The sequence below is a fragment of the Vulpes lagopus genome, chromosome 1 (assembly GCF_018345385.1).
Source record: "Vulpes lagopus strain Blue_001 chromosome 1, ASM1834538v1, whole genome shotgun sequence".
Lineage (NCBI taxonomy): Eukaryota > Metazoa > Chordata > Mammalia > Carnivora > Canidae > Vulpes > Vulpes lagopus.
In genome coordinates this window covers 90721486-91003358 of record NC_054824.1, presented here as the reverse complement: position 1 = coordinate 91003358, position 281873 = coordinate 90721486, and the positions used below count along the sequence as shown (strand labels likewise).

The window sequence follows — 281873 nt, the reverse complement described above, 5'->3', positions numbered from 1 at the left end:
AAAAAAAGAAAAGAAAATTAACACTACCTAGACTACCAGAAAAAATTGAGAATATTATTCTAATTATTAGAGACATTTAGTTTTTTGAATGTACCAAATGTTCAATTATAAAAATAAATATCAAAATGACCCTATAGTTGTTCTTTGTAATTCCTAATTGGAAGATCTACAAGACAACAGAGAAGTCCTCAAATCTTGAGCTGATATCTAGACTGGGTTATTTAGTTCTTTCAATGCCTTCAATATTTTAACCTAAGAAGTAGCAGCAATCATGTTCACCTTTGGGCAGTTCATCTTTTGCATTATAATCCCAGGAAAAGGCCTCTTATGGTTTTGAGAAAGTCTAGTCCATGTGCCTTTGGTCTTTATATCTCTCCTTTTGAAGTTCTTTTATTCTACTGGAAGGCACATGTCAGAACAGAGTTGTATGGTTGAGTCAGGCTGGTACATGGTGGTATAAACCAGACTAGGTCTCGTGGGATCCCCAGGGACAAGACAGACAGGGGCTCCAATGCTATGTCTGTCAAGAGAGTGTGTTTACACCAACTTCTTGATGACTTGATGCTTTCGCTGTCTTTAATTCTAAACCAGCTCAAGGGGATCCCTGGGTGGCGCAGTGGTTTGGCGCCTGCCTTTGGCCCAGGGCGCGATCCTGGAGACCCGAGATTGAATCCCACGTCGGGCTCCCGGTGCATGGAGCCTGCTTCTCCCTCTGCCTGTGTCTCTGCCTCTCTCTCTCTCTCTGTGTGACTATCATAAATAAATAAAAAATTAAAAAAAAAATAAAAATAAACCAGCTCAGGTCCCCTTGCCCAGTTCTATCCTACCTCTATAGTACCTTAAAAACTGGACATAAGGAGGTTTAAGGAGTTTATAATTCATTTCTTAGTTTAATGTCCATCAAGACTGTATTGGAATGAAATGGGAGCCTTCAGAAAGATTTGAGTCAACCATTTCTCAGAGGGGAGTTATTGTCTTAGCAGCATCTCTGTCTATGGGAGGTGCAGCTGGGAACAATTCTGTCCTGGTATGTCCCCAGTCTATTCAGTTATCTTTTGTTTGCCCAATCGTCCGGCAATGGAGAATATGACAATTAATGGCTCTGGATATCTTGTTCAGATGATTTGGGGCTGAAATTGCTACTTCATTTCATTGTCTGCTTTATCTGAGGATCTTGAATCAGCAACTGGCCTGCAATTGAATGTCATCTTAAGATCTCTAATGGTTGGGCAGCCCAGGCAGCCCAGCGGTTTAGCGCCGCCTTCAGCCCAGGGCGTGATCCTGGAGATCCAGGATGGAGTCCCACGTCAGGCTCCCTGCATGGAGCCTGCTTCTCCCTCTGCCTCTCTAGCTCTGTGTCTCTCATGAATAAATAATAAAGTCTCTTTTTAAAAAAAGGAAAAAAAAGATCTCTAATGGTTGTAACTTTCTAATTCTGTTAAGAATTTTTTCACTTTTTCAGAGGTTTGGAGATTAATAAGGAAGTGAAGTTTTTGACTAATGGATAAAGCCTTTCATAAACCGTGAATAATTGTCCCTGCTCTTGTCTTTCTCTATCAGTGGATAGAATAGATATGTTAGGATTGCTTAGGTAGAAATCATGAAGTCTTAGCATCTCTCTTTTTAAATTATGCCATTGTTATTGCTATGGCTTCAACCATTCCAGAAAATAAATGTCCTATTACTATTATATATTCATTGTCTAGGCAGACAATTTTATAAAATTTATTTAGAGATGCTCAACTAATCCTGTCATTTATGTTTTGGCATGTATCAGCTTTATAGTTTTTTCAGTATTATGTTAATTATAGTGAAGCATGAACTGGGCATATCATATCTTATTCTAGAAAAGTTTTCCTACTACTATTTAATGTCAGAGGCAATCTGTCCCAATTGTAATGATGTATATCATGGAGGATTTTAGCAAGGTCCATTTGAAGTCTGGAAACACTATACATCCTTCCTGGATTTGACAGACCTTATCCTCATGAATTTTAAAACTCGTTGATTTCCATTTTTTCCCAGAATTTGGGGTCTAATTTTATGTTCCTGTTTATGGACTCTTTGAACTTCTTCATGGATTTTTCCTTTCTGTTTTGTAAAGAGGTATTTGTATTAGAACAGTCTGATTAACAGGGTGATCTGCTATTGCAGTCTCTTTTACTGTAAGGCCTCTCTCTCTTGATGACAGCAACTTTCTTGGGTAGAAAACCTTTGTGCTTCTTCTTCTTCTTTTTTTTTTTCTTTTTAGATGAAAGACACACAGAGAGAGGCAGAGACATAGGCAGAGGGAGAAGCATGCTCCCTGCAGGAAGCCCGATGTGGGACTCAATCCCAGGACCCCAGGATCACAACCTGAGCCGAAGGCAGATGCTCAACCATGGAGCCGCACAGGTGCCCCAACCTTTGTGTTTCTATAGCATTTCGAAATCGTGAACTACTAAGCTACTAATGAACTATTCAAAAACATATTGGTGATCAGTGATAATTTCATTTATTGGCAACTTAATATGCCTTTTGTATGACCACAACGTCATCCACTTGAGCTGATTTGGCTTCTGTTAAGGGACAGGGTTCTACAAGAGAATCTAGAGTAGTTATTGCATGTCCATACTAGTATTACTACTTTTCACTTTTAAGATAAAACCCATCAATTACAAAAAAAGTCAGAATCTGGAATGAGTATGTCCAAAAGATATTTTCTAGGATGGATACTTCTCAAAATACAGAAAAATAACTATGAGATTCTTTCTCTTTCATTAGATCAAGTTAATCATGTTGTTGGATTAAGAATGTTAAATCAGTAGATCTGAATGAATATGAAGAGGAGAAAATAACTGTATTTGATCATTAGTTCAGCCTCAACAGAAAATGCTGGATGTTTTCAGTTAGGAATAGGGACTATGCTGCTTGTGGTACCTCAGATTTGTAGATGATCATATTAGTTCAGAACCTCTGAGAAAACAGATGTCAAGAAGAAATAGGAAGTACAAGAGCTTTATTGGAAGCAATGATCCTATGAAATATAAAAGTGAGAGAGATGGGGGATACTCAGGTCAAGTCCTTAGTCTATGAAGCAGGGCCAATACTTGTGAAAGAAGAGAAGGAAGGAGACTTGAGAATAAAGCACCTCAGACTGATGTAAATGTCAGAGAAAGTCATTTGCTCTTCTCAAGGGGGAGCTCCAGAACAAAGACTGCCCTTTAAGGAAAGCCCATGTTGGAGCAAATGACAGGGACCTTATACCAGGGTGACTGAACACAATCTGCCTGGGGAGATTGTGTTCTTGACTTGAACACTGTGGCAAATCTCAAAAGCACAGTCCTTGGAGGCTGTCAGTTAACTGCACTCCTTGTGGCATGTTTTTTCTCTCTCTTTTTTTAAGATTTTATTTATTCATGAGACACACACACACAGAGAGAGAGAGAGAGAGGCAGAGACACAGGCAGAGGGAGAAGCAGGCTCCATGCAGTCCCGACATGGGACTTGATCCCAGGTCTCCAGGATCAGGCCCTGGGCTGAAGGCGGCGCTAAACCACTGAGCCACCTGGGCTGCCCATGGTTTTCTCTTTAAAGGAGGTCCTAGTGAAACATTCCCCTGCCATCACAGTCCACACTTACACTCTATAGATCCATTGAACACAACAGAAGCAGATTCTCCAGGGTTCCTTTACACCTCTCTTCCTGAGTAGGACCTCAGGTGGGAGGTTGGTTGGAATCACCACAATTTTGCTATAGGTGTTGGTCTTGGGGTGATAACTGACATGATGTGTACTTGTTGACAGGGGACCCGATTGCAAACTGTCCCTGATGCAAAACTGTAAAGGAATTTTGTCTTTACAAAATGCAAATGTGAATGAAAGTTTTCTGATTCTCATTTCTGATTGGGACAAAAAAAAAAAAGATAACATTGTTAAATCTGTAGTTGCATACCATGTACCTGAGGCCTTATCAATCTGCTAGCAATGCTACCAATCACTAGGATCCACTCATTTCTCTAAGGAAGGGACCACCACCCTTGTATCCTTTTTTAGAATGTGATATTGTTTTATATTTTCTATCATATTTGGGGTGACGGTATTTCAGAGACTTCCACTTGGCCTTCTGCTCTACAATAGATCTTATCAATAGGACCATGACCCAGTGTGAAGGTTATGTCAACTGGCAAGTACGTCAATCCCAGATATACATTTGAGGACAAGGGAAGTGATGACCACAGGCAGAACGGATGTAGAACAGACTGCATTGATGCACTATAAGTCAATGTGATCTATTTGTTACCTGGGTTTTGATGCCCCATCTCAGCAGTGGAGCCTTTATTCCGTTCTATGGATATCAGTATTAATGAAGAACCCATGTCCAAAGGCCCTGAAAGTGTCTGGGTGTTCCCCTTTCCCATATATACAAGTAAATGGCTATCAATCTTGTTGGGAAAGGACTAGGCAGCTATTAGTAGATGCCTAAGTTTTGCAAAGTCCCTTTTCTTGAGGACCCAGTCACCTTTTCAATCAGTGATTTCCAGATTTTAAAACTATTCAGGACCAGGAACCAAGCAAAATAATATGATTTTAAAATGAGATGACCACCTTCAGCCTCTTGCTCTTTTACTCTTGACTGCTTTTGTGTGCATGTACTAAGCAGTGATCTTACTATTTTGTCCACTGTAATTCCTTGCAGGCTAAGCCCCCTTAGCTGCCCGTCCAAACTTGCTGGTTGTTAGCTTTGGTCCCCTGGCATCCCCATCTCTCTCCTATTATGCTCCATTAAGCCCAGTGTTTTTATGTTCTTACTCTTAGTCCTGACTTGAAGAGGAAAGCAAACACTTTTTATAGATGCTGGCATACCTCTCTCCAGCACATTCCTAATGACATTGCTGAATGGTGGTGCATTCTGGACCCTCCTATGGAACAGAATCCTGTGGTGGGTATTCCGGCCTCATAGTCTGGCCAGCAAGCCTACTTCCCTGAGCCTTTTAATCCCTTTTTCCACTGTCTGTCTCAGCAACTCATGCCTTTTTATTTGGCACAATGTGGTCCAGTACTTTCTAAGAACCATCTAGCAGCATGCTCACTGCAACCTTAGGATCCCTGCCATACCCCAGTAAGAGCTCCCAAGTAAATAAATTCTCATTGATAAATGAGAGAGTTTGATCAAACTCTCAAAATCTATTACAATGGATATGCCCCATATTCTTGTTAATACAAGCTAGATAATTCTTGCAATTCCTTTGGGATCTAATACTGACTCTGTAGGGGTAGAGAGTACAGGGCTGTAGGGGCCAAGGGCAGGTAGCCCAAAGATAGGCTACTTTGGCATGAACGTTATTTTGAGTTGGAAGCAATAAAAACCCAGCAGATTAAGGAAAAGCTATTTACCTCCATCCCTCTCCCCGCAACTGCCTGACTATTCCAGGAAGAGAGCTATTAACAGAGATTCCTCTTTACTAAGAAACTTCTCTGCATAACAGGGTGTTTGTTTTCCAAACATTTCCTTTCATCTTCCTGCTAATGTTCTCCCTTCCTTTTGTACCTTTGGACCCTACCCCTCTCCTTAGCTCCTGTGTCATGTTGCTTCACTGTCCTTGGAATTTCCAGATCTGTGTGGACTCCCCATATTTCTGTTATTAAATTTGATTTTCTCCTTTAATGGGTCTCATGTCAATTTGATTCTTAGTTCACCTAGAAGGACCTTGAAGGGTATAGAAAATTCTTCCTCCCAACAAGACAAAATGGGGGCATTTCTTGAGGTGGGAACCCAATGCCCTGTGAGGGAGAAAGCTTCTAAGTGTCTTGCTGTATGAAAATCAACGTTTGACTTCAATAGGGAGGGCTGGACCACCTTCTAGGCTCTGGTTCAGAGTATCCACAGAGACACTGTCCTCAGGACACCCACCCATGTTTTTCCCAACATGGACCTATCCTTAATGTACTAGACCCTGTGTGGGATGAGCTTTCAATGGTCTTTAAACCCTCCTGACCTTAACTGTCAGATTAGGTGTTTGTTCCTTGGTTGTATTTGCTCTCCCTCTGAATAATATAAGGGCCTCTTTGTAAACTACTGGTTCTCATACTTAGTTTTGAATTTGTAACTGCCCTACAGTGTATCAGTTGCCCTCTGTGGTTCATCAATGAAACAGCAATAACCAGCCAATTCTACCTTTCTTGTATGTCTTGTTATCCTTATTATCTTATAAATGCTGAATAGTCCCACTGGCAAGTGTATCCATCCATTGAGATGTTTTTCTTGTCCCAGCTAGTGAAATTTTTAGTAATCAGGCTTCCTTTTGTCTTGTGTCAGCCTTGCCTCACATACCACTTAGAAGGAAGTCCTTACCACCCAGCTGGTGACTGAACCAGTTCCTGAACCCCATATCACCACCTCCATTCTTGGGCCACTCCAGGTACCAATTGTGTCAGGCTGTGTCTTCTAGGAAGCAGTCACTCACAGCACTCCAACCAGTCTTAAGAGTTAACTTGCTTCAAGCTTATGAACTCCTTGCTTACTGACCTAAGTCCCTTTATCCATAGCAGAATTGACTTACTTTCCTTGAGACTTGTAGACTACTGGTCTCAATGAATGAAGGACCACTTTCCCAGAAGATAAGGGCTGACTATACTTGAAAACAGTCACCACAGATGCCTGAACAGAGTTGCAGGGTCATGTGACACATGACTAACTGCCTGGGCACCTACTGCTTCTGCATGCAGTCCCCTTCCCTTTCCCCATGCCTTCCCTTTTAAAACCCCCTGGCTTCACCAGGATGAGGAAGATGGTCTTTGCAATGTTTGTCTACCATCTTCCCAGGTTGCTGCCTTTCTGAATAAAGCAACCTTTCCTCTCCCACATCACTTGTCTCCCAAGTATTGATTTTTGAGTTAGAGCAAACAGCTCAAAGTTTGGAAATGATTCTGCATCCAGTAACATCACCAAGACAGACATAAAAATGCATTAATTTTATTGCCGGTAATGGCTATGAGACATAAAGGAGAAAGTAAGCAGGAATAGGGAAAGCCTTCAGACTACAACTCAAGTCTGACACTTTATGAAATAAAGCCAGGAAGGAAAGGGGATTGGATAGAAATAGCATGCAATTGAGGTGCAGCGTTGAATCTCTGGGATCCCAAGAGAGAGATCCAGAGCTAAGATTGCCAATCATAGGAGGCTTGCACCAGACAAAATAATCATACATTCATATCCCTGTTTCTCTGTGTCATTGGCTGGGAGCCATTTGGAAGGACTTTCTTCAGCTCAAACAGCAGCAGATCCTAAAGATGCTTCAAGAATAGGTTTTCAGTGATCTGTACCCCTCATTACAGGTTCTCTCTTAAAGGGAGATCTGAGCCATGCACTTTTGTACTTTCCAACTGCCAAATTAGGTATAGACTAGAAGCTAGGCATTACTTTCTACATTTCAGACTCTTTATCTGGGATCATTTCTCTTCTGTTTGAATAACATTTATTAGAATTTACTTAGTGATGTTATTCTGATTATAAAACAGTTTTTTTAAGATTTTATTTATTTATTCATGAGAGACACACACACACACACACACAGAGGCAGAGACACAGGCAGAAGGAGAAGCAGGCTCCTTGCAGGGAGCCTGATGTGGGACTCGAACCCAGGTCTCCAGGATCAGGCCCTGGGCTGAAGGTGGCGCTAAACCGCTGAGCCACCCGGGCTGCCCATATAAAACAGTTTTTAATGCTTTTTTTCTTGAGCATGTCTCTAGGTATAGAATGATAAGTTGTCTTTTCTCCCCACTTTAAATATATTATTTCACTCTCTGCTACCTTCTATGATACTCTTAAGAGTTCAACCATCATTCTAATGGCCTTTATTTTGTAGACTATCTTTCATTTCTAAGTACTTTTACAATCCATCTTACTTCAACATTTATGATGTGTCAAGGTGTGGTTTTATTTTTATTGCTTTGGACTTCTCAGGAGTCATGGCTTTTTAATAATTACAAAAAAGTATCATCTACTCTCTGTTTCTTCCTCATGCTTTCAAGTCCTTCTAGAACTCCAATCAGACAAATGTTAGGCTTTTCTATTCTCCATGTCTCTCCTCTATTATATTTATATATCAGTCCTTCTTGAATGCATTTTGGAAATTGTCTTCAAATTATACTTCCAGTGTAGAGGGAGCAAAAATAAAATTAATCATCTGTTTAACTCATACACTGAATTTTACATTTTTTTGTACTGTATTCTTTTTCATATTCTCTTTGGTTACGTTTTAAATTTCTTGGTTGCTCTTAAAATCTAATATTTCTAGCACATTTTCAAGGATCTCATTTCTTTAAACATATTTTCTTTTTAATCTGATTGATAATTCTGATATCTGAAATCCTTGTGAGTCTATTCCTGCCAGTTCTTAGTCATAATATGTTTTCATTATGATTGTGTGGTTCATATTTTGGAGTGTGTATGCAGATATGCAATTTCCTGTAATTCTTAGAATTCTGGATTGCTAAATTTCTCTAAGAGGATTGATGTTTTCTTTTCTCATATCCTGGAAGTATGATTAATCTCAAAGCAGATTAAATTCTGCCGTGTTTGGGGTTTCCTTAAACCACACAAAGAACTTGAATGTAGACCGTAAACTTGAGGATGGACTAGTTTATGTTTATGTATTCTCAGGGAAGAATTCATCTTCTGTCTTCTTCACTTAGCACCAAGTTTGAGAAAGCATGTTTCCTTGATGTCATCTTTTCTGGCAATGTTTTATTTTGTTTTGTTTCTTATATCCTGAAGAAGTCAAAATTTTGTGCAGGGATATATTATTAGATTCCCTAAGTGGATGGGCCATACATTTATTTCTTCCTCATATTAACTCACACAGAAGCAGCTCAAGAATCTCCATGGTTCCATAGAAGCTGACAAGTCAAGAGATTCATTTGATACCTGCTTATCTAGCATTTCTGGTTTTAAATAATCTGAGGAATATTTCATATCCCTTAATTTTGTATCAACCTATTGATACTTTACAAAAGATATTTTTATATTTCTATTTATTCTATTAGATTAAATATCCTCTCCTTAGAGAAGGATTGTTTAGGATATTTAATATACCATACTTCTGGAATATAAATACTGATAACTCTTTATCTGTTATGTGTTTCATGGAATCCCAATTTTTTTCCCCAGCTGTTCTCACCAGAAAGTAAGATTGCATATTTTGGTAACTGGATACTTTCAAATCAATTTTAATACAACTCTAACTTACCCAAAAATATTCTTGTGAAGAAAGCTTCCTGTTGAGGAGAAGGGAAAAAAGGTAACATATGCTAGGAAGACGAACCTGTTTATCATGAAAGAGGTTTTTTGTGTATTTTTGTTTTCAAGCCAACTTGCTACTTGCCTTTGTACCTCATTCGATCTTGATGTGAACAAAATGTTTATCTCTTTCTGATTTATCCATATTCTGTTCTTCTATAGCTCTGTGTTTCTTTCTATTGATCTTTTCTGATCTTCTCCCCTACCATCCCCTAGAGTCAAAATTCTAAGCTCTCTCTTTAATGCTCTTGTATTAGGGCAGCATTCAGTCCTTTGGAAAATAGAAACATGCATTTGTAAGGTTCCCATTTGCATTATTTTTCCTGCGAAAGATGCTACAGGATAAAAAAATTTTCTACTGACCCTTGAAAGACTTAGCCCCAACTCCTCCCCTCCACCTTTTAGTCCCACCAATGGCTGCTACACCACAACCCCGATTTTGTTGCCCCTGCATCCTGTCCCATGATTAATATAGCCTCAGTTTCCCATATTTTTCAAGGTTTGAATAATGAAATCTTTTAAAAAAAAAGATTTTGTTTATTTATTCATGAGGGACACACAGAGAAAGGCAGAGACATAGGCAGAAGGTGAAGAAGACTCCATGAGGGGAGTCTGATGAGGAACTCCATCACAGGACCCCAGGATCATGACCTGAGCCAAAGGCAGATGCTCAACCACTGAGCCACCCAGGTGCCCCTGAACAATGAAATCTGGTCTTCCTTAAAATAGTCTATAAAATCTTTATATGTCTTGCTCCCTTAGAACATTCAACTTGAGCACTTATCACATTGCAAATTTTTTTTTTTTAAGATTTTATTTATTTAATCATGAGAGACACACAGAGAGAAAGAGGCAGAGACACAGGCAGAGGGAGAAGCAGGCTCCATGCAGGGAGCCCGACGTGGGACTCAATCCCGGGTCTCCAAGATCACGCCCTGGGCTGCAGGCGGCACTAAACCGCTGAGCCACCCAGGCTGCCCTCGCATTGCAACTTTTAAAGTAATTGTTTGAGTTACTCCTTTTGCTTGTTTTCCTTCTTTCACACTCCTTTTGTTTGGTAAATGCTTATTAGTTACCAGGCAATGAGTACCCTTGGTGGTAGAGTGACAGAGTGAAATAGGACTCCTGTCCTCAAGGAAATTTTTGTTTTATTTTGTTTTTAATAGAGAGGTAAATAGTTCCTATGTGATTTGAGACATTCTTCACATTTCTTGGTAACTGAAGTAATATAATCCAAGACTGAGTAAACTTGAGCTCTACAAATGATAGGAGAAAAGAATAAATGTGGGTGCATCTGATTCATGTGGAGATGGTAAGCCTGTATTTCCAGCCATGGAAGTTCCTTCTACAACATGCAGAAACAAAACACATTTCCAATAAGGAAGACATCTGATCTTCATGTAAAATAGGCTGCTTTTAAGGAATCTTATCCTTCAACTCTCTTCCAAAGTGGGGAAGGAGATTCTGACAAATTTATATCTTCCAGAAAAATGGGTATGTGAAAGTTAGGTGGGCTCATTTGCTGTATTTTAGGAAATGTAAATATTTTAAACAGATCATTGGGGTGGCAATCAAATCACCATATTTGAAGTTCCTCAAAATATCTGAGAAAATCTTTACCTTCAGATGACTTTGACTTGTGAGGTGCTCAAAGCTGAACCTAAATTAACCTCAGGGTTTGACTGCATACCTTGCAATTGTCGCCAGCTCTAAAACTGCAATTATTTAATAAGGTAAAGAAATTATCATTGTGTACTACATTGTTATAAAGGTCTAAAATTAATTAAAAGTTAGAGTTCTTCACCCAATAAGTTATATCCTTTTGGAAAATTGTAGATTTGCTTATGCATAGCTCTCATCCAAGAATTTAATGTAAATGAAATAAGACTGTCTATACACTACCCTAGCTATGTACCTATATTGCTGTCTTATAGTCAAGGGAAATATGCTTTGTGACTACTAGGGTCTTATCTTTTCCTTGGGGGGTGGCTGTAATTCCCTTGTGCTATCATCCTTGGTTCTGCTGACAGTTACCACTTCTGTTCTGCTGGCCTCACCATAATTCTAGTTTACTCTGCTTTGGAACAATAGAGAAAAAGGGGGGCAGCCTGGGTGGCAGCCCGGGTGGCTCAGTGGTTGAGCGCTGCCTTCGGCCAGGGCCTAACCCTGGGGTCCCAGGATCAAGTCCCGTGTCGGGCTCCCTGCATGGAGCCTGCTTCTCCCTCTGCCTGTGTCTCTGCCTCTCTCTCTCCCTCTCTCTCTGTCTCTCATAAATAAATAAATAAATAAATAAATAAATAAATAAATAAATAAACAAATAAATAAAATCTTTTAAAAAAATAGAGAAAAAGGGGGTAAAGACGGGGCAATACTGGTAATAATGACAGGATGTTATTGTGTTATTGCAGTTAGTATGCCCTCCATTTTTTTGGTACCAGGTGAGGGTATCACTTAGAAGAGGTGTTTGTATGTGTAACCACTCTGTTCCTATGAGGGAGATATCAAGTGTTATCCCTATTCTATTACTGAGGAAATGGCCCTGTTGCTGAGGATTGGCCCAAAGACATAGTGTAAAATCACAAAAATCACAAAAATATAGCGGTGCGGGGGGTAGCTTGCATTTTAGTAGATATTTGAGTGTCTATATGCTAGGAGCTTTGCTAGCAAAATCAAATGTCTTTATAGGGCAAAATTGCCAACTCCAAGGGGGAGTCAGGAATGGCATTAAGAGAATATAAAGGTCTAGCAGATACTGAGTCTCTTCGGAATCAGAAGATTCAGAGGAAGTCTTGTAACATGCACTTGAAAGATCAGATGACTGGTAGCACAGTTTCATTTAAAAGAGAAGCAGTGTCTGTAATGAGTCAAGCACCTTACAAATGGTCTTATTTACTCTCCTGTACTGCCCATGAGGTCGATGTTTTCCATGTCTCAGAGATAAGGAAACTGTGATAAAATGATCAAATAGCTAAAGTGACGGTGAAGAATTTCTGCTTCCAGGAAGATCAAGTGGAAATACTTATCTCTTTTCCTCCCACAAAGCACGAGAAAACCCCCTGAACACTTTATACAAAACAAATAGAAGGCTCTGAAAAATACAAAGAAGAAGGACAATAGACTAGGAACCCTAGGACCCACAGAGTGACAGTATGGAAAATTCTCTGGGTTTTCTTTTAGCCTCATATACCCTACACTTGAAGCTTAAGAGGTTGGCGACCCAGAAATACCAACAGTCATAGACCAAAAGGCCCAAAGGAAAGCCCTTTCTCTCCACTAAAAAGACCAGGAAAGAAGAAACCTGGCAAAACAGACAACTTTGGACAATAACCTCTCCTATCCATGTCAAACATTACAGAAAAACTGTAGTGGAGAGGCTAGACTTCTACTTTCTAGAGGCTGTAAGAATATGCCACACCCTCCCACTGGGCTTGTGTCAGGGAAAGCTAAATGGTCTACAGACTTGCATCCCTTCTAGGCAGTAACCAGAAATGTGCCCACACACAGGGCAGTAGAGAATATGTGGGAGCATGGACTTTCACCTCTACTTGGTAGTAATGAAATGGCATCCCCTACCTTCCCTTGCTGGATCTGTGTCAGAAAAAGCCAACTAAAATACAATGTAAAAATAAGATCCAGAGTCTTATAAATTATAGAGATGGAGAACAGATTAGTGAATGCCAGGGATTAGATAAGATGAGAGAAGGTGAGGTGCATGTGGCTATAGAAATTCAGTATGAGAGATCCTTGTGGTGATTGACATGTTCTGTATCCTGACTGTATGAATGCCAATACCCTAGTTGTCATAGGACTGAACTGTGTCCCCCCACAACCCATCAAATTCTTACGTTGGAGTTCTAACCCCAGTACCTCAGAATTTAACTGCACTACCTCAGATGTAACCTTATTTGGAGATCAAGTCTCTAAAGAGGTACTAAATTTGAAATGAGGTCATTAGGGTTGGTCCTAATATAATATAACTAGTTTCCTTAAGAAAAAAGGAAATTTGAACACAGACACATATAGAATGAAGATACTATGAAGACACAGGGAGAGGATAGCCATTTACAAGCAAAGAGAAACTATCCCTGCCAACACCTTAAGGTGTTCTGCTCACCTGAACTTTAGCTTCTGAGGCTAAGAGGCTTAGAAGAAACCAACTCTGTAGACAGCTTGTTCTCAGACTTCAGCTTCCAGAACTGAGAGGAAATAAATTTCTGTTTAAAACCACCAAACCTGTAGTACTTTGTTATGGCAGCCCTAGCAAACTAATATGCTAGTTATGATATTGTGCTTTAGTTTTGCAAGATGTTCCAGGAAAATTGGGTAAAGGGTACATGGGATCTTACTGTATTGTTTCTTATAACTGCATGTTAACTTATGATGATCTCAATGTAAGGTTTTTTTTTAAAAAAAAGTGATTCTGAGATCCACATTTCGATCTCTCTGTTGCTAAAGTTTATACTCAAAATTGACTCAAACTTTTGACTCAGTTCTATGTCAGAGGACCATCAATTCTGAGGCTGAGTTAAAAATTCAAACTATGAATTCAAATTTAGGTGATTGGCATGGCCACTGACCTAGAGTATTCGTAGCAATAAGTCAATATGTAGCACTTTGCCATGGGTTTTTCTTTATTGTAGAGCAATATTCCAACTACTTTCTTCCTTACAGTAATAACCATATCTCATTGGTGAGTAAAAATACCTCACCAAGCCTTAAAGGTAATTGATTTGCCCCAGGTTCTGTGACTTTCCAAAATTGTCATACAGCATAATTTTGAGTGCAACTATTTCATAGTGGCTAGGAAAAAAATTGTTTTAAATAGATATTTTTGGTACCATGTAGACCCTAAATGCAAGCTACTTATGTTGGGTACTCAAATGAAAAATAGTAATCTGAATAAAGAAATAATGATCCATTTCTATACTTAAACAATAAAAATCCAAAAGGTAAAAACTTTGAGCTTGGGATTGTTTCTGTTTCTTATGTGGTAAGGGATTTTCATAAGGAGTTTTTAGAGGTAATTTTCACTTTGTGAGTGTTTTGCTTTATATGCTGACTTTAGAAATTAACCTCCTCATAAAATCCAATCCCACTTCGGTATTTTGACACTTCTTTTGTCTGAAAGCATTCATTAACATTTCGCATAATTGCCCCATTTCCAGAGCAAGTATATAATTTCCTGCAGAGTGAAGACTTCGTGATGCATATCCAATAAAGTCCATCCTGTCTGCTAGTGGTTGATGCCTTAGTCTTACCATGGGCTTGAAAGAGATTTTTCTATCATGGATCATATTGGATTCTATTGAATCTTGTTGGCCATCTGCACCATTAAAATGTGGCCACCAGTAGTGGCCATTTGATTTTTTTGTTTTAAGATTTTATTTATTTATTCATGTGACCCAGAGAGAGAGAGAGAGAGTGAGAGAGAGAGAGAGAGAGGCAGAGACACAGGCAGAGAGAGAAGCAGGCTCCATGCAAGGAGCCTCATGTGGGACTCGATCCTGGATCTCCAGGATCACGCCCTGGGCCAAAGGCAAGCTCCCAACCACTGAGCCACCCAGGCGTCCCTGGCCATTTGATTTGTAAGTTAACTAGTCCTCACTCATTGTTGCTCTCCTATGACTTACTGGCTCTCTTCTGACTATATACTGTTACTGGTTATTGTCAAGTCAACATCTAGAATTTCAAACAAAATTAATTAAAATATTTTCATAACCTTTTTTTTTTACCAAGATAATAATGAAAATATGGAACTAATTTTGATAATAATATTAGAGGACAGAGAAAGCCATGGTAATGTACCTATGAGAACTTATATTCTAGTGAAATAGGAAGTCAAAGAATGGGCTTATGGAAATGAAGATATTTTATTTTCTGACTAAAAAGTAAATTGTTCAGAGCTTCAAGAAGAATTTTAAAAAATTGGATATGCATATTTCTTCCTAAGTATTATGAGCAATTATGGAAACAGCTTTCATGTTATTATTTTTCAACTGATGTGACTCATTATTTTTTATGTCCAAACAAACTGCAACTTATAAATTCTCTAATACTTAGATCATATGGATAACTCTGGTAGTGAGTCTATAGAATAGTAACTGATAACTTTTTATAGGTAATTCTATTTTAGGCCTTGAAAGAAATGGATTCCTTGGCGACTCATGTAGACTGTACATATGTGCTTTAGGAAGGGCATGACAAAACCTCCATCAGTTGTTCTGCAGTGACAGATATTTCAGTTGATAGATCTAAATTCCAGAAGCTATGTCTTAGCTTCTTTTCTTCATATTTATAACTCAACACACTGCATCTCAGTTTTTAGTGACCAGCAATCAGAGTGATATTTACATTCAGGCTACTTGATTTCTGGCATCTGCCAAATATTATAAAATAACCTTTGTTGGCTCTTAAATCAAAAGCACTGTGATCAGTTGATCTGATAGTCTGCACAAGCTGAGCAGAATTGTTCCTTTTGTACTATTATTTATCCTTAAATTTATCCTTTTCTAATCAAGAATAGCCTGACATTCAGCAGTTGGTTTTTCTTGATCCCGTGCTGATATGTGATGCTTTTTTTTTTTGCACCAGAAACAAGCAAATATGAATAATCATGTTGCATCTTTATAAAATTCATGAGAGGCAAACCCCCATTAACACATATATGGGTATATAATTAAAAATGGTAAATATCTATATTATTGCTTCATAGCTCAAAGCTATAAAGACATCATTCTATTTTCTCCATTAAGTAAGACTATTTAAAGTAGGCCATCAATATATCTAAGAGAAGAAGCCACAGAAATTAAAATTTTACTTTTTATTAGAAAACATAGGATGAAAGGAAGCTTTATAGACATGGAGCCCTTGTAAACTGACCCTAGAAATATCACTGAATAAAGATAGCTACTTCCAGCTCTTTTAAGTCATCTGTAGAAGAGCAACTTATCTATTTCTCTTCGTATTTACATACGCATCATTTTTCTTTCTTTAATAGTCATTACCTTCAAGGTAACTACAATATCCTCCTATTACTAAGCACCTAATGTGTGTAGGTCTCCACAGAGCTTAAAAAGTTTTTATGTGGTATTCAAATCTTAAATCTATAGCCATTGTTTCTAATTAGAAAAAAAACGATGAGTCTTGAACTTGAGGTTTGGCGATTTAATAGGGTAATAAGAAGAAGGTACTAGAAAATAAAAACAGTTGAATTGGGCAGCCTGGGTGGCTCAGTGGTTTAGCGCCTGCCTTTGACCCAGGGCGTGATCCTGGAGACCCTGGATTGAGTCCCACGAGCCTGCTTCTCCCTCTGCCTGTGTCTCTGCCTTTCTCTGTGTGTCTCTCATGAATAAATAAATAAAATCTTAAAAAAAAAAGAAAAGAAAAGAAAAGAAAAACAATGCATTTACAGCCTCTTGTAACTTAGATTCTTCCAGGAAGCAGAACCTGAGATAAGTTTTTTATGCAAATGGTTGACTTTGGGAAGTGAGCCCAGGGAGTAGGGGAGGGCCCCCTCAGAAAAGTGAAACAAGGGAGGAAGGAGAGGTGACCCAAGGGTATGAGCTTGAGTTGGCTATCCCTGTGGGCAACTCAGGCTTAGTCCTGGTGGGGAGATCCTTCAGAATTGTTAGTCATAGATGCAGGAGAGAGGAACAACTCAACCTCTATAGGCTACGATTAACATCAGAGGGTGTTATTTTCTCTCCTTCAGGATTCTCACCAGGAAGCAGAGAATCTCTGAAACAAACAAGACAGACACACACTATAGCTGAAATGCAGTGCTGTCAAGAGCATCTGTGCACAGCCAGTGGTTGAGTCAGCCATGGCCAGAACCAAAATGTGGACTGATGAGATATGGCAGGGGAATGGCAGGTATCTAGTGTGATGCCCATCTTTGACGTTTATTCATTAGGTGCATCACTTGTCCACTCTTAGGACCTGTTTCCTCATCCTAAAAGAGGCAGGGGGTAACTTACCCTGCCTCTTTCCCTGAGTGATCAGTAAGGATTTGTAAAAGCACTTGGAAGCAATTTAAAGAACAAGTCATTATAGGGCACCTGGGTGGCTCAGTGGTTGAACGTCTGCCTTCAGCTCAGGTCATGATCCCAGGGTCCTGCAACTGAGTCCTGCATCAGGCTCCCCACAGGGAGTCTGCTTCTCCCTCTGCCTATGTCTCTGCCTCTCTCTGTGTGTCTCTCATGAATAAATAAATATAATCTTCAAAAAAAACAAGTCCCTATAAAACTAAAGGTAGTTGAGGCTATTTCTATATCGAAGATAGGTAGAAATACAGAGAAAATAGAACCAAGAGGAGGTCACAGAAAGCATCTTAGAGGGCCATCAGAAGCCCCTGCATATGATGTTTCAGCTCTGTAGCAACCATAGACCAGGAAAGGAAGACACGCACGAATGATGACAAATATCACATTTAGCATTTCAGAAAATAAATGTGTGAATTTAACAGATCAAATTATCTACCAGCTGGGATATTGGGAAGATTGTTTCTTGTTAGGAATAAATATTGATTGAACTGATTTAGCAAATGCCTAATATATGAAGACCATAAGCCTCGTCTGCCTCTCAGGCCAATTTAAGATCTTTTACATTGCAGTCATGTCTGTCTACTCCTCAGCTTTAGAGATCAAATTCACTTTCTTCTGCAGTGTTTTGACAATTGAAAGTCTCCAGTTGGGTTATTAATTTCAGCCCTATTTGATCTCTAAGGATTCAGCCAGCAGCTACTCTCCCATCCTCAAATTACATGACAGTTATACTTTTATTTTTTCAGAACTTTTTTGCAAATTTAATGAGTGTTAAATGCCAACATTACTTTAAATTTTCTCTGAGCCTCAGTGGAGGTGCATATGCATGATAGATATAATCAAGGCTAACAGTGTTCCGAATGCCAGCTCTCCTCCCAGAAACTTGAAGACATTATGGAAGAACTTTGCAGTGGAGACAGGTATCTGGTGTGCAAACAGATCTCAAAGCTTAAAAGCTAAACTTCTTTGAGCAGTGGCCCTCTGGGCTTCCCTATCTAGGATCCTAATGGCTCATCCTGCTTCCTTTTGGTGACCCTTGTCTGGAGAGGTTGTGACACATACACTACAAGGGAGAGGTATGTGACCTAAAACTGTCAATTTAGTCTTCAATTGTGGTATAAATGTTGTAGTAACCTTCTCTGTGACACAAACCTTAGAGAAACCTTCAGCTGTTGATATTCTTAAAAACCTTGATTCTATTTTTGCTTCAGCCTCAACAATCTCTGCATAATAAATATCTTTTTGTGTATATGGTGTTTCATCCTAAAACTTCGAAAATGTTCAAAGAATATCGAGTTCTTCTATTTTGAGATTCTGTGAAACCTTGTTCTCCCCATGTGTATGCTTTGGGATTTTAGCTATTCCTTAGCCTAACATTAGAGTGCCTCTAATGTACCAGGAACTACATGGCCCTGGGGGCTGAGAAGTAAAAGCTGGGATCACCGGCATCTTTATTTATTTTTTAAAGATTTTATTTATTTATGAGAGACACACAGAGAGAGGCAGAGACACAGGCGGAGGGAGGAGCAGGCTCCCTGTGGGGAGCATGATGTGGGACTCGATCCCAGGACTCCGGGATCATGACCTGAGCCAAAGTCAGATGCTTAGCCATTGAGCCACCCAGACGTTCCTCACCCACATCTTTAAAGGAAGTCCCAGTTTGATCTTATGTCACAATAGATCTTACTAAATAATGATAAAAATTGGCCTGGGTGACTTTGGGGGTTCTGGGAGGGAACTCCAAATCAACTTGCAGTGGGTAGTAAGGCAGTGAAAGTCTCACCAAAGACAAGTCCTAAGTAAAAGGTGAGCAAGAAACAGGTGGAGAGGAGCTCTCTAAATGTACCCTGTCCTCTGCTTCAAGTGTCTCCATGTGGCAGAAGGACAAAGTAGATGTGGGGAGTAATGCACAAAAGCTTGAAGCTTTTTTGAAGCCATCTGATCAAGGGCTTTGAGTATCCTGCTAAGGCTTGGATGGTATCCTTTGATCCAGACAGAAGAATTCTGTTGAAGTCCTGATGAAGAGTCTGTTGCCTTCATAAATTATCTTTTTGCTTACTTTGTAACTTTTGTGTCCATGTATTCAACAAGCAAATTTTGACCACCTAGTGGTCAATGTGCTAGTATGTAGTAGGTACAGTGTGCTAGTTGGGGATACAGGAGTGAGTAAAGCATGGATCCTGGCATCTACTGCATGTGTCTGTGTGTATGAGAGAGAGAGAGAGAGACCCAATAATTTTGATAACAATATGATATGATAACAAAGGAGGAACATTATTTAGCTCTCTCCCACAGAGTGCAAGGAAGTCTTTACAAAGAAGGCTTGGACTTCTTGGACCTTGTTAAGCTCGGGTGTTCTAGCAACCAGAACCACAATGTGAATTGTAGCTGTAGTTAAGCTATGACTTTGTGTAGGGTTATGGTTCTTTTTCATAGAACTGACACTACAGCCAAAAATACACATTTCTTTATTATTCTGGAGGAAAGTAGACTAGGTTTGCTCTGGATATGGAGGTCATAGGGCAGCCTTGCCCCAGTGAGTAAGGAAAGGGTTAAGGCATAGGCAGAGAGAAATAAGAGGCCCCTCATTAGGCTCTGAGACTCTTCCTGGCAGGCAAAAGAGCTAAGCCAGAGTGAGCAAGAGATAAGAGGATAGACCAGACCACCCAACCCCAATGTTAGGGAGTATTTTTCTTTGGTTTCTACATTGTAATCACAGAAAAATGACCAGATCTCAAAGAAGTAAGTTATTAAGGGTGTTGTCAATAGTCCTTACTCAAACCAAGACAGCCCTTCAAGAATCTCAAGGCCACAAGCTCCCTGGTCAAGTTCTCAATAAAAGACCAGCCCTAAAAACCTTCAGTGGCAACCCATTCTGGACTCCTCTCACTCTAGAGAACTTTTTCTTTCCTTTCTGCTCTCACCTTCACTTAATAAACTTTCACTTCACCCTTTTGTGTCCTCAAGATTCATTCTTTGACTCTTTGAGACAAGAGTCCTGCAGTCCTGTAACACCATGAGGCTGCATGAATCATGATTCTTGCTGATGTGATCGCTGGCATGTATAGCATGGAGATCAGAGGAGTGTATTACTTCCACAGATAAGTGTTTTGCTGCTCCATTACATTATCTGTAACGGAGCATTCTGATTTCTGGAGTTTTAAAATATACTGATCCTGATCTGGGTTGGGTTTAATTTGAAAGAAGGAATCTTACATAACATCTTTGGTTTCTTTGATCTGTTATAGATAATTAACCAAACATACACTTTACTCTGCCTCATACTGCATTCCTAATCCCCCCCTCTCCTAAGTACCTGAATTCAACCTTTATTCTTATGGACTACTTAGCATTCAACTGCAAGGCACAGATGTCTAAGTAAGGTAAGAATTTCTTTCCAAGTTGTTTATACTTAGATTTTAAAATTGGTCGTGAATGAATCAAAAATATATGGTTTTACCTAATGCTTTATTTTTCCATTAGGAAAAAAGTTGTGACTGGTTATTTAAGTTGATTTTCATGCAAATACCTCTAGTACATATGTGCAAAATAAATGCTTAATAAAAGGTTGTCTTGGAGAATCAAGCTGAGATGTTTCAGATAAAAGAATGTACCAAAAATGATAAAATGCAAAAGATGAAGGTCCTAGTGTTCTGATAAGATAGTGAAGAAAGGATGAAAAATGTCTGTTTTGAAAAGTGGGGAAATTTACGTCTGAGGGTATATTCTTATTTACACTCTAACTATTCATCTAGTTACACTAAGAAGGCTTGTTAGCTGCCCCAAGGATATACTTCCCCCGCTCCATGGGAAGAAAAGGACTGTGCTAATGGTTTTCTAGCACAATCAAGTGATCTTGGAATTCTAAAATAAGAAACTGAAGTCTGCTAGATATTTACAGTGTCTCAGGAGGGTCATTAAGTTATCTCATTATTAATGCCTAAGAAAGGATACAAGTTAAGATTTAATTCTCGGTAAGTTCCTATTACTTGGGACTTTGGACAATAGAAGAAGGATTACTGAAAGATACTTTGGATTTTCTGTGAGAAGCACACTTGAGTTTCCTCATTTCCCAGAAACGTGGAGGAAATCATTTCTGTCAAGAACAGTGAACTGGTATCATCTCACACATTTATAAGCATATTTTAATTAAAGGATGTAATAAGCTGTAATGATCAAAATCATAGTCTCCACGGTCAAATAATTCTTGATGTGAATTCACCATTAGCAGTTGTGTATTTTTATCTGAGCCTTAGTTTCCTAATCTGTAGAATGGGATAGATAGGACCTCCTAGGTTTGTTGAGAAGATTAAGTGCAATGTAGTCAAGTGCTTGGCAAGGTACTTGGTACATAGAAAGTGTTCAATAAATATTGATGACCATTACTTCAGAATACTGATATAAAAGACAATTTCCTAATCTTATCATAATTTGATATATCTTGTAACACTTAGTGTCCTGAAAGTCTGATGGGTCTTAAAGTAAATTAAAGTCACTAGTTGAGGACTCTCCCTGGTTTCAATGTACAGCGCAACAGCATGCTCTAGCATTCAACCTAAACTGGAGAAGGGACTGATTCCTGGATTTAGTTTCTCTTCCAGATGCTTTGAGGAGACCACAGTTGTATGAATATTTTGATCAAGAACCAGCATCCTGGGGGGCTCCTCCCTGCTGTAATCAGCAACCAGATGGTCATTGTACACTAAGGTGTTAAAGATGTTTTTCTTCCTGTGACTGCCAACCAACTGGGAATTCCCAGAGACTTGTCTAGGAGTGGAAACTTTGTTCTAAACTGTCATATGACAGCACCCTCTTTTTTGAGACTGAGAGAATCTCTGTAGCTGACTTCCAACCTCAAGCATGCAAATGTTTTACTGCACCTCATGGGAATGATTATCTCTTCTCTAGGAGCCCCACCCCGCCCCGCACTCCCCAACAGCCACTTAGGGGCCACCGAAGAACCCTTTTAATTTCTGACTTATTTTTGGTTCTGGGAAAACCAAGCTGCCTACTCTGGTTTCTCAACCTCTCCCAGTTGAGAGGAGGGCTCTGACCTGACTCCCCTACAAAAGAAAACTGAGATCTAAGTTTGTTCCATGTAATTGTAGTTAAAAACGTATGTCACTAAAAATCCTGCTATCCTGGTTTTCTTTAACTTTGGGTTCTTGTTTCCAACATGATACTATCTTCCTAAAATATGTCCAGCTTTCATTCAAATTCAATTGGGGTATTTATGTATTAAAAATCCCTCTAATTTGGCCAAAACTAAAGTTCCCAATACATATTTTAAGGCCTCTTTTACACCACTATCTTCAAAAATATGTGTGTTTTTTTCTTTTGAGATAGACCTCACCCTTGGAGGCTTTCTTTTCTCCAGGTATTCATTTCTGGCAGCTCTCTGTGACAATGCAGTCTATTCCATCCCTCTCTGTTAAAGAATGAGATGTGGCTAGCAGGGGAAGTTTCTCATCTGTTCAAGTCAGAATTTTTCTCTGTAAAACCCATTAAACGACTCTGCAGAGGTTTACCCTTACATTCTGGGTAATGGGGGTTGCTCTGTCTTTGCTCTTGGAGTCTTGGAGTCTTAAATTGCACACCACTCCGTAGTAGCCATTTCGAGTCCAAACTCCTAATCCCCAGCCCACAGGATATCAAGATTTAAACTGGAAATAGCTAAGCAAATATATATTTACAACTTTATTACTTTAATACTTTCTCATTTCACTCAGCATGTTTTCTCCATGGACAGCTAGGTTCTGTCCTAACACTATCTTTGGCAAATGAGGTCCTTTTAAAATAATTTAACCTAGTTTTCTTTTTAAAAATTTTTAAAAGAATTTATTTATTTGAGAATTTGAGAGAGAGAACAAGTGGGGGGTGGGGCAGAGGGGAGAGAGAATGAGAGTTAGAGCACATGTGAAAGAGAGAGAGAGAAATACTCCCTGCTGAGCAGGAAGCCTGATGGGGCTCCATCCCAGGACCCAGAGATCATGCATGACCTGAGCCAAAGGAAGATGCTTAACCCACTGAGCCACCCAGGCACCTCTAACCTAGATTTCTAAGAAGGATTACAGAGAATACCTTCTGAAGAGGAAAACCTTCTTGCCTTACCTTTCTGTCCCATCCTCTATTTGCCTTAGCTGTAATCACTAGAATGTCGTGACAATTATAGCAAATCAAAGTTACTAAGGCTGATTTTGGTAATATTTCTCTCAATAGGATGTTAAGGCTTAATATCATTTCAAATTATGGTTTAACATCATTTCTTCTCTTGGAAAATACCACTGTCTTATAAAAAGTTCAGTACTTTATTGAAAATTCTATTTCTAGTTATATATTTAGAATTTTACTTTTTGTTTTAGGACTACTTTAGTTATATTTTTTCTTTTAAACCTATTATGTTTAAATTGGGCCCTCCTTTCTATGCTATTCCAGCCCACACCATCCCCACGAAAGTATACATTTGAAATATTTTAAAAAACATGTTCCCATAAAGAGGAGATCCCTGGGTGGCTCAGCGGTTTAGTGCTGGCCTTCGGTCCAGGGCGTGATCCTGGAGTCCCGGGATCGAGTCCCACGTCAGGCTCCCTGCATGGAGCCTGCTTCTCCCTCTGCCTGTGTCTCTTCCCCATTCTCTCTCTATGTCTATCATGAATAAATAAATAAAATCTTTAAAAAATTTTTTTTCCCATAGACTTCCTTAATTTACATATTCTTTGAACTAGTTCATCTAATCATCCGATCTCTAAAAAATTTGTTATACCTTTTTTAAAACTGTGCTATATATATATATTTTTTTTTGTGCTATATATTTTTAAAAGCCTAAAACATTTAATGATCATTTACCTATAATTAGGTTAAGTGCTTTTTACCATAACTTTTGATGTAACCTCAAAAATCCCCTCGCGCTATGTTTCTAAGTAACAAGGCAGCAAGCTGAAATATTTACCAAAGCTGTCTCATTTTTTAAAAACATTATAATGTGAATTAATATAAGACAAAGATGCCCCTTTATATTAGCAAAATATTTAAAATATCTAATGCTGCTGATGTTGAGGTATGATAAGCACTTCCAAACATGACTAGTGGCAATATATATTACAAACCCCTTTTCGAAAGCAGGATCTCAGTAAATATAAAGCATGTATGAATCTAGAGTTAATACAAAATTCACAAAATGCTAAGGCACAATATGCAAAGCACCTTATTTTCAGACCTGGGGGTTACTGGAAAGATCATCTCTTGGGGGGTAGATTGGAATAGGGCTAAGGTAGTATTGGTTATTAACTTTTTCGTTTAAGGTACATTATTTGCCTGTGGGAACTGTAGACAATACAAAAATAAATATTTCTTATTCCCAAGATTTTTATCCCTTTTTACTATAAGGCAGAAAGCCTTTGGCAACTTCTGAAATTCCATCTTGTAATTATTGGTAAGAGGGCTTCATTTCTGAGTTCCAAGTCTTTTATGCTAGCTAATACTTACTGCGTACATATTACATGCTAGCTATTGTTTTGTTTTTAAAATATTTTATTTATTTACTTGGGAGAGTGGTGAGGGAGAGAAAGAGAGAGAGCACAGATGGAGAGGGAGAACCAGATTCCCTGCTAAGCAGAGAGCCTGATGCTAGGCTCGATTCCAGGACTCTGAGACCATGAACTGAGCCGAAGGTAGATGCTTAACTGACTGAGCCACCCAGATGCCAATGTCTCTGAGGAGACATTGTTTTTAAAACTTTTATATATATTAATTTGTTTAATCCTCCAAACCACCTAAGATTTTATTCTCATTTGTGTTAAATACCATAGATTTGAGTATAAGAACTAAGTCTATATCCCAACAATCTTATACTTTAGTGGTCTTTCTCAACAAGATCATTGATGGTATGCTTATATCCCATCTGATAACAGATGTAGATAGGTATGGTCTCTGCTATACTCTCAGTTGCCATAACCTCTGAAGAGTCAAATTCCAGGATTAGCTTTCATCTACAAAGTATAGATTTCATATTTATCCATGAATGAGAGTATAGTCAAAATATTTATCAGCCCTTAAGGTAAAGGTACTAGCCAGTCAGTGGAGATACCACCTAATCAGAATGCACCACAAACAACCAGTGAGATCATATGGATGTGAAATGACTGGGTATAAATCCCCTCTATGACTAACTCATTCAGGGATGTTTGTGTGACTCAAGAAAATTAGCAGCTAAGTTTATCATTAACAATGTATATTGTTTAAAGATAGCCTATGGGGATCAGAAGATGGTGGTGGTGTAGGAGGACTCTAGGCTTGCCTTGTCCCATGAATACAACTAGATAACTATCAAATAATTCTAAATAGCCCAGAAATAGACCTAAAGACTGACAAAACAACTCCACAACTAAACATAGAGAAGAGGCCACATTTAAGAAGGTAAGAAGTACAGAAATGTGGCTTGGGAGAGAAACAGACTGTGGCCCTGTGGTGGTGAGGGAGCCACAGTCACAGAGAAGGGTGAGGGAGACTAGCACACAGAGGAGTGCATGGAAACACTGAATCCCTATAGCAATTGGGCTGGGAAAGCAAGAGGGCTTCAATTTCAAGAGTTCTTGCAACCGGTGGGGCTTAAAGCCCAGAGTTTTAAAAGTCAGCATGCTTGGCTCTGAGAGACCTCCAAGGACAATGGGACTGCTCTTGAAGAAAAGGTAGGGCAAGTAGCCCATGGGCATAGAGCATGGAAACAGTGACCTGAAGAATGCCTGGGGCACAGTGGGAAGGTTATTTTCTTATCTTGGAGTGTGCCCCAGAGAGGAAGTAGTCATAGAGAGATCCTCCCAGGAACAAAGTAACTGGCAGATGCCATTGTCCTCCCCTACACCTCAGCATAAGCATGGTGCCACCTGTGGGAACCAGCACAGAGCTGACACTCACTACCTAACTTGCTTACACCAATCCCAGAACCCCCGAGCTCTGGTGGAACCACACTTCCCAGTCATGCTTATCTTAGGCCTGGCGTGGTGGGCCCCCTCCCCCAGAAGTCTAGCCTGTGCCCCTGCCAACACTGCATTACCCAACGTCGATTGGAAAAGCCTCAGTTCCAGTGGCAGTGGTGATAGGTCTTATTTCACAGGCAGACCAAAGCACACTTAGTTAAAATGTGCCAGATTCAAGCCAGGGACCAAATACTACCCACAAGAGTCCAAGAGAGTATTTGCAGACAAAAGGCATGAAGGATAAAGCAGTGAGACAGACTAGCAGAGCACATGCAGACACTCTCAGAAGTGCCAGGCCCTGGGGAACAAGGGACAGACACTACATGGCAGGGCACTACAAGACCTCTTTTTCATAAAGCCATTACCCTAAAAAACAAGAGACATAGCCAACTTTCCTAACACATGGAAATAGGCACAGAGACTTAGACAAAATGAGAAGACAGAGGAATTTGTCTCAAATCCAAGAACAGGACAAGGGCACTACTGGAGATCTAAGAGAAACAGATATAAGTAACATGCCTGATGGAGAATTTAAAGCAATAATCTTAAGGATACTCAATAGGCTTGAGAAAAGAGTGAAGGATATCAGTGAGACCATTAACACAGAGATAAGGAATAACATAGTATAGATAAAGGGCACAAGAAATGAAATGAGAAACACACTTGATGGAATGAATTAATGACCTAGAAGACAGAGTAATGTAAAGTGATCAAGCTGAAAAAAGAGCAAAAAGAATCATGCAAAATGAAAATAGACTTAGGGAACTCAGTGACTCCATCAAACATAATAACATTCATATTACAGGAGTCCCAGAAAAAGAAAAGAAAAAAGGGGGAAGATAATTTATTTGAAGGAATAATAGCTGAAAACTTCCCTAATGTGGGAGATGGAAACAGATATTCAGTTCCAGAAGGCACAGAGGACCCCCAACAAAATCAACAAAAGCAGATCCATAACAAGCCATATTATAATTAAAATGACTAAATATAATGGTAAAGAAAAAATAGTAAAAGCAAAAAGACAAAAGAAGATACTTACATACAAAGGAAACTCTATAAGGCTTTCAGTGTTTTTTTTTTTTTTTTTTTTTTTCAGCAGAAGCCTTGCAAGCCAGAACGGACTGGCATGATATATTCAAAGTGCTGAATGGTAAAAACCTGCAGGCATGAATAGTCTATCCAGCAAGGCTATGATTCAGAATATAAAGAGAGATAAATGGTCTCCCAGACAAACAAAAACTAAAGGAGTTCATGACCACTAAACCAGCCCTGCAAGAAATATTAAAAAGGACTCTTTGAGTGGAAAGACCAAAAATGACAGTAGGAAACACAAAAGCATTAAAAATGAATATTTCTGTAAAAACCTGTCAAGGAACTCACAAAATAAAGAGATGTAAAATATGATACCATATACCTAAAATGTGGGGAGGAGAGGAGTAAAGAATAGATTCAAGCTTAAATGACCATAAACATAATATAGACTGCTTTATGCAGAAGATGTTATATAAACCTAATGGTAGCCCCAGATCATAATTACTAATAAATATGCAAAGAATATAGAGAAAGAAACCCAAATATATCACTCAAGAAAACAAGCAAACTATGAAATAGAATAAAAATCAGAGAATATCTTCAGAAACAACCATAAAACAAGTAATAAAACAGCAATAAATACATATCTATCAATAATTACTTTGAATGCAAATGGACTAAATGCTCCAATCAAAAGAAATAGGGTGACAGAATGAATAAAAACAAAAGAAAACAAAACAAGATTAATCTATATCCAGCCTACAAGAGACTCATTTTACACCTATGACACCTGCAGATGAAAGTGAAAGGATGAAGAGGCACCTGGGTGGCTTAGTTGGTTAAGCATCCAACTGTTAATTTCAGCTCAGGTCATGATGTTATGGTCATGAGATTGAGCTCTGCTTTGGGCTCCATCATTGGTGTGAAGCCTGCTTAAGATTCTTTCTCTCTCTGTCCCTCCCCACCCACTTGTACTCCCCCCCCCCCAAAAAAAGTGAGGAGATGGGGATGGAGAAACATTTCTCATGTAATGGATGTCAAAAGAAAGCTGTAGTAACAATACTTGTATTGGACAAAATAGACTTTAAAACAAAGATTGTAAGAAGAGACAAAGACATTATATAATAATAAAGAGGACACTCCAACAAGAAGGTACAACAATTGTAAATACTTATGTACTCAATATAGGAGCACCCAAATACATATAGCAGCTAATAACAAACATAAGGGAACTAACTGATAATAATACAATAATAGTAGGGGACTTTAACATCCTTCTTACATCAATGGACAGATTATCTAAACCGAAAGTTAACAAGAAAACAATGTCTTCATTGGACTGGATGGATTTAACAGCTATATTCAGAACATTCCATACGCATTCTTTTTAAGTGCACACAGAACATTCTCCAGAATAGGTCACATATTAGACCACAAAATGAGTCTCAACAAATTAAAGAAAATCAAAGTCATACCATGCATCTTTTCTGACCACAGCATTATGAAAATAGAAGTCAACCACAAGAAAAAATCCGGAAAGACCACAAATAAATAGAGGCTAAGTAGTATGTTGCTAAACAATGAATGGGTCAACCAGGAAATAAAAGAATAAATGAAGAAGTACATGGAAACAAATGAAAATGAAAACACAATGGTTCAAAACCTTTGGGACACAGCAAAACTTGTTCAAAGAGGGAAGTTTATAACAATACGGGCGTACCTCAAAAAACAAGAAAAATCCAACCCAATCTAACACCTAAAGGAGCTAGAAAAAGAACAAATAAAACCTAAAACCAGGAAAAGGAGGGAAATAAAAAAGATTAGAGCAGAAATAAATGATATAGAAACAAGAGAGGAGAAATAACAACAAATACTACAGAAATGCAAACAATTATAAGAGAATATTATGAAAAACTGTATGTCAACAAATTAGACAACCTAGAAGAAATAGATAAATTTCTAGAAACTGAACTACCAAAACTGAAACATGAAGAAATAGAAAATTTGAACAGACCAATTGCCAGCAAGGAAACTGAATAACTAATCAAAAAACTTCCAGCAACTAAAAGTCCAGGACCAGATGGCTTCACAGGTGAATTCTACCAAACATTTAAAGAAGACCTAGGGGCACCTGGGTGGCTCAGTCAGTTAAATGTCTGACTCTTAATTTTGGCTCAGGTCATGATCTCAGAGCGGTAATATTGAGCCCTGTGTCAGGCTCCATGCTCAGTGTGGAGTCTACTTGTCCCTCTCCCTCTACTCCTCCCCTTGTTGACTCTCTTCCTCTCTCAAGTCAATAAATGAGTAAAATATTTTTAAAAAATAAAGAAGAGTTAATATCTAACCTATTCTTTTCAAACTATTCCAGAAAACAGAAAAGAAAAGAAAACTTCTAAATTCATTCTATGTGTCCAGCGTTACCCTGATAGCAAAACCAGATAAAGATACTACAAAAGAAAGAGAACTACAGGTCAATGTCCCTGTAGATGCAACGTAGATGCATAAATCCTCAACAAAATACTAGCACTCTGAATCTAACTATACATTAAAAAAATCATTCACCATCATGATCAAGGGGGATTTATTTCGGATGCAAGAGTGGTTCAGTACTCACAAATCAGTCAGTGTGATACATCACATCAATAAGAGAAAGAATAAGAACAATATGGTCATGTCAATAGATGTAGAAAATAGCACTTGACAAAGTCCACATCTATTCATGATAAAAACCCTCAACAAAGTAGGCTAGGGGTAATTTTCCTTAACATAATAAAGGCCGTATCTGAAAAACCCACAGCTAACATCATCCTTAATGGGGAAAAACTGAGTGCCTTTCTCCTAAGGTCAGGAACAAGATAGGGATGTTTTCTCTCACCACTTTTATTCAACATAGTACTGGAAGTCCTAGCCACATCAATCAGACAACAAAAAGAAATAAAAGGCATCAAAATCGGTAAGGAAGAAGTAAAACTTTCCTTATTTGCAAATGACATTACATTATATATAGAAAATCTGAAAGACTCCATCAAATACTCCTAGAACTGACAAACTAATTCAGTAAAGTCACAATATACAAAATCAATTTACAGAAATATATTGCATTTCTATACACCAAACAGGAACTAGCAGAAAGAGAAATTAAGAAAATAACCCATTTGCAATTGCACCAAAAAAAAAAAACAAAAAAAAAAACAAAAACCATACCTAGAAATAAACCTAACTGAAGAGGTGAAAGACCTGTACTCTGGAAACTAGGAGACACTGATGAAAGAAATTGAAGATGACACAAAGAAATGAAAAGATATTCCATGCTCATGGATTGGAATAACAAATATTGTTAAAATGTCTATTCTAAGCAAAGCAATCTACACACTTAATGTAAACCCATCAAAATATCAACAGCATTTTTCACAGAACTGGAACAAATAATCCTAAAATTTGTATGGAACCCATACAAATTTACAAATCCTAAAATTTGTAAAAGACCTCAAGAAGCCAAAGAAATGTTGAAAAAGCAAAGCAAAGCTGGAGTCATTACAATTCTGGACTTCAAGTTATACTACAAAGCTGTAATAATGTATTGGCACAAAAAGGACACATAGATTAATAGAAAAGAATAGAAAATTCAGAAATAAGCCCACTATTATATGGTCAATTAATCTTTGACAAAGAAGGAAAGAATATCCAATGGGAAGAAGACTGTCTCTTCAACAAATGGTGTTGGGAAAACCGGACAGCAATAGGCATACACCATACAGGAATAAATTCAACATGGATTAAAGACCTAAATGTGACACCTGAAACCATAAAAATGCTTGAAGAGAGCACAGGAAGTACTTTATCTGACACTGGCCATAGCAACTTTTTTTCTAGATAGGTCCCCTGAGGCAAGAGAAACAAAATAAAAACTATTGGGACTACATCAAAAAGTTTCTGCACAGTGAAGGAAATAATCAAACTAAAAGGCAATTTACAGAATGGGAGAAGATATTTGCAAATGACATATCCAATACAGAGGTAGTGTCCGAAATATATAAAGAACTTATAAAACTCAACACCCTCAAAACAAATAATCTGATTAAGAAATGAACAAGCATGTCTTCTCCAAAGAAGACATCCATTTGGCCAACAGACAAATGAGATGATGCTTGTTATCACTCATCATCTGTGAAATGCAAATCAAAACTACGATGAGAACTCACACCAGCCATTCTAGCCATTTTAGAATGGCTAAAATCAACAACATAAGAACTCACACCAGCCACTCTAGCCATTTTAGAATGGCTAAAATCAACAACATAAGAAACAACAGGTATTGGTGAGGATGGGGAGATAAATGACCTTCTGTATGGTTGGTAGGAATGCAAACTGATGCAGCCACTGTGGAAAACAGTGTGGAGGTTTCTCGAAACGTTAAAAATGAGTCACACTACTGGGTATTTACCCAAAGAATATAAAAACAGTAATTCAAAGGGATACACACACTCCTGTGTTAATGGCAGCATTATTTATAATAGTCAAACTAAGGCAGCAGCCCAAGTGCCCATCAATTGATGAACGAATAATGAAGTAGTGGTGTATATACACTATGGAATATTGTTCAGCCACAAAAAAGAATGAAATGTTGCCATTTTCAACAACATGGTTGGAGCTAGAGAGTATAATGCTAAGGGAAATGAGTCAGAGAAAGACAAATACCATATGATCTCATTCAGATGTGGAATTTAAAAAGCAAAACAAATGAACAAAGGGAAGAGAGAGAGAGAGAGAGAGAGGAGAGAGAGAGAGAGAAACCAAGAAACAGACTTTACAGGGAACAAACAGATGGGATATGAGAGGGGAGGTGGGTGGGGGGATGGATTAAATAAATGATGGGGATTAAGGAGTGCTCCTGTCGTGATGAGCACTGGGTGATTAAAAGAAAAACTTAAAAAAAATATATATCCTATGAGGGATTTGATAAGGACTTTAAACTTACAACCGCAAAACAAGTTCTTTCTACATCTTTCTTTGTTTAATGTGAGCCCAGGAATTGGAGATCCTCACTTTACCCGGGCCTTCAGTTCACCCTTAGACATTCTTTATTCTATCACTTTTCACTTAAAGAACGATTTTTTAAAAAATAGGAAGATGCAAACAAAATGAAAATTTTACTATTAACTATTAAAACACCTGCTAAGCAGTTGAGACCATTCTTCTTCCAGTGTAAGCTCCAAATGTGGCTTCACAAAGTCGTTTCATCCTTAACTCTTCTCATTTGCCAGCCCTCAAACTGCCATTTGTCTTTTCTGATGTTTTAATTCTAGCCTCTGACTATCCAAACTTTTACTTCATCCTTGATAATACCTTCCTAGCTTTGGTTATTCTCTTTTTAAAATCTGCATTTAGATAAACCTTTTGACTCACAAAGTTTTCTTTGGCTTTTCTACCCTTTTTTGAGGGGAAGGAGGGTTATTTGTGGTGCTATAAATTAAATTGGAGAGACTCTATCTATTGTGCCATTTTTTCTTTTAGGGAGTTTCACCACAAAATGTAGCTAGATCCTTGGAAATATTTAGAAGTTAGTCTTTTCTAAAGTCTATAGCAATGTCTATCTGTGCTCAGTGTTCTTGGCTTTTGCAAATAACACGATTACCTTTGTATAAGTCTCTCCAATAAACATCACATTTTGTACTTCTTTTTAAGAGAATGGCATTATACTGTGCTTAATTTAAAAATAGGCAGCATGCATACTGTATAAGGAACTAGTTTGAACACTAGTCTTGCACCTTGTCAAGCAAGGATCCTAATATCTGAGCTTATAGAGCTTTTGTAGAGCAGACACTTTTACTATTTGTATTTACATTCCTTACACTATTTTTTAATGAACAGTTTCAGGTGCCTGGAGTGAAGAGCCTCCTTTTAATAGTGGACATTCAGAAGTGAGTTTTTTCTAGAACACCCTCTGGTTATAAATTCCTGGCAAAAAGCTCAGCTCTTTTGAATTATAAACCAACATGTTCATAGCTTTTTCTTTATAGTTTTGGCATAAGTAAAGTTTTTATACTTCTTTGGGGATGGATATCCTTTTCATTACCTCTGTCTATTTTAGAATATAATTCAGAGGCATCACATACTTATTATATTATTATCTGTTGTGTAGAAACTTAACCCAAAATCCAGAACCTTAAAATAACAAGGAGTTAAAATAACATGTTCTCTAGTACATGTCAGGAATGTATATATAACTTAGTTGAGTACCCCTGGCTTAAGACCTCTCAGGAGGCTGCAGTCAGTGTATCAGCCAGGGCTGTGGTCTCTTCTGAAGGCTTGATAGAGGATTTACTTCTAATATCACAGAGATACTCATTAGAAGGGTTTGGTTCCTTGTGGGCTATTGGACTTGAGAGCCTTAGTTCCTTGCTGGTTGTGGGCAGGAGGCCTCCCTCAGTTTTAAGCCATGTGGACCTCTCCATAGGGCAGCTTGCAGTATGGAATCTGGCCCCTCAGAACAAGGGAGCAAGTGAGGGCCCAAGATGGAAACCAATCTTTTTATAGCCTAATCCTGGAAGTGATATCTTATTACTTTTGCTGTTTTTATTGGTTAGAAGTGAATCACTAGATCTACCTTAGATTCAAGGGGGATGAATTACATAAGGGTCTGAGTTCTAGGAGGCAGATCACTGGGGCCATCCCAGGTAGAGCATACATATACACATATAAGTGTGTGTGTAAAATCAGTGTCAGTAAGCCATAGGTTTAATCTGATAAATTATAAGAGATCAAGCATGATAAATGCCACAATAGAAGTGATGGCATTACTCTGGGAGTATAAAGAAAAGTAATTTGGAGATCAGGAATCTTTTGGAAGACACAGAGTTTATGTGTGACTTTGAAAAATGGAAAGGGCTTTGACAGGTAGATGTTGTCATAAAGGACATTCCACCTGGAGGGAACAGCAGAGGTTGAGCACAAGGCATAGTCAAGAGACAGGTAAATGACTATGACCAGAATCGTGGGGTGTATGACTAGGAATGAAGGATAGAAATTTTACAAAGGTAGCCTGGGACCAGATTTTGGTATCCTACATTTTATTTCGATGAGTTTGTGTTCTGTGGACAACATGAATATATTAAATATTTAAAGAGGAGAATAAACTGCTCAAAGCATGTATATTGGCCATATTTTCTGTCCTCCATGACATGTGGTATGAGACGAATAGCAGATGCTTTATACTTAGGCCTTGCCATTACTATGAATTCAAAATAAATTATCCAATTCCTTTCCCTTCAATCTACTCACCTATAAAATGGACACATTAGTATGTATTTTACAGAGTTGTTGCTACGATCAAATAAGGAATGTTTATAACTTATTTAGTAAATTTTCTGACACATTGCCAACACTTATTGAGCGAATTCTATTAGTTATACAGTGAACCACAGGAGAAGAGAGGGCTTCTTGTGTATAGGAGTGCAGGGGGGGTCTTTCTTATTGCTTAAGCCATCTTTATAGATAGCAAAAAGTGAGTTAGCTTTCTAAGATAAATTTTTTTGTTGTTGACTTTATTTATACATCTGGTTCTGGGTGTCTATAGAAGGCAGAAACCACATCTCATCTAAGATGTATGGTTGACATGTTACACCTGGACATGCCCAAAAGATAATTGACTTCTCTGCCTCTTGATGATGTAGATAGCATGGAATAAGAGGAGGATGAGCTTTGGAATGGGACTCATGTCCATTGCTTAAGTATCTTTATGACTTTGAGCAATTTACTTACTTTCTGTACCTCCATTTTCTCAGTTAAATAGAGATCAAATAGGGACTTAAATGGAGGCTATTATAACTCATAACTAATTATCCAGGCTTTTAACATCTTTTCAAAGATGTATCTCCATAGAGAAGACTCTCTTAAGTCCTCATCTTTTTAAGGCTCTCTCTATAGGTGTTCTAATTGATTTTTTTTTTCTTTTCTGTAGTTTATACTGCATCAGCCTTGCCAACTAGAAAAGAAAGATTTCTGGGAAGGGCAAATCTCTTACTCTTCCATAGATTTTCCAAAAAGAGAGAAAATTACCTGTACTTGATGAGTTTTTGTAATCATATTTTTAAATTCTGCCAATTTAGAATCTTATTTCTCCATTTACTGTTTTACCCTTTGGTCAATATAATAAAATACTTCAACCTCCACCTTCATCTCCAAACGAAGTTGGCAATATTTTTAAAAATCTGAAATTACATGTTCTTCTGAACTTGTTCTTATCTTTTTATACCTAATCTCTTCAGATTAGAAGGCTGGCTATCAGAAACATACTTCTACACCCTAGCCAATTTTAACATCAGTATCTGTGGAGGACAGCTGTGGATCTGGCTTACGGTATAGGAAATCATGTAAAATATCCACTTTACTAGATTGGGGAGCTGATAGAAAAAAATGGAACCTTTGATGAAGGAATAGATAAGATCTATGCCTCTGAAATCTGTGCCTCTGAAGATGTGGACAGAAGGTGTAGTGTACAGGGAAATCATCTCTTTCCTGTGTATCTTTTGAGAAAGACTTGTGTTACTGTTGAAGTGAGAGGACAGATCAATAGCTTCTACACAATCATGTCAAAGGAGTTGTTGGGAGCACCTAGCTCTACCCAAGTAGTTCTGAGAATCCCTGTTTCTTTCCTTCTGAACATAGGAATGCCTTCCTGTGGTTTGCTTTAAGATTAACCGGAAGGAACTCTTGTCTCACTCAATACTTCCCTCCAGCCTTCTTCAGTTTCCCTAGGGATACTGGGTCCACACTTAGTGTGCAAATCTTCGGGGCCCTGGAAAATCATTGCAACCTTTGACTAGTTCCCCAGCCTTGGAAAAGGTACTTTCCCTTTAGCAAGTAATGGATAGTTGTTCCAGAATTAGTTTTAAGCCATAGGTATGTTGTATGCTCTGGGAATACTGATTATGAAAATGAGATCAGGCTTCTCTTTGACATCAGGATTGTGTAACCTATTAAAAAAAATATCCTAGCATGCCTTGGAGAAAGAACTGTTCAGATGATGTCAATAGGAGCCACTTGGTTCAGTGGCTCAGGTGTTGCTTAAATGCCAATGACAACTGGATTGATCTCCAATTCCAAATGTACATAGTGGAGAATAAGCGGGTGTGGAGCACCTGTGGGGCACGTCCCTTCCTCCACTCTTTTTAAAGAGACATACACTTAATATTTTTAATTGAAAGGACTTTTTTAATCTAAAAAGTGTTTAGAATGTTAGTGTTTAAAATGATAAACACTAATGTTAATTTTAGGATAAATTCTTTAGAGATGTTGGCTCATCATTCATTCCATCATTGGTTGTATTAGGTGCTAACTGGGAACAGCGGACTTTTCTGTCACATTTTTATCTTTTTGGGGAAAAAGAAAACCAAAGCCTTATTGAAATCTAGGAATACTGTCCCTGGTCTTTTTTGTCCACATGACTAGACAGTGAGAATATACATTTCTTCTAAAATAACCACGTCAGGGATCCCTGGGTGGCGCAGTGGTTTGGTGCCTGCCTTTGGCCCAGGGCGCGATCCTGGAGACCCGGGATCGAGTCCCGCATCGGGCTCCCGGTGCATGGAGCCTGCTTCTCCCTCTGCCTATGTCTCTTTCTCTCTCTCTCTCTCTCTCTCTGTGACTATCATAAAAAAATTAAAAAAATAAAATAACCACGTCATTTGCTAAACATTGCTTTTAGAGATATATAAATTGGCAAATAATATTACTAATCTAATAATATGTAAGCTAAGTTAGCCACTCTGTAGCTATCAAAATCAACTTGGCAACAAAGAAATCTGTTTAGTCTTAAAAAAAAAGAGCTCAAAATGTTAAATAATTTTTAACTATTTAACCCAGGAAGTACACAGTAGCCTAAATGAGAATGTGAGCCATTGATGGAGTCAGGGTTTAGAAATCTTAAGATTGTTACTTTAGTGGGAGGGGAGAGAGAAGGTATTGGGATGATAGAAACTATGTCAGGGTAAGATATTCTTTTTTATGATGTTGTGCTTTTTAATTTTTAAAAATCAATGTATAAATTGATATACAACATAATTTTAGTTTTAGGTGTACAACATAATGTTATATTTATATATATTATGAAACGATCACCATGATAGGTCTGGCTAACATTCATCACCACACATGGTTACAATTTATTTTTCTTATGATGAGAACTTTTAAAGAGTAGGATATTCTGACTTTGATATTTCAGGGATAGAACAATTCTGGGAGGTAAGGGCAAGAATCTATCTATGGAAGTGATAAGTTGAGTGGAGAAATGACTTAGTTTTGAAGTTCTTGACCTTTATCTCAAGAGTTTTGTACTTGTCATCATATGGGCATCAAATTCACCCAGAATGTTGAAAACACTGGGGATTTAGAGGGAGACCGAGTTTTGGTACCAATTCTTAAACTTTATGGGCCTGATTGGAATTTGATAACATAAAGGCATAAGAAAGTGAAGACAGATGATCCAAGCCACAGAAGTCATGTTTTTTAACGGCATCTCATTCCTGATGAAAAGTGCAGCATAGGGAATATAGTCCATATTCCCTATGGAACAAGTGGCACCTACCCTTATTGTGGTATGGGACAAATGGCACCTACCCTTATTGTGGTGAGAAGTAATATATAGAATTGTTGAATCACCAATTTGTACACCTGAAACTAACGTAACATCATATGTTAATTATACTTCAAAAAAAATCTTTAAAAATACCTCACACCTAGAAAATATATAAAGAATACCATAACACAATCATATATACCCCATCCATCTTAAATACACTTGACACTCCCTAGGTACCTTCCTAGGTAGGAGTAAGTGTCACTTCAGAAGAAACTTCGATTCTCACAGTGAGATCCCTAATAATACAGATGTGACAGTTCGGAGAGGGCACTATTGTACACAGAGATTGACAGCTTTATTTCCAGATTACAATGTGAAAGAAGATAGGAAATGAGTCATCTCTTTATTAAGAAAAAGGAGAAAGGAAAATGTTGCCTTTGGGAGTGAATCACGTTTCAACTGAAAGTGGAAGGCAGCAGGAATCTACGCAAGCATGGGCAAGGGGCAGTTTTTCATGGAATGATGTTTCCAGAGGGCACAGAAAAGAGATCTCAGAATTGCAAGAGAAGTAGGAGGCTGGGTCAAGGGAGAAGCAGCACAGATCCTGAGGAAGGGCATATGTATGTGAGAGGACAAGAGGGTCTTATTCACAGTGTGAAATGCATTAAGGGATGTGAAGGTGGAAAAGAGCAGCTCAGGGCTTTCAAAGATAACCTGTCAGGGGGTTTCAGTGCATTGTTTGTGTCTTAAGGAAGATTCTATTATGAGCAGCTGCTTAGCTAAAGATTTAGGTGCAAATGGTTTATTAAAATAATGCTCCCAGGAGAAACTAGTCAGGGAGTGGGAGATGCCAGCTCCACAGATGGGTGGGATAACATAACCCAGGTGAGCTAATGAGCTGCAAAACATTGTTTGCTTGGGCTTCTGGGAAACAAACTTCTCATTAAAAGGTGCTGGCTGAAGGCTTCTTCTTTCCATCGGGATTTGGTGTTGTGCAAGATGTCAGGCCTAAGATTTCTGCAGCCACTTTTTTTTTTTTTTTTTTACCATGAGCAAAGCCAGAAAAGGTAAAACAGAGATGTGGGATCTGGTAAGAGGGTCCCTGGATCGCACTGGCGCGAGGCTCCCTGAATCTTCGATTTTATTTCTCAGAAAATTTCCTCTGTTGTCTAAGACACTTCGTTCTGGAATTTTGTTGTCATTGTTGTGGTTGTTTTGCTTATAACAGAGCTACAAATTCTCAAACACCTTAAGACTCCTATCATGCTTTTCCAAGTGGGCTTTAAATTTGGGATTGAGAGCAATCAAAAATGACTAATGGCATCACCTATTCTTCAGACACAGAGGAAATAGTTCATAGCATTACAATTACATGAAAGAAAATTTCCTTTCTTACTGAAAAAGGAAAGAGCAGATTATACTTCTTCCACTTATGTCTCTTTGAATATGTCTCTTCTGGTTTTAGAGTTGGTCTTTTTAAAATGCAAGAGCGAAGAGACCTAGGCCCTCCAAACCAACTTTCCCCCATTGAATTTAGCTTTTTATTTTATATGCAAAACAGCTTTATAGCCTGTGTGCTTCATAGATGACATTTCTAAATCTTACACATTCTTGTGCTTAGTGCTACATGCTCTGACATGGTTCTGCAAGTTGTCTTTGCAGGGCTTTTGCCCTCCTTTTGTCTTGCCTGTGAATTCCAGAGATGTGACAGCAGAAATAGACAGTTGAACTCCAAGTGTAGGGTTGCTCTAGTTTCCACTTTTATTCATTTCCTTTTCTGAAGATTCCAAATGCTTCTGTTGTTTTCTGAGGCATTTGCTTTCTCCTACGGTTACCTTCTTGCAGTCTTTTTTCTTAAGTTACCTCCTATTCCCTGAAAATTCTTTTCCCATATTCTTCGCCCACCACAAGCTGAAGTCTGCTGGGTTTCCTTCTCCTGCTCCCAATTATTTCAGGTGTCCTTATTGTTTTTGCTCTTATTTTCTTCCTTAGGGTAATTTGAGAGACTTGATCGTTCCTCTTTTCCTTTTAACATTTTGAGGATGACCCACGGTCATTTGTATCAGTTTGACAATTTTTTTTTTTGTAATTTCTCCTTATAAGGATTCTGTCTCCCTCAACTCAGGCAGGCATAAGGTTGTCTTTGCCCTCTCTTCTTGGAACCAAGAAGCATATCTTATTTCCCACTTGTCTCTGCCTTCTCCCTTAACCCTTCATTTCTCTTGTGCTTCCAAAATAGTTTAATCAGAGGAATCCATTTGCTGAGCACCTGAGTGCCTGGGTGTTGATTGTATGTTATAAAAGATAAAACTAATTTAATCCACGTAACTGAGCTGAGGGTACTGGGTTGACACTTTCATTTCAGAAGAAAGTTGAGATGTGTTACAGGTTTAGGAAATAAGGTTAGTGAGGATCTCTAAGATTTGATTTCTGTATTGCTATTTATATTCACCATCTAATTCCTACAAGCTATATGTATACTTACTAGTTACATAGATGTGATTTCTCTAGACCTTTTTATGGCATATAAATTGGGTTGGAGAATACCTCATTTCATTTTCTGTTTTACGGGAGGAGGAGAATTAGTCACTAGAAAATAGGTCTGAAAGAGTAAGCACTAGATTAACTGGAAACCTGTAAATATTTTACACTCCAGGCTTCCACCTCTCTACTTTTGCTGACAGTATGTTGACACAGACATGATTTTATTGACAATTTAACATCTCCCCCAACTTTCTGCCCTGCTAATTGTACTTTCATTTGCTGAGGCTGCAGTTAGGGATTTCTGGATTCTGACAACCCAACACATTCAGTTCTATTCAAGGCAAGTAATACCCCCCTTTTAAAATTAGTTTATCGGTTTCTTTTTCTTTTCCCCAATTCAGTTGTAACCACTTATCTAATATTGTCTCAGGGGTTTTCTTGGTGGAAAATGGCTGGCACTTTCGGGGAAATACCTTTTTCCTCCTTTTGTTCTTGGGAGTCTGAACTCAGAAGAGTTTATGCAAAAGGGTCTTGAAGTCAACAGGAGAGGAGATTAGGAAGGAAGAGGAAAAAAGGAATTCCTTGAGGGCATCTAATAGAAATATTTCCTTGGTTTTCCATTTTGTCTTAGCCTGATTCTCTCATGAAAACAACATAGATGATAGGAAATGGAATATCACGAAATCATTCTCTGTTTTTTTGTGGGGAAGTTAGAGGTCCTTCTTTGTCTTCCTCCTCCCTTCACTACCTTTTTGTTATTAGGTGGTTTGGGCAAAAAAAGTAAATTTTTCTTCCCTTCCTTTTTATTTGATATTCAACTTTGTTAGGATAGGTCTTAGGCCTGGAATATAGATGTTCTTTTAGTGAACAGTTCAATTTTGTCTTCATTTCAGGGGAATATTCTATTTTATCTATGTATCAACAGCTTAATTTGATAAGTGTTATTGGCTCTCGAAGCCAAAAATCTATCTGTATACTGCATCATCCACGTTCTATAGCTCAACCTTATCTAACTATATTCATCTCTTTTTCCATCTGAATTACCAAGGTATGTCAAATCTTTCTGTACTATGGTGTGACATAATGGAAAAATATACATTGGTCTCTGCCTTTGGATCCTGGTACAAATCTCCTAAAACTCTTAAAAATTCCTAAGTGATGGGAGCAGTAGGAACATCTTTTGTTCTAATGAGGGACTCTGACTAAGGTCCTGGATGGGGGCTGGTCACCAGAAAGACCAACCCATGATTAGAGGCTTGGAACTTTTAGTCCCACACCCCTACTCTAGAAAAGGGAGAGGGGACTGGAAATGGAATTGATTGATCATACCTCCACAAAATCCCAAAAGTATGGGTTCAAAGAGCTTCCAGGTGGGCAAACTCCTCTATCCGAAGGGTGACAAACCCCAACTCTTGGGACACTCCCACACCTCACCCTACCTATCTCTTCATTTGTCTATTCATCTGTATCCTTTGACATATCCTTTAATAAAAACTGGTAAACATGTTTCCCTGAGTTCTGTGAGATGTTCTAGCAAATAGTTGAATCCAAGGTGTAGGAAGTCATGGGAACCTCTAATTTGGACAGAAGTTGTGGGAAATCTACTACTTCTGATTGGTATCTGAAGTGGTGGTGGGGGTGGTCTTGTGAAACTAGGCATTCAACCTGGGGAATCTGACTTTATAATCTCCAAGTAGTGTCAGCATTAAGTTAGATTGTAGAACGCCCAACTGCTGTTGAACAGTGCTTGGTGTGTGGGGGCGAAACCCCACATGTAATAAAGGAGACACACAGAACAACCATAGGGCTTTTAAAATATATGGTAATTCACTTTTAGTAGTATCTCTTCTGTACTTATAGCGAGCTCTATATTTTTATTGGTTCTTTCTAGAAATTTTAATGCATATTGTTTCCTTAGTCACATTTTCATCCTATTCTTTCATTTATCTTGTTTCTGTGTACTTGTTTTATTGTACACATGTTCTGAGGATTACTTTCTAGAAGGTATGGATTTAATTCAAGAAAAGGCTTTCTGGTTTTTTTCAACCATTTTATTCTAGGTTGGGCTTTATTTTTATCTTTTGTCATTTGCATGCTCTTACTGCATCCCTCACCCCTTTTTGGACTATGCATATATTGCATGGTGTATCATTTATTTTGCTCAGTGATTATAGTCCAATTTCTCTAACATGGTACATGTGTATTGGGTTTTTTTTTTCACTCTGTCACCTATGACCACTAACTCTAATGCCACAGTCCTCATTTTCTTAGCCTGAGTTATTGGCCAATGGTGGACACTGAGCTTTGTACAGTTTTCCATAGATAACTGGGTTGAAGTCTTTTTTTTCTTTTTTAACCTACTAAATATTCTGTCCTAGTATTTATACCAGTTACTTGGTGTGTGTGTGTGTGTGTGTGTGTGTGTGTGTGTGTGTGTGTGTGTCTGTGGTTTTCTAAAGGGGAATATGTCAGGAGACTTTGAATGACTTCTCCCAGTACAAGGTACAGTTATATAAATTATACTTTCATTGTAGAGTCAACTTTGTTTCCATTTCTTTCCTACTACTCCCTCATTAAGAAAAAAAAAGAAAAGAAAGGTCTCCTTTAAGTCTGGGTATTATATTGGTTTCCTAGGGCTCCCATAACAAAATCCTACAAACATATTGGCTTAAAACAAGAACTTATTCTCTCATAGTTCTGCAGGCTAGAAGACTGAAATCAAGGTTACAGTAAGGCCACACTCCCTTTGCATGCTTTAAGGGAGAATCCTTCCTTGCTTCTTCCAGCTTCTGATGACTGCTGGCATTCTTTGGCTTGTGGATATATCACTCTAGTCTATGCCTCTGTCTTCATGTGGCCACCTTCTTGTGTGTCTGTGTCTTTTCTGTCTCTTGTTGGACTTAAGGCACAGCTTCATTCAGTGTTTTGTTTTGATCCCTAATTACATCTACAAAGATCCTATTTCCAAATGAGGTCACATATTGAGGTTGTAGGTAGATATGAATTTTGGGTGGATACTAGTTAACTAACTACAAGTATATTAGGAAAAACTGTATTTTCAAAATTTTGTCAATGTAACCACAAATCTACAGGGTCACTGAGGGTTGGCTGTATTCCCTCTACTAACGACCACAGTTCATGTCCTACAGATATGTGATCTCTATGTATTTGGTAAGTTGCTCCTTCAGTCCAGGATAAGGATTCTCTTTCCTATTGTTAGCCTTGGAGGTACAGCACAGTCCCTGTTAGTTTCCCTTAACCTTGCCCATCACTTTGTAAATAACTGCATTAGTAAACTATTCTCAGCTACTCAATATCACAATGCTATTCCGTTCCTGTCTGATTCTGAATCCTCACTTTATCACTGATTTTGCAAGGAATATTTCTATTTTCCCATTTAAGACCATATTTGTTCCAGGTTTTTCAGATTTATGCTTTATCATATTTCAAAAAGTCCTTTACTCCTGTAATGAGTTTAAAAAATTATTTTGTGTATCAATTTTTTCTTGTATTCAGATAATTGGATTTTCCACTTTAATCCATTTAATGTGTTATCTTAACCTGAGTTCTCTAGCTGAACCTGGAAACTGAACCTGAAGCAAGGATTAAAATGCTGGTGCTTTATTGAGGAGGTACGAACCCAGGGTGGGGTGAGAGAAGGAAAATGGAAGTGAGGCAAGAAAAGATGGGAAGCTTTGTGAAAGGATGGCTTACCATGCTGGCTTCTGCTTCATGAGTAGCCAAAAACAGCATTTTCTTGGTAGTTGGATTGACTCAGTGCCAGAGATTTTTTTGAGTGGGCTGCATGGAGGAATTGTATCTCCAAGCAGTCGTAACATGGGAGGAGTTTATCTGCCCAGATCTACTGGTTCCTATTGGTTGTAGTTTACCCCCACAGGAAATAAACCATCCTGTATATCCAAGTTTCATTATCTACTCCTTTTGATGGCAGCTCAGGATGCCAGATCCCAGGCCCTGTAGTATAGTGTTTCATTCAAGCCCAGAGGTGTGAGATGTCAGACATCCAGGTACATGGCTGTTCTGCAGTAGTGAACCAAAAAGCAGGGACTGAAGCATTTGAGCCCAGGGAATCTGAAGAGGCATACAGATTTGGGTCTGACACATGTGGTAAGTCACACTTACAGATCTTTCTAATGATAAACCTTTGGGTTCCTGAAGAAAACTCTACTTGGTCACTGGCAGCCATGAAAATGTAGGGCTCAGGATCTCCAGCTGAGCAGAGTATGGTTGATTGACAGCCCCAATTACCACCCTCAGAATTAATCACCACCTTTCTGTTATGGGCATGTTCACTACAGGCCGTGATTGAACTCACCCAATGCTCAGTCATTATTTACTTAGACAGTGACTGAGCATGGTGATGAAACTAAGCCTCATTCCTGAGGGCCAGTGGATCCTCTAATGGGCGACAGGCTTAAGGACTCACCAATGGTCTGGCCAAAACTCACCTACAACTGCACTGTATCTGAGGTTCTTCTTACTTTATTTCCTTTCTCCCTCTCCTTTCACATGAGTCTGAAAGTGTTTCTGCTGATTTCTGCTTCCTCACCTTTATCCTTCTAAGGAATTTCCCTCAACATATTCCTTGCACGTATTATACCATCTTGACGTCTGCTTCTCAGAGGATAGGATTAGCACAATCCTATTTGTTAGATTTGGTTTACTAACATTTTGTCTAGATTTTCATGTCTATTTTCCTGAGTAAAATTGATATTCTTTTGTCATTATGCTCTTTGCCTGGTTTTAATACAGAAGTGATACTGTCCTAGAAGTTTGATAGAATTCATCTAGAAAACCATCTGGGCCTGCTGTGTGTGTGTGTGTGTGTGTGTGTGTGTGTGTGTGTGTGACAGTTTTGTAAAGGAAGATATCTAGAAAACTTTTCAAATATGTTTGCAGAAAGCTGCTGACATTAGCTTTTCAAATCTCTGCTGTATTTTTAGTTATGCTACCTTTTTTGGTAATACTTTCTCATTGAATTTTGCCAGAAATTTATCTAATGTCAATTTCATTAGTTTTATCAATTTTTGATTTTTTCTATTGTAGGTTTTCTACTTTTGCCACCATTGTTTTCATGTTTTAATATTTCTAACATCTTAGATTTTACACTTCATAAATTTTAATATTCATTTTTAATAAGTATGACTATAAACTTAAAGGACTGCTTTTACTGCATTGTACATGTTTGTGTATGCTATATTTTTTCATTTGGTTGTAATAATTTTGTTTTGGAATAATTTTAGTTGTAGAAAAGTTGGAAGAACTTTGGAGAGTTCCTGATTACTTTACCTAATTTACATAATTACTTACCTAATTTTCCCTATATCAACATCCTACATAACTGTGGTTTATTTATTCAAATTAAGAAATTAACAATGGAAAAGTACTATTAACCATCAAATTTTATGCAAACATCATGTTCTCCACTAATTTTTTTCTATTCCATTCAACCCAGACTACAACATTGCATTTAATATTTATGTCCCCTTAGTCTTTTCTAATCTATGACAGTTTTTTTCATTTCTTTATGATCTTGACAGTTTTGAGGTATAATCATCAGATATTTTGCTGACTATCTCTGTTTGGCTTTGTTGTTTCCCTCCTGATTAGACTGGGGTTGTGGGTTTTGTGCAGAACACTATACAAGCGAAGTTTCCTTGTTATCATATGAGGGGTACAAGATACAGTGGTAACCATGATCACTTAGTAAAGCAGATGTTTTTCCACTGTAAAGTTACTATTTTCCCCATTTTTCATACCCTATTTGTCAGAAGTGAGTGACTAAGTCCAGCTCACATTCCAATGAAGGTAAGGGGATGGTATGCCTGTGTATTCTTTGAAATTTTTTGCTAAGAAGAAAGCTATTCGTTTATGGATGTATGAATTTTAAAAAATATTTTGGACTTCAAGATAGAATTGCTCTACAATCCAGGAATTGCACTATTGAGTATTTACCCAAGATTACAAAAACACTAATTCAAAGGGGGTATAGGCACTCCTATGATTATTGCAGCATTGTTTACGATAGCCAAACTATGGAAGCAGCCCAAATGTTCATTGATAGATGATTGGATAAGGAAGATGTGTTATGTGCATATTTACAATGGAATATTATTCAACCATAAAAAGAATGAAATTTTGCCATTTGCAGTGACATGGATGGAGGTAGAATATATAATATATATATATAATATATATATATATATATAATATTGAGTGAAATCAGAGAAAGACAAATACCATAGGATCTCACTCATATGTCAGAATTTAAGAAAAAAAAAAGCCAAGAGACAAACTCTTAACTACAGAGAAAACACTGATGGTTGTCAGAGGGGAAGGGGGGTAGATGGGGAAATAGAGGATGGGCATTAAGGAATATACTCATGATAAATAAAATGATAAAAGCAACATTTTGAGTTTTAATCCAATATTTGTTTTGCTGCTTAAAATTTCCAGTTATGGCCTTTAAGAATTCTATGAAATCAATGCCTGTGTCTTTTTGATATACTGCCACTTTTGTTTAAAATTAGCACTTTCTCCTCTCCATAATTCCTCAAATTTATATTCCCATGCCATTCATATTTTCTTAGGCTAGAGCAAATATATTTGAGAGAAATTCTAGGCTAATTAATAAAAGATATTATTTTATTTCCAATTTTGACATTTACATGGGAAAAAAGTCTTACAAGGATAAAAAGTAGTTACATATTTTTTAAATTGCTTTCAGGGGAAAACTACTTAAAGGATGCAATATTTGTCAGAAGTGTCAGTTAATACACTTGTGTTATCAATCATTTTCTGCAGGAGTTAATGGATTATTGTTCACCTCTTGTTGGAAAAAAAAAATCAGCTAGCTTAATTCTTTTTTTTTTTTTTTGAAATTTTTTGGCAAGTCAGTAATTCATTTGGATTATCAAGAGAAAATTTATAGTATAATGGTCTGAATTTTGATTCCCAAAAGTTGTTTATTGCTGAAAATTAACTGCATCCCACATCCATACTGGCAGTGTGAATGAATTTACTTATGTATTATGATTATGGATTTGATTTCTCATCTCAGCAGATATAAAACTGGATGCCTCCCTAGTGCATCTCAAGACTGATTTGAAAGCTTAAAAGACCATTTGAAATTTGGATTCGAGGGAGATGTGACTACTTGGTATGTTCTAAATATTTGACTCTGTCGTTTGTCCCTGGTATAGAACTTCTTTGAAGGCAGAAACTTTTATTTTTAAGATTTTTGTTTATTTGAGGGATAGAGAGAGAGAAAGAGAGAATGAGTGGTGGGGAGGCGGAGGGAGGGAGGGAGGCTGACTCCCTGCTGAGCAGGAACTCAGGGATCCTAACAGACCTGAAGGCAGATGCTTAACCACCTGAGCCACCCAAGTTGCCCAAGAAATTTAATGAATGCATTTAGTGATTTTTTTTTTTTAACAAATGAAATTTTGGTACCTTTGTGCTAATATGTGCATACATAAATTAATTTTTTCCGTAAGACTTTACCACTCACCAAAATGCACTATAGATGTGATAGCAGGTTATAGCTTATAGATCTTTCAGGTTGTTTTAAAGAAACAGAAGTTGTGAACACTTATAGAATGCTATTTATTTTCTTCAGGTTACTAAATGGAAATGTATGTGTGTGTCTGCATGTGGTATATGTACTTGGAAAATTGTTCCACTTGTAGCCAATTTGCAGGCTTGTTTGATTTTTTTCCCCCCCTTATATTCGATTTGCAATTGGTAGAGAACAACACCTGGGAGGCTGGTCTTCTCTGTTTCCTAATAAGCCTATAATCACTTGGCTAAGCCCCTAGGGGCAGCCATTGTATAAACAGTTTCCTGAATAGTCCCAAGTACTGGCACAAATTGACAAATAATTAAAAACATATGTAAATGTTCCCACATGGGCCTATGGTTAATGCTTAATTATGTTATTTAGTGCATGGTGAAACATTTCAGGTGATGATTAAATTTTTGAAAATATCAATATCAAATATTAAGTATTTACCCAGATATATGAAAGAGAAAATGGAAATTCAAACAAAGGGATTCCTGCCAAGTCAACCTGTGCCAAAATTATTAATAGAATGGAGCTCAATTCTTAATGTCACTTTCCAAATCTTTTTTTTTTTTTTTTTTTAATCCCTTTGCCTAGATTTAATTTGGGTTTAGGAATGGGCATCAGGAGGAATGTAGCTTTGGATGCTAGGCTCTTCCACAGCTCAAAAACTAGGAACCAAGCTAGAACAACAACCAATGGTACACATTTGATTGCATAAACTAGGACCAGGCATAAATTTCATTACTTCTTTTTTAATCTAAGGAAATGCCTGTGTCCTCTAAAGTTGTTTATTCTATATAATAGCAAAGAAAATGGATGACACAAGCTGTTTTGATAGGTGTAGATCTGCCTTCTTATGAACAGAAAAGCACAGGTGCACTGTAGTGGGCTCAGTCACCTGTTCACTGCCTCCTGTTCTCTTTCTGCCCTTTCCTACTTTGCATCACAAGAAGTTACATTTCCATGGCCCCCCTTTCCCCTCTAACTTCCTTGTAGGTTTGGCCAAGAGGAAACACAGGCAGAAAGCTGGAAGGCTGGAGGGGAAGGGAGAAGGCAAGTTATATCCCCATCCTTACTTCCTGAGGGGTCCCCTCTGCATCCTTTCAGGGGTTCTAGCACTCCCAGGTAGCCTAGACTGTACCATTGTCCCTTCAGCCTTGGTGGGGGGCAGCAACTTCTTGTTACTGCTACTTACTGGATTGTCTTATTCACTCCTGTTGCTTCCCACCTCTCCCATCACTCATGTGGCCAATTTCCTGTAATTCATTACTTCTTTATGAAAGACCTGTGGTTGTTGCTGTTTCCTCACTGGACCTTCCTAGCTATATTGTACAGGTTTGAGCAGTAGCTCCTGTTGACATCCTGCACAGATCCTGTTTGCTGGGGAGATGCACCCAGCCCCCAGCTGCTAGGAGTGTTGGCTATTAAATTAATCAGGATGCACTCTTTTCCGGAGAGTTGCCCCTGCCCAGAGATGCCTGGGGGGCAGGGCGATCCCACCTGGGATGTAATTTGAGATTACAAGCCACAGACTCTTTGCCTAAGGATAAACAAGTCTGTGGCAACATTCATTGGAGACCAGACTCAAGTCAGCCCATCTCTGCTTGGCTTCTTTCCTTTCTTTGTCCTATCCTCTCACTTTCTTACAGCTTTCTCTTGAAAGTGCACCCTCGGAAAATCAATTGCATGAGAATCCCCATCTCTGGCTCTGCTTCTAGGGCACCCGACCTAGGAGGTATATTTCACAGACTGATTTTCTCCAATTCTTCTATCTTGTGAGGTGGTTAAATGGAAGTTGTGAATAGAGTTTCGATTACAGTTCCTAACAGAGTAGTGATGGTGAGAATGAAAAAAAAAAAAAAAAGCAACAGCTGAACATCTTAGAGGATCTACTGTTGTTGGAGAACTCAAAGCTTTAATATATAGAAAAAGAGTGCCTTACAAAATTAAGGTTTAGAGAGATAATATTGCAAAAAAAAGATATTGTGCTTTTGGGTGAGTGTGAAGCCTCAGGAGTTTGAGTGAAAACACCTGGGGTGATTAGAAATGCAAGGCTGATTTAAGACTAGAAATAGAAGCTAAGACAATTATATGAAGGCAATTTTTCTCAGACTTAAATAATCCATAACTCTCCTTTTGAGGGATAATTCTTTTTATCCCCAGTATTGATTTAAATGGTTTTTAGTACCATTGGTGACACCTTCCATGTGGTATGTCACTTGGTCTTCAGTTGATAAAAACATATCTGCCTCGTCTTTATTGACATGGGACAATACGGTATAATTTGATGCCAGAGAAAGGAACATTGATACTGAAATTGCGTAGCAACTTTTTAACATGGTTGTCCATGAGACTCAGAATATGGGTCACTTTACCACAAAAATGAAAAGTTCCCCAATGACTTTTCGATCATGAAGAATACATCCTTGAACCATGTGAGGGGAGGGTGGAAGGATGAGACCTTGAGAGTGACAACCTTAGGCTCTGCTGCCAGGGAAACCCAGGCTACAACGGAGACTGGGGCAGGCAAACCAGGAATGAAAGAAGAAAGGCCAACAGCAATGCATTATTGACTAGGTCACCACCTCCAGTGACTGCTCCACCCTTTGGGACTTCTCAGGAGCATTAGAAACAAGTTTCAGAACTGCTTACATTTAACCATCCCCTCCAGTCCCTTCATACCTCCTTCGTATTTCTGGATGGTGCATACATGTGTGGATGGGAAGCAGAATGAGAGAATTCCTGTGGCACTCTCACTTCCACTTCAGAACTTTCTAGGTGCTGGTATCGTCTCAGGGCAAGGTGCTTCGGGCTCCAACTGTACTCAACTAGTTGAAGCTTTTGCAGGGCTGGTTGCTGCAGCAGGACCAGAGGAAGAGGTTTATTAAGTGCTCAGTAGGTGTCCATACAGGCTTCCATGTGTAGAGTGAGGGACAGCCACACACTAGTCAAAAGACTCGATTAGGGTAAGGTCTGGCTTTTTGCCACATAAAACCAATCTCTGTGACCCTAGGCAAACCAATCCTAATTTACTTATGTCAACATTGAAGATGAGGGCGTTTGGGAAATGACTTCATCATACCTCTTTTCAAGTGTAAAATGACTTATGAAAGCCTCTTCCTTTTCTCCCCTGATCCCCACTAAATCTTCCTTAATTTGCAAGCACAATTCAAATGTTACTCTTGTGGGACCGTGGATGGCTTTACAAAGGGGGGCGTCATGTTCTCATCTGAGTGTCTGCTGTTCCTGACAGAAATCTGGTGTGAACCATGTGGGATGCAGACTGATTTTGTTTTTGTGCCCACAATACTAGCAAGTTGGCAAACTGTTGTACCAGCAAGCAGTAAGCACATGCCCAGGGTAGGTGTCAGTGAAAATACTTGACGCAGAGAAAGAGATTAAAGGAAAAGAAAAAGTGAGGGTGGTGAGGGGCAGCCATGGAGCCACCTTCCATATTCTTGTGAGCACCTACTCTTTTGTTATCACAAGCAAAGTGAATCATAGCCCTGCTCTTAAAAAACAAACCCTCCACTTCCACATCCTTAGGCTTACCTTTAGCTATTTTGTGGATTCCTTCGCCTTTTGAATCCAGATGGAGTCCTTTTCAATTTGTAAATAGGAATATTGTTGACAGCGAGAGAGTTTGGCAGGAGAAGGGGAGCAATTTTGCCCTGGCGCCAGATGCGATTGGTCCAGACCTGGAACACCCACATCCTGTCCCCATGTCTCCTGTTAGGAGAAAAGCTGGAAAGGCCAGAGAAGTCAAGGAGAGGGTGGTAGCATGTGAAAAGGATGTGCATCTATGAGCACAGATGTAGGCATTTCGCTTCCTCAAGGTGTTGTGAGGACTAAGGGCATTTGTATCCACCGCTAGCCCCAATCTGTTTGACAGGTGAGGGAAACCATTAAAAAAGTGGCACATCATCGAAGTCCTGTAGCTAATAAGTTTTGGAGCTGGTAGTGGGGGGGAAAAAACGAGGCCTGACTGCAAAAAGCCCAGGTTCTCTCACCTGCCTCCTGCTCCAACACCTGCTGGTACCACAAGACTCGGGTGGCCTCGCTGTGAGAGGAGCCCCCCACTCTGAGTCGGGGGGCTTCCCTCCTCGTTGAACACAAAGGTTGCTGTGCCTGCCCAGAAAGATGCCAGGGCCTGTGCCAAAACTTCCATCCTTCAGGAGGACAAATGCCCACACAGGTTGAAAATGGTGCTTTGGCTTTCCCATTAGCCTTCCATCAGAGGTGGAGTTAAATCAAGGTGGCTCGCCCAGGGCGCTGTCCTGCTGGCCCGGAGCTCAGGAGCGAGCCCTGGGTGTTCCCTCGGTGCTGTGCACGCTGAACTATTCTGTGGCTCCAGAGGCAAGAATGTTGACAGAGAATCATCAGATTCGACCAAGAGAATTTGGCCTCCTATTACACAGAAAGGGGGTGATGGTCTCTTGGAGTTGAAGCAGCTCAGGGCTGGTGTCAAGCGTGCTTCCTCAGAGCTGGTGGCCTTTCCTTTGCCACCTGACTCTTCTGTCCATCCTCCCAGATGGTTTGTTTTCCCTACAGAGGCTGCCAGGGCAGAGGAAGCCCTTCCTCCTGACTGCTGCTCATCTGTGCGGCCTCAGGCTGGCCTGTTCACTTCTGCTACAGTCTATCTCCTGTGAGAGGAGGAGGCTGGCGAGCATTCCCAGAGGCTTTCTGCGTCCAGGGTCCTAATCTCATGTAGGCAAGCTATTAGATAAATTAAGATGGCTTATCTTATGGCAGGAACTTTCTTTTCTGGAAACTCAGGGTCTTTCCTCTGAGATAATGAAGTGCTGCCAGAGACCACAGGTGATATGTTTTATATGAGTAATTGAGCCAATTAGGGATTATTAGCCTATGTACATTTGGTGTTAAAGCCATTCTATTAGAATATAATACAGAATTAAAAGTCTAATTGATGCGTGGCCCAGTTTTAAGTATTACTTATCAACCTAAAGCCAGCTAGTCTGATCACTTTTGGATGTTAAGAGCAGACCTTTATAAGCTGGTTTTCATGGGAGAAAAAGAGTCTTGCTGCTTCTTTGGGAAGTATGGCAGCTGGCTTTTCTTAATATTTTAAAAGGGCATATAGTAAGGGTAAGTAAAAGTACATGTGGTTTTCTTAGAGTTGCTTGTTTGTTTTAAAACTAGAATGCTATACCTTGTGTTTTCTTTTCTCTCGATTTTCAAATATATACCTGGCTCCTAAAACCACCTTCATTCAAAAGCCTGATCTATTCGTGTGGTTTGCCTGCGGTTGATGTTTATCTGGGTAATCTGAGGTAGCAGAAGAGGAATATATTTAATCATCTAACCTTTACAATAAGGAACATTTGAAATGTCAGCATTTTATTTCAGGAGCAGGAGAGCTATTTCACTAAAGGCTTTTATTTATTTATTTATTTACACCATGTGTCTTCCTGAAAAGGAATTTGAAACCGCTTAGAACAGCTTACAATAAGGGTAAAATAATAGAAAAAAATACGAAAGAGGAAACAGAGTAAATATTCCAACCAGAAGAGTCAACATAGTTGCTATGATGGAATATAAGCCTGTGTCTAAGATTCTTGGAAGCAAGAAAAGGCAAAAGAAAATTATATAATGCTTAATATTCAAAAGAAGGGATCAAGTTCTTCTGGTTCAAAATTCAGATTCTGATGAAGTACATTATATAAGGGACATGGGTGTAATCCGTTCAATAAATATTTAAGAACCTATTGTACAGTCAGAGCTGTGTCAGGCGTTGGTGACAAAGCTGCGTATGAGGGCTCTTTTCTTGAAGCTCAGGTTATAAGTGTGATAAGTATGAAACCTATTAATATATAACCAATTATACTTTTATATCAATTAATGAAACAGTAGCAATTCCTAAGTTTGCTTAAATTCTTCCTCGACTCCCCAGCTGAGACCTGAAAGATGAGGGAACAGAAGAAGTGGCTGCGTGGTTTGGAGAACCTGCAGAAAGCCGCACATGCCTGGAGGAGACAGCACGGACAGGAGGGGCAGGTGGTGGCCATGTAAGTAGGCTTTCCTTTATCAAAGTAAATATGTGGGTCTAAGTAGACAGCCCCCTCCCCCTTTTTTTTTAATTCATGAGAGAGAGAGAGAGAGAGAGAGAGGCAGAGACACAGGCAGAGGGAGAAGCAGGCTCCATGCAGGGAGTCCGACATGGGACTCGATCCCAGGTCTCCAGGATCACACCCTGGACTGAGGGGGTGCTAAACGGCTGAGCCACCCGGGGTTCCCCAGCCTTTTATTTCTTGAGAAATATTGGCCTTTATTTTGGAATTCCTATGCTCAGTAGATTATATACTTTATTGTATTTTTTTTTCAAATACTTTTCAAATTTTTTAACTGGTCCATGAAACCCAAAGAGCCTGGGAAACGTTGGTCTACATAGGACCCTCAACAAATATGGCTGGAGAGGCATGAAGAGAGAAAAGTTTAGAGTAGAAGCATAATGTAGTGACAGGATTTCCTCGTGGGACTAAGGTAGTGTCTGTGAAGCACATTAACCCTGGTTACGCTGGACAGTTACTCAGACTGAGCAGTGTTTTGGGATACCTAGTTTATGTGACAAATCGAGATTAAAATCTGGCCTCATTCCTCTCAACAAATCATGCATGTATCCTAGTACAGGGCAGTCAGTGACTTCCTGGAAGAACGGGGGGCTTTTTTTTTTTTCCTTCTTCTTCTTTAATAGGAAGACACTGTGATCAGTGGTAACCTCATCCTCCAGGGATCTAGCTTTATCCAAAGATAGAACTTAAGCCTGTAGGATTGGATATATGGCGTCAAGTTCGAATCTGTGACATTCTTTCTCTAGGTCTATTTTTTAACGTGTACAACTGTTCTTCATGATTCTCTAGTAGGGTGTAAAGTGCTAGCTGCTGATGCTTAAAGATGGATCTGTATGTTTTAGAAATTAAGTGGGCAAGAGGAAGTATGAGTAACAATGAGGGAAGAAGAGAATACCTTCATGTCTCTGTCATTAAGGTAGCTACTTCAGTGGTTTTACATGATAGTACATTAGTTTGCCAATAGAATCCTGTCATCCTGTCCTTGAGAGGGAACCGTAGCTGTGCTTGAAGGAGATTGCTTCTTGAGAAAAGTGGTAGCTTTAACTACAGTTTTGAATTTAGATCTTATTGGAGCAATCTTTTTCTTAAGACCTCATAACAAAGCAGAGATGGGTCTAGTCAAAAGCTGTTCAGAAAGAGTATATAGCCAGTTATTATCAACAGGCCTGGAAAAAAAAAAAACTTAACAAAAAGATCTGCTTTGACTAGCATGGCCTACTAAATATGACGCCCAGGTGGAATTAGCTGCAAAATGCATCTGTGGGCTCCAGGGTAAATTGACCTGTTCTATTTTTTGTTTTGTTTTGTTTTAAATAATTGACCAATTATGTCGGCGATTGTGCTGAAAACATTAACTTAGCTAATTGAGGGTGTTTTTTGTTTTGTTTTAAATAATTGACCAATTATGTCGGCGATTGTGCTGAAAACATTAACTTAGCTAATGTTCAGTCTAATTCCTGGAAATAAACAATCACCAAAATTATTTTTTTCCAACATCTTTTTTTTTTTTTTAGATTTTATTTATTTATTCATGAGAGACACAGAGAGAGGCAGAGACACAGGCAGAGGGAGAAGCAGGCTCCATGTGGGGAGCCTGATGTGGGACTCAATCCCGGGATTCCAGGATCACACCCTGGGCTGAGTTCGGCGCTAAACTGCTGAGCCACCCAGGGATCCCCTCCAACATCTTTTTCTTTATATTATACCAATTCATGTTTATTGTAGAAAAATTAGAAAATACAGATTTAAAAAAGTCATGACTTTATTCTGTGAAAGAAACAATAGTAACATTCTATTCATGCTCTCAATATTTTCTACCCAAATAGATTTTGTGTGTCTATTTTTAGCTAAGATGTCAGTTCTTGTGACCCTCCGTCTACCTCAGATCAGCTTGTACTCCCCAAGTTATGTGGGAAATTTAATGTATGTCCTAAGATTTCTGGAATTGCTCGGGGACTTTGTCAACCTTGATTATCATTTCTTCATCTTATAGATGCTTCCCTGTCTCTACTTGGCATGCAGTTCTTTTTCCTCATTCTCAAGAACATATAGAACATCACTCACAAGACAGCATAAAGTCTTTTGGCCTCTGAACACCTAGCTACTTTGCTCTTTCTCTGTTCCTTAGCACCTTTATTCTTTGTCTCCTTATACCCCAAATACCTGTTTACCTCTTTATTCACAGGGCCTTAGGAAAAGGCCTTGATAAAGATGGTTGCATAGGGGATCAGGGCCTGGTTGGGAAAGTGGCAAAATCTCTAAAGGAATTGTAGTGGTACCTAGTAAAATACTTTAAGAAACAAAAAAGAAAGGAATAAGAAGAAAAAAAAACAACTTAGAATGTTATTGACTTTAAAACAAATGGGGCCATGCTATATTCATAGCCCCTCCTGCATCCCACCCCACACTTAATATTGTTAAGAATAGATTTCAGCAAATTTGGCCATTTTATAACCATCAGATTCTTTTTTCCTACTTCTGTTTCCAATGATTAGATTATCTGTGAGGGCACTCAAACTCTCTTCTAGGTGGTTTGCAGTCTGAATTCTGCAACACATACTATGGCAACCATGAAAATACTCAAGGCTCCTGCTGTGGGGAGCATAACTGACTGGGTGCCAGCTGCTGTGCCTCTGGACTTATGGCCTCATTTACACTGACATCATGTTTCCCATGGCTGCTCCCAGGCAATCACTAAGAACAGTTGGGGGTATTAATGCAAGTCCTTCACTGCAACATGAGTGATTCATTTGATGGGTGACTTTAGAAGAGGAACTCTCCATCAGATGGGCTAAAATTTTCTAGGAACCCCACCGTAACCTAAAACCTTCCCAAATTTCTTTCCTCCTTTCTTTCCTCCTCCTTTCCTTTCTTTCCTTCCCTGGCTCCTTCACAATCATCCAAACTTCCTCATAGCTTCAAGGTCCTTCTTGCCTTCTTCAGTGCTCTTTCCCTTTTCCATCATGGGTAAGTCCCCCCAATAAATCTGCAAAAATTCTATCTTGGCATCTTCTTCTCAGAATTACCCAAAACATTACATTTAGTAAGTGACCATTAAGAGTCATAAAACCTAAAAAAAAAAAAAAAAAAAAGTCATAAAACCTGTTCATGCAAGTTTGGGGAAGTACTAGAGCACTTGTTTTATAGGTACTCAAAGTTCCTTGCATGACAAGTAGAGGTAGACCCCGAAATATTCCAGTGCTAACTGCTCTTGTAGGTCTAGGCTTCTGTTATTCTCCTGTTCATGCAAGAGCAGATGTTTTGGTAGCTTTCACCAATGAAAACATATTTTGAACATCTCCTCTCCTACTGAACTAGCTCCAGCAGCACTGGAGGATTTGCTATCATTATAGTGCTTGCCATTACCACTTCCAAAGCACATCCCCTGCGTACATGCACTGAACAGGGTTCTTCAAATATTAACTAATTACCCCTGGGAGGTAGATTAAATCAGTGCATACATATATCATATGGTCCATGCTTAAGTATTTTAAAATAAATTACAGTGTAATGTGAACTTTGCCCATGTCAGCAAATGCACCATATCTAATGACTGCAAAAATGGTCAATGGCATGAATATTCCCAGTTACGTTAGTCAATTCTGCAAGAGTCGGTATTTTTGATTCCTAATTTTTAACTGTTAGTTTCTGATTCAGCAAAGCCTTTCTGTGTACTTTGGGCATTGTCCAACTTTTGATAGAAAATTAAAAAATTCTTAGAGGTAGAATTGGGTCAAAAAGCATGCCCAGTTTTAGGATTTTTTGATACTTAGTGCCAGAAAGTCACCCAGGAAATCTGTTCCAATTTACAGTCCAACCGTTACTATATCAGTTGACTTATTTCTTTTTCCTTTTTTTCTACATGTGAAATTTTGCAAAGTGTAAATTTTTAATTAACCCCCTCCCCACAATTTAAAAAATGTTTAAATCCTCCACTATAGTTATGAAATAGAACTTAAAACCCTCCTGTGTTTGCTGCTCCTCAGCATTCCTTCTCCATGCCTCCCCTCCGCAGGGTGGTAAGTACAAAGCTAATTGTGTGAGAGATTCCAGGACAAGGTAAACTCAACAGCCTCTGGGTTGTAGGCCTCTGCTTCCTGGGAGTTTACAAGAGAACCTTCTGGGGTATTCACAGGGGGAGGCCATGCATGCGTTCTAGGAAATCTGCGGCTTACCACAGTCTTTGAATTGGAAAGAATTGTAGTATAAAACAGGTACTAAACATGATCAGTGGGAGTGAAGTGAACTGCCCTCAGTTTCTTGTTTCAGAGCTCACCATGCTTGTTCCAGCTCTCAGAACTGAATCGAAGTTGAAAACTTTAGTGGGGTGAAATAAATATCCGTATCCATTTTAGGCTGCAGGACCTGGGGGAAAGAGCAGGAAATGTATCAGCAAATTGTCAAGATCCCCACATTCTGATCCATGCCAGGCTCTCCAGGGCATTCCTCTAGGTGTTTTGTAGTAGTTGTTGTTTGTTTGTTTGTTTTTAAAGACTAAACCAAAACAGTGGGCATCATGGTAGTACATCCTACAGCGTGTCTGTCTAGACTTGTGTTGCCCCAAACTGGTCTAGTTTCCAGGTAGCATCTCATGATATCTGCTCACCATCCTCCTAGGAATCCCTTCATCCCTCTCCCATTTGGAACTTCTATTGCCTACACCATGTCTTTGTTTGGGGTTCATACTTTTATTTTGTTGGAGCACATTTCCAGCAGCTTCTTGAGAGAGAGAAACGGTAGTAAATTTTTTGTGACTGTGTCTGAAAATGTCATTCTACCCTCACAGGGTCTGCGAGTTAAATAATAATTATAGGTTACAAGTCATTTTCCTTCAAATATCTGGATATTATTCCATTTTGCTTTTGCTTGCAGTGATGTTGCTGTGAAGTCTGAAGTCATTTTTGATCCCTGATCCTTTCTGATCTGCTCTTTCTTTCTGGATGTTGGTAGAATCTTATTTTTGCTGGTGATCTGAAATTTCAAATGTCTTTGTGTAGCTATTTTCATCTATTACTTCTATTCAGTAAACTTTTTTTGCAGTAATAGTTTGCGTCCTATTTTTCTGGGGGAATTTTCTTGGACAATTTTGTTTTATGCTCTGTTTCCTCCTTTTCCCCTAGATTTTCTGGGGTTGGCATCCCGTTTTCTTATCTCTTTTTCTCCTATTTTCTGCACCTCTGTCTTTTTGCTCCACTTTCTAGGAGACTTCCCTGACTTCATCTTCTAACCCTCTAAATGACTGTACTTATGTTCCCAATTCCAAGCTCTTTTCTGCTTTCTTAATTTTTTTATGGCATCCTGCTCTTCTTTCATGGATGTAGCATTTTCTCTGAGGATGATGGTAATTTTATTTCATTTGGCCGTGTTGATTTCCCTCTCCTCCAGCCCCTGCATTTTTTATGTACTCCAAGATGCCTTCTTGTGAAGAAATTAGTTCTTAAAATTTTTTAAAATTTCTATCTTCCATGGCAGGAGCTTCCCCCACATATATGATAATATCTGAGCATCTGTTTAATAAGTATGGAGGATCTAAAAGGCTCTTTAGAAGTTCTGAGAGCTTAAACTATGGACCATGATTATCAACTGAGTTCACTGGAGAGTGATAGGGATTGGCAGTGGGGGAAAGATCTTTTATTCAGCGTTAGGTGTACATTTGATCCTTAATTCTGTCTTTTACTCTAATTCTGATGTGTGCCAAGATCATCAGTGCAGACATCTTGCTTTTAGTTTCTCCAGAGAACAAGCTTCCAGATTTTTCTCAGAGTTCGGAGGGGAATTGCTCAGCATAATGAAGTAGAGGAGGGAATCTGCAAGGTTTAACTTCTTAAATTGTGTAAGAGAGTCTGACTCCGATTTTAAAAATCTTTGCTGAAAGCTTTCAAGCCCATTTATTCCTTCCCCACTTCCCCAAATTTAGGCAAGCTCATAAGAAAGCCAGGGCACTCCTTTTTTTTTTTTTTTTTTGGCATTGAAGGGAAGTTCAAACAATTCTGGGAATGCTCTATATTTTCACCCCTAACTGTAATAAAAACCAAGGCCACTTGCTCTCACTCTCAAGGCCTCAAGCCAATTCTAGACCATGTTAGGGTCTGTCCTGTTCTGCCCAGAAAGTTTCCTGATATAATACAATTTTTTCTACTGCTTAATGAGTGCATGGACTCTAGACATCCCATCTGTTTTTGGGAGGGTCTTAGTCTGCTTGAACTGTTATAATAAATTGCTGTAGATGGGGTGAGGTAAACAGAAGAAGTTATTTCTCATGGTCCTGGAGGCTAGGAATCCCAAGATAAGGTCTTGGCAGATCCAGTGTCTGGTGAAGGCACTCTTCCTGATTTGCAGATGGCCATTTTTTTCTTGTATCCCCGTATGGTAGAGAGTAGAAAGGGAGAAGTAGGCTTTCTTTTCTTCTTATAAGTATCTGAGAATATACTTCCTCACTAATCCCATCACGAGGGCCCCATCTCCCAGTACCATTACACTGGGTATTAGGGTTTCAGCATATGAAATGGGAGGGGGGCACAAATATGTAGTCTGACAGAGAGGGTCCAGACCATCCACATTGCATTGGTAAAAGCAATGGCTCTCAGAAGCTTTTCTTATCTCTCCTTTCACTCCCAGCTCCAAAGACAGTTCCTGTGCTTATTGAGCACCCTGTAGTATAAACTGGTTGGTGCTCACATCTCCCCAGTACTAGCTAGAGATTCGTTTTCTTGTATCCACCAAATCAGTTAGTACTTTCCCATATTTCTCTAGCTTTCACAATGTTATTGTCTTCCCCTCAACCTCCTGTTTTTCCTTTTCCTTTTTTATTTTTAGAAAATCCTTTTCTAAATTTTTATGGACTTGAGGTAGAAACAAAATTAAAAATTTGTGCTGAGGTTGCTATCTTAACCCAGAAGTCCTGGCTCATTTATTCACACCTTGTCAACAATGGATGCTATCTTTTTATTTATTGCTGACTTCCCTAATGTTTTCTGCATTTAGTTCTAATCATTCTGACAACTCAAATTATTCATATTATTGGAGTCTGATCTGTTTCACTCTTCATATGACTAAGAGTTTACAGTACAATTTCATGATTTATGGCAGATTCTTAAATTCAGCCAATTCAGTTTACCCTAAGTTTGCTTCCTATTTTTAGTAGCACTCCATTGTAATGCAGATGGAGGCTTCTACCAATATTCTAGAAACAAGTTGAAATGAAAATGAATTATCCATACCTATCTCTAGTGCATTTGTGTGAGGGAAAGGGAAAGACAATCAATTCCTGGGTGTCTGTTTAAAATAAAAGCCACTTTGCTTCCCCTCTAGGTTTATGAAAATTTGAACCATCTTTTGAACAAATTTAGCAATGATTTAAAATTCTTGGTAATACATGCCAAGTTTAAATTAAGATTTCAAAATGCAGTTGTTAATTTAAAACTAATTATTTCCTCCAATAGTAACTCTTACTTCTTTTCAAAGTTGAGTTATAGGTTGATGAAGTTTCTTTTTATTAAAAAAAATAATAATTCAAGAGTTATTTCCACAGCAAAAGCATTTGGCTGAAAATTAGCCCCTTCTTTCCATAAACACCAGAGTCCTACTCTCCCCTCTTAGAGGCAAGGGGCCAGATTAAATTTATTATGTATGTCTTAAAAAAATGATCTGTTGGAATACAAGCATGCATACAAGTATATAAGCTTTTTTTTTTTTTCTAACAAGAGCCTACTATTTCTGCTGTTCTGTACTTTATTCAACCATATATTTCTGAGGATTATGTCATATCAGAATATTTAGATTTCCCTAATACTTTTATTATTTTTTTTGTGGAAGTAAAATAAATACAGAGAAGAGCACAAAATATATATACTTAAATGAATCGGCATGGAAGTTAGCCAAGCAGTAGAACATTCCTAACCTTTCATGTCCCCTCCAAATCACCACCATCTCTTTCCCTCAGAGGAAATCTCTTCTGAACTTCTATGATCATCCTTTCCCTATTTTTCTTTAGTCATACTACTTAAGTGTGCATCCCTAAACCTTATGGTTTAGTTTTGTCTGCTTAGAATCCTTTGCCACTGTTAGAATTTCAGACAATGGGAGTTGTGCAGTATGAACTGTTCTGTGTCTGGCTTACCCAGTGCTTTCTATTTGCCCTGTCTCTTTTATGTTTTTTTTTTTTTTTTTTTTTCCTCCAAATGTCTGTCTTTCTGGTCTTTACTCCAAATTTGTTCTATTTTTTTTCCCTTTGCTATCTTGGAAGTTATACATTCTTTTGCAGTTCTTTTTCTGGTTAACCACTAGATTATGATACACTTTTGGGGGGGGGTTCCCAAAGCCTTATATTACTTGGTACTTTATTTTCTTCACAGGCAGTGCAAAGACCTTACATTCCTTTTAGATACTCTAAGTTCATTAGCACCCTCTGAACTTTCAAAGAATCATTACTATGGCCTTTAATTATGTCTGTATTTTGAACACTATCACCATTGGTCCACTTACTTACGTTTGCCCATATTCCCCCTTTAAGTTGCTCATTATTCCTTCCTGAATCTTAGCTTCTACCTGGTATCATTTTCATTCTACCTCTGAAACATGCCTTTACTATTTCTTTTAGTGCAGATCTACTGGTGGCAAATTGTATTTGTGTCTTAAAATTATTTCACTTTATTTTTTATTCTTGAAATCCATTTTTGCTAAACTTATAATTCTGGGTTGAGAGTTATTTTCTTTCAGTATTTTACTCCCTTCTGACTTCCATTAAACTCTGTTTAAAAGTTAGCTGTCTGTTATTTTGAAGACCATATGCCGTTGTTGTTGTTGTTTCCTACTACTTGGCTTTTAATATTTCACTGGGAGGTACGTGGTTGTTTTCTGCTTAGGGTTTGTTGGGCTTTTGAATATGCAAATTAATGGCTTTCAGTTTGGGAAAATTTTCATCTATTATTTCTTTAAATAATTCTTTTTACTCATTCTCTCTGCCCCCCCCCCCCAAGTTCCACTTATATTGTGCCTTCTCCTTGTATCCTCTCTGTTTCATACCTTCCTTTTAATGTTTCCATTTTCAGTTTCTCTTTGCTTTATTCTAGGTAGTTCTCTCTGACAAATCAATATTTCAGGCTACTAATTCTTTGACTACCCACACAGTTATTAAACGGATCTACTAAATTGTTGCTATTTCCCAGTTCTTGTAGTTTCTCTTTGGTCCGTCATCATGATTTTGTTTTCTGCCAAAATTCTATATCTTGTCTCCTTGAACAAAATGAGTATGATTATTTTAAAGTATAAGTCTAAAATTCCAGCATCTGAAGTGCTTGTGAGTTTTATTTTCAGTTATTTCTGTTTGATTGTTAGTTTGTCTGAGTGCCTGGTTATTTTTTTGTGTCCCAGACTTTGTATTTGCACAAATGTCACAGAAATAATTTTCAGCTGGCATAATATCTTGCAAAGAGGATTGATTATTCTTTTAGTCATATGGAGTACTAATACTCTGGGATCATTTTAATTTCATCTGTACAGCATGTAAAATAGTATTTTTTAAAATTTATTTATTCATGAGAGACAGAGAGAGAGAGAGAGAGAGAGAGAGAGAGAGGCAGAGACACAGGCAGAGGGAGAAGCAGGCTCCATGCAAGAAGCCCGACGTGGGACTCCATCTCGGGTCCCCAGGATCACGCCCTGGGCTGAAGGTGGCGCTGAGCCACCCGGGCTGCCTGTAAAAGAGTATTAATGCTACATAAGATGTGATGATGATGCCTCTTTTGAATGATGCTAATGTTCCTTCTATGCTAAGTGGGGAGATCCACAAGCCAAATTTCAGTGTGATTTGTGTTGGCTGTTTGACATTCAGTGTGTGCGAGGTAGTATGTTAAGTATTTACCATATACATCATTAAGGTAATTCTTACAACAATGATTCTGAGATGGATATTACTATTATCCCCATATGACAGGTGTAAAATTGACACAGACCAGTTGGGTAATTTGGCCAATGGTACATGGCCTTAAATGCAGATGCCACTTTTGAATCCATTTGGTTTGGTTTTGAGGTCTCTGATCCAAAGGAATGTGATAGAGTGAAAATATTCTTTAGGAGGCACAATGCAGATTACTACTTATGCCAATTCCTCTTAGCTCAGTCCCTGAATGTTTAATGTATTAAACCAAAGGGTAAACATCATTAATAGGATTATGTAATTTCAGTTTTACCAGGGGCAATTTTTGTGAATGGTCACCAGCCTAACTTAAATTGACTTGGTAAGAAAAAATGATGTCGAGGGTGAATTTAGACTTGAAAAGTACTGTATTATTCTGGGATATGATACAGTTTAGAATTATGTGGGGAAGGGCAGTTAGAAGAGGCCCTTACAACTTTGTCTAATGATTATAAAGTTTAAAATGCGTTATCTGTCACTTCAGCAGTAGTATTGGATAAAGAGAATCACAATAGGATTATCATATGGGTTAGGAGACTCACTGAGAAAGATCCCAGTTTGTATAAACTCACTGCTGTCATCCAGAATTGGTAGGAAGCAGAGTTGTGGGTTAAGTGTGGGGTCTCTACAGACTCTTATATGCTGAGAGCAGCAAGAATGGAGAAATGGCATCTTCGAACTCAGAATTTTTGCTTGATTTGTGTGTAGGATTTGTTTATTGTGTTTCTTTTCACAATGACTGCTAGGGCTGCTTCAGCATGAATAGTTAGCTCAGTACCCAGAGAGTTTGATTAGCTAAGTTAGGAAGCAAAATGCCATACACTATAGAGAAAATTTACCCTGGAATAAATGTAGATCATTTAGTAAAATTGCTATATTCTCAGCATGCTAAGGCTTCCCTGGGAAAAAATGCCATAGGAACTTTCTTAGAAACACAAGTAAATAGAACTTATTTTCTGGGGAATCTAAAAAGCATGACCTAGCATGTGATTGAGGACCTGCCAACATGACCTTGGAGGGAAAGACATCATTCAATAAGTAATGACCAGAGTAAGGCATGAAACTAATCTTACAGGGGGCTTTATGAGTCTGAACTCCTGGTTCCAAGTGACAGAAACCAGATTCAAATCAACTTAATCACAGCCATCAAGAGAGGGGAAAGAGAGACAAATTACTGAATTTGGCTGATTTGCATATACTGATTGCATATCATTATAAATTTACACTTGTTGGAGATGGAGAGAGGGTCAAAATGTTTTCAGCAGACCTAACTGTACTTAGAAAGTTTCTGAAGTTAAAGGGCAAGAAAAGGGGTGCCTGGGCTGCATTGTCAGTTAAGTATCTGACTCTTGGTTCCAGCTCAGGTCGTGATCTCAGGGTCCTGGGATTGAGCCTGATGTCGGGCTCCATGCCCAGTGTGAAGTCTGCTTGGGATTCTCTCTCCTTTCTCCCTCTGCCCCCACCCTAATTAAATCTTTAAAAAACATAATAAAGAGCATAAAAAGGGAATGTATTGTCTTATGATACTGGGAAGAGCAGGAATAGCACTAAATCACACTACAGTCAACCCAGAGGCATAGGTCACCCTGGTTAATGTGTGAGAGGACCATACAAGGGTTTGAATAGCAGGAGGGCCATCAGAGAAGCTGGCCCCCCACAGCTACTACAATAGGCAGCACAGTAAGATGGCCCCGGATTTTTGCTTCTTGCCATACACACTCTGTGTAATTTCCTCCCCTAGAATGTGAGCCAGGCCCATCATGAATATGACTGGGTAGTTAAGATCTTCGTTCAGGTGTATTATATGACAAAGGTGAAGGATTTTGCAGATGCCCTTAAGCTCTCCTACCAATTGATTCTGAGTTAACAATAAGGGAAATGATTGTGTTGGACTTGAAGTAAGCTGGCATGTTGTGGAGAGGGCCTTGTTCCAGGGAATGGAGTGTGGCCTTTAGTTGCTGAAGGCATCGGTGCTACAGCTGCAAGGAAGCTGTTTCTGCCAATGGCTAGGGAGCTTGGAAGAGGACTCCCAGCCTCCAGTGAGCAAGCAGCTCTGGCTGACACATTGATTACAGCTTGGTGAAACCCTGAGCATAAGGTGCATTTAAGCTGTGCCTGGACTCCTGACCTACAGAGATTGAGATAACGTGTGTTATACTAAGCTGTTACATTTGTGGTAATTTGTTAGCATAGAAAACGAATACAAGTGCCCACCTTTGAAAGGTAAGGGATGTGCAGGTGTTCTCTCCGTCTGTCTCCATATTGTGAATCCGGAGGAAGATTCCTAAGGCAAGAATGGTGCCATTAAGAAACGGGAATGGCAAAGGCCGCTAGACAAACTGAACTTAGCTCTTTAGTTTACAAAAATATTTCAAACCTGGAGACCTTCACCATATCAAGGATGTGAATCCTCAAGCAACAATGCCCCCACCAATGTCTTAGATATTGTTCTCAATGTGGTTGTGTACAACTTGCAATGGAACTTTCTGGAGTGTTTGTTAAAATATAAACTTCTGGGCCTGGCTCCAGATGGATTGACTCAATTTCTGTGAAGTATAGCTTAGGGCTGTGTATTATCTTTACTAATCATTTCATTGTTTTTTATTTTGACGATTTTGAAAGTCAGGAAAAAGGATAAAGTACAGTGAATGCCTTTCACCAAGATTCATCAATTGTTATTTCATCCAATTTTATTTCTCATATACATATTTATGTATAATTTTGTTGCTGAACTATTTGAAAGTAAGATACAAACGACATTCTACCCCGAGCACTTTAGTACATATCTCCTACAAATGATTATCTCATATAATCATTTACCCTTATCACATTGAAGCAATGAAACATTGATGTATTATCTAATACAGCCAGTGCTTTCCAGTAATTCTTAAAATGCCCTTTAGATTATTACTTCTTAAGGTTTGATCCATAAACCAGAAGTTTAGGCATCACTGTGTTTTGACAAGAACCCAGTGATTCACATGCACATCACTTTGAGAAGCCCCATAGCGATTTTTTTGATGGAAGACCTAATTAAAGATCCCATTGCATTTCGTTTACCAATGTTATCTTTCTTCTCCACCATCTTTAAACTGGAATAGTCCATGTTTTTTCTATCTTCAATTCTCTTTCTGTTCCCTCCCACCTTCCCCCTGCTCCACCTGTGCTTCCTTCTACCTACCCTGAAATTTGAAAACGTCCATGATTTTGAAACTAGACAAAGATGAATAACGTAAAAGTTTAATGAGTGATACAAACAAGATGTAGAAAAAGGAGGTGGCAAGTGACATCACTAGGATTTGGCTGAGGTTTCAGGAAGGATGTACTTCTGTGGATCTTGAAATCACAGTTGCTGACTGCAAGGGAAATAACTTGTAGGGATGAGCATGGGACATTTGGGAATCTAAGTGAGTTGGTTTCATGTTACTAATTCAGGAAACAAAGGACATCTATTTTGAAAAATAAGTCGTAATTTGATTCATAAGCAATCAGAAATCTTAAGTTTAAAAAATAATTTTCAGACTTCTAGAAAAATGTAGGCTACTTAACTATGAAACTGAAAGTTATCTCTGGGTCGTGAGACTATTGAGTTTTAATTTTTAAGTGTATTTCCTACCAGTCTTTATAAAAAGAGATCACCATAAAAGCCTGAATAGCATTATAAATTTCATACAAGAAGTTCCCATAATATTAAATATCAATCCAGCCTAAAGTCACCTCAAATAATGTACAGTTACATATATCTTATTTCCCCATATTACTGGACATTTAAGCTGCTTCTAGTTCTTCACTGTAATAAAAACTTTGTCCATACATCCATTATAGTTCTGATTATTTTCTTGTAATAGTCCTGACAGGGTTGCTGGGGCAGACTTTAAAATAGACTCACACTGGGGTGTGTGCCCAGCTCACATCAATTCCCTGCGAGGCTCCGGCTGTGCTATCATTCTCTGTCTCTGTCCCCAAATCATTCTGATCCAGGAATAGAGGAGCTGGATTCAAGCTGGCTTTCACCATCTTCCTAAAAAAAGAGGAGATTTGGAAACCTGCAGAGGCAGAAAAGATGGGGTCATCTCAGGCAGGGTCCTGGTGCAATGACCTCAGTCCCCTGCAGCTGAGTTTTGACATTGTACTACTCCTATTACGTCCAGAAGCTGGTTTGTGTGGCCCTTGTTTGAGATGTGAGCCATCTTAGACTTCTTCCCCTGAGTCGGTTTTGCTTGTTATTCTGGGTTCCTCCCTGTTGTCACTCACACACACACACACACACACACACACACACACACAAGACCCCTAACTGATGGTAGGATATCTATATATAGTTACATGTAATATACAATGATACCTAGAGAACAGTGGTATTTGGAATCAGTCATTCAACCCTATTGATTTGAAAAGCAGTGAGACTCCCTTCTGTGTTCTGGGACAGAAATGTAAATGCTCATGGTAAGTGGTAGCCAAATATTTCATCAACCTCTTACCCTCAGGCAACCAGACCCCTCATCAGAGTGAGTTTCTGGGTGTATAGCTGTTTCCAAAATGAAAAGAACAGAGGTTCATGAGGGTACATCATGAGGCATCAGGGTACCATAAATTTTGTGGTTGGTCCTGGCCCAAGGTCATAGTCATTAAGTGGAGGTGACATGACTCAAACCTAGGCACCCTCACTCCACAGCCTTGGTTCTTATCCACTTCTATACTCCCTTGCCAAATGCAGCTAAGTCTCCTATATATGAGAAGAAACTAATGCCAAATGCCCTCCAAGTATAGAGATGCTAGAGTTGGCAAATAAAAACAGAAGATTCCCAGTTAAATTTGAATTCCAATAGCCAACAAATGATTTGCTTTAGCATAGGTATGTCTCAAATTATGCATAGGACATGCTTATAATAAATTTAAATTCAGATAAACTAATATTTTTAACTGAACATCGTGTATTTTATCTGGCAACTGTATACGACCTAATATCCTATCTCTTTTTTCATCACTGCTCTCTCAGTAACAAAAATGAATTTAAATTCAGCACATACATGCCTCAAAGGGTATAGTACAGAAAACATTTCAGAGGAAATTTCAGAAATTCAGATCTGCTGAAATCATTACTATAGTACTCACCAGGTAACCTCTATTCAGCAAGCTAGCCTAGGCAGCCAGCTTTCATTCCAAGTTTGATGGTTTGGTTAGTGCAAACCTTTGTTGAATGCTGTCCTACACTAGGTGACATTGAGTTCTGGCCCTTCTATCTGGAGCTTTTCTTGCTTTCAAAGTCTGCAAGAACTGGAAACATTAGTTTGGATATATATGTATGTCTGGCCCACCTGCCTTCCATTTTGTTCTGTTCCTGGGGCCCAGAAGAATCTCTTTTTCCAGGAGAAACTGATTACCAAGCCAGGTTGCAGAATTCTTTAAAAATGCACATTGCTATCAGTTTTTGGAGGCCAGAGGAGACTGCAGAGGAGAGAGATGCAATGAAAATGGGATCCCTACACTCAGCAGAGTTAGGAGGAGTCACGCTGAAAGCAACTGATTGCAGACTCCAAGCGGGTGTGGTCAGAAATCCAAAGGCAGTGCAATATTCAGGGCTCAGGAAATAGACAAGCAGAAATCTTTGGCTCAAATTAAACATGGAATTAAATTGATGAGCCAGCCTTTTAGTTCTGTTTTTTGTTTGTTGGAGGGTTGGGGTTTTTTTGTTTTTGTTTGTTTGTTTGTTTGTTTGGTTTTGGTTTTGGTTTTGGTTTTGGTTTTTACTTTTTTGACATAAAAACTTTCACTCTTCAATTGTCATCAATGTTGCAATGGCTAAACCAAGGAACTAGATGAGAATAAGGATGAATATTCATATATTCCTCTTTCAAGCCCTTGAAAGTATCCTAGGGTATGGCATTACTTTGGATCAACTATTTTGAAGGCATGGAGTATGTAAAATGCTACCATCTGGGCTTTCTACTCCAAGCATCCTTTACAAAAGAGGTCAGGGAGCTGGTTAATTTGGGGATTCCAAAACTTGGCCAGGATAGACCTTCCCATTAAATATTCAAAAAAAATGAGTTGATTATAGTTCTGCAGACACCAGTGTCAGGAAAGTTAGCTGGCCTGTAGGTAAAGTCTAGGAAAATAGCATCCACTTCAATCATTTACAACAGAGGGAATTTAATGCAGACATCCACAAAATAGAGGAGAAATCAAGAAGAAGATAGTGAAAAACTCATGGAAGAGTAAGAAGTCACTTCTGTGGTGGGAGGAATTGATACTGTGGGGTTCCAGGGATGAGTTCTCCTCGTGGAAGCTGGAACCCTGAGAGGTCTACCTGGCAGGAGCTTGAGCCCGGGGAAAGAGCTGGTGGTACCAGAAAAGATGCCTAACACATTATTACTTCATCAGGTGCCGATTCTCATTGTACCTTCTGTCCGTGTGTTGCTTCCTTTTTGGAAGAAATTTAGGCAGTGGCTGAGCCAGGTCTGGATACTGAATGTTGTCTGTGGCAAATCCTAATATAATTACAATGAAAGCTACTAGATTTTAAGAAAGGCTTTGCTTTCTCTAGCCAAGGATATTCCTTTCAGAAATTGTGTCTAGGTAGATCAGATGGCATAGAATTGATGAAGAAGATACTTAGCTTTAGAGTCTATGATCAGGGATCCAATATCTACAACAAAGGGTGTCTTCCAATGTTTGATTAAACAAATTACATGAGCAGCCTGCCTACATACCATTCAGAACCTATTGGGCAAGCAATGAGAAGGAGGCTGAGCTGAACTGGCTCCACCAATGCCTGGTGATGGGATTGAGAGCCTCTTTTGTAGTGAAGGCTTTCTGGTGAGCATGCCCATGGAACATGAATAAGGCAGCCATAGGAGTAGGGATAAGAGGCTCTGTATAGGCCCCACCACACAGCCTTTCTCTCATTAGAGCAAACCAGGCCATGCCACAGCTGAGAACTCACTTTGTCAGCCTCAGCTATCAGCCCACATCTCTGATGTTGCATCACACCTAACAAAGACAAGTCGGCTCCTCTGGATTATACGTAATTGCTTCTGCTATAGAAGGAATCATATTTCCCTTCTCCCTGGAGGTGCCTTTGCCAGAACTACTGGATGCTTCATACTCAATCATGATCCTACCCAAATTGGTTCTGAAGGGAGTTCCTGGCTCAAAAGCAAAGAAAGCCAGGGACTAATTCAAATGTAATTCACTGTTTTACATTTTCTATTCATGAAGCAGCAAGCCTTCTAATGTGGTGGAATGGTCTCTAAAGAGGTAGCCTTGCGATCTTCAGGGCACCTTCCAACTGACAACATAGCTACTTTGCAGAAGACTGGTTAGTGTTCCAAATAAGGAACTGCGTCCTCATAGTTAGAAGATGCAGATCTAGGAACCATGGGCTGAGGGGAGACTGTGGTGTCTAACAGAACTAAGCTGCTCTCCATTTTTTACTCACTGTGGCTTTTAGTGTCCTTCACCTTCTCTTTTAGAACCTGAGGACTGGAAGCAACATGTAGTGTGTAACATCCGGAGTGGTCCTGCACGTCACACATACGGTGTGGTATTGCGTGTTACATACTATACATCCGTAACATACAGTGGTACTTTAGAATTATAAGCTAGGATGGGTCATTTCGGTTATTCATGGCAGGGGGCAAATGGCAAAAAAGTGGGATGCTGCATTAGCTGGGGTAGCCATCTGTGCCCGGTAAGAATACCATGATTAGTGCTGTGCAGTTAGGAGGAATATGATAGGAACATAGTGGATCCCTTTCTTTTATGTTCTGGGTGGGAAAGGGTAGGGGAGACCATTGCCCCTCTATAGGTAAGACCACTGAGAACTGAAACTGTTCAAGAATCAAGGTTCAGGCTGCCCCATCAGAGACCTAACTAAGGGACTGGCAGGAGGCAAGGAGATAATGGAATCACTAACAGAAAAGACAAGGCATAAATACCAGCTCTGGCTTGGGGGAGAAGTGGCAGACAGAAAAACCATGACCCATTTCCTTGCTTACTGTGTCATGACTTAGAACAAAATGTCATCTATCCATACTGTATGTAGAATGTGCTGTTGGTGGTAAAGTATTCCTTTCAGATCATAGATTAAAGCAGAATTGGAGGGGGAATAAATATCATCTAAAGTAGAACCACTCAAAGTGGGGGCTCTGCAGGCTGGTGCCAGTGTGTGAGCTGTTTATTACTGGTTCATGATGCAAGAAGTATAGAAATAGAGTATTTAAAATTACTCTGTTAGATTGCTATCAAGATTTCTATGCCTATTGTATATAATAATAATAAATCAAGGCTTGCATTTTATGTTTAATTTCATTTATCTAGCAATTCATCTTTATTACGTTTTCCCAGTGAATTTGTCCGTGACAGATTAGAAGCAAAAATTTACTGTTCCTTTCCTGTAGATGGTTTGAGAAGTGCTGATCTCATTGAGCAGTGCCCTTGTGAAATCTATTATTACTCCTGGATGCGGCAGCCTGTATGACTTGGCCCGCTTCCCACAGCGTAGGAGGGGAGTAAGCTTGCCGTTGTCCGTAGAGTATGTGGGTGGTGGTAGGGAAAGGCAGCTGTGGCCATACACAAACACATATGTGTGTTGGGCAGCCAGAGATGCACGCAGAGAAGTACGACAATGAGCTGACTGTACAGCTTATGTTTTGTTGCCCTCTCTCCCTACCGTGGCCGGCTTTCCCAGGAGTGTGTAACCAGCGCATGGTCTCTCCAATTTGGAAAGTAGGACTGTGATCTAGTCAGGAGGAAGTTGATCGGAACATGGTCACTATATAACAGAACCCGAGAGGTCTCTCAGTTTCCTGCTGTTGACTTTCCTGGCATTGTCTGCTCTTCTGAAGCTTGGAGGTTCATCCTTCAGTTCTGGAGTTCCCCGGCGGCCTTCTAATCCATTTCCTTCTTGCTCGAGTCTTAAATCTGTTGCTTGTCACTACAGAAGGTCTTGCAGATTTAAAGGTATTTGATAAATATTGCCAAGTTGCTTTCCAGAAAGTTGTAGATCAGTGTAAACCATCACCAATGATAGGTCTCCCAGCATCTTTTCCAGAACTGAACGTTAAATGCATATATGCATATGTGTGTGTGTGTGTGCGCGCGTGTAGATATTTGTCTATCTAATCTTTGTCATGCTGCCAAGTTAGAAATGGGACCTTATTCAATTTTTTTCCCGCATCTTTGAATATTGTTGAAAGTAAATTGGGGGGAGGGGTTAGGTGTCAGGACACTTTTATATGCAAGTTATAGAACCAAATTCAAATTAGCTTAGGCGAAAAAGGAGGTTTGGTTAGCACACATAAAATAGAAAGATACTGGAGTAGTTTATAGAATTGAATTAAAAAGTGTGGGAACCAAGACCATGACAATGTGGTTATTGGCAGGCACTTCTGTCTGCAAGAGTGCACTCGCCTACTTGCCATTAGCTCTCACCCTCAGCCTCTTTATGCACTCCCCGCCATTGATTGATTTCTTTCAGTCAAACAGTTCTCTTCACATGGCAGGAGTTTATTGCTGCCATTAGTTTCAAACACTGTCTCCCAGCCTGGAAGCTTTAGTGGAAAAAGATCTTCTCATCTAATGTTCAGAAGTGCTTTGGCCTTTTCTTGGATCACTTGCCCACTCTTTAGATGGGTCACCACGATTTCCCACACCTGGATTATTACCCTATTCTTGGTTGGAATGATAGAGTAGGACGTTCTGGCCAACACAGATTAGCAGCACCCCCTTCCCAGAGTGAAATAAAATGGGGAAGAAGGGCTGCCCGGAAGGCAAGATAGCTGAGTAGGCAGAAATGTCCCCTACACGTTTAGGAGGAGCTCTTGATTTTGAGCAGATTGATTACATGTTGAAATCAAAGCTTAAAAAAGACTAAGATAGCGATGGTACATGGCACCATGGTAAGCTTATAACTTATCATCCAACCTGGGGCACTGTGAGAGGCTACTATTAATAATTAGCAGAATGTACTGTTAATCCTATTTGTAGAGCTGAGCAAGTGGAAGCAGAGAGGGCACTGGGAATAACTATGCTAACCTCTTTCCTAAACCAAACATGTTTGTTTGTTTGTTTGTTTGTTTTTACCAAACATGGTTTTTACAATCACCATCAACACTTGCTAAGAGAATACAACTTCTTGGAACTGAGGCCAAAACTCCCCAAAAGGTCAAGATCCAAAAATGCTAAAGCTACACTGGAAGGGACCATCTGTTCCTTGATAGCTGGTTGTCTGGGGAATAACCTAGAGATGGTGAATCACTGATGTCACTTGTAAAGTTTCATAGCAGAATGGTTAATGAAGGGCCTCAAAGTCTTGATGAACCTGATGTGTTTGAAGTCCTGACTTTGCCATTCACTGGAGTCTTGAGCAAATTAGCCTCTATAAGCCTCAGTGTCTTCCTCTCTAAAATGGAAATTACAATACCTCCCAGGATTGTGTTTAGATTTATGATGTATATAACATTGCTATATGCTTACTAGCACTGGGATGTTACCTGCTAATATTACCAAAAAAGTAATAAATGCAGGACAAAAGAGAAAACTATAGTTTACTTTTTTTTTTATTTTAGCAGATAGGACCTTCTAGTAAACTTTGTTTATATTCTTTCATCCATTCTTCATTATTTACATAATCTGCTCTCCTGACTTGCCAATTCCTTCCACCCAGATCCTCACAAATGTAGATAGCACTCCATTTTGTGGCAAGAGAGGAGTAGCTGTATGTCCCCCATGCTGTTTAAGAAAGTCTTTGGGTTTGTCACTGGTGTCAGTGGGGCTTTTCAAAACTGATTTCAGGATTGGTAGGGGGAATCTGGTCCACAGGATTTTTCAAGTCAGTATGCAGTGAGAAGGAGTGGCGGTAAATATGGTCCCGGATATAGCTCAGGAGGTAAAGTTTGTTGGGAATTAGGGTCACGAGTAGAGGGAACAACAAGGTCAAGGAATGTTATTCGGTGTGTTTGTAGGCATGAAGGAAGAGAGAAGGGGATCTGGGGTGGGTCAGGAGAAGGGTTAAGGTCTAGGGAAAGAGAAGAGGGGATGGAATTGGGACAAGGAGGAATTGCCAGAAAATGGGTTGATAAAGAGGAGAGCAGATGACAGAATGGATGTTTCTCAAAGAAGGCAGTAGCTGATTTTGGAGAGCAAGGATGGGAAGCCAATGCAAGAAGAAGCAGTCATCATTCCACAGTGAATCATGCTGGGCCTGAATGTCACTGCCTGAAGAGACGAGACCATGAACAAGATGCCTCACTTTAAAGAATCCTATCATCACTGGTTAGTGTCTCTCTCTCTATCCTCCCCTCTCCCTCTCTCTCCATATTTCCCTTTCCCCCTCCCTGAATGTTCCATTGTCTTTACTGAACTGAGAAAAACCCCTAGGAGGACTTCTACCTATAGAGACAAGTAGAACTGAGCAGAGGCTGACTTACCCAGCTGTGGGTGGGCAGCTTGATCTATGAATGGAACCATGTGTATGAATGAGTCAAACTCACATACTCTGCTTTTGAAAGGTCTGCAGACCAACGTACAACTTTTATATCCTCCCTTCTGTAGTCTTCACGTGTATACTTCAACATCATAAGTTTAGTAATTGAATTTATAACCATTGCATTATGACTTGTCAAATTCATTCTTCCTGCCAATATGTAAGTCCTAGTTATATACTATGAAGTTACTTTACTACTCAATAGCCTTATTTTTAAAAGCCTCTTGAAAACAAGTAGTTACTCTTTTTTGTTGTTGTTGTTTTTGTAAAGAAATAAGGACAAACAGGGGCCCTGGAGAATAAAATAGCTAGCCAAACTCCTTTCTAGTTGTATAATAGAAAACTTGATATTTGCAAGCTACTACTTGAGCTGAGCATCAACACTAAAAAGAAAGGGGAGTTTTAAGGTTCATGTGGTTCTGCTGTTAGAAACCTCTTCTTACAAAAAACATAAGGCACATTAAATTTTTTTTTAAGGCACATTAAATTTACTACAAACTTCCAATGGCTCATAACTAATGCTTGCTTTAGCTTCAAGATTAAACGTGGTTTGGCCACCATTAGCAAGCAAATGCATGTCTCTAACTTAACTCTTAAAATATAACAAAACTTTTGTCAATATTTTATTGTGGTGAGAAGAGATATTTTTTTCATTGATTTATTTATGTAGACAAAAATGGAACTGACTTCCTGTGTCAGTAGCTCTTCATCAGGTAAAAAATATTTTTATTTTGTGTCACCTTGGAATATTTGGAGACATTTGCAGGCTCATGTCACAGCAGTTTAAATACTTAATTAGCAGGAAGTCTAAAGGTACAGGATCTAGAATAGGCTGGACGCAACCACATCATTACAAACCCCAATTTTTTCTGTCTTTCCATCATCTCTATGATGTTTATTATGTTGGCTTTTTGATTCTCACACTTGTTTCTTCACATCTGGAAGGTAGCTCCGCAGTTACAGCATGAAATCCAGGCTTGGGAAGTGGAAGGAAGAGGTTGCCATGAAGTTCTGCTCTTGTATCTATTCCTCTTATAAGGACACAAAAATTTCCACAGAAATCCCTCCGACTGACCTCTGTTTATGTCTCACTGTCCAAAACAGTGTCCACATTTTTTTTTCCAGTTTGATTTTAGTAGTTCATTTTGGAGACAAAGCACTGCAAGAGGCTGGTCACACTTTCCTATTTCCCTTGGGCTCAGAATTAGGAGGGAAAGGCAGATGTACAGACTTCATATTTGGATTTCAATACTCAAGAGTTGTGCAAATATAGTTAGTTGCTGAGCTGTTTCCAGGACAGCTGGGAAGTTGTGACTGGGTTCCAACTCTTCAAAGTGGCCACCACCCAGCTCCTCCTTCCCCAAATGTGGAGGACTCTCTCTCCCACCCTGAGCCGATGTGGCCATCTCATGTACCCTTTCTGGACCCTTCCTCTGTTCTGTTAGCTAGAGGTATTGTACAGGGCTGGGCAGAGAAGGAGTTCTGTTAACAAAGAAGAAGGGGAATGGTATCAGCGTCTTAAATGGTGTGTTTTCACATTTTATCTACTTCACACTATTAAGTTTGCTTTTAAATGGTTTCCTGCCACATTTACTTTGTTGATGCTAACAGGCTGGCTCCTTTTATTTATCTGCTACAATCTCACTGGTGGGATCTTCCCAAAAGAAATCTGACTTCATCATTAGCTTTCTATTTCCTCAGGATGGCTTATAAGAATGGTCACGATCTAGTCTTTGCACACCCTTCCAGCATTTTCTCTTCTACATGGCCTGCTTGATATTTATGTTTTCTCTTAGAGCTGTATCTTTGTTTTATTGTCTACCTAGAAAATATCTCTCCTCCTCCACTTCCCTCTACTCTTTCTCACAGGCCAGCTTTCCTTGCCCTTCAAAACTAAATGTTTCGAGAAGCTTTTCTTAACACTCTGCCCCCACCAAGATCAAGAGCCTTCTCCTGTCTTTCCATAGCACCTCATGGGAGTTTTTATTGCTGCCTGTATCTCTGTATTATGATTTATTTGTTTATATAATCCATCTATCTTTTTGTACCAGCCCAAGATCTATGATATTAGGGACTGACTCATCCCTGTACGGTTTGTGACCCACAGGAGATTCTTAAATTGTATGTTTCCAGTGGTAGCAAAGACAGTTAAGTTTGGTGGATGACAGTGAGGGGTACTATACAAACAATGATCTAATCCTGTTAGATCCTGTCCTAGAAGGTTAGGATAAATTTGAGGTATATCATTTTCTCTTGTTTCTCAGAACTTTAATATCATTAGAGTCTAGGAATGGATTGTAAGTGGTAGATTGGGCTGAAGCAGTGAAGCTTTACAAACAAGGGTTATTTGGCAGAACTGACTCTGAACTGTAGAGAAAACTCACTGCTAGGAAGTCAACCTCACAACCACTGTACTTTGCAAATGACCCTCTAAGCTGCAGACCTAGGCCAGCAATCCTCCCTATCTTGTGCACCAGCTAGTTGAGTTAGCTATGGCTTTAAATTCTAAGGACTGGAAGCCACTAATTCAGGTGTCCACGTGCACAAGTACCTGTCAGAAACCAGTCCTTTATAAAGCATCACTTAATAAAAGCTCTAAGTAATCTACACAACTAGGAAAAAGTCTTGTAAAGATTGTTTTGCCTATCTTTTTTTTTTTTTTTTTTGTACACTAAATCCTTGATTTTGCTATTCCATTACAGGTCACTCAACCCTAGCACCTGGATTTGTAGGTACAAGGAGAAGTTCTTTACCTCTGGAGTTGAAAGGATGACGGTCAAAATGGTTAATCTTATACCAAGAATGAGGAATACTGTATGTATCACTTACCATGCAATGGATGTATTTAAATATAGCAACCATGACTATTATAGGATGGGATTCTGATACTGGCACTGGTGAGAAGCCTAAACCGACCTTAGGAAGGAAGGCTCATTTGACCCCCCAGGTACTACTGCTGCTTCTCTGTGTTACAGATACTTAGTCTCACATTGTCTGTGGTGAGAGACCATATCATTTCAGACCTTCCATTAATTTCCTCAGAATCCTTACATCTGACACAATCAGGCCCAGTAGTTTGTCTAGTTAAAAAAGTTAGTTAGGTATCCAAGTTATATATTTTGAATGTTTTAAAAATTAAAGTCACAAGTGTCCGTCTACTACTTTCTAGTTTTTTGAGTGGAGGAGGTCAAGGTGTTGTTCTGAGTGTAAAGCACTCTTTGATTTTCTGTTTTCTCTTTCTTGTGCAAACTTAGTAGCTTACCATCCAGTATTTCTAATTTTGTTTCTTGAAAGTGACCAGAGGACTCTGTACTCAGATTGTTAATAAGAGTTCAGCTCCTTCTAGATCTTTACAATTTGCTTTCAATCTTTTACTATTGTCTCTCTGACACCTACCTAATCCAATAGCAGAATTTTCATCCTTTTTTGTGACTTTTATTTAGCCTTTCCAGAGCATTCATCTTATTCAACTTAGTTGATGGAGAAACACCAGGTTTGTCTTGTCCTTGCATTTGATCAGTAAACATTTAAATTATTTAGTGATGCTAACACACTGAACTGGTGGGAGGAGAAGTATACAGAAAGAGCAGACTGGCTTCTTAGAGGCATTTGGCATGCCATGGGCATCTAATAGTGTGTTTTATAGAGGGAGAGCAGACTTTTTATGCAGTCCCTGGCCTTACATCTGCACGTGTTCAAAACTCACTTCACTTAATGGAGTCTTATTCAGTTGTTTACTACCTTTATATGCTCAACAAAATGCCTGAAGTCTGTCTTGTTAACCCTGGCATTTTCTTTTGTCTGTTGTCTTGGCTTTGCAGCATTCTTGCTGGAAAAAAAAAACAAACCCACTATTCTGTCCAGCTATATTCTTTCTTGTATACAGCACTATTGAGGAGGATTATATAACCTACCCTTTTGGCAGGAAGAAACATTTTGTGATAGGAGTCTAAAGTGGAAAATGGCCCTGGAGGCATAGTAGGGCCCCTCCTACTCACAATCTTTGTCTCAGGCTCTGCAAGCTCTGCTTCCAGGGGATCAAGCCTGGAAGAGATGGGGATTTGTGGAGTGTTTTCAGGAGGAAAGTGTGAAGAAAGGTGGGAATAGGATAGGGCAGAAAAAGGAGCTAAGCAGGAATGTGGCTTCAGGTGAAATCTCAGCCTCATTCCCTGGGTGGGGGCTCTGCATCACAAAATGTTTCTTGCCTTGAAGCCACCACTGGGGCAGGGAGTAGGGAAGGAGTGTAACTCCCAGAATCACAGCTGTCACCACCTAAGGGCAATCTCTGAAAAAGATGGCAGGAGCTGAGAGCAATGTGTGCACGAATCCTGAACTAGTAAAAGTGATATCATAGGGGATCCGTGCAGGAGATTAATGGTCTGCTAATATACAAAATATCAGATATTAAATGTGTGGCATTTCTATAATAGCTGCTTTTATTGGACCCGATTTATGAGCTTTCCTAGGTTTTCTTAGCTTTACCTGTTTCCTGGGCCTTCAACTGGTTGGACAAAGAGAACCCCTGCCTTAACACCACTGCCCCATTTCGAAATATCAGCAGCTGATCCACTATCCCTGGGGAGGGCAACTTCAGCATCTCCATTTTACCCACCACAGTGTGACCTGCAAAGACCACAATCCAGACATGAGTCTCCATGGGAAATTCACAGAGGTGCTGGCTTCCCCTGCTCTGTATTTCCAGACTCAGGATACCATGCTGTGAGGCATGACCTCTGGCTTCCTCTGTGGCTGAGGGGCCAGGTGCACACCTAGAAGGAACATGGGAGTTAAAGCCTCCCAGAGAAAATCCATAAATGAATTCGCTTTGTTATTTTTCTCTGATGGACTGTTCTGAGATGTGGTTTTGTAGAAGATGCCTAGAGATTGTCCCTGTGCCTGAGCAAGTGGCCCTTTTTTCTGTTCTAAAGCTATGGCCAAGGCATCCACCACCTCATATCTACCTTCCCTTCTTCCTTGTTTCAATTCCCCCTTTTCCTTCCCTTTTACTAGCCTGCAGCTGCACCTCTACACCTCCTGCAAAATATATTAGTGTGTAGCTTAACCCAGTTACAAAGACCTACTCCTTCACCTGCAATGACAATAACACGACAAAAAAAAACAAACAGAGCCTGAAACATGCAGTACCCCGAGAGACTCAAAGTTTCAACCCAATGTACAAATCCTTAAGTGCTAGACTTCTGTTGTAAAAAATCAGGGGAGATTTTTTTGAGTAAAGAGAGGGTAATCCTAAAATTGTTCTTTTGTTCTTTTTTTTTTTTTCTAAACAGAGTCAATCCTATTAAAATCTAAGTGGATGCTTAGGAGAAATCCCTAGGATGCTACAAAGAGTTTCCTTTTGTTCTGACTTTCACGAATTGGCTCAGAGCCAGGAGCACTATGGCAAGTCACTGAATTTAAAAACAATGCAGAGGAGAACGTAGCACCCTGGAAGCTGCTTTTCCTGAAGGAATTCATAAATGGAACTGGCAAGAGGCAAGTGATATGAAACATTCTTGTTTTTCAAAAAAGAATTGACTTGCGATGTGGCTCCCGTCATACTTAGGCCAGCAGTTATGAGGCCAGGTCTAATCTTGAGTGTTACTGATGGGCTTGCGAGTGTGGCCTGAACACAAACCGAGTGTGTCACTATTGTCACAGTTAGTGCTGATGGCTGTAGTCACTGTGGTCTGTAGCTGTCAAGATGGGTACAGAGGTGGTGTTCTGTGTGCTTTGTTTTATGCGTGTAGAATGGCCTCGATTTTCTCTTCTGATTAGTCCTAGCATCTGGATTTCTTATTGCGGTGTTTCATTTTGCCGTGTCCTCCCCCACATCTGGAATCCAGCCAAAATGTACCAGCACAAGACGCTTCTAACATTTGAACCCTTTTGTAAGGGTGCTGATTGCAACTTGGGTAACTTCGGTTTAATTCAAGGTGGAAGATTTCTGCTGCTTTTGGGGAAAAAAATAAATGTCTAAAAATAAAACTTGGGCATAAAAATAGGGCCAAATACTCATTAACTGCCTCACTTAGCTGAATGCTGAAATTATTTCAACAGAGCTAAATCAAGCATTTGTGTAGAAGGGGTTGAGTATGTTTTTTTTTTTTATTCATAGTACTTTATCTTAGATGATAAATGGGTTACTGTAATTTGTCATTTTATTCAAAAGACGTGAATTAAATAGTTCTTAAGGGCCTAATTTTCAGCTCATGCTGACCCTTGAATTGGAGCATTTGTGTTCCCAAGTTTTTTAGAACATGTGTTGTGGGCTTTTATGGAAGAGGCTTGAGGCACAGGCAGGACCAGGAGCCAGAGTATGCAAGGCTTGGTAGAATAGGGTGAAAAATTTGGGTATGAGTTTGGTGGGAAGTCACTGGAAGAATTTCAGTAGTAAGGATGTCATAGAATGATCTACATTTTAAAAATATGACTCTTGGCTGCTGCATTGATAGTGGGCTGTAAGCAGTAACAAGCCAGGTATTTATTTTATATATCCAGGTACGAGATGACAGTGGTTTTGGAAGAGACAGTAATGGTAGAGTTGGAGAGTGCACAAATAATGGAGCTTTATCTAACCCATTAACAAAAAGACTGGGAGTAATTCTGGGTAATTTTGTTGTTTTGTTTGTAGTGAGGCAGGGAGCAATGGTAAAGGGAATGAGGTAAAAGTTAGGGGCTCATGTTGATTCTGTGATGCCTATAAGGCATCCAAATGAACAGGGCAGATGAACAATTGAATATATGACCTTGACTCAAATAGAGAAGTTTCAGAATCCTTCACATAAAGAATGACATTCAGAGCCATGGAATAGAAGAACTCACCGAGGGAGAGAGTCCAGAGAAAGTATAAGACTTGAGAACTTTTCTTGTTTCCACATAAATTGAGCAAGCAGAGGGGGAACAGCAATGAGGAAGGAAAAACTAGGAAAATGAGTTGGGCTGGAAACAAGAGAAGAATCTTCCATGAAAGAGGAAACAAATCATGTTCAAGGCGGCTATGAGATTGGATAAGATGAGGAAAAGTTGTATCTACTGTTTTTAGCAACACGGAAGTTCTTGAAAACACTGACAGGTGTTTATGACATGTCACACACACACACAGAGGCCAGAATGGATTGAAGGGAAATAGTAAAGGGGAAGTGGGGGTGGCTCTTTAGACAATTCTCTCAAGAAACTAATAGAGTTGAGACACAGACAGATAGCTAACCAAGAACCAGAGGGGAGAATATGGTGGATCTTTTTTCCATGTTCTTAAGATAGGACTTAATGGGGGCATTTATACTCTTGGGATTGATCTAGTGGAGAGAGAACCTGATGATACAATAGACACAGTTGCAGGGACAGATTTCTTGAATGTAAAAAAAAATATGGGATGCAGACCAAAAATGAAGGGTTTGGATTTATGTAAGAGGAGAAGGGGAGACAGAGTAGACACAGCTGTTAATAGGTTGGTTGTATCGGGGATGGCGGGGAGGAAGTGTCCATAATTAATTGTCATAAATGAAGGTAAGACCTTCAGCTGAAACAGATGGGAAAAAAGAACATTGGAAGTTTCAAGAAACGGTAGCAAATATTGGAGTCATGAAGAATGAGAAAGTGAATCTACATATATAGTAAGACGGTAGACATGGAATGCCCCAAAGTTACATTAAGCAAGGTGGATCTGAGTTAATTATTGCTTGGAAAGAAAATGCTTAATTCTTGTTTGTTTTTTCAGTAGCCTATAAAGGCAAACAGTGTTATTACATATTTATATATGTTCATAGCAGAAAATGAGCTTAATGATTACTTGTAATCTTACTATTCAGAAATAATCATTGTGATACATCTTTTCATACATTATACATGCAAATATATCAACAGGAAAAAATATAAAGGTCTTATTTTCATAGCTGATACTATTTTACAAGTTTTTGCTTTGCAGACATCTTATCTATTGCTCTGAGCTATTGGAGTGATAACTTTGTCATATTGCAAATGCACTCCCTGCTTATTTTAATATGTTCTTGTTGCTTTTCCAATTTTTATGTAGACATATCTATAATAAAAGTATAGTCCTGTTAAAAAAGGCCCTCTTCCAAGGCTGTGTGCATAATTATTTTTTCTAGTATTTAAAAGGTAAAGATGAAACTCTAAATTACACTATCAGGTTTTACTTTGCTGTGATGAAGGACTCTAATTGTATTTTTTTTACAATAATTATTCTTAAATCTTATATCCTACAACAAATTTATAACACAACTTTTTATTAGTATGGATCTCAAATGATTTCTTTAAAATTTTCTTTTAGAGGTTTTTAAAACTAATTATATGCTATTCTTTAAACAAGCTATTTATTTTATTTATTTTATTTTATTTTTTTTATTTATGATAGTCACAGAGAGAGAGAGAGAGGCAGAGACACAGGCAGAGGGAGAAGCAGGCTCCATGCACCAGGAGCCTGATGTGGGATTCGATCCCGGGTCTCCAGGATCGCGCCCTGGGCCAAAGGCAGGCGCCAAACCGCTGCGCCACCTAGGGATCCCCAAGCTATTTTTTTTAAAGTAAAAATTATACTCCTATCTTCAGAGAAAATCAGTTACATTTTATTTATTTGGAATTATACAATATAATATAGTTTGTAGTTTGCCATCTATATTTTATGTGTTTTAGTTTTTTGAACTCCTCATTGTAAACCATGATTTTAATGACTGCCTTATGATTTGTATTATGAGAATATATTTCCAGATTTTGTTTTGTTTTTGTGTGTGATTATAAATAACATTGTAGTCAACATCATTGGTGTTAATATTTAATACACTAAAACCAAATTCCATTGTAGAAAGCTTTAAAAAAAAAAAAAACAGAAGCTGCTAACCAGAGAACCGCTGTTGAACATATGCCAAATCTTTATTCATTCAATAGCCATTTTTCAGTATCTACTATATAGTAGGCACTGCCTTAGATGCGAAATCTGCTCTGCAGAGTTAACATCCTAGTGTATATTTAGTGATATGTCTGTCTCTGATGTACAGAAATGTGTGTGCTTTTACAAAGGGACTGTGCTACTTACATGTTACCTTGTAATCTGGGTTTTCTCCTATAACATTAAGAACTTCTTTCCATGCCATTGAAACCATCTATTACAATATCATCTTTAATGGCTGCAGAATGATTTGTGTGGATGTGGAGTTTATTTAACTGATCTCCTATAGTCAGATACTCTTTCGTTTTCTTTTGTTTGCATTTGAAATCTATAATATGCACATTTTGCTTGTCTTTGATATTATAACTAGTATGATCTCCACAAGACATGAAGGCACAGGCAGGGCTGTCTATCGTCCTCATTCTTGTACCATCTCTAAGTGGATTTCAGGGTGAGTTCCTTTATAATTACACCCATGTATTAGTTGTTTGTACCACTAGATAAGACGAGCACACAATGCAAGGTAGCAGTTTCCTCTGTAGCCATAGTATTGTGAACTTTTCTAAAAGATCACTTAATGAGAAACAGGAAAACAGACTGGAGGTCCTGCGTGAAGATTAAAAATGGTATTTTTTCCTGTCTACTCTAAGGCTTTTTCTAATCTGTTACCTGCTACCAGATATAAAATCACTAGAAAGGCAAGTTTGATTGATTGGTGATTGATTTTTTTTTTTTCCAAGTGTAAGGTTGGTACTTAACACTTAACAGAAGGCATTATCCACTTTGCTTGGTCCTGTGATGAGCCTTTTTAATTATCCAGGGGAATATAAGAGGTGTTTAGTAGAGCAATTAGGGAAATTGACAAAAGCCACTCCTCCCCCCCCACCCCCGGCCCCACTTTTCTGTGTCTTTCTCTCACTATAATACTCCATCCCTCTAGTTCTTTGTACAGAAATAAACTAAATCTCTCTGAGGGAGAGAAGTGGGACATAGCAGAGTGGAAAGAGGCTCAGAGAAGGAGGCGGAGGAAAAAGACTGTGACAAGGCCACATGAGCACTCAATTCTCCCATCTTGGGTGGTCTAGTTTCCTCCGTCATCTGTAAGATAAGATCCTTTGTACTCCTAATATTCTAAAATCCATAGATTGGGTACACAATATTTAAAATGTTTTGTGAATTGGCCAAAGAAACTGGAGGCTATCTTCAAGGATTATGAAATGGTTAAGTGTATTTTCTTTGCAAAAACCTTGATTGTGATGAGTCCATCTGCTTTTCAAAATTCTGAAGGGACAATACCTGGGTGGCTCAGCAGTTGAGCGTCTGCCTTTGGCTCAGGGCATGATCCCTGTCTGGGGATCGAGTCCCACATCGGGTTCTCTGTGGGGAGCCTGCTTCTCCCTCTGCCTATGTCTGCTTCTCTCTGTGTGTCTCAGGAATAAATAAAATCTTTAAAATTCTGAAGTTAATAGTAAAAAACTATATATAAATTATAAATATATATGTGTGTGTATATATATATATATTATATCTCAGGATTATTAGACTTCTAGATTTATATCCAGAATAATATTCCTTAACTATATTTCAGTTGACTTGTAGGATATCTTGAGAGATGTCCTAAAGGCAAAATAAATGAGTCACTCCACCTCCCCTTTTTGGACTCCTCATGTGTTCCCTTGCTTGAGGCTAATGTCTGCATATTCCTAGCAGATTCCTGAATCCAGTATTGTCTTCTACATATTCCAAATATTTCCTAATGAAACCAAGTCAAATTTGTTTTATTATTGTCGGCCTGCTGACTCTAGTTAGCTGGATAAACTAATTTGTTATTGTAGTAGATGTTAGAAGTGAATGTGCTCAGGGAATAAAAATCAACAGGGATCTGTTGTGTCCATAAAATACAGTTGCAGAAATTCTAACACAAGTTTTGTGGGTTGTTCCTAGTAATCAGACTACCAAGGGTTCTTGATAAGTGTGGTCTGTAAGTGACCAAGCTGCTGACCCAGGATAGTTCTGCTAGGTTATTCTGATAGAGCCCTTGATAAGCACCCATCACTAATTCTCTTCGTAACTGCTCTTGATTTTTTAGATACATTCCTTTTAGCTCCCCCCAATCTTGTTAGTACTGATGAAAAGCAAATAGTCCTTGGAAGACTTGGTAAAGATATAATTCTTCCTTGCTCATTTGAAAGTAAGCCTAAACTTGTAGGTAACCACACTATATCTTAAGTTTCTATAGAGCTTTTGTTTTGATTTTCCTTTAGTAAATGCCAACTTTTGCTCATAAAGCTTAGCTTTTCATTTCATGAATATTAAAATAATAAGTGTTCTGCACAGATAGCCTTAAAAGAAGCTAATGACAGTCCCTCATATGTCTTCCTCTCTCCCTCCTAGCTTTCGTCACACCTATGATGAAGTATGAAAAGAGGAACACAGCTTCTTGAGGTGTGGTATGTTAAGTGTTTATCCTCATCCACTTATCACATGGAAAGTGGACAATACACCCATCTCTGAAAGCAATATGGGAGAAATTGAATCTTTAAGTCTTTTTTATGTTGATAATATGATAAAAAAAATTACAGGATCAAATTTATCTTATGAATGTACCATTGGGGATCCCTGGGTGGCGCAGCGGTTTGGCGCCTGCCTTTGGCCCAGGGCGCGATCCTGGAGACCCAGGATCGAATCCCACGTCGGGCTCCCGGTGCATGGAGCCTGCTTCTCCCTCTGCCTGTGTCTCTGGCCCTGTCTCTCCTTCTATCTCTCAAGAATAAATAAATAAAATCTTTAAAAAAAAAAAAAAAGATTTGAATGTACCATTGAAAACTCATTGCTGGAATAAACATGGATGGGGGGGATAGACAATGAGAGGTAGGCTTCGTCAGGCTTTCTGTGTGCATGTGCTATGTCAGAGGTTGAGAGGAAATGAAGATTGACTTACAGGGAAATAATGGAACACAAAAGAAAGAAAATGCATCTGCATCAGTAAGAAGACCGAGATTGCAGTCCCATGTCTAATATTTACTGACTATGTTCCCTTAAGCACTCATTCTTATTTCTGAGCACAAGCTCCTCACTGGGAAGATGGAAGTAATTCCTACCTATTAGGTGTTTGAGTTGAAGGAAAACATGTGAAATGGGAAGTAGCAGATCTATTCATGAATATTATTCTCTATGATTCATCTTCTAAATAGGATTTCCTACCTGCATTGTATTTCAAAGGATGTGAGAAGAAAGCTTGCCTATTAGGTCACAATCTGTGATGGTTGCCATTCTTTCAACTAAACAAAAATTAGTTCTTATTATTGCTTCTGTTTATTCTCTTTACATAGTATTAGCCCATTAAGCTTTATCAACAACTCAATCATAGCATGAGCAGCTTTCAACACTGCTTCCTCACATTTATTTGAACTGAAGTTTTGATCAATCTCTGCATTTACATCCTACCATTTAAGATTAGGAGGAAAAATTAATTTGACATCTCTTACCTAATTTCAAGGAAAAATGTTTTATATTTTAGAAGCAAAGCAAAATGTTTTAGTAAACCCCCATCATATGGAGAAATTGGAGGTCAACTATCCTTTTTGGCCTCTTTTCCTGAGTTTCATATTCTCAAAGTGCTTGCCAAGAAGACCCTAAATTATGAGTAATTCACCACCTTTACATAATCTCAGCATCGAAGGCCTGGATGCCCAATGTTCACTTGTCTAGGCAGCAATAGAAACATGGGAAAGTGTTGGAAATGTTCATGTTAAATTGTAAATTTTTCTATGGAAAATTGTATTTTCTCATATTTATTCAGAACTGAGTATCCAGAAGTATCCATGGTTCCTTATGCTCAGTGCTATGTTGTCTTGTTGAGTATTATATGCCAAGTTTGTTGCTCTCAGACTATGAACCTAAGAATGTGGACACTTACTCATTTCTGGATCCACAGCATATAGTACAAACATTTAAAAATTAAACTAGGAAGTCAGCATAGAAAGGGAGCAATTAATTCTGTTCACTATGGTTGGCTATAAATGGGGTTGTTAGAGGATATATGCCTAAGGAGGCCGCAAAAGCGCAGAAGTTTAAAAGAATGGTAGGATTTTCAGTGAACCATAGGCATTCCAGTTTAAAAAAAACACACAACAGAACAGAGGAGTAAATATTGCCTGAATTTGTAGAAGTGTAAGTGGTAGAGGGTGAAGCTCAAGTTATAAGAGATAAGCCTGGAGATGGAGTCGAAAACTATATGGAAGGCCTGATGTCGGTTAAGGCACTTGATCAGAATTGCACAGGTGGTATGGAGCCAAAGAAAGATTTTTGAGGCATCAGAGAGGCTTGGACTTGCATCTTAGAGTGGCTTGCTTTGGCATCACTCTTTTGCAAGTGGAGTACGAAGTGAGTGAGTCTAGAGCTTAGGGAGAAGAATTCACAGTAATCCACAGAGGTCAGCTACCATAACTGCGGAACAAGAAGAACCAGATGGAGCTGGATCTGGAGGGGCCAGACGAGAAAATCCAACAGAGTTCCCCCTCTAATGGAGCTCAGCCCAGGGAGGCTCACCTGTACAGTTGGAAATATATTAGTAATGTGCAGGAAAATAGACTTTGTGCAGAAAGTGGTTAAGAGGTAGAGACCATACAAGTAACAGAGACTACTAGAGAGTAAGTAGAATGACAAGAAGCGGGGCAGGGGGTGGGGGGAGTGGGGGTCCTGGGGAATACCAGCATTTGAAAGGTCAATAAAAAAAGAACATTGAATTCAAAAGCCTAGTAACTGGTAGCAACATTCTTTTTTTTTTTTTTTTTAAATTTATTTATGATAGTCACAGAGAGAGAGAGAGAGAGAGAGAGAGAGAGAGAGAGAGAGAGAGAGAGGCAGAGACACAGGCAGAGGGAGAAGCAGGCTCCATGCACCGGGAGCCCGATGTGGGATTTGATCCCGGGTCTCCAGGATCGCGCCCTGGGCCAAAGGCAGGCGCCAAACCGCTGCGCCACCCAGGGATCCCTGGTAGCAACATTCTTGAGTGTTCACTGTCAGGCTGTAGGAGTTAGAAAGCAGGAGTGTCACCTCACTAGCTGGCCCAGGGTTAGGCCTCCTTGAAGGTCTAAACTTAATCATTGGGCAGTGTTGAAAGAAGCTGTGACACCACCATTTTAAGAAACACATTTCCAAAGATATTTCTCAAAGCATTTCTAAGTGTAGCTTAGAAAATTCATTCGAAAATTGTATTTTCATTGATGTTTCCTTTTCTACCCTGTTTTTAGATGACCTTCATAAAATGCAAAGTGAAAATGTTTCACTATCATGTGAACTTGCAAACAGTATTTTTTTTTTTTTTTGACTGAATCATGATTTCATAGCCAGTTGGTCTAAAGTAGAAAAAGAGACCTCCTCCATCCTGGCTTACTTTCAGAGCTCCTCATGAAATATAACTATGTATGAACCCTGCATCTCCTGGAATAAAGAGCAAATAAACCGGAGTGACTTTTCTTTGACTTTGAAGGATCTTAGTCTTTCAGACAATGGGGAATACTTAATGCAATATTTCTTCAAGCAAATATAGCTTACTCACCATCCAAACGCTGCATGTAGTAGGTAAGATACAAGTAGAGTTGGATAATTGGTTTTGGCTATAGCAATAGAGATTGTGAATATCAAACAGGGAAAATAGGTTGGCATTTAAAGAATAATTTTTATTAGTATTTCTGCAAATGTCATCTACAGGGATACTTTTGGTCAAGACAACAGACAGCCTCTTTCTTTCAGATACACAAAAGTCCTGCATTGGAAAAAAAAAATCACTCTCATAAGATTTCTTTTTCATGATTTCAGGGCATCAGAAACAAAGAGGGAACCTACATGATTTGGTGACTCTGTAGCCTAAGCATCTTGAATTCCTGCTTACTGCTGTGCCTAACATGTGCTTTTGGGCCTGGGGTTTGGGGAGTTGAGGCTTCAGGCACAGTGAGAAGTTAGAATTGGGGCTCTGGAAGATGCTGGAGAAGCATGGTCTATGAATTTCGTGGAAACAGTCACCAAAGGACATCGGAAGCACTAAGTGTACACCTGATTTAGCTCATTTTTTACCTCTAGTGATAGCTAACTGCCAAAACTCTTTAAAATATCTCTAGTCCATTCTCTATAGAGTCATGGCATGTGTACCCATGGAGTCAACTTTCTAGGTGGGCTGTTTGATCCTTTTACCCTTAAGCTATCAATTTAATATCATGGGACAAAGATATTTGAGTCAATGAAACATAGGTTTTAAAAACGTTTCTATCATTCTAGTTGTGAAAATTAGGAGAAATAACAGATTTGGAGGTTTAGTGATTCTATGTAGTAAGATTTGGAGATAACACCTTGTTGTCTTTAGATCAGGTGGTCTTCAAATAGCAGCTTCTAGACACTGAGGGATGATACTCCCTTTGTGTAGAGCTGTCATTATGAGAGTGCTGAAAACTGGGGTGCATTTGCAGCTTCTATTTTTCTCCCAAATGAGAATGTTAGTTTTATATAAAACATAGATAAGCTTACATTCCACTTTTCAAATGTTGCCTCATGTTGGATTTACTTTGGAGAGTAGAAAAAAACCCTGGAAGATATGCTCTAAAGACCACATATGACCCATCTTTCTAACCAGGGATTTAATTTTTAGTTTACACAAAACACAAAGCATCAAGACATTCCATCTCTGGCAAAAGCAGCTTTTTAGAACCTCCCATCCCCAAGTAAATCCTGGCCCGTTGAGACTGGAGGAGGGTCTGCCCACACTTCCCCTCAGGAAGGAGGCGTGTAGCAGGAGTTACCCAAGCAGGGCAGAAAAGAGAGCAAACACTAATATCCTAGACATTACTCTTTCAAAGAAATTTGGTTTTCTATTCTGAATCATAATTTTCTACTTGTTGTTTTGCCAGGAGATGCTGCAACATTTGAAAAGGAAGCCCAGCCTGGGGGCGGGGGAGTTAGGATTCCTAGAGTCTAGATCTACTTGATAAAGGTTGCATGGAACTGAATAATTCTTGCTAAATTTTGCTGTTGAATCACTTATGTGATGTTGGGCAAATCTCTTTGCGGTGGGGGGAAGTGGGGGTCATGAATAAATTAAGAAAATTCTATACCTTGCAGGATTTTCTTCAGGAGGAAAAGTATGCATATGAAAACACTTCAAAAGTCAACATTTTTACTTGAATTGCTCACTCTTTACGTGGGTATACAATTTCAGAATGGCACAAATATATGTAGAGATTAATGTTTCAGTGGTTACAGAACATTTCTTTATTAGTGAAGAGTATGTTCATAAAAATAGGCATCTGTCATACAGAGCTTTTCATTTAAAATGGCTATAAACACCTTTTCACCTCGAATTGGCCTGTGTGCTCTAATGCTTGCCTCCTACTCTATGCAGAATGTAGATCACAAGATTAGCAGGTTCTGGCTTGAGGACTCAAGGTCTCCCAAGTTTCTGCTTCCTGGGGTCCTACTTCCTTTAATACTAATTACTACAGTTCCTTGGTTCCTCCAGTGATTCTGAGGAGCATCAAGCACCATTTTCCTGGTGTTTGCCTGTCACTTCTTGCTCAAGATGACGACTTCTCTGTTTCACTGATTTCCTCTGCACTGATCCCTGTACATTTATGGCTCTGTCTTCTCCAAGCCAAGGGGTGCACTCAGCTCTCCCTTCATCCTCCAAGGAGAATGCTAGGCTGAGGTTAGTCTGTAGTAAAAATTATTCCTTTGTAACAGTGTTAACTCTCTTTACAATAGAAAACAATAGAAACTCACTATGCATAATAGACTCCTTGACTTTCAAGTTTGCAGCCTTTTTCTCCCCCACACCAGCCTTCTACAGACCGAGCCCCAAATTGGCTAAGATTCCAGCTTATGCAGGTTTCCCAGAGTAAAGACATTGAGACTGGGCTGTATTTATGCTCATTAATGCAGAAATAACTAGTTTTTAAAATAGTAAAAGTGTTCTTCGGTAATTTTTCTTCCAGCTTATAGACTTTTTGTTTCATTTAGAACAGAGTCAAAGTGGAACTGCCTGGATAATTGTTCTGTCATTGGTGACTTTGGTTTTGTTGGCAATTTGCATATTCTATATGTCAAAAAGATACCATTCCAGGAGAGGTAGGTATCTCATGGAGAATTGAGCTCTGTCCCTGGGTGTTCGGGTAGAGTGTATTAAGGATGACCTACAGCTAACCCTACATGGCTGTTGGGCATGTAAACAGGTCTGAATTTTCTGGAAAGCCATTTGTAAAATCTATCAGAACTCCTTTAAAATGATCCCACATTTCTAGCTAACTATATTTCTAACAAATTTATTCTGAGTTAAATGGTCAAAGTTGTATAAGCACATGTATTGCAGCAGACTGAAAAAATTTAAATCTGGCAATAAAATAATACACAGAATTATCAAAATTATTTTGCATTGAAAAACAGCTGGAAAGAAATAAGCTCAAACTAAAAATGGATGCCTTTGGAAAGCGTTTGTCCCCATGTCTAGACTTGCTTTAGTGCCTGCACTCTGTTTTTCTTTGAGCTTTGTCTATAGTGCTACTGTTCTGTCTTTTATGGGGCTTCTTTTTTAAATCCTTGTTACATTTTTAAAAATACTTTTTCTAGATTTTCTGCAACAAACTTGGATTACTTATAGTAATTATGGTAATTTAAATGATACATTAAGATGTCATGGTTACAGGACTTCTTGGCTTTATTGACAGAATTAGATCTAGGAAAAACTTAGATCTACTTATTTCTACATTTTATAGACCAGGAAACTGGAATACAAGAAATTAGGGGCATAAAACAGACTTATGTATACCACTTAGGGTGATCCAGCTAACTAGTGGCAGAGGTAGATCTAGATTCCAAGCAGCTCTCTCTTATTCCATGATTTGTCTGAGAAGACTGAGTGTCCTGGGAGGTTGAGATTGACCCTATGTCCCTTCCTCTGATTGATAATTGCCTTTTTGCTCCTGATGAGATTAGGGGATTTTGTCCTAACAGACAACTTTATTGAAGGTAAGATATTAAGTGTGACAGTAAGCAAGCATTTCACCAATTTTACACTGTGATTTTGTACTAATAGGTAGGCTAGCCTTACTTATTACTTGTTCCTCCTGTCCCTTAGCTGGCCAAAAGTAGAAAAAGATGGGCAATCATAGGCAAGGCTAGTTTGTGCCCTTTAGCAACCTCTGACCTCATATAAGGATACTTGTGACTAGATTCAGGTTCAAATTATAGGACACTACATATGGCTCCAGAATGACAGTTTAGTTTCTATACTGGAAGTGTGCAAAAGTCAAGTCCCAACAGAAAACGACTGACACACTCAAAACTGTACACAGGGGAGCACAGAGGATAGTTCTTCAGAGCTTGGAGCAGCCGATTTGTTAGTAAAATCTAAACTTAAAGGGACAAGGAGAGGGTGTACTTTTACAAAACCCAGAAGAAAAGAGTCCTATAAAATCAGATGCCTTGTAGGGAGAGTAACTTTTACTTGAAGGACACAGCCAGACCAAGGTGACCTTACAAGGAAGATGCTGGGAGAATAAATACGTGACTTTGACCCTTCCTCTCTCTGCTCTCCACCCTAGCTAGAAGCCAGAGGGAAGACCTAGCTTGTAGAAGGAAGCCCTCCAGGTCAGGGACAGCAGGCTGGATTGATTCTGGAGGAGATATCAGCAAAAACAATGTTAGGGAATTGGCTACTTAAAAAAAAAAAAAAAAAAAAAAAAAAAAAAAAAAGCTCTATAGTTCTGTAGTTAGGTAGGCTGAAATTATTTTTCAAGCTGTTAAACTAAAGGCCCCCAAACCTTGCCTACCACCATGTCCTTGGTTGTAGTTTCATATGACAATGGTATGCATTTTCTTCTTTAAATTCCTTTTTCAAGAATTGTTGTAAAATACCCTTAGTCTAGGATAAGTATAAATTATCCTAGATTTTAATGAGGCACAAAAATAAGGCCTTCCCTAGAAAATGGCATTGTAACAACCCCTTTGCCTTCACCATTGCTGGGCTTAACCATCACCTCCTTGGCTGTTATTTTTCCATTGTTAACAGGTAATAGGACTCAGGCCAACAATCCTAAAGAGCCAGGAATTCCTGGCCTGGTTGAACAGCCTTTATCCCTGGTTTGATGCACCCGAATCAGCCATAAGAATTTATTGCTGTTTGTAGCTGATGAGGTATTTCTACACTGAATGCATTTTTAAGGCTGTTTGTTGGAAGAAAGATATGAAAGGGGGAGTAACTAAGCTGAGTCTAATAGCATAATAGTGCTGAGGTAGGAATAAAAGGATTTGAGTGTTAGAAAAAAAATCTTTTTGCAAAGTTTCTCTCTTTTCCTATAGAAAGGTGCTCTATCCATACAGAGAGGGCCAACACTGCTGGTGCTGAAGAAAGCCAGGTAAAGCCTTTCCTTTATCAAACCATCTATAGCATAAGAATGCTACTGTATCAAAGTAATTGATTCACACATCCTCATGCAAGACTTTTATAGAAGGGAGAAAAGGGGTAAGAGATCATAGGATAACATAACGGGGTGGGGGATACAATTTGAGCTTTTTCCAATGTCTATTGATAGGTTCTACTTAAATAAGGGGCTGCCCTTCTCATTTCCTATCATTATTTGTAGAGAAGATCTCCAATGGTACTATGCATATGATGGTGCACCACTGTACTTATTCTTTCAATGGAAGCATGGGACTGTATAGAAGTAGAAAAAAAAAACACAAAATAGAGAAAAGCAGATTATAGTTTCTGCCCAGATTCAGATGGCTGGCCTTTCATAATTTTCCAACCATTTCTAAGCTCCTTGGGCACTAATAATTCACTTACAAGTTATAGTTTGATTGCAAATTCAATTTAAAATGGAGTTAAAATATTTTGTTGCACACCTTTTGTTATGATTTTAATTAATAGGAATATAAATAAAAGCAAAGAGTTGGGTAAACTTGTTTTTCCTATTGGTTAAACACTAGAAAGGAAATTTAGACTTCATAACTATAACTGTCTCATAGATCTCTGATTACAGATGCAAACAATAGCTCTAAATATCCCCCCTCCCAAAACAAAACACTGTTATTTAACACTTAAGATAAAAATGATTATTCCTACATGAACCATAGCCATTTCAAGTCTATTTTTCTTGGTTCTAGGCTATTTCAGCTCAGCCAGCTACTACAGGAAATTAAGACAGGGCTATGTCAACACATGATGAGCATCTTTAATATTTAGTGACCTCTCTTTCCCTTTCTTCACTGCACTTCCAGCCATGGCTTGTCATGTCCTAATAATTCTACCATTGGAAAGACTTGCAACCATTGTCTGTCCTGCCATCACATTTACTCTTCAAGTCCTAATCATCACTCACTGACTCCCTACCTGCATCAAGATGATGAATTTCTGGATGCCAATCAAACTTAGAAAAGAACTGTCTCATTCGGTGGCACTCCTCCCACCAGCATTCTAGGAGGCCACAGTGAGGTTCCCACCAAGATCTTGGAAGAAATGTATCCTTAAGTACTGATTCAAAAATCTAATCAGCTAATGGAAGGTGAGAGAACACAAAAGCAGAAATCACCTTAGTGAAAAGGTGAAAAACTGGGGCAATTGATATGCTAAGGTATTGTACTCCAGCTTTATATGAATAGTTAATAGCAGTGTAACAACCTAGATTTAATATAGTGAGTCTTAGGGACTCCAAAGTGTAAAATGTCAGTATCTCCAAGACTGCCTAGAGCAAAAGGCCCTATCAACTCAAAAACTGACATCTCTGGGGTTAGGTTGTACCTTCCAACACCAGGTTTGCACAGCCGAGTGACATTAGCTCTGGAGATGATTTGATTCATTTTTCTGGCTCAGTTGTCATATTGTTAATCAGCCTTATAATAAATTTAGATTTCCATATAAATTTTTACACAAAGAGAATGGATAGCCCAGCTGACTTGATGATCTCTTCCCTTTTAATCAATTTATAAGAAAGAAAAGGCTAACCACGATCTTAGGGACTTAGGCTTTGACCCTATAGTTTATAGAAGACCAACCTCAAACTGTGTGTTAATGCTACCTGGTCCGATTTTCTCTAAGTATTTGCTATAATGTTGACAGGTAATTAGCATAAACTGTAAAGTATTGATATCATTATTAAAAAAAAAACTTCAATTGTGAGGAGAAAATGCTCAGAACTGCTATATAATCTTCTTACGAAATGGAAAGACCAAAGTCAACAAATCAAAGATAGTCAATGCTGTTGAGCCTCTGAATTAATCTTAGAGCCATCTGTAGGAGTTAGGGTTGGGGTCAGAGAGGCAGAGTGCTAAGAATGACAGGGAATAAAGATTTATTATATAGCATCAACCTCATATAATTTTGGGCACTTATGAAGAAGTCTATGTCGGGCTGGACCTGAAGTAGCTGGGAGTCAGCCGTGCCAGTGTTCAGGATGGAGAGCTGGATATGGAGTGAGGATGAACTGAAACCTGTAAGAACAAACTAGGACTCATATTCCTAGGCAATGCTAGGGGTGACCTGCTAGAGAAGCTGGCATCCAGTACCATGGAACCAAGCACACCTAGGCAGGACTCGAAGCTGAAGGAGGGAGCCTTACTGCTAACTCACTTTCTTGGACTGGGGTAACATCTGTCAGCTATGACAGTGCCTGGGGCCATACTCTGGCCTTCACAGCATAAAGTAGACAATTGCTCCTTCACTTCTCCCTCTCAAATCTGGTGAAAATTTCCCTTGTGACAACTCTAATCCAGAAGCACACAGAAAAAGGAAATGTACCTCCTGCTTAGATACATTGGCACAATACAAAGCCAATATCCCATCTATCACTGAATGGAGTGTCTTGTATGAGAAGCTGCTTCAGTGTTGAAAAGCTACACTAACATGTGACCAAGCCAGGTGTAGATTAGGAGGATTTAATCTATAAATTCTAAGTGCTTGTGACTATATGTACACCACAGTGCTAGGATGAAAGCTGATCAACTCCTACCATTAGTGGCTAAAAACACAGACTCCTGAATGGATGAGTCAAGCAAAATTCATTAACTTTAGTAATAACAATTTACAACATACCCTAGGCCTCATGTCTTCTATAAATATTACTCATTAAGAGGCAATATGGACAAAAGAATAGGATTCATTTTTTAACTTCAGAATTTAAACAATTCTTACATTATTTAATATTTTATGTAAACTGTTTACTTATATTTGAGGATCTGAAAAATCCCCATTAACCTTGGAAGCAAAGATACTCTATTATATCTTCTAATCACCTTGTTTAAACTACTTTCCACACCACATAAACATTTTTTTTAAATGCTTGTTTCAAGTGCAACATGTTGGGTTTTTTTAATGCAACATGTTTTTTTTAAATGCTTGTTTCAAATGCAACCTAAGTTTTCCATCATTAAATGGTACCATCCTTGTCCAGCCTCCATCCTTCATAAGCAGGGACTTCTTATTCTTCTTCATGAGCCTGAAAAACAGAATGAGTGTGCTCTGAGATTCTGTGACTTTCATTAGTGGAAAACACACCCAGAACCAAGTCTAGTCCTTTCCAGAGTAAGCAGGCCTTAGCCAAACTCCTCATTAGCTTCAAAGGGATGCATGGAATTGAGGCAATTACGTGCATTACAGAAAGCAGACACAGGTAATTCATCTGAAGGACGTGCTCGGGCATTCTCAATTTTCTGCCCGCCTAGCCTTGCTGGAGAAGGCAAGGCCCTCTACAAAAGACCCCACATCTTTTGTGGGAAAGACTGTGGCCACATCACCAATTGGCTCCGTGGCCCAGACAGACCCCATCCCCCAGTTCTATCAGAAAAACTTTTCATCACTTGGTTTATGACAATTGAAAGATTTTCAGGCTTTCCTTCTGAGAATGGGAAACAATTAGTCATTGCACTGCCAAGGATGGTTTTCCTATTCATCTCGGACCTCTCAAGCAATTTCTGCTTCATTCATTTTATTCTTTGTTGGAAATAACTGTGACAAAAAAAAAAAAGGAAATAACTGTGACAAAGTCGAATACATTACATATGTTTTGCAGCCCTTTTGACCTCCTCCAGCTGAGTGCAAGCGTAGCACATGTGAGGCATTTCCCTAAACAAAACTATTATATGGAGTTGATGGGCAGGCTCTGCCTCAAAGACCCCAAATCCAGTGCCATGACCCTTCTCAAATTGAGGGCAGAGTTCAAACCACTTAACTGGACCTCTGCACATAGGGCTTTATCCCTGAGACAATATTCAGGCAGCAACAAGAAATCTCTGGAGTGTGCCAATGACTCATGCTTCTCATATTTAGATCTAAATATATTCAATATAACCAACTTTTAGATTCTCCTTCAAAAGCGCTTATTTTGACCTCCTTTCAGGTAGTGTTTATTATGGACAACCCTATCTACTTGTCTTGCAGAGTTATTAGTAATTCGTTTTAAATAAGAGGACCAGGCATGTACCAAATTTTTAAAAAATGAAATGGTGCCTATCTGTGCTAGGCATCTGTGCTAAATGCTTTATATGCATTTCATGAAGGGCAGCTAATGTCACATTATCCAATATCATTTAATTCATTTCTCTGAAAGCCAGACCTCATTTAAAAACTGTGTTTGTGGGAAATCTCAGTAAGAAAGCTGAGGCTATTTTTGGAAAACTCCCAAATTTATATGTTGAAATCTCAATCTCCGTAGTGATGGTGTTAGGAAGTGGGGCCTTTAAGTCATGAGGAAAGAGTTCTTATGAATAGGATTTCTGCCTTTTAAAAAGGGCTTCTTCCCCTCCCCCCACCCCACCCCTCTTACTATGTGAGTGCACAGTGGAAAAGCCGTCTCTGAAGAAGTGGCCCTCACCAGATACTGAATCTGCTAGCATCATGATCCTGGACTTTCCAGCCTCCAGAACTATGGGAGATGTTTGTTATTTATAAGCCACCCAGTCTCTGGTGTTCTATTATAGCACCCTGAATAGACACTGATCTTGACAAGCCTATAATTCAGTGGTCTTGTCATGCTGCCACTTTGCTAGTAAAAAACTTAAGGGAGCAGCCCCGATCCTGGGATCAGAATAGAAGTGTTGAGAACCACAGATATGGAAATATCTTTCCCCCTGTTTTAGGGATTAAGCAGAAAGCTAGAAAGGACAAGTGCCTTTATTCTCCACTGCCTCAAGTTTAAGCCTCACCACCCAGGTCTCCATACTGATACAGTATGAAGTCATGTATTTGTCTACATAGAAGGACTTCACTTAGTTTCAAGCAGATCCATCTGTGCTTTTTAAATCATCTTTGCTCTCTGGACTCCTGACTGTTCTGCACAAATGAATCCAGGATCTGGAGCTCAGAGCCCACAAGTTCACCTGGAACTAAGCATTTGAGAAGTATAAATACAATATACATTCCACTCAAATGCTTACCACTTCATATTACCTGGACAATAAAAATTTAGTAAATATTGGAAGACCTTAGCAGAACCTACTTTAAAGTCTTTTAAAAAATAAAGAGAAAAAACAAATTTCTTGTTCTATTGCTCTGTGTGATGACTCAAGCCCTAAAACACACATGCTTTAAGAATTACAACAGAGTTGAATATCTGACATACCTTTTTTCTAAACTCCTTTGCTTTGATCTTGAGTTTATTGACTTGAGATTCTGCTATCTCTGCCCTTTCCTTAGCTTCGTTCAACTCATGTTGCTGCTTCTTATACTTGGAAAGATATTGATTGGCTTGTGCTTCCTATAAAAATAAAAAAAAGAAAAAAATACCCATGCCTGCATAGTCATTTTTTTCTGCTTTGACATGAAAAAGTTGAAAAATGTGTGAAAGGAATCTAAATTTCTGAGTATTGAATGGAATATATTTTGGTCTGATATATAAGGATTCAGACTTTCTAACAGACATTAGATTCATTTTTATAACCATCATTCTCTGGAAATTTAGAATCTGCTTAGGATGTTCCACTAATTGGATATAGTATGGCTCTCACAGGCATGTTACATGTAAGAAAAATCACAGTTGTTTTATAATCAGTTAAACATCCTAGTTTACCTTTGAGGGAGGTTTATCTTGAAAAATTATACAACAGGTAATTTTTAGACATAGTGTTTTAGCCTGAATCTTTGAAATAATTCAAAATCCCAAAGAGATATTAGGCATAAGCCAATGTACATGGCACTAATGAATTACATGCTATGTAGCTATGGCTATAAACCCAGGGTGGGCAAGTACATTTCAAATGTTGGTAGTCTGGGCCATAATCATGTGCAGGCTCATCAGGAAAAAGACTATGAGCCACATTTATGCTCACCCAAGGTTCTGAGGTGAGGAAGGCCCCAGGATGGCTACCTGACCAAAAATTCACCATCCCTATATGACACCATATTCTTACTTGACTCATTTCTTGCAATGCACATATTTGAGTGTAACCACAATGTGAGGGTAAGAGCTCTGGCTCCCTGGAGTGGAAAAGTAGCAAAATTTCTGAGCATGGGTGATAATTCTCATTTGAGAAAAAACTAGAGAATGAACAGACTTTAAGCTGGGCTGGTCCTCTCTAGACAAAGTGCTTACCTATCTCCGTTAATCAAAAACAATGGCTAGGAAACCTGTAAGACGACAGCAGCCCCAAGTACTTACTGCTGCCTCCATTTGCTGCTTGTAACTTTGTACTTGTAGCTGAAGTTTATCCATCAGAGTCTGCATCCTGCTCAGATTTGTCTTGTCTTCCTCTACCTGGAATGCATAGATATGTATATGAAGGCGATTTGAATGATCCAGAAGTCTATACTGGGAGTTGCCTCATGAGAAAATAAGAGTTAGGAAACTTTATTAAACAATATATCTGAGTTGTGATTTGAAAAATGAGTCTAACTTTACTCATCCCAAGTTTTGAGAAAGTAACACAGCTCTGAGTACTAACAGCCATTGCTCCTTATCCACCACAGAACTCCAATCGCCTTTGCTGAAATAGAAGTTAAAGCCACTAGTTTCAATTCGGTCAGCAGTCCTCCTATCCTAACCAAGCTACACCTGCCTGTGGTTTCTCAGTAGGAATGAAGTACCATTGTTACCAAAGCTGCATGTGCAATATTAGAAACCAGTCCCTTTCTCTCACTAATCAACTCTTCACTTGAACTTTCTAACTGACTCTTGGCCTTGGATAATGAAACTATAGAAAAGGTAAGTTTTCTGGAATTCTGGTGTGGGCATCAGCAGAGATTGGAAAATTCTATGAGCTGTGGGGATGTTGGTGTATACATTCTCATTGCTTCCATTGCAATCCAGGCATGGGATAGAGAAAGGAAATCTAGTAAGATAGTGTTTCTCAACTGTGCTCTACAGAGCCTTGGGTATTCTGAGGAAACAGGAGGGCAGGTAAGATTCTGTATGTTCTCCACTTTCCCATGACCTTTTAACTAGAGTATTTCCATTTTGGAACTGGTGACCTTCCCAAAAGAATATTTCAACTGGCTGATGGTTGAGATACTGATCTAATCAAGACCTACCCTTGCTGCTCAAATTATTTTCCTGTTTTCATCTTATCTATTTCATCAAATGTTAACACCTTTGGTGACTTTCATGGTCTTTCCACCTACCTCCCACTGCCTTCCAGACACCTCCTCCACTCCAACTATGTTCATCTCCTATTACCTCAGAGCTCTCCTGCTTATTCCCTCCTTTATAAGTTCAGTCAATATCCCCTCCCCCAGACACAGCACAGAGGCAATGGATAGAAACACCTAGCCTTTCCATTAAAGAGGTCTCTTTGCTTATCTTAGTAGCTGCAGGCTAGGGGCAGGCTTCTAATTTAATACACATCAAGGAGCTGACTGTGATAGTCTCTGGAGGCTGGAGAGGAAGGTAAGCATCATATTCAAACTTGCCCTCTGCCTCACTCCAGGTTTCTGATATCCCTCAGAAAGGAGCCTGTTTTTTTTAATGATTTATTTATTCATGAGAGACACAGAGAGAGAGGCAGAGACATAGAGGAAGAAGCAGGCTCCTCAGAGGGAGCCAGATGAAGACTCAATCCCCAGACTGGGATCACACCCTGAGCCAAAGGCAGATGCTCAACCACTGAGCCACCCAGGCATCCCAGAAAGGAGCTTTTAAAGGTGTGTTTGGCACCTTAGTTTTGTGGCTGCTGCCGAGGGAATACCCCATGAAGGCATGGCTCTGGTGGCCAGTGCGACTTATGCTCATGGGTCCCATAGGACTACAACAAACAAAAACTGCTTAGCCAGCTGTCCTCTCCCCTACCATGGCACAGCATAGAAGCAGCATACTTAAATGCCATCATTCTGTAAAAGAGGCCAATTCATTTGTCTTACTAGCTATGACTAAGAAGCTGGCTTCTAATTTAATATACATCAAGGGGCTGACTGCAATCTTCTCCAGAGACTGGGAAGCTGGTGGGAGCAAGCTTTATGCTCTCCATCTGCTTCACTCTAGCTTGCTGCTGTTGACAAGAAAGGAGCTTGTGCACAGATCTAGTGCCCTAGATTTTGTAGCTCTGCCCAGAAGACACATCCCTTGGCAGCCTGGCTCTGATGGCCAGCAGGACTTGTATTCACAGGATCAATGGGTTTGTAGCAAACAAAGAACTCATTCTTACATAGCTAGTACACCAAGGCTTAGCACAAAAAAACCCAGAAATGTCTATCTCCTGGTTTTCCTCTAGAAAGGATATATTTGCATATTTTAAAAGCTTTGACCTAAGGAGCCAGCTTCCAATCAGCCTGCATCTAGGTACCTAGATCCACCCCCTTTGGGACACTAATAGTCTGGGACACCCTCAATTATTGGGAGCCACTAGGAACAAAAAAGATTGCTTGGATAATCATAAAGGTTTTAGAAACAACCAAGAGCTAGAGCAGTGTTAAACAATAAAGATCATCTCCTACATGAGATCACTCTTTCAAGACTAGGAGAGGTATCTTTTAGGTAATGCATAGAAATTAGTACAGAGAGGCAAAGACAATGAAGGAACAGAGGAATGTTCTCCAAACAAAAGAGCAAAATAAAATCTCAGAAAAAAGAGATCTACCTGATAAATGATTTTTAAAAATCAGGTAAGTGATTTACCTGATAAAGAGTTCAAAATAATGGTCATAAAGATGCTCACCAAGCTCAGGAGAAGAATGAATGAACAAAGTGAAAATTTCAACAGAGACAGAAAATATAACAAAGTACCAAATGGAATCACAGTGATAAAGAATACAGTAAGTAGACTGAAAAGTACAACAAGGGGGTTCAACAGCTGAGTAGGGGAAGAAGAAGAAAGGTTCAGTGAACTTGAAGACAGGACAGTGTAATTAATCTCATCAGGGCAGCAAAAAGATAAAGAATGAAAAAAAGTGAAGATAACTTAAGAGACTTATAGGAGAACATCAAACAGACTAACATACTATAAGGGTCCCCAGGAGGACAATAGAGAAAGGGGCAGAAAACATTTGAAAAAAAATCATGGCAGGAAATTGTCCTAACCCAGGGAAAGAAAAAGACATCCAGATCCAGGAAGTTCAGAGACTTCCAAATAAAAAGAACCTAAAGAGGGCCACATCAAAATGCACAATATTAGATTGTCAAAGACAAGGAAAGAATCTTAAAAGTAGCAAGAGAAAAACAACTTGGGAAACCCCATAGGACTATATAAGCAGATTTTTCAGCAAACCTTTTCCAGGCCAATATGGAATGGCATAATATGTTTAAAGAGCTGAAAGGAGAAAAAGAAACTGTCAATCAAGAATACTCTACCTGGCAAAGTTGTCCTTCAGACTGAAGGAGAGATGAACAGTTCTCCACACAAGCCAAAACTAAAGGAATTCAGTGTCATTAGAGTGGTCTTACAAGAAATGTTAAAGGGACTTCAATAAGCTGAAATGAAAGGGCACTACTTAATAACAGGAAAATAAACGTATAAATCTCACTGTTAAGGATTTGTAGAATTCAGGATAATATAATGCTGTAATGATAGTGGGTAAATAACTTATATATCTGATGCGAAGGTTAAAAGACAAAACTTCCAAAATCTGTTAATGAATCCACAAGATAAAAATATGTAATTTGTGACTTCAAAAACATAAATGTGATTACGGAGGAGAATAAAAATATAGAGCTTTAGAATGCATCCCAACTGAAGCTTAAAATAGACTATTATTGGGGCACCTGGGTGGCTCAGTGGTTGAGTGTCTGCCTTTGGCAAGGTTGTGATCCCAGAGTCCTGAGATTGAGTCATGCCTCAGGCTCCCCAGAGGGAGCCTGCTTCTCCTTCTGCCTATGTCTCTGCCTTTCTTACTGTTTCTCTCATGAATAAATCCTTAAAAAAATAGACTATTATAAATATAGGTTGTTCTATGTAAGCTTCACAGTAACCGCAAAGTGAAAACCTACAGTAGATACAAAAACCTATAATAGATACATAAGATAAAGAGAAAGGAATCTAACCACACTGCAGAAAACCATCGAATCACAAAGAAAGCAAGAACATAAGAAAGGAACAAAGGAATCACAAAACAGCCAGAAAACTAACAAACTGGTAATTATGTACATTCCTATCAATAATTACCTTAACTATAAATGGAACAAATTCTCCAATCAAAAGACAGAGTGGTTAAATGAATAAAGAAACAAGACTCATCTACTTGCTGCCTACAAGAGACTCACTCTAAAGACACACAGACTAAAGGAGAAGGAATTGAGCAAGATAGGCCCTGCAAATGTTAACCAAAATGAAGGTGGGGGTAGCTACACTTCTATCAGACAAAACAGATGTTAAGACAAAGATCTTAATAAGAGACAAAGCTATTATATAATGATAAAGGGGTCAATTCAACAAGAGGATATAGTATTTGTAAATATGCATCAATATAGGAACATCTACCTATTAGCAAATATTAGTCTCTTAAGCAAATATTAATAGACCTAAAGGGAAAAATAAACAATAATATAAAAATAGGAGGGGAATACCCGATTTTTATTAATGGATAGATAATACAGACAGAAAATCATTAAGGAAACATAATCCTCAAACAAAACATTAGAACAGATGGACTTAACAGACTGTATATGTTCCAACCAAAAGCAACAGAATACATGTTATTCTCAAGCATGTGCACAACATTCCTCAGGATAGATATGTTAGACCACAAAACAAGTCTTAATAAATTTAAAAGAATGAAATCATACCAAATATCATCTCTGACCACAACAGTATGAAACTAGAAATTATTAAAGAAATTTGGAAAATTCACAAGCATATGAAGATTAAACAACATCATTAAACAACCAATGGGTCAAAGAAGAAATCAAAAGAGAAATAAAAAAAATACTAATACCTTGAAGGCTTATATGCAACTAATAAATTACTAAACTCTATCTCTCAAGTTAAATAAAATATTCTTTAAAATATTCTCATGCTATAGTGTTCATCACATAAAAGTTTGTACCTCTAATTTCTTCATTTTGGGTATTACCTCTTATCAATATAAACTTTCTTTTTCTCCATTAAAAAAATACCCTGAGGAAAACAGATATAGAAATACAGCATACCAAAACTTATGATATACAGCAAAAGCAGTTCTAATACAGAAGTTCATAGTAATAAATGTCCACATTAAGAAATGAAGGAAGAGCTCAAATAAAAAAAAACTAACTTCATGCCTTAAGGAATTAGAAGAAAAAACAAAGACCTATGTTACTAAAAGGAAGGAAATAACAAAAATCAGAATGAAAATAAATGAAGTAAAAACTAAAAAGACAATAGAAGGGGCACCTGGGTGGCTAGTGGTTGAGCATAGCCTTTGGCTCAGGTCAGGATCCCAGGGTCCTGGGATTGAGTTCCACACCCAGTGGGAGCCTGCTTCTCCTTCTGCCTGTGTCTCTACCTCTCTCTGTGTGTTTTTTCATAAATAAATAAATAAATAAAATCTTTTAAAAAGACAGTAGAAAAGACCAATGAAACTAAGAGCTGTTTTTTTTGAAAAATTTTTTTCTTCAATTTATTTATTTATGATAGTCACAGGGAGAGAGAGAGAGAGAGAGAGAGAGAGGCAGAGACACAGGCAGAGGGAGAAGCAGGCTCCATGCACCGGGAGCCCGATGTGGGATTTGATCCCAGGTCTCCAGGATTGCGCCCTGGACCAAAGGCAGGCGCCAAACCGCTGCGCCACCCAGGGATCCCCAAGAGCTGTTTTTCTAAAGATAAACAAAGTTGATAAATATTTAACTAGACATACCAAGAAAAAATGAGGACTCAAATAAAATTAGAAATGAAAGAGGAGACATTACAGCTGATGCCACATAAATAACAAAGGATCATAAGAAACTACTATAAACAACTATATATAAAAAAATTTATAACCTAGAAGAAATGAATAAATGAATTCAGTAAAGTGGCCATATATGAAATTAATATACATAAATCTGTTGCTTTTCTGTACACTAATAATGAAGTAACAGAAAGATAAACAGAAAGAAAACAATTCTACAGATTCAATGTACTCCTTATCAAAATGCCAGTAGTATTTTTCACAGATCTAGAACAAATAATACTAAAATTTGTAGAACCACAAAAGACCCCAAATAGCCAAAGCAATCTTGAGAAAGAACAAAACGGGAGGTATAACAGTCTCAGATTTCAAGATATACTACAAAGCTATAATAAAACATTGTGGTATTAGCATGAAAATAGATACATCGATCAATAGAACAGAATAGAGAGCCCCAGAATAAATTTACAGCTATATAGTCAGTTAATCTATGACAAAGGCAGCAGAATATAAAATAAGGAATGACAGTCTTTTCAATAATTGGTGCTAGGAAATCTGGACAACTACATGCAAAGGAATGAAACTGGACCACTTGTTTTTACATTATACACAATAATAAACTCCAACTGTATTAAAGACTTAAATGTAAGCCCTGAAACCATAAAACTCCTAGAAGAAAACATATGCAGTAATCTCTTAGATACCAGCCTTAGCAATGGATATATACATATGTCTCCTTAGGCAAGGGAAATAAAAGCACAAATGAACTATTGGGATTAGACCAAACTTAATAGCTTTTGCACAGCAAAGAAAACCATCAACAAAACAAAAGGACCACCTACTGAATGGGAAAACATATTTGCAAATGATTTACCTGTTGAGGGGTTAATATCCAGAATTTATGGAGAACTTACATAACTCAGCACCAAAAAAACAAATAATCTGATTTAAAAATGGGCAGAGGATCTGAATAGGTATTTCTCAAAGAAGGCATATAGATGGCCAACATCATTAATCAGCAGTAAAATGCAAATCAAAACTCCAATGAGGGACGCCTGGGTGGCTCAGCGGTTGAGCCTCTGCCTTCAGCTCAGGGCGTGATCCTGGAGTCCCGGGGATCTAGTGCCACTTTGGGCTCCCTGCATGGAGCCTGCTTCTCTCTCTGCCTATGTCTCTGCCTCTCTCTCAGTGTCTCTCATGAATAAATAAATAAAATCTTAAAAAAAACAAAAACAATGAGATATCACCTTACACCTGTCAGAATGACCAAAATCGAAAACACAAGAAACATGTTGGCAAGGATGTGGAGAAAAAGGAACCTTTGTGCACTGTTGGTGGGAATATAAATTGGTCAAGTCAATTTACATTGGAAAACAGTTTCTCAAAAAATAAAAAATAGAAATACCATACAATCCACTAATTCCACTATTGAGTATTTATCCAAAGAATACAAAAACACTAATTTACAAAGATATATGCATCCCTATGTTTACGATAGCCAAGATGTGGAAACAACTTGAGTGTCCACACACAGATGAATGGATAAAGAAGAGTTTTATATATATATATATATATAACTCAGACATAAAAAAGGATGCAAGTTTGCCATTTGCAGCAACATGAATGGACCTTGAGGTTATTATGCTAAGTGAAATCAGCCGGAGAGAAAGATAAATGCCATGTGATTTCACTTATATGGGTAATCTAAAAATCAAAATGAAGAAACTACATAGTAAAAAGAGAATCTTAAATACAGAGAACTAGTGGTCACCAGTGGTGGAGGGATGGGCAGAAAGGGGTAAGGGGAGTGGGAGGTATAGTCTTCCAGCTTTGTAATGAATAATTCATGAGATGCGAGGCGCAACATAGGGAATATAGTCAGCTACACTTCTGGAGAACATAGCATAACATCTAGAGGTGTCAAATCACTGTTGTACACATGAAACTAATATATTTTTGCCATCTATACTTTAACAACAACAAAATTTTAATTAAACAAAATTGATAAACTTTTTGCTAGACTCACCAAGAAAAGAGAGGACTGAAATAAATAAAATTAGAAATGAAAGAGGAGACATTACAAGTGATACAACAGAAATGCAAAGGATCATAAAAAAACTATTATAAACAGTTATATGCTAAAAATTTGGATAATTTAAAAGAAATAGATAAATTCTTAGAACATACATCCTACCAAGACTGAAGCATGAATAAATAGAAAATCTGAAATCAAAAGCAAGAAACAACAAATGTTGGCAAGGACGTAGAGAAAAGAAATCTCTTGCACGTTGGTGGGAATGCAAATTGGTGCAGCCACTCTGAAAACAGTATGGAGGTTCCTCAAAAAATTAAAAATAGACATATCCTATGATCCAGGAATTGCACTACTGAGTATTTACCCAAAAAATAAGAAAACACTAATTCAAAGGAATACATGCACCCCTATGTTTACTGCAGCATTATTTACAATAGCCAAACTATGGAAGTGGAAGCAGCCCCCGTGTCCTTTGATAGATGAATGGATAAAGAAGATGTGGTTGTGTATATTCACAACCGTGAATATGTGCTGTATTATTGGTATGTTATTCAGCCGTAATAAAGAATGAAATCTTGCCATTTACAACAACATGGACAGATCTAGAGAGTATAATGCTCAGTGAAATAAGTCAGAGAAAGACCAAAACCATATAATTTCACTCATATGTGGAATTTATGAAACAAAACAAATGAATAAAGAAAAGAAGGAGGAGACAAACCAAGAAACAGGCTATTAACTATGGAGGACAAACAGATGTTTACCAAAGGGGGAGTGGGTGGAGGGATAAGGGAATTAGGGGATGGGGATTAAAGAGTACACTTCTTATGATTTAAAAAAAAGTGATAAAAATAAGTAAGTAAAGCTCAATACCAATAATAATAATAATAATAATAATAATAATAATAATAATAATGTGAACAGACCAATTACTCATAAAAGATTGGATGGGTAATAAAAAACTTCCTAACAAACAAAAGCCCAGGACCTGATGTCTTCACTGGTAAATTCTTTCACATGTTGAAAGAAGAATTAATACTAATTCTTCCCAAATTTCTTTCCAAAATTGAAGAGGGGGAACACTTCCAAACACCTTTTACAAGGCCAGCACTGCCCTGATATCAAACCAAAAGAGAGAAAGAGAGAGAAAAGAAATAAAATTATCGGCCAGTATCTCTGATCAATATGGATACAAAAAATCTCAAGAAAGTATTTAGCAAACTGAATTCAATGATACCTTAAAAGGATCATATGCCATGATCAAATTGGATTTATTCCAAAGGTACAAAGATGATTCAACATTTGCAAGTCAATGTGATACACCACATTAACAAAATGAAGAATAGAAATCATATGATCATCTCAATACATGGGGAAAAAGCATTTGACAAAATTCAATATCAATCGATGATAAAAACCTCTCAACAAGGTGGATATAGAAGGTTGTATCTCAAGATAATAAAGGCTGTATATGAAAATCCCACAGCTGACATCATACTCAATAAAAAACAGATTTTTCCTCTGAGATCAGGGACAAGACAAAGATGCCTATTCTTTCCACTTTTATTCAACATATTACTGGATGTCCCAGCCAGAGCAGTTAGGCAAGAAAAAGAAATAGAAGGCATCCAGATCAGAAAGGAAGAAGTAAAACTGTCTTGCTTTGCAGATAATATAATAGCACATGTAACAAAACAAAACAAAAAACCACTAAAGATTCCACCAAAAACTATTAGAAATAATAAACAGTAAAGTTGCAGGATATAAAAACATACAAAAATCAGTTGTGTTTCTGATAATAACAAACTATCAGAAAGAGAAATTAAGGAATTCCTGGGGCACCTGGATGGCTCAGTCAGTTAAGCCACTGACTCTTGATTTCAACTCAGATCATGGAAGGCAAGAAAAAGAAAAAGAAATAGAAAATAGATCAGCTATCATATCATGATCTTAGGGTCCTTGGATTGAACCCCAAATCTGCTTGTCTCACTCCCCCTTTGTCCTCCCTCTGCTTGTGCTCTCTAAAATAAATAAATAAATCTTAAAAAATGGAAAGGAAACAATCCCATTTACAAATGCATCAAGAAGGGTAAAATATTTAGGAATGAGTTTAACCAAAGGGATGAAAGACCTGTGCCTTGAAAACCCTGACATTGATAAAAAGAAATTTAAGATGACACAAATAAAATGGAAAGATATTCCATGTTCATGGATTAGAAAAATTAACATTATTAAAATGCCCATATTACACATGGTGTTTTACAGTTTCAGGGAAATCCCTATCATAATTTCAATTGCATCTTTTAGACACAGAACAATTTAAAAACTTGTATGGAATCACAAGACACCCAAAATAGCCAAAGAAATTGAGAAAGAAGAAAACTCAGTGCATCATGCTTCCTGATTTCAAACTGTATTATAAAGCTATAGTAATCAAAATAGTATGACATTGACATAAAAACAGACACATAGATCAGTGAAACCAACTGCCCAGAAATAAATCCACATATATATATATATGGTCAATTAATTTATGACAAAGGAGCTAAGAATATAAGAATATACAAGGAGAGTTTCCTTAATAAATGGTGTTAGGAAAATTGGACAGCCACAGACAAAAGAATGAAACTAAACCACTTTCTTATGCCATACACAAAATTATCTCAAAATGGCTTAAAGACTTAAATGTAAGATGTGAAATCCCGAAACCATAAAGTTCCTAGAATAAAAGAGGGGGTTACCTCTTTGAAATTGGTCTTGGCTATGAAATTTGAATTTGACAGCAAAAACGAAGGCAACAGAAGCAAAAACATATAAGTCGGACTACAAACTAGTTTGTAGTTTAGGGCAAACTAAAAATCTATTCAGCAAAGAAACAATAAAAAAATGAAAATTCAACCCGTGAAATAGGAGGAAATATTTTTAAATCCTATATTTGATAATGAATTAATATCTAACATACATAAAGAACTACAACTGAATAGCAAAACAGAACAAAACAAAAAATATGATTTCAAAAACGGGCAGAGGAACAGAAACATGCAAAGATGCTCAACATCATTAATTATCAGGGAAATGCAAGTCAAAACAACTATGAGATATCACCTCACACCTATGAGAACATCTAAAATAAAATTTTAAAAAAAATGAAACAAGCGTTGGCAAAAATGTGGAGAAAAAGGAATCCTCATGCATGTTAGTGGGAATGCAAACTGGTGTGGCCACTGTGGAAAACAGCAGGGAGATTCCTCAAAAAATAATTACTGTATGATCCAGGAACTCCACTACTGAGTATTTATCCAAAGAGTGTGAAAACACTAATTCATAAGGATACATGCACCCCTATGTTTATTGCAGCATTCTTTTTTTTTTCTTGAGATTTTATTTATTTATTCATGAGAGACAGAGAGAGGCAGAGACATAGACAGAGGGAGAAGCACTCAATCCCAGGACCCCGGGATCACCCCATGAGCTGAAGGCAGATGCTTGTATATTTGAAAGCTTCTAAGAGAGTAAATCTTAAGAGTTCTAATCTCAAGAAAAATAAAATTTTGCAATTATGCGTGGTGATGGATGTTAACAAAACTTATGATAATCATTTCACAATGATTGAACAAACATCAAATTACTATGTTGTACACCCAACACTAAGGCAATGTTATGTGCCAATTTTATCTCAATATAAATATATAAATACATAAGAAAGAAAAATCTATAAATACATAAGTGAAGAAATAAAGCGTTAACCAAGCCATTTCTATTGCCTAGAATGCTCCCCCACCCCACCTTAATGTACAATCTGACAGCGGAAAATTAATTACTAATTTTAAGCTAAGGCAGAGACCAAGAAATGCTTTTTCAATAAAATCTACTCTGCTTTCATCTGCCTATCCCTCTCCCTCCCAGGTTTAAGAAATTTGAAGGGTCATAGAATTGTGTGTATATAGGAAGTTTTAAAACCAATAGCGGGGGGATCCCTGGGTGGCGCAGCGGCTTAGTGCCTGCCTTTGGCCCAGGGCGCGATCCTGGAGACTCCTCCTGGAGACTCCGGATCGAGTCCCACGTCGGGTTCCCGGTGCATGGAGCCTGCTTCTCTCTCTGTGTCTGCCTCTCTCTCTCTCTCTCTATCATAAATAAATAAATAAAAAAATCAAAAAAAAATATTTACTAAAAAAAAACCAATTTAGGGAGGCGAGAAAATTCACTGTGCTGGTAAAGGGCCACAAAGAAGAAAACCGAAGGAGGCTAGAAGGGGCTGCTAATGTTCATGATGTTCCTCCCACTTAAGGCAAAAGCTTAGGCTCCCATCCTGGGCCTGTGGAAGCCACGGTTGGGCGAAGCTCAGATTTCCCTTCTAGAACTTGCCCTTCAGCTGTGAGGAGGGCACCTACCTGCAAACCTCCGGCAGCAGCACTTTTGGGATCTGCTGTGGCACTTACAGCCAGGTCACCCCTCGGCCAGCTGCGGGCCGGCGGCTACGAGGATCTGGTCGTTCCCGCCTAACCCAGGCTCCTTTCCAGGCAATCCTGCTGCTGGAAAGTGCTCGGAGGTGAGCTGCGAATCTCAAGCCCCTAGTCCATCCCCCTCCCTTCACCCTTTCCTTTCCTGGGTGTCACACTCATACTGTGGTCCAACAGCTTTCCCTGCCTGATGCTGCCTGCCCCCCCCTCCCCCGGCCCCGTCTCCTTTGTCTTTCCAGGTGTTGGGTCCAATAAATCTCCTGTACTTCTAGAACTCCATCCTGGCCTCTGGTTCCCGGAGAAGCTACCCCAAGTCACATTTTGTTTCCTTCTCTCTAAAAATGAAGATACTATATCTGTCATTAGGTTAGTACAGATTAAATAACATCTATACATAGATCCTTGAATATAGAAAGCAGTCGAAGATAAGTGAAGCAGGTGGATGGGGGGTGCAGGAAAACTGTACCTTCTATAACGGTTGTAAGTTCCTGGTCTTATGTCCTGTTTTTGTTTGTTTGTTTGTTTGTTTTTTTTTAAGATTTTGTTTATTTATTCATGAGAGACACACAGAGAGAGGCGGAGACATAAGCAGATGGAGAAGCAGGCTCCCCTGCAAGGACCCTGATGTGGGACTCGATCCCAGGACCCCAGGATCATGACCCGAGCCAAAGGCAGATGCTCAACCACTGAGCCACCTGGCAGTGGCTTATGTCCTCCTTCATAGCACATTATTCTGGGTACTAGAGAGAAAGAACTGGATGAGTTTCCACATGCTGGAGGGACATCCAGGGAAGATAATGCCCCACGGAGACTGGCCATAGAACGACTGTGGTCCGGGTCACACTCGTGTCCCTTTCCAGTGTAGGAGGATATTCCCAGAGGATTTTTCCTAGGAAATGAAAAGCATATTGAGGCCCCTTGCAAAATGACATTTCCAACTGGCACCAACGACGTGCTATCATGAAACACCCCGCCTCATAGTCCTGGTGGTTATTTTGATGTTAAAGGAGAACAGATTGGATTGAGTCAGCATCTCTCTTGAATATTCCAAAACCAAGTACTGAGATCAAGGAATGCGGGGGGCTCCCTAATGTCTCCTTAAAGCGGCAGCGCCTCGCTTAAGGGCTTGCACGAACCAGGCGCTCAACAGGTGTTTCCGACTTAGCGGCCGAATCAGGGCACGGGTGAGTCGATACACCCTAGGCCCTGCGCAGACACTTGGAAGAGACGAAGAACCATCCGTCCTTGGGGCGCCAGGGACCAATGGGGTGAGGCTGGGAAGGGCAAAGCCAGACCCCAGCAGGGCAGGAAGGCCTTGGCCTGTTCCAGACGACCCTGCCTTCAGCAGACTAAGGAAGCGTATGAATAACCCGCAGGGAAAGGAGAAGAAAAACCCAGACGTCATTAGCAAGCGGCATTGACCCCCCACAGGTGGCTGCTCCCCCGCCCTCGGGAGGACAGAGCACGCGGCCCTCAGGCTCCCTCGCCGCCAGGGGGCGCCCCGCGCAGGTGGGGGTGGAACAGGGGGTCAGAAGCGGGGGACCAACCCGCCTAGGAAGGCGCCCGGCTCGGTGAGAAGCGGGGGGAGCAGCTGGACTCACCCTCCAGGCCACGCCGCGCTGAGGGGCTCCGCCTCCTCGGCCACCACGTCCCGCCGCCGGGGAGGAAGGTCGGGGCCACAGCCCCGCGGGGAGCACCGGCAGGACTAGGGCCCCGAGCCCCTGGGTGTCCCCGGCCTCACCTGGGTGGGGCGCACCTGGGCGGGTCTCACGGGGGGGGGCCTCACCCGGGTGGGGCGCACCTGGGTGGGGCCTCACCTGGGCGGGCCTCACGTGGGCGGGGCTGCACTTGGGGGGGCCTCACCTGGCGGGCCTCACCTGGGTGGGCCTCACGTGGGCGGGGCTGCACTTGGGGGGGCCTCACCTGGGCGGGCCTCACCTGGGTGGGCCTCACGTGGGCGGGGCTGCACTTGGGGGGGCCTCACCTGGGCGGGCCTCACCTGGGTGGGCCTCACGTGGGCGGGGCTGCACTTGGGGGGGCCTCACCTGGGCGGGCCTCACGTGAGCGGGGCGCCCCTGGTGTGGCCCCAGAGGATGCGGAGGATGCGAGTGGGGCCCCGGAGTGGCGTGTCGCCTCGGTTTTTGGAGGGAAGACAGGGCAGGGCAGCGTTAGTGACGGGTGGTGCTTGGCGCTCGGCTTCAGCGACGCCTTCGGTCCTGCCGAGGAGTCTTCCCGCCTCTTTCCAGTCACGGGCTGGAGAGCCGCGAGCTCCCGAGCGCCCCCCCCCCCCCACGAGCAGGTGCTCTGTCCCCAGCACCCAGCCGCAAAGGGAGCCCTCGGGGCGGGGGGGGGGTCTGTGCAGCCAGAAGCGAGGAGTGGGGGGATCCCGGGGGGGCTCAGCGGCTGAGCGCCCGCCTGCAGCCCAGGCCGTGATCCTGGGGACCCGGGATCGAGTCCCGCATCGGGCTCCCTGCGTGGGGCCTGCTTCTCCCTCTGCCTGGGTCTCTGCCTCTGCATGTCTCATGAACAAATAACATCTTAAATAAAATAAAGAAACGGGGAGCGTGGCTGTCCGGTGCCGCGGCCCTGTGTCCCGTAGCCGTCCGTGCGCGGAAGGACGAGAGCTTGTGATCGCAGCCGGGGCTCGGGCGGCCGCGGGGAGCCGGGGGCGCAGGAGGGGGCGCAGGGCAGGGCCCGCGGGCCCAGGCGTACCTGGCGGCTCAGCTCCCGGACGCAGCGCTCCAGCCTGCGCGCTCCGCTGCGGGCCTCGGCGGCGCGGCGCGCCTCGTCCTCCCGCTCGCCTTCCAGCTCGCGCACCTGCAAGACAGGCCGTGACCTCAGGCCGCAGGCGGGCCGGGCCGCCCTCCTCCTGGCGGGGTGACGCGGGGCAGCCGGCGGGAGCCGCGCGGTGCGGGCTGTCGGCCCATCGAGGCCCCGCGGCCCCGCTTCCTGCAGCAGCTCCCGAGCTACGCGCAGGCACGTGGCCAGAGCAGCAGCCCGCGGCGCGCAGGTCGAGGCCGGGCCTGAGCTCCCCGCCCGCAGCCGCCGCCGCCGCCGCCGCCGCCCACTCGAGCCCGGGGAGCCCGGCCGCCAGCGGGGGGCGCTGCAGCGCGCAGGCCGGCCTGCAGGGTGCGCGCAGGTCTCAGGCCTGCGCCGAGGCTGGGACACCGCAGCGGCAGAGCAAACATCTCTGCCCTGGAGCAGCACGCATTTTAAGGAGGGTGGATACACCCAGCAAAAGAATGTTCCATGGTGGGAAGTGATTTGGAGGAAAAAAAGAACAGAAAGGGGGGAGAGAGTTGGTGGAGGAAGGGTGCTGGCTGCTCCTCGTCTTGCCCTAGAAGTCCCTGCTCTCTTCCTGCCTTCTTGACGAGTGCCACCCTCTCAACAGGGCCTTCCTGACTAGCCTAACAAAAGTGCGAAGTCCGGGGGATCCCCGGGTGGCTCAGTGGTTTAGCCTCTGCCTTCGGCCCAGGGCATGATCCTGGGGGCCCCAGATCGAGTCCCACGTAAGGCTCCCTGCATGGGGCCTGCTTCTCCCTCTGCCTGTGTCTCTGCTAGCATGCTCTGTGTCATTCATAAATCAATCAATCAATCCTTTAAAAGCATAAAATCTTAAAAAAATAATAAGTGCGAAGTCCAATGCCCTGAGGCATGAACATGCTCGCACTGTGAGTGACCCCATCGCTGACTGCCCGCCTGCCTCCCTCCTTGCTCTTCCTCAGGGAGGGCAAGTCAGCAGGTGTGCAGGTGCTTGTGGATGAAGGTCATTAGAAAAGTGTTCGAAGCCCCTATCATCGAGGAACCTAACACACGGTTCTGTTGGTTGAGACTAAGACGACGAGGCCCCCGGTCAGGTCTTCTCAAGTGTGTGTAGTTTTGAGTTGATTAAAAACCTCTCTGGGAAAATCACTATTACATCAAATCCTAGATATCATAATTTCACCTGTAAGTATTTCGTTAGGCGATCCTAACAGAATAGTGTTATGATTATGTTTTCAAGAAAATTAATCATAATTCCTTAGTACCAGCCCGTATCCGGAGCTCACTGCGACTGAGTTAGCACAGAGTCCAGGCCTTAATGGTGGACAGACAGAACTGGAAACCAAATTAAACCCTGCAATCTTAAATTTGAATAGAAAATACCAGTATCATTCTTATGTGTTTTTTTTTAAGGCACATTTTAAGTTAATTTTATACCTATATTTTCTCATACTAAAAATCTTGGTTCTTATGCAATAAAGGTTAAATAGTTGTTGGTTAAAGGATTGTATTAGTCTTACTGAGAGTGGTGATGAGAAGGTATTGTTATTTGAAGCTAGGAGCACAGTTTGCTTTATGTGCTAATTTTTTCCTTCGGTCGTTAGATGTATTCCATGAGGGATGTACAAAGCACCATGTTTAAAAGTCACTGGGAATCATTCTTCTGTGTTTTATGCCCCCGCCCCCCAACCTAACCCAGTTAGCTTCCTTTGTTTCCATTTGTGTTAACATTTTAGGGATTGATTTGTTTTACTCTTAGATTTAAACTTGTTTTTTTTAATTATGAAGCGTGTAAATGTTTTATATGATTTTACAACAATCAAAACAATGGAATGAGGTTCAGAAGATCTCCTTTTCATCTCTGTGTTCTCTTCCTACGGGGAGCTATTTTTATTAGTCTTCGTCTTATCCTGTCACGCCTTCCTTTTGAAAATACAAGCACATGTGTATGTGTACTTGTCTTCTATATTTCCTTTACCCTTGCACAAGACCTTGTAGGCTCTACCTATTGCCTGTGCCTTTTATCACCCTGGTACCACTGGATGAGATCTTCAGAAACTACTACAGAGCTCCTCCTCATTCCTTTTTAATCAGCATCTTTACCTGGATGTAGCATGGATGTGCATTGGGATTCTACGGCACGGGCTAGGCCATAAATGCGCAAGAGCAATACTGTATTTTTCAGGGCCCTTCTGAACCATCAAGTCCCTGTCAAATATTCTTCCTGTCCTTCTAATATTTGTCACCCATCTTGTCCATAGTCATTGAAATTGGTTCAATACTTTAAAAAATTGTGTTTTCAAGAGAGAGCTTTCTAGTTGTTGCTAAGTTCTCTGAAGGCAGGTGCTAAGTCATTTCTATCAGCCCTTCTTTTTTTTTATTTTTTTTTAAATTTTTTATTATTATTTATTTATTTATGATAGTCACAGAGAGAGAGAGAGAGGCAGAGACACAGGCAGAGGGAGAAGCAGGCTCCATGCACCGGGAGCCCGATGTGGGATTTGATCCCGGGTCTCCAGGATCGCGCCCTGGGCCAAAGGCAGGCGCCGAACCGCTGCGCCACCCAGGGATCCCTCTATCAGCCCTTCTTATATCTTCACTAATCATTTCTTGATCCTTGATTTAGTTGTTTCCCTTCCACTTTTTCTGGAAGAAAAAAAAAGCGGGGGTGGGGGGACTGCTCTGCAGAGGAAATAACAGGAACAAAGGCACAGAGGCAAGACTGCGTGGGCATCCCTGGAAATGGCAGGGAACCCTGACTGCGGGGAGCCCGAGTCGGTGTGGCTGAACTGAGATGCCCTCTCACCTAACAGCAAGAGGGAAGGCCGACTTAATCCAGTTCAGGAAGAGTCTTGGCTGAGGGCCCAAGGTCAAGCAAGAATGAATGAGTAGATTGAGATCTGACACTTGATGATCTAGAAGTGCTAATTGCAGAAGTGGTGAGAGAGGGAACATCTGGAGTGATATTCCAGGACAAGACAGCCGTGAATTGGGAGCTGTCATGACTCCACGATTCCCCATGCAAACGCCTACCCTCGATTCTAGCTTCTGGATCTGCTTTCTATTCCCCGTCACCGCAGTCTGTTCAGCTTCATCCAGCCTTTTTTGTAAGTCTTTAATTGTCTGCTCCATATTCCTTCTCATCCTCTCCAGGTGGGCACTGGTGTCTTGCTCCTTCTTTAGTTCTTCGGCTACGTTTGCTGCCTAAAACAGAGAGAAAGGAGCTGAGCTAAGCTGGCAGCCAGCTGACCTTCACATTTCCACCCACAACCTTCCAGTCGTGATCTGACTAGATGGCATGCCCTCCTCCGTGTATTAATCTCCTCCACTTTTCTGTCCCTAACATGGGCCACCCTGGAGTTTGTTAATGATATGGCAATCACAATGACATCTGCTGCCAGGGAGACTGGGGTGAGGGGGAGCAGAAACAGGCCAGAGAGGAAGTACTGCATGAACAACACACAACACCTGTATTGAAAGAAGAACGATGACCAACTGAAGCAATAGCTTTGAACACACCAAAGCTCGGGACATGTCCTATAACATCACGCACCAGGAAAGTAGGGAAGGGTGCCTATGAAAATCTTTCACATCTCACTTTTCTAATTCTGTGATTCACAACAGCAAACAAGTTTAGGCTCCAGGAATTTGGCAGCTACAGATGCTCTCATTGCCAATAATCTGGCACAAGGAAGGTTAATTCTTGTTTGTGAAGCCTGCTCTTGGCTTTAGCTATGTGTACAAGGGCTTGATGTCTCGACAAAATTATTAAGAACTGGTTCATGAATCTCTCAGCGCATTTAATGTAAGAACAGTGTCCTCCCAGCCAAAGCTTCTCTGTCTATCAGGTTACCAACCATCTGTATAATTTAAGTGTGAGACGTCTGTGCAGATGGTGAGGGCAAAGAATGAATTATGGAGGCAACTCTGGGTTCTGCTAGGTAGGCCTGGGACTCAGAGCTGAACTATTAGAGAACTGGAAGGTGGGGGAAGAGGTAGTGAGTTCATTTTTCAAGTGTCAAGGAAATCTTATAAAGGCATGTTAAAGCAGAGAGTCTTCATAATGTGTGACTGCATACATTTCCCAAGCTGAAGCAGACACTCTTTTTATTCCTTTCTCTCTATGTGGATTTTCATAAATGTTAAGCCACATTATTTTTCCCTTGGCCATCAAACATCTTTAAGCTTTCACGCACCTCTTTTCCATCACGGAGCAGAAATGTCTCTGCCTTGATACCAAAAGGCTGAGTGATAGGCACGCTTCTCTATTCTTAGAGAGGGCTGGCTTCTATAGCAACGTGGTGTCCATGATTTGGTGCGAAGGTTTTGTTTAGCTCCTCAACTGCCAAATAACTCAGGCAAATCTAGACACAAGCTCTACTCCTCTTTTGAATTTTAAAATGACTGATATAAAATCTAATTAAATGTCTTGTCTCCCTAGTTCCCATACCCTTTTCATCAAGAGGATCAGCTTCCATCCACACAGCAGAGTCAGGGCTGCTGCACAGAGTTGGGTAGTGATGGACTACACAGGGTCACTTGATGGGGACGGAATGAGTGGAGGCTGCAGTTAAATGCACACTCTGCTCAGCAGGCCTGGGACCTGCAAGGCCCTCCACCTCCCTCCGCTAATTTTTATTCTGAGTGTTACCTTCTGCTTGCTATGCCCTTTGAGAGAAGTGCTGCATCTGCCCACAGAGGGTCCCAGCGGTGGCCTTTCTTCAGTTCCCACAAAGCTCCAGACAAGGCTGGCTGCCAATGCCGAGCTTAGTGCCATTTAGGAAAAGTACCCCCATGAACAATTTCAAACTTGCAAATAAAGAAGGCATATCAGCCCTGAAATCCTTCTTTACCAGCCTGATTGCACTACTCAAACAATAGTTATGGGTTGTAAGAAATAAGTGAAATAAGCTTTCTTTCCAGATCATCATCATCAAACTGTTACAGATGCTAGGAAAATAGCTATTTGTAAGGATATACAGGAAGAATTGTTTCTCGACTCTAGATATATTGATTCACAAGTGGAAAGTGGCTTAACTGTAAAAAAAAAAAAACTTCTTGCTTTCATAAGGTTTTGCTTATAGCAATTCAACTGTTCCTTTTTATTGTCTGAGTAGGTTGGAAGGGAGGAGCTAATTGGCCTAATTTTTCAAAATGGGAACAGAGAGGCAGAGGGGTCAGCTAACCTCCTCCTGGCTATATGGAGAATCAATGGAATTCTTTTTGACTGCAGATCCACTTCTGCCCTTTGGCTACTGCTCCGGTCAACTCTGGAAGACAGGAGTGAGCAAGCAGTCAATGGACTCACCTCAGTGGCTGCCTTCTTGGCCTTCTCTTCTGCATTTTGACACCTCTGCACTGCCTCTTCGGCTTCTTTCTGCATCCTGGCAACATCAACCTCCAGTTTCTTCTTCTGGCTGAGGAGGCTAGTGTTCTAAAGTGGAGCAGCGCTCTCATTAGGCAAGTTGAGACCAGGGAGGCAAAAGCAGACTGGTCGGTTGAGGACATGCAACAGGAATGGACTCTGGCCAGGAGCAAGTTCTGTTCTCAGCTGCCGCAGTCAGCAAAACAATACTTCCCACCCCAGGAAGCCACACTAGACAACTCCCCTTTGCCAACAAAGGCATATGTGAATAGAAAGTACTTCATCTGTTAGAAGTTCGATATTAGAGATAGTTTGTCTAATATGGGTCCAGATAATCTACAAGTCCCAAGCGTGTGTTTGGTTTTCAACTTGTTGAGGAGGACTGGTTTCTGCCTTTTGTTCTCTGATGTGGTAGGAGAAAGTGTTCCAGAGCGCAATTAAGGGTCAGCAGCAGACATTTGGGGATCAGGAAGGTGGGGAATAAAAATCAGTTGTCTGCATGCTGCTCCAGGAAAACCGAAACCCAAACCCAAACCAGAACTTCCCTTAACCACCTCCCTCTCTATCTGACTTTGCAGTGAGTTGGCGGGAAGTATAGCTCAGATGAGCCTCATCCTCCCAGCCCTTAGGAACCCATCCTCGGGAGGATGCTGGGTGTTCTGTGGCTACGACTGTCCTAATTCTTTCTTTCCTGGGTTGTGACACTAGAGGCTGAGACTCCTTTTGCTGCTATTTGCCCATGCTTGAAGCACAGCTTTTCTGAGGGTGTGAAACCTTAGCACAGAGAATGTAATATAAAAAGCACAGGTTCCTATTTTTGATTTCTCTTCATTGTCCTTTCACTTTTCTCTAGCTAGTGCCTCTCTCAGCAGCAGGACGGTACCTTGGAAATAGAGAGATATTCCAGCCTCCCACTGCCCTGCTTCCTCAATGGCATGAAGCATCTTCATCGAGGCTGCCATGCTCTGTCCTTACAGAGAGCGAGCTTCTATGCTCCCGGGCCCAGGCTTTTCCTGGGGTGGTGGTGGTGATGGTGGTGGTGGTGGTGAGGATGTATTTTACTGGAATATTCTCTGGGTGCTCACTGCACATAACTCCACAGAAATTCTTTCTTCATAAAGGAAGGTAGAAATATATGTGCCTACTTATTTATACATGGAATCATTTAAAATCTGCTAGTGAGATAATGGTCAAAACTTTTTCAAGCTGAATGACTCTAATTGGTTCTTTTGGGGAGGAAGAGTTTTAGGAGATATTGTGCAAGAGGGCAATCTAGATTGTCACAGCTCAGGTTTGAAAAAGAACACGTGTAATCAGCTCAGAATAAGTTTGGCCTTGTATATTTATTCTAGGCTTAGAGGTCTGGGGGTACAGAAGGGGCGAAGAAGGTTCCATAAAAGATACACATTGTTATCAAAAGATTGACAGCATGCTATTAATTGCAAGGTGCCCCCATGTGATTAATGTTGGGGAGAGGTCCTTGTGAGCAGTGTAGTATCACCTGGACGTGCTGGTCAAAGGGAGAATTCATTTGAGAAATCATTTGGTTCCTGCATCCCACTGCAGAGATTTTGATTAAGTAGATCTGAAATGAGACCTGAGAATTTGCATTTTTTCTGTTAGTTTCTGTGATACACTGAAAGTGTCAGAAACTCTGCCCTAGAGATCAGGTTTCCATGGCCTAATTTTCTTTTTGTTTTTCCAATTCATCTCCTCCTCTCTCTGTCTGCTTTTGCTCTGCTTGATGTCCTCAGCTCTCTCTGGGCTAGTGGTTTTTCATCATATTGGGACCCACTGGTGCATTATCAGTTATAATAGGCATGGCAAATGATTTATTACCAATAGCTAGATTAAGTACTACAGATAGATGACTACTTTTTAAAAATTCAATATCCTACTTTATAAGAATCCTGCTCATTATATTTTAGATAAACTCTCTTAAGAGAGAAAGAAAATGTTGAAGTGACCCTTCTGGGAATTATGCATAACATACAGCCTATTTGTTCCATATCATATGATATCTAAATAGAGTTGGGTCATGCACAATGTTTTGATGGACCCAAAAGTCAGACTGTAGGCACAAACTGATTGCAATGCCTTGCAACTGGTACATCCCTGCCTTGTCCTTCCTTTTTCCCAGTATTTCTCAATGGGGACGAAATTGGCATTCTGGAAGGGGCACTTCGTTGTGAAGCGGGGTTATCCTGCACCTAGGACAATATTAGTATCTCTGAGTGCTGCCAACTAAATGTCACTGGCACTTTCCAGTCACTGTGGCAACTAAGCTGATCCCACAGACATTTCTAAATGCTTCAGAGTACGGCAGTTCTGCCTATAGTTGTTTTAATCCACTCTTCAAAGCAATCGCCAGAGTATACTTCCTGAAACGAAAATCTGATCATTTCACTCTTAGCTACTCAAAATTCTTCAGTGGATCCCCATTAGCTGCAGGATGGAATTCAAGCTACATCAGTCTCACACTCAAAGTTCCTGGGAACCTGGCTCCCCCTGCCTCCTGGCATCATTTCTCTGATCTCTCCTATCCCCGCCCCACCATGTTCTAGTGAGTATAGCAATTTCCCTCAGTAGCCCAAAGCTCCTCCTCCCCCATGCTTCCGTCCTTAGCTTCACAACTCCAGTTAAGCATATTGTGCATCTAGTGAGGTCTAAGACTCTCAGGAAAGGCTGTCTGCAGGGATGTGCTTGCCCTGACTCTACACTCCAGCAGTGCACTGCAGTTTCTACCTGGGGCTTCACTTTTTAAGGACAGTGGAGTTATTCTGCATGTATATCTGCTCAGGTTATGGTGGGTGCCCTATAAATGTTGAATGATTCACTGTACAAAATTTGTCCTAGCCACAGTGGTTCCTCCTGATTCCATGAGAATGGCAAGCAATCTAAGAATTCTTGCTTCGTGTCACTTATATAACCTTCCATGGGAAACCAGACTCCTGACAGCTCATCAAATCTGTCAGCAGCCACTTAGAATTGCTAGAAATCTCCTGGCTCTGAGGCAGGAACATTTTTTTTTTTTTAATCCTGGGATGCTTGGAGAGCATGTGACTTGGAGGAAATAGGAGAAGCAGGCAAGTGGTTCTGGTACACCAGGGAACGTTCATGTCTCCCCAGTATCCTGGCTATCAATGCTCTGGGAGTTCATTCTTTTGGACTAGTTTTATGGGCTAAATTGTGTCCCCTTCAAAAGAGACATGCTGAAGTCCTAACCCTGTATCTCTGAATGTGACCTTCTTTGGAAATAGGACCTTTACAGAGGTAATCAAATTAAAATGAGGTCTTTAGGAAGTGTCTGAATCCAATATGACAGATGTCCTTATAAAAAAGGGAAATTTAGACACAACTACCAACAGAAGAAAAATGGTGTTAAGACAAGGAGAGAGAATGCCATGTGAAGGCTGAGGATTGAAATGAGGCATCTATAAGCTCAGGAACACCAAATATTGCCAACAGACCACCAGAAGCTAGAAAAAGGCAAGGAAGGATGATTGACCTACGAGATCCAGAAGGAGCATGGCTCAGCCGACACCGTAGTTTCGATCGTGTGGTCTTCCATACTGTGAGAGAATCAGTGTCTGCTGTTTTAAGCCACTCAGTTTGTGGTCCTGAGTTATAATAGCTCTAGGAAACTAATACATCTGGGTATGAATGAAGAGTGTGCCCACTGCTCTGCTGCCAAAGACGCTCCCTGTGTCTCATGCCATACCCAAGGCTTCACATGACAACTATGTATGGTCTAAGGCTGAACAGTGGGTGGAAACTGTTGCCTTCACACAGCTGGTGCAGCTAATGGGGAGAGCTTATGGGCCTCACCTGGGTATGGAAAAGATTGATTCTCTCTGTGGCCTGCAGGAGTTCTTCCTCTGCCAGCCTGCGCCCACACTCTGTCTGCTTGTACAGGGACCTCAGTTCCTCTAGCTCGGACTGGAGAAGAGAGTTGTGCCTCTCAGCCATAGCCACCTGCTCCTTCAGCTCACTGTTCAGGTGTGTGCTGTCATCTAGCTGCACCTGAAGGTCCTGCGAGAGAAAACACAGGCCTGGGGCACAGATCGCTCTGAGTTCAATAGGATATGCACCTGCATGCAATCTCCGAGCAAAGCTCCACCAATTTAAATTTAAGCGTGTTCCTACTCTCTTGAAGAATTAGATTTGTTGCCCTTACTTTTATTGCTCAACACAATCTCTTAGTCTGTTTACTCCCTGCCCCCATATTACAATTTGAAATACCTTGACCTGAGTCTGAAGCTGGCCCAGGGATTTGGTTGCCTCTGACACCTGCCGGTTGGCACAGCTAAGCTGGAGTTCCATCTCACTGAGGTCCCCTTCCACATTCTTCTTCAGCCGGGTCACCTCAATTCTGCTTCTAGTTTCAGAATCCAGACTAGACTGCAGGGAGTCAATAGCGCATTGCTTGTTCTTCCTAATTTTAGAATAACATTCAGGGGAAAAAAATCATGCACCCAAATTAAGAAAGGTTACCTGCTGCGTACCTAATAGTTTAGGAAACAGAAAAAAATTAAGATTCAAGAACAATTCTGGGTAATTAACAAAATGAGTCTAAAGGGTTATCATTTTAGAAACATTGAGGTTGGGCACCTGGGTGGCTCAGTCAGTTAGATGGTCAGTTCTTGATTTTGGCTTATGTCATGATCTCAGGGTTCTGGGATTGAGCTCTACACTCAGGGAGGAGTCTGCTTGAGATTCTCTCTCCTACCCTCTCCCCCCACTTGCATGTTCTCTGTCTCTCTCAAATAAATAAGTAAATATATTTTTTAAAACATAGAGGTTGAAGGGTTAGGTTAATGAAAGTTAATGAAAGCTTCATAACAGGTTAATATTCCCAGAATCTTGTGAGGTTCCAGTGGGGCAGACTTAGCCTTATCTAAGATGCTCTAATGTATAGCATAGAGCAAACACCTGGATTTCCTAGAGTGGCTAAGGATGAAGGAAGGATGCTCTTCCAATAGCCATAATATTTAAACTACTTTCAATGGTGAAACATGTCTGAACAAGGTAAGAAAGAGCACTCAGGCTGAAGTCTCAAGGACCACAATACTGCTCTAATGGCCTGTAGATGCTTAGCTCTTCTAGAATAGCATGGTTATCTTTCTCTAGGAGTTGGAGTATAGTCAAGGGTAGGCTGAGAAAATCAACTGCTGTTGTGAGGATTCAGTTGCTTCAATATTCCTTTATAACAGCAAAGCCCTATGCTAAAACCGTGTTTGCAAAGTGGGAGAATGTAACACCCAGAGTTAGCCCCTCTCCTCTGCTAACCCCATGTCCCTGGGCCGCACAAGTTGAGATCAGCTTCACATGCCTATTCTTAGGTCCTGGCTTCTGTTCAGCTTGCAGTTCAGAATTCTATAGGGATGCCAGTATATAAAGTTAACAGAGACTGTTATAGCTGAATATGTACCTCTCCATTTATATGTTGAATCCCTAACCCCCAGTATTTCAGAATGTGATTATCTTTGGAGATATGTCCTCTAAAAGAGGTGATTAAGGTAAAATGAGACCGTTGGATAAGGCCTAATTCATTCCGATTTGTATTCCTTTAAAAAGAGAAGATTTGGACACACACAAACACACCAGGGATGCACATGCACAGAAGACCATGTGAGGACACAACAGCAGGATGGCCATCTGTAAGCCAAGGAGAGGCCTCAGGGAAAACCCAACTTGCCAACACTTTGATTTTGGACTTCCACCTTCCAGAACTGTGAGAAAATAAATTTATACATTTAAGCCACCCAGTCTGCATTTGATTATGGCAGCCCAAGCAGGCTTACACAGGGACTCACACTCTCAATACCAGTAAAAGCATTAAGGCACTTCTTTGTCTTATATTGAGGAAACTTATTTTTGCCACAGCTGACTCTCCTCTTGCAAGAACACTAACGCATCTCTTGTTTAGTGTCAAAATCCTCTGTAGAAAGATACATCCTATTTAAGCAATGTTTCAAACTGTACTTTTCTACAGTTGTTTATGAATCTTCATGAGTGCCTGCAGACAATAGAAAGTGCTGTAGTTTCAGAGGCTTGGATATGATACAGGTCTAGAGAATGGCCTCTAGACAATCAATACATTTCATGCATAGTCATGTTTTAAAATGAAAACTCCTCCAAGTACCTTTTAGAAAAAATGAAGCACTCAGGACTAGGACAATACAGTAAGAAATTCCTCTCCTTACCCCCAGAAATGTGGAATACATTTGAAAAAGGAAATCAAATGCAAAAAAAGAAAATCAATATAAAAACTTAAAAAGGAAAACCATCAATAAAACAAAAAGGCAACCTAGTGAATAGGAAAAGATATTCTGCAAGTGATATACCTAGTAAGTGATTAAGATCCACAGTATATAAAGAACATACACAACTCAACACCAAAAATAATGATAATCTGATTACAAATGGGCAAAAGATATGAACAGATATTTCTCCAAAGAAGACATACAGATGGCCAACAGACACATAGATGCTCAACATCACTCATCATCAGAGAAATGCAAGTCAAAACCACAATGAGATCTCACCTTTCACCTGTGAGAATGGATAAACTCAAAAGCAAAATATAATAAGGGTTGGTGAGGATCTGGAGAAAAAGGAACCCTCATGCACTGTTGGTGGGAATGCAAATTTGTGCAATCACTATGAGAAACAGTATGGACATTCCTCAAAAAAATCAAAAATAGAATTACCATATGATCCAGTAATTCTACTACTGCTTACTTACCCAAAGAAAACACAAATACTAATTTAAAAAGATAAATTAGACCCTTATGTTTATTGCAGCATTATATACAATAGCCATGATATGGAAGCAACCCAGTATCCGTCAACAGATGAATGGATAAAGAAGATGTGGTATAGCCTTCAAGGGGAGATGGTGGAGTAGGAGGACCTTATGTTGACCTGATCCCATGGATAAAATTAGGTAACACCATATCAGTGTAAATAAACGAGAAAATACACAGACTAGCAGAACCAACTCTTCACAGCTAAAAGTAGAGAAGAAACCACATCAAAGAGAATAGAAAGGGCAGAGACATGGTTGAGACCTAAATGGACTGATAGGTTTGTCCACAGCAGTGAGGAACATAGAGATGAATGAAACAGACCCTCACACCAAGCATCCCAGGCACGAGGAACCTGTATGGGAGAGACAAATCCCCATACTTTTGGCTTTGAAAATCAGAGGGGTATGGCTTCATGAGTTCTTACAATTGGGCTTAGTACCTCGAACTGTGAAAATCAGTAGGATGGATTCTGGGAGAACAATAGAAAAATGAATTCTATCCTTAAAGAGACTGCATGACAAACAGCCCCTTAGAGATATGGCATAGAAGCAGCAGTTTGAAAAACATCTTGGCATCAAAATTGTCAAGGAAGAAGTCAAACTTTTACTCTTTGCAGATGACAAGAAACACTGCATAGAAAATCTGAAAGACTCCACCAAAAAAATTACTAGAACTAACACATGAATTCAGCAAAGTTGCAGAATATAAAATCAATGTGAAGGAATCTGTTGCGTTTCTACACACCAAAGGAATCGATCCCATTTGCAATTGCACCAAAGACATTAAGATACCTAGAAATAAACCTAACTACAGAAGGACAAGGTCTATACTCTGAACACTACAGAACCACTTATGAAAGAAATTGAAGAGGACACAAAGAAATGGAAAAGTATTTCATGCTCATGGATTGGAAGAATATTGTTAAAATATCTATATTACCCAAAGCAATCTACACATTTAATGCAACCCCCATCAAAATACCATGAGCATTTTTCACAGAACTAAAAAAAACAATCCTAAAATTTGTATGGAACCAGAAAAGACCCTGAATAACTAAAGAAATTCTGAAAAAGCAAAACACTATTCCAAATTTTGAGCTGTATTATAAAGCTGTAGTCATCAAGATAGGATGGTACTGGAACAAAAACAGACACAAAGCTCAATGGAATAGACTAGGGAACCCAGAAATGGACCCACAACTATATGGTCAACTAATCTTTGACAAAGCAGGAAAGAATATCCAGTGGAAAAAAGATAGGCTCTTCAACAAATGGTGTCAGGAAAATTGGACAGCCACATGCAGAGAAATGAAACTGGAGGACTTTCTTACATCATACACAAAAATAAATTCAAAATGGATGAAAGACCTAAATGTGAGACAGGAAACTATCAAATGTGAGACGGGAAACTATCATCTCCCTAGAGGAGAACACAGGCAGCAACCTCTCTGACATTGTCTGTAGCAATGTATTACTAGACATGTCACTGGAAGCAAGGGAAACAAAAGCAAACATGAACTATTGGGACTTCAAGATAAAATGCTTCTGCACAGGGAAGGTAACAATCAACCAAACTAAAATGCAGCCTACTGAATGGGAGAAGACATTTGCAAATGATATATCTGATAAAGGGTTAACGTCTAGAATCTCTAAAGACCTTACCAAACTCAACCCTCCCCCCCAAATAAAACAAATAACCCAGTTAAGAAATGGGCAGAAGATGCTTTTCCAAAGAAGACATCCAGATGACTAACCGAAGATGCTCAACATCACTCATTGTCAGGGAAATACAAATCAAAGCCACAATGAGATACCACCTGTGTGGAGGTTCCTCAAAGAGTTAAAAGCAGAGCTACTCTATGATCCAGCAATTGCACAACTGGGTATTTACCCCAAAGACACCTGTAAGTGAAACACTAGGAACCTGCACCCCAATGTTTATAGCAGCAATGTCCACAATAGCCAAACTGTGGAAGGAGCCTCGGTGTCCATCGAAAGATGATAAAGAAGATGTGGTCTACGTATACAATGGAATATTCCTCAGCCATTAGAAAGGATGAATACCCACCATTTGCTTCGATGTGGATGGACCTGGAGGGTATTATGCTGAGTGAAGTAAGTCAATCGGAGAAGGACAAACATTATATGGTCTCATTCATTTGGGGAATATAAAAAATAATGAAAGGGATTATAGGGGAAAGGAGAGAAAATGAGTGGGAAAAATTAGAGAGGGTAACAGACCATGAGAGACTCCTAACTCTGGGAAATGAACAAGGGGAACTGGAAGGGGAGGCAGGTGGGAGAATGGGGTGATTAGGTGACAGGCACTGAGGAAGGCAACTTGACAGAATGAGGACTGGGTGTTTTACGTTGGCAAATCAAACTTCAATTAAAAAATACATATATATTATATACACATATATATTATTATATATATATATTTATATAAGAGATACTACCTCACAACTGTCAGAATGGCTAAAACTAACAAAAAAGAAACAATAGGTGTTAAGGATACAGAGAATGGGGAACCCCCCTTGTGCTGTTGGTGAGAATGCAAACTGCTGTAGCCACTCTGGAGAACAGTTTGGAGGTCCCTCAAAAAGTTAAAAATTGAACTACCCTATGATCCAGCAATTGCACTACTAGGTATTTACCCAAAGGCTACAAAAATACAGATTTAAAGGGGTACATGCACCCTGATGTTTATAATAGCATTATTAACAATTAGCCAAACTATGGAGAGAGCCCAAATGTCCACTGCATGATGAATAAAGATCACACACACACACACACACACACACACACACACTGGAACATTACTCAGCCATCAAAAAATGAAATCTTGCCATTTGCAACTATGTGGATGGAGTTGCAGTGTATTACACTAAATGAAATAAGTCAGAGAAAGATAAATATCACATGATCTCACTCATATGTGGAATTAAAGAAAGACAACATATGAACATATAGGAAGAGAGAAGGAAAAGGAGAGAGGGAAGCCATAAAAGACTTTTGAAAAAAAGATTTTATTTATTTATTTGAGAGAGAGAGAGAGAGAGTGAAAGAGAGAAAGCATGAGAGAGGGGAGGGTCAGAGGGAAGCAAATTCTCCACAGAGTGGGGAGCCTGATGTGGGACTCAGTCCTGGGACTCCAGGATCATGACCTGAGCCAAAGACAGACACTTAAGTGACTGAGCCACCCAGGTGCCCCAAGCCAAAAGAGACTTTTAATGATAAAGAACAAACTGAGGGTTGATGGAAGGGGGGATGGGCTAGATGGGTGATAGGTATTAAAGAGGGCACTTGTGGGTTTTTTTAAAATTTTTTTTAATTTAAATTCAATTTGCCAACATATAACACCTAGTGCTCATCTCATCATGTGCCTAAAAAGGGCACTTGTGATAAGCACTGGGTGTTATATGTAGGTGATGAATCACTGAATTCTACTCCAGGAGCCAATATTGCATGGTATGTTAACTAACTAAAATTTAAATTAAAAAAAGAAAGAAAATGCTTAGGGTATCTGGGAAAACTTATTTACTAATCTTCATAAGGACACTACTTTCAAGAACAGGAGACAGAGTTGACTTCCCTAACATATAGGAACAGACACAGAGAGCTAGAAAAAAAAATGAGGGAGCAGAGGAATATGTCCCAAATTAAAGAACAGGACAAAATCACAGCAAAAGAGCTAAATAAAACCAAGATAAATAATATGCTTGAAAGAAAATTTAAAGTAATGGTCATAAAGATACACACTGTACTTGCCAAAAGAGTGGATGACCTTGGTGAGACCTTCAACAAAGAGGTAGAAAACATAAAAAAGAACCAGATATGAAGAACTCAATAACTGAAATTAAAAAGGTACCAGAGGGAATAAATAGTAGACTAGAGGAAGCAGAAGAACAAATCAACAACCCGGAGGACAGGGTAATGGAAAGAAATCAACCTGAACAGGAGAGAGAAAAATAATAATAAAAACTGGAAATAGACCTAGGGAAATCAGTGATATCATTGAGCATAACATTCACATTATAGGGAGAGAAAGGGGGGCATAACATTTATCTGAAGAAGTAATAGCTAAAAATTTCCTGAATCTGGGGAAAGAAAGAGAAATCCAGATCTAGGAGGCAAGGAGAGTCTCCAAGCAAATCAATCCAAGGAGGTCTACACCAAAACACATAGTAATTAAAATGGCAAAAAGTAGTGATATAGAATTTTAAAAGCATAAAGAGAAAAGGAAACAGTTACATATAAGGGAAACCCCATAAGGCTATCAACTGCTCTTTTAGCAGAAACTTTGCAGGCCAAAAGAAAGTGGAATGATATATTAAAGTACTGAAAGAAAAAAAACCTACAGCCAAGAATACTCAATCCAGCAAGGCTACCATTCAGAATAGGAGGGATAAAGAGTTTCCCAAACAAAAGTTACAGGAACTCATGACAATTAAACCAACCCTACAAGAAATGTCAGAGACTTTTTGAGTGGAAAGACTATAAGTAGGAATAAGAAAAGTAGGAAGCACAAAAGCAGTAAGATTAAGTATATTTATAAAAATCAGTCAAGGGACAAAATAAAAGGATGTGAAGTATGACACCATATACCTAAGAGGTGGAGGGGAGAGGAGTAAAGAATGGGTTCAAACTTAAAGGACTGTGAACTTAAAATAGATTGCTATATGCATGTTATATATAAACCTGATTATAACTCAAGTCAAAAACCAGTAACAGATATGCAAAAAATAAAGAGAAAGGAATCCAAGTATATTACTAAAAAAAGCCAGCAAACCAGGAGAGAAAAAGAGCAAGAGAAGAAAGGAACAGAACTACAAAAACACCATATAACAAGTAACAAAGCGTGCCTGGGTAGCTCAGTAGGGTAAGCATCTGCCTTCAGCTCCAGTCATGATCCCAGGGTCCTGGGATCGAGTTCCCTATTAGGCTCCCTGTTCTCCTTCTCCCTCTCCCCCCTGCTCGTGCTTGCTCTCTCTCTCTCTCTTTCAAAATAAATAAATAAAATCTTAAAAAAACAAACAAGTAACAGAACCTTGATTAGTACATACCTATCAATAATTACTCTGAATGTAAAAGGACTAAAAACTCCAATGAAAAGACGTAAGATGGCAGAATGAAAAAGCAAGACCCATCTGTATGCTGTCAAGAGATTCATTTCAGACCTAAAGACACCGGCAGTTTGAAAGTGAAGGGATGGATGTGGCCATGTGGCTCATCTTTGCTGTCATCTCCTTCCCACCACTCCTCTGGCTGTACTGCCAGCCTGACAGTGCTACCTAACCATAACGCAGCCTTAAAAAGTAGAAAGGTATCTCAAGCCCTGCTGCAACAGCTTCTTCTCCCACCTTGCCTCACTGTGGGACCGATCTAGGCCAACATCTACTGTAGGGCCAAGATACATATGTGCATGCTCAGCAAGAAGAGGTACTCTAGTGCCACAAACGTGCCTGCAGGACTAAAGAAAGAGGGCTGGGTGCCTCAGCAGGGGCTGTGCAAATGCAGGAACAGCTGGAGGACAGCAGCCTAATGTGGGCAGGAAGGGCAGCTACCGATATTCCAGGGTCTGGCTGGGGTTAAGTGAACTGGAAGCACTGGCTAACGGAGATCCATGCCCTGTCAGGTGCCTGCCAGGCACCAGCTCATGCTCCCTGTTTTTTCTGTCCTGCGGGGGCCAGGGAGGCGGGGGTGCCAGGCTAGGTATGCAGCAGCATGTGCCGAGGCAAGGTGGCCTAGGTGTGCAAGAGCACTTCACCATCATACCCCTGTGGATGGGTGGGTTGCTGCTCTGCTGGTTTCCCTCTGTCTTCAGGTACAGCCTTCAGGGCATCTGCCCTAAGGCATGCCAGGTGCCAATCTGTCTTCAAGTTCTTTTTCTGGATTGGCTACTACAACAGCTTGCTCAACCCAGTCATCTATACTATCTTTAACAGGGACTCTGGTGTTCCTTCAAGCACATCCTCTTCTGTTGGAGGAGAAGGGACTTCAGGCAATGAGCTGCATTCCCCACCTGGCAGAGACCCTGGGCAGCTACCCACCAAGAAGTAGGAAGGCTAATCCTCCAGGAGAAAGTAGAGGCAGCTTCCCCAGAGACCCAGGGATGGATTGGCCTCTAGGGCACAGTGGATGGGCAGGAGGTGGACTAGACTGCAGGCACCTGGGGAAGGGAGACAGAGGGACAACCCTCTGCCTTTTTATCTCAGCAGAGGGCTGCTTCAAGGGTACCAGGCCTGAATCTGGTTCTGGGAGTCCTGCAGAGGTGTAGCTGTGAGGTCAGGGTCTTAAACAGCAGAGGCAAATGTAGCCTCCTACTCGAGTGAGAAAGGAGCCCTAAAGGAGGGCACTGACAATTTTTGGTTCCTGAAAGTATTTAAACGTTTGCCAAAAATGGTAGCCAACACAGCCAAACTATATTCTAAGTAAACCTTTATAATAAAAAAAAAAAGTGAAAGGATGGAATAGCATTTACCATGCAAATGGAAGTCAGAGTAGCATTGGACAAAATAGACTTTAAAACAAAGACTGTAACAAGAGACAAAGAAGGACACTGTATAATCATAAAGGGAATAATCCAACAAGAAGATATAAGAGTTGTAAATATTTAGGCACCCAACATGGGAGTACCCAAGCACAAAAAGCAGGTAATAACAAACATGAAGGAAGGAAGTGATAGTAATACGATAATAGTAGGGAACTTTAACATCCCACTTAAATCAATGGATATATCATCAAAACAGAAAGTCAAGGCAACAGTGGCTTTGAATGACACACTAGACCAGATGGACTGAAGAGATATATTCAGAATATTCCATCCTAAAACAGCAAAATATATATTCTTTTCAATGTACATGGAATATTTTCCAGAATAGATCACATACTAGGCCACAAAACAAATTTCAATGAATTCAAAAGATTGAAGTCCTATCATGCATCTTGTCTACCACAATGTTTCAAGACTAGAAATCAATCAGAAGAAAATATCTGGAAAGAACACATTGAGGTTAAATAACATACTACTAAGTAATGAATGGATCAACCAAGAAATCAAACAAGAGTTAAAAAAAATACATGAAGACAAATGAAAATGAAAACAAAAACATCCCAAAATCTTTGGGATACAGCAAAAGCTGTTCTAACAATATAGGCCTGCCTCAAAAAGCAAGAAAAATCTCAAACTATCTACCCCTATATCTAAAGAATCTAGAAAAAGACAAAAACGTCAAAGGAAGGAAATAATAAAGATTAGAGCAGAAATAAACAAAATGGAAACTAATACACAATAGAATAGATCAATGAAACCAGGAGCTAGTTACTTGAAAAAAAATCAACAAAATACATAAACCTTTAGTCAGGCTACCAAAAGAAAGAGAGAGAGAGGGAGAAAGAGAGAGAGGGGGAGAGAGAAAGAGTCAAACAAAGTCAGAAATGAAAGAGAAATAACAACTGACACCAGAGAAATACAAAGGGCTGTAAGAGAATATTATGAAAAGTTACATGCCAACAAACTGAACAAGCTAGAAGAAATGGATAAATTCCTAGAAATGTAACCTCCTAAAACTGAATCATGAAGAAATAGAAAATTTTAACAGATCAATTATCAGCAATGAAATTGAATCAGTAATCAAAAAAACTCTCGGGATCCCTGGGTGGCGCAGCGGTTTGGCACCTGCCTTTGGCCCAGGGCGCGATCCTGGAGACCTGGGATCGAATCCCACGTCAGGCTCCCGGTGCATGGAGCCTGCTTCTCCCTCTACCTATGTCTCTGCCTCTCTCTCTCTCTCTCTCTGTATGACTCTCATAAATAAATAATAAAAAAAATTAAAAAAAAAAACTCCCAACAAACAAAAGTCCAGGATGGCTTCACAGGTGAATTCCATCAAAAATTTAAAGGAGAGTTAATGTCTAATCTTCTCAAACTATTCCAAAAAATAGAAGAGGAAGGAGAACTTCCAAATTCATTCTATGAGGCCAGCAGTATCTTGATACTAAAAGCAGATAAAAACACTATAAAAACAGAACTGTAGGCCAGTATCTCTGATGAATATAGATGCAAATATCCTCAACAAAATATTAGCAAACTGAATCTGACTATACAATACCTTAAAAAAAAATCATTCTCTGTGATCAAGTGGGATTTATTCCTGGGATGCAAGGGTGGTTCAATACTTGCAAATTAATCAATGTGATGCATCACATCAACATCAAAATAAAGGATAAAAACCGTAGGTCATTTCAATTGATAGAGAAAAAGCACTTGAAAAGTACAACATCCATTCATGAAAAACAACTCTCAACAAAGTAGGTTTACTGGGAACATACTTGAGCATAATAAAGACTATATCTGAAAAACCCACAGCTAACATTATACTCAATGGTGAAAAACAGATCTTTCCCCCTAAGATCAGGAATAAGACAAAGTTGTCTACTCTTACCACTTTTATTCAACACAGTACTAGAGGAGGGAGTCCTAACTGAAGCAATCAGACAACAAAAAGAAATGAAAGACATCCATATTGGTAAGGAAGAAGGAAAACTTTCCCTATCTGCAATGACATGATACTACTTGTAGAAAACCCTAAAGATGCCACCAAAAAACCCCACTACAACTGATAAATTGGTTCAGTAAAGTCATAGGATACAAAATCAATTATACAGAAATCCATTGCATTTACATACACTAATAATGAATTAATAGAGAAATCAAGAAAAAAAAACATTTACAATTGCACTAAAGTAATAAAATACCTAGGTATAAACTTACCCAATGAGGTGAAAGACCTATATTCTGAAAACTATAAAGCACTGATGAAATAAATAGAAGATGGCATGACCAAATGGAAAGATATTCCATGCTCATGGATTGGAAGAACAAATCTTGTTAAAATGTCCATACTACCCAAAGTAATTGACAGATTTAATTCAATTCCTATCAAAATGCCAGCAGCATTTTTCACAGAACTAGAATAATCCTAAAATTTGTACAAAACCATAAAAGACCCTGAATAGCCAAAGCAATCTTATAAAAGAACAAAACTGGGCGTATTGCAATTCCAAATTTCCAGATATACTACAAAGGTGTAGTAATCAAAACAGTATGATACTGGCACAAAAACAGAAACATAGATCAGCAAAATAGAATAGAGAGCCCAGAAATAAACCCATGTTTATATGGTCAGTTAATATATGACAAAGAAGGCAAGAATAGGCAATGGGAAAAAGACAGTCTCTTCAACAAATGGTGTTGAGAAAACTGGACAGCAACATGCAAAAGAGTGAAACTGGACCACTTTCTTAAACCATATACAAAGAAAACCTCCAAATGGATTAAAGCCCTAAATGTAACACTTGAAACCATAAAATTCGTAGAAGAGAGCACAGGTAGTAATTTCTCTTACTTGGCTTTAGCAACTTTTAGAAAAGTTTCTACCTATGTCTCTTCAGGCAAGGGAAATAAAAGCAAAAATAAACTATTGGGACTACCTGAAAATAAAAAGGTTTTGCACAGCAAAAGAAACCATTGACAAAACTAAAAGACCACCTACTAAAGGGACATTTGTGAATGACATACCAATAAAGGGTTAGTATCCAAAATATCTAAAAAACTTACACAACTCAACACCAAAAACCTCCAAATAACCCAATTCAATAATGGGCAAAAGACACCAATAGACATTTCTCTAGAGAAGACGTGTACAGATGGCCAACAGACACACAAACAGATGCTCAACATCACTCATCATCAGGGAAGTGCAAATCAAAACCACAATGAGATATCATCTCACACCTGTCAGAATGTCTAAAATCAAAAACACAAGAAATAATAAATGTTGGTGAGAATGTAGAGAAAATGTACACTGTTGGTGGGAATGCAAACTGGTAAAGCCACTATGGATGACAGTCTGGAGGTTCCTCCAAAAATTAAAAATGTAATTACCATATGAGCCAGCAATTCCACTACTGGTCATTTACCCAAAGAAAACAAAACCCCTAATTTGAAAAGATATATGTACCCCTATGTTTATTGAAGCATTATTTACAATAGCCAAATTATGGAAGCAGCCCAAGTGTCCATCAACAGATAAATGGACACAGAAGATGTGGTGTGTGTGTGTAATATTACTCAACCATAAAAGAATAGATTCTTGAATCAATCTAGAGGGTGTAATGGATGTATCTAGATGGTATAATGCTAAGTGGAATAAGTCAGGCAGAGAGAGATAAATACCATATAATTTCACTCATACGTGGAATTTAAGAAGCAACACAAATGAAGGAAAAAAAAAACAAACCAAAAAACAAACTCATAACTATAGAAAACAAACTGACGGTTACCAGACTGGAGATGGGTGAAATAGGTGGATTAAGAGTACACTCCTCGTGATGAGCACCGACTAATGTACAGAATTGTTGAATCGTTATATTGCACACTTGAAACCAAGATAACACTGTATGTTACATTTTTAAAAATTTAGAATAAAAAAAAAACCCTTAAAACTTGGGAACAAACCCTTAGAATTAAAAGAAACCTTTAAAGCCTTAGTGGTTTTATTATTTTTTTTTTCCTTAGTGGTTTTAAATAGTTCAACAGGTCAGTTTTTTCTTTTGCAATATTGTTCATCTATATCAGAGACATATAAGATTTTCCTTATTTCTAATATATATGATTTAGCTTTAAAGTGATTAACAAAGCATCTTCCTAACTAAATACCATGTCTGAGATTGAGGTCCTATTTCTTAAGGACGTGCTAAAATATTTTACTTTGAAATGAGAAAAGACTTAAACATATTCTAGCAGAAACTCAGACAACCAATGAAATTAAGTTTGATGGTGCTTATAGATTAAGAGCATGTGTGAAGGTTGGCATCAGAGTTTTGAGGAACAGACCAAGGGAAAGGAAAACATGATGCAACATCACCAGACCCTCAAGGCTATGGCCAGGGGTGGGCAAACTAGGAGCTATGAGCCAAATCCAGCCATGCCCATTGGATCTCCTACTGTCTATGGCTGCATTCAAACTACGGCTACAAAGTTGGGTAGAGATTGAGACCCTATGGCCTGCAAATCCAAAAATATCGACTATTGACGCCATCCAGGGTATGCTACCCCAAACCGTGGCACCTTGGCATATTCAATATCTCAAGCTCAAGGAGTTTGAGAAAACAACAAAAGCAGGAAGATTGTTCTAAACCCTTCTGCTCTGAATGCAGGAGATAAACCTCACATGTGAGAGATGCCCTCCCCTTGTACTGAAGGAGGGGACACAGAGGGGCTTATCACCAAGAGGGATGTTAGGGCTGAGAAGCCTGTATAAACAAACCTTAATTTTTCAGCATTTACTACCCCTAACCCAAATCCCTGTGCCTTGTCAATTCTTCACAAACTCATTGTTTCTTTGTCTAAAAGGTTTAAAATCTTCCTGCTCTGGTCATGTCCCTGGGTCTTCACTCCCTTGTGAAGGCCTCCCATGTACATGTAAAAATTCAATAATGTGTCTACACTTTTCTCCTGTTACCCTGTCTTAAGTCAGTTTAATCCCCAGAATCAGCCAGAGACCCAAAGAGGGCAAGGAGAATTGTTCTCTCCCCTGCGCGATCTACTCCCACCCGGATTTGTTCAACCTTCCATAGGTGATCAAAGCAAAGCAAGCTGGCGCATTTTGACAGAGTAAGGAATTCCAGGGTTTCATTCCTGAAAGCATCCCAGCGTCCCTCTGGGTGTGTCTGGGGAGAGCAGACCAGGCCAGGTGCACCCTGGCTCTGGGCCGTGAGAAGTCACTCACACATTTCAGCATTTCCCTGCAAATCCGGAGCTGGAGGAGGGATACAGCCAGTGGCCTCTGAAAATTCAAGACACGCCTGACCCACTCATTTTCAACCCAGTTCTGAATCTTGAGGTTAGAACTTGACTTAGGTGACCGCAACGGCCACTAGCTTAGCTGCCAGCGTTCCTCTTTTCCTCCATCGAGGATGGAGAGGACCAAAGCCAGCCACCCAGACCTCTTCGCCTTCCATCAGTGACTGCATTATCACCTTATCGCCTCCCTACCTCCAACTATGTTCATTAGAACCCTTTAGGAAAAAAAAAATTTTCTTTTTAAAGAAAGCTCTACCAATCCATAAAAGTTTAGGAAGCCCCGACGAGAATAGCAGGCACAGTGTCTGGCCAACGTGAAGTGCTCAAATATGTGTTTAACAAGTGAAACAGATGACACATATACCAGCTGCTCATACTTTTCCCCACCAGCAGGCCTCCAGCTCACTCCGGATTAGTCCTCACCCGGTGGCAGAGCAAGCTCGGCAGCAGAGGGGGAGGTGAGCGAAACCCCGCAGCCTGCAGCTCAATCAGGGCTCCGTTTCTGCGTCTCCCCTGCTTCTCTGGTCCCTGCCACCTCCTGGGTCCCGCCCCACAGGCCTCCCCCAACCTCCATGGACTCTCCCAAGGTTTATGCAGATGTAGGACCCAGCACCTCATCCCGTGCATTCTAGAACCCTACCTGGCTCATCCTCGATTGCTCAGAATGCTCTGCTTTGCTAGTACCCCCCACCACCACAACCCCTGCCAATCTACTCAGTTTCCTCTGGACCCCAACCTCTCCCAGCCCTGAGGTCCAGATTGAACCCAGGCATCCCGACACAGCCTGTGCCTGCACAGAGCATTGGCACAGCACGGTCTGCGAGGGCATTTGTGATATTTTGTAAGATGGGCTCGGCTCTCCTTTCCGGATGTACCTATTATAGTTATTATGAATCATTAACTAAAACTCCTGACGAGCTGGCCCCACCCGCCAGCCCGCCCCCTTCCTTTCTCAGGCCCTCCAGGGCTCCAGGCTAGTGCTCACTTCTTTCTTCTTCCAGCCCCGGCTGTTTGGATCTCCGGCTTCCTCTGCACTAAGATTATTATAATTGCTGAACTGCTGTAAGACATTCAGATGTACCTGACAAGATGCAGACTCTCGGGGGATTCATTTTTCCTTAGCTGGGTTTATTAATAGGTGCAGGTTTGACGTTACCTGAAATGAGCTTTTTTTTTTTTTTTTTTTTTTAACTGCACAAAGAAACGTTCGTTTTTGTTCCTCACAGAAGGAAGTAGGGCAAATATCAAGGCCCAATGTTTTGCCCTTCATCAAAAAAATTCTTTTAGACACTGACTCAGAGCCTCTTAAGTAGACCAGAATTCATCCCCACAGTCAGGCCTAGAGAGGAAAAGTGCTGGTGAGGGAGAGCAAGGATAACTCAAAGCACGCAGAAGGGCCAAATTTGGCTTGATGTCCTCATTAAAAAAAAAAATGACCCCCATGGGAGTTTTGTCTGAATTTGGGCGGTAGGAGAGAAGCCAGTTCTGGTGAATACATTAGCAATTTTAAAAAAAAATTGTTTAGCAAACATGTTGAAAGCAACATGCCAGTCAAAGCTCAGACTCAAATGATTTTCCTTGCCGACATATGGCATTGACTTAATGGGACAAATGAGATAAATAATATAATCATAGTGGATTCCATGTGTTTATAATTGTGCCTTTGATCTATACAGTGTGAAGTGCTTTGCCAACATCAGCTCACTGATCTTCCCCGCCACCTTCTGTGACATGTATGGGGCTGCTTTTATCCCCCTCGCTTCACTGAGACGCTAAGAAGTAGAATGTCTAAAGTCATCAGCTTGTAATGATGAAGCTAAGAAAAGATCCTGCCACCCGTGAGTCCTGCCTAATTCAGTTTCCTGGCTATTAAGACTCGGCCTCTTCACCAGGGATTCAATAAGCAGCTTAGCTCCTGGCTTCTGCTTCTCTCCAAACAAATGGCTGCAGGTACAGGCAGGGGGTATGTGAAAACTTCACTCTGATCTGACATTAATTTTAATGCACCGCATCACATTTTTTGGTTCCTTTCCTCCACCGTTCAGCATTATCAGTCAGCTTCTTCAATGCCCAAGAAAGAGACTGGGGTAGTGCCCCCCCACCTGCGTGCATATAATTATGCCTTTTTTTTTTTTTGGTGTGTTCTCTGGAGTCTCTATGAAAACAGAAGCTGCTCAAATATAAGAAAATCATAAAAACAGACAGTAATTGCATAGAGGTGTGCCTTTATATTAATAGTGGTGAGCTCACTAGAAAGAGGCTGCTGTAGGGTTGGACTGGCTAAGTTTCTTTGGTGACATTCCAACAGAGGCCATAAAGGCAGCCAAACACAGCATGTTCTGTTCAGTCAAGGATTCTAGAATATGCAAATGTTGCTCATCAGAATAAGCTCAGATACCTAAAATTTTCTATTTCTTCATTTTTCTCTGAAAGCTTTCTTTCAAGTTCTGCTTTAGCTTCCAAGAGTTCAAGCTGGAAGCGAAGAATCTTGCTTTCATTACGTTCCAGAGCTCCCTGAAATACATAAATTAAAAGTACTAAGTTAAGTCTACTTTTTGAATGCAAATTTTTTTTTTTAAGTGATGTATGTCACTACTGTAAGCTCTCTTTGGAGTTGCCGGAAGAGCTCCAAGTTCAAACCAGGTCCCTGAAGATTGGAACAGGATGAGAGACAAGTGACTGCTTTTGTTTGTCATGTCACTCACAGCTTTGACATTCCTAGGGCTCTCGCCTGTAGTTCAGGAACTAGAATTCTAACACATTTTTTTAAAATAGAGAATTTCAATCTTGTCTGTGACTATATTTAAACCTTTTAATTTATTACTCTTGACTTCGCTTAATGTAGTTCATCTTCAGGATGAATCAATAAAGGGATCAAAGGTAGGATAAGGAAGGTGGTAACTCCTCCTTGGGATCTTTTATTTAATACTGGACATCATGGAGGAATAGAGAAAAAGTTGAAAGCATTCAGAGAGCAGGAAACAGGCTAGTGTCCAAATATTGTCAGAGGAAGAACAATAAAGGAATTTAGGATGTACTTGACACATAATACTCGGTGTGAGCCATCATCACCATAATTATTAACACTACTTCAGATAGCTTGCTTTGACAGCTAAGGAAGTCTCCTGCCCCTCCGAGTATTTAAATCTAGGCAAGGCAATTACTGCCAGGGATGTTATAAAGGTGATTCAAGTTTAAAAGTATAGCTTTGAATAAATCTTTAAAGCCTGTTCCAAAGACACAATTTATAGAGAAGTAGAAACAAACAGACGAAATATTTGGACTATGCTACGGAAGATGTTCCTAAAGAGCACAAGGTGTGACCACAATCTACTGGGCAGTTACCAATCGGCAGATCGTCCTGAGGGCAGGAGTAATCCTTATAGCCTTTTCTGGGGTGTGCTTACTTACCACGCACAACCAAAAGTGAAAAAGTAAAAACTGCGTAGCAATTTCAAGATAAAAATAGGAAAGACGTTAGGAATTTTAATATGTCTTAAGGCCTTGCTGCTGTTCCCTCAACACTATCTTCAATATAAAAGAAAATAAATCAAAAAAACCCAAACAAAGCCCAATGCTTGGAGAGCAATTTCCTGCAAGGAAACGGTGCCCTTCCTTCAGGGGAAACTGTCACCTCTCACCCTCTGGAATCCACAGAGAAAGTGAATCTTTGGAGAAGGCGACCCGGGATAATTTGAGTTTTGTGGCTTCAAAAATAATGTGATAAAGTTTCTCATAAAGGCTCACCCAGGAAAACAAATAACCCAATTTTACAAATACATGTCCAAGTTGATGAAGTATTTATGGATGCAGCAAAAGACAAAACTTGGGAGATGTAAATAGAATATAATGCCATCTAGTGGTAGTCACTGGTATCAGGGCCACCGCCTGCCTTTCACCTGCGATGTGCTAAGTCAAAACCCCAAATGTCTTTGTTATATGGGACTCCAATTGCGCCCGCCCCATCGGATCTCTCACTGGCTCGTCATAGTGCTTGGAATTTCTACCATAAATATTACTTCTTTAGGTTAGGGTGGTGGCTTTAGAAAGTCCCGAGCCAGGATGGCCAGAGGACCCAAGGGAACAGGTAAATGAAACAAAGCTCACCAACTTTACAAGGTTACCAGCCTTGCTAGGTGACACACCACCACGCTACCAACTGAAAGGGTTCTGGATAAAACATAGAAGACCTCAGAAAGGCAATTATGCATAAAAAGGTGAGGGCTGTGTCAAAAGCCATGGACTTGACAACTCCACATGCAGGACACTATGGACACAGCTTCCGTCTGGCAGGTTTCTTACAGAAATGTAGTGATAAGATGTACTTAAGAGACATTGCTTGGCATGGAGCAGTCCTTTGGGGTCTAAATTTTCCATGATCATACCTTCCAGAAAGATCTGTTTAAGATGGACTGCTTTGCCTTTTAAAAGTCATTTTCTTGGCGCGCCTGGGTGGCTTGGTTAAGTGTCCGCCTTTGGCTCAGGTCATGATCTCAGGGTCCTGGGATTGAACCCCACATTGGGCTCCCTGCTCAGTGGGGAGTCTGCTTCTCCCACTTCCCCACTGCTTGTGCTCTCTCTTGCTATCTCTCTCTCTCTCCTCTCAAATAAATAAAATTAAAAAAATATTTTCTCAGTTGGAGGGTGAGTGATGGGATCTGCATGTTAAGTACTAGGTGCTTAGTCTAAGGGAGAGTCAAGCAGATGAAATTCAGCTACAAGAAAAGAGGCTTTGCAGGGTGTGTTAACTGCTTAGTGAACGTGATGGATGACTCCTTTTAGCTCACTCTCTTTGGCAAAAAGTCTTCTCAGTGGCTCTTTCAATCACTAGCACACACCCAGGGATGAGGTCAGAGATTGTTCCTGAACTTTTAATCCATAACACTCAAAATGCTCCTGTCAAACAGTCTGTACAAAGATAAGCTTTTAGGACAAATGTTTGAAAGCATCACTTTGAATCTCATTTTTAAAACTAAACGGTTTGTGTTTTGTTTTGTATTGGATTTTTTTGGGGAAAAAAGTGGTTTCATTGACTTTTTTTTTTTTTTAAGATTTTATTTGAGAGAGATCGTGCGCATTGGAGATAGAGCAAGCACGAGTAGGGAGAGAGCAACGAGGCTCTGAGCCCACAAGTGGGCTGCTGAGCTAGGAGCCTGATGTGGGACTTGATCCCAAGACCCCAAGATTGTGACCTGAGCCAAAGGCAGGTGCTTAACAGACTGAGTCACCCAGGCACCCCTCACTGCCTCTTTTTTAAAGAGAGGAGGAGGTAGAGGATATTTATCCATTCAGCACTCAGTAGATGTTTGTTGAACCGCTACTACACACCAGGCAACGTTCTAGGCCAGTGCTTCTCAACTGTTGGTGTGAATATGAACCACCAAAGGATCTTGTTAAAGTGCGGATTCTGGTTCAAGAGAGCTGAGGAGAAGGCCGAGTCTGAATTTCTAACAAGCTCCAGGGCGATACAGCTCCAAGCAGCTGATCCATGGGCCACATTTTGAACAGTGAGAGTCTAGGCCCTGAGGATAAATTGATGACCAAGGTAGACACGGTCCCTTTATTCATTGCACTTGGTAGATTCGTCACCCTGATTGCTTATCCTGCCCTCTGAGCCTCCATTTCTTCATCTGTGAAATGGGGCAATAGTTGGTAGGGTGATGACATAATGCGTATCAACCATTGGGCATGGTCCCTGGCATTGAGTCAACACTTGAAGAAGCGCCATTTGGTTGCTGCTCCTGCTGCTGTTATTATTACTAGAATGTAGACTTTCTGTTCTGTCACAAGGACAAAAACCTTCCCAGCTCCCTGGAGGTAATACCTCTGCTTCTTCCAGTGCCACTTGGACTTGAGTCTTCTCTTGTTCAATCTGTTTCTTGACCTTTTCCATTTCACTCAGGTTCCTCTTTCCTTCTCTTACCTGATTTGTCAGATTGGAAATCTCTTCTGGAGAAGGAAGAAAAGCAGGTTAGTGAAAGGAACCAGCCTCAGACCCATGATATGGGGTACAGCAGACTGTTCCCCTGAGACCGTGGTCATGCCATCCTTGGAAATGTGATGGCAAGGCCACCAATGGCACATATGGGACCCTTGTCTGAATGCAAAAAAAGTCCCTCTTTCTTCTATATCCTTTTGCCACCTGCCAGAAAGCTGTCCACGACAACTGGAGAGGATGGTGCTTCTCTGAGTCCTCTCTGAGGACTGCGCTGCACAACCGCTAAGACTTTACATGGTGGGCCTGCTTGTCGGAGCCCTGCCAGATTGCACCTGGTGGTGCCGAGGCACACACCTGGGCCCCCCACCCCCACTTCTGGTGTAAGTGCTTAGCTGTTGACACCAGTAGCTGCTGTTGTGTCAGCCACTCAACACCACTCACCATTGCCACGGGAACTTAAAGCAGAAGCATGTCGCTGCCTGCCAGAAGCTGATGTGTGAGCCCAGATCAACCCTAGAATCCAAAGGAGGTCAAGCGCTTGAGGGTTTGTGGCTAGCCTCGCATGAACACAAGTCTGATGGAATAAGGCAACCAGAGTGACAAAACCAACACCATTCAACACTGTTATCATCAGTTCTGCTCCTTCCTGAAGGAAGCCTCTAGGAACTAAGAGGTGTGGGGTAGGGCCAAGCGGCTCTGGGCATTACCCACCGTCCAGAGGTGGGTGGAAGGAGCTCAAGAGCTTGCTGCTCCTCTGGTTCTTGAGCTCCCTGGCTATGATGTGATACGACCGACAAGTGTTTTGAAAAGTTACAAAACCAAACCCTCTAGATGACAATCTTTATGTAGTGAATCCTTCTCTTAGAAGCTCTCTCCAGAAGAAAACTTGGGGCAGTGGTTCACCACTCAGGATCACTTGGAGAACTTTTGAAAAAGGCTCCTGCCCAAGCCCCAACCTAGACCAAGTGTGATCTCCAGACCAGCAGCACTGGCCTCAAGGGCAATCTGTTAGAAATGCAAATTATCAGACTCCGCCCTAGACCGGAGGGACTCTGGGGATCTGGCCCAGCCAACCATTTGAACAAGCCCTCCAGGCAGTTTGGATGCAGCTGAAGTTTTCTGACCACCATTACAGCACCTTTCACCCGCCCAAGCTCACTGATCACGGGCTATGTGGGCAAACAGAGAAGCCAGATTCATGTACACCTCCATCAGTAACGAGCTTGCTCCTGGGGCATCTCAGGGCTTGAATGCACATCACTGATGGTGCTGGTGTAGGTTGGCAGCCTCTCTGAAGGGCTGTTTGGCAGTGTCTCAAAATTTAGAAATCTATTCCTTTAGCCCAGCAGTTCCTTTTTGAGGAATCTACCCCTACTGAGGAATCTACAAATCTGAAACATTATTATGTGTCCACAAATACATGCACAGAGTGTACATAGTATAGGATTATTAATTGTGAAAAATCCTACCTAAGGATTTAGGTAGATTTAGATAGAGTCTAGTTACATAAATGTTGATCATCCTTATTACAAAACACTATGCAACTATCAACAATCACGTGTGAGGTCTCCACGTACTGACATGCAAAGAGAATCCCGAGGCACGTGGAAGGTAGATAGCCGGTAGGTAAGTGTGTGGGGGCTGGAGACAAGCCAGCTGGGCTTAGATCTCCGATCTGCTTCCGATCAACTCTGAATTTGGAAAACTTGTGAATCTTACACGACTTAATATAATCTGCATTTTACAGACAAAGAAACTGACACATAAGACTGCTCTGAGAATTAAATAAGGAATGGTTATATATACGACAGAGCCTGGCGCGTCACGTAGGCTGCAGAAATATTTGTTAAGTTAGAAAATATATTGATGGATGAAAAAAATAAAAGGTGTGGAATCCTGAGCCGTCCGAGTAATCCAACGTATGCATGGGAAATCTCGGGAAGGCTGTGGATGATCAAGGAAATTCTTAATAGTGGTCTTCTTGACACAATGAACCTGCGGCTAAGGTAGGAAAGTGGTCTTATTTTTAGAACTTGATAAAAATAATAGCTGTGGTTTTAAAAAAAGAGTATTAAAAATGGAAAAGTTAAGACCCAAGTGGGGCCAGGACCATGCTGAGGTGCCTGCCGACAGCGGACAGCCTTGTCCTGGAAGCCGGGGCTCCCCCCGCACCCCCTTGCTCCTGCTCTGGCTCCAAGCCCGGCTCCGAGTACCTTGGAGACTCTTGTTGGCCGTCTGGAGGGCGTCCCGGCTCGCGGTGCTCTCCTCGTAGGCGCGTCTGAGCTCCAGGAGCTCGGCGCTGAGGGCCCGGGCCTCCCTCCGAGACGCCTCCAGCATGGCCTGTGACTCCTCCTGCTGCTGCCTCCAGGCGTCGAGGCACCTGTCAAAGTGCTGCTGCTTCCGGCCCAGCACAGCTGCGGAGGAGCGGGCCTTCCCGAGGTCACACAGGGTGTCCCCGAGCTCCAGCTGCAGTCGGTGCCTGGCCCTCTCCAGGGTGGCGTTTCTGGCGTTTGCCACCCCCACGGCTTCAGCGGCCTCCTGCAACCTGCTTGCCAGCTTCTTCCTGAGAAGGGGAGACCCGAACAAATGGCAAGAGAGGCCGCAACCCTCAGAGAGCTCACCCAGCTTGTCTTGGATTAAGACAGGGGGACGAAACAGGGTGGCCCCCTGAGGTTGGCTAAATGGCACCAAGCCAAAGAGCTCACGTCACCCGGATGGCTGCTGACCACCATGACCACCATCGTCTGGCTAGTGTGCCCACGTATGCTTCGTTTCCACTGCCCTTTGCCAACCTGATTGGTCTTGGAACTCAGGGGTCTCTACTCCTGTAAATCTTTGCTTAACCATAAACCTTCTTTAAGCCATACAGACCTTATGATGACTCCATTAAGAAACTGGAGAACGAGGAAGGTTATACCCAACATCCCCCCAACAGTGAGCGGCTGTTAAAAGTTCATAGGCACATCTAGTCTTGAAAGATCTCCTTGCTTACACCACTTCCAAGGAACATTCTTTGGTTCTCTCCTGCTCATTCTCCCTCCTTCTTAGTGTGTGGCTCCTGAACATGCCAAAATTCTGTCTTTTCTCTGAATTTCTTCTCCACCTCAGCTGCTCTTCTCAAATTTATATACTCAAATCCATCCCCTTGTTATGCTCACTTCGCAGGGCCCAGTGCTCTCGGGGTGAGGGTTCGGGGGACTCTAGCCCCCCCCCCCCCCCCGTAGTCCCTCCAGCATCCTCTCAGGTGGAGTGGTTTATTAAAGTGCTTCCTCCACCGCCCCCACAATGCAGTGCTCCGAGGCTTTCTAATGGATGAAATGTGTTCTCTGGCTCACATCTCCTGCAGGGACGCTGGCAGCCCCATTCTTACCCATTCATTACACTTCTTAGATGAAAGGTACCGTGTGTACCCAACCTCCTTCTGATCTACTATTATTAAACAGAAAAAGGTCCTCAGGAATGAACATGTGCCACACAAGTAGCCCCTCAGACCAACGTGGTCAAAAAGCCCCATTTTGGTGGAATCCTGCAAAAACCAATCTACGCTCAGCATCCAGGAGGGATCTGATCCCCAACAACTACTCCTTGTCCACTGGCTTTCTAAGCATAGTAACTTCACATCTTTGCTTTGTTTTTCTTAAATGTTAAGAAGGGATCTCTTTTTCTTTAAAGCCTTATTTATTTGAGAGAGAGAGAGACTGTGTGTGAGTGGCGGGAGGGGCAGGGGCAGAGGTGGAGAAAGAGCATCTCCAGCAGACTCCCCGCTGAGTGCAGAGCCTAATTCCCACATGCCTGAGATAATGACCTGAGCTGAAACCAAGAGTCGGACATTTAACTGACTGTGACACCCAGGTGCCCCCAAGAAGAGATACCATATAGTGACTGTTGTTAACAATCCGTCTTGTATATTTGAAAGTTGCTGTGAGAGTAGAGCCTTAATGGTCTCACCATAGGGACAATAAATGGTAATTACATAGGGTGGAGGATGTGTTAAGTAACCACATTGGGGTAAAGACTTCGCAATACGTACATACATCAAATCATCACACTGTGTACCCTAAACATATTTAATGGTATACAGGAGCTTGTGGCCCAGATGAACCTAGACTTGGTCCCAGCATGAGCATGTCAATGTCTATATATGTATATAGATATATCTATATCTATATACACACAAATATCAATTAAAACTCAATAAAGCTGGAGAAAAAAGGAAATTCTGATACTTTACCCCACTTAAAACTGGGGTCTTATAAAATAATTACATGTATTTTAGCTACTTAGAAATACTCAATTGGTACCAGAAAAGAAGGATTTTACTTTGGGTAACCAATTGTCTGAGGGACAAAGGGGTTTCACCAGGACATGGGGCCATCAGTGCTAAAATCAACCAGGCCCACAACTCCGTCAGGCAAAATGAACCAATTGGTCACCCTCATTTCACTGACATCATCTACATTTCATACCAACTACCATTTGTTCCCCAATTTGCCAACCACAGCTTCTTACTCAGTACTAGAATCTGTAAGATGTGGAAGACTAAGAAACAAAATCCCTATTTTTGGGGAATGTGAAATTCAGAAACAGTCAACTGGGTCTCAGGTGAGCTTGATTCAGCTAAACCGACTCATTCTATGAAGCCAATTAAAAAAAAAATAGAATCCTAGATTTTTTTTTTTTTTGTAGTTCTGCCTCTCTGGGGTGATTTAGAAAGAAAATATAATATAGGCAATGTTTTATTTATTTGATATTTAAGTTTGGGGGCACCTGGGTGGCTCAGTTGGTTAAGCAACAGACTCTTGATTTTGGCTCAGGTCATGATCTCAGGATCATGAGATCGAGTCCTGAATAGGGCTCTGTGCTGAGTGTGGAGCTGCTTAGGAGTCTCTCTCCCTCTGCCCATCCTCCCTTGCCCCCTCAATTCTCACACACCAGCTCTCTCTCTCTCAAAAAAAAAAAAAATAAGTTGGAAGCAGAAGAAGTATTGAGATATCATCATGTTGCCCATTATTTCTCTTTAGTTGTCATGTACTACAGGACAACAATCTGTTAGCTCAACAAATCCACATGGTCATAAGCAGTCTGTATGCTTTCCCTCTTTTTTAACCCTCCCGAAGAAACCTCCAAATTCTGCGACTGGTAGGGACTTTCACCAGCATTCTTCTACCATAAAAAAAAAAAAAAATCTGACTTTAGAAGCAAATGGCCTATTTCTAATATGCGGAGCCATTTCAGTTCAGAGCCCCACTTTTCTGTGGTCAGTGTTTTTCAAACATCCACTGCAGGTATTCTTAGTATCCATCATCCCAAAGCCCTTTTTAAGTTACTGTGGCTTCAGAGATGGATCACTTGGTACCCCTCCAGGGACAGGACACAGCGACTGTTGAACAAGTGCACAGCCATGTCTCTCAAAGATTGAGGTGGAGAACTGAAAAACAATATTTTTGGTTGAAACTAAAGAGAACTGGATTGATCTGCCCTGAGTTTTGCTAAGTTGCCAAGCCAGGGACATATTCTTTTCAGTAAACCTTTAATGACTATAAAGCTGGGGTTGGTCTGACACTTTCTCTCAAATTTACACAGTCCTTTGACCTCTGAACAAAATGCTTCAGTTCTACACCCTTGAACCAGGTCTTGATTCATCTAGGCCCCAAGCTCCTATAGTTCCTGAGAAGGACTTCTAAAGCCTTTATGTAGTGTTGGCTGTAAAACTGATATTCTAACCTTAGAGGTGGTCTGAGGGTGACTTCTTTTCAAAGAAACTTTTGGCCCTGAAGGCATATGAGGACAGATCCTGATATGTTTCCAGCCATCCCTGTCCATCTTCACAGACCACTTTGTAGTCTGCAAGTTGTAGACCAGAGACATAATTGACTTTAATGTATAGGGACGTATACACACATGAACTCAATTATTTTGATGTTCCAAATGAAATACAAGATTTTAAGCACTAGCCCATCTTCAAGTCATGTCTTCCATGAAGACTTGCCTTGCACCCTAGAAAGAGCCTCCTTTCTTTCACCAGGACCTCTTTATAGTCTTTAGTACTTTGTATTCTGTTATTTTTTAGCCCTGCTAAAGCACGTGCTCCTTGCCAGCAGTGGCTATTTCAGCTTTGGTCTCAGCCTTATTCACACACTTGGTAAGGATCTGTTAAGTGTCTATCGCAGGCCTTGAAGACACAGTCACTATCCTCACCCTCTGCCTCTGGGGTGGGGACAACCTTGCCCCACTCACTTGGCATCCTCCAAGTCCTCAGTCCTCTGGGTGATGTCATCTGCGTACTTCATTCTCCACTGCACCATTTCACTGTTGCCTTTGGAGAGAGCCCGGAGCAGCTCAGCCTTAGCCTCTTGTTCTTCCTCATACTGCTCTTGCAGAAGGTCATGGTCATGCTTGGCTGACTGCAGGGCCTGGGCCAGGGCACTCTGTGACTTAACAGACACAACACACATTAAAAAGGGGCACTGCTACCATTAACAACGAAGGGCTTGGAGGTGACATCTTTTTTTTTTTTTCTTTAGATAAGGTTAATAACAACCTGCCACAAATTCAAGCTGAACCTGAACCTAGTAAGATAATACCAGGGAAAGAATTTGGGATGAGAAAGGATCGAGTATCTAATTGCTGCCATTACAACAGGGAATAGTGTTCTATTTAGGGAAATGCTCACCTGACTTTGTGGGCTTCAGCAATAGGCAGGTATGAGGAGTTCTGGAAATAGTGGATAATGCAAAGGTAGCAAGAACATTCCCTATCATTTAGGTAGTAAGGTTTATAGTTAGCACTATCTAACATTCAGATCTGATCTGGTCTAGCTTTTCATTCGTTGATGAAAAAAAAATCTTTTATTTCATGTGCATATCTCTGAAAACTCTCTTATCACTTTGAAACAGCACTATACAATAGAACTTTCTACAGATGAAAATATTTTAGGGGCACCTGGGGGTGCAGTTGGTTAACTGTCCAACTTTTGGTTTCTGCTCAGGTCATGATCTCAGGGTCATGATCAGGCTCCCTGCTCAGTATGGAATCTGCTGGAGATTCTTTCTTCTTCTCCCTCTGCTTCTCCCACTTGTGTTCTCTCTTTCTCTCTCTCTGTCTCCCTCTCTCAAATAAATAAATAAATCTTTATTAAAAAATATTTTATATGGGCACCATCCAATATGGTAACCATAGCCACAGGTAGCTATTGAACACTCAAAATGTGCTTAGAACACTGTGTGGTCAAAACTGAATTTTAGTTTTAACTTATGTAAGTTAAAATTCAGATAGCCACCTGCAGTGGAGTAGCAGCTACTGTACTTTTTAGACAGCAGAGCTGAGTTCAGTAAGCCTTTCTGTCACTTATGTGGCAGTCTGGTTAACCTAGAGGCATCATTCCTATAAGATAACCTAGCCTAGTGGGAAGAACCTAGTCTAGTAGAGCCTGTGCCAGTCCTCATGGGTCCTTTCTGTAAATTAGAAAAAAAGTATCTTCTCAGTCCTTGGATGCAGCTCTGAGCGCACAAGGCTTAGTTAATGGCAGCCTCAGCCAGAACCCCCTTGGGCAGTGAAGGAGGAGCTACAATACACAGTGACCCTGAGAAGGGCGCAGGCTTTGAAATCCAATAAAATTGGCTTTAAATTGTGACCCTAACCCTCTTATATATTTATTGAGCACCTGTTCAAGGCATCAGTGTTTACAGAAGTGAGTGAGATGAAGATAAAGTCTTTGCCCTAAGGAGCCATAAAGGGGTGAGAGGATACACAAAACGAACATATAAACAAATTATTTTTTTTTTTTAATGCTGACAGCAGTAAGGAGCTAAAACAGAGTGGCGATGAAGGATGTTTGACTCTCTCGTCACTGCCCAAGGGCCTTGGGGAAGGCCTGTACACAGTGGAAACAGCAGCTATAAAGTCCTATGGCAGGAGAAAGGGTAGCTTGTGCAAGAGTCAGAAAGGAGGCCCAGGTGGCTGGATGGGAGGAAATGAGTGAAGCAGATGTAGGACGTCAGAGCACAGTAGGAGGCTGGAGCCAGAGCAAAAGGGCTCTGAGGCCAGCTGGAGGCCACTGGGAAGTCAGCCAGAGAGGTCTTCTAAAATCTACATGAAGTCATCTCACTACTGGCATCAATTCCTTCATGCTCTACTACTAGCTGTTTGTCCTTGGGCATGTTATTTTTCTTCTCAGAGCCTTGGTTTCTCCATATAAAAAGATATAATCCTACCCGTTTCCTAGGACTTACATGAAGATTGAGGTAACATGAGAGAAATATCTAGCAGAACGTCTGATACACAAACCATGGCAGTCCTTTACAAATACATATATAATATAGAAAATAAGGAGAGTGGAGAGAATGAAATAAAATATTTAAGAACAGACGTCTACAGTCTCATGACCTCCATCTCAGGGTAGACGCCTTTGCAGGGGGATCATGTACAAGTGAGGCACTGTGGGGTTTACTAACAAGGTCCCTTGAAGATGAATGAAGAATTAACTTGAACTACCAGAGCTCAAAGAATTTCTCTCTCGTGTTAGTCACTATGCTTTCACCTTTAAGGCCACTTCCACTGGGGTCACCTGCTAGCAACATTATATGTCCTCTTGGGAAGAAATGACCAATATGTAGAAGTTATTGACAACTTAAAAGTAATATTGAACTAAGCCAGCCCCATTTATTTCCTTCTGGTCTTTTGTTTAATTCCACTTCTTGGTACAATTCAGAATCAAAAATGTGTGGGAAACATCAGGAAGGGAGACAGAACATAAAGACTCCTAACTCTGGGAAACGAACTAGGGGTGGTGGAAGGGGAGGAGGGCGGGGGGTGGGGGGGAATGGGTGATGGGCACTGAGGGGGACACTTGACTGGATGAGCACTGGGTGTTATTCTGTATGTTGGTAAATTGAACACCAATAAAAATTAATTTATTAAAAAAAACAATTCAGAATCAAAGATCCATAAAGAACCTTGCTGACTTCCTGTTCAAGTAATAATGTAAAATGGAAATCCACAGTTTGCTTGCTCTATCTAAATCTGACAATCTAGGCAAGCAATTTGAACCACTGAGGAAGATCCTTCAGTAATCAAGGTCCTTCCCTGCACATACAAGGTGCACCATGTTCTTTTTCCCATAACTTCTGACTTCTGGAGCACTTTTCTCTCTTTTATATGAGAAGATATTAAGCACTTTTTTTTTTTTTTTTCACACATACAGTCAAGCCACTAGTGAGAAATAACAGATGCATTACTTTGGATTCCTCTTCCAGTTGCCCTTTCAGCTCTTCTATCTGCCGAGTGAAGTTACTCCTTTCCCTGGAAAGTTGGTTTATCAGAGCTTCTTTTTCTTCCAGCCTCCTTAGGAGCTCGCCTATAGAGAGATTTCACAGAGTGAGTTAATCACGGCCTTCTTCTTCATCTAACTGCCTCCGCATATAACTTGTTCACTTGAAGGACAACCACAATGATTCCTACCACATATTTTTAATATTTAGAAAGCATCTGAAAGCCCAGGTATCAGCATAACCATGGCAATGACCTGTTTCAGGACTCACAAAAAATCCCTAATAAAGAACTGACTTTTAGCATTAAGTTTGGGTCCATAACAGGGAGTATTAGCTATCAGATATTGAGACTCTTCTGTGAAGTAGGTAATACTATCCAGCTTAATACTCACTACTCCTCAAACACGCTGGTATTATACTACCCACTTTACAGAGGGGGAAACAGAGCCTTATGCATGACTGAGACATAAATATGCGTAGCTAGTAACTGGTAGAGGTAGATTCAAATTAAGTTTTTAACCCTGAAGAGCACAGTCTTTAATGCTATGCTCCCTTGTTTATGTGGCTCTACCAATTTCCGGCTATATAATTTTTAGGTAATCACTACTTCTTTGCCTCTTTTGTAGAATGAGGATAACAATAAAAAATTGTCAGGGAGCCTGGGTGGCTCAGTCAATTAGGCATCTGACTCTTGGCTTTGGCTCAGGTCATTATGTCAAGGTTGTGAGATTGAGCCCTGTGTTGGGCTCTGTGCTCAGACTCCGCTTTAGATTCTCTCTCTCTTCTTTCTTCTTCTCCCTCTGCCTCCCCCCTGCTCACAGACATTCTCTCTCTCTAAAATAAATAAATATCTGGGCAGCCTGGGTGGCTCAGTGGTTCAGCGCTGCCTTCAGCCCAAGGTGTGATCCTGGAGACCCAGGATCAAGTCTCACGTCGGGTTCCCTGCATGGAGCCTGCTTCTCCCTCTGCCTGTGTCTCTGCTTCTCTCTCTCTCTCTCTGTGTCTCTCATGAATAAATAAATAAAATCTTAAAAAAAATAAAATAAACAAAAATCTTCAAAAAATTGTTAATGGAAATTAAATGACCGTGTTTTGTGACTAATGTGTTTTCACTAATGTGAATGTGGTTTTGTATACTAACTGCTAAATAAATAATAGAAATAGTCATTAAATAGTGGAGGAGGTGACCCTGATGGGGGGAATTCCTTATATTGAAGTCTACCCTTTCTCTCTCTTGCTGATGATAGGACAGAAATGTCTTTGTTATTAGCAGTGGTACCAAATGCTGAGCCAATCCTGGGCAGAAACAGTTGCTTCTGTATTTTAATTGACACAACACTAAAAGGCCACAATATTTATGAGCCCCACATTTCTTGCTATAAACAAGTCCTAAAACTCTTAGCATTATAATGCTTCCTTATGTTTGGGCCAAAGCAGAAAATCTCACATTTTGGTCTCAGGAATACTTTATATGCTTAAAATTTATTGGGGGTCCCAAAGAGATTTTGTTTACATGGGTTTTATTTTGAATAGATAGAGTATTTGAAATTAAAAGGGAAATTTAAAATTTGTATTAATTCATTTTCAAATTATAATAAAAATCTTGGTGTGTTAACATGTTTACATAAATAATTTTAAGAGGAAAAACTATTTTCCAAAACTCCAAAAAAGTTAATGAGAAAAATGACATTATTGTACATTTTTAAAAATCTCTGGCTTACTGAAAGCTAGATTTTCATGTTTGCCTCTAAATGCAATCTATTGTAATACACTGTTTCTTTGAAGTATGTGAAGAAAATCTAGCCTGTCACAGATACGCTGGAAAAGGGAGATTTATTTTCATAGTCTTCTCAGATAATTGTGACCGTTACTTAATACTACAACAAAATTCAGCAAATAGACATTTGTCAAGGATTAGTTGCAATATGTTCCTCTGTTCCATTAAAATCCCTGAGCCTATCTTAAACTTTGAATGGATCTTTCACCCACACATGACTGTATAACATCAAGCAGTGGTGATTTGAAAAATAAGTGTTCACTGAATTATACAGATCTTGCAAAATGTTGACACATTCCATTATATAATATTAAAAAAGCATGTTTGTTAACATCCACTACTGATCTCATCAGAAAAGTCTTCAAGAATTGAGAGCATCAGGCTCATGATGACATGTACACATTTTCCAAAATCTGATTTTTGCTGAAAAGCTCCAGTTTTATTATTGGCAACAAATAATGTCAGTTGTTTTCCTTGAAGTGACAGGCTCACTTTGTTCACTTTTGAGAAAATATCTGCCAAATATCTGAGTCAGAATAAACATTGTTTGTCAATTGTCTTTTTAAGTATACAGGATGCTCCCCGAGAAAACCTGCTAGCTCAGCTCAGGACTTAATTACACATAACACTTCAGAGGGGAGGTGGGTGGGGGTGGGCAAAATAGGTGAAGGGGATTAAGAGCACACTATTGTGATGAGCACTGAGAAATGTATGGAATCATTCAATCACTATATCGTACACTTGAAACTAACATAACACTGGAATTAAAATTTTTAAACTTCATAAAAATATAGAAGTGTTTTATGTATACTTCTTGTTTTGTCCGAGAGAATATTAAAAAGATACATATCTGGGGTCAAGATGTAATACAATTAATTTTTACTGCTTCATTAAGGACATTTTTACTTGAAAAAAAACCTGACCTTTTTTTCTTCAAACTCTGAGTGCGTATCAGTGAATATGATTACTAGTACAGTGTGGTGCCACTACCTTGATGCATGATGAGGTTCTAGAAGTTTTAATCATCACTGCTTTTGCAGCATCAATATAAATCGCAAAAGAACTTAGAAAGTAATCACTTTAACCTCATAGGCCCCCTAGAAGGATCCTGATGATCACCAGCGCTCTGTGGACCAAACTGAAAATCTCTGAGTGACAACATCATATTGAAAAGGAGTCTGAAGAAATGCCAATCCACTAGGGGGTTGAGACTGACATATCACGTATCTTACAGAACAAGTACTCATTTAACATGGCTTAATTGATCACGTCTACCACTGGTCGGCTTTGAAAGCAGAGTGTGATATGTTTGATAGGGCAGGGCATGAGACTAGTGGTAGTGGCAACAAAGCAGCAAAAAATCTGGAGCATAGACCCAGTGAGGTGAGGGGAGGTTTGGATAGGTATATACTTAAATTTTAATTCACACCAAGTCAAAAGGTAAAAATAAGAATTAAAGGAAAAAAAGGTCCTCTATCCTGAGCAGAATTATCACCTCACACCCACTTTCACTTCACTCACTTACCCACTAATTTCCTCATCAAAAAAGTGAGTGGAAAATTAATGCCAATAACTAGGGGGAGGTAGGCAGTGCCTATCACAATTTTGTACAGCACATCATTCAGGACCCAACATATGGGTATTCTTCAATCTTGTCACTGGACTGCGGAGTCCACAGACCACATCCTAAATGGCAGAGGTCAAATCGGGCGCTTTGTAACAAGGCCAAGTGTCATACACCCTTCCCCCACTACAGGGTCCCATTCAGTGTCTCTGCTAGAACCAAAACTACTTTCTTCTGGGTTTCTAGGTTTATAGTTTTGCTGCCTATTTTAATTTAGCTTTAATTCAAGATGTAGCATCTAGAAACAGGTGCCCATTAGCAGAAGAATGTGATATAGTCCAAGTGGTCTTTATTCTCTTTTTAAAGTGTGTGCCTCTGGGCATCAAGAATATTGTTTATTTTCATTGATCCAAGAATTTGGTCTCTGGGAATATATTCCTAAAAATAATTCTAATTACAGAGAAACATCTAGCCACATACTGTTCATAGCAGAGAAACAAGACAAGTTACAAGTTTAAGTAAACTATAGTTCCTCTACTTGTGGATTAGAAGCAACCATTACAAATGACTAAATCTGCAAGATACAAAAAAACAAAAACAAAAACAAAACCCAAAAAACTACACACAAATTTATGACAAATTGAAAAAGAAAAAACTCAAATAAATTGCCACAATGTAAAATACTGGGGGGAAAAATAATCCATAAAATACACACACACACACACACACAAAAACCCTATCAATAGAAGCTGATAGCAGAGAGTAACCATGGGACATTTTTCTACTTTTTATTTATCAAATGTTTGTGCAGCACCAAAAAGTGACAGGCATTGTTCTAGATGATGGACATACATCGATGAATAAAACAAAGCTTACATGAAGCTTGCATTCTTGCAGATGGAGATAGAAAAATAAGCACATTTATCATTTCAAGTATGTAGTTTGTTTGAAGGTATTAAATACTATTAAAAAAAGAGCAAAGAGAGAAAATGGGTTGAGAACAGTCAAATGTCGCCTTCTCAACAAGGCCTATACTGACCTCCCCCAGATATCTGTTTGATTAACCCTCATCTCTAAGTCTCTGGAGAATTATTAGAGTATTCCAGGCAGAGGAAAAAGCTAGGGCAAGACCCTAGGATGCAAGTGTGCCTGGTGTGTTAAAAACATAGTCAAGGCAGAATGAGAGAAGGGGAAAGTAGTAGAAGAGGTCAGAGAGATAATGAGGGACCCAATTACGTGGCCTTTGTAGGCCACTGTACAGACAATGGCTTTTACTAAGTGTAAAAAAAAAAGTATGGGTTTATTATTGAAAATTAGAAAAAAATGCCTGTTTCAATGAGGTCGACATTATAAAAAGCCATGTCTTACAGGCTGTGTGGACAGCCCTGCCATCCTTTGATCTTGACAGTTGCTTCATCCAACTGCATATTGCATTTCTCCTTCCTGAAGGAGAGCTGGGCAGAGCTCCCAAAGCAGCACAGAGGTAACCCTCACTAGACCAGAGCATATCTGCGGACAAGGTTAAATCAGAGGCTGCATTCCTCCCCTAGAATCTCTAAATGCTCACTCTGTTTCAGTGACTGATTGATCATCTCAGTCATCCCTCCACCAGGCTGCTGGGACTGAGACTCACTCACAGCGAAGCAGCACATTCACTTACCATTCTCACTCCACAACTTTGTCTTCTGTGCTTTCAGGTCATTTGCCAACTGAGTCACTTCATCTAGTTTTCCATTTGCTTCATTCAGGCGCTCTTCATACAGACTACAGAGCTTCTCAGAGTTAGCCTATGAGTTGAGAATGAAGGGTTGGACAGGGGTCATAGAGTCCATGATGAATTAATTAGCTGCATAAGAAAGGGAGGTGTGGTTCCTGGGATCCTTGTGCTCTCCTCTGAAAGACCACAGCTAACATTTTGGAAACTGTATCTTCTAATTTCAGCAAACACTATAAATTCAAGTTCTGGGCCTTTAAGGGGCCCACACTTCTTAGGCTATAGGTGTCATATAGGAACCCAACTCTCTGGGTATTGGGACACTCCAGAATTCTTTGTTCTTCTGAAGAAGGGAACATGCCAAATACTAATGAAGCACATAATCACTTCCTGACGTTATATTATATATTTAACCATTTTTTTCTCTCACTAGAATAGGTTTCATGAAAGTAGAGATGCTGTTTGATCATGGATAACCCCTCAGTGCCTAGAATAGTGTCGAGCACATTCAAGAAGCTCAATAAACAACTGGTGACGTTCAGAGGAGGGGGGAACAGGGGAAGAAGAAGGGAAATCCAAAGGGCTGACCAAGCAGTATAGGAGAAAGTAGATAGACCTGAGCTTAATAATGGACATTTGAACTGTCAAGGCAACTACACCCTCTGGGTCACTAAGGCTGCAGGCTCGAGGTAACCCTGTTGGGTTAACACTTCATTTCAAAACTCCAACTTCTCAGAATGGGCTGTTTGTGCTTAGAGAAAAGGATATGCCATTCGGCCTTTGTATTTCTACCTAAGTAACCAATCTAACCATAAGATTTCTGCCACATTCTGGAAACTAATGCTAGTGACTTTGAGACTCAAGATTCTTAAACAGGGGATGCCTGGGTGGCTCAGTGGTTGAGCATCTGCCTTTGGCTCAGGGCGTGATCCTGGGGTCCTGGGATTGAGTCCTGTATGAGGCTCCTTGCGAGGACCCTCTGCCTGTGTCTCTGCCTCTGTGTCTCTCTCATGAATAAATGAATAAAATCTTTTAAAAAAAGATTCTTAAATAGGATAAAGAGCTGCCTGATGCAAAATTGTTGTATCCCCCTTTATCTAGCTGTAATTTGCATCCTTCTTATTAATATGGTCAGAAATAACATTGATGGTTCCATAATTACATAGTCCTATAGGTAGCTGTTTGTTTTGCTCTTTACATATATTAAATCTCAATCCATTCAATAGTCCCATGAGATCTGTTTCTATGATGAGTGCTGTGGAAAAGGAAGAATTAATAAAGAAAAGACTACATCAGTGGCATTCCAAGAAAATGGTGATGTGTATAAAATCTGGTGGTGAGCCTAACGGTCTGAATGTCAACCCAATTTGTGTGATATAGCAATGGCCAAGGACCAGGAGCTTTTAAAAGATGCCAGGTTTAGTCCTCTGGGAAATTCCTGAATCAGCAAAAACCTTGGAGACCTCCAACTAGAGCCAACTCTGTGTTGAAGATTATTTTCTTCAAGCTTACACTAGTTACAATTCTAAATTCCCCATGAAAAACTACTGGATTACATCTTCTTATAACCCCAAGGCAGTATACGGTGCTTGACACAAAATAGGTACTTAATAAACATCTAAGACAATCAAATTATTGCTTTAGTGAAAGACTGGCCAACATGCCCACTAAAGTTTACTTAGAGGTCATATTCAAACTTTCCTTATAAGCTCCAGCCCCCAAATTTACTTTTTAACTTGGTCAAGGTATTATCCACTGATCAGGAACAAGTGAAGAGCCAAATCAGATTCATGCCCATTTAGAGGCTGAAGAGGAATATCACATAGTTCAAGCTCGAATATGTTCCAGGTTTGTTGGTGATTGTGTAACCAAACTTGGTAGAGGTCTGATGGCCAGTTTCTCATACAATGCCATCAACATCATATAGGTTAGAGCCCTGATGCCAAATGCCAGGCACACTCAATTATCCACACTCTCCACTGGCTACTAGAAAAAAGCCATAGTAGTGATGAATGTAGCCATCTTTAGATGGTCTGAAAGTTCTAGTTATATTTTTAAATGTTGAATAGGTTTGCTCTCACTCCTAAAAATAATTTGACAAAGTTGGCACACTCATTCTTTTCATCAAGACATCCCTTAAGAGTTCATACTGACTCTGTTTTATAAATGAGAAAATAGAGTCAGAGAGGCTAAACACCTTGTTCAAATTCACACAGCCAGGGAGTGTTGGAATTGGGATTTGAACTGATAATGGCCTGTGCAGAGGCAATGAGGAAAAAAGTTAAATACTAGATTCTGAAGTATCTGTTATATGAAGTAGGAATGACAAAGGGAATGGTACATTGACATCCTCGTTGGCTCCTACTGTCATGAATCCTGAGTGCTGGTGGAAACCGGATAAAGATATGATTGCTGTGTGAACCATCTTCATTTTATGTTGTCTCCAATAATAAATGACCCATTAGCTGGGACAGAAGGAACACATCCAGGTGTGAGAAATGGCACTTATGTTTATGGCCCGGAATATTCTATGCTATGCACCTGTTTGCTGACGGTGAAAGAACACAGAGCTCTATAAGACAACTTAGTCAATGGTGTGTGGAAACGGCAAGCAAAGGAGCCAGAGAACCCCCAGGTTTTAAGAGACTTGTGTGTAGTAAAGCCCAGCTGGGGTTCTGCATATCAGCAGAATAGGCAACCACCTGGGCAGACAGAAAAGACACTTGCTCTTAGGCATAGCTTCAAATGGTAGGTATTCCTAGGCAATGTTAACCACTGGCAGATCGTTTTCAATTTACAATGTATTTTTGTAAGCAGGATCCACAAAAGACATTGCAATTGTTTTTCTAAAGGTAACCTACACAGGGATGTACCATTCAAATGGGTTGTACTTTCAAAAGAACTTCAAATTTAAGCATAAGGACAGGCACTAAATTTTCATACCAGGAAAGAAGAGGTTAATGGAATAATGTACATTCATCTTAAAGCTGATTCTTAAAATGCTGCCTAAAAATGCCATCTCCCAGAAATGCAGGAACCAATGGGAATTCAAAATAATCAAGATAATTGTGAGATTGCCTATAACTTCTAAATTTCCCTGGGCTTCTCTGTCAGCATAATATACTCTTTAAACATGCTTCAGCTTCCACTGTACCACTGAGTATTGGCATTCCTGGCATTATAATTCAGGAAAAGATGAAATAAACAATTCAAGAAAAATTTTAGCATAATGTATATGCCTATGAGAGTGAACAGAATCAATTTATCCCACCAAGAAATATTTAAGGCAGCAGCAGAATGCGGCCACCCACCAACATAAACAGAATTGGGAGTCAAGGCTCGTCTCTACCATGACCGTGTGACCTTGGGTAGTCATTTAGCCCCTGAGCCACAGAATTCCCTAGAGACATACATAAAAGTTAATGCTAATACTTGAAGACGCAAGTTACGCATATCATGTAGTGAGAGTAAAATAAGACCTAGTTTCTGCCTTAGAGATGCTTTCTATTTAAGTAGAGTTAAAAGACTATATAATGCAGTAATCCAAGAGGGATCCCAAAAGTGCTACAGTACTTCTGAAAGAGATAAAGTTTTAATATGGAAAGTTGAACTTGAGCATTCCAGGGAGAGGGCTTATCGGTGGGCAAAGGATATTTGGTGGAAGGCAAACATTCTAACTTGGCTGAAATAGAACGTCCATGAAACAAAGTAATAGAATCTAAAATTGGCCGAGCAGGCTGATTCAGATCACAGGTCATGGTGTACCTTGAAAAGCAGCAGTTTGAAGTTCACTGTTAAGCAGGGATGTGATTCTATAAAGCTTGTCTAGAAATATTCATATAGATACTATATAGGATAAATTGAAAAAAAGAAAAACTCAAAGTGAGAAAGATAATCTAGGAAACCACTTTAATAATCCAGTTAAAAGGTAATGAAAGTCCTACCTATTTGTGGGAATAGAATAGGAAATTGTAAGACAGTGAAGAATTGGCCTGCTACAAGAATTGACTGGAAAGCAAAGAACAAGAGAGGAAATAAATAATTAGCTATAGGCTTATAGCCTGGGTGATAGGAAGAAACAGGGTGCCTGTGACGGAAATGTCCAGAAGAAACCCGAGATTCAGAAGAAGGTGATGAGTTTGGTTTTAGACATGCTAATTTGAGGAAAAGAAGACATTACTGATTTTGAAAGAACAACCTAAGAGAATACTCTTAAGAAAAGCAGGGGAAATAAAAGACACTGCAGGGGTCACAGGAGCGAGGAGGTAGTGAGGTGTACACATCACCTGGACCTAGCCTCAAAAGATGAACCCTCCATGAACCACACTCTCTGGTATTCACACCTTGTGCAGATTCCCTACCCTGTAAATCACTCCACTGCATTGTAAGTCTGCCTCACTATAATTGTTGCAGCTCTGTTGTCTTGGTCTTTTATAGTACTTGCTCTTGTGCCTTAAATTACCTCTTAAGAAGCCCAAGTCCCCCCTGGTTGCCATGCTGTGAGGAAACTAGCCACATGACAGATTTATGCCTAGGCCCCAGTCATTCTAGTTAGTTGTCCCAGCCCAGGAACCAGACATGGGAATGAACAAACCTTCAGATGACTCCAGTCTCAACTCTCATCTGAGCTAAGTCTGTCAACCCTAGAACCAAGAGAGATGATAATAAATTGCTGTTTTAAACTACAAGATTTGGGGATGATTTGTTATACAGCAATAGATAAATGGAATACTACTCTTCGGTCAAGGAGACAGAGGGAGGCAGATATGGATAGACTTTGTTTTCCTCCTCCCGGTATCTGAGGAAAAGTCTTTCCTATTTTGATTTGTTTTTGCAATGGGTGAATAATGGTTACATGGAAAAATATTTTATTCTTTGGGACGAGAAAGAAAGAAATGGATGAGCATAAGGAAAATATAAGGTGAAGAGAGAAGGTCTTGATCTTATCAGTTAGGTCTTACCATTTATTGAAAAGGATTTAGAAAGTCAGGGTTAGAATCTGAGGGAGGATTTTGTTTAAAATAAAACAGAAAGTGAATTAGATGAATAAAGAACTTCTGAGAAGCAATGGAATTCTAGAGGAAATTGGAAAGTATGAAATTCATATCTAATTAGTATGGATTTATGGTGAACCTATCAACAGTTTTATGACTGACTTCCTACTAAGATGTGCAGAAACAGAAAAATTCCTGAGATTAACAAGAGGCACAGTAGATTATAAAGAGTAAGGACTTCTAGAGGCTCATTTGGGCTGAGGAAAGCAATTGAAGGCTACAGGGCATGGAGAAGGAATGCTTTCATTGCTGAGAGAGAGATGAGTCCCAATAAAAGGCAAAATACAGAAGAGACAGAGGAGAGAGGACTTAAATCCTTACGAGATTTATATTCTAAGATAATTGGGGGTGGGCTGGCAGGGATGATGGAGAGAAATAGAAGGAAGAGCAGGGTGGTTGTGTTTCTTTCTACTTAATATGGTTTTTAAAGGGAGTTAATGCTAAATATTTTAGGAGCCACTCAATCTCTCTAAAGAAATGCTGTATTTTTTTCTGGCTATGGTACATGCAGGTTGAGCTTTATTGTTGGTTTGTCTCTTTTCCAGATACCTGTACCAATTCTGCTCACGAGGAGAATGTGATGCTGGCTACAGGCATACCTCGGAGGTACTGCAGGGTCTGTTCCAGACCACTGCAATAAAGGTCATACCACAAAGAAGCAAGTCAGTGAATTTTTTTGTTTCCCAGTATGCATAAGAGTTATATTTACACTATATTGTAGTCTATTAATTGTGCAATAGCATTATGTCTAAAAAATCTGTATGCCATAATTTAAAATGCTTGATTGCTAAAAAATGCTAACCATTGTCTGAGTTTTCACTGAGTCACATAATCTTTTTGCTGGTGGAAGATCTTGCTCAACGTTGATGGCTGCTGACTGATCAGGGTGGTGGTTGCTGAAGGTTGGAGTGGCTGTGGCCACGTCTTAAAATAAGACAATGAGTTTTGACACATCAATTGACTCTTCCTTTCATAAGTGGTTTCTGTGTATCATGTGATGCTGTCAGATAGCATTTTACCCACAGTAGACCTTCCTTCAAAATTGGAGTCAATCCTCTCAAACACTGCTAGTGCTTTTAATTAACTTTATGTAATACTGTAAACCTTTGTTGTCATTTTAACATTCTTCAAAGCATCTTTATTAGGAGTAGACTCTGTCTCCAGAAACCACTTCCTTTGCTCATTTATAGGAAGCAACTCCTTATCCGTTAAAGTTGTATCATGAGATTGCAATCATTCAGTCCCATCTTCAGGCTCCACTTCTAATTCTAGTTCTCTTGCTATTTCTACCACATCTTCAGTTTACTTCCTTCAGTGGAGTCTTGAACCTCTTAAAGTTATCCAGAAGGATTGGAACCAACTTCTTTGAAACTCCTATTAATGTTGATATTTTGACCTCTTCCTAAGAACCATGAATGTTCTTAATGTAGAATATTCTTAATCTGGAATGATGAATGCTTTTTAGAAGATTTTCAATTTACTTTGTCCAGATCCATCAGAATCACTGATCGATCTGTGGCAGCTATAGACTTAAAAAATGTATTTCTTAAATCCTAAGACTTGAGAGTCAAAATGTGTCCTTGATACACAGGCTGCAGAATGGCTGTTGTGTTAGCAGGTATGAAGACAACATGAATCTTGTTTTACATCTTCATTAGGACTCTTTAGTGACCAGGTGCATTGTCAATGAGTGGTAGTATTTTGAAAGGAATCTTCTTTTCCAAGCAGTAGGTCTCAACAGTGGGCTTCAAATATGTGTTGTCATTCAGGCTTTTTTAATTTCTACAGCACAGGCAAAGTAGATTTAGCACCATTCTTAAGGGTCCAAGGGTTTTTGGAATGGCAAATGAGCATTGGCTTCAACTTTAGGCCCTAACAAGAGAGTTAGCCTGCCTTTGAAGCCGGGCATTGCTTTTTTCTCTCTAGCTATGAAAGTTCTAGATGACATCTTATTTCAATAGAAGACTGTTTTGGTCTACATTGAGTTTCTTTGTTTAGAGTAGTCACTTCCATGAATTATAAGCTAGATCTTCTGGAAACCTTGTTGCAATTTCTCCATCAGCACTTGCCGATTCACCTCGAAATATTACAGAGACAGCTTCCTTCTTTAAACCTCCTGAATGAACCTCTGCTAGCTTCAAACATGTCCTGTAGCTTCCTCACTCCTCTCAGCCTTTATAGAAGTGGAGAGTTGGGCCTTTGCTCTGGATTAGGTTTTAGCTTAAGCGGATGCTGTAGCTGGTTTGATCTCCTATCCAGACCACTAAAACTTTTGCCATATCAGCAATAAGGCTATTTCACTTGCTTATAATTCATGTGCTCACTGGAGTAGCACTTTAATTTCCTTCAAGTATTTTTCCTTTGCATTCACAAGTTGGCTAACCATTTGGCACAAGAGGCCTAGCTAGCTGTCAGCCTGTCTTGGCTTCCAACATGCCTCCCTCACTAAGCTTAATCATTTCTAGCTTTTGATTTAAAGTGAGAGATGTACAACTCTTCCTTTCACTTGAACACTTAGAAGGCATTGTAAGGTTATTAACTGGCCTACTTTCAATATTGCTGTGTCTCAGAGAATAGAGAGGCCTAAGGAGAGGGAGGGAGAGAGGAGAATGGCCAGTCGGTGGAGCAATCAGAACACACATATTAATTGATTAAGTCTGCCATCTTATACGGACATGGTTCTTGGTGCCCCCAATTACAATAGTAACATCAAAGATCACTGATCACAGATCACCATAATAAATATAATCATAAAGAAAAAGTCTGAAATGTGAGAATTACCAAACCTTGACATGGAATGAGAAAATGCTGTTAGATAAATGGCACTAATAGACTTGCTCCACTTAGGGTTGCCACAAGCCTTCAATTGTAAAAAAAACACAATATCTGTGAAACACAATAAAGCAAAGCTCAATAAAATATTTTATACTTGTATTTGTTCTGACTGACCTAAAGGAAGCCTTCTCTCAAATACCAGAAGTTAGGATGGTCATTACCTATGATCTGATGATACAGTCATTTGATGTAAGAGCTTATACTATATGGATTAAAGGGCTCAGTGAAGAAAGAACATGTGGTGAAACTTCCTTCTAAGTGCTGGCTGGTCAAAGAAATGCCAGAGAAGATGGAGGTGGGAGGAGGTCTCTCCTCTTAGCAAAGCTCTTTGTGTCCACCATTCACTGAGACAAACACAAGAGTGTCTGAGCCACCCCCAAGGAATGCTCCCAACTCAAAGCCGTTCTTCAAGAGAGACACACAACTCATAACTAGTGGCTTCACTTTTCAGCCTACCTATTTATGTCATCACCAGAAAGACCCACAAGACATATGGACTGGAACTCCAATAAAACCTGAGGCTCCTGTCAGGCTACATTCAGGTAATAGCCATGTGACCTTAACAATGTCAACCGAGATTAAGCCTGGTCTAGTCAATCTAAAGAACTATAGCCTCCGTTAGCAAATACCTCAAGTCACCAATCTTGTTTCTTTTTCTTTTTCTTTCCCTTTCCTACTTACTTTCATGTTCTGAAGTCCGTAAGGTGGACCTGGAGATGTTTACCTTAGCTCTGGTCATCTGTTCAACATTGGTCAGGAGGTCATCCACTTCTAGCTGCAAGTCATTCTTGTCTTTTTCTAATTTCTGCTTGATCTGTTGTAAATTTTCAAGTCGGCCCTGGAGTTCAGACAGGCTGTCTGCATGTCTCTTCTTCAAAGAGGCCAAAGTTGTCTCGAAGTGCAATGTAGCATCTTCCATGTCTCGGCGAAGCTTCTGGAATTTTGTTTCCTGTTTCTTAGTTATGTCCAGCTGAGCCAAACTGGTGCCTCCTGCCTCCTCCAGTCTCTCATTCAAGTTTTCCAGTTCTTGAGTGAGGTCAGCTCTCTCCCTCTCCACCTTGGCTCGAGTGGTCCTTTCAACTTCCAGTTCCCTCTTTAAACCTTGTATCTGTACCTGCAACAATAAATAATTTTGACTTTTACTAAGCACTTGTAGCATATTTTATATTGAAGAGTTTACTGAATTTTTGTACATTTCTCAACACTAAGAAAAGTAATTTTATAAAGAAGATAGAATACACAGAAATTAAATGGTTTTCCTCAAACCAGTACAAAGACCAGAATTCAAATGTGCAGTTGCCCCAATCTTCCAGTCCTTGGTGATGAGCATCTTCATTAAATTCTATACATGGAGGGGAAAGTACAGTAAAGAGCACTTTCCAAAGCAATAGGAAACATTTTTCATATAACAAGAAAAAAATTTAAAGCAAGTTAATAAAAACTAACGTGATGAATTTTATATGCGATATTTACTCTTCTAGAATTAGCTGACCAATCTCAATTGTTGTGAACTTGCACAAAAATATCTGATGGATAGAATATCTCTGAGTCCAAGCAACTCACTCACAAGAAACAGCACCAGTGTAATTTTACACATAATTCTGACAAACTTGGTTATTTAGCTTCTTAGTTAGCAGGTGACTTCAAGTTACCAGATCTGAAGTAACAAATTAAAATCGGTGGAGGAATGCGGGCTGCTACCGTGAATGGTAATCTGATACCATTAGAGGCAAAATTATTACATAAAGAAAATTAGTGATAAGAACTCTCAGAGCCCAAAACCCTTTTAGCATAAGGGCAAATGGCTCTACAAATCTCGATAGCGTCACTGTGGTTCAGGGAAGCCACTGATATTCATTAACTATCACCTCGTATAATTAGGCATAGGTTAGGATAGGGGTAGAAAAGGATAGAATCTATTTTAGAATGTGTTTCCCTTTCCTTGAAATGAGAAAATGTGGATTTCTAGATCATGCCAATACGTAGGCTATCAGATCTGTAGATGAGTTGTGACAGAAAAGGTGCTAAAAATTGTATGACTTCTACATCCAAGTAAACACGATTCCCTTCCCACTAGTTATTTTGGGATCCAATACCTTTATCCCAAACAATACTATCATTAAACCAAACATTTCTGAAATGTTTCTTCAGAAATAATCTTCAGAGCATTTTTAAAAAATCATCAAGGGAAGAGTATTTGTCTCTTGGATAAATTGAAACTTCTGAGTCTTTTTATTTTGGATAAAGTCAAGTATCATTTGAAGACAAGCCTGGTGAATATGATAGATAATCACTTGGAGATTAATATTGTGTTTGAAATCATGCCTATAAATCAGTGAGACTGGCTTTCTTATTTGGTTCGAAATGTCTCAGAAAATAATTATCAGAAAGAGGCTCAAAATTATTTTGAGTAATGGCTACATTACTGAGATAAATTTTTAGCTCCAAAGGAAAAACATCTATCATACAGATGTATATGCATACAGCATACGTAGGGAGCTGGATGTGTGTGTGTGTGTGTGTGTGTGTGTGTGTGTGTGTGTGTGTATCCGTACATATTTATATTACTCTAGAACATGGTCAAATAGTATAAAACAGCCACATGATCTAAAACTTATAAATAGCTTCCCATTATCAAATAATGTTTTGAGACTACAAGTAGATATAAAACAGATTTTCAGCACAGAAATAGAATTGCCTGTTAATCACAAAAACTAATCATTATAAAAAATTAAATTGCTAACACTGAATGCTTACCATGGATCAGGTTCTATGCTTACCACTTAAATGTTCCATTGCATTTAATAATATTAGCTCAAAGTTGTCAGGAAGATTAATAACCAAAAAAATAAATACCGAGGCTTTCAGCACAATGTTTGGTTCACTGCAAATATTCAACAAATTATCTATGTTGTTATTATGATAAGAAAGCCTAAGTTGAAAAAGTAATTTTCCTGAATCACATTATCTGGGGAATGCCACACTTTACCTTCTTAACCACTGCTCTCTTCTGCCTCTATCCATAGTTGGCTAAGGGTCTGGACACCCTGGCAAAGCGTTTGTTATCACCCATGAATCTATATACAGCTACCCACAGGTATTTGAATAAACAATCACCTGAAGCTCTTTAACCATGTTCTGAAGCTGAGCCACCAGGCTTCTCTCCTTCTCCACCTTTGAATTCATCTGATTCATTTCTAGTTCTTTCCTGTGAGGGACAAACGTATTAAGTGGAATTGTTGAGATTGATAACATTTGGCTTAAATATTTTTAAAATTATAGTAATGACACATGAATTCATTCTCATTGTAAAAATTTAACTATTATATCTTTATCTGGAACCTCCTCAGCAATGACACCCAATCTTTGTTCCTTCCCTACAGATAAACACCAGTGGCAATTTGGTGTGAATCCTTCCAGACATTTTTCTAAGTATTGACATACATTTGTGTTTATATATTGGTAGAAATAGTTTCACTTTCTTTACTGTGAAAGGCATAATGTGGCATCTGTATTTATAGTTCTATAACTTATTTTTAGCCCAATGACACTTTGGGGGTGTTCCCATGTTGGCCCACACGTAAATTATTTCATTTAAAAATTAACTGTGACATACTATTCCATGACTTAGGCATGCTGTAATTTATTTATCCATTTCCCTATTAGTAAGAACTTAAGTTTTCCCCAATATTTTCCTTCTATAAATAACACTGTTCATATCCATGCCCCCTTGTACACATGTGAGTGTTTCCTTAGAGTGGATACTGAGCAGGGAATCTCTGGGGCAAGTGTAAGTGCGTGCTTAAAAATATATAACCCTGCCCTTTGCCCTCCAATAGCAGTTTGAGATTCTTCTTCCTCATTTACACTTAATATTAGCATACTTCTAAATTTTTCCTAGCCTTAGAGAAGTTAAAATGTTTTTCTTTTTATGTCTTTGTTTAACAGTAAGGCAGCATCTTGTCAACTACGAGGATTTAAAAATGGTCCATAAACCAAATAAACTACTTGGTGGTGTCCTTTAATCATTGATCTGCTAGGTTGTTCATATAATTATTGAACTATAGATTTCCTGTTAGTATACTTATTTATTTTCTGACGTCTGCTGCAAATATTTCTCGCATCTTATATCACTTGTTCTGATTTTACTTATGCTGGCATTTGCCACTTAAATGTTTAAAATTTTATATCATTAAACGTATCAAAATATTCTTTTCCTGTCTCTGGCTTTTGACACTTATTCAAGAAAACTTAACCTGCTATTTTCCTAAGACTTATCACCTATATTGTCTTCCAATGATTTTTGTTGTGTTTATTGTGGTAAGAACATTCAACATGAGACCTACCCTCTTAACAAATATTTAAGTGCATAATATGGTAATGCTAACTATAGGCAAAATGCCGTACAGATTTCTAGAACTCAGTCATCTTGCATAACTGAAACTGTCTACCCATTAAATAATATCCTTATTTTCCACTCCCTCCAGCCCCTAGCAATCACCATTCTAATCTGTTTCTATAAGTTTGACTGTTTTAGATGCCTCATATAAACAAATCATGAAGTATTTGTTTTTCTATGACTCCTATTTCACTTAGCATTGTATCCTCCAGGTTCATCTATGGCGTCACATATGGCAGGGTTTCCTTCTGTTTAAAGGCTGAATAATATTCCACTATATGTATACACCACATCTTCTGTATCCATTTATCCATCAAAGGACATTTAAGTTGCTTCTATATCTTAGGGATTGTGAATTATGTTTCATTTTCTAATGGTTTTATAGCCTTGTTTTTACACTTAATTCTTTAATGCAACTGGATTTTGTGCATGTGACTAGTGAAAGTTAAATTTCTACCTCACATCTCAGAAAACGAATAGCTAATAATCTCAGCATCATTTATTAAGTACTCTCTATCCAGTCATCACTGATTTGAAATGCTTTCAATGAAATACGTAATACCTTTATCATGTATTAAGTTTTTATATATGCATAGGTCCATTTAGAGGAAAAGTTTTAGAGTTAAAGTTGTACCTTTCTGAAAACAGAAATGCCAGAGCTCTTTGACTTATGGCCTACAAGGACATGGAACATCATTTTCACTTTTCTGAACTGAAACATCATCTTAAAATTGAATGCTCAGGGACCTCTATCATGGTTTCACCGTTCCATACATTTATGGGATTACTTATTTCTTCTTTTTCCAAACACCTATCAAGTCCAGTAACTTCTTAAGTTATTAATCAAGCCTGAACATGAGCATGTATGATGGCAACTCATGCACAAAGACAGAAAGACCAGGAGCTCATAGCTGCTCACTTGACTCCCTTCTCCTTCTGGCTCCAGTGATGGATGTGCTCCTAGCTTTACCCTGACCTTACTTCACTCTTGGGCCTTGCTGCCTCCTGCTCTTATTTGATCTATTCCCAATAACTTGAAAATCCCTAATGGTTAGAATTAAGTCTAGCTCAGTAGGGGATGAGAAGAAACAAAAGGAGAAAGTCCATTTCACTGACTAATGAAACTAGACTGAGGGGCCGTCTTGCCCTGAATCCAAGGGAGCTGAAAGCTCCACTCATTTTGATTGTTATGTTTTGCTTTAAACTTTAAAATTTAGTATTTTTTAGGGTAAATTACTTGATAGAAAAGGCTACACAAATAACAATGAAGTTAAATCTGGCCAACTTTTTAAAAGTTATCAGAGGCTTATGTTGAACTTTATATTAGAGATTGTTTTGTTTTTATTTATTTTTGCTTTATCTTTTTTGTTTTGTTTTTACTTTTTATGCCATTACACTCATCATGAGTAAAAGAAGTAAGTTATTTTTATTTTTGGACTTGTATTTTGGACTTGTAGCCTCAAATTTCAATAATTTACATCTCATATGCCTTACACTTTTCTTTCCCATCTGCTAGTCAGATACCTTCTCACTCATCATCTTCTAGATTATGCACTCTCTTTTTTTACAACCATATAATAAAGTCCAGAAAAAAAAATCATTTCCTTTCCTAGGTTTGTTATCTTCCCCTTCAGGTCTTAAGACATCTGGCCCTGGAGTCACAAGGATAAATGACATGAGAGAGCTGTTCCTTCCAATCTAAGGTCTTCCCGAATGTCAGGTCAACAGCAAGGTGGCTTACTCGCTCAGCTTTCCTGCTAGCTGCAGCTGGCTGCTCTCCAGGTGCTCCATGCTCTTGCGGTGCAGCTCAAAATCGCCCTCCAGTTTGCTCCTCTCCCTCTCACAGTTCATTCTTGCTTTTCTCTCCCGCTCAAGGGCACCCTCAAGCTGACAAAAAGAGGTATTAAATAATAGCCAAATACGTTGGTAAAGTGTATACTTTGCTAGATGTGTTCATTAACACTTATCTTCTGGAAAAAAGAAAGAAAAATGCACAGATTACGTAAATGTTGCCCAGTGATGTAGATGCTTTAAAATAAATATTGTGTGCATCGATAAGACAACAAAAATCTAGAAATTATGGTGATGAAGGACAACTTTGGAGATCACGCAGTATGAGCTCTGTCCTAAGGAAGGAGCCACTAATAAATAGCCAGTGAGCCCTTGTTTGATGGTTTCTCACTGCTGGGAAGCCTACTTCTTCAAACAGCAGCTCATTTCATGGGTGGATAAGTCCATTTACTCAGGAGTGCTTCCTCCTAAGAAGCCAAAATATTCTCTGTAAATTCTTCCCATGAGTCTAAGCTCTGTTCCCTGGAGCAACACCAAGCAAATCTGTCTCCACGCAATCATCTATGAATATGAGGCAGCTGATTTCACAGGCCCTTTCGTACACATCTCACATGGCATGACTTCCCTATCTCCTTCACCACCTTGGTACCCTCTTCTCATCCATATCATGATGTCATATCCTGGCTCCCCCCGAGGGTGGTTGGAATGTCCCAGTGTTTTCTGGATTAGTGTGGTCAACAATACTGAGGTTGGTTTAGCAGGAGGCTAGAGAACACATAAAATATGGCTGTTTGTTCACTGATACATTGATATGTTTACTTTTCAGCAAGAGAAGCTATTTTCTGTAACCAGCAAAATATAGGAAATTCAAATAGGAGGAGGAGGAATGCAGATTTCTAGAAAGAGTATGTAAAAACCTGAGAGCAGATGAACTCCAGGAGAGACCTAGTGTGTGTTTGTGAGAGAGCGAAAGAGCGAGCGTGCGCACACACACAGAGTAAATCCTCAGACTGAGGCTTTGTGAGACACACAATCCATGGAAATAGGAAGAGAACTGAGACAACTGATAGAAAGCATGAGGAAAAAGCAGCAAATAGTTCAAGTAAAAAAGCCAGACCACCCTTGTCAGCAATTTTATAAAGGCTAAGCTTTTGCAACTTTGAGAGCGAATGCATATGCTCTACCAGCTGAGGAGGGAAGGGAGAATGAGGAAGCTACCACAAAGGGTGGTTTAAAACATCTTTATTTCCCAGGGTGTTTGGAGCAGAACAGGGACACCACCTTTAGAATCTGCCAAGTATTTTTCCAAGTCACAGCTTGTGATTTACATATCTTTCCATTATAAATAAGCTGCGGCACAGCACCGGAGACACAACAGGGCCTTTCAACTCATCTCTCAACACTAGTGTCAAGTAGAGAACCAGCTTGTCTGTAGGGCAAAACACCAGGTTCTGCGGGGGCTATAGGAGACAGTCAGTCACCTGCAGGGGTAACCCTTTATGAATCCTCTCGATGCTTTTCCCCCACTGCCCAGGGTTGTATGGAGGTTCCATTTAAAAACTGATTACACACCGGGGCTTCTCATGCACTGGAGTGCTTCTGTGTACATCGAGAAACAGATAAACCTCTGTTTCCAAATAGTAAAGATACAAGCCATGCTAAGTTTTCCCCAAACTGTCAAGATAAATTAAGTAGAAATCAGAGGTTTGGATAGATGCAGATGGCTCACTAGCCAGACACAGCGTTACCTACCTCATCTACTTGCCGTTCCAACTTCAACTTGGCTTTGCTCAGGCTGCTGAGTTTCTCCTCCTCTATGTGCAGGTCGTCCAGTGTCTGCTGATGGGCCTCCTGCATGACCTTGGCTGCTCTGGTAAGTTTGCTGATATCCTCATTTAGAGACTCTACTTCCTCTGTCAGGTTCTTGACCTGTGGGACGATGACAGTGACAGTAGCATTAGAGTTTCTACTGGGAGGGTGGGCATCATGCTAAGGGCCATCTTGTGTCTTTTCTGGTACAGTCTCAAGAGGTATCCAAGGTCATAAAGAACCAAAGTTAGCCAAATTCCCAATCTCCTGTTAAAAACTCTAAATTCACTTCTTCTTACACACACACACACACACACACACAGAATGTGTGTTAAGGAATGGGGTAATCTGGTTAAGCAGGTATCAGGATAGCTCATTTGACGGCCAGTTTTCAGTGTGTTGTATTGTTATATAACAAGAACACCACTAAAGGTAGTTTTCTGAGTACTCAGGGGGCACATAGCAATCTTGTCATGTCTCAAATCCTGAGAGTGGCAATGAAAGAAGAGTTCCAGCTGTTAAAATATGCAAAAATGGAAGCTGTCTCTATCAGGCCCACACGCTTTTATGAAAGGGAACCAATGGCACAGGAGTTGCTATTTAATCTGCCAAAATTACAGTGTCATTCCAGAGACCAGTTGTTCATCAGAGGTCGGAAACGGACTCCTCAGCTAGTTTCAATTCATACACAGATGTGCAAGTTAAAATCCTCAAATGAAATGAACGGGATGTCAAAATCCTTAACTGGAATTAACATGACATCCTCAAGGTCGAACTTCAAATTAATCACAGAGCTAGAGGTTCAGACACATCCCAAATCACCTTTCAGTAAACTGCATCACGATCACTCTCCTTCCAGACAAGGATACTCAGAGGCCCAATGAAACTCTTCTGGTCTCTCCACTAGATTTCAGATGTAATAAGACTGAAACAAGTGAAGATGTTTCATTTGGAAAATTAAGTGCGGTCCCATAAGTTCGAATTGGAAATTTGAATCGGGACAGCACACAGGTCATCCGACCCTTCATTTCATGCTGGTTCCGATTGGGCCTGCTGTAAAGCTGCGGGCCACCGTGTTCATTCATTTAGGCTGAGCAAGTCTGATAGTGGAACCTGATGGGGAGTGGGACTGGCCCACTCCAGGCCCCCCTAGCATTATCGAGAAAAGTACCTTGTGCTCCGAAGCACGCTTCTCCTTCTGTGACTTCACCAATATTGTTTCCAGGTCATCGATTTCTTTCTTCAACTCGGAACATTCATCTTCGAGCCTCCGCCCCCTGGCCATCAGCTCAGAATTTATCTCCTCTTCTTCCTCCACTCGCGCAGACAGCACCTTGACTCTGGCCTCCAGCTGGATCTTGGATTTAATCAGTGACTCACACTGCTCTTCAACATTTGCCAGGGTCTCTTGCTCCTGCCATGATGAGGAGAAAATTGTTGCCAACAGCTGGAAATAATTTATCAGCTAGGCGAAAATGCTGCTTAACGCATCGCAAAGAGATAATTGCCTGCCCTGTGACCAGTACTTTCACCTGCCTTCCCTCAGCAGGTGAAATAATATTCCCAGTTCCCTGATCCTATTGTTGAGGAGTGGAGGAGTTGCTTGTGCTTGGAGGTGCTTTTGATCTTTCGGGCCATTCAGTAGATTAGATTACCTCTTCTAAAGCACTTAATAGAATCCTGGTGGCCTAAAGGAGCTAACATGCCTCCAAAAATCAGTGGCGTACTGCTTAATTCACAGCGTCTGGAAGCATCCACATGGGCATAGAGTTTGAGGTTGATACCTGTTCAGAATACAGTCTTTTAAGAAAGCAGTGTTCCCTCGGATACTAGAATATTTATATTATTGTAAGTGCCCTGATGCACTTGTTTTATATATGTGTGTATCTTCCAACAAGTAGAGTTGTATATTTTTTTATTTATAGGCTGAAATTTAGAATTCATAAATTTAACTTGCAGGTTACTAACTAGATTTTACTATTATTTCCAAAGAAAATCTTTTCCTCAATGATTCTGTCAGTGGTAAATTCCACAAGTTATACACCGAGTATAAAACAGTCTTTGTTTTTATCCTTTCAAAAATACTGCCTCTAATTCTCCAGTGAGTGACCCATTGTTCCTGTGTTATGGGTCAAGTAAAAAATGAAAGGGTCAATTGCCTTTTGGCTACAAACATGCTTTATAACTTTGAACCCCTCTAATTTGTCTCTTTTCGAGGCTAAATAAAACCCCTTCCTTGTAAGCCAGTTCTTAATTACAGTAGGTCTCCTTGCAACATAACTTCACATCTAGCTCCATCTTCCATCTCTAGACCTTATCATCCATTCTTTGCAATATGCCACTCGATTTATTTTAATATTTTTTTATTTATTTGAGAGAGAATGCGGAAGTGGGGGGAGGGGCAGAGGGGGAGAGAGAAATAATTCTCAGACTCCCTATTGAGTATGGAGCCAGATACAGGGCTCAATCCCAGGACCCTGAGATTGTGACTTGAGTTGAAATCAAGAGCTGGCTGCTCAATTTACTAAACCAGCCAGGCACGCTCAGTAATTTATTAACTATCTATTTGCCTGGCTTCGGTTGTTTGAAATGTAAAGTGGTAGTCACTCAGGAAAACAGAATGGAGGTTCCCCAAAAAGTTAGAAATAGAACTACCCTATGATCCAGCAATTGCAATACTAAGTATTTACCCAAAGGATACAAAAATATGGATTCAAAAGAGCACCTATACTCTGATGTTTATAGATTTATCAACAATAGCCAAATTATGGAAAGAGCCCAAATGTCCATCAACTGATGATTGGATAAAGAAGATATGGTGTATATAATGGAATATTACTCAGCCATCAAAAGAAATTTTGCTATTTGCAATAACGTAGGTAGAGCTAGAGAGCATAATGCTAAGTGAAATAAGTCAGTCAGAGAAAGACAAATACCATATGATTTCATATGTAGAATTTAGGAAATAGAACAGATGAACATAGGGGAAAGAAAAAAAGAGAAACAAACCATAAGAGACTCTTAACTAGAGAGAACAAATTGAAAGGCTGCTAGAGGGGTGGTGGGTGGGGAATGGGCTAAATGGGTGATGGGTATTAAGGAGAGTATTTGTAATGAGCACTGGGTGTTATACGTAAGTAATGAATCAATTCTATCCTTTAAAAAAAAAAAAGATGTTATTTATTTATTTGAGAGAGAAAGAGTAGGAGGCAGAGGGGGAGGGGGCAGAGAGGGAGGGAGAAGCAGACTCCCCTCTGAACAGGGAGCCCGACATAGGACTCAATCCCAGGACCCTGGGATCATAACATTTAGCCCACTGAGCCACCCAGGCACCCTCAATTCTACTCTGAAACCACTATTACACTATATCTTAACTAGAATTTAAATAAAAATTTGAGGAAAAAAGAGAAGAATAAGGCAAAATTCTAGGCCATTGATTTCTGGCTAACTGTTGAGAATGGCCATCTGCCCAACAAATGGGGCTCAAAGAGGCACAGATGGGGAAGGCATAGAATAGTAAATCTCCAACATCACTGAGGACCAAAAGAAAAAGGATAAATTCAAAACAAACAAAAATGTCAAAGCAGGAAGCATCTATGCAGATCAGAGTAGCTTTCAATGTTTGGGAAATAATGGGAACATTTGATCTTAGTTCACACCAGGTTGACAAGTAGAATGCTTATTTGCTCTATTCCATTCAGCATGTGTACTGGACCTGTCACCATCACTGAAAGAAGAAGACAATCCAATCGACCATCATTGATCCCTTCATTAAACATGACAGCAGGACTTGGGGGCCAGCTGAGCAATGGTGTGGCAGGTTAACAGTAGGAACATCCTCTCCCTGATGGCAGTTATTCTCATGTACTCATAACATTAATTGGAATGGGTTCACTCAGTTCTGCAGTATTTTGAGTAAGTGATGGTTTTATTTATTTATTTTTTTTTTGTTTCTCCTTTACTCCACTTGCCTTTATTTTTATTTATTTATTTATTTATTTATTTTTTTATTTATGATAGTCACAGAGAGAGAGAGAGAGGCAGAGACACAGGCGGAGGGAGAAGCAGGCTCCATGCACTGGGAGCCTGATGTGGGATTCGATCCCGGGTCTCCAGGATCGCGCCCTGGGCCAAAGGCAGGTGCCAAACCGCTGCGCCACCCAGGGATCCCTAAGTGATGGTTTTAAAAGAATCTTTGTTTATTTGATCCCTACTGTGTTCAGCTGTGTTCTTAAAAACAAATAATAATAAAACATATCATGGCTTTGTCAACTTTAAAAATCTCAGTTACAATTTGAACCCATCTCAGCCTTCCTAGGTTTGCTCAGGAACTGGCTTCCATGCGTTTCCCATGCTTCCCACACTGATCCTTTATCATGTATTCCAGGCTTTTACCTACCACCTCCTGCATGAGGTGGGTCCATTTCTATCTTCCAGACCAGCTTAGGTAGTAGCACTGACCACTCTCTCTGTTGACAGGGAGAATGATGAAAACTGGGAGGCCTCTCCCACAAGCTGCACAAAACATGATACTATGAACAGGGATTTTCACAGTATGAATTGAAAGTAGGTTTAGAGTGGGGCCCAAGAATTTGTATTTCTAACAAGTATCTCAGGTGAGGCTGAAATACACTAAAATTCTAGAACCACTGTTATGTTAAATACATATCAGAAATATGGGTTTGGGTGAAATTCTCCTGCAAAATATGGCCTCTTGGAACACATGAATAGTATAGCCCCAAAATAAAAGAATAACTTGGTAAGTCTAAAATTATTAAATTTTCTCTGCTTTCTGTAAGTACAAAAAGCAGGAAAAAGGTGTTTTATAATTGTATTGCATAAATTATATTATAAATTGCATATAATTGTATTGGAACCCAGTATTTTTTAACTTAGCACTGTGCTAAGTGGGGTGGAAAATATAATATCAGTGGGTAAAATCTCATCGCTGCCTTTGGGATGTTTGGGGATAACAGAAATCCTGGTGGTTAGAGAGGAGGAATGTGAAAGGGAGTGAGTAATGGCACATTGGCATCAGATTGGAGATAGAGGCTCAGATGCCAACACCAAGGGTCTGGAGTCTATAATGCACATATTATAGGATCTGAAACTTATTCATCAGGGAAGCAACATGATGTTTGTTTAAGACAATGGTTCTCAATCCTAACTGGGTATCAGAATCACCCATATAGATTATTTGAACCCATTCAGGGCTTGCTTAATCAAAATACCTGACAGTGGGGTCTAGGCATCTTTCTTTTTTATTTTTTAAATGCTTCACCAGTAAGTTTGAGGCAGAGCCAGTGTTGAGAGCTGCTGCTTTAAGAATTGGACTGATTAGTGAGGTTGATTTGGACTGGAGAAGGGGAAATAGAGAGGCCAAAATCAGGAAAACCAACTAGAAGCATACTGCAATAATCCTGAAGATTTCAGTAAAGCTTTTCTCAGGATCTACTAAATCCTGTCTTTTGATTTGCTAATGAATCATAGAAAACTTAAATTAAGTCCCAGAGTTTCTTGGCTCCCATGATAGATTGTGCTGCTTTTATATAGTTAAAACCCGTCTAATGGTTTGTCCCCTTTTCAAAGACATCCTGCCAATGAAATCACTTCACTATAAAACAGGGTGTCTCCTTTAGTGTTCCCATTGTGTTTGGTGAAATTCTATAGTATTTGAGAAGCACATGCCTCATTTTTCTCAAGTGAACACTGCCTGCAAAACAAGGGACTCTAATTAAAAACTTGATTTGAAGAACAAATGGTGGGGCCACTCACAGCCTGCAGCTGAAGAAGCAGGTCATTCTTCTCCCTGATGAAGGAGACCTGTTTTGCTTTCAGTTCTTCCCTCTGAGATTCTGACTTCTCCAAGGCTTTTTGCAGTTGCACACACTCTTGCTTCAGAGCAACTATCTCCTTTCCCATTTCAGCAGATTTAACAAGAGGCTTGATCTTAAAGAAGAGCCTCATCCAGGGCCAGTTCTTCACAGCCATGAAAACTCTTATGTTCCACTGGATCAAAAGAAGTGCGTCCCTAAATCAAGAGGGAAAAAGAAAAACAAGTTAACCCAGATGATATGAGAGTCATTTTCCCAATCCAGATCCTTAAGAAGCATATCTTCTGAGGAGTCATTAAAATATCTCATTAGTCTTCAAGGCACTTCTACATCTGGGCTCTCATTTGATTCTGGCAAAAGCCCTATGAGGGACTTCTTGGGCTAGCAGTATTGTGGGCTAGATGTCCCCAAAATACTCCCACTACAAACATCCTCTCAATGAGAGTGGAGTCTGAAAGAGGGTAAGAAAGAGGGAGCAAAAAAACTTTTAATGAATGTGTGTATAGCTTGGCCACCTTCATGGAAGGTGGGATCCAGTTTTGGTATTGTAATGATTTATATTTTTATATCCACATGGATAAAGAAACAGGCTGAGACTTTCGAAGAACATCATTCTTAATGAAAAGAAAAAATTTTAAATTCACCACTAGCACAAAGTGATGTCAAAGAGAAGTACATCTGATTTGCTCTGGGCTTAGGATAAAGAAAAAATTCTACTCCAGAATTTTTTTTTATCCTAGACCAGTACCATTGGAATGTCTGAGGTTTAAATCATACTATCTGATCAGTGCAGATGTATGTAAGAATTTAGCATAATCATTTTTTATGCTGGTAATAAACACCCTTTGGGCTTTTGGGAAAGGAGAATGCAAAAGTGCACTGAAGAAAATACCCTCAAATCAAGCACTAGAGATTCTCCTAAAGTCTCTTAGTAGATGAGCTTACTCTTCAAAATTACAAAACACCTATAGAAAAAAAAAAAATCAACCATAAGTGAGGGAGGGCAACTATAATAAAAAGTCTGATTATTCCCCCAAGAATTTTAAATAATTGAACAATCTGGTGGAGACCATAAAATAATTGTTAAAAATTCTTAAAGGCATAGAGGAAAGACTTAAAAAAAAAAAAAAACAAGAAATAAATGAGCCTTTATGATAAGAGGGCAGAAAGATTTGAAAGAGGACCAAATAAAATATCTGATACTGGAAAATATAGTCATTTAAATCAAATTCAGTGGAAGAATTGAGAAGCTGATTATACACACTGAAAAAAATTGTGAATTAATAAACCCAAAGCAAGTGGAAGGAAGGAAAGAATAAAGATGAGATCAGAGACTAATAAACTAGAAAGAAAAAACAAAATGAAAAAAGGTAATTACATAGTCTATATAAGTATCTGACATAAGTGATCAAGAAAAAGGAGAGTAGACACAAATAAACAGTACTAGAAATAATAATATTCTAAGAATAATCTAGGATTATGTTTAGAAACATATAGATATGGTAGAAATTAAAAATCATAATCTAGCAAATTGGAAAATTTAAAAGAAATGTACAGTTTTTTAAAGGAACATCTAAACCAATTCAAGAAGAGAAATCTCAATAGACCTATAACTGTTAAATAAATGGAATCAAAATTGAAAAACCCCATCACCGTATCTACTTGGTTTAATAGGCAAATTTACCAACCATTCAAGGAACAGATAATCAAAATAAATTGTTTCATGTTTTGAAAAGAAGAAACATTCTCTACTTGTCTTCTAAGGTTAAAGTCATCTTGATCCAAAGATAGGTAACATAGTAGGAGAAAAAAATTACCAAACTTATTCATGAAGAATGTTGCAAAAATCCTTATAATACTATAACCAAATCCATCAATGTATAAAAAAGGTATTTTAAAAACAATATTCATGAACAATGTTGCAAAAATCCTTATGATAATACTATAACCAAATCCATTAATGTATAAAAAAGGTAAAAGTCTATAGTAAACATCATCTTAAAAGGGAAATGATAGCTTTCCCCAAAATCAGAAATATGACAAAGTTTGGCAGAAGTTTTTGGAAGTCCAAAACACCACAAGTTAGTAATAATCTAGAGCAATGAGATTTTCATACACTTCTGATGATGAGTCAATTGGAAAGCATATTGGCAATATCTCAAGAAGATAAGTTGTGTGTAGGCTAAAATCTAATAATTCATACCCTAGAGAAAAGCTACTGAGAGTGTGGGTCTCACTAGCTGCTACCCACAAACTCTCAGAGCATGAACCAGCATTTTGAGTAACACTGTTCTCAAAAAACTCGTACAGGTGAAGGGGCAGACATTTACAAAAATGATGCTACAGAGCTGTTCCTAATAGCAAAAAGTCGTAAATGAGTTAAATTAACTTGAGCTGGAAAATGGATAAATAAATCATGGTATATTTATACAATGAAATACTATATAGCAGTTAAAATCCATAATCTAGCACTAAATTTATCAATATTAATAAATTGCAAAAGTAGTTCTGAATATAGAGAATGAATTTCAGGATAATATATGCAGAATATTATATAAATGAAGACTCGAAATAGGCAAAAATCATCTTTTAAGGATATCTGCATATCTCCATAGGATTCAGATCAAAGCAGAAATATACAAGGGGCTTCAACTGTATGTTTATTTTTTTGTAATGTTGTGAGCAACTACAGAAAAATATGTTAAAGGTATGAAAACATACCTTTATATGCTTCATACACAAAACATGAACAAAACATGGAATGACAACACAAATTCAGGATCTGGGGAACTAGGTATAGGATCTGGATCAAGGGAGAGATATACAAAGGATGTCAATTTTGCAAATATTTTTAAATTGTGAGCAATTATAGAGAAAATGTTAGGAACTCCTAAACTTTGATGATAAGCTCCATGAGTGCACATTAGAATATTTTCTGTATTTTTTGTTTGAAATACTTTATGGTAATTGTGTAAAGCCATCCTGTGATTTAGAAGGAATGGATAGTAAAGACCTCATTTTACAGATGAAGGAAGAGAACTATATAGAAACTGTAAGACTTTTACCCAAGTTTACACAACTAGTCTTAGAAGCCATGTCTCCCATCCCCAAAATTCCATAAATTCCCATACCATACTGAGCACAATATCAGACACAGAAAATTCTTAGGAGAGGTCTCTCTATTATCTTTGATATCACCATGTAGTGATATTTTTCTTTTTTGGAAAAACAGAAGGATTTAATGATTGTCAATTAAACAAGTTATACCAAGACCTGTAGACTTCTCTCCAGAAGGTTAACTACAACAGTAAAAAAAAAAAAAAAAAAAGTAACAACTGCAGAATCTCTTGCTCACAGTCCCTTTGTTTGGAGATTTTGCTAGCTTACTTTCCATGACTCTCTTAAACAATAGGCAAGACCTACACCTTAGTGTCCAAATGTGTTGATAAATGTCCCCAGTGAACCTGCCTGAAATAAGAGTTATGATTACATATCACCAACAGCCACAATTTCTGACCCAGGGGAAGTTGTAAAGTGGTCGGCACACCTCCCCACTCTGCAGCAAATTTCCCCAGAGCTGGCTGTAGGATGCATGCAAACCTTTCCAGTTCTGCTTCTGTTATGAACTATGAGTCATGCCACCCTCAGAGACCCACACTTCCTTGACTCTAAAGAATCCCTCTAAAGGGAAGCCTGGAAACAATACAAAAAATATCTGAATTACACTTATCCTTACTTGGATAAGGCAAAAAAAAAAAAAAAAAAGCCCTTTATGCTCTGTTTGTGTTCCAGGATTTAATTTTTTTTTTTTTTAAAGATTTATTTTTTTTATTTTTTTATTTTTAAATTTTATTTATTTATGATAGTCATACAGAGAGAAAGAGAGAGAGGCAGAGACACAGGCAGAGGGAGAAGCAGGCTCCATGCGCCGGGAGCCTGATGTGGGATTCGATCCCGGGTCTCCAGGATCGCGCCCTGGGCCAAAGGCAGGCGCCAAACTGCTGCGCCACCCAGGGATCCCCAGGATTTAATTTTTAAGTGAAGTCCCAGCCTAAGCAGGCTAGCAGCTCTTTACCTTGACTTATTATAAGACAATGAGATGAAGTCACACTGATTCAGGCACAGCACTACTCTAGCAGATGAGGTGTAGGGGAGGGATATCCTACCTCTCTTCCAGAATCTTCTGGAACTTGATTCGCATCAATTTGCCCCGTATTCTGGCTTGGAACAATGTAAAGACTTTAGATAGTCTCTCATCTCTCATTGCTTCCAGTTGTTCCAGAAAGCCAGCTTTTAAAAACACCTAAAAGAAATAAGTTAGATGTTAGTTCCACTCATAATGGGTATTCATTAGATGTCTACTGAATGACTGTATGAACAACTGGTGTATTCATTGATTAGTCATCTGTCTTGCTAAGTTTTACTCAATGTGTAAAATGTACATTCTAGAAAGTTTGGTTTTACAAATCTAAAGTTTGCAAAAATATTTTATTTAACCCTGTAGTTATTGCTCCCTATGGACTATTCTCCTCCTTACCCTGTTAATAATGTATAGGTTATTGAGGGAGCCTGGTTGAAGTTTTAAGACAGACCCAGCCAGGCAGTGCTCTGAAGTGCCAGACAGGGGTCTGCAAACTTTTCTGTAAAGGGCCAGAGAGAAAATATTTTGGGACTTTACAGCTCACATAGAATTTTCATAGACCTATAGAATCTTCTTCATCTCCTCTTTTCCTTCATTTACCTCCTCCTCATCCTTTAAAAAAAAAAAAAAAACACCCAACCATTTAAAAACGTCAAACCATTTTTAACTAATGGGCCATATTAAAAATAGGTTGTGGGCCAAACTTAGGCCAAAGTTTGCTGATCTCTTTCCTAGAGAAAGTCACTTTGTCTTAGGCATGAAAGAATCCACATAAACACCTTTTCACGAATTATTAGCAATGGCCAAGATGAGGTGAGTGAGGTGTCAGGCACAAATTTTAAGGAAGCACTCGCTTTCAGGGTTGTATAAGTCAGTACTTACATAACCCTAATAGCGAGTGCCTTCTTAAATTTTGTGCCTTAGGAGGCTCTCTTGCCTCTTGCTAGTCCCAGTCTAGATTAGTAGTATACAGCAAAAATAATTAAGCCCACAAGGAAATTAAGGACGAGTAGTGGCAATCAGCAGAAATAATGACACCAGAAGCAGATTCTCAGGCACTCAAAATGTGGGAGTCAAGTACCATTTTATAGTCATGTCCTATGGAGCTCTTTTTCTGTGAGCTCTTCATCCTAGACCCTCCAATTCTCTAATAATTTGGTCTTTCCATGTCTGTCATTAGGAACCACCTGATGTCGACCATCAAATGAAACCAAATCTATTAGTCAGACATTTCCCATAATATATGGATCATACCAAAATCATCTAAGGCAAAGCCGAATTTAGCCAACCACATCTAAAGAACTTAACTATGGATTAATTTTTTTGGATAGTGAGGTTGACCTTAGCATTTTTAATTACTCATGCAGTCTTCTAGAATTAATTCACTAAACGAGTACTTGCAGACTAATCCGTTCAACAGAGACAAGCAATTTATTCCAGTAAGTTGAATTTACCTTTTTCTAGCCCTGATGTCTCTGCACATATTCTAGCACACTGAGGTTGATTCAATATTTTATAGCTTGGCACAAACTTACTTAGATGAATAATTATAAAAATGTAAATGTAGTCAAGACTGAGGGCTGAAGAAGCATTGAGTTTTCTCTCAAATAGCATTGAAGTTTCCGCTTTTGACTGAGCTCTATTTGTGTTATTTGTGGTCACAAGAACTGTAGAGTGCCTTATCATGGATATTTTAGGATACACACTCTTTCCTCCCACTCTTTTCCAAATGCATTCTTCCTAGTTTTCCGGTTACCTTAGTGATTCCAAAGCGGTACTGGATATGGTCTATCTCCAATGAGCCAAGTAATTCCTCAGCTGCTTTTCTGCTGCTTACAAACCTACTCTTCGGAAAGGCTCTTGGGTTCAGAATGCAGTACCTGATTGAAATAGATAAAGAATAAATCCTGGGGTCAGGGAGGTCACATGATTCAAATAAAGAATAATCTGAACAAATGAGGTAAAGGAGGTACAGACTTGTACCTCTCCTATCAATATGTTCGATTTTCACAAAACTCTGGGCAATAATGAGGATACAAGTAATAATCTCTTACTTTGGCATAATAATTTGTACTTTTCATAGTCCCTTGGAGACAACATCATTTGAGTCTGCTCAATTAGGGAGGGAAGGAGAGATTGGGAGGCAAAGGGAGGGGAAGAGGCAGGCTTATGGATCTCTGTTGTACAGATAAGAAAACTGAAAAGCAGAGACATTAAATGTGTCTTCCAAGATTTCTTCACCCTAACAGTGAGCTAGCACAGAACTAGAAATATACCTCTTAACCTTGAGACAGGTTCCCTTTCTAGCCTACCATACTTGGTTCAAATTTGCTTGATGACCTATAATTTAGACTTTTGGAATTCAGAAAATAGAAAGCAGAAATGCCTCTCCTGCCACACACCCTGCTGGGTTCCTTTCTTTCACAGGCTTGCTAGTAAAGCAAAAGCTTGCTTGGAAGGCAGCTACGATTAAGTACACACAACATTTCAGAAATTCAATTCAGCCTCCATGTCTTTCTTCTGTATATATTTCTTCTATATGTGGGTCTATTATCCGTTAATAGAGATTTAAGGATATTACAGCTACATGGATGTTGGATTTAAGGGGAAGAAATAATGGAACTCTGTCATCATATATCTCACCACCACCAAAACACATCGATCTGTAGTCTGGAGGCCATCAACCAAACAAACAATGCATGCCTAAACACTCAGAAAGAGAGGAAAACAGAATGGGCTACCTTAGGCTCCTCAGATCCTGGGATGTATGTTTACCTTTGTTTAAAATCAGCATATAGCAGTTGGTTCGGAAAACCTTCACAGCATATCCTGATTCCTTCTAAGACACCATTACAGCGGAGCTGCTGCAGAAGCAAGTAGGGATCCAACTCACCTGAAGCAAAAGGATCCTGTTCAGTCTGTGTCCAAAAGAACTATTATCCAAGATCTAGTCCTAATTGCACATCTTGGGATTTAAAAAAGTTTGAATTCGGTGTTCTCTATATAAAGGGTAATAGGAGTTCACTTCACTCCCAGCCTGATGGCACTAACAGTACCCATCCTATCATGTAAGAGTCTCGAAACAGGATTTACCTGAAGTTCCTTTAATACCTAATGAACCCTTTAATTCACAGTTAGTCAAATTTTATAAGCAAATACACCTAGAAGATAAAGAATACATTTTTGCTAGGATTATAAATAGCTGGTTTTACATCCATTCTCTGGCTTAAAACCAGCTAGAGAGGGGAAATATGAACACAAAAGGGAACTGCCATCTCCAGTTAGGAAGGGGAAGAGATTACAAGAAGGAGAATACAAGAAAAGGAGAAGATAAGCACAGCCACAAAATTCTGCTTATTATTTTGCCTTATGAAGGACTTGGTCACATCCCAGCCTACATTCTCTGAAAGAGAGAGAGAGAGAGAGAGAGAAAGAGAAAGAGAGACCACCTATGCTTTATTCTATACCATAAGCGTCCTCCTATCACCTCCTTGTTTATCAGATGAAGTCCTACTAAAGCTGCAGCTGCAATCTCGGAGACAAGCCTTTGAAAAACCTTCCAAGAAGCCACTGTGTCTTGCTTTCAGAAAATCTGCTGGAAGAAGCCAAATAGCACTCCTCCTAAGACAAAGGCCTACAATAGTATTATAAGAAAAATGGAAAGGAGATGAATCTCTGCTTATGTGCAGGGTCACAGAAATAAACTCTAAGCCATATATCCATATTCCTGTACTCCAGTCCCTTTGATAGACAAAGACAGATGACCTGTAAGAAGGGGAACAAGTGGAGCTCTATGACCCCAAAAGATCAAGCATGCTCATTCCCTTTAAGTACATATGAAAAACTGTCTTGATTAGATCATGAAGCTTTTCTTAGGACTTTGTCTTATGACTTAAAAAAAAAAAATCAACTGCTAAAATCAGAGCTGACTCGATGGGAGACAAGTCTAATAGGTAACAGAATTGCTCCAAAATAGAGGCAGCTAATTAGATTTCTTGCCAAATGGAAGCAGTGTCCCTGGATGCATTCAGAAACCCAGCTGATAAGAAACAATGAGGCAAAAACATACAGCGTCGATGAACATGAAGTGTTTGTGTTGCAAAAACCCAAAGTGCAGCATCATTGTTTAGTATCACACTTTCCCAAAATAGGTCACAGACTGTCAAGACCGGGGTCCTAATTACAGGAGGTTAATAAAAATGCAAGATACTACAGAACCTCAGAAATTAGAATCAGCAGCATCTGGCTAGCTATATATTCCAAGGGTGATTAGAGCTCTGAAGACATAAGCATGTATCATATACACAACTTTGAAGGTGACAGTCTCTGACCAAGTTTTATAGAAGCCTGTAATTCCAAAAAGAAGTCTGAGAATCTTCAAACACATGATGTAAGGAAAAGAATCCATGTAGTTAATATCCATAAAAACTTTGTTTTGGCAATTAAGAACAAAAAGTAATTCACCACCCAGCACCATCCATTCATCAAAAAGCATCCAGTATAACAGCCAAGACATGGAAATAAACTAAGTGTTCAGAGATGGAAAAATGGATAAAGAAGATATGTGTACACACACACACACACACACACACACACACACCTACATACATATACACATATACACAATGGAATATTATTCAGCCATAAAAATGGAGAAAGCCCAACCATATGCAACAACATGGATGGACCTTGAGGTCATTATACTAAGTGAAGTAAGTCAGGTAGAGAAATATAAATATTTTATGATCTTGCTTATGTGTGGAATCTAAAAACAAACAAACTGATGGAAAAAGAGATTAGATTTGTGGATTTGCAGTTATCAGAAATAGGAAGTGAAGGAGGGAGGGGAAATCAGGCCAAGGTTGTCACAAGGCACAGACTTCCAGTCATAAGATAAAGAAGTATTAGGGATGCAATGTAAAACACAATGGGTATAGTTAACACTGTTGTATGATATATTTGAAAAGTTAAGCATCAAGGTAGTAAAGCAAAGAGAGTCAATCCTAGGGATGTCTAGGTGGCTCAGCGGTTGAGTGTCTGCCTTGGGCTCAGGGCATCCCAGGGTCCTAGGATCAAATCCCGTATCAGGCTTCCCACGGGAGCCTGCTTCTCCCTCTGCCTGTGTCTCTGACTCTCTCTGTATGTCTCTCATGAAATCTTTAAAAGAAAAAAAAAGAGAGAGAGAGAGAGAGAGGGAGGGAGGGAGAGTCAATCCTAAGAGTTCTTATCACAAGGAAAAATCACATCTCACAATATGAGATGATGGATGTTAATTAAACTTGGTAATTATTTCATGATATATATGTCAAATCATTATGCTGTATACCTTAAATTTATACTGTAGTGCTGTATGCCAATTATATCTCAATAAAACTGGTATGTGTGTGGGGGGGGAGAAACATTAAAAATAAAACCATCTATTCACTGCTCACAAGTACATAACTAAAGAGATGTGTGCTATTAGGGAGAGGGAAGATTAGCATTGGCAAGGAAGGCTAGAAGGAGTTCTTAACAATTAGAAATGGATTTAGGAACTGTCTTCATGGTCGATTTAGATAATTCAGATCAAATAATTTCTTATATGCTGAAATATCTACCTTATTTCCACCATCGATTATCTAATCCCTTTTATTATACTTTGCCCTTGTAGACAATGGCATAGAAACTCATCCAGGTTTTAGCATAAAACTTAAGGAAGAATTTACATGGTAATATCAAGCATTCTAATGTTAACCAATTGAATTGGCCTTGTGAAATCCTTCTGCACATCCACTTGAATCTCAATCCAAAAGCAATCTTGAGGAGGTTCAGAAGACCTCATTTTTAAAGTTACTTTCATTTTTCTACTTGAAATCTACTCTAATATAAAAGGAACTGGTAAATTTTCTTTAAAAAAAAAAATTCAACATAGCATGAATCAAATGTATTTCCTAGTGTGGATTACAAAGAAATCTAGTTCTTACCTGGTATTTTGTTCACATTGGGATTTATGCATCTCACAAAATGAGGTGCTGTTGATTTCAGCTTAGTCATCAATTTATTTAGGTTTTCCTTAAATAGAGACCGTAAGAAACACAAAATCACTTTGCAAATCACTAAAAACACCGATCTACCTAACAATTGTCTCCAAGTCTATCAACTTAATCATAAAGCCAAGATGCATATCAACAATAAAATAATGAATTCAACATTCTTCCCTGCTTACTAAACCATACATTATTTCTTTCCTATGACAAATCTGACAGATACAGTTCTGTTGTGAATCCTATCTACCTGTTTTGAATTTGATAGCAATAATTTATGGCTGGGCAATCAAATGACTTGAACACAAACTGTTTCTCAAGTTTTCTGTATGGAAAGCTTTTCTTAGGTCAGGTTCTTTGGAAGCAGTATCTGACTTGGGTTTGAGTGAGAAGCAGGGGAGGGGAGGGGAAGAAAAAAAGCAATGATATGGATTTGAAGTCGACTGTGATCCCTGCAGGAGCTCTGAGCACAAATGTACCAATTGCACCACAGTTGGTCCCCACCTTGATGCAAGAAAGGAATCAGGGTCTGGAGGAATGAGTAAGGAGATTGCTAAGCTTCCCATTTGGCCAGTGGCAATTCTGGCACCTGTGAGTTGCTATGAGCCAACATTCTCATCAGCTGGAAGATGGCTGACAAAGGGGACCTAAGTGAGACAACAACAGTGTCCACTAAAACCCATTAATATCAACATAAACGCCAACTTCTCCAACTTGGCTAACTTTAGATAGATACTTTTCCCTTATTTGAAGATGTGAAATTTCAAATAAGTAATAACATATGCAGATTGTGAGGCAGTTAATATATGAATAGATGCAATTAAAAATTACTTTATGCAGAGATGCAACCATTTGGAATGAAACTCCTCTCTTGCGCTGCTTTTCCCCAAACTGTAGAGCTAAAAAAAGAAGAAAAAAAGCATTTAAAAAGCTCTCTTTTTGTCACATTACCATACCCTGTTGATGAAAGTATAAATTTGTCAAGTTCTAGAAGCAATATGGCAATATCTACAAAAAGCTTTTAAAAATATTTGTCTCAACACAAATGTCTATTTCTAATGCTCTTCCTTAAGGAAATAGGCAACTGTACAAAGACTTGCTGCAACATTGTTTAGTCAGTGTAAAAAAAAAAAAACTAAACAAAAAATAAAGTTATCAAAGCAAATATCTATCAAGAAGAGATTGACTAGTTAAAGTATGAATGAGTACGTATACAGTGAAACACTGTGGCCTTTTAAAATGATGAGGAGGATCCATATAACTGAGATGGGAAGATCTCTGGGATTTATTTTAAGAGAAAAAGTAGGGTATAAAAGTTTGTGTGTTATGATCCTGAGTGTTTATACGTGTTTCTCAGTGTTAATTATATTTTTAGTGACTATATACATAAAAAACATCAGGAGGAGCATATACCAAAATGTTAGCAATTGCTATCACTCTATGTGGAATGATAGGTAACTTTTATGTTTCTCTTATTTTTCCATATTGTCTGCATTTTTGGCAACTCTCATGCACCACTTTTATAATTTATAAAAAACCATCTATTTCCATTTTCTTGAAGCAAAAGGGTCTATGCTAAGCCAAATTATTTTACAAACATTTTTGTAGTGCTAACTCGCAAAGATGTACAACAACAACCACCGCAAAACTCCCAGGCAATCTGGAAAAACTGGACCAGCTGTCAACACGAAAAGCAAAATATTCTTTGCACCCGAGTAGCACTGGGACAGATGTCCTAGCTCTTAATCACTAACGTCCTGCTGACATGCCCCAGACCCTACAAGTCAATCACTGGACCTCTTACTACTTGAGTTTCTCCACCTATGGAAAGAGAATACTACTACCTTCCATTATTAATTTTTTAAAACAATTATACCTCTGGTTTAAAGTACCTGGATTCCTCAGAAGAAAGTATGGTTATTATGGGTAATTTAATGTTTGGATGAGTGAGAAACATGGAGGCAAGTATTTTCAGGGGGTGCTTAAAAATTACCCCAAAACAAGCACATTCTGGACAATTATTCTTTTCTGCTTCCAAAGGACACAGCACAAACCCTGAAGAGTTCGAAGATGATTTCCTGTCTGATTCCATCCCAAATCCCTGCCTGATCTCTTATGATCAGAGAATGACCCATCTGGGAACTGTAAGCTTAGGAGTCACCATCTATCCGACTGCTCAGGGGCACTTTAAAAGCCATTAGAATCAGGCAAATGCACTGCCTGGAGATGATGAGGGCCCAAATACAATAGCCTTCATTTCTCAACCTCCTCTTGAGGCAGGCCAACAGAATTTCATGTCTGCTCTGAATTATGTCATCTGTGCTGATGAAGCCAGAAGTGCCAACTTCCTTCTCCATTTCCTCACCACGTCAATCAGGGGACCCAAATTAGCCTGCCGGAGCAAGGAGTTGACTTAAAGCTGGGTGTGAGATAACAGGACAGTTGAGGAGGTTAGGAAATGAGAATGCACACTCCTTCAGGAAGAGCTGGTACATGTTGCTCCATTGCCACAAGGGTGTCTGAACCCAGGCTGGACAGATTTTTCTATTTTCCCATGTTTTCTACTTTTTGTGAGAAAAAGGAAATGCAAATGTGTATGTGGAAACTTCTGATTTTTTAAACCGTGCGGACCAAACAAAACATGTCTGAAGGCCAGGTTTGGCTCGAAGGCTACAAATCTGTGACTTTTATTATGATTCATGGAGAGCTTTCCTCTGTAGCCAGCAGCCAATTGTGAGGCTGATGTTCTCCACATGGGCTCAGTATCCTCAAATCTGGTGCAGAAATCTGAATTATGTCCTAAATACTCGTAGCCTGTACATCTCTCTGTCTTGTTTCTGGAAGACAGTGAGAGAAGTATAGGCACTAGGCCAGGAAGCAGAATTCCTGCTTCTTACCTTGGTTTTGCATTTACTACTGTTAAATTAATTAAACAAGGAGGCCCTTAGACTGATGTGGTTCTAATTCCGTAGTGACCTATATGAGCGAGCCAAAATCTAAGCCTATAAACGTCCCAAGGTTACAGAATCAAAACACTAGGGACAACCGATCACAGTCGAGTAGGCTTTAAACTACAACCACTCAATAGCTTCCTTATTTTGCCTCCACCTTCTCTCCATAAAGTATCTCCCTGAGCTCTGTCAGTGGAACAGTCTTAAACACTGAGGGTTTGACTGAATCAAATGAATGATGTCAATCAAATGAATCACATGAATCATTTTTTGCTCAACTAAATGCTTAAAATTTTTTTTAACATGCTTCATTTTATCTTTGATCAGTAGAGTTGTGAAATTGGGGATGCTCCTTAACTCTTCCGTAGTTGCCCCTGTAAGTAAGGAGACGTTTCCCTTTCACTGTATCTGAAAGGGTCATGGCAGGGACTAAGATAATATATCTAAAAGTGCTTTGTAAATCACAAACTACTAAACATGAGTTGTTATTCGTTGATCAATAAATATTTATGGAGTGTCTGCTAAGCAGGCATTTGCTACATGCTTGAGGCTACAGTTAAACAAATCAGACATAATCCCTGCCCTCAGAAAGCTTATCATAACCCCAAGTTACTATAACACAAAAGCACTGTGAAGGCGAACTCCAAGACACTTGGAGAATATAGATTAAAGAGCCTTGTTATTTCCCCAAAATCATTTATCAAAATACAGTTTGCTGCTCCCTGTTTGCAGCAGGGTTGAGTAGGAGCTAAAAGTGGACCAAAGCAGGCTCCCTGAATTACATCTATCTTAAAGCACCATTTCCCTGAAGAACCGCCAGCCTGAGGACAGAAAGGCTAATAAGAGGGGATGACTCAGACCATGGGAAGCAGACACAGATATCATAGGAAAGAGGCCAGGTTTTTATAAGCACCGAGGCAGCCATGGGTTCCATTCTGAAGCTAAAAAATTAGGGAAGATTGTTCAACTCACCACTGTCAGTACCGACGCGATTTTCAAAAAGGTTTGCCAGGAGTCTGTTTGACGACTTCTGAAATACAGCCACCACTGTTTCATTAAGAAGGTCTTTGTTCTTTTCAAGCCAGCCACTAATGTTATAAGGCACCTTTAGAAAGGCATGCAGTTAGGGTAACAAAAGAAGAGAATGCATAAATTAACATAGCAAACTGTGCATTACTTTTTAAAAAAAAATCATAAATTGTATGGGTCCTTTAACTTTAAATTGGTTTGAGGTAACAGTACTGAATAATACTCCAGGAGTCCATTGTGCAACCCGAAGAGATTCTCAGGCTTTACCATTTTACATTGTGGAAAGAAAGGAAGAGAAGGGGAGGGAAGGGAGAGGGAGAAAGAATTAACTGGTATTTCCAGTAGAAACAATTCACATCAGCTCTCCCTCACAGGCAAGAATAGATGAAATAATCCAATTGTCTCTGACACACTGAACATTCAAAAAAATTAGCAATTGTAATGATATTTTACTGTAAATATCATTATAATTAATATTCGAGGATGTGAAGGAAGACAATGACAAGCACATCTATGTACAGTTGGCAGGTCATTTTTAGAATGAAGAATTATTATATCCATTATCAATTGTCTTTGTTATACCCGGAATCACTGACCAGAAGCTGAAAAAGGAGGCAACACACACACCCGTGGGGAAATGAGAAGAAACAGGGAGAGTCATTAGAAACCTTTGTCGGCCATAGTTTGGAGGCCATTACTTCACAGTAACTATCTCTTTATGAGAGAGAGGGGAAAAAAAAAAACTTCAATAAAAAAGATCAGTTGAAATCACTCATTCACACAATGTTAAGTTAAAAGGAAGGACAAATATGGAAAAACCCACGACTTTGATAATCTCCATGACTTTCTGAAGCTGACTTACTTTGAGTTGGGATGACAGAGTCTATTTTGAGATTTCTAACCTTTGTGCACGTGGAATACTATTATAGTATGGGTACTTCATTTCCTAGGTGCTAAAAGGCTATGCCAACTTTTTTGCTGGAACTGAGATTTTTTTTTTTTTTGTTCATCTCTTCATTTAATCTAAACTTTGCTTATGTATTATCTAGGGACTTTGGCAGAATGCATTTGAAATAGAGTCAGGAAAATTCAGGGCTCAGTGTCTAGAGGTAACTTACCGCTCCTGCATAATGGACAAGCTCAAAATGAGCTTCACATCTCTTATCATCAGGCTTGGGCTTCTGGAAATGAACCGACTTCCCAAAATGGTGGTCAAAAAGTTTGGTCTGGAAAGTCACATCTGTGGCCTGAGGAAACATACATTCCTCCTCGAGGATGGAAAAGATGCCCATTGGCTGTTGGAGATATATACGAACAGCAGATGAAAGAAAACACCAGGACACAGTATTTTTCAAAAGGGAGGAGGTCGGTGTAAATTCCTATTCCAGGAGACGAATCAGTTGACAAAGGGAAAGAAGGTTCACGACATATAACTAGTCAATCATTCACTCAACAAATATTAAGTATGTACTAGGTGCTGGGCACCAGTAGGAGCTGGCGATGTAGCCATGAGCCACATACACAAAGTGCCTGTCCTGAGAGTGACTACATTCTAATGAAGTAGAAAGTCAATAGTCCGGTAAACACAAAAGAAATAATTTAGTTTCACATAAGTGTCCTGAAGAAAATATACAAAGGAAAGAAATAGAGAATGACGGCGGGGAGCAACTGGGAGCTGTTTAAGCAGGATAAGTAAAACCCTCTGACCTGGACCAGAAGCGCAAATCCTGAGGTCTGTGTACAAGTACTCTTGGCAGACAAGTAATGACTGCAAAGGCCCTGAGGCAGGAACGCACTTGGCAAGTTTGAGGTCCTACCAAAGGCAAAGCGGACAGACCTAAAGTAGTCAGATGGCACATGTGGTATGAGATGCAGTCAGACATGTAAGCAGTATTGGATCCCAAGAGCTGTCCAGGCCATGCTAAGACATTTGAATTTTAAGTGTAATGGGAGGTCTTTGTAGATTTTGAATAAGAAGTGATGGGATTTGATGTTTGCTTCAAAAGGATCACTTGTTTTCGAACAAGGCTGGCAAAGTAGAACCTGCCGGCCAAATCCGGACTGTGGCCTGTAGAAGAGACCCAATGAGCTAATAACGGTTTTTACATATTAAAAGGGTTGCCAAAACAAAAACAACAAAAGAATATGTGGTGGAAAAACTGGTGATCCTACACCCCATCAGCAAACCTTTTCTTTAAAGGCCCATGTAGGAAACAGGCTTTGTGGGCCACAAATTTCCCGCTACACCCCTGCCATCCACTCAGTCAGTTCAGGCCTGAAAACAGCAAGTGGTGACATGTAAATAAAATGAGTGTGACAACGTTTTATTAAAACTTTATTTACAAAAACAGGCTGCAGGCTAGATTGGGCCCCCAGAGACCTAGTTTACTGACCCCTGGTCTAAATCGGCGGTAGTGTCAGAGATAGTCAGAAGTCATCGAAATGTGATATAGCTTGAAGGTAAAGTGGAGAAACAACCTGCTGAGGGATAGAACGTGGGTGTAATACAGAAAGAAAAATGACCAGGTTCTTGGCTTGAGCAAATGGGTCATGAATGCTGCCATTAACCAATGTAGGGTACATACACATAGGGAAAAACAGGGTTGGTGTGGGGGGGCGGGGGGAATCAAGGATTCTAATATTTACATATCAGTTTATATATTTGTATGTTCATTAATTTATTCCACAAATATTTTTGTAGTGCCTTCTATGAATAAACCACTGTACCAGACACATCAGGTTATATGAGGGTTGTGACTCCAGAGCATCTAACCAAGGAGGCAAAACGTGTATGTGGGTGTACAACAAAGCACACAAAACAAAGTATAAAGAAAACATCATCAGAATTCTGAGACTCAACAGGACCCGTTGGCCCAACAGCACAAATTTCATGATTTTCCACCAACACTTCATACCTAACAACCATAGACTCTCAGGTTTGGGAGGGATGTGAAAGGTCTGGTCCAATCCACCTAAAAGTTCCTTGAATTCCCTTCATAATTTCCTTCTAAAAAGCTAGCTAGTTAATGCTTAAATGTTTTCATGGTGAGAGAACACACCAACTCCCGGCCTAGGCTCTGAATGGGTAGATACATTAAAAGAAAATTCGTAGTTTAGATTTTGCTCTAAATTATCCCACCGAAGCTATACAAATGGCTCTAATTTGTCAGAGTAGTGGATCATCAGATATTCAAAGATCATATTTTTTTTAAGGTTTTATTTATTTGAGAGGGAGAGAGAGAAAGAGAGCACGAGCAGGAGGAGGGGGAAGGAGAGAGGCAGAAAGAGAGGGTGAAGCAGACTCTCTTGCTGAGCAGGGAGCCCAGCACAGAGCTTGATCCCAGGACTCCGGGATCATGACCTGAGTCTAAGGCAGATGCTTAACCAACTGAGCCACCCAGATGCCCCTAAAGATCGTATTTTTGATCCATCTGAGTCTATTCTTGTAATACATGGACTGTGATTTTCTACCTCTTTTGTATGTTCTCCTAGATTTAAAATCCACATTCCATAGAAAGCATAATTAACAACATTTCACTACTAATTCTTGGGCTGAAGAGTTCTCGGACATCTTCCTCCCAAGCATCTAGGTGGGGAATGAATCTGCTTGCTTCTGGCAGCAGTGACCTTGTGAGTTCTTGGCAAAGTCAGTAAGTGGAGGAACACGAGAAGGTGGAGGGAGAATCTGAAAAAAGAAATAGTTGTTTCACCGGGGTAAGCTTTTGGAGGCCTGGATTCCATCTAGCACCACAGAGTTTCCTGCCATACGTGCAGTCAACCCTCAGTGAAAACTGGGCTTATTTAAAAATTTAAGCATCTCCTGGGATGGTGCCTGCTAACAACAGGGTCGCAGCAATGCCTCATGAGAACGACAGCCTCCATCTCAAATAATTACCTTCCATACATTAGGGCCGCCATCATGCTGGGCATCTAATAGAGCCAACTGCCATTGGGGGATGACTGGAAGCTTTATTATTTTTCTTTATTTTATTTTATTTTATTTTATTTTATTTTATTTTATTTTATTTATTTATTTATTTATTTATTTATTTATTTATTTATTTATTGACTGGAAGCTTTATGCTGAGCAAGAAAGTGTCATAGTTCGAAATGGAACAACTTGACCACTGATGAAGGCGGACCACTGATGAAGGTTTTTTCAGAGTCTTCTCCATTTTTCCATTCTTCAGGAGGTTTAAAGCTTCTGATAAATATGAGGCCTTTGGGCAATTTAATTTCCAAATAGGTCAGGAAAGAAGACTAAATATGTTCTTCCCTATGGCATCAAATGTCCTCTGTGGCGCAGTAAATGACTGGAGTCCGGTGCCCTGACTCCGAACCTTCAGGCTCTAACCTCTCCCTCCTCAGATGTTATGGGTCCTGCCTTCTCTCCTCTGAGGTCTATCACTTTCTTACTATTTCCATTTCTGTTGTCCCGATGCAGGACCTCTTTCCTTCTCATCGGGACTGTTCCACAAGCCCCTGAACTGCCTCACCTTTGGCCTTTCCTCCCGTCCCAGATCCTAGACACACACCCACAGAATAAACGCAAGCAGCTCTGACTGCCCCATCGCCCAGCACAGAAGCCCTCTTTGGCCCCCACTGGCAAAAAGTAAGGGATAAACTACTTAGAGTCTCTTCACAACCTTCCCTTCCTTTCTTCCAGCTCCTCCTTTCTGTGCATCCTAGACTACCTAACGTTTTGGAACGTGGCCTTTGCACGCACTGACCCCTCTGCCTTAGCTCTTGCCAGGGCTTCCCTCACTAGCTTCCTCTCTTCACCTGCTAAAATCATAATCATTTCTTAAGAGCCAGCTGCAATTTTACACCCTTTCCAACCGGATCTTCCAAGATTCCCACAGGCAGAGGCGACTCCTGCTCTTCTGGGTTCTGTGGGCCTTTGTGCCTTTCTGCATTTATGCCGAGACATATTTTTACACTGATTAGACTTACAAATCTACTACTTGACTGTATACTTCCTAAGGGCAAGTGCTACTTATAACAACTGCTTAAGTTTTCGACAGCATTTAATTCAAAGTCTTCTACACGGTAGTGTGGTATTAGGCCTAAAATGAAGGCCCAACATTGTGTGTGCCCTGACATCTGGGGAAAATTGGGAGGGCCTCAGGGGATCCGATCACAAGTTCCCCTTCCCATCGTGCTTCATGGTTGAGGTCCCCTCGCCAAACAATCGCCCTAATCATGGGAAAAGTCACAGTGCCTATTTCCTTGAGTGATGGGTATCAGATCTGTGCCAGCCAATTACTCAACCAAGCCAATCACATCCTCTCTTGAGAATCAACAGTCACCTCACCCTATTCTTACTATAAAACCTGCCTCCCACAGCCCCTTTTACTCACTCTGCTCAGGAGTACAACCACCACGTGGCCATGCATGGCGTGCAGGACCCTCTTCCTTCAGGGAGTGAGTGTGTGTGGCCAGTAGGCTGTTGTCAACCTCACCTGTCCAGGGTCAGGTCCTGAGTTCAGCCATCCCTCCACCCCAGCGCAGGAATCCCTCTCTCACCAACAAGATGACAAGGAAGTGATCAAAACAAGTAGTTGCTAAATAAATTTACTCATTTGTTTAATAAAAAAAAAAAAAGTAAAAGTTCTGGTCTCAGGAAGATGCCTTTCTGATGATACCCTATGTTCCTGTACAATAGGCTGATGCCTCTGACTCACATTTCTCACAGCCCTTAGCATAAGTAGGTTCTGTGGGGACTGAATGTAGGTCCCCAGCCAAATTCTGTTAAATAATTGATGGGCAGGTGAGCACCAAGACATCTAGGTTTGAGCTTTGGGATCTGGGCTGCTTTGCTGTGGGCAGAAGTCAGGCAGAAAGAGTTGTAACCGAAAGCTTGGAGTGACGCGTTTCAAGGAAATACTCATGGGTGTACAAGAGAGAACTCGCTATTAATGGGATTCATTCTATAATAAGAAAACCAGACTTAGCATACCCAAAGAATGCCAGCTGGGAGACAACAACACCAATTGCCAAGATGCTACCAGGATTTAAGATATTTTAGAAACAGGATCACTGCGGAGGAACAATAAAAATTCATTTGGGCCAAGTCAGGCAAACAAGGTAAAAAAATGTGGCCAAGTGAGGTAATACAGTTTGGACTTAAAAACGGGTGAGACAATCAGTACTGCAGCTACTTTTCTCTCACAGCTGGTAATGTTCTAAAACCTTATCCAAATCTGCATCATATGAGGAAGTTTTTGCAAAAGGGCTGAATTATTGGAAAATGGAGGCAGCCTCTCAAGGTGACTACAATGATAGGGGCGGCAAGGTTTTAAACGTATAATTTTGGATGTATTTGTCTACTACAATATCTATGCAAAACCATAAATTGTATACCTATGCAAAACCTATGCAAAACCATAAATATGCAGGCATATGTTAATACTTTAACATGTAAATTATTGATGCTCAAGTTCTAAACAAATGAGAATATTTCAAGTAATGAAATAAGTGTGAGCTAATCCTGTAATAGGTTTGTTCACCGTCTATATAGGAGGTCACTGTATGCTTGATGACCAAATTAACATTAAATGTTAAAATACATTTTTTTAGTTTGACAAACTTTTTTGTAAACATAAAAATTTGAAACTTTTATGTATGAAAATCCCTCTTCCTTATATATGCACGCAGATGCATGCTCTACAGCATTTTGTACATATTGATGTATTTCCGTTCTTTTGAATTTTGAAAAATTCTCATGATTCATTCTATTTCAAGGAGTAAGTTTGGTCATTAATATTTACAACAAATTTTCTTCATGTAGCCTGAACCAGCTCAACGGGTCTTTTCAAAATATAGAATCATGTCAAGAAAGGTTTTAGTATTCCTCATTTGCCTGACCTGAATACCTTTGAAATCATTCATTGGAAAAAAAAAAAAAAGAAAGAAAGAAATCATTCATTGGAAGCCAAAGACTTATCTTTTCCTTCTATCTTCTGGTCAGGTTTTTTTTTTTTCTTCTCTCATTTTACCGTACCAATAGAAAATGCAACAGGAAATTACATCCATGTTGCTAGTGTGTTATTTGGAATCACGGAGACTGGCATAAATAAGACAATGGGCTTCAGATCAACTAAAAATCAGTAATGTTCACAGACCTATCTGGATCTGAATCATGTTTATGTCCCACTTTCCTGCCCAAAAATGGTATCTCGCCATAATCAGAGTAAGCAGATATTATAAGTGACACTTGCCCAAAGCTAAATCTGCCCCTCTACTTCTTTGGTTTCATTTCTCAGCTTGAATAATGCCAGCAAACATTTACCAGATCATGGTTGGGCTGTTATTATTTTTAATTAGCTCAGAGTTTGGTTCGTTAACATTATTATTATTATTTTTAATCAGCCTGTCCTCCCTCTACAAAGCTCACTGGCTATAAAATAATAAAATCAATGTGACGCCCATTCCTGTTAAGAATAGTGGTTATTTTCAAGGAAGATATCATTTCATCTAAAGCTCAATAAATAAAGTTGATGGGACACTGATCAATAAAACCCGAGGCCCGCAAAGACAGGGAGAGGTCAATCACCCTAGCTCCTTCCTGGCAGGGCTGTTGAGAACCAGATGCAACCACTTAGCCAAAGAGAGCATTTCGCACGTTGAAGGCACTAGGCGTTGGCCTTCTCAGACCTGACTCCAGAATTCACCGCAATCCAGTCATAGCAAGACACTCCAGCATGCATGCTCCCATGGACAAAGCCACAGAAAACATCGTACTCAATTCCCCCAGCTAACCCAGTTCGTCTTTCCCAGAGCACCCGGAAAGACTTCGGAGTACAAGAACATCATTGAATTCAGGAACCATACACTGCAGCTAATTTACTAATAAGCCATGAAGTATTGTCATAAATTACTTAAACTAACTGGTACTTGTCCAATTAAATGAACAAACTACATCCTGCAAGGTAGAGGCCCTTGAGGATTTATGACAGTTGTTTGTTTGCATGCTAATTTGCCAAATTTCGTTAAGCTGCTCTGGGTCTACTCATTCACCTTATGCTAATCAGCCAGGCCCTACAGTGCTCATATTTTCAGCTCTGTGTTTTTCCAGTCAAGAGCATGACCATTTTTAATCTCGACAAGTTTCCTCACGCATTAACAGTGGAGGCCATGCATAAGCAGCCTACGTGCAGCGACAGTCTGTGTGGGAGATGATGGAGTGGGGTAACCGACGTGAGGGTTGAGTTAGGTTGCCACAGGTGCTGCCCATTAAGAGAAAATGCACACTGCTCCCCTGCCCCATTTCCCATCCCCTGACAGAGCCCGAGTCCTAATATGGATCAATATGGCAGCAGGGACAGTTCTCCTTAAATGAAAATGAATGAGGAGAAAAACAAGAATTACCTTCTCCACGAGATCTATGCAGGCTTGTAAATCCAGACCAAAGTCGATGGACACCCAGCCAATGCCTTCCTTCCTGTATTCCTCTTGCTCCAGAACAAACATGCGCTGATTAAAGAACTGTTGTAATTTTTCATTGGTAAAATTAATGCAAAGTTGCTCAAGGCTGTTATACTTCAAAGATGTGATTAGGTGGGGAGAAGAGACAAAAGTAAAATTGACCAAATGGTAACTATTTGAGGTGATGGACAGGTTAACTAATTTGACTGTGATTATTTCACAATGCAAATATGTGGCAAACCAGTAAGTTGTATATCTCACACATACATATTTTTTAATTGTCAAATATATCTCAACAAAAAATATAATAAAATAAAATTGAGGTCCACTTGGAAAAATGTAGAGAGAATATCATAACCACAATCACGTGATGGCAAATAGACTCAATGAGTAACGATTCTTCAATTAAATCCTTAGCTCCTTCAAATATACTAGCAAACTAAAAATTATAACAATAACATGTAATCATATCAAAATGCAAAATCATAAAAGGTTCTTTTATTTCTATTTATCTTTATTTGAGGCTGAATTAATTTTTACTTTTATTAATTATGTATTAATATTAATAATAGCTCTTTTCCAGCCAGGGTGGCCCTTAAGTTTTCACAGAATGAATCTCCTCACGCTCTACCTTTTCTGATGTTCAATTCACATTTTCTGATCTCCTTGTAAACACACATTGACTTCATTTTAACTCGATATACTTACATCAAGGATTTCAAAACCAGTGATGTCAAGAATGCCGATGAAGAATTGCCTTGACAGCTTGGCATCCAGCGCCCTGTTGATTCGTGCCACCAGCCACTTAAACATCCTTTCGTATATTGACTTGGACAGGGCACCAACAGCACAGGTCACCTGGAAATCACATTGGAAGCACCTCACATCTGCCAGCAGTGTGCATTCTAATCCTGGGCATTTTTTAATCAGCAGTTAGTAAAATCGGGATCTATTTAGTGCCTCTCTGTGTGGTTCTAGCATGCTGCTGAGATGATACAGGAGAGGAAATTTGGTACAATAAGAAAGGGAGAGGAAGCAAGGAAAGGAGAAGAGGGAAAGAAACCTAGAGTCGAGCCAGCCTGATGCCTCCTTGCCAGACACTTCGGTGAGAGAAATCATGTTCCTATTATCAAAGGACCACCTTTCTGGGGGTAGAGTGGTAATGCATCCTGAAGCCTTGCCATTCTAAGTATGGTTCTAAGACCTGCAGCATCAGCATCACCTGGGAGCTTGTTAAAGACGCCGACTCTCAGCATCTCAGCATCCAGTCCCAGACCTATGAATGTGAACCGGTGCTCTAACACGATCCCCAGCGGACTCCTGTGCACCATTAAGTTTGGAAAATGCCGGTAGAACAGGTTAGGGATCTGGAATGCCTAGCCCTTGTTGCTGCTAATAAATTGTATAACCTTTGGTAACTGGCCTAACCTCTCTAGATTGAAGTATCTTCACCTGAATAATGTTCTTGAAGGTTCTTTCTAGCCTCAGCCTCCACATTCTCTACTCTATCAGTTCCCAGGGGTGCTCTCAACTTCCTGTGGCAATTTAATGCATCAATCTGACTCAGATCGTCCTACTGAAAACCCAGGCTGCCTTTCCCCTCCCTGGAGGTGTGCGGCAAAGGCTCTAATGTAACCTACTGGGGAGAGCTCCAGCCTCTGTGCTGGTTGATGCCGTATAAATGCAGATGCTACTTCCATGACGCAAAGGTGCTGCTATAGTAGCGGGTTTCTGACAGACTCCAAGTAGGAGTGGATTTCAGCTGGACCTTCTCCAAGCCTGGAAGCAGAATGTGCTCCAACCGCTTAACATTTAAAATAGGCCTAGCCCATCCATCCTTCAGCTGCCCAGGAGCGAGCACGCAGCAGGAGCCAGTTGGTGTCTGGTGTTGATTTAGTTATGAGTCACCCACTCTCTGATCAGTTATCTTGAGTCATTTCCACAGTAATCCATAAGCCGGATGGCATCACAGTTTTTTATTATGGGCGTCAAGAGCACACCCGCACAAATAAAGTACTAAGAATGATTTTTATCCCCCAGAGCCCTGAGGAAATCATTCTCTGTCTACAGCAGTCACTTTGAAACTTTCAAAAGAACATGACAAACTTGCTTACCCACCTTTTAATTCCCTAAATATTCAGAAGTGGGGTTGGGAGAGAAACCGGTCAGGGGTGGAGAGTAATGAAGAAACAGAAAGAGAGCTTGAAGATGTGGTCACAGGAAGAAATAGAAGATATGGTGTCTGCTGGCTGAAACCAATAAACCAGCATACAGCTTACAGATTAATCATTTTCATCATTTTCCAGCCAATGAAGGAGGAATCAGGCAGCTAGACCCACACTTCCACCTTTCGAGGACTACATGGACTCATTCCTTAGCTCTTTTTCAGAAGACTGATCGTTGGGGAGCAATCATGAGCAATAGAACAAAAACCACCACCAAAAAGAAATGGAGTCAAACAGCCATGTTTGCAACCACATTGATCCCTGCCTTGCTCATCTGCAAAATGACATTAAAATATGCTTCTGCTAAAGTTGTAGGGAGAGAGTCAACGAGACAGAGCGTGTAAATATGTGTAACACAAGATTCGGCCCCTGGAACCCAATAAATGTTAGTCTCACTCTCCCATCCCCTTTTCTGCTTTTATTACTTCCCCAACTTCACTCTAGTATTTACTATGCTACCCTGCGAAGCTAACCTTTGTTAGGTTCACCGTCTTTAACTACAAAATGGAAATGGAAATAAGATCAATTTTGTAGGGGTGCCTGGGTGGCTCAGTCAATTAACCGTCCGACTCTTGATATCAGCTCAGGTCATGATCTCAGGGTTGTGAGATTGAGCCTGGTGTTGGGCTCCATGCTGAGCATGGAACCTGCTTAAGATTCTCTCCTCCTCCCTCTGCTCAAACCCTTTCTCTCTTAAAAAAAAAAAAAATCAATTTAGTAGGCTTGTTGTCAGATTGAATGAGATAGCCATACAAAGCACTTAGCACATGCTTAGTGGTTACTATTATGATTTTTTTATTATGAATCTTTTAAAAATTAAGACAACTTATTTCTAACAGGCATAGTTAGAACTCTCATGGAATCATAAAATACTGGACCCGAAGGGCCTTAGTTCTTATTAATCATGTATAGTGGCTCTCAACTGGGGATGGCACCCTGGCCCTGAAGGAGGAGTGCATTTGAAAACAGGGAGTGTGTTTTTTCCAATTATCAGCATGACTGAGGGTTACTGGCAGTTAGCACCTGGGAGCAGGAATGCAAAACCTCTACAATGTGCAAGACACACTCACATCTGAAAGACTGTCCCATTTAGATGCCAGTCACCCCTCCACTAAGACACAGAGGATTCCAACCTCTTCACCGGATGCTCAGAGAGGTGAAGATATTTGACCGAGATCCCAGAGTTAGTCAGCATTAGAGTTAGAATCAAATTTTGTAAGTGTTAACACTGCAAGAATTTTTGCCATCTTTTGCAATTGTCATCAACAGAGCATATACATCTCTATTCTTAGCAGTGGCAATTGTCTCTATAAAGTCAGTAAAATTCCTAAGAAAAGAAAAGCCTTACAGTGTGCTTTCTTACGCTCTCTCCAGGAGTAAGAGAAAGAGAAAGAGAGAGAGAGGATGGAAGATGAGGATTTTTTTTTCTTTTAGTGTTGGATAATAATACATTAGCTTGCTTCACTGGTTCTATTATAGTAAAGGCTGGTGGTAACTCAGTTCCTGAGAACACAATATTAAAGAGGCGAAGGTTTGATTTCAGTCCTCCTCTGGGCTCATTAGTTTTACACAGAGCAAGTCCCTGTTCTATAATCATAGCATGTCATGCATGCATGTCGTGGCGAATGTGTTAAAAAGCAAGAAACTGCCAAACACTCCTAGCCTCACTACAAGAAATAGCTCAACTCCTTGTCCTGCTGATCTTGGCTCAAATTGAGCTCGATATTTAGTTCATCTCAACATCTACGGAGCACTTACTGCTTGCAGGGCACTGTGCTAGGGGCAAGGGGTACTAAAATGAATTAATCATAGTCCATGGCCTCAAGGAGCTCCAGTGATGAGGGAAAACGAAGATGGAAACTACTGCTTTCAGTATAGCATTAGGATAGAGGTAGAATTATTGATTTATAGAGTAAGCTAAACTAGGAAAATGCTGAAACGCTATAAATAACACAGTCACATCAGATGCTTTAATATACCAAAAAGCAAGAGTTAATTGTCAGCAAAGTCATTGTCTTCTATCACGAATGTGATATCAAGACACATGTGCATGTGTCTATCTCATTTTCAGATTTAGAACGTATGTAGAGTAAGACAATCCAAATGTCACCTGCATATTAGCTGTGTGCCCTTTGCAGTGTTACTTAGGTTCCCTAACCCTCAGATTCCCCAACTGGGAAAACATCAGTATTCCTGCTCTATTTACCTCTGAGTATTGGTGAAAGAACAGAAGGAGACAATGCCCATGAATGCTTTATACATGCTATACATCATCATACCCCTCCCTCTCTCCAGAAAGACATTTCTCAGCCGTCCTGTGGCTAAGAGGGTAATTTGACTAATTTTCACCAATAGAATATCAATGGAAATGATATCACTTCTAGCCCCAAGCAGTTAAGGTGGGTGTACTTTTTGAACAGAAATGATCTGTTCACCTTGTGTAGCAACTGTGGAGGCCATGTGATCCAGGTGTCTAACTATCATATGGAACAAGGCTGTTCAATCTGTATTGGACTTGATGTAGGGAATAAATATTTCACTGTCAACTGAGATTTCAGTGTGTATGTGTTACTGCAGCATGGTTATCACATACTGACTAATATGCATTAGAGATGTAAATTATTATTTTGAAATGCACTAGCATACTTAGATGGTCTCATTTTCTGGCAGCCCTGGGAACATATATTGCATTCTGACAAAGCCTCAGGATCAACAGTCCTCATAGCACTTGTTATTTTACCGTTAAAACACTCTTCTGGATGCTGCACAAAATCTACATGACCTTCCATTTCTCATTTCTGCTCTCCATACCCCTCCTTTAAATACTAACTTCAGCCTATATACACATATTTTTAAAGATTTTATTTATTTATTCATGAAAGATACATAGGCAGAGGGAGACACAGACTCCCTGTGGGGAGCCCAACACGGGACTCAATCCCAGGACCCTGGGATCACTCCCTGAGCCAAAGACAGACACTCAGCCAACAAGCCACCCAGATGCCCTTCAGCCTATATTTTATTTTATTTTTTTTTTCAGCCTATATTTTAAAACCCTATCTCAACCAATGTGCCTGTTACTCTAAAAAGTCAATATTCCAAACAGGTGGGGGATGCCGATTTATTCATGTCAGGAACTAATAGCTTTGAAAGCATCTTAGCTGGACAACAAAGATGTTGGTCACAAGTTAACGGCTTGCTACATCTACAAAGAGACTTGCTACCTGCAGGAAAACTGTCAAACAGCATATTAAGAATCTGGAAAAATTCTTTACACGAGAGCATTTACTGTGCTATGCATCACAAGTGAAAGCATTCCAAATATGCATCACAGGAGCTTTCTTGCCTTTTTTTTTTTTTTTTTATAGAAGCTCTTGTTGCAGACATCAGAAGCCAAAAAATAACAATTACAATATGTATACAATTATTATAAGATCATAGAGTCCTAATGCTCTGGAAGTATCACCTTACCTGTTCTACATTTTGACCTCTAGTAACATATTCATTACCAACTTTGATTCTAGGGTGGATCAAGCCCTTCACCAACTCAGAGGAGTTAATGCCCATGAGGAACGCAGCTTTGTCAGCACCTGGTCAGAGAAAAGGAAGGAAGGAAGAGGAGGGAAGTGGGGAGAGGAAGGGGCAAGTAAAAAAGGGAAGAGAAAGGAAGGGAAAACACTGTTAAAGTTCATTCCATTATAGTCAAACAGACTCCCCAGAGGACAAGAGAATAGTGGGTTTAGACAGATGTAGCAAGGTAGACTGTAGTTTTGAAATAAAATGCTTGAATCCTAAATGTTTAAAAGACTTTAGTTCTTAGAAATGGAAATCAGACCACAATGAAATGTCACTTCACACCCACTACACTCACTATAATCAAAAAAGACAATAAGAAGTGTCAGTGAAGGTGTAGAGAAATTGGAACCCTCATACATTGCTCATTGGAATGTAACATGATCTGGCCACTATGGAAAACAGTTTGGCAGCTACTTAAAAGTTAAATAGAGTTACTCTAGGAACCAGAAATTCTATTGCTGGGTTTAGACCTAATAGAAGTGAAAATATATGTTCACACAAAAAAAATGCACACAAATACTTTTAGCAACATTCTTCATAACAATAAAAAGTTGAGAAAACCCTAAATGTCCATCAACTGATGCATGGTTAAACAAAATGCAGTATATAAACACAATAAAAACTTTTTCAGCCATGAAAAAGGAATGAAGCATTGACGCATGCTACAACATGGATCACACTTGAAGATGTTATGCTAAGTGAAAGAAGCCAGAAACAAAAGGCCGTAGGTTGTGTGATTCCAATTATATGAACTGTCCAGAATAGGCAAATCCAAAGAACAGAAAGTACCCCTGTGGTTGCTAGGGAGCAAAGGGAATGGGAAGTAACTACCAATGGGCACACAATTCTTCTTGTTTTGTCTTGTTTTTGTCTTCTTGTGTTGTTTTTTCTCAAGTTTTTATTTAAAATCCAGTTATTTGAGATACAGGATAATACTGGTTTCAGGTATAGAATAGGATTCTTTTTGAAGTAATGGAATGTTCTGCAATTAGATAGTAGTAATGGCTACACGGTCTTGTCAATATGCTAAAACTCAGTGAGCTGCATACTTTAAAAGGGTGGATTATACCTCAGTTGTAAAAAGAATCTTTCTTGATACTGACCCTCTTCTAAAAAGAAATACCTATCTGACAGACATGGAAAATCTCATCTTTATTATTTGCCTATTTTTCCCTACTACATATGTACTTGTAGATTCTTTCAAAGAAACAGGCACTTGGGCCAAATAGTCTGAAAATTCAAGAAACCACCAATAATCAACAGAAGCCAGGACACTTCTATCAAAAACTTCTTCTCCGGCCAAGTCTCTGTTGCTCCATAGTGCCCTCTGCTGCCCAATAGGAATACTTACAAGCCACACAATGGCTTTTTTCTAAAACAGTGCTTCGGTTTTCTGTTTTCTAAGGAAAGTGGGGAGGAATGAGTGTTATCAGAAAAAAGTAAATACCCATGTATTACATCATGTGTTCTTTAAGATGACAATAATAGAAGAGAAAGCCACAGGCAAAGGGTTATAAGCACATTTCCAATTGTGTACTTCTTCAGTTATCAAATAAAAGGAGTATTTCACTCACCTGAGACTTACAGTGCATCCTACATTCTTAGATGAATTCTGATAAACGCTAGTATATCTGATGTTCTCACTTTGTAAAATAACATCTTAGAATAGAAGGAAATATAGTCTTTCCTTCACTAAGAAGTACAAGATTTCCTGAGCAATAACCACAAACAGGGAATAAAGTAAAAACAATTAGAGCGCTATATGTCATTTTTATTATCTATATCCATTTCCTTTTGTGGGCCTTTGAAGTTCTCACAAAGGCTTAAAAAGCTTGTGTATTTGCTTGTTAACTAAAATCAATACACATTATACATACATTTCTACCAGCTACACACCTACTCCATGTCAGCGATAATGGCCCAAGTCCTCAGTTGCTATGAAACCTTTCAAAATGCAAAGCCCATTTGGGAAAATAAACGGAAAAATCAAAAGTAGAGCAGATGTGTTCATCCAATGCTGAGATATCTCTGCTAAGAGTGCCATGTTTGGAGACAAAAACATAGTTATTTCAAGTGGAGAACCCAGTGGATCAGAATCATAGCCCTTTTGCACTGGAAGAGACTTTAAAGAACACATTAGCCAGAATGAAAATATTTAAAAGAAAGAGAGAAATGTAATGTGCCTGATGAATCTGAGTGGACATGAATACTAACTGCTTATGTGAAAAATTAACAATTCTGCAATATCTATCTGCTCAGGAAAAAAAAGACAGGAGTTCAGTTTTCTCAGCTTTGGAAGCATTTAGATGGACAATACAGATAATAATAGTCTCAAACTCATATCTCCTTTTTCCAGTGTGAAGGACAGTCTTTTGAGTCTATTTTTATCCATGAACAAAGGAAACCCAAATTCTCTGTACAATATCTCACCGTAGGCTCTACCAGAAATAGCATCCAACATTACAGAATCACTTCCCACCCACTCCAGAGATAGTCAAGAACCTACAGAGAAGTAGTATACCTTGCCTTTATCCTACAGGTATACATTACACATTCTCCAGTTTTTTGTTGTGTTTTATTTAGACAAGAAACGATAGTCCTCTTATTCTAAAACAGAAATTACTTCATTTGCACTAAAAGTTTCACAAGCAAGGTGAAAATAGTTTAAGTCTATGAATAAGTATCCATCTGACATCCAGGAAATGTTTATTATGGACACAGCAAGGTCTATAAACACATTTTCATCATATGACCTGATGTGTTTTCAAAAGAGGCTTTATGAATTTCCCACCATCATGCCCTAGGACCTTGTGAATAAACCCACAGATTTTAATTAGGCTGTCTGATAGTTTAGCTAGAGCAGGTGTTCTCAAACATTGGTGTGGATCAGAATAGCCTGGAGAGCTCATAAAGGCCAAAGGACTAGGCTTACTGAAGGTGATTGGGGTGTATTCTTAACCTGCTAACCCCCTATTCTTAACCTGCTCCCCAGGTGATTCTGACATACATGAAGATTTGAGAACAGAGTCCACATTATAGTGCTGAGGAAACTTGGCTGCACATTGGAGTCACCTGGCAAGATGTCAAAAACAGACAATGATACCTGTACCTACTCAGATTGGTCTGAGTGAGGCCTGAGCTTCAGAAATTTCAAATCTCCATGGGTGGGTCCATTGTGCAGCCAAGTTTGAGAACTATTCTCTAGAGAGTAGTACCCAGTTCTAGTAAGTACATGTTTTTAAGATTTTATTTATTTATTTAAGAGCTCACACATGTGAGCAGGGGGAAGAGCAGAGGGGTAGCGAGAGGAAGGGGGAAAGAATCTCAAGCCAACTCTGTGGTGAGCGTGGAACGCGATGCAGGGCTCAATCCCACAACCCCAAGATCTTAACCTGAGCTGAAACCAAGAGTCAGAGGCTTTCCTGATGAGACCCTCAAGCACGTCTAGTAAATACATTTTGAAGTCAAGAAGATAGAAAGAAGTCTGACTTTACCTGAAAACAAGTAAGGGGATAGGGAAAAACAAAAGGCAACCTTTTCCAACTACAATTTCATCCCAGTTCCATCACATATGTAAACAATCAGATATAAAGAAAGGAACAAAATCCAACTTTGTCAATCCACAACCTGGCTAATGTGGAAGAGGGGTTAAAAGATTGACATCAATTGTTAGCCTTTTATGTAGGGTCATAATAGGATTTTGGAGCTGTTCACGTTTTACTAATTTATTGGACAACGTTTACTGAGCACTTGCTATGTGCAAGGCCTAAGAGCTAGCTGCTGTAGCAAGAGAGAGAAAAAAGGCAAAAAAAAATATTGGCATCAAGGAGTTTATAATCTACGAGAGTAAATAAACAAAAAACAAGCCAGTAAAACAACTGCTTATCAGAGACAAATTGCTTATTATGAAAGTTTGAAAGAGGGAGAGATCCCTTCTGGACTGCCTGACCAGGGAAGATTTCAAATGAATAGTATTTGATCTGAGCCTTGAAAGATGAGAAGGATTTTGATAGGCAAATACAAGAGAACACGAATTTCTGAGACAGAACAGCATGACTTACAGGCATTGCAGTAGGAGAGAGCAGGTATGTCAAAGACTGGCCACAAAGTCAGGGAGTGAGCAATAAACTGAGAAAAGCGAGTGATTTCTGGTCACAGAAGACTTTTGACACCACTCACTATAAAGTATTCATTGAATAATGAGGAAACTTTAAAGGGACTACACGGCATAGAGTCAGGCTTCACAATGATTAATTTTGTGCAGATTTGCAAGACTGACCAGAGCAAGAAGAGTAGAAAGAATGTGAATCCATTACAAGATACCAACATGCAAGGGGCTGATGGTCTAAATTGGTAATAAAGAAATGGGAAAAGACTGGGGAACATGACCAAGAGGGTTCTGACCTAAGAAGTAGAGGGAAGAGCAGCATCATGAATACAAATACAGAAGTCAACAGGAAGACATCACATGGGAGAAGAGGATAAGAGTTTTAGCCATGCAATTCAGGGTACCAGATTATTCAGTAGAATGTGAGAAATGTGGGATTGGCACTTGAAAGAGGCAAGAATGCCCCATTTGGTTTGGGTACTCTCTCCCTTTACACCCTCCTATCTGTCCAGCTCCTTCAATCCTCCCTCCATGATTAACTGAGGGTGGGGGTAAGGGAGCATCACCAAAGCTTAATACATTATCAGCCCTTAGAAATCAGTAAGAAAAAGTCAATTGTTCCAAAGAAAAATGTTCTCAATTTTAAAAGTGGGCTAGGGATGGAAACAAAAATCCAAAAATGAGGCAATGCAAATAGGTAACAATATACAAAAATTAACTTTATTAATATTTAAATATAAAACAAAAGCTGGCTACTTAACAATAAAAAAATAACTGTTGGGGATCCCTGAGTGGCTCAGTGGTTTAGCCACTGCCTTCAACCCAGGGTGTGATCTTGGGAGTCCCCGGATCGAGACCCACATCGGGCTCCCTGCATGGGGCCTGCTTCTCCCTCTGCCTGTGTCTGTGCCTCTCTCTCTCTCTCTCTCTCTCTCTCTCTGTGTGTCTCTCATGAATAAATCTTTTTTTTTTTTTAAATAACAATATTAGTGAACTTAGTGCAAAAGTTATTTTCAGAAATTTACTCATAGGGCAGCTTGAGAACAAAAATTTACTCAGAAGTTTACTGAGGAAAAGCATATGTATCTTTGAATCTGTAAAGACGTTCACCAAAATTTTGTTCATGATGAAATAAGTATTCAATAATAATAATAGATATTTAAACTATCTGTACAATGTGACATTTTGTAGCCATCTAAAAAGATATTTCAGAAAAGATACCAGATATTCATGTATAATTTAGTAAAAAAATCTAGTATGAAGAATATGTAAATATATATTTTATCTTTAAAAGTTCCCTGAACATATTCAACTATAAAAACATGAAAGATATGTTCTGTGGCATTAATGGTGATTGTCCCTAAATAAGTAGGATCCTTTTAATAATTATCTACTACTAATGTGCCAGGCACTGTTTTAAAACTTATAAACACAGCACAGAACACACCAAATTAAGTCCCTGCTTTTATGAAGCTTACATCTGAGGAGGATTGAGGAGTAGGGTGGTCAACCAAAAAATAGATGTATGAACGACATGGAGAAAAAATAAATATTCAGGGTAAGAGGATAGAGAGCGATAGAAAGTGGTGGGAGTGGTCAGGGGAGGCTTTTCTGATAAGGTAACATTTAAGAAGTCACCTTAATAAAGTGAGGGAGTGAGAAATAAGGATGCATAGGAAAAAAGAGCTCCAGATGAAGGAGGAATCAGTGAAAAAGTCCTGAAACAGGGGTTCCTGCATACTCTAAGAGGAGCAGAGAGAGCAATGAGGCCAAGTGAAGAGAATGAAAGTAGGGAAATGGTAGGTGAAGGCTCTGTACCCTAATCTCAGGATTGAGGTTGGTGGGGGGGGGGGGTGTTGATTCCATACCGAGCCATTCTGTGAACCGGCTGTGTGTCCTATAATTGAACTCAATTCTACCTAAAGGTAGCATCAGATTCCATGGGTCAAGGATTCAGTTCTACCAGACTGTTACTCCCCCACTTCAGAGGTCAGTTGCAAGTCCAGGTTGTCTCCTGGGCTATTGACTCACTGGCTATGGATTCATAGCTCTAGTGACCCCCTCCTTGGGTTCAATTAATTTGCTAGGAGTTCACAGAACTCAGAGAAACATTTTACTTACTATATCAACAGTTTATTTCAAAAAGATATAACTCAGGAATAGTCAGATTGCATAGAGAGCAGAGGACATGGTGTAGGAAAAAAGTGCAGAGCCTTGCCCTCTCTAAGAACACTATCGTCCCCAAACCTTCATGTGTTCACCAACCTGAAAGCTCCCCAAACCTGTCCTTTTGGGGTTTTGTGGAGGCTTCATTACATGGACATCACTGGTTAAGTCATTGGCCACTGGTGACAGTACTTGGTCTTTAGCCCTCTCACTGCCCCTGTTGGAGGTAGGCCCCAAAAGTGCCATCTCTCTAGTTCCAATGGTGACCAGTTCCCATCCTTAGGTACAGTTTGAAAGTCATCTCATTAACCAAACAAAATCACCTATATTGCTCTCATCACTTAGAAGATTCCAAGGGTTTTAAGAACTCTATGCCAGAAACTGGAACAGAGATCTAATTTTTTTTTATTATAAATCACAATATCACAGTAGGAGATAGAATTAGAGGGATTTTGAGGTATCATGGAGCACAAAGAGGCTATGATGAGATCTTGGGGTTTAAGTGGGTGCCTGGGTGGCTCAGTCAGTAGAACATCTGACTCGGTTCCAGCTCAGGTTGTGATCTCAGGGTCCTGGGATTGAGCCCTTCATCAGACTCAGCACAGAATCTGCTTGAGGATTCTTTCTCTCCCTCTTCCTTTGCCCCTCTTCACTCCACTTATAGAATCTCACTCTCTCAAATAAATAAATATATAACTCTATTTAAAAAAAAAAAAAAGGACTTGAGATTTAAGTAAGATGGGAGCTATTGATGAGCCTAGAGTGAGGAGAGGACATGAACTGATTTATACAATGAAAGGATCACCAATGGCTGTTCTGTGTACAACTATCAGTAATGAGAGAAGGGTGAAGACAGAGAGACCAATAAAGAAGCTATTGCAGTAATCTGATAAATGCTGGCTCAGGCTACAGGGTAGCAGTGGACATGGTCATGGCGAGTAAGTAGTGATGAGTTTTACATGGGTTTAAAGGTAGACACAGCAAGGCAGAGACAAAGGAGTTCAAGATGATGCTAAGAGTCTGGGCAACTGAGAGAATCCAGTTGACATCTACTAAAGACTGAGAAATGAAGAGTTGGTAGCAGGGGCAGAGTGAGATGAAGAGTTCAATACCATACCTGTCGTGTTTGAGATGATCACCTAAAGAAAGAACAGAGAAAAGATTCAAGGATGGAGCTCAGCACCCCGATAGCAGTCAGAAGTAGGACAGATGAAGACATCTAGCAAAAACTCTGAGAAGGAACCACCAGGAGATTGGACGACATTATGCGCATCATTATAGGTATTTTCTGGTAAATAAGTATACCTAGTTGTCATAAGGAAAACAATTCCTCAAAAAACCATTTCAAAGGGTGGAAAAAGAAAAAAGAAAAACCCAAGAAACAAAAACACAAAAACCAAAAAAACAAAGCAACAAAAAGATGTCACAAAAGCGTATCTTAATATGTTAATATAGAAGAGGCTTATACAAGCCACAGGTCCCATTCCTTCACTTCATTCTCATCTATGCTCAAGTATTCTCTTCCTTCAAGGGATTTTCTGACCACTCTATCTATAAGGATATTATTATTCTTTATTCTTCTGTTCTGCTTGATTTTTTTCATTATGACTTCATGCAAATTTGTCTGTTTCTGTATACAAGCTATCTCCCAACTAGGCAGTCAAGACAGGGATGATATTGTCTTCCCAGGTATATCTCCAGCACCAGAATAGTGCCTGGCCTGTGCACTGGCCTCAAAAATTATTTGATGAATAAAAAAAAAACCCAATTCATAAATGGGCAAAGTACCTGAATTGATATTTCTCCAGAGAAGATATATAAATGGCCAATACGCACATGAAAAAATACTCAACATCACTAATCACTAGGAAATGCAGAACAAAGCCACATGAGATATACTCATTAGAATAGCAATTATAAAAATTTTTAATAGAAAACAATAAATGTTGATGAGTATGTGGAAAATTGGTAGCATTATGCACTGCTTGTGGGAATGTAAAATAGGGTCGCCGCTATGGAAAACAGTGCAGTATGATTCCTCAAAATAATTTAACATAGAATTACCATTTAATCCAGCGAGTCCATCTCTGGGCATGTATAAAAGAATTGAAAGCAGGGACTTGAGTAGATATTTAAATGCCAAAGTTCACAACAGCATTAATCACAGTAATGAAAGGTAGAAGCAACTCAAGTGTCCATAAACGGGTAAATGGAGAAACAAAATGTGAACTATACATACAATGGAATATTATTCAACTTCAAAAAGGAATGAAATTCTGACACACACTATAACATGGGTGAATCTTGAAGACATTATGCTAAGTGAAATAAGCCAGATATAGAAAGACAAATATTGTAGGATTCCACTTACAGGAGATGCGTAGAGTTGACAAATTCATAGAGACAGAATAATGATTGAGAGGGGCTAGGTAAAGGGGGTAATAGGGAGGAATTAATAGGTACAGAGTTTCAGTTTGGGATGATAAAAAAGTTCTGGAAATGGATACTAGTGATTGGCTGAAGAACAACGTGAATGTACTTAGTATCACTGAACTATCCATTTAAAAACAGCTAAAGTGGGATCCCTGGGTGGCGCAGCGGTTTGGCGCCTGCCTTTGGCCCGGGGCCGATCCTGGAGACCCAGGATCGAATCCCATGTCGGGCTCCCGGTGCATGGAGCCTGCTTCTCCCTCTGCCTATGTCTCTGCTTCTCTCTCTCTCACTGTGTGCCTATCATAAATAAATAAAATTTAAAAAAAAAAATTAATTAAAAACAGCTAAAGTGGTACATTGCATATTATATATATCTTATCACAAATGGAAATATAAAATTTTTCAGAATTATTTGCTGAAAGATTTAACAAATGAGTTTTCTCAGTTTTGTTTTAGTAGCTAGGAATTTTAACATTAAATGAAATAATTATAATAACTATGCTTCCTTTTCATAATCATGATTTTCTCTTTTAATGTTCATTCTAGACAGATCACTCATTGTAAGATGCCTCAAATCTTTTTTGGCAAGCAGGCAAGACTATAGATTTCTTTTCATGTGAATAAAACACAAAGGGGGATGAAGCCGGTGTGGTCTCAACCCAAAGGAAACTCTACCTTTGGAATTCTAAAGAGCTCTGTCCACACCTCCATGACGTCACTTCATACATCTTCTGATAATTTTCTCCTTTCTCTGTTTTTTTTTTTTTTTTTTTTTTTTTTTTTTTTTTTTTTCCAGCAGGCTCTGTGCTGACAGCAGGGCTACCTCTTCGTCAAAACTATATTACCCTCCTTTAGCAAATTTACTGGCATTGTCGATAATTAAGGATTGCTTCTCATTTTGAGATACATAATCCTACATCAGAATGGTGGTTTAAGAGGATGATTTTGAGGAATAGCAATTGAGAGAGATTGCTGATCAGTTTCAACATTTTCAAAAAGCACAAGGTAACTGCAGGGAAAGGGGGGCAGGCCTGGGGTCGGAGAATTGAAGAGAGTACATGCCATGGCCTCAAAGTAATTCTTACTTTCTATGCCATCTGCTTCCACTTGCTCTTCTCTGGGTTTCGGTTTAAATTTCATGTTTCCAAAGTGCATGATGGCTCCAATGAGTTTATAGGATCCATGCTTCTCATCAGGAAGAAAGCCCAAGATGTCCATGGCCCGCTGTAAAAAGAGAAACAGATGGCCATGTCTTCATTTGCCTAATGGCTGCAGTAAGCACCTCACCCCCGCTGTGTGTCACACCTCCCTACACTCCATGGGCTGTCAAAGGGAATGAAACAGATCGCCACAGCCCGAGGTGTGACAGCTCTGTTCAAAGCAATGCAAATCGGCCCTGTTGGCACTTGGTCACCCGCAGTCTGCTTATCCCTTTAAAAGAGAATTAGGAAGGCTTGTTTAACTTCCAGTAGTTTTAGAACTTTCCTTGGATGCCCTGCCGCCCAACCCCTCCAGCCATTGATCATTAACTGGCTATTGGAGGTAAATTATTTTGCCTTCCATCATTACGGCAGAAAGTAGTACCGTATCTGATGGGTTGCTTATTTTGGGACCCCCTGCATTGCCATAACTTTATTCAAAGACTAGCAAAGGGAAACATTTCAGAAAAGAAAAAAGCCATGGCACTGAAGAACCGCACCCTAAAAGAAGCCACTGCACATGGTAAGATATGTGTTCTCACACAGTCCCAGAGGATAGAAATTGGTATAATCTTTCTAGTGGTTAATTTAGAATATGTATCAAGAGACTATAAAAAATTCATAATCCTTGCCTAGTAATTTCACTTTTGGGAATCTAGCATAAGGTGAGTCTAATATATGGAAAAAGCATTTACCTACAAAGATATTTACCACAGTAGAAAACAAAACAGAAACTCTTAGAGCCTAACCATAGGAGAATGGCTGACTACACTATAGGACAAATACCTGATAAAAAATTAAGTATTCATTTAAATGTTTATGAGGACTTTGTAATAACAGTTGAAAATGTTTATATTACAGGATTAATCAAAAAAGCAAACTCTATGCCGAATAGTATATGCAGTGTGATTGCGATCTTTTATTAAAAAACCCCACCAGACCAACTATATAATAGCAAACCCAAATAGAAAAAAAAGAATAAAGATTATAAAGATATATACCAGATAAAAACAGTTGTTGCCATTGAGTTGAAACACTTTCCTATCTTTCCACACGTTCCAAAGTTAACCATCCTCACAATGTGTATGCACTTTTAGAGTAAATAAGTAAACTTTAAACAGACATAGACTTAAAGGGCCTCCTTGCACCCACCACCCCCTGAGGAAGGAAGGGGAGTTCTCCAGGACCCTTTGGAAAAAGGATCTGAAATGCTTTCATTTCTCATTGTCATTACCAATCTTTGCTTTGATAACTACCAAGCCTTACATCAGTGGCCAGCAATTCTTCAGCATCATCCCAGCTGTCCACAGCAACGACTCCCTGAGAGCAAAAGTGAAAGTCGGAGGGATCTTCAGACACCAGGAGCATGTCTGCAATGGGAAAACCATCACTTAAACAGTTAAAGAAATCCACAAGGCTTTAGGAAATAATTGACCAATATTCACAGTTTACTCTTACAGCTGATAGCACACTTGTAAACAAGCCAAAATAAAATCCATATTCTACAGCCAAACCTCTGCAATCAAATTTTGCCCTCTATTAACTTGTCAGTCATGTGTTAATGCCTCCCAAGAGAAGACCGGGCGGACCAAATCCAAAAGCAGATTCAATTGCAGCAACTTGAATTGGTGTGAAACAAACAGATAATGCGTGTTGGCAAAACTTTGAAAACAGGAATTTGGCCTAGATACATGGTCGAGGGTGGAGGACAAAAAAATGTTTTGTAAAATTAGAAGTATAACAGGGCTGAATTTCAAAGGCTAGGAAGCGGGGCAGACCCTGGGGTTGAGCGCCCAGGGAACATTAGCCGTGTAATCCTGTCATATCACGTCTTCCCGGTTAGGAGGCTGAGTCTGTCTTTCAAGGAATCCATAAATCAGCCTCTGTGTTCACCGCTGCACCTCTGATGGGTCTACGACTCCTGACATGATTCACTTAGTCAGGAAACATAATGCAGGCGGAAGCCAAGCCAGGCTGTCAGCAGCACATCAGCACCCAACTTGGCCACATCACATTAACTGCTTACTGCCTAACACTTGCTCCCCATGAAGTTTCTCTGAGCTGATCTGATTTTTGTAATGTTTCCTTTTTTAAATTTATCCTTTTCATTTAAATTCAATTTGCCAACATATAACACCAGTGCTCATCCCATCAAGTGCCCTCCTAAATGCCCATCACCCAGTTACCCCGCCCCCCCACCCACCTCCCCTTCTGCAACCCTTTGTTTGTTTCCCAGAATTAGGGCAAACCATGAGAGACTCCTAACTCTGATTTTTGTGTTTATCACTCAGTGAAGTGAAGCTGCTATCCTCAACCCCAAAGCTCAGAAACAATTGTGCTTTGCAAATGTTCACGGCGGCTTCGTTTGGAAACAACCCAAGTGTCCATCTAGAATTAACAGACTCTTGTTTGTCCATATAACAAATTATTACTCAGCAAACAAAGGAAAGAACTATGAACATATGCTACAGCATGGAGAAATCTCAAAATAATTCTGCTGAGTGAAATAAGCCAGACAAAAAAATGAGTATATACTGTGTGATTCCAACTTACAAAATTTGAGAAAGTGCAATCTAATCTATAGTGACAGGAAGCATATTAGAGGTTGCCAAGAGACTGGGTGGGAAAGGGGAAGACTCAGAGGAGTAAGACTCGGGGGCGGGGGGTTACAAAAGATCATGAGAAAACTTTTGAATGGATACATGCATTATCTTGATGGCAGGGATAGTCTCATGCATATATACATGTGTCAGCATTTACATTTATGTGGATAAAGCTTCAATGAAGCTATTTCACAAAAGTTAAGAAGTAAAAAGAAATTGGGCTAGCCCAAAGAAAATCAAGCTGAATAGATATATTTAATAGCAATATAATGCTTAAATCCTTGAGTGATGACTAGAATGTCCCTTAAATGTTAATACTTCTCAAGGATCTTTGTGTTCTTTCTCATGCCTCACTTCATATAAAGAAAAATTTGTTGAGCTCAATGTGCCAGGTACTATTGTAAGTTTTAGAAATACATCCTAAAATACACGGGGAAAAAATCCTGTCCCTGTGAAGCTTATATTCCAACAGGAGGAGACAGAAATTTTAAAAATAAGTAAAACGTATGAAAATATATGGAACGTAAGATGGTAATAAGTGCCATGGAGAAAAGTCGCAGGGGAGGGGAGTCAAATGTATTGGCAACACAGGGGCACCTGGTTGGCTTAGTCAGTGGAGCTTGCAATCCTTGATCTTAGGGTTGTGAGTTTGAGCTCCACATTGAGTATAGAGTTTATTTAAAAATAAAATCTTTAAAACAAAGAGTACTGGTCATACAGAGCTACAGTTTTCACTACAGTGATCTGGGAAGGCCTCCATAAGGTGATATTTCAATAAAGACCTACAAAAGTTGAGGGAGAGAATAAATGGGGGAGAATGTTCCAGAGAGATAAGAGCAAATGCAAAGGCCCTGAGATGGCGGTTTGCCTGGCATTCTGAGTGGCTAAGGTGGGTCAGGAAGGGGCAAATTGAAGAGGGAGGTGGTAGGTTATGAGGGGCAGAGAGGCATCAAGAGGACAGGTCATAGCTCCTCACAGGCCAGGGTGAATTTGGGCATTTTTGCTCTAGGTGAGCTAGGAAGACATTGAAGGTTTTTGAGCAGAAGAATGACATCATCTGATTTTTTTTTTTTTTTAATTTACCATGGCTGCTGGGCTAAAGACAGAGGGAGCAAGGATGGAAGCAGAAATATCAGGCAGGAGACTGTTAAATAATCCAGGAGAGAGATGATGCTATTGACCAGGGCAGTAACAATAGCAATGGTGAGAGTCCTCAGAGTGTGGATTTTGAAAGTGGATGGAACACATGGGAAACACAGAGGAGATGAAGGACAGACCTTAGGCACATTAGATTTGAGATGCTACAACGAATACGTGCTAGAACATAGAAGAATCTCAAAATAATTATCCTGAGTGAAGTAAGCCAGACAAGAACTTTATACTGTATAATTCCATCTTACAAATTCCTAGAATTTTTTTCTTTTAAAGTGTTTAATTTTTGTGTAAGCTAAAAGGAAATGGACACACTCAAAAGACTTTGGGCATGTACATTAACTTTGTTAAGGGTTCTTCTACACATCTCTTTTTTCCATAGGAATTTCCCATAAACATCTAAAACCCATAGTTTTTACTGTATATATAGCCTAAACCATAGCAATCTATGATTCTGTCATTTTATACTGTGTAAAATCATCAGAAAATAGTGATTCCATAGGGAAAAAATGAGTAGCAAGTAAATCTCATTGTAAGTCATTCAAATAATTTGGTCCTTCTCCAAACCACATAGAGATATAAGAGAGTTAGTTAGCTATGAGTCTGGAATACCGGAGAGAAGTCTGGACTTGTGACCAAAGTGTGGAAGTCATCAGATGCAGATGTTCTTTAAAACTGTCAGTCTAGAGGTCACCATGAGATTGATGCAAAGACTGAGCCCCAAGGTGCTCTAAAAGCATAGGTCGGATGAAAGAGAGAGACCCACAAAGAAACACCCAGAGATTTAGAGGAGAAACAAGGGAGGGTGGTGTGCTAGAAGCCAAGAGGAGAGATTCTCAAGGGGGAGGGAGGAATCAGTGGTGTCAAATACCGTCGTGACTCTCAAGGTCAAGAAATGAAATGTCTATATATTCTTTTGCAAGGCTCATTCATGGCTTCACTGATGACTCTCAAAACTCTATTTTCTGAGCTCCAGACCTAGAACTCCAGCTTCCCACTAGACATTTCAGTGCAGATGGCCATAAGTAGCTTAAACCCAACACTATCGAATCTATGATATTTTCCATGTGTGCCCTGAAGCTATGCCTCTTCTGTGGTTCCTTATGCTGGCAAATATCACCACCCTACCCAAGCCAGACATGGGGGTGCGATGAAATCTTGTCCTTTCACAGCTCAAATACAGACATCATTTCCATGCAGTTTTTTTTAAATTTTCCAGCATTTATTTTTTTTTAATTTAAATCCAATTACCCAACATACATCATTAGTTTCAGATATAGTGTTCAATAATCCATGTCTTTGAAATCAAAGTATTTAATCTTTCTTCTCTAGAATAGGTGTATGCTATTGGAATGGGGTAAGGATATAAAAATAACAGTCTTTTCCCTCAAGGAGGCTACAGGAGGGGGCCAGTAGTAAGGCACCGTGACAGGCCCAAGTGCTACACATGCACTTCTCCCACCATGCCTACCTGCTTCCAGACGCGCTATTTCTAGAAGTCATAAAAGACACCTAATGGGCTTTTCCCTTATCTCATTAACCAGCAATATGGCTGATGCACTGGCCTACCCATTCACTGGAGCAGCTGTAGTCAACATGAAGTGGTGGCTCTTAAAAATGTACAAACTAAATGCATGAGTGTATGAGGAACTCTGAAAGGTCTTTAGCTCAAAACATCTTCCCCACTGGGCCTTATCAAAATTTACTTTCAAGGAGCAATGAATTTTAATTGGGTTGAGGCTTGAGGTTACCTCGGAGTATCATGTAAACAGAGCTTCCTTTATTTAATTAATTTCATTTCTATCAAGAGAAATGGCCCTGAGAGAATGTAAAAAACAAAAAGTGAATACATTTTTGTGAGACACCATTAGGGCCAGGGAGACTGTTTAAGCCAGAGAAGTCCCTCGCAGAAGATTGTTGACCAGGCTGTAGGCTTGTGGAGAATGGAGAGCGCCTGTCTGGAGGGCTGAGGACAGCATAAAGAGGCGGTGGCACGAGAGGAAGCTAAAGGTGAAAGTCGATTGCTTCACAACTGCAAAAAGTGCAGGCATCAACCTTCACACAGGTTCACTTCTAGATCCCACTCTGAAGTAGGAGATAAAACAGCCCTTTAAGAGTAGGTATGATATCATTCAAGGCTTTGTTTCACATGGCATCCTGACATTAAATTTTACTTTCCGCATAGCTGAATGTTCTCCAAGACTCAGTTGAGTTCACTATGAAAAGAGGAAAAGCTGACGTTGGGCAAAACAACAACAATAAAAAAACCCTTAAAATCACAAAGTTCTAAAAAAATTAATAAAAAATAAAATAAAATAAAAATCACAAAGTTCTGCAGCCAGTACCTCTATACCACAACACCCACCATTACCTGTTTCTCACACTGCCATGAACAGCTGAAGAAGGTGTACACTGCCCAACTCCAGAGAGAATCATTCACAGAGTCTATAGTTTGAATAGTGTTCTCTAGTGTTGGGCAGCGCACAATCTGCAGCACCACAGACACATCCTGTTCCTCCTCACAACCAGTGGGGAGAAAGGGAGTAAACATAGGAGACCAGATCAAGAAAGACCTAACGGGTAAAGGGAGTACAACTTAATATGCTCCAGAGTAGGAGGCCCAGATGCTGACACTGTTTGCGCAGAGGCATTCAGGCCACTAGTAGACAGGTTGGGCGCACCTCTTGGCAACCACCACCATGCATTACTGTCACATACCAAAGTGAGTACTCAGGGCAGTAGGCAAAATGTCAAAGATCCCAAGAGACAAGGACATTTTCTGACCCACGTCCTAGAGTTTATACACCAGTTGAACAGTAAGAATGGATACAATAAACAAATAGAAAAAAATAGTCAAAGAAGAGAAGAAAACTAGGAAGGGATAGGCAGGACCAAGCCATCCTGTTGGCATTAAGAACAAGAATTTCGAGGAGCCGTATCTGAGGAGACGGAGGGAGTAGGTGGGAGCCACACCTTGAACAAGAGTCAGCCTAAACTGAAAGGTAAGGGGAGGAGGGATGTTCCAGATGAGGCAGAGACTAGTTGGGGGCTGGCTCTGGGTGACACATCACCCCATTTCTTTGGCTTCTTCCTTGGGTGCCCAGGCTCCCGACAGATTCTCCACCCCCAGTTCTTCTGTATACTGACAAGTGCTTCTCTTTCAGGAAACTTGGACATAACCCTTACATTGCCAAGGTGGGCCCTCCTGTAACAACCCTTGGGACACCCTGAAACCCTCCTTGGGCAAACATGAATCAAAAGTTTAAATTTTAAAATGTCCCAAAGAATGACCCATGGTGTGGAGAACAGGTGGACTGACGATACCCCCTTTGGACCACCAGATGTCAGTCTTTGTACAGTAATCAATCTCTGCAGCCCCCAAAGACGCAACAGGATCAATGAATTCCAGATAAGCCTGCATTTTCCAGGGGGTCGCCCAGAGCCCTCGGCCAGTTCTATTAGTAAACAGAGATGCTCCCCCAAGTCTTACAGTAGCCGCTGGTTCCTGCATTGGGCCCTATGTGTCAGATGCTTTGCACAGCAGAGAAATCTGTGCGAAGAATATTAGATTTGGCAGGGCTAATCAAAGGAAGATCAAAAAAAAAAAAAAAATCTGTTCCAGTTTAGGTGGAAGGGAAAGTAGGAAGGGGAACAGCTGCCGCTTTTATATCACCAGTTGCACCCAGGCCAAAAATAATTGTCCAGTTTGCAGAGCTTGCCCCATTCGGGGGGGCACTTTGAGGGTGAAGGCCGTCACTGCTAAAGTGCATGATTAACACACTGACTCTAGCATAACAGGCGAGGGGATAGCTGCCCTTTAATTTGCTCGCCCAGCTCCTTGATCTCCTCCCACATCCACTCCTCTGGGCGCATCCTTGTCCTCAGTGGCTTTCTCCATACTCAAGACCGTGGCAATCCAATCAGCCTGTCACTCTCCCCTTGCAGTGACTTCCCGTCCTCGGCCTTAGGGTGCAAGCTGCTGCTTGATCTGGCCCTGCCCACCTGCCCCCTACATCACCTTCTTCTCTCCACCCCCTGCAATGGCCACTTTGCTATTTCAAGGATAAGCCACGTGCATTCCTGCCTCAGGTCCTTTGCACTCACTGTTCCCTCTTCCCTGAACTTTATCCCTGGAAATCTGACCTGCTCGTTTGCTCACTCAGGTGTCTGCAAAAATATTGCCTTCTCAGAGCCATCTGGCATGACCATTCTATCTAAAATCTAACCACCTTCTACCCTACCAAGCCCAAATTCACTCTGTCCCCACACCCTACTTTTTTTTTTGTAGACCTACCATTCTCTAAAATTATATATTTCTTTGTTTCCTTGTTTATTACTTGGCTCCCATACTAGAATGTAAGCTCACAAGAGCAGGGACCTGTCTGCCTTATTTATTTTCCAATCCTGCGCTCACTCTGCAGTGCCTGGTGCACACACAGCAGTCCCATAGTAAATATTTGTTGAGTGACTGCATGAAGTTCATTCTCTTACTCCATAAATTACTTTTCTATTTCTCCTCCTGGCACTACCTTTATCTTGGTCAAATTATAAAACTCGGGAGTATTTTTGACTCATCACTCTCTCTCATTCCTCCGTTCAGTCATTGCTAAGACCTGTCCATTCTTCTAGGAATCCACCCCCTTTTCTCCCATTCCCACGGACACAACCTTAGTCAATGCCTTGTCATCTGATTCCAGGATGACTATAGTCGCTTCCCCCTAGGATCCCTGCCTTCCATCCATCCTGCCCACCACAAATCATGACCTCCTATTACCCCACCCTTGTAACACATGCACACCCCTCTAAATCCTTGAGTTCAGAAACCATCAGAATAAAACCTGCAAATCCTTTCGTCCAGTCAGCCTGATCTCTGCTCCCTGATCTTGCCCTGCCTTTTCCTGCCACTGTACTCACTGCTCCTCCCATAGGAAACACCCTCCCTGCATTACTCCAATACTCATTACTCATAAATCCCCTTCCACTGAGCCACTCAGGTGCCCCTAAACTAAGTTCTTATGAGATTTATGAAACAATACTTTTGCAGGTCCAAGAATCTGACATCTGTCTCTTGTTTTAGAATGTCCCTCAGCTCCAGAATACACTTACCATGAAGTTCTTTTTTCCCAGACAGAATTTGATAGAATATGTGGTAGTTCCTCTCTCCAGGCTGCTGGAAAATCACTCGGGATTTTTCAAGCAAATCTACAGGATGAGAGAAGGATAAAGAATCATACTTAGGTGTTCTCGCAAAACTTAGAAGGAAAGTAATCAGAGAGTGCAGTGGCTACTCACAAATATCAATGTCTGCAGACGACAGCTTGCCTCTGGCACAGAAGTGCATCCTGATGAACTTGCCCTAGGTAGACACAAAACACAGCCTCCTATTGAAACATTCCCAACAGTTGCAATGGCTCTATTACACACATTATTCCCAAAGTGACTACTTCTCCAAAAGTTAAAAAAAAAAAAAAAAAAAAAGCAACATGGGCCTGAGATGGCACCAGTGAATGCTAGGAGGGCAGGATGATCACCAGGACTAGCATTAGTCCTGGATTCTAGTCTCAGACCTGCCAGCTTCTAGCTGTGTGTTCTTGTGTGTATTACTGAATCTCTCTGGGCTTCAGTATCCTTACCTAAAAATGAGAAAAATAATATCTGTTCAGCATATTCTTTCATTATTCAGCAAACATTCATTGAGCGCCTATGAGCCCTGGACAAATCACATTAGAAAAAATGAGTGTGGTCATGGGTGGCTCAGTCGGTTAAGCATCTGCCTTCGGCTCAGGTCATGATCCCAGGGCCCTAGGATGGAGCCCCACACAGGAATCTGCTTCTCCCTCTCTGTCTGCCTCTGTCTCTGCTCCTCACCCTGTTTGTTCTCTCGCTCTCAAATAAATAAAATCTTTAAAAGAAGAAAAGAAAAACAGGTATGGTCCCTACCCTTCTAAATTCTAAGTGTAAACAGCTAATGCAATGGCATTAATGTGGGAACATTTGGTGATTCTTGAATCATACAGAAGAGTCAGCTGTGCAGGAGTTCAGTGAGTAAAGGAAAGGGGGCAGAAAAGGGAGTCTGAGAGGTAGACAGGCACCAGGCACCATGCCACATAAGCCATATGGGCCACAGGAAGGAGTACAGTTTAATTTTATGCGTGCTCAGAAGACACCAGGAGATTTTGAACAGAGGAATAATGTGATCAGATTTATGTTTTAAAACACTGCTTTGGCATCAATACTAGATGGGGTGGCTTCCTTCCTTTCTTTCTCATGAAAAGCCATAAGACAGGATTTAATGGGACAGAAAGGCTGCTGCCCAAGGGGACGGCTCACATCAGAAGCCCACTGCAGCTAAGGAGGCAGTCAGCGGGCCCTGGAGCTTACAGGGGGAGGATGTGGTGCCAGGCAGGTGCCAGGCTGGTGGAGGCCACCCATGCGAGGAAGGAGGCAGAGCAGGACGGCAGCCAGGCCAGGGAAGGAGAGGGGTGACAAACAGAGGGATTGAGCCATTAGGTTAACAAATGTAGAGGAATGGGAACCATACACACAGATACACATATATGTGCATTTATATACACACATATAGCATGGTATTAATTGAAATAATTTAACCTGGATTTATTTTTTTGGACTCCCTTTACTCTTTTCTCCTCCTCCCTTCCTCTCCCCTTCCTTCCTTCCATTCATTCATCTCTGTATATTTTGCTTCTCTACTTTTTTCTTCTATCCTTTTTTGGCATTGTTTTTCAATTGCTTTCTTATTTATCTTTCTTTCCACTTGCTCTTCTTTCCTTTCTTCCTTTTCTTCTACTTTTTCCTTTCCTTTATTCTCTTGTCTTCCTTTTTCCCCCCTCTTTCCTCCCTTCCTTCCTTTTCCTCTCTTTTTTTTTTTTCATATTTCAGCAGAAAATCCTTCACATTCTAACCAACCCAAATCTAGCAGTTGTTTTGTGGACCGATATTAGCACCTGCTATGCAGCCTGACCTGGCAAGCAGATGTAAGTGCAGGCAGGGCAGTACTAAGGCCCTGGGTAGAAACCAGCCACATCAGCATGAGACTGTTATTTAATTGTGCCCAGAGATTCAAACAGGAAGCCTTCTGCAAATTTCCTTGTAAATTATAGAGTGGCGCCCTGCCACTCACTTTTGGCATTAGATGGGTTTGTGAAACTAGATTTTGAAATCCAAATTCTTCCTGTATCCTGGGAATGCAAGTTATCAAAGTCTATTTTTAAAAATGTTTTCTCCTGGGGCAGCCCGGGTGTCTCAGGTTTTGGCACCGCCTTCAGCCCAGGGCGTGATCCTGGAGACCTGGGATCGAGTCCCACATCAGGCTCCCTGCATGAGCCTGTTTCTCCCTCTGCCTGTGTCTCTGCCTCTCTCTCTCTCTCTCTCTCTCTCTCTCTCTCTCTGTCTCCCATGATTAAATAAAATCTTAAAAAAATATATTTTCTCCCCAAAAAAATTCCCCAGTGGAAAATATGCAGAGGTAGGGAAGCCATAGGCAAGAATAGAAATAATAACTGTACTAAGTGATTTAGGAAGTGCTTACTAAATTGACTTGGTATAAGGAGTATAGGAAATTATGAAGGAGAAATTACTTTCAAATCTGTAAAATGCAATAAAATATAAAGTATTATTAGAATTTATTGGGTGAGCGTCCCTACTGGAAGTGGAAAGGAATTTGAAACTATTAAATATGGTCTTCTGGAAATTGACCAAACAATAGAAGCTTCTCTGATGTATATTTATATGTAGTTTTAATTTCTTTTTTTTTTTTATTTATGATAGTCACAGAGAGAGAGAGAGAGAGAGAGAGAGGCAGAGACACAGGCGGAGGGAGAAGCAGGCTCCATACACCGGGAGCCCGACGTGGGATTCGATCCCGGGTCTCCAGGATCGCGCCCTGGGCCAAAGGCAGGCGCCAAACCGCTGCACCACCCAGGGATCCCTAGTTTTAATTTCTTAACAATGAAATTGATTTCTTTCTTTTTTGAGGAATCTAATAATATCGGACTTCTTTGTTGTTCTAGAAATTGTTTTATACCTATGTGCTCAAGAATGAATTTTATCATCTGCTTAAAAAATTAAAGACTCTGATACACTGCTCAATCGTGCTACTTACAAAACGAGAGGAGTTATCATTTCTCAGGGTTTTGGCATTTCCAAATGCTTCCAAGATAGGATTCACTTGCTTGATTTGATCTTCTAAAGACCCCTGAGATACAGGTAAAATAAATACAGCAGGTGAAGTTTTCAGTGAAATTCTGTAATATGGTAAGCCCTGCATCCCTAGGTCAGACCCTATTCTTGCTTTGATAAATAGGAGCCAAAGCTGTTTCCAAATTTGATTATACAATGTTACTTCAGAATAAGAACTCAGAAAAACAGATGAATGAGAAGCTGTCTTAACATAAAATGTCCCTGTGAATATATATGGGAGCTCATTTGTTTGCAATACTTCTCTTTTGGTCGGAATTGGCCTAAGTGTGAAAAGAAACTAGATATCTACAATCAACCAATCAATCAATACCATAGCTTATTTCCAGACAAACTTCATTCCTTATATTTTCTCCATTGTTAGTCTCCCTCTCTTCCCACTTAATTCTTACACCTGGAAATTTATCCTAGGCTAACACAGCAGATTCTTGGCATTATTAAATTATATTTTTCCTTCTTACTATTCCTAAGTAATCTAATGGTCCATGCCAAGCTGTGAGTCAATGTTGGTATTCATTTTGATTTTGAATCATATGTGCTTAGGAGGTTACCTCCACAGAGTGAGTCTGAATGAGCACTCAGCATCCTGATTGCAACATGGCTATGTTGTTTTCCACTCAGCATCAAAGATCCATCTTATGGGAGGGATTACATGGTATACAGTATTCAAGAATTTATAAACTTAAGGGTGCCTGGGTGGCTCAGTTGATTAAGCATCCCACTCTTTATTTCAGCTCAGATCATGAGATCAAGCCCCACTTCTGGCTCCGTACTGGGTGTGGAGCCTGCTTAAAATGGTCTCTCTCCCTCTCCCTCTACCCCTACCCACCCACCTCCACACACACACACACTTGTACACACACTCTCTCTCTCTCAAAAAAAAGTTTATAAACTTACTATATCCCTTCTAAGTATTATTGGTCTACTATCCTTTAAAGAAATAAAAGGACTATATGAGCAAGGATTTTCATAGAAGTGATATGTATTATGTATTGTTATGTATTGTCTATCATAAGGCCAATGGCCAGACCAAACAATTACACAAACAACCAAAATGCACACAAAAATGAAGTAACATCTAGTGAATAATAGAGTTCAATGATACCTAAAGAAATCCATCAAATTCAGGAATGTGGCAGTTGGGAAAGAAACTTTTTGTGCTTTGAAAATTGGACCAGTTTGCTATTTTGATATACTTCTTACTTTGCAGAAACAGCAGGAAGCATCCAGGATTGAATTGAAAAAGCAAAATAACAATGCCAGACGTAGAAAGATGAGAGGCCCTAACAGCTCAATAACTCATTGATTCTGAGTCCCACTCAGTATTATCTAGTTTTATTTTGCATACCAATTCTCACAGTCTAGTTACTCTCAAATTATTACGAAACCCATCAACCAGTTAATGGAGCTAAACAAAGTAAGCTAAATTAAAAATCACCAAAGATAAAAGTAATTAAATAGAGAGGGAAGGTACGTAGAACCTGGAATGTGATTAAATTTGAGAGTATGTCCATCAGGCTTTTGGAATTTGACCCAGGAGTTAGTGATGAAGGAAGCAGACTTCTACTTTTTTTGCATTTCTGTGGGAGTCTGACATCTCATAGTAGCTAAAGGGACTCAGAAATATCCAAAGTAGCCATTCAAGGCATTGATGACTCTAGTGTTTGGGGAAGATGTTTGCATCTTAAGTGTTATTCTCAGAGAGTCTAATCAACAAAGATCAGACTAAATAGCCCTTAAAGCAAATCTGAAACAATTTATGTCATTTCATCTTTGGGGGTTACTGGTTTGAGCACTTGATAGTACTCTCAAGAGGCAAAGATGGGGGGAAAACTTTTCTATAATTTTCTAATTGTTTTATGGCTTTCGTCTCCTCTTTTCTCCCCAAAAGTGGTCAAGGCAGAGCCTCCATGATTAGTGGATAGGACCCCCTCACCTTTCTTGCCAAGATATATGAATACTTACCAGCTTTTCCCTAGATTCACCCATGGTTGCAATGGTGGCAAAATACTGGATAATATGTTTGGTGTTCACAGTCTTTCCAGCACCAGATTCTCCTCTATGATTAGAAATTCAGTGATACAGTTAACTGGTTCAGATTATTAATGCAGTGGGAATTAAATCATTTTAATCATATAGACTAAGACAAAAAGGAAATGTTTTATGGAAAAATGGAACTTAAGAGGAAACTTAAAGAGATGTAGATATTTAATTGGTTGGGAGAAGGGGAAGAACTATCTCAGGCTGGAAAAACACCACGAACAAAAATAAAAACTGAGTACAGAAAGATTAAAGATTTTATAAAAACGGGAAGCCTGTTCTTCATGGTCCTGTTAACAAGAAGCTGAAGAACTCCTCTATTAATTAAAGACAAATCTCCTCATTACCAGCTGTTCGAGGGATTTTCACATATTAAGGCCAGCACATGTCTAGGTCCAACCCTTTCCCTGAGAAGAGGACCTACCAATCATTCCACCAGGCAGTTAGGTTTTAGAGTTCCTTTTTTACCTTTGATAACCAGTTAACTTTGTGATGTGGGAAGAACACAGTGGTGCAAGTCTTATCACAAGCATCCTAGGTCAAGGCCTGCCTTTATCTGTATGAAACTCCAGGAAATATTTTATCTTCTCTGCAAAGGGCTAAACTCAAACTCCCCTTCTAGCTCTGAGATTCTGAGACTGTTATTCTTGAGATGCCTAAGCCAATGGAGAGCCCATTGGCTTTAGGATGACAACACCATTATATAGGAAGACCAAGAACTTTAGCATTTCACGATCTCTTGAATCTTAGTCACGCAGCCACCATGCTGACATTTCACCAGGCCAACCAGTGCTCTTCCCATCAAAATTAGCATCCAATATGGTATCGCTGAAGTCTTTTCCTTCCTTTTCTTCTCCAAGTTGCATCATCTTTTACTTCCTATTTAATGTACCTTAGTCTGCCCCAATCTAGCTGCCCAGATAATAGCAGGTTACCTGTTCCATGGTCATACTCATTGAACTTTTCTCTCTGCCCAATTAGTCCACAGACCTTTGAAAATGACTATTTGGACAAATTGTTCTCCATCAGGAAGATGACTAAAATCAGCTTGTGCACTATGCGTTCTAAAAGATCTACTAAGATGGTGGAGGCAGCCTAGCGAGTACCATATTTGGAGTAGTCACGGACTAGAGTGTTATGACAATTTCCTGAGTATCTTATTCTTGCCTAGAATGTATTCTGTATGTAAAGAGCAAACAATTCAAGGATAGTGAATTTCTGTTTTATTCCCAGTAAAATGTAGGTGTCTGTTTCCATTGAACCTCTCACTGCTAGCCAAAAAGAAGAGGCAAGGCAAACACTTACGTCAAAAGTACAGACTGATTCTCTTGATCTACAAAAGAAAGGAAAATGTCAGAACATTCTTCTGCGAGAGCTTCTATGTTTTGGCAAACTTATTCAAAATTTCCTTGGTTGCGGTTTGAAGTCAGACACAAGGAAAAGGATTTGCTCCCAGCTGGAGAAAAAAATACCATTTGAATAGTACAGAGTAAAAGAGATTTTTCCCTTGCCCCCATGTATGTCAGTCATATGAACATACAAATCTCAGGCCTATTTTCTTGCTCCAAATATAAATGATAACTGACTAATGGTTGACATTTTTGCCATTTTAAGCCTTTTAAGAAGCATGGTGTTACAATAGCTACAGAGAAACTTCTTAGGCCAGAAACTCTAGCAGGTGCTTTATGTAATAAAAGCTGCCATCTACGGGGGGCTTCCTCTGGGCCAGCCACTGGGCCGAGCACTTTCAATGCATTATCTCCCTTAATTTGACATGTGAGCTAATCATCTCCAGAACCTTAGGAGGCAGGCTCTATTTTGCCCATGGTTTTATCCAAAAGAAACGGAGGCTTCAAGTGATTAGGTAACTGTAAAGGACACGCTCCGCTCACAATGCCTACATGCCTCTTTAGTGACACTGAGAAAAAGTAGATCAGATATTTTTACCTTTCATTTTGTAGGGCAGCCACTTACTGTGAAGCATATCCTGAAAGGCATTATCGGCAACAGCGAAGATGTGAGGGGGAGCTTCTGATCGCCTCTTCCCTTTGTAGGCAGCCACGACTTCTTTCTGATACACTGGGAGCCACTTGTAAGGGTTTATGCTCACACAGAAGAGACCTGAATATGTCTGAGGAAAAATATCAGAGGAGATTTCAGGAAGCAGGTTAGCAACACTTCCTGGTTTGTCAGCTCTCTCACTGCCAGATAACATTTGCTGAAATATTTACTCATAAAGGAACTAAAAAGAGGAGAGAGCTTTTGGATCCTTACAGAGAAGAGACTGTAACAGGAAGAGACAGAACCGGGTTAGAGTAGCAGCAGGGTCTGGGGTTACCTCTCCCCAGGGAGACCCGCTAACTATGAACATGTCTGACACATACACCCTTTGAAGACAGAGACAACACCAACAACAGGCTGAGCAGCCATCGGGCATTTGAGGCCAGAAGATGGCTTATGTTTCAGCAAGATTAGGAACCTGATTTTTAAGGCATGAGAAAAGAGCTCATTTGGGTCACTCAGTCACTATAATGATAGAATTATGGCCCCCCCAAAGGACACATTCTGGTCCTAATCCCTGGAATCTGTGAATACAATCTTATTCGGAAAAAGGATCTTTGTAGGTAGAATTAAGTTAAGGATCTCAAGATGCTATGTGGGTGGGCCTTACATCCAATGGCTGGTGTCTTTATGAGACACACAGAGAGGAGAAGGTATGAACACACAGAAGAGAAAGTGATGTGAAGACAGGGGCAAGAGCCTGGAGTGGTGTGGCCACAAGGAATGCCAGAAGCCACTAGAAGCTGGAAGGGTTAAGAAATGATTCTCTCCTAAAGACTCTAGAAGGACTATGACCCAGCTGATTTGATTTGATTTTGGACTTCTGGCCTCTAGAACTGTGTTAGAATAAACCTCTGTTGTTAAGCCAACCGGTTTGTGGTAATTTTGTTACAGCATCCAAGGGAAACTAATATAGTCACGTATAACAGACAGCCAAGGAGCAAGTTGGCTATATGTCATGGCTTCTATGGAAATGGAGCCCAAGTGCGACCATTTTGGTCCAATCTACTCAGTGCTACTGCTGTTGAATAGGCTCTGAGTAAACCAAAGAATCTAAGTAACCATCACCAATGTAATGGTGATGAAAAAAGTCATTCCTTCTACTGAGCACAAATGGGGTGACAGGCATTGCACTATGTACTCTACATTTTCTGATTTAATCCTCCAAGCTATCTTGGAGAACCAAGCATTCTTATTCCACTTTACGGATAAGGGGACTTCAAGAAGTTAAGAAACTTAACAACGAGTGAATGACAAGACTAGCATCTGGACACTGATCTATCAGGCTCCAAGCTTCATACCTTTAGTTTGAGAACCTAGGGAAAGGGATATGAATGTTGACAAAATAAGACGGGAGAAATGCTAGGGCGAGGTCCCTTTCCAGGGGCCATTCCTCAAGGATTATCCCCATGGAAGTCTGCTTAAGTTCAAAGTAACCTATTATCCAAGTGAGGGTTAAGAAATTGCCAATATGAGTGCCAACAGGATATTTCAGCAGTAAAGCATATATACACACATAGATCATCCAGTGGTCATAGCGCCTCTTCAGGGTATGCAGGACCGACGCTTCATTGAGATGAGTCAGCATTGCTAGATCTTCAATCATTTCACACTTTGGGGGATTCATCTGCTGGACTTCAACCTCCTTGACACTCAGACTCTGCAGAGAGGAGAAAAATCTAATATGTATTTCCCTATTTTATGTTTCTTCATTTTACCATAGATAGGAAAGAATCTTCAAAAATTCTAGAAAAAAGATAACTCCTGAGGGATGGGTCCAGAAGTTTAACCAATCCATTAGGATTGATGGGTGTTTCTTCTACCCAAGATTGCACCTTGTCTGAAGACTTAGTTTTAAAAAGTTTTTGTTGAATGAAAATATTCTATCTCACAGAGCTCTAGTCCTGTGTCCCCTCACTGACTCTGGCTACCTCTGAGAGCACACACATCATTTTTTTTTTTCCACAAAGGGTGAGGATATTTTTATTTAAATAATATTTAAAAAAAGAAAAATCCATTTTTAACTTCTAGAGCTGTTCAACTCAACTGGAAAGTTCTTTTGAAAAATAAACCTTCTATTTTGGACTTTTATAGTGAATTTTCAAACAGTGTATCCAGGTCCCCATAACAAAAGATTCACCATGCACGTTTTGAAATACCCCATGAATCACAAGTATCATCTTGATTACAAAAAAGAAGAAAAAAAGTTAAGAATTTTGGGAAGGATGGTGGATATTTTCATTTGGTAGACCAAGAGATGTCTGTAGAGAGATAGGGTATTAAAAATACAAGACATCTCTCTCTCAAATACTAAAATGATCATTTAATGTTTGGGTGACAAAGTTAAAAAAATTACACTAATTCTTTATTCAAGCAAATTTTCATTTCCTTACCTAAAGATGTGGAAAAATTTGGATTCTTGGGCCCCTCTGACATGCTGTTTTCAGGAACAGCGTTGAGATGCCTTTCTGTGGCCAGTCATCTGCTCTGCACCACACATCTGTGGTGCCTGTGGTTTGGCACTTCTCTTGATGCTTAGAAGGTTTAGAGGAAGGAATTGGGAGTGAAGGATCAAGGAGGCATATGAATCCTTCCAGACTTTCTTCAAGACCTATCTTCTCCCTCAATCCTTGCTCTACTCCCTTAGCTCATTTAAAAAAAAAAATATTTTACCATATAAACAACCTATATTATCTTGGCACAATCTTTTGCACATGTTTCAATAATTAAAAATGTTAGACTATCTCTCAGCTAGATTATAAACACCTGAAGGAGTTCTGATGGTGTTTTTATAGTTACTAAAGCATCTATTACAATGTGACACTCGTGGTAGGTACTCAATAAATATTGATATCTTGATTAATATGGATGCGTTGCTACCCAATAGTTGTTCAGAGTTGCTCTCAAAGTTTCCTAACACCATTTCCTATAGCTCTTTTCCACGTTTAATAAACATTAGCATCAATTGATGGGTCCATTTAATCCCAGTTGGTGATGGATTCCTCTTTCAAACCTCTCACACTCTCCATATTTTTTTTTTTTTTTTGAGTGGTGGAGGGAAAAGGGAAAAGGAGCGAGGACAGGGGGAGAGGGAGAATCCTAAGCAGGTCCACACCCAGCACTGAGTCCATGGCAGGGCTCAATCTCACAATGCTGAGATCATGACCTGAGCCAAAATCAAAAGTTAAACACAAACAACTGAGCCATACAGGTGCCTTCACATTCTCCAGATTCTTCAAATTCCTAACCATAATCTGCTTTGACATTGCTCCAACAGTAATCACTTTTCTTTTGAATCTCTTTAATTTCCATATGTCAAGGACTCCTTTTCTGTAGAACTTAATCAGGTGTCTTACATCTTTAAATACCTCCCCTTAGCTCTGATTCTGTTTTTCTATCTTCTTTCATTGCCTACTATCTTCCATAAGTATTACTCTACACCTACTGGTTCCCTGTCTCTGTTAATGTTACAAAGACTGTTTATATGGTGATTGAAAGTGTCACTACTTCTAACACCAGGAGGAGGAAGCCTGGAGCTAGGGAGATACAGAGTGGGGCTAAAGAAATGGGACTGTCATTATGTGGTGGAAAGACAAATAGGACAAAGCAAAATCCTTTAGGCTCTTCTTTTTACATTATTAACTTACTGCTTTCATGCTCTTCTTCTTGCGATTTCTTTTGATAATAATTATAGCCATAATATATTTACAAATCACCTTAAGTACTGTTGAAAAGACAGTTTTGGAACATGTACTCAGACAATAAAATCTCTCATTTGGAGGACTGATAAAATAGGGTTGGATCCCACTAAGAAAATGAAAAGATGGGGACGTAGGTGGCTCAGTCGGTTAAGCATCTGCCTTCAGTTCAAGTCATGATCTCGGGGTCCTGGGATGGAACCCTGTATCAGGCTTCCTGGACACCTGGGGAGTCTGCTACTCTCCCTCTACTCCTCCCCGCAACTCACGCTCCCTGGCCTACTCTCTTACATGCTCTCTCTTACATAAAATCTTCAAAAAAAAAAAAAAAAAGTGAAAAGACAACACTGGGAAAAAAATCTTTGCAAATCATAGATCTGATTAGAAACTTGTATCCAGAACATATAAAGAACTTTTATAATGCAACAACAAAAGCAATAAGCCAATTAAAAAAATGGGCCAAGGGTTTGATTAGACATTTCTCCAAAGTTACACAAGATGCTCAATATCAATGCCAAGATGATATTAGGATGCTCAGTATCATTAGTCATTAGGAAAATACAAATAAAAATCCCATTAAAATACCACTTCACACCCACTAGATTGACTATAATCTAAAAGGTAATAATATGCGTTGGTGAGGATATAGAGAAATTATAATCCTTACAAACTGCTGGCAGGAATAGAAAATGATGCAGCCATTTTGGAAGACATTTTGGCAGTTCTTCAAAATGCTAGACATAGAAGTTACCATAGGACCCAGGAATTCTACTAGGTATATATCCAAGAGAAGTTAATACATCCACACAAAAACTTACATGCTCACGTTCATGGGAGCATTATTCCCAATAGCCAAAACATGTAAACAACCCAAATGTCTATCAACTGGAGAAAGAATGAACAAATGTGGTGCATCCATACTATGGAATATTATTCAGCTATACAAAGGAATAAAGTACTGATACATGCTACAACATGAATGAACCCCAAACACTATACTAAGTGAAAGAAGCCAGACACAAAAGATCATGTGCTGTATGATCCCATCTATCCAAAATGCCAGAAGAGGCAAATTTCTCTATTGAGGAATAACATAGATCAGAGGGGATAAAGGGAGGGCAACCCATCTGGGGTCCCCTCCCTCTCTAGGAGCTTTGTACTATTGCTCAATAAACTTTGCTGCCCACCAAAAAAAAAAAAAAAAAAAAAAACAAGTGGGGAGAGAGGGGAGTGATTGCTAATGGGTACAAGATTTCTTTTGGGGATAATGAAAATATCCTAAAAATTAGATTACAGTGATAGTTGCGTAATTCTTTTAATATACTAAAAACTGTAAAGGCCATTTTTAGGTAAAAAGGCTTTGAGTGATGGACTGTAGAAAGGGCCCACAGCGACCGCCTGGTTGGATACAGACTGGGGGAACCCAACCTCAAGATATCCATACGCCCTGACACATGGGCTGCTTACAACCAGGCACAGTTACCAAAATAGGGAGAATTCCATAATTCCCCATACCTCACCTTCCCTCTAAAGCCAGCCCCCACCCCTGCCTCTGCAGACAGCCTCTCCTCTGCTGTCCTGCCCACTGCTCCCTAGCAGTGTATTCATTAAATTTCTTCCTCTTTGTTCTGCTTCAGGTAAATTCTTGTCACTGCCCAGACCACCTGCTTCCACCCAATCATCCCCCAACAGTTAAGGGCTGCCATCCGACCAAACACATTTAACCACCACCAAAACTATTAAATTGCACACTTTAAAGAGGTGAACTCTATGGTATGTAAATTATAGCTCAATAAAGTTGTTTTTAAAAGTTGGCATGGGACACCTGGGTGGCTCAGTGATTGAGCATCTGCCTTTGGCTCAGGTCGGGATCCCGGAGTCCTGGGATCAAGTCCCATATCAGGGTCCCCGTGAGGAGCCTGCTTCTCCCTCTGCCTAGGTCTCTGCCTCTGTGTGTCTCTCATGAATGAATAAATAAAATCTTTTAAAAAAAGAGGTAAATAAATATTGGCATAAACAATGATGGGAAAAAGACATTCATATCTGTTTTCTCTCTTTTAATAAGAGATTGTCCCAAGACTCATTTCAGAACCCATGTTTCCTTATTTAGGACATTCTGATTTTTTTTTTCTTGTCTATCTAGGTAAGTTCCTGATGATAAGGCCCAAGTTCTTAATTCCATTACTTAAATAAAATCTATCTAACTGGGGATTTTTTATGTCCAGATACTGTCAAAAAGGCATATTAAAATACCATAAATGGTCATTTATAAGTGGCCTCCAGAGCTTTACAACTCAAATGGCAATGCTTTAGATGATAAATTGCCCAAATATGAAGATAAGGATGTGAAAAAGAGGAACCTTCTTGGTAATGTTTGTTGTGGAGCTGAGACACAATCGGGAGACTGGAGACATGACTCCGGGCGTGGAATTGTCTAGAAAATCTACCAGGAACTGTTCATCTGAGTCAGGGCAGAAATAGGGACCAGCTCACCACCATGGGGCTGGCAGGCAACCCAAGGTCAGTGATTCATGGGAGGGTCCCGAGGTGGACCGTCTGCTCAGGGTTATCCTGCTGCCCTATACACCCGGGGGGCAGGGGAAGGGGCTGCAGGCCCCTACAGCCCTCCTTCATATGCCCTCCCCGACCCCTTACACTCTAGCTTATGCTCAACACCTGCCCTAAACCTCTTTCAAAAGGTCTTAAGTGACCTCCTAATTCTGAAACTCTGAGGCTCTCTCCAAGACTCTAACCTCTTACTCTAACGTTTGGCATTACTGACCATACCCCATCTCTTGGCTTCTCTGGCACTGTGCTATTCTTAGTCAAATTATTACTCTTTCTTTCTTTTTTTTTTAAGATTTATTTATTTACTTTAGAAAGAGAGAGCACGAACAAGCATAAGGGAAGGGGACCAGAAAGACTCTCAAGCAGACTCCCTGCTGAGCACAGAGCCCAGGGATTTGATCCCCCACCCTGAGATCATGACCTGAGCCAAAATCAAGAGTGGGATACTTAACCAACTGAGCCATTGAGGTGCCCCGAATTACCCCTCTTTCTTAATCCAAACACAACTTGCTTCAGAGTTCTTTAGGTCACTATTCACTGCAAGGAGCACCTTTAAAAAACAACAAAACTTGAAATGTTGGTGAAAGAAGAGAAAAATTGAGTTCTAGAGTCAATGATCTTTACCACTGGCAACTGTTTTACTCTGATTTACCCAGGGTCATTTAATCTTTGATAGGAAATGGAGGAGCTTCTCAAAGATGCTTGAATTTTCCAAAAGCGTATCTATCAGTGGCATCTCCTACTCCAGGTTTTTAATTAAATTATCAGAGAGAAGGCATATTTAATTATTTAAGTAAAGAACACAGTTATTCCAGAGAGAAAATAAAGATTCCTTTACCTTTCCGTCTGCTGTCTCAACAATTACTTTGCCATCATTTCCACTCCCTTTAACCTCGGCCTCCACGTAGGCATTTCTGCCATCAGGAATCCAGCATTTCTTCTTCCCTACAGAGCCAAAAAAGATTATAACCATCGGACTTGTACAAATAGATGCTGGACACTCCTGTACTGAAAGATGTGATCTCCTTTCTGCTAATTCGGCCTGGTGACTTGGAGTCACCAATATAGGAAATTGCAGGGTTAGATAAAATCGTGAAAGCTCATCCCAAAGATGACACACTGACTCTGCAGGAAGGAGAAACACTTGAGCAAGCCAGATGAGGACCATCACAGACCATTGTGCTGCAAGGAAGTTACAGGGCAACACCCTACAAGCCACTCTTCCGGACCCCAACACTTAGCTCCCACTCCGTCCCAGGTCCTGGGTGTTCATCCTAGTGCCTCCCCCTCCCCTGCTCCCTTCCAGAATACTTCACTCAGAAAGGTCTGGTTATATCTAAGTGAAAATTAGGTGAGTGGTCATGCCTGTGTTTCAGGGTTTCTTTAGAATGTCTTAATTTTGGAATAAAAGCCTGCTGAGAGAATTACGTGGTCAGAATTGGAGGAGAGGGGATATGGGCTATTTTTGCCAGACAGCATAACTGCTTCACATTATTTCCCCTATATAACATTTCTGTTCTCTGCCCCCTCACTTCCACACCCCACCCCTAAGCAAAGCAGCTGATCACAACGTGATCACAAAATGAGAAGCTTTGGGGGAAATGAAACACCCTTATAACACCTGAGACAGGCTCGCTTGGCTGCTTCTGGGCTTCTCTCCCACCTCAGACAGATGCCAGGGAATGTGAATAAGACATCTACTTTCAGGAGCACCTGGGTGGCTCAGCTGGTTAAGCATCAGGCACTTGATTTCTGCTCAGGTCATGATCTCAGGGTCCTGAGATTGAGCCCCCTGTTGGGAATCCCACTGAGCGTGGAGCCTGCTCAAGATTCTTTCTCCCCCTCTGCCCCTTCCCTGCCCCCTCTCTCCCTCTTTAAAAAAACAAAAACAAAACAAAACAAAAAACCAAAAGCACCTACTTTTAAGGGAAAGTGAGTCTTACCAGAAGCTCATGGAAGTTACAGGTCTCAGCTCATCGAGTAGGTAAGGGGGAGGGAAGAGCAGAGCACTTGGCTGGAAGAGGGAAAGTCTGAACCAATGGCTAGGAACCCAGTGCGGTGGAACCCCACTGCAACTATAGCAGGCGTGGGCAATGCCAACCCAATCACCACCACCCCCTCAACACAAAAGTTAGGAGGCCTCATTGGTGCTGGACAGGAGGCCCTCACCAGACGCTCTCCCCAGAGGTGACCGATAGGACCTGACGGTGTGTAGGAAGCTGGGCAACATTCGCCTTCCTTCCACCATGCTTGTCTCTGCAGGGGATTTTGTTGCACATTACTTTCTTGCTGTCCCTGTCTTCGCTGTGCTCCCTTCCTTGTCCCCTAAACCAATTTGCCACTAAAACTGCCTGGGAAGATTTTTGTATTCCTGTCAAACTGATTTTGCATTTGCTCCTACTTGTCGTTTGCATTTTAAATACTGGTTTTGCGCTATATTTATCATTTTGGTCTTTTTTTACAAAAACGGATTTTGCTTTGTGTTATGTCTATGAAAAGAGGCTTGTTTTTGAAAAGCACCTCTTTGCATACATTTTGTATGTTTAAGGTAAATAAATGCACTGTATTTTAAACCAAATGTTATCACTCGAAAGAAACATGGATATCAGCTGGCACAGATTTCCTTTTTTTTTTTTTTTTAGAAAAAAAAAAACTGAGGAAAGAGATTAAGAGAGTTGTCTGTAGTCACATAGCTAATTAGTGGCAGTCATTAGAATAATGACTCTAGAAATTAGATCACCCATCTCCTAAATCAGAGCTCTTCCATTACAGCACATTTCTTCCATTTTACATGCTTGGTTTTTTTTTTCCTCCCATTTTTCTCTCAAGGATTAGGTCCATCCCCCACCTCATGATTAGCCCCATCCTTTGTCCTTTAACTTGCCTGGAAATGGTAGGGGAGAATTTTTGGAAACCCTTACCTATCTGAGACCCCAGTTCCTAACAGGAATGTTTTTGAAGACAAAGGAAAGGAACTCATTTTTAAAATTTTTAAGTGTTTTGCACTCATGAATAATTGCAGAGGTGGAAAAGTAAACAGTAATGGGTTTGAGTCAGGCTACCTGGACTTTAGTCTTGGCTCTGCTAGTGACAAGGTGTGAAGGAAGGGATTCATCTCTTTGGACCTTGGTTTTCCCACCTGTATCCTCACAAGGTTTGCCTACATGATTTCATATATTTAGATGATTAGATATCCTTTCTAATATAAAGGCAACAATAACAACCAAAAAAGGCAACATGTGTGTATTGGAGAAAAAATGAAAACATAGAGAAATGTATAAAGAAAATTGAAAAAAAAAATCACCCATGGTGCACTTGGCTGGCCCAGTCAGAAGAGCGTGTGACTCTTGATCTCAGGGTTGTGTTCGAGTTCCACATGGGGTGTAGAGATTATAAAAAAAATAAATAAATAAATAAATAAAAATAATAAAAAAAAAAATAATAAAAAAAAATAAAATAAATAAATAAATAAATAAAACTAAAAAAAAGTTACCCATAACGGAACAACACAGAGATAGCCACTGTCTGAAGCATTTCCTTCCAGTCTTTTTTCTGTACTATTGATCAAGATTGGAGAAATACTGTATTCAGCTTGGTAGTTATTTGAAATAGAGTGTTTAGGTGCTCTAACATTAAAATCACTTACAAACTAAATAAATAAATAAATAAATAAATAAATAAATAAATAAATAAATAAAATCACTTACATTTAGCTTTGGAGGGGTGCTTTGTGTTTATCTCTTAAAGCACTTTCTCCCTGACACCCAGCCATCCTAGTTTTCCTTCCCAGGCCACATAATAATGTTTGGTGTTTATTTTGCACACTAATTGTTGCAGTAGGGCCTCCACTGAGGAAGGCAGGCAGAGCAAGTGTCACCATCCTGCTTGACAGATGAGGAAACCATAGCTCAGTAAATGCAGTGATTTGCTCTGATTACACCGCTGGAGAGGATGGGTGCCAGGGAATTCGAACACAAGATTACTTGCCAAATATTCTAATCACACTGCTTCCATTTGGCCTGAGTTCAAAAAAGCAGACTCCATTGTCTGCTAGCCCAGGGGAATGAGAATCTTCCTTAGTCTTTTCGTTTTTGCTGCCACTGCATTTCTATGGGGAAAACCATTTGGCCAAAAAAAATTAATTACAAATTATTGCTATATTTGAAGTAATTATTTACAGTGCTGATTCTACTAAATGCATCATCCAATTATCTCTAATGCTTTGGCCTAATTTTTATTTTCTCGCTGGCACCACTATGATCTTGTCCTTCATTATCTGACTACCTGTGATAAGCTTTTGCATGCCCAGTTCTGACCTCAGGGATAGTTCTGTTATTGTATTTGATTTGATGGATTATAATTAGCTACTCTAAAATCCAATCATCATAATGAAATCCAATGACTGGAAACTGGGAACTGATCCAGGACTGGACTCTGATGGAAATAGAATGTCCTACATACCCGGCTTGAATTATAATCGGTCATGTTAAAGTCTAATGTTGACTAATTCTGAGTACTAGAACAACAGTCAGCCCTTACGTTGCGTTGTCGAATCATTTTGGAATTAAGATAGGTAGGTGGCTTAATGCTAGATCACACTGTGAATCTGACTTTAAATCTCCAACTAGCTGAAATTCGGATGCCCATGCAGCCCAGCCACACAGAGAAGGAGCAGGAAATGTAGCATTTATTTAGAGATTTTAATGTAGAACCCAGCCTTCATCTGGAGGGTAAATCCTCATTAACCTTTGTCCTTGCCACGAGACTAGACATCAGGGTGAGCAAGTCTCCTAATTATCTCTCGTTGAGTGTTGGCTGAATGACCCTGCTGACCTGGAAGACAGCCAGAGGGCAAAGTTCCAAAATTAGAAAAGTCTGAAGAGGGCCAGGGATGACTCCTCTTTCTCCTGCCTTCCTCCAAGGCTTTTCCTTTCTTCTTGCTTAGAGTGTACCAACACCACCCCGGAGTCCAAGCTCCGGGCCCCAGTCCATTCAACAGTGTTCACCCACACTAAGCGGTTTCTAAGAAAGGCTTTATCTGGGCCCACTCCTGGGGGTGGGGTGGGGATGGGGTCTGTGCTATCACAGTGCTTCCTCCAAGAGAGAACAAGTAAGCATGGCTTGGGTTGGGTCTGCCTCCCAGCCGTCCTCCTCTTCCTTGCAGACTCATCTCTACCCAGGCCATGTAGGCCACTTAGCTCCTCAGTTGTCAGTCTAACGCTCGTTCATAGAGGCAAATATACCTCAAGCAAGCAGGTTAGGTTCCAGAATTGATGGCTCTTCTCAACCAATCAAATAAACCAGCTTCCACCCAGAAGCTATAAAATAAATGGAAACCAGCAACCCCCACAAGTCTTACCATCAAAGGCCACAGCCTGTAGCAGAAGCAGCTCGGCCTGGCTTCTTCTGAGGAAGGTCGCAGCCTCTCCAAGCTCTGACACATCCATCCTTCTTCAGTGGTCCACCAAAACAGGCTTCAGCCTGAACGTGAGCAAAAAGGGTTCACTCTGTAGAAGACAGGTGTAGGAAGGAACCGGTGGCAATGTGGCCTCAAACACTAATCCAAGACACTATTCCCTAAAGATGGACCAATAAGGGTTAAATCTTTTTAACTACCCTTCCCCTCTTCTCTCTTCGCCTGTCTCATGTGTATGACGAAGTCGGACTCAAGAACATCTTACTGTATCAGGGCCAACCAATCCACTAGGCGCAGAAGCCACCAGCATCCACGATGCTTTCAGGGGCCCACAAAAATAGTGTAATAATAATTTTATTTAAAATCAGAATAAAACATGAATATAATACTTAGGACACATGATAAGGAATCCATCCTGGGTAATGTTAATTAGTCTTTATACCAAAGCAGTTGCAAAATCTGATTTTTAATATTTTTTGTGAAGGAAGAAGCCCACAAAGACAGAAGTGCCTAAGGTCCTCATGAAAGTCATCGTGTAACCCCAAACCGTGGTCCTGACCCTGGCCAGACTGAGAAACACCCAGTTGTGAACACCGGGTGCCCTGATGGGAGTGGAGGAAGGGTTTGCAGGGATCTGGGTGCATCCGGGGAGAGGGAGCACTGTGGCCAGAGTATGGTGACAACGGGGAGAGGTCATCCAGACTAACAGCATGAGAGAGGGCAGGAGTAAAGATGTGAGTATCCCGCAGAGGCGAGTGTCTGGGAGCAGGTGGGGTGCACAGGTGAGGGGGAGAGCAGGCTGTGTGCTGAAGGCGGTGACCAGGTATGGGTGGAGGAGCTCATCAGCTCAGGTGAGGCAAGTGCGGGTCTTGGACAGGCTGGTGGCTCAGCAAGTCATCGGGTCTAAATTCATTGTGTGTTCTCTCTGTACCAAACACTTGATTTTTGATCTTCACGCTTTACATGTGACAAGCAGAAGAAATAGCATCTGGGCTCTCGTGATCCAAAGTAAGAGGTCATTCTCTCTAATTGGACAAGAAAAGTTTTAGGGTTTTTCCTTTCCACTCAGGGTTGCAGGGCAAATATTATTTGCCCCATTTTACAGATGAGAAGGTAGAGAAGGGCTTGCCAAGGTTGCTCAGCTCTGGTGCTACTCTCGAGGACTGAGAAAGAAGAAACTAATCGCTTTCTATTTTGCACGTGGATGACAATTAACTAACCCAAATCAGTAATGTATTTTGCTGCACTTAATCTACTCTTTTCTTTGTGGTGTTTGAGTGTGTCTGGCGATAGTGTTTCTAGGGTCTAAGGAGTGCGGTTTACAGCAAAGACCAGTGGCCCAGGCTAATGAGTCCATTTTCTCTCCGCCAGAAAATGAGCATGTGACTTGCAAGAAATCACTTATGTTCAATTTCCTCCCCAGCATAACCCGAGGACTAATCATAATCTATAGGGACAGTTCCTGCAGTAAAAAGCAGGTTAAGTATGCAAGGGAAGCAATGAGCCAAAGTCCAGAAATGGGACTGAGCATGGTAACATGTCCCAGGAGAAAAAACCCAAAGCTGGTCAGCTTTGTTTCCCACAGGTGACAATTCCTATTTAGGATATGTAATGATAATAATCCACATTGGACTGGATAGAAGGGAGCCGGATAGAGGAAAGCTTAGAGAGCTAGGCCGGGAAATTTGGGAATACACTCCAGGAAACACTGCAGACAGGGCGAGAACGTGAGGGAAGCAGTATTTTAGGAAAGTGGCTCTGGCAACATGTTCAGGGTGGGTTGGAACAGAGAGAAGCCGTAGTCAGGGAGACAAATTGCGAGTCTGTATTTGTGAGGAAATTGGACTGAATCCTCCCCCTTCACTCTGTGGCTTCCTGGTGGTTTGCATTCAGCACACACAAGAGCTCAGGAAGCAGATTTTGGATACAGAAGATCTGTGTGTGTGTGTGTGTGTGTGTACACACTTCTGGAAGAGATAGCTAAGGAACAGGTATCTATCTGGGGAGTGGGGACAGGATATGGTAGGGGAAGGAGACAGTTACCTTTCACTTCCTGGCTTCCTGGTCTATTTTAATTTGTGGCATGTGCGTGCATTTTCATCATAACAGATTTTTAAAAAGTAGTTCTTATTATAACACCCAAGGATAAAAAGATCACATCAAGACAGAGCACACAGCTGTGTAAATCTCTTTCCTAGTCTGGACCACTTAGCATATTTAAAGGTATACGAGGAACAGAATGTGTTGAAAGCAGCACCGGATAGAAGCCTCTGCATGTGCCCAAAGGACCTGGCAACTGTTTGGAGGTAGGAAAGTGAGGCCAAGAGATGACCCACCTGAGCACAGGAAGGATGGAATCTTCCTTCCCCCTTGGCTTCCTGCATCTGTTAACCCAATGCCCCAACTGTCCTCTGGATCCCTTCAGTTTCAAATTGCACACTTGGCCTTAGAACTTTATAGAATAACATACTTAGCACAGTTCAGTCATATCAACACCTTAAAATAGAAAATGAAAGAGCCCAAACCCCCAAAAGAAGTAAACAGATTAACCTTACCGGCAAAATAAACAGAAGGTGTAGTTTAACCTTCTCGTGATAGAGAAACAGAATTAAAGAGCTCTTTCAGAAGGAAAAGTTAATCTACATATCGAGAGGAAATTAAATTTGAGACTGACATTTTGGTGCTTTTTTTGTCAAAAGACGCTGAGGCCTATTGTAACTTGTATCTGCTGGTAAATATATGTAAGAAGCAGGAGAGAAAAAGAGAATGGGGCTGGGGTGTTGGAGAAAAGGGGAAAGGGTCAGGCACAAGGGGTGTCTGCACATTGCTATGGGCTCCCAGAGTTTGGTTTGTCAGTTTGTGTAGGAAAGATTGGGCTCTGGGAGTCACATAGCTATGCTCGTAAGTATGATGACCATATTATCTAACACCTACATATATATGTATCTATATGTGTGTGTATGTGTTTAATAATAATAAATTATTTATTTAGTATATTTATATTTAGTAATAATATATTACATATATTTAGTAATAATAAATGATTAGAAATCAATAATAAAACTATTAATGTTAATAATTAAACTTGGACAACAGATATAATCTAAGACTCCCCCAAGCAAGTAGGTATGTATGGACACCCCACTTATAAGAAAACCAAGGGCTTGGAATGACAATTTATACATCAGCAATAATGGTGCAATAATTTTTTTTTGTTTTTTGTTTTTTTCAACTAAGAAGGCTATTTATTGAAATAATACAATGATGTTACAAGGATGCATTTCATGTGGCCTAGAAAGCTGGGTGTTCGTAAGTGCGTGGTACCTGGTTGCTGGAACTACAGAATCCTCTCCTCAAACAACCACACATACCATGTACATTTTGGGGTCCTTCTGTCAGTGCATTTGTTGAGATTCAGAGACTGGTTGGATCTAGGCCAAGTTCCACACACAAACCAGTGGTTTTGAGTCTTCTGAAATTAAGTCTTTACAGACTTCTATAAAAGTAGGATAGCACTCAACTGGTTACAGTATGTCATTCTTTCATCAGAAAGTTGGACCCAGAGAGGAGCCTGAGATACTCATGGGTGTTGGCATTCAGTTTGCTGTCCAGCCAAATAATTCCTCCTATGTTGTTCTGGTCTTTATTTTTTCAGGAACTGAATGCTATGTAAACCACAATTCTCACATTTGCATTGCATGGTACAATTTCCAGATTTAAATGTATCTGAGTCACCTAGTGTACAAGGTAAAGACAGGAGTGGGAAGCCTTACATGGAAGGGAGAGTTGAGATCTGAGCTTTTCACCATGGCCTGGAAAGAATCACGTTGGTCAAAACTTGCTTCTACTTCATAGGAAATAAGTTTATGCCTGCCTGCCATGTGAGAAGTGATACCTGCCTGGGTGACCAACTGATTGGCTAGAGACTGAAGCATTTGCCAGGACATGGGACTTTCAGTGCTCAAACCAGAAGAGTCCAGGGAAAGTAGGGACAAGTTGGCCACCCTACTTTTAAGTATAGAGCATTTAATTACTTTGGGAATAAAATCTCTTGTTTGGAAATGGACTATTTTATGCTGGTTGTATTCTCTGTTGTCCTCTCTCTCCCGGGATATTTTATAAATAGTTTGTTGAAAATGTTTAGTTATTCTCATTCAATACACATTTATTACCCATATGTAATTGCCCATGCTAGGCTTAGGGGTACAATGATGGGCAGATTACACATACTCTCTGCCTTATTAAAGTAACTGATTTGGACTGGGGTGGATAGGGGAGGAGGAGGTTTCTTCTATCTTAACTATGGCTACACTTCAAGCAAATTTGTAAAGAAGAGTCTTCGTGCCCTAGGATGGGTGGTGCTAGTCATGCAGTAGAGATCAGAATGAGGGAGCCCAGGAGGATGGTAGAAGCCAGGAGAAGGGAGCTTGTACAGCCATGCCTCCCAGCTCACCACTCAGCTAAACCTTTGCTGGGTTATGTTATTCTGAATATGAGATGCCTTTCCTCACACTGTTGTTCCACAGGCCCCTTCACTGCCTCATCATCCTCTGCTTTGGGGGTTCCAAATGGAAGGGTTACTGTCCTGACCCTTGTTGTCCACCAATGTAGAACCCTAGGAGTCATCTCCAATTTCTCCTTTTGTCTCATGCCCACATTCAGTTGATCACCAGGTTCTATTGATTCTATAATTATCAAGTCTTCTCCACTTTCAGCAGACAGTGTTGAGTGTCTGCTGGGCCCACACTCTTCTCTGAGAAGTGCCTGCCTTCACCGAACAGGCATAAACCACAAGCTGTCAAGTCTGTAAGGTGACACTGGCATCCTGGCCCAGCTGATTAGACACAGTATGAGCGCCTGATCCAATCAGGGACAATTAGAGTATCTTTCCTATCTGGAATACCGATTTGGAACCAAGGTGACTCTCTTAGTCTGTGCTTTTCGCTTGAATGGAGTGATGTGAACCTGGGGATTGAGGTTGGCACTGTGGTGTGGTCACGTGGCGCCACATGCATGCTAATCAGCAGAAACATCAATAGAGAGGGAATCACAAGAATGAAGAAAAACAGCAGTAAGGGAACAAGGGAAGAAAGAGATTGTTTGCTTGGGTTCCAAATAGCTTTCCGGTTAACAGTATCTCTGGAGACCTAGGTTCAATTCCTGCCTTTGGTTTTCATAGGATCTTTCAATAACCTGCTAATAAATTCCTATCTCTCCTCTCCCCTCTCCCCGACTTTAAATTATCTTGAATTTCTGTTTTTTCCATCAAAATATTTCTAAGACATTACATCTGATTCTTTGTCCTCATATAGGTTCTTCCTTCTTCTCCTAAGACAGTGTGAATATTGTATATAAATGCTCAGCGCAATGCTGTGTGTACTAAGACTTCAATCCATCTTAACTTCTTTTCTTACTATTCAACAGCATTTGTGCAGTCTTTAAATGCTGTGCTGGAGATGCAGGAGGGTGGCTTTGCTTTCTAAATTGCTTAGTGGGTTTGAGATGTGCAAAACCATGACAGAGAATAGTACGACAGGGAAGTAGAGAGGGCAAATCGAAAAGCGGCAGCTTTCGCTGGGTAGTTGGAGGTGAGACTATAGTATTGTTCACCCAGGCAGTACTCTGTTCTGGAAGATCCTACTGACCCCAGTCCTCTCCCTGTTTGTCTATCATTGGCAATCTTCTCTCTTTCATTCAGGGCTGGACAATGCATTACTGGTGGGAGGCAACACAGAGCCTCTCCTTTGAAATCCATATCACCTTGGCATTTTAGTGCCATAAATGTAAGCAGAAATTCAATTAATGCTTATTAATTACATTGTGAAAAGAGTTAAATTATTCTCATGTTAGCAACCCCAACAGCCTCTCAGGTTGGTGTCATCGTAATTGATTAGATTCACTCGAGTTCTTCATCAAGTTAGGTTATTATGCATGTTTACTTTCGAAGGCTTCCACTGCTGGGAAACCATAATGCAAGTAATAAGAAGAAATATGAATATGGCTCTAAGTAAACAAACACGAAGACTCTCTTGACAAAGCCTCTTCCATTATTAAAATTGGAGACGAAGTGCCTGAAAATGAGAATGGATTTATCCAGATGTCAACAGAGGAAGGAAGAATTATCAGGCCCTTAAATGATTCCCAACAAGCTGGAACATGTGTCTCAAGGCAGTAAGTGAAATACATTTAGCTACAAGGCCCAGTGAACACCACAAATCTGGGGAAATGCTGCAAGATGCTCTTAATTAGGGGCACTAGTGGGTAGACAAATGATGCCAATGTCTCCCTAATATTCATGCTGCTGGGATAGTGTGTTATGTGCCTCGATTCGGCAAGGTTTACTCAGTAGAAAATTGCTAATTGCTTAGTCTTTATGTATAAATCTACCGCCCCTTAACCAGCAATAGTACTTGCATTTTATTTATTTATATGTGATTTAGTTTTCTAGAAAAGCAGGGGCTTTAAGCAGGTTTATCTCCTTGAAAGAGAAATGGTAAGACATTGAATTGAATTACAAATCAAGAGAGTTGCACAAATTATTGATTCTCTGAAGCACTCATTTCAAAGGGTGATTATGATCATGACTACAGGTATCCGGGCAATCCAGTTCACACTCCGGGTTCTTTTTCCCTCTTCCTGGTCTACCTATAGCCCACTGTCACTTAGCCCTTCTTCCCATCACTCTACAGAAATTGTTCTTTGTAATGATCTCTTATAGACAAACCAACGGTACTTTTCAGTCCCTAATGCTAATCCCACGTTCTGGGATATTCTCTCCTTTTTGTTGTCTTCCCTCGTGTTCATTAAGTAATCAAAGGTCCATCCCTAATCAACATAGTAGGTATCAGGGACAAGTCCCTTCAGCTCCCTCCTTCCAGGGGCTCTCCTCTCCCAGTTTCGCTTCCATCCTATCTAGGACCATCTCATTCTACTCTTTCTCTTCTCCCAATCTGGGATCAAAACTCCAGTTTCTTGCACTCAACTATTTGCTACTTATCCAGAGAAAGAAATTCTGATTAAATTCTTTCATGCATTCATTTTCAAGTATGTGCTCCTAAGCAACATGGGCTAAAGGAGCAATAAGACCTCAAGAAGTTCCCACTCTAGGGAGGGCTGAGCCACCTGGATGTGTGTTAGCTCTTACAGTTCGAATGAGAAATGCTGGGACAGTGCTCTGCACAGGACAGCTCAGGGAGGTGTGACCCTCTCATCTATAATCGTATTTTTAAAATAACACTTTGTGGGGCACCTGGGTGGCTAAGTGGTTAAGCATCTGCCTTCGGCTCAGGTCATGATCCCAGGGTCCTGGGATTGAGTCCCACATCAGGCTCCCTACAGGGAGCCTGCTTCTTCCTCTGCCTCTGTCTCTGCCTCTGTCTGTGTCTCTCATTAATAAATAAATAAAACATTTACAAATAAATAAATAAATAAATAAAATAGAACAAAAATAACAATTTGTAACTCAAAGGAATCCTAAATGTCCCTAAAATGCTACCTATAGATTCAGTACCAATACTAGCTTTGAAGAGTAAATAATACTTAACCATTTATGAGGGCTTACTGTACACCAGGAACCAGATTAATGCTTTACATGTAATAACTCTTTTAACCTCACAGTAGCTCTATGAGAGACATACACAATAACTCACATTATATAAAGACATAAAGATTTAGAGAAGTAGATGTCTCTGGTATGGAATCCTGATATGTGCAAGTCATCCTTCACCTTCACATTCAATCATTTGCCAAGTTCTGTTGACTCCTTGTTTAAATATCACTGAAATATCCACATCTTTCTATTCCCCTACCAGCACCATGACCAAGGCCACTACCATTTCCCTCCTGGCTTATTGCTTTACTCTTTATTGGTCTCTCGACTGCAGCCAGAGTGAAGCTGTGTATACAGGAGCATAATCATATTACTAGTTTATTTAAAACCTTCCCATGTTTTTTCATAAGATAAAGTCCATCACAGTAATAGGGCCTGTGGAGCTCTTCACCCCTTAGCCTGCCCTATTTCCCCACCCCATCTCCCTTACTCTCTTGTCCCCAGGTAGGATGTGAGTGGAGTATTACTAGTAAATGCCAAGAGCACTCTCTGATTTCTGGATGTTCACCCAGGATGTGACCTGCTCTGTCTGGAACATTCAGGCCTGTCTCTTTCCCTCTGGCGAGTTCCTAATCATCCTTTGGATTGCCATTAAGCAACATTTTACAGGAAGGTGTTCCAGTCTAGGCTGTGTCTTAGATGTGTTCACCTGTATCACGGTGATCTTTTTTCTATATTATTATTATTTCTTGAATTGTCTATCTTCCCCACTAAACATAAGCAATCATAGGGTAGGGATTAGGTCTGCTACATTCAGAGTGAACTCCAGTCCTTTGCACAGAGTAGGAATTTAATAAACACTTAGGTAATGAACTAACAAACAAATTAAACCCATCAGTCTCATTCTGGAGTTCATGCTTCTAAGTTTGATGCTGTACTGACTCCTGGCTAAGCTCCAGCTTAGGAGGAATCATGTCCTTGGTAAAAAAAAAAGGCATATAACCAAGATGCAACATGTCTTTATATGTAACACGTCCTTGGTTAAGAAAGCATCATCAGGGCAGCCCCGGTGGCACAGCGGTTTGGCGCCGCCTGCAGCCTGGGGTGTGATCCTGGAGACCCGGGATCCAGTCCCACATCGGGCTCCCTGCATGGAGCCTGCTTCTCCCTCTGCCTGTCTCTGCCTCTCTCTCTCTCTCTCTCTCTCTCTCTCTCTCTGAATAAAAAAAAATCCTTAAAAATAAGTAAATAAGTAAATAAATAAATAAATAAATAAATAAATAAATAAAGCATCATCACTGGGGCACCTGGGTAGTTCAGTGGTGTAGTGTCTGCCTTCTGCTCAGGTTGTGATCCCGGGTCTTGGGATCGAGTCCCACATTGGGCTCCCTATGAGGAGCCTGCTTCTCCCTCTGCCTGTGTCTCTGCCTCTCTCTCTCTCTGTGTCTCATGAATAAATAAATAAAATCTTAAAAAAAAAGAATACAACATATAATGCATATAACATACAAAACATGTGTTAATTGACTGTTTATGTTATCTGTAATGCTGCCAGTCAAAGTTAAGCTATTAGTAACTAAGTTCTGGGGGAGTAGAAAGTTATAGGTGGATTTTTTGGAGAGGGGGTGATTGACATTCCTAACCTCCATGTTGTGCAAGTGTTAATTGTATTGGGGCAGAAATTTGAATTGTATTACCCCAAGATTTTTTAATCCTTAAAATTCTAGAAATAAGTTCTCTAACATCAGCTATCTCAGTGATCCATAATTTATAGGTGAGTATAAAAAGGAGCAGCAAAATAATTGACTGGCCCCAGTTCACCAGGAGAGCCAGGCTGAAAGCATGAACAGTTTTGAGCAGAGTTTGGAAAACAAAATACTCATGATAGATATATAGGGAGGAACCAAAGAAAATACAGATTTGGAGTTGTATCTTTGTGCTTCAGGCTGAAGGTAAAGACACTCTCCCATAAAATACTGGTAAACACCATAAGCACAGAGTAAACATTAGATACAATTGAACATTGTCATGATCTAGTGAAATATTCCTTATCAGTGACCCATGACAATAGCTTAACATCTAGTTTAGAATTGCTGATGCTATTATTCAGAACAAATGGTATGCATGAAAATATGTTTAGTGATTCTGAAAGGTGATTTATAATATAAATTCAAGGTATTATTTGTATAATTTTCATTGTTTTTGTATTTTTCTCTTTGATATGACCTTAACTCAGGATAATTATGAGTTTTAAGTAAGTACAATTATAATCAACATCTTCACATGATATTCAAAGACATACTTACCTAAAATAAAATTGGAATATTATATATTCTAGTTCAAATAAATTCAACAAATACTTTTGAACACCCAATAAGAGCCAAAAATTGGCAAAATACTTGAGAAACCAGAGTAATTAATCCATAGCTTCTGCTCTCAAGATTTAACTCTAGTAGGAGATAAGACTCATCAGCAAATCATTTTTAGTATGATCAGTGCAGTAATGGATATACATTTTCCAAGAGACTACAATTAAAATAAATTGTGGTTAAAATTCTTACCTCAGAACAATTCCATTCTATAAATACATTGTTTTTTTTTTCTTTAGCTATTTCATTTCATACAATGGATAACCCCAGAGGGGAAAATATCAGTAAAAATAGCCCTTGTCTTTTATACCTGTCATTCAATGAATTGGTGAAAAACACAGAGATAAAAACCTACCTTGGAAAGACCAAAAGAAATGAGCAGACCAGTGCTGAACAAGACTTTATACCCTTTGTCAAGGTCAACGGTGACAACCTTAGTTAATTTTGCCATTGTTTCTAAATTTGTCTGCTGGTTTTTGAGAAGTTGAACCCATGGATCTGAGTTTGGCACCCAAATTGTCTCTGAGGCAGGGGTATTAGATGCCAGAAAACTATTCCCTTTCTATAACCCAACTCCACAGACTAATTTGACTCATTCTCTAAATGCTTGCTGCATAATAGGATCAGACAAGATTAATTAAGAGAAGCAGCAACACCCCCTCTGGCGGAATCAATTTTGGCGTCTTGGGCTCCAAGTCTTGAGCTTTTTGAAGAATTAAGTTAAGGGTCTCAACATTTTCCATAGTGCCAAGGAAACAGTTAATAATAGTTATCTATACTGTTTGTTTAGGCCATTCTAAGACTACAAAAAAAAAAAAAAAGCACATATTAATGATTTACTATGTTCCAAGCACTGTTCTAAGCACTTTGCATATATGAATTCATTTAAGCCTCATAATAGCCCTATATGGTAGGACTTTTATTATTCCCATTTTACAAATGAGGAAATAAATAGAGGCCGAGATAAGCTAGTACTCTTTGGAGATAAGATTTGAGCCTAAAATTTTGGGTTTCAAAACCTATTCTTGTAACCATTATGATATATGGTTATTAGATCATAATTTGGATAATGTTCGTTAACATCGTCCCTCAAAAAGTGTAATTTCAAAAAATTTCCTTTCGTTACAAGGAAATACCTTACGATTTGCTTCTTCCAACAGCCAGGAAATTTTCTTTTGCTGCAGTCTAGGTGAAGCAAACAGCTAACCAATTGCTATAAAAGGGGAAACAGCCAGACAATGCCTTTGGCTTTGAATCACTTTTCCAGGACTTGAAAGCTTTTTGCAAAACCCGAAAATGTCTCCCTGGAGCAAGGGACTTTCTGAACTACGTTTAAAATAACTTGGGAAGTGATATAAAAAAGTAGAACTCTTTTAGGTTATAGGAAATAGCTCATGCAATCAGTTCTCAGTACTGATGGGCCAGCTCTGCATAACCATTCCCCCAAACCAATTAGTTCATCATTCCCCACTGGGGAAAAAGAGAAGAGTGTGGAAAGACACCTATACTGAAGCTTATTATAGCAGTGTTGTGGGCAGAAGTGGGCTAGTAATAAATACTGAAGTAAGTACTGGATAATTATAACTAATCAGTTATGCTAAAATGAGCCAATATGGCAGCCTAATTGAGATGATCCTTGTTGCTTCTTACAGGAATGCTATTTAATTAGAAGGTAAACTGACAGTCAGCAGTAACCTCACAGAATCCCAGGCAACATGAGATGAAGCAAGAGAAAGATCACCCTGGCTGGCTTTCAGTTTGTAGAAAATGGACATTAAATCTGTCCATTTGGCCTTTGGGAGACTGATAGTCATTTTTCATGTGTGCTTGAGAAAAGAGTGTGTTGTTGTGTTTGGACTTTTAAAAAAGAATCAATCTAGATAAAGCAGACAAAACAGCTTCACTTGCATTTCAAGGAGCTCTGAGGATTCAAAATGTCCAAATGCAGAGCAAACTAACCAGATTGGGTTTTCAGAGGGGTGTAATTTGGAATAAATAAGAGACAGCTGTTAAAAGTAATAAACCTGTTTCCATTTTGAATGGTCAGGAGAGAGGCATGCTCTGGTAGATTCTTAGGGCACACGGTTGAGAGTAAGTCCTGTATGGGGGAGCAGGGCATGTTTTAGCTCTATTAAAAAAATAATCCAAAGAAGGACAGGACCAAGGAGTTGCTTATGTGGCTTGGTTAGCATTTGGTAGTTCTCAAATCTATAAGGTAGGTAGACAGGCATGGCAGCTCTGGAGGTTCAAATTTGGCCTATGAAATCATTCTTATAATCTCAGGAGTGTGAAGCAGGGTTATTTATTCTCTGGGTTGAATAGAGAATAGGATTAAAACAAGGGCCTTAATGTAAGTCATGTCTTTAAAAGAGGTAAGCACAGGAGAGCTAAATTTTGTTAATAACTTTTATATTCAAGTGATCAAATCCTATAGACAATTACCTAGACAATAAAATTAAAGTAACTATTTCCCATCATGTCAATCCCTTTGAGGAATTGTTGTTTATCAATGATCATACGTTGTCCTACTGACAGTGTAATTGACTGAGTTCTCTCATATGCAGAACCAAAAGTCAATTCTTAAGTCTTACTATAATAATTGCTAAAGATAATATGTTCTGCAGCCTTGATTACACAGATGCTACTGAACCATTTGAGGGTTGGATAAATGGATGTAAAGTGATGGTTCATGTTTGTTAGAAAACAAGATCATAAACTTATGAGAAGGAGAAATAACTATTACAGAGGTTTGTGGGGGTGCCTGGGTGGCTCAGTGGTTGAGCATCTGCCTTCAGTTCAGGGCGTGATCCTGGGGTCTTGAGATCGAGTCCTGCATTGGGCTCCCTGAAGGGAGCCTGCTGCTCCCCCTGCCTACGTCTCTGCCTCTCTCTCTCTGTGTGTGTCTCTCATGAATAAATAAATAAAATATAAAAAAAAAAAGAAAAAAATTGATTGGTCTGGATGGATAAAGAAGGTTGTGGTATTTAAATGAGAATGAATTATAAGACAGTATTATATAATATATATAATATACATCATATATTATACAATCATATAATTAAAAATTATTTGCATTTAGGGATGCCTGGGTGGCTCAGTGGTTGAGCACCTGCCTTCAGCCCAGGGCCTGATCCTGGAGACCTGGGATCAAGTCCCACGTCGGGCTCCCTGCATGGAGCCTGCTTCTCTCTCTATCTGTGTCTCTGCCTCTCTCTTTCTCTCTATCTCTAATGAATAAATAAATAATATCTTTAAAAAATGCATTTAAAAATAGTCCTAAAGTTGTTATCTCTGGGCAGAGGGGTTATGGGTTCTTCAAACAATTATTTTGCATCTCTATATTTTCTAATCTTCCTATAATAAACATACATTTTTTTGGTAATAAAATTATCTTAAAATAATGTGCTGGTCTGTATTTCTGGGTGTAAATTAGGGTCATAATTCAGTGTATATACATATATATACACACACTGTACATATATGTACACACACGTATATAATACACACACACGCACACATATATAATTAACATATAAATAAGCCAAACATACTGGATACCTTTTTTTGTGGGGTGCTTGCCATTGCTTTCTTGCCATAACCCATATCAGATCCTACATTTTCTTACCCTTCCACTCACATCATTTCTTGCTTTCACTCATCCCACATGTGACCCAGGTTAACAATTTAGAATTTGATCCCTCCGTATTTTCCTCCATGTTTATCTGCTCAAGTAGATATGCAAACACATCACACATTGCTGTTGGTTGTTTTACAAAATAAGAGGAGTTACATATAGGTCTCTATCTCTTGTTTTTGTCACTCAATAATATTCATTGAAAAGCTGCTAAACCAGCTGCCAGAACCCTAATACATCACTTTAATAACTGTATGATATTCCATGGTGTAGATATACCACAATTTATTCAGCAATTCCCCTATCCAAGTTTCTAGTTTTATCATTATGAAAAATGTTGTAATTACCATCATTGTGCATGTATCATTACTTGATTTTATTTCTTTGGGAAAGTGTCCCAAGGGCGGGAATGTCAAGTCAAAGGAAATACATTCAAAATTTTAATAGTGCCAGATTGCTTTCAAAAAAGGCAGTAACACTTAAACTACACTAGCCATATATGAAAGTATTCTTTTTTGATTACTGTCAGTAATTGGCAGTCATTCTTTTTAATTTTTGACAATCCAATAGACATAAAGTAATATCTCATTTTAACTGTAATTGCATTTCTCTATTACAAAATTTGAGCATTTTTTTTCAAATGCTTATCAATCATTTGGATTGATTCTTGTCTGAGTTGTTTATTCCACTTATTTATTTTGCCTATTTTCCTGTGGGAGTATTTGCTTTTCTTTTCAATTTGCAATTATTCTCTGCACATTTTGTATCCTAATCCTTTGTCTGTCATCTGTCTTAATTAATTCAATTTACCATACCATTTGTCTCCTGAATTTGTTTATGGTAACATTTATCTTATATTTTGGTATTGTTAGATATAATTATCTTTTGTTTTTATAGGTAACTTTTTTTTTTTTTAGTCTAGCTTTGGAGGATTACAAATGGTTATATTTAGTCAGTATTTCGAGGCAGCCCTAGTATTAGTTGCCAAGGGGAACAACAATAACAAAATTGCCCTTTGCGAATAGACAAGTTAGGAACAGAAAACTCCTAAATAACAACCACTTAAATAAGATAGAAGTTTATTTTTGTCATGGAGTTGGAAGGAATTAATCCAGGGCTTTTATGTATACCCCAGTCTAAAGGATAGGGTTTCTTCTTTCTTGATGATCTATTTACTGTGCAAGGCTTCCATTCCCCTAGGTCAACTCTTGATTGAAAATTCTGTTAGAGACTTGACCATTTTGTCCATTTCCAGGCCAGAAGAAAGAAGGAAAATAGATGGTTATGCCCTTTAAATAATTTCCCAGAAATTGTCCACCATTTCCATTTATATCACATCCACAACAAGAACTTAATAACTAGTTGCAAAGGATGCTTACATTTCCCTGGCCACTAGCAAAGACTATGAAACAGTCTTGATTCCAGGTGGCTTTGTATTTAGCTAAAAAATCAGGGTTTCCAATACTTTGGAAGATGGGGGGCAGAGCTTACCACAAGAGGGCTTCAAAACAATAATTCGCTGACATACTTTGAAACTAAAGATTTGGGGGAAAATATACCTTTTATGAAGACTTCATAGTCTTCTAAATACACAAATTATGAATGAATAAATCAATTAATGAACTTACTTCTAATGTTTCCAAAAAAGTAATCATTTTCTTCTCTAGCCAGGTGGGCACAGATGTTTTAACAGATGATGCCTACTTATTTGGAAAATTGCTGTCAACTGGAAGTGACCCAGCACCACTGCATAAAGAAGAGACATTTTCCCCCTATCTATTGCTCAGGTTCATCAATTGCTCAATGCTCTCATCAATTTTGAAACATCCTTTGTGAACCTGGTAAAAAGATCAAAGAAAGAATCCACTGGGGGGAGAGCCCCAAAACCTGTTTTTCAGCTAGAAGGGTTAATGCTCTGGGTGTCTTTTAATGAATGGCTAGATCCAAAGAAGTAACTTCTGTTTAGATTCTGTTATGTCTAGACTATTTTTAATAACATGGCACATTGCAAAAGAATGTAATAAATTTTATCTTTAAGATGGAGGCAAAGCAGATGCCATGGTTTATCATGTGGGGCTGTTATCGGGCTGCCTTTTGAATCTAAGAGATAAATTTCAAAATACATCTCACCAATGCTTGCTGTATTTGGGAAATAATGCAGACTTTCTGAGCAAACTAGATATCTAATTTGTAAATAAAATACTTGTATTATAAAAAAATGGTCAGGAATTAGAATTAGGAGCACATGATAGGCACCCATGTGTCTTTTGATTTTATTCTTTGTGTCTAATATTAAAAAAAAAAAAAAAAGAAGAAGAAAAGGGGCTGGGCTGTCATCTGCAATTCCAGTATCTCTAAAAACTTCTGGGTCTGTCATTTAGTAGCATGATTCTTTCCCTCATGACTGACACTGAATGCAAAAGTGTGAAATGGGCCAATAAAGCTAGACTCTCAAGCAGTTCTGTTGCTTCAATAAACAAAGTCTCCATGCAGCACTTTATTAACCAATTCGTGCCACCAAAAAGCAGGTAAAAATTATGAATCATACAAATCATAGCTACCTGATTTTGCAGCTTTGAGGCATATACATCTATGTAGAAGCTTCTATTAGTATAATAGTGATGGCAAGTCTGAAATTTATTTCCCTTGCTCTGCCTCCTTTTCCTATCTCTGTTCTCTTACTTATGAGGTGAATGCTCTCTGATCTTTTAATTCATTTCCAGTTGGTGCAGCTCATGATCTGCTTGTTGGGTAGCTGGGCACTGGGCTCTGTGCCAGTCTTGAAGTGAACACTGATCACTGATGAATAAGGCAAGTCCCTGCCCTCTGGGAGCTCATGCTCTAGAGCAGACCTTCTCAGCCCCGTGTGGAGACTCATTACAAATTATTTGAAACAGAACAGTAACCGTTGTAATGCTTATTTTTTTCCCCAGTGGCTTTTATTTAAAAAATAGAAATGAGAACAGTTTTTAAAATATCTGTCCATTAATACATATTACTTGCACTCACATGTTTTCCCAAGTGAAAGCATTTGGCTGACACCCAGTAATATCCTGCAGCCCATTTGATCTATACCATAGCCTAAGCCCTGATTTGTATGAACCTTAGTCATGTAAGGGGAAAAGAAGTGAGGACTGGACTTATCTGGTACACTTATCTCAGTCAAAAAGACTTTGAAAATAGATCAAATGCAGAGTGTCAAAATTCATTTACATTTATCTGTATCTAATTCATCTTGAAGAGCTCCCAATGATCTTCCCACATTTCAATACTCTTATTTCTAATTGTGGAGTTCAAAAAGTATCCTGCCATCGGAGGTTGTTAAAATTTAGTGTTGGGATGCCTGGGCAGCTCAGCAGTTGAGTGTCTGCCTTTGTCTCAGGGCATGATCCCCCAGTCCTGGGGTGGAGTCCCACACTGGGCTCCCTGCAGGGAGCTTGCTTCTCCCTCTGCCTGTCTCTGCCTGTCTCTCTCTCTCTCTCTCTGTCTCCTATGAATGCATAAATAAATATTTTTTAAAAATTTGGTGTTTATTGGGAATGTCCGAGAGGGATTGTTAGATACAGATTGCTATGTGCCACCCCTAGAGTTTCTCATTCAGTATATTTGGGATGAGGCCTGAGAAGTTGCATTTTTAACAAATTCCCAGTTCACATTGCTGTTGCTGGTCTGGGGGTCTCACTTTGAGAGCTAGTGTACTAAACAATAGTAACCAAGTGGCAGAGATTCTATTAGGACGTTAGGGTCTACACTATTCTCCTTAGGCCTCCTAGCCAGCTTAAGACTAGCCTCAATTGCCCTTTCTCTGGTGCCTTATACATTGGCCCACTCTAGTACTTCTCCAGCCTCCAGGAGAGGCTAAGCTTTCTCCCCAAGTGCACTTTGCCGCAGCACGGGTCTGCCTGGAAACACACTTCACTATCTCTCACTGCAAAGGACTCTCAGCTGCAGAGTCTACATTTTGTGAGATAATGTATATTATCCTAGAAAGCCTTTAATTAAAAAAAAAAAATCACTCATTCCACTTCCCAGTAATGCCTGGGATGCATTTCCATGATTCCTATTTTGTATTGACCGTGTCTTAGAACTTCTAAATATCTATACTAGTTAGCCCAAATTGGGATTTGGCAAATATGCCACCATTGATGTTATCTTGGCTTATCAGAAGAACAGAGAAGGTAAGGAGCTGGCTTTGAAGTCAGGCTGCCTGAGTGTAAAATCCAACTCTGCTCTTATTTAACCAAGTAACACTGAACATGATCTTTATTCTCTCTGTGCCTTAGCGTTCTCATCCATATTATGTCTACATCATAAGGTTTTCATTTTAAATAAAATAATATCTATAAACTAATCAGAACCATACCTGGAAAACAGAAGGTGTTTAATAAATGGCAACAATCATTATCATCATAAAAGAATAGTAATTATATTGGGGCATATGTGAGTAGAAGTTATTCAGTTTCTTACTAATTGAGAATGGCCATATTCTGTCAAGACTAATAGGCAGGCATAAAGTATAATTAATTTCCTTGGATCTTAAACTTCTTGGAATAGTCTTCTTAGTGAAACAGGTTGAGCTCATATAGATACACTCAAATCAGAGATAATGGCTGTGTCTTTCTGTGCTTGGTTTTTGCCATGGGTTTCAAACAATTTGGTAAGGAATTTTGTCCTTAAAAAGCAATGACCCAATTTAGGAATATGAACATACATCTCAATTCAATTCAAAAGCACTAAACTCCCACAGAGAGGGGTAGGGAGACCAAAGTTCCTGCAGGATGCCGCATGGCAGGGACTGTTATCATCTCCTGTTTATAGGTGAAGAATTGAAGCCCGAGGGGAGAAATGACAGCACAAGGTCATAGTGCTAATATCCAGCAAAACTAGTCCTCAAAGTCAGACAGTCTGACACCAGAGGTCATGTTCTTAACCATTCTGGCTTCTTGCCTCTGGGTTGGTCCCAGAGACAGCTACTCTCAGTAAATAATTAGGATTCATGTAGCTTCAGTGTCAGTGACACTAGAGAAGGTGACATTACATACTCTTTCCTACTAGGTACAAAGAAAAGACCTGGTATAGTGGAACATTTCAGCACCAGAACCCTTGGTGTCTGAGAAAAGGGAAGTGAGAAGTTGTGAGCCATTGAATTGGACACAGAGCGCACAGAATAAAATCACATGGAATGTTTTACCATCTGCCTGGATTTTTTAAAAGTAGGCTGACTACATTTATAATGTCATATCATGATTACTCAGAAATTACCTCATGGTGTATTTTTATTCTGTCATATAGTAATTTGTGTGCTGCTGATTAAGACTAGCAAGAATAAAATTCTAGGCTCCTACTGTCAGGCTATTGGGCATTCTGATAGACAAATTATAAACACATGTTGAGTGTTCACTTACTGCCCAACCTTTGTGCTAAGCTTTAGGGAAAAATATAAAAATATCAGACATGGTTCCCATATTAAAAGATATGATATCTCATAAGATGAGATAAACATAATTAAAGTAATCATATAAAGTAGAAAGGACCAGAATAGAGGACCAGATAAGAGGACACTAGCCAGGAAGACAATGTCACATTGGCAGCATGGGAACCCTGTGAATAAGGAGGGAGAAATATGCAGGTTGTATTTAGTCACGTTGCCTGCAATAAGACAATAAATTAGAAGTTTAGACCAATTTAGATTTAGATTGTGGAAGGCTTTGGCTATCTGGCTAGATTTTGTTCTAGATTTTTAAAATATTCATTTAGGGGCCAAATACATTTTTAAAACAAATTGCAGTATAAGTCTCTGGACTTCTATTCTACCAAGGAGAGAGACTTCCACCAAGACTGAGAAACAGAGAGTAGATTTACCTTCTCACATATAACAAATAAATAAATCCACAGAATACATGAGACAATGGTTTTCTAGTCATCAGTCAATAAACAATGAAGGGCAATGATCCTTTAGCAACAGAAAACAGACAGGTTGAGTCCCAAGGCTGCCCCAGATTACTGCTTAGAGAATTTCCAGGCCAGGACAGAATGTCCAGGAATGTCCTTGAATTTACAAGATGGAGCTGGGAGTTTGAGGTGGGCCAAGGTGGCTAGAGTTCATGGAGCAGAATATTGGAAAGGAGAGAGCTGCTGAGAGAGGGGACTCTGGAGCTCTACAGAGGATCTCCACAAATCCAGCTGAATAGGGATCAGTGCTGGTGTATGGGAAAAGGACCCCCTGAAGGATTAGACAAAAAATTCTCAGAGCTCACAGGAATTTATTCCTACTTCCCCAAGCCAGAGTGGAAAACTTCATACCTCATGGGAAATCAGAGAGACTATTCACAGGAGTTTTACCTCAATGGTGGGGAAAAGTCACTTTAGACTAAGCACAGTGCTGGTTCTTCTTAACAAAGATGAAAAATCTGAATTGAAACAACCAATTTCCAAGTAACTTAACTGCATCCCAGAACAAGGTTTAAAAATATTTATAGGAATACAAATATGTCCAGCACCCAACAAATTAAAATTCACAACAACTTTCATCCAATTGAAAACTACCAGGCAAACCAGGAAAACAGATTAAAATGAAAAAAAAAAAAAACAATCAAAACTAACCTAGAAATGATATGGATGACAGAATTAGTAGATAAGAACATTAAAATAGTTGGTATAATTGTATTCCATACATTCAGGAAACCAGAAGAAAGACTAAACATGATATACAGAACATGGAATAGCTGTTCTGTTTGAAGAGATGTTAACCCCAAGATGAGCAAAATTGTGTGGTTCGGTCAAACACAGTTTGAGAATTATTGCTCTAGGCTATTGGAAGTCACTGAAGATTTTTCAGTAAAATCTGACATGAAAATTGTGGTATTTTAGGAAGATCGAATGGATAGGAGGATTCAGGATGTAATTGATGGAGACACCAGGAATAAAGATTTTAGGTAGGAGGCAACTATAATAATATGAGAGGGAAGTGAGATTTTTGGCCTGAAAGAATGACAGTGGAACTAGAGGTAAGAATTTTTTTTCTTTTTAATCTATATTTGGTCACGAAGAATAACTAGTGTACCTGGCAGTCTATGTATTTGAATGGAAGGATTAGTTGGGCTGTCACTTAGGATAACTGTATAAGTCTCCAGGATGACAGTCAAGCCCATTTCAACACTCTTGCTACACTAAGTGTCCAGAACAATGTAATAATAATAATAATAATAATAATAATAATAATAATAATAAAGGCATTGTCTTTGAAATTCCATGAAGACTGGGTCTTCTTTTTAGAGATAAGAAGCAGAATAATTCATAATAATTGTGGGTGAGAGTACTGTAATGGTGTTTGGCTTTAAGCATAAGCTGATTAACTGATTGAGGTCAAACTTTGTGACAAACCAAGTGATGAAGAAAGAGATGTAGATTTAAGTAGAAGAAATTATATGAGAAAATATACCAAGGAGGAAACAAGCAATTTAGGAAATGCAAGGTGGTGAAATAGAATGTAAGCCACATGTGTAATTTAAAATTTTCAGTACTCACTTTAAAAAAGGTAAAGAGAAACAGGCAAAATGAATTTATTAATAAAATAAACAGGTAATATATCTTACCAGTAGGATCCAAAATATATCCAAAATATGTAACCAATCTAAAACTTATCAGTGAGAAATTTTAGTTGTCTTTTTTTTTTACTTGTCTTAATACTAAGATACACATATATTAATCTTCCATGTATTTATAACACACCTGAATTTGGACTAGCTACATTTCAAGTGCTCAGTAGCCATAGAAGCTGTGACTATCATATTTAATAGTGGAATCAATGAGCATCTGGCAGCCAGTCTTTCTTCCTCATTTTTTTTCCACCTCTAATTCTTTTGAGCATCTATCAAGTGCAAGATACTTGCCCTACCCAGGTAGATTTTGGTATCTTAAAGTACCATGCACAATTAGACAAATTGAGTAGGAGAATAGAGCCCCATAACAAGTATTTCTGAAATGGTCTCTAGCTATTGCTTGTAGAAACAAAAGAGGGAACGAATGAACAATCCAGGGTCAAGGTATCAGTAAACCCGTGTGTGGTGGAAAGAGTGAAGATAAGAATACAGGAGTTTGGATCCAGTCTCTAATTTTGCACCCTTGGGTCTCTGAACATCAAATTTCTCAGTGTAAAGAAGATTCAAAAACACTTGGAAAAGGTAAATTATGTAAAAACAAGGTAATAACATTAATTACCCATTAATACCCACAATTGTACGGTATTTTATTTGCAAAAAAAACAATTAAATGAATCTCAATTAGAAGAAATGTAAGGGAAGCATTATCTCCATTTTATTGAAAAGAAGGTGTGATGGGATTCATCTCAGGGCCTAAACTGAGAGGCAGTCTGCTCTCCAGATGCCAGTACCCCTGGCCATCTGCACTCTACCAAGTTTAGGCAACTTACCTAAATTAACAAAGCTGGTACCAGTTTTTGTATTTAGATATTCTGCTTCCCAGTCCCCGTACTCCCCCAATTTCTTTCTGCTCTTTCTCACTCCTTCCCCAAGGAAGTGGACTTGAGATAGCGCCAAAGAAACAAAAGAGACTGCACCATGGAGCAGGAACTCAGGAAGCCACACAGGTAAAGAGTGGAAACTGAAAAATAACTCTCAAATTTGATAGAGAAATCCTCCCTCACCTTAAAATAAGCAATTTCAGGAGAGTAGCCAGGGAGAAAGGAACCTTGTGTATGAGATAAATTGATGTTTTGGGTGACTTATTCTTCCTCCTGACAAATTATGTTATCTTTTGTGACTATAATTCATTTCAGATATAGCAAATCTTTTGGAGAGAGCCATCCATCCATCCATCCTTCTGGATATGCAAAATGGGCAAGACTAAGTCTGGAAATCAGACTGCCCTCGAGAAGGCCCCAAGAGCAAGCAGTGGAAAGAAGTTGAGGCAGAAATTCCAGAATTTCAGTGTAGTCTGGCACAGAGGGAGGGTTAGGAAAAATAGGATTTAATTAAAAGACAAAAGCCTAACAAGTGGAATCTGAACCTTCTTAGAGCTAGATCATCTAGTTCCACCAGATGAAACCAACACCCTGGCTCCCTCTGCAGGGATTTAAAAAAAAAATTTTTTTTTTAAATTTTTATTTATTTATGATAGTCACAGAGAGAGAGAGGCAGAGACACAGGCAGATAGAGAAGCAGGCTCCATGCACCGGGAGCCCGACATGGGATTCGATCCCAGGTCTCCAGGATCGCGCTGGGCCAAAGGCAGGCGCTAATCCATTGCGCCACCCAGGGATCCCTCTGCAGGGATTTTTAACTGACTCCTGATCAAAGGCAGGACTTACCTTAGATTGTTGTGTGAGGATGAGCCTACAGATGGAGAAAAACCATGCATTCCTAGATTTGGTGGTAAAGACAGATATCCTAGTTAGAGAGCCAAGTAGATCTTTACTATGAAGATTTTTTTAAAACTTACTTTAAAAAGATAGGCTTGTAAACTGGAAGCACTTTTTGCAAGATTCCTGCTTTCTATTCATGGGTCACTACCAGAGCATTTCTTGTCATTAATTCAAAGAGTTCTGTGAAATATATGGTCCCTCTCCAGCTGCTGCAGGCAAGATCACACTGCTCAGTAACAGAATACTAATGAGAGGCCTAGGTTCTTTAAGGCTGAATGATAGTAATCACCAAAGCACACATCAGAAATCTCCAATTGCATATAATGATAAAACACAATGTCAACCATATTAATTCATTTAACTTGCAAGTAGAAGATTACACTAGTCTATTTGATAATACATTATCTTCCAAGAAGCTAAGGTATCCTTAGGGATACCTGATAAAAACGTTACTAACCTAATGACACCCAAAGCTAAATTGAAACCATTTGGTCTTCCATCAGCTAAAAAAAAAAAAAAAAAAAAAGGTGAGAAGAAAATTATACTTTTTTAAGAGGGGGAGGAGGAGCGGAGGGAGAGGGAGAGAAAGAATCTTAAGCCGGCTCCACACCCAGTGTGGAATCCAATCTCACAACCCTGAGATCATGACCTGAGCCAAAACCAAAAGTCAGATGCTTAACCACTGAACCACCCAGGTACCTCTTAAAAGACTTTATTTTTAAGTAATCTCTGCACTCAACGTAGGATTCAAACTCACAACCCCAAGATCAAGGGTCCCATGCTCCACCAACTGAGCCATCCACATGTCACTATTTTCTTTTTGATAACTTTTGATGATGTGCTCCTGACATTTGAGTCACTTCATCATTCCTGCTTTATCAAAATTTAACATAGTTTAGTTTCTCACAGCATCTAACATCAACTGGGTCTATTATCTCAAAATAAGTATGGAAGAGGACAAGATAGCATGATATTTTTTAATAGTACATTTCATAGTGTGGTTCCAGATTTGTACCATTAGCATCCCTGAGAACATGTCAGAAATGCAAATTATTAGACCCATTTCAGACCTACTAAATCGGAAAGTTGGCATGAGTCTTTGGGTCCTAGCAATTTGTATTTTAACACATCTTCAGGTGATTTTTTTGCAGTTTTTTTTAAAATTTAAATTAACATATAGTATATTATTAGTTGCAGAGATAGAGTTCAGTGATTCATCTGTCTTATATAATACCCAGTGCTCATTACATCATGTGCCCTCTTTAATGACCATCATCCAGTTACCCTATCCCCCTCCCCCCTCCCATCCAGCATCCCTCAGTTTGTTTCCTATAGTTAAGATTCTCTTATGGTTTGTCTCCCTCTCTGATTTCATCTTGTTTTATTTTTCCCTCCTTTCCCCTATGATCTCCAGATGATTTTGGTGGACAATCAAATTTGAGAACCACCATCTAAGGTAATAGCAATGTGAGAAACTAGTAAAAAGATATTAGGTTTGTTTTTTGGTTTTTGTAAATAAGGTGTTTTGAGAAGAATATTAACAATTCAGACTATTAGCCTTACAGATTAATAAGGCAAAATGCATTCAAATCCAACATAAGTAACTGCTAAGCAAGATCCTTCCCCTCCCAATTTAGAATAGTTGGTAGGGATTATTGATACTCATAATTATACTTCTTTTGATATTTTCATTGCTTCAACAAGTAGTACTAAAAGATACACGTGAAAGACAGGAAGAAGGAAGAAAAAGATTAATGACACATGTGTCTATCCTCTTTTATAAACAAAGACTTTTCAAGTACAATGCTCTACTTAGCAGATTTCTATGGCGCACTGGCCAGAACCACTGCTCAGGACAACCCCCTACCATCAAGAAATGATGGGAAGGCAAGTATAGAATTTTGTTTTCCGACTCTGTAGAGTTTATTGTTATTTAAGAAAGAACTCATATAGGCAAGGAGGGGTTGACATAGGCCATAGGTCAGTCTATAAGATTATAAATAAATGTCAGTCCAGGTAGCCATGACTAAAGTATTTACAAGAATGGCCTTTAAGCTGTAGAGACACAAGGCCAATCAAGTAATATCAAGGTAGAACCCTGAGTTCCATGTCCCTAAGTTTCCAATGTGGGGCCTTCCCCTAAACCTAAAGAAGAGACCATATTAGAAGGTACACTTGGGTCCCTCACTGAGGGACCTTCAACTGCCTGTTGACATTTGGAAGAGCCTGACAGTCATGACACCCTTTCAGAGACAAGTTACTGTTTAGAGACATAGACCATGCAGGTATATCCCTCTTTCTCTTGGAACTGTGGGTCCTTAAGTATATTCTCTTCTTCAGTTATTTTTCTCGTGTGGTGCACACACTGGACAGCCCTCCTCAGAGTGGAGAGAGATTTAATGCTTTCTGATGACTGAATGGGAAAATTTTAATTGGGATGGGAGGGAGGCTGGCTTGCCAATTTTTGAAATTCAGCTTTTCCATTATTTGACTAAATCTGTATTTTTGACTCCTGTCTGGTGTTTTTGTTTTTAAAGTATAACCCAAAGAGAAGAAAGGGTGCATGACAACTCTTCCAAGCCTCTAACAAAGAGAATATAATTACAAGACCTTTCTTGGCAACCCACAACGTATTCCTATGAGGAATACGTGAATAATATCTAATTAAAAAGCAAAATTAAAATGTTAGAGGGATCAGAAGTAATTTTATGTAGGTAGAAAGCAATAGGAATATATTTGTCAGGATTTCCTCCAGAAAGCAGAACCATTGAGTATCATGGAATAAGGGATCCATGGGATAGGAATAAACGGAACAATTGTGGGAAAGGGGAAACTGGCAGATCAGAGATAAGTTACTAGGCAACCTCCTGAAGCACTGAAGCAAATTGGGGGCTTGAAAGAGAATATGGAAAACTGCCAGGTGGAGACTGTGAAGGAAAGGTCGTAATGTCTAGGGGAAGTTGCTGCTTCCATGCCTGGTGGTGAGTCTGGAGTGCTGTGGGTCAGTGGGAACAAGTGGGAACAGCTGGGAAGAAGAGCTGCTCTCAGAGCAGGGGAGAGTGAAGAGAATCTGGAATCACCTAGTTTTGCTGCCTCTTTCACCACACTTAACCAATGAAACCTTCAAAAAGTAATGACAGTTGCCTGGTCTCCACTTTCCAAATCTCATGCAATTTCTCTTTTGACAACTCTAATCTGAAGCCTCAAGAAACGGTTCTGGGAAATACAGTTCCAGCCATACTTAACTTCCAAATAAAGACAATAGCAAAACCATGCCTCTCTACTCTACAAAACATACTGACCTCTCCCCAGAGGACACACACAGTTCCATGTGTCACCTCAGGATTGAGTGATGTCCATTCTTCTTTGGGCTGATTCACACTTGCCCTTTGAGGTCTAGTAACCTAAATATGAGGCTATAAGGTTAATCACTATTAACACGTCTTATGTTAGATGACAGATGAATGGAAATGAGAGAAAAGCAAAGAAAAAGAACAGAAATAGAAAGAATACATAGTTGGAAGAAAATTTATTCATAGTTGGGAGAAAATACTCATAACTACTGTAGTTCCTGTTTTTAAAACTGGACATGTAGTCAGGGCTGGTATTTCTAATCTCCTTCTAATACTAAGCTTTTCATATCCCTTTGCCCTTAGTAAACACTTTAGCTGGTCAGTTTGTTGCTTGTTGAGGTGATGCAAACTGTCATTCCTGAGTCATGAGCAGTTATTGTAGTTTTCCATTAATTTCCATCACAGATATGAGTCCAAAGAGAAACCCCAGAAGTCCTCCTGTGTTCCAGACATTCTTCTCCCTGCCTTCATTGGGAATTGTACAGAATCATCGTCTCAGCCAGTACAGTTAGCCTCTTCTTTTCCTCTTGGTTCACTGGCATTAGAAGCTTAGAGTGGCCAGGTGCCAGTCTCAACTTCCAGTGTAACAGAACATTTGTTGTATCCCTTGGTGAAAGAATTTTACTCTGGGAACCAGAAACTTAAATACAGCAGAGCCTAAGACTGCAGTAATAGGAAGCCCAGATTTTGCTGGATCAATGGAAATAGAGAAGCCAATCCTACTTATATCCTTTGGAGAAAACATTTAATAACAATTTTAAATTCGTTTAAACTGAAAATAGAAACTTCTTAAGCCTCATAAAGCATTTGTAAAACAAACAAAGAAGACCAGTTACATCAACTATACTTTAATGGTTAAATGTTAACATTATACCCTTTAAGATTGGAAGAGATAAAAAATGTCCATTCAAAGCAACATTTTATTAGAAGTTTTAAAAATAAATAAATTGACAAAGGACAACAAAATGACAGAGAGAAATAAAAAGTACAAGGACTGGAAAGAAAAACTGTCAATTTTTTTTCCCAGTTAGGAAGTATATAAAAATTCAAGTGTGGATGAATCAATTGTAAGTAATTTTAGCAAGCTGGCTGGATACAAGGTTAATATATAAAAATCAACTGTGTTTTAATATAAGAACAAATGTACACATGAAAAAAATTTCAAATCTCACAAAGTTGAGTAAAAGAAGAAAGATACAAATGGATACATACTTGGTGACTCTTTTTATATATATAAAGTTTAAAACCAAGTAAAACAACTATGGTGTTAGCACTATGGTAGTTTCCCTGGAGGAGGATGGAAGGACAGAGATTGAGAAGGGCCAGGAGGCAGACTTTCACCTTGGGTAGTTATTCACCGTTGTTATGTTTTATGCATCCTTCTACATGTGTCTATATTTTTTCAGAATTCAAAATTTCTTAATAAGAAATTACATATTAATAAAAAATGATAGAATAAACACATCCAAGACCTGGTTCTTTGAAATAGATTAATAAACTTCTGGTTGATTTTTTTTTAAAATTTTTATTTTTATTTATTTATGATAGTCACAGAGAGAGAGAGAGAGGCAGAGACACAGGCAGAGGGAGAAGCAGGCTCCATGCACCGGGAGCCCGACGTGGGATTCGATCCCGGGTCTCCAGGATCGCGCCCTGGGCCAAAGGCAGGCGCCAAACCGCTGCGCCACCCAGGGATCCCCAACTTCTGGTTGATCTAAAGCAGAATAAAAAGTAATAGATTGAATACATAAAATAGGAAAAGATAATTATAGATGCAGAGGAAACCAAAAGCATACCAAAATACTTCTTTGTTCAAATGTATGCAAAACAATTTAAGACCTGCCTGGAATTAAAATAAATATTTTTAATAGAAATAAATTATTAGAATTCAGAATAGAGAGAAAAACAATTCTGAACAAACCAATTAATATGGAAGAAATATAGAAAGCCTATATGGCACTAACCCTTTCCCCTTCAAAAAAAAAAGTAAAATAAAGCACCATGCTTAGATGGTTTCACAGGTCAATTTTATTAAACATTTGAGGAACAAAACACTCCTGCTTAAATTATACAGGAACATAAGAAAATAAGTAAAGTACTCTTTTACTTTTATTAAAGTAATCTCTACACCCAATGTGGGGCTCGAACTCATGACCCTGAGAGTCACATCCTCTACTGAGCCAGCCAGGTGCCCCCATATTCTTAATTTTTTTTTTTAAGCTAGAATAATGATACCAAACCCTGACAAAGTTAGCATGCATGAACACACACACAAACTGAAACCATCTCACTTATGACTGTTATTGCAAAAATTCTAAATAAAATGTCACCTAACACAGCCCATTAACCCATTTAAAATTTTCTAAGTTCTGTTTATTTCAGGAATTTAAGGACCATGAAAATTAAAGAATATATTAATATATTTCATTATATATTGATTCTACTCTCTTGTAGTTCCATGTGGTGATATAATTTGTATTGGTCAATAAAGTGAGAACTAAAGTAATGTGTGGAGGGTTTAAAAGTCAGTGGCTTCATTTTCCTCTTAGCATTGAGACTCTCAATGCTCCAGATGATGGCTGCTCTATAAGCCTGGGTTTGGGGGTACGGAAGACAGGTAGCTCCTCTGATGTGTAGCATGAGCAAGAAATAAAACCATGTTGTTTAAAGCTACTGAGAATTTAAGGTTATTGATTACTACAGTATAAACTAGCTCATACTGATTGATATATATTAATACATAAAAAGAGAGGAAAAGTCACATTATCTTTCATACATGGCAAAAAATATAATAAATTTTGTATCCGTTTTGATAAATTCTGAATAAAACAGAAATGCCTAACTAGCACATTAAAACATATGTATCTTAAATCAAAAGGTAGCATCATGCTTAACAGGCATATACTAGATGCATTTCCATTTAAGGCAGGAATGAACAAAGTTCTTTACCACCATATTTTTAAAAATTGACCTGGATAAGAGAAATAAATTTATGATTTAAAACTTGAAAATAAGGATATAGTTTTTCTTACTTACAGATGATATAAATGGCTTGATGTTATTTTTAGTAGCTTTTAGGTGATTTTTTAAAGTAAATTCATTATTGGTTTGGGTACAAAATGTAAAACTGCTTTATAGAAATGGCTTCTGTGTATACATATTTTTTAGTCAGAAAATAGATAAAAAGATGACAGAAGCCAAAACTTAATGACATACAAAAACTATATACGAACAAAATATTATTGAAGATCATAAAAGCCTTGAACCCATGAGGGGAATATTATGTTTTAGAAAATATGACTTAACACTGTAGAGATGTCAATTCTCTCTAATCTGTTAGTCTAACATTAATCAAATGAAAGTGTCAATCATTTAACTAGATGAATCTAAATATGAAAAAAATTAATGAATAAATACATTCAGGAAATTCTCAAATAAAAAACGAAAGACCAGTTCTATGAAATATTAAAATATCTTCAAGGTACAATAACACAAATTATGGAAGATAAAAAATTTAAAATGAAAAAAATTCTTCATACAAAAAATATAGTCTCCAATTTACAAAGGTTCAACTTAACTATTTTTTGATTTTATGATGGTACAAAAGAGAATTACACTCAGTAAAAATCATTCTTCAAATTTTTATCTTTACCCAGGAGCCTGATGTGAGGTACAATATTCTTGCAATCCTGGGCAGCAGCAGCAAGCCACAGCTCCCAGTCAGCTATTGTAGACAACCGACACACGTACAACCATTTCGTTTTTCATTTTCAGGACAGTATATAATAAATTAGATGAGGTATTCAAGACTTTATCGTAAAAGAGACTTTGTGTTAGATGATTTTGCCCAACTGTAGGCTAACATAAGTGTTCTCAGCAAGTTTAAGGTAGGTCCAGCTAAGCTATCCAGTTTTACTAGGTTAGGTGTATTAAATGCATTTTCAACTCAGATAGTTTCAGTTTACAATGGATTTATTGGGACATAACCTTATCCTAAGTTGAGGAAGATATGTACACCATAAAGTAAAAAATCAGTAAAATAACTGGGAAAGATAGTTGCAACTTTTATCACAATTGGAAATTTTACTTAATAAAGTACTACCTGCAATCCAATAAGAAAAAGATGGATAACCCAAGAGAAAAAAATGGAAAGGGATTAGTTAACAAAAAAGGAAATAGAAAATACGTCCTTTCTACATGTGTGGCAGCCATGAAAAATCTAACACAATAATGAGAACACTAGAACACTTTCCTAGGCATCATGTGGTGAGAAAGGAAAGGTATAGAACAGTATGTATGGAATGCTTTCATTTCTGTAACCCACCAAAAAAGTAATATATGCATATGCATGTTTGTATGTATTGCACATCTCTTTAAGGCTACATAAAAAAACGTAACAAGTCAATGGTGGAAGGGAACTAGGTGGCTAAGAGAGAGGGGTAAAAGAGGTAATATCACCAAGTATTTTTTTTTTAAAGGCTTTTTATTTTTTTAAGTTAGTGTCATTTCAGATTTAGAGAACAATTAAGCAGATAGAATTCCATATACTCACCCCACTCCCTGGCAATTAACACACCAAAATGATACATTAACCATAGTGCCTGGTTTACATTAAGGTTCACTATGTTGCAGAGTTCCATGGATTTTGACAAACGAGTGCCATGTACCCACCATTACAGTATCATACAAAATAGTTTTGTTGCCTTAAAAGTGTCCTGTGCTCCACTTGTTTATCCAACGCTCCTGCTACCCATGCTTCCCACTGCCCCCTGGTAACCATTTTTACTGTTGTGATAGTTTTTACTTTTCCACAATGCCATATAATTGGAATCATAGAGTGTGTAGATTTTTCAGACTGGCTTTTTTCATTTAGCAATATGCACTTAAGTGTCCCCCATGCCTATTCATGGCTTGACAGCTCATTTCTTTTTATCGCTGAATATTCCATTGTATAGAGGTAATAGTTTCTAAAATCACACACGGTTATGGTTTATACTTCTTTTTATACATTGTTGAATTCAACTTTCAACAATTCAACTTTTGACAATTCTTTTATCTATGTCCATGAGCTATTGTCTGCAGCTTTGTTGTAATGTCTGGTTTTGGTATTAGAGCAATCAATGAGAATTGATTGGTAGAGTTCATCAGTAAAACCATCTTGGCCATCTGATGTTTTGTTTTGGAAGGTTAGTAATTATCGACTTAATTTAATATAGTCCTATTCAGATTATCCCTGTCCCCTGGTGTATTAGAGGCTTGTGTCTTTCAAGAAATTGGTCTATTTCATCTGAGTTATCATATTTGTGGACATAGAGATGTTCGTAATATTCCCTTATTATCCTTTTCATATTCATAGGCTCAGTAGTGACAACCATTTTCATCCAGTGGGCCTGTGCCTCAGGGCAGTAATCTTAACAAATACTTCTCAGAAATTTTTCTCCCTTAGTTGAGCCTTGAAGGTTTGAATGGACTGGAGTTGGGTAGTTTTCTTTCCTAGTCTGAAAAGGCTCCAGAGCTTTTCTTTATTGGGTAAGCCTTTGTTGGGTTATGGAGAATGAATGCTCCAGGCAAGTTTCAAAAGGATTACTTTCTTTCTCCCCAGCCAAAGAGCAGTTTTCTCTGATCTTCACTAGAAGCTGAGGAGGCTCCCAAAGGTAAAATTCAGGAAAGACACTATAAAAGTATGGGTGTTCCTAGTGATTAATCCTCAAACTAGTTCACATAAGCCTCTAGTAATTCATCAAAGTTACTATTTAAGTGTTCTTACCATGCCTGTGCTTCAGATAAGTTGATCTGCATTCTCTGGATTCACATGTCTCTCCAGTTTCTGAGGTAGTGGTTAGTCCTATGATCTCAATTCTCTGATGAATCTGAATAGTCATTTTTAGTTTGTTCAGCATTTTTTCTTATTGTGAGGTTGGGAGAAACAATTTCCAAGTGATTTGCTTGTGAGAGTAGAAACTGGAAATCCATGTATCTTTTCTTAAATTCTGAATTTCATAATCATGTGCTTATATAATCTATTCCTTACCCTGACCTCATTCCTAAGTAGAGAATTCCACTTACAGTTGTTAAAATTAAGGGGTTACTATTGCCCACAGATGAAAAAGGGACATAAATACATTTGGTTAATATTGCATCATTACTGAGACATTTTACTACTTGGATCAATCCACATCACCAACAACTCAAGTCCCTTATTTAGATTAGTAGTTCAAAGATAGCAGCAATTCAAGACATAGCTCCAATTAGTCTAATCTCCAGGGTATTCACATGAAATGCAACTCTAATGGTTCAGGGTGACCTTGCTTATTTTTTGAAAGTGTTTTTACAAAGCCAGGCTCCAGCATCTTTAACTATGTTCTCTCTCCTCTTAAATTCTCTACAAATTTCTGATATTCTTATTCCTTGCTCTTATAACTGCTTCAATTTCTGCAAACACATGCATAAATCTTTACTTTGGGATACATGGCCCTAGTATTTTTGGACTTTTTAAGGGGCTGATATAAAAATGATGTTTCTAAATAGAAATATTAACATGGACTAGGAAAACCCTAATTTATATTAAGTGGAAAATGAATGAAGCTATTATAAACATGTGGTAGCTTAAGCAGCCAAGTATCTTTTTAAAGCCCGTTTGCTCTTAGCGCCCATAAATCTGTCAAAAGACTTAAGAATATAAAAGCATCCAAGTCTTAGACATACTATTTTGTTATTAAAATTTGGCAAACTTCTCAACTGTGCCCTTTCCTCAATCTCTTCCAGGAAATTAAAGAAGAAAATACTGTACAATTTCTTAATGAATTCTGTAGGTATATTCATCAGTTGGAAAAGGCTATGACATCCGAGAAGGCAGAGTTAAAGTTATGAAAATGTCTCTTTCAAAGAGAAAAATGTTTACTTAACACCGCTGAGAATAGCTATTTTCATAGAAATAAATTAGGTAAAAGGACAACCTAGACTAGCTTTGGTCAATGTCACCCTAGAATACTTTGAAGATTTATTTAACTTCTCGTCCTAACCTTGCTGCCCTGTACTGCCCTAGAAAATGCAGAATCTTTACTGTTAATTTTACTTTCTACAATTAGGCACAGGTTTGATGAGGAAAAATCAGAAACCAGGGATAAGGAAATAAAGGTTGGTACCCTATTTCCCTCCACAAAGGGAGAAAAAAAATTCACTAAGAAACTGCTAAAAGCCATCAGCTTTATTTTGTATTTAAGATTTTATTTATTTTTTATAGCACGAGTGGGGGGAGGGGCACAAGGAGAGGTAGAGAGAATTCCATGCAGACTCTGTGCTAAGGTGTGGACTCCATGCAGGGGTCGGATCTCACTCTCCTGAGATCATGACCTGAGCTGAAACCAAGAGTTGGAGGCTTAACCAACTGAGCCATCCAGGTGCCCTCTTATTTTGTATTTCTAAGAAAAATTTAAAAATTACATCTATAAAGCCTGCATTATCTTCATCTTACAGATGAAACTTTACTTAAGTAAAGCCAGAAGTTAAATTTTGATGTGGTTACAAAACTCATGTTTTAAAACAATTTCAAATAGAGAACCCAGAAGTGGACCCTGAACTTTATGGTCCACTAATATTCGATAAAGGAGGAAAGACTATCC

The 281873-nt window shown here is 39.7% G+C and overlaps 2 protein-coding genes across 2 annotated transcripts; one reads left to right on the top strand and one right to left on the bottom strand.

The window, feature by feature from the left end:
• The first annotated feature begins 84761 nt into the window (after positions 1–84761).
• On the top strand, positions 84762–94508 carry HHLA2 (HERV-H LTR-associating 2). The gene is given in 7 exon segments (XM_041748575.1): positions 84762–84825; positions 86769–86807; positions 86810–86997; positions 87569–87599; positions 89630–89901; positions 89903–89960; positions 94432–94508. Coding segments are annotated over 7 exon segments (729 nt in total).
• Positions 94509–97952: 3444 nt separating this feature from the next.
• On the bottom strand, positions 97953–248240 carry MYH15 (myosin heavy chain 15). Its single transcript, XM_041748566.1, has 42 exons — positions 248230–248240; positions 247908–247996; positions 243387–243493; positions 237799–237942; positions 236196–236352; positions 235527–235554; positions 234147–234240; positions 232087–232179; positions 229257–229320; positions 229071–229166; positions 221476–221579; positions 220096–220234; positions 210199–210317; positions 205211–205360; positions 204446–204616; positions 197194–197370; positions 196019–196151; positions 192927–192994; positions 192036–192123; positions 188848–188965; positions 187829–187952; positions 186098–186234; positions 181873–182128; positions 177269–177511; positions 176041–176217; positions 174239–174384; positions 171216–171306; positions 168823–169212; positions 160156–160282; positions 155122–155240; positions 152123–152319; positions 148099–148448; positions 145772–145896; positions 142346–142461; positions 125510–125702; positions 125096–125299; positions 121211–121336; positions 118936–119106; positions 115852–115956; positions 101012–101107; positions 99977–100111; positions 97953–98105 (listed from the first exon to the last, which is right to left on the bottom strand). The coding sequence occupies exons 2-42, from the start codon at positions 247993–247995 to the stop codon at positions 97953–97955; spliced, it is 5919 nt and encodes a 1972-aa protein (XP_041604500.1). The 5' UTR covers position 247996; positions 248230–248240.
• Between the last annotated feature and the right edge of the window lie 33633 nt (positions 248241–281873).

Bases quoted from the DNA above. Each gene is read 5' to 3' on its own strand.
- MYH15 (XM_041748566.1), bottom strand. From the start codon at position 247,995: ATGGATGTGTCAGAGCTTGGAGAGGCTGCGACCTTCCTCAGAAGAAGC. The intron at 236,353-237,798 runs GTGTGTATATAT...ATTTTTCCTCAG, and splicing joins ATGACCACTGGATGATCTAT to ACATATTCAGGTCTCTTCTG. The intron at 204,617-205,210 runs GTAAGTATATCG...ACATCTTTGAAG, and splicing joins CTGGTTTTGAAATCCTTGAT to TATAACAGCCTTGAGCAACT.